The following is a 282,048-nucleotide window of genomic DNA, read 5'->3' as shown; positions in this document are numbered from 1 at the left end:
CATAGTGTTTGAGTTTTGATAGGCCTTCACCGTTTATTCAGTCACAGACTTTTAACCATGAGAAACATGTAGCCAAATCCCTTGTACCTAAGTCTGCAAGAGGTGGAACCAAAATCTCTCAGCCTGGTCTCATTACCTAGACACTCAAATTAGTATATGTTACGTTTGGTATGGTTACATAAGACAATGAAAGTAGGATGGGTGGGCGTGTAATATGAATGCCTAGCAACCCAAAGGTTGCGAGTTTTAATCTCACATCATTTTAGCTAATTAGCAACTTTTCAACTAACTACTTTTTAGCTACTTTGCAACTACTTAACATGTTAGCTAACCCTTCCCCTAAACCTTTAACCTAACTCCGAAACTTAACCCGAACCACAAAACTAGCTAACATTAGCCATCAAGCTAGAGTTCGTAACATATCATACCTTCTGCAAATTCGTTACATATAATACGAATTGTAGTTAGTAATGGATCATATGAAGTGGGTAATGGACATCCACAAATTTATCATACGAAATGTAAAATATACTAAATGTATGTCTTGGGTTTACATAAAGAATAATAGGAAATGCTCTAAGACCAGGTTGTCTCACTTTGCTGTTAACATTTGTGACCTTTGACTTTGATTTGAGAAGCTAGAGAAAATCTTCTGACATTTTTGCCCTTTATTTGACCTGCTAGGACCTTTTTACCACCATTTTTTCAAGAGTTAAGTGGATGCATTTGATGAGGAGGGAGAGCAAAGTGAGCTATTAGAATTCAAATTGTAAATCTGTTTCTTTCCAAATAGTGGTCTTGATGCACACTGAGCATCACATGCTGTGCAGTGTTAACTTAAAGGTTTAATTCTTTCTATTTTGTTGGTCAGTGTCATGATGAGTTATACAATACCAATCGGCGGTTTTAAAGTTTTAGCCACGATGGGAAAGTTTTTTTCATCACTGTCTGTTTTCTTTTTACCTTGGTGACATTTTAAGGATTCTTCTGTCTCTAGTTGAGTCTTCAATCTGGAGTTTAGGGCCAGGATGAGATGGAATGGGAGCTGGACTTAACACCGGTCTTTTCAAATGAAGATTTTAGCTTTAGTGCAGTGGATCAGAGGAGGCTGGTGGGATGAGATATAGGAGGATTGCCTCATTGGAATTTAATAAATTGAACGGAGTCTCAAATGCGTTGTTTCCATGTGTTTGATGTGTTTGGTACAATTCCAGTCATTACAATGAGCATGTCCTCCTATAGCTACTCCCACCAGCCTCCTCTGCACTGGATATCGGGTCAAATCTATTCTTACCAATACTCACATTGTGGTTCATGATGACAAGGGTAAAGTTTTGGAATATAAACAGCATGTGATATCAGCAACATTGCTATCTGGGAGTGTCGGACGGAAAACCTGAGGTGTTCTGATGTTGTTGTGCCTTTATTTTCCTCATTGTTGTTGCTGAAGCAACCACTGTGGTGCCCCTCTTTGTTTATTTGTTATTAGTACCTGACAAAAAAAATCTCATATAAATATATATATAATGTAATGTAAAAACTCTTAAGTGACCAGCTGTAATTCTGGATGCAGTCTTAGATCCAGGTTTTTCAGGAACCAATTACCTCAGACCTCATGTGAAACAGTGTTGCTAGCTGGATAGTCATCGATACTACAGAATAATGGTGTACACTTTCGTCATGCCAACAGGTTACCTCGTTTGTACTGGTGTAACATGTATCATGCACCCCTTGACAATGTGAAAACCCTCTTTGTTTCTGAGCAGCTCACCTCTTATTTTTTTTCAATAGCAAAGAAATTGTATTGTATGGAAAAGCGTTTTAAGTGCTTTGTCTGCTACTTTCCCCAACTGAAATTGTTAGTGTATAGAGGTTTGACAGCTCACTTTGTCATCAGGCAGAACTGAAACAAAATGGTTCTGGTGATTGTTACTGACTGAGGATTTTTTTAGACTGTTAAAAGATTCAGTTGGCTGAGATTTCATTCTAGCCCTGTCTTGCTCTCTCTCAAAAAACAACATAACACTAATTACCATTGTACCCTAAGATTGGTTATCAATCCCACTTTGATTCTTCTTATTTTTACTTTACCCAACTCTGAGCATCTTTAAGTGTTATTACGTTGCTTATTTACTGTGCATGGACAGTGGCTCAAGCTATCTGAACATTACCTCATGTTTTCCCAGAGACCAGTTGGTTCAAGTCCTGCGTCAATCAGCAGCAGCGAGCTGTGAGCCCGGGCAATCGTCTTATCCTCTTAAAATATTAAGACCTTCCCCAGATGGAGAGAACTATTGACTCTGCCAATTGCTAAAAACTTCCACAACTTTTTTTTAGCCTCTGGATGAGAATAGCTTGCTGCTCTACACTTTAAAAAGCCATTATTCCATAAAGTGACAGTTTGTTTTGCTTCTATAAAAAGAGGTGGGATTTGCTGTTGGTAGACATTGTCAATAGTGAATGTTTGTTTTTTCCTCTTAAGAGCCAGTGGCTCCTTGCATTGTTTGGAAATGTTCAACCAAACAAAACCGAAAAACAATTCCACCGCAAGGACTGATTCACAATGTCTTTCTTCCTAGACCCACCAAAACGAGGGGGGGGGGGTTCTTGTTTTGTCAAGGGGTCTTATTTAAAAGTGTTGTTTATATACCAGGATTCGTGAAATGTAAATGTTGTAGGTTATGTTTCACTATTGTAGCTAAATTGTAGAACAGAGATGGCTTGTACTACTGATTTTAACATAAATATCCTAAAATAATCTGTATAAGACTAAATGTATACAGAGAGTTGAGCTTGTTGCTGTAACCCCTCTTTTGGATTGAAGAACATGTTTAAAAGTTTCATATATATATATATATATATATATATGAAAATCCCAGAAAAAATCCAACATCCATTGTATTGCTGTAATGATGAGGAATTATTTTGAACGATCATTGTAACATAGTTCTTTAATTTGCAGTGGATCCTTGTTCCTTTTTTACTGTGGTAATTTTAGATCTCAGTATTCAGAGTTTGAAATAGATTTGCCTAGTTGTTGAGGTGTGGCTGTTTCGACTCTGCACTTGGTGCCAGAATAAACCAGTATGAATGTAGTATTTGCCCAGTGTAAAACAACTACACCCAGACTGTTAGAGAAAAAAAATACTAGAAAGGAATATTTCAATTTTATCTTTTTGTATATGAAAGTAAACAATAAAACAAACTGTTAAAAAGCATTTGATTGCCGCATCATGCGTCTACTTTCTTGTAACAACTGTCGTCATGGACAACGTAGGCACTTTTCATTTAACAGACACACTTATCCAGAGCAACTTACTGTAGATATTGTATACATTTTCATACTTGTTTTTGGTACTGGTCCCCCGTGGGAATTGAACCCTTAACCATGTTGTTGCAAGTGTCATTCTCTACCAACTAAGCTACAACAACCTTTTTTTAAATTAGAATTATAGACAAGTGTATTTACAGTATGTGTGTGTTCATGTGATTTAATAGAGTGCTAGGATGTTAATAACAGCAGCATAATAAAGAACCTAACGTTTTTATGTGATTAATGTGGTGTATTCCTTGTACTGACTGTTGCTTCAACCGTGAAGTGCCTCTACTACTGATACTTAATATCAGCTAACCGCTCCTCCACACGACGCCCTACATATGGCCTGTGGTTGTGAGGCTGGTTGGAGGTGCTGACAAATTCTCTAAAATAAACATTGGAGGCGGCTTATGGTAGAGCGATGAACATTCAATTATCTGGGAACAGCTCTGGTGGACATTCCTGCAGTCAGCAAGCCAATTGCAAGCGGTCTTCTGGTCAGACTCCGGAGACGGGCACATCGTGCACCACTCCCTAGCATTCTTCTCGCCAATGTTCAGTCTCTTGACGACAAGGTTGATGAAATCCGAGCAAGGGTAGCATTCCAGAGGGACATCAGAGACTATAACGTTCTTTGCTTCACGGAAACATGGCTCACTGGAGAGGCGCTATCGGAGTCGGTGCAGCCAGCTGGTTTCTCTACACATCGCGCCGACAGAAACAAACATCTTTCTGGTAAGAAGAAGTGCGGGGGCGTATGCTTCATGGTTAACGAGACGTGGTGTGGCCACAACAACATACAGGAACTCAAATCCTTCTGTTCACCTGATTTTAGAATTTCTCACAATCAAATGTCGACCGCATTATCTACCAAGGGAATTCTCTTCGATTATAATCACAGCCGTATATATTCCCCCCCAAGCAGACACATCGATGGCTCTGAACGAACTTTATTTGACTCTTTGCAAACTGGAATCCATATATCCTGAGGCTGCATTCATTGTAGCTGGGGATTTTAACAAGGCTAATCTGAAAACAAGACTCCCTAAATTGTATCAGCATATCGATTGCGCAACCAGGGCTGGAAAAACCTTGGATCATTGCTATACTAACTTCCGCAATGCATATAAGGCCCTGCCCCGCCCTCCTTTTGGAAAAGCTGACCACGACTCCATTTTACTGATCCCTGCCTACAGACAGAAACTAAAACAAGAAGCTCCCGCACTGAGGTCTGTTCAACGCTTGTCCGACCAATCTGATTCCACACTCCAAGACTGCTTCCATCACGTGGAATGGGATATGTTTCTTATTGCATCAAACAACAACAATGACGAATACGATGATTGGGTGAGCGAGTTAATTAGAAAGTGCGTTGAAGATGCCGTTCCCATAGCAACAATTAAAACATTCCCAAACCAGAAACCGTGGATTGATGGCAGCATTCGCGTGAAACTGAAAGGGCGAACCACTGCTTTTAATCAGGGCAAGGTGACCGGAAACATGACCGAATACAAACAGTGTAGCTATTCCCTCCGCAAGGCAATCAAACAAGCTAAGCGTCAGTATAGAGACCGAGTAGAATCTCAATTCAAAGGCTCAGACACAAGGTATGTGGCAGGGTCTACAGTCAATCACGGATTACAAAAAGAAAACCAGCCCAGTCACGGACCAGGATGTCTTGCTCCCATGCAGACTAAATAACTTTTTTTCCCCGCTTTGAGGACAATACAGTGCCACTGATACGGCCCGCAACCAAAACATGCGGACTTTCCTTCACTGCAGCCGACGTGAGGAAAACATTTAAACGTGTTAACCCTCGCAAGGCTGCAGGCCCAGACGGCATCCCCAGCCGCGCCCTCAGAGCATGCGCAGAACAGTTGGCTGGTGTGTTTACGGACATATTCAATCAATCCCGATCCCAGTCTGTTGTTTCCACATGCTTCAAGAGGGCCACCATTGTTCCTGTTCTCAAGAAAGCTAAGGTAACTGAGCAAAACGACTACCGCCCCGTAGCACTCACTTCCGTCATCATGAAGTGCTTTGAGAGACTAGTCAAGGACCATATCACCTCCACCCTACCTGACACCCTAGACCCACTCCAATTTGCTTACCGCCCAAATAGGTCCACAGACGATGCAATCTCAACCACACTGCACACTGCCCTAACCCATCTGGACAAGAAGAATACCTATGTGAGAATGCTGTTCGACTACAGCTCGGCATTTAACACCATAGTACCCTCCAAGCTCGTCATCAAGCTTGAGACCCTGGGTCTCGACCCCGCCCTGTGCAACTGGGTACTGGACTTCCTGACGGGCCGCCCCCAGGTGGTGAGGGTAGGCAACAACATCTCCACCCCGCTGATCCTCAACACTGGGGCCCCACAAGGGTGCGTTCTGAGCCCTCTCCTGTACTCCCTGTTCACCCACGACTGCGTGGCCACGCACGCCTCCAACGCAATCATAAAGTTTGCCGATGACACAACAGTGGTAGGCTTGATTACCAACAACGACGAGACGGCCTACAGGGATGAGGTGAGGGCCCTCGGAGTGTGGTGTCAGGAAAATAACCTCACACTCAATGTCAACAAAACTAAGGAGATGATTGTGAACTTCAGGAAACAGCAGAGGGAACACCCCCCTATCCACATCGATGGAATAGTAGTGGAGAGGGTAGTAAGTTTTAAGTTCCTTGGCGTACACATCACAGACAAACTGAATTGGTCCACCCACACAGACAGCATCATGAAGAAGGCGCAGTAGCGCCTCTTCAAACTCAGGTGGCTGAAGAAATTCGGCTTGTCACCAAAAGCACTCACAAACTTCTACAGATGCACAATCTAGAGCATCCTGTCGGGTTGTATCACCGCCTGGTACGGCAACTGCTCCGCCCACAACCGTAAGGCTTTCCAGAGGGTAGTGAGGTCTGCACAATGCATCACCGGGGGCAAACTACCTGCCCTCCAGGAAACCTACACCACCCGATGTCACAGGAAGGCCATAAAGATCATCAAGGACAACAATCACCCGAGCCACTGCCTGTTCACCCTGCTATCATCCAGAAGGCGAGTTCAGTACAGGTGCATCAAAGCTGGGACCGAGAGACTGAAAAACAGCTTCTATCTCAAGGCCATCAGACTGTTAAACAGCCACCACTAACATGGAGTGGCTGCTGCCAACACGACTCAACTCCAGCCACTTTTTAATAATGGGAATTGATGGGAAATGATGTAAAATATATCACTAGCCACTTTAAACAATGCTACCTAATATAATGTTTACATACCCTACATTATTCAGCTCATATGTATACGTATATACTGTACTCTATCATCTACTGCATCTTTATGTAATACATGTATCACTAGCCACTTTAACTATGCCACTTTGTTTACATACTCATCTCATATGTATATACTGTACTCAATACCATCTACTGTATCTTGCCTATGCCGCTCTGTACCATCACTCATTCATATATCTTTATGTACATATTCTTTATCCCCTTACACTTGTGTCTATAAGGTAGTAGTTTTGGAATTGTTAGCTAGATTACTTTTTGGTTATTACTGCATTGTCGGAATTAGAAGCACAAGCATTTCGCTACACTCGCATTAACATCTGCTAACCATGTGTATGTGACAAATAAAATCTGATTTGATTTGATGCTCCCTCAATATTTGAGACAACTGTAGTGTTGTTGTTACTAGCTACCCAAATCCTTAATGAATTATATGAAAAAGTAGCCACAAATACAGCCACTAGCTAAATGTGGATGTATTTTCATTTCGCTTTCAAATAGCTAACTAGATTGGTAGAATTTTGCCTTATTATTGTCTGCCTGAATAATACCAATGCTTTGTTATAGTTCGGCAAGTCCAGCAGGACATAGGGCTGTATGGCTTCACATTGTCCTATGACTAAGCCAGGAAAAATACTGAGATGGGTCGCAGAGTACCTGTCACACAAAACTATTTGGAAATAATTTAGTGGTAGGCTAACGTTAGCAATGAGAGCGACAGTGAGCGCAAGATCCTAGATGTGCCTCTTCGTTTTTCTGCCGCAGGGAATGCTGACAGGAAGCACTAAGTTAAAGCCAGACCACAGTATCCCAGAACCCTTCACTGCACACAATGCAGACTACCTGGGCAATGTCTGGTCCAGGGGCCATATGGTCCCTGCAGGAGACAAGTCTTCAGAGGTACCCCAGGTGTTCCCAAACTATTTCACTCGGAACCCCCCTTCCAGCATTGGGGAACATCCCGCACACACCACATCTATATCTATGGGCACAAGCACTGGTCATGACCCTAACTGTTCACACACTTCTTGTCGGTGGAGGGAATTTGGCAAGTTTAAAACATACTTCCTGAAATGATTCACATTTTGTCATGTTGCAGTTTAAAGCACATTTTGTCATGGGGTGCAAAGAAAATGTTGGTTTAAAGCACATTTTCTTGCAATTCTATACATTGTGCCATGTCTACTGTGTATTTAGTTTTGTTCTATTTCACCTTTATTTAACCAGGTAGGCTAGTTGAGAACAAGTTCTCATTTGCAACTGCGACCTGGCCAAGATAAAGCATAGCAGTGTGAACAGACAACACAGAGTTACACATGGACTAAACAATTAACAAGTCAATAAAACAGAATAGTCTCAGTTTCTGTCCCTATCAACAGCAGTCAATAGCCGAGACCTTATAGCTGTCCAACATTGTGCCCCACAACTATAAAAACAACACCGGCTACTGGAACAGGTAGATGGGAACCCCTTTTAAACATTCAGTTACATTCATTGCATTTATTAAGTTAAGTGATACTACTTGGTCCTAATGCTGTATATAAATGGAATGATCTATGCTGAAATTAAACCCTGTCAATCTAATCTACCTGAAATCTTACTTTACTTTGAAGTCTTTTGAACGTGTGGCCCCAGTATAATAGAGACGGTTTTGTACTCCAGACTGCAGATGAACTGCAGGGACCTGACCAAGTGCTTTGACAACGTGTGGCTCATATCAGGAACTCTGGTTCTTCCTGAAGAGTGGGCTGATGGGAAAACGACAGAGCCCTACCAGGTAACTCAAGCTGTTAGGCGGACCACACTGTACGGTCCAGGGTGAAGTTTCCCCTAGGTACAGATCTAAGATCAGCTTCCTCTCCCCGTTAATCATTTGTAGGGGAAATGCAAAACTGAGCCAAGATCGGTGTCAAGGGGCAACTTCTCCCTACATGGCACGGTACAGTGTCCATATAATGTCACTGGTCCTAGTTTTTCTGAGAGCTCCAAAATAATTGTACTGGTATATATATATACAATTGGAATAATCTGGAAGAGGCAGTGTAATTGTTATTTCCTGGAAATGTCAGTGCAGCCTCATGGCCACTAGATGTCACTGTTGAACAAAGAATTCCCTCATGTGGATGTTGCCCATCTTATTTATATTTTATTTAAATTCAGATTTTTCAGGGGGTGCTGCAGCACCCTCAGCAACCCTACTTCCTGCCGCTATGCTTCCATCCCTCAGAAAACACAAGTACTAAGTTGTTGTTTTTCCAGGACAATCTTGACCACCACCCCTATTGTCTCAGAAAATAGGCTTGCTCATTCGTAATATTACACTTGCTAGATTCTGACAGTGGTTGTTCAGTAGCTTTAACATCTGAAAGAAAAACAAAATACAGACTATCAAGATGCTGTGTCATCGTGCCATCAGGTTACAGTTTGTTTTCTTGAGCGTTGGATTGGCATCCTAGCTTTGCCCCCCTGTGGCTGGCCTATCATAGGTGGAGTGCTATCAGTGTTTTTGCGTCCTCCAGTGAGGCCCAGAGTGGAAACAGACAGACGGCTGCCCTTGGGGCTGTTACCTCGACACACAGATCAACCACGACATGGGGCGTGTTCCACCCATTGAAACCCCCAAGCCACCTGGTGCCTGAGCTACAGCAGTGATCACATATACATACATACACACACACACACACAAACACACACAGTTTATGATTTCCTCTTGCTACCTCTCAAGTTGCCGTGGCAATGCCCTCTGGGTAGTGCCAGGCGGTCCTTGTTTCCTGTGAGGGATTGGGATGTTTAGAGGGGTCTCTCGGGGATACCCGCCTTAGGTTGGCACTGCAAGCCTTTAACAGCCGCAGGCGAGCAGGGCAGAGGCCTGGAGTGCAGTCTCTTCATCCCAGATTATACCCTCTGGAGTGGGGTCTCCCTGTTGTTTATCAGGGGCCAACACACTGTCCTCCCATCAACAGGAACAGGACTCCCACCTAGAGAGGAAGAACAGCGAGAAAGAGGGAGAGAGAAAGAACCAAGACAGGGAGGGATGGAGCGGAGAGACCAAAGAGTGCCTGTCTTGTGTCCTTATGGAGAATTACTGTCGGACAGAGTTTGTGGAAGACGGTATTGTTTTAACCAGATTTATATTTCTTCCACCTGTTTTGTCACTCTGGTTGACAGGAAGACATCTCCAACATCCCCCCGCACCTCTCTGATTCAGAGGGGTTGGGTAAAATGCGTAGACACATTTCAGTTGAAGGCATCCCCGTTTCCCTTTCACTATGTTGCTGACATGTCTTACAAACAATACTGTCTAAGCCTATAGCTGTTATATGTTGGGTACTTTCCTTCACAACCCCATTTTCGTTGTATTAAACCTTTATCTAACAGTTAAGAACACATTCTTATTTACAATGACGGCCTACCGCGAAACTGCTTTGTACAGGGGCAGAATGACCAATTTTTACTTCGTCAGCTCGGGGATTCGATCCAGCAGCCTTTCGGTTACTAGTCCAATACTCTAACCACTAGGCTGCCTGATGGTTAGTGGCCCAATACTCTAACCACTAGGCTTCCTGCCACCCCGTATGACCTTAGGAAGGGAAATGTAATCTTAGTGTACAGTCTGCACTCCCCTTATTTAGAGTAATCTAACCCAGTGAGAGGTCTTTGTAGTTATCAAGTCCTTAGTCGGAGCCCCGGGTACTGGGTAGTTGTGGTGACTGAATGGTTATTGCCCCTCTAACAAAGCTCTGTGTTGTTATTGCCCAGTGGGTGATGTCCATCTTCAAAGGAAGGAATCCACATACACCTGTCACTGTCAGAGTGACTGTCCGTCCGGCATCAAGACTGTTGTATACCATCTCACAACAAGTTGTTAATGTGTACATTACTGTGTTTCCTTAATACCAGCCTGTTTATGGACTCAACATTTTTTGTATTATTTTGCATGTAAAATCAGAGAACAAAAAAAGACAAACATGAGCAGTGAAGTGAAACACTTCATGAGGACTTATGATAGTGTCCTAACCCAAACGATCACATAAAGAATTAATAAAAATAAAATAAATAAAAACAGACCTACTACTGTAATTCTATGATATTTTCGAAAATAATTGTACTTCAATGAACGATAACTGGCTGGCTCCTGGTCTTTTGGTTTTGGATTATTTGATGTGGTGATTAGAGGCTACTTTAATCTCGAGAACACAACTTTGACCATACAGTACCATTCAAAATTCAACTTCTACTCATTTAAGGGTTTTTCTTTATTTTTTACTATTTTCTACATTGTAGAATAATAGAAAAGACATCAAAACTATGAAATAACACATTTGGAATCATATAGTAACCAAAAAAGTGTTAAAAGAATCCAAATATATTTTATATTTGAGATTCTTCAAAGTAGCCGCCCTTTGTCTTGATGACAGCTTTGCACATTCTTGGCATTCTCTCAACCAGCTTCCAGGTGGTCTCCTGGAATGCATTTCACTTAACAGGTGCGCCTTGTTAAAAGTTAATTTGTGGAATTTATTTTCCTTCTTAATGTGTTTGAGACAATCCGTTGTGTTGTGACAAGGTAGGAGGATATAGAAGATATTTGGTAAAATACCAAGTCCATATTATGGCAAGAAAAGCTCAAATAAGCAAAGAGAAATGACAGTCCATCATTACTTTAAGACATGAAGGTCAGTCAATGTGAAAAAGTTCAAGAACTTTGAACGTTTATTCAAGTGCAGTCGCAAATACCCATCAAGCGCTATGATGAACCTGACTCTCATGAGGACTGCCACAGGAAAGGAAGACCCAGAGTTACCTCTGCTGCAGAGGATAAGTTCATTAAAGTTACCAGCCTCAGAAAATGACACTGTCTGGTTTCCTTCCACTCTGGTCTGGTCTGATAAGAGGATAATTTACTAGTCAACAAAATCAAAGCATCTTGTGATTTATCATAATGGAAAACCAGTTCCTACTACGGCTGGGTCATATTCATTAGACATGAAATGGAACAAAACCACCTGAAATAGGATGCACTACTTGTGCTTGTCCAATAAGAAACACATTTTTGTCTTCCGTTGCAAAATATTTCCTCTGCATTCCATAATGATGTTGACAGATCAGAGAGATGAGGTTTCAGATCGATGACATCCGAACCGGGGGGTCTTATGTCCTACGAGGGGCCCCTCCCTCTAACTCAATCAGTTTATCAGGCTTTTACGGGTAAGTACGCTAATCGCAAATAGGGACCCAGACAGAATAATGCCTTTCCTGATAGTTATCATTACTAATTGCATTGAACGTTTCAATTGGACCACAGGAAAAGCAAAGCACATGCATCGCTAGTGTAATGTCTCGTTGGGTTACAGAGAAGCACTATTGGTCGCTTTACTGTTTGTGTTAATAATAATAATATCTCTTAGCCGACTTCAGGACACTACCAGTCATCCACTGCCGCTCGCCCGCCAAATGGACCAGGCAGATATCAGATACACAGTAGTACCACACCACTAATGACCAGCCTAGCCTCCATCACTCGCTCATCATTATCCCGTTTACCACACACACACTGTCTGTCTGGCAGACAAACTGCATCTCAATAATATAACGCAGTGTCCTGTCCTCGTGTTCTCTCCTTCATCTGCATTGATTTTGGGAACTTGCTTGAACCTATCCAGTCTTTTCACGTGGGATGGATACAGGGGATAGGTACAGGGGATAGGTAGCCATTTAAACCAGGTTTTCCCGAACTCGGTCTTGGGGGCCACCCTGGGTGTACGTTTTGGTTTGTTCCGTAGCACTACACGGCTGATTCAGAGGTTTATGATAAGTTTGTTATTTGATTCAGCTGTGTAGATCTGGGGGGTGCACACGGGGGGGGGGGGGGGGGTCCCAGGACCAAGTTTGGGAAACCCTAAGATGCTGGAAATGATAGATTTGTCATAGGTCGTCTAGCTGTAATGATTATGCCATCATTACGTAATGGGTGACAGTAATCCAGTCTGAACTCAGCTGGCATTGCTTTACTGGGTCGCGTGCCAGTATGCCAACCTGTTTGTCAGGGATCACCAGCCACAGAAGGTCAGGAGACGGGGTGGGGACGACATGATGATTTGTTGAAATACGTTTCCAATGTTTGAATGTATTAATATTAAACTGTCACAGGATTGTTCATGAGAATCAACTTCTCCCAACAGCTAATAAATATGGGGAGCAGAGAAGTTCTCATTTGGAAGATGGGACCTTGTGTGTCCGCTTTACATAGACCAACATATTTGCGTGGGAAATCTATATGGGGAGAGATGAATCTAGGACGTAGAGTATAGACTGAGATAATCCTTTTATCACCTAAATACTCTTAACCCTATTAAGGCCAACACCATAAAGGGAATTGAATACAGCTGGATCAAATGTAATCACATTTTTTTGTGTAATCCAACTCATTACGTTGTAAATTACACTGAACAAAAATATGACCACAAAATGTAAAGCTGATGAAACTGGGTTTGCACAACCAAAGAATTTATGCAGCAACTGTCTGCAGTTGTCCTCAACAGGCTCGTCGTCCTCACCAGGGTCTTGACCTGACTGCAGTTCGACGTCGTAACCGACTTCAGTGGGCAAATGCTCACCTTCGATTGCCACTGGCACGCTGGAGAAGTGTGCTCTTCACAGATTAATCCTGGATTCAACTGTACAGGGCAGATGGCAGACAGTGTATATGGCATTGTGGGTAAGCAGTTTGCTGATGTCAACGTTGTGAACAGAGTGCCCCATGGTGGCTGTGGGGTTATGGTATGGGCAGGCATAAGCTACGGGAAAAAAACACAATTGCATATTATTGATTGCATTTTGAATGCACAGAGATACCATGACGAGATCCTGAGGCCCATTGTCATGTCATTCATCCACCGCCATCACCTCATGTTTCAGCATGATAATGCACAGCCCCATGTCGCAAGGATCTGGACACAATTCCTGGAAGCTGAATATGTCCCAGTTCTTCCATGGCCTGCATACTCACCAAACATGTCAACCATTAAGCATGTTTGGGGTGCTCTGGATTGACGTGTATGACAGAGTGTTCCAGTTCCCGCCAGTATCTAGCAAACTTGGACAACATTCCACAGGCCAAAATCAACGGCCTGATCAACTCTCTTTGGAAAGATGTGTCGCGCTGCATGAGACAAATGGTGGTCACACCAGAAACGGACCATTTTTCAGATCCACCATTTTCCACCTTTTTTTTAAAAGGTATCTGTGACCAACAGATGCACATCTGTATTCCCAATATTGTGAAATCCATAGATTAGGACCTAATGAATTTATTTAAATGTAATGATTTATTTTTATGAACAGTAACTCAGTCTTTTAAATTGTGGCATGTTGCGTTTATGTTTTTGTTCAATGACATGAGAAAGTTCATATCCTCACATGCCCTTTTGGGAGAATGCCAGAATATTCAAATGTATTGCTACAGATGTTTAGAATTTGAATGGAAGGATTTATCATAATAAATAGGCTATTGAGAGTAATACCTGATTCACACTATAGGGCAGATCCAAAACGTACTGTGCTGTGGCTCGGTTGTTTCCATTTCACATTGTCCTTTCCAGCATGGTGCAAGTCAATATGGTATGAAAAAGGGTTTATTCAATTAGTGTCGACATACCTTACAATTGGAGGCAGTGCAAATAGTATCTTGTTTGGTGGCATTGTTATTCATATTAGAACAGATTTTGTAGCTCACAGCCCACTGGGCAAAAATGGTTGGATTCAATGTTGTTTCCACATCATTTCAACCCCCAAAATCTATGTGGTGATGTTAAATCAAGGTGGAAAATAGATTTGGGTTTGCAAAACCATATCACTTTTTAACCCAGATCCAATTACATGGTGACATTGTTGTTGATTTCACATTGAATTCGCAATTAGTTGACAACTCAACCAAAACTAGACTAATAATGTCTACACCCAGTGCTCTATCAAGCAACTTTGGGACATGTGCATTAAACATAAAATGAACTCTCTACTTTTCACAGTGCAGCGAGTCACCTGAAACTCATCAAAAGGCGCTAACTGTGGGTCTTGAGTGCTACTGACGCAGGAACACTTTATCTGGTGGCTTTCCATGCTGAGAGCAATCAGAAAATTGATGCACAAACCACTAGTTGCTGCCCACGACCTCCACAGGATTTCCAATCTCCCAGAGCAGGAAGTGGTGGGAGCGAGTGGCGGGCGTGGGTGGTTTTGACACAGTGTGACTGAGTGGCGTTTATTTCAATCGAGATGTGCTAGTCTCTGCTGTGAGTGTGTGTGTCTGTCATACCTGAAATTGAATGTATGCGTGCATGTGAAAGTTTGTGTCCTTGTGCTCCTTTTATGCTGTGTGTGTGTGTGTGTGTGTGTGTGTATGCGTGTGCGTATGTTACAGAGCATTGTTTCTCCTGCCCATGCAAACCTGTGCTGATTCTGTGTGGAGCAGGTGTGTTGGCCAACCCTAGGCTGTAATTAGCAGGCCCAGTCTGCCACGGTGTTGGAGTGAATTCCCCCTCAGAACAGCATGCCATGTTAGCAATTAGCCTATCTTTGCTCTGCTATACTAAGGCCTCGCACGGTATGAACTGTCCTCTAGTTTACAGCACAGTTGGAGTTCCGTTCAGGCTTGGGCAATGTATGTAGGCCTACACAATTCTGGGTGAGAAAAAAACTTCTCTCTCACTTCCTCTGTGCCCCTTCATAGACCAAGCAACAACAAAAAATGCTGTAAAATGATTTAACAATTGTCTTTAATGCAGGATTTTCAAAGCTTGGCAACCCTATAGGTAACACCATTTGGGGCTCTCAATATAACTTCCTCATCACAGTCCTTTCTATAGTCTGCTCAGATACTGAGAACTAACTCTCGGTCAAAACAGATATGAGGAAAACTGTTGGCGTTTCCTTCGATGGCATGTCTCCTTCAGCAGAGAGCAGGTACATTAAGCTGTGTTCAGGACACTCTTGGTTCCTAACCATAGAAACCAGCAGGTGGGGATGTTCGACAGTATCAGTGAGCTGATTACCCCACGTCTTTAGAGCTGATGGTAATGACAGTGCAGTTTATTACCAGCAGGTTTAGGATCTCGCTCTGGAGCACACAAGTCAGGCTTGAATTGTGTGTGTGTGTGTGTGTGCGTGCGTGCGTGGACACAGACTGCAGAAGCGGCAGATGTGGGATGGAGGGAGATGAAGAGAAGGAGAGCGAGGGGGTAACGAGCCAGACTCCTGAGGGGATTGAGGTCAAAGGATCTGTGATTAAGACTAGCCTTTTCTCACGATCCTGTAAATTACACTGGCTTTGCTCCCATCCAAACATGATCTCCTTATATCATCCTCCTAAAGGTGCTTAAAGAACCACATGGGGGGAAGAACTGGTTTCTAGTTTACTAATGCCTGAGTCGTATTCATTAGGGCACACCGTAGCAAAACATTTTTTAACGGAAAACAAAAATGAGTGTTTCTTATTGGGCAAAGTCACGTACAGTAGTCCCTCCCTGTTTCAGTCTGTGGCCTAATGAATATGACCTAGGTGTGTCTGTCCACACAGACTAAAGGTGCAACATGTAACTTTTTCGGTGACCTGACGAGTTATAAATCTGTCATTCTCATTGAAAGCAAGTCTAAGAAGTGATAGATCTGTTCTATGTGAGCTATTTCTATGCTTCCCGTTCTTAAGTTTTGTTTTTGCTTCTTTTAATTTCAGTTTTGTACACAAGCTTCAAACAGCTAAAAGGACAATATTTTTGGTTATGGAAAATATATTTCACAGCGGTTTAGATGGTATAGTGATTCACTACACTATACTTGCTTGTTTAGTCACATTAACTGAAATTTTAGCAACCAGGAAATGGCAGATAGATTTTTGCATCTTTAAACAGTGGTGAAATGAGTTCATGAATATTTATAGCTTAGCCCTACAACTGACTTGTTCTGCTTACTGGAATACTTTTTTTAGGCCACTTTTACCTCCTTTGTCTTATTCTTAAAACTAGACCTGTCAAAAATAGAAACAATTAACTTTTTTAAGTGCTGTGAAGTAGGTCGGATAATATTATGCTTTGTGTATCCTGGGCCTCCAATAGAAGTTAAGGCCAGCTGATAAACTATTATCTCTGTCTCTCTCTCACTCACTCACTCACTCACTCACTCACTCACTCACTCTAATCTCTCTCTCATTGTCTTTGTTTTCAAATTATTTGTGTATCTAACATGGTCATATATTTGACAGGAGTTTAGGAAGTGCAGCTCAATTTCCACCTCATTTTGTGAGCAGTGTGCACATAGCCTGTCTTCTCTTGAGAGTCAGGTCTGCCTTCAGAGGCCTTTCTCAATAGCAAGGCTATGCTCGCTGAGTCTGTACATAGTCAAAGATTTCCTTAATTTTGGGTCTGTCACAGTGGTCAGATATTCTGCCACTGTGTACTCTCTGTTTAGGGCCAAATATCCTTCTAGTTTACTCTGTTTTTTTGTAAATTCTTTCCAATGTGTCAAGTAATTATCTTTTGTTTTCTCATGATTTGGTTGGGTCTAAATGTGTTTGGTGATTCAGTGTTGCTGTCCTGGGGCTCTGTGTGGTCAGTTTGTGAACAGAGCCTCAGTCTCTGTCTCTGTCTCAGTCTCTCTCTCTCTCTGTCTTTGTCTCTTTCTGTCTCCCTCTCTTTTGTCTCTTTTGTTTCTCCTGGCCCTCATTAGTCGACAGAATGAACTTCAGAAGGAGTTGCTCTCTCTTCCTCACTCACTCCCTCTTTCTTTCTCTCTTTCCCCTGACCCTGGCGAGCTGTCTCGTTGAATTAGCAAGACAATGCCACCCTTAAAGACGCAGCAAAACACAGAGACGTTCTGAGGTCAGGCATCCTAGAGGACAACAGGATCGGCTCTGAGGACCACTCGCATTAAGTCTGAGTGAGGAGGGCTGGGGCTGACATGCTGTCGGAGGGGGTTCCGGTATTATTGTTTTTGTGGCTTTGGCCTCCCAGAGCACACTCACTGCTGGCTTGACTTTCCTGGAAGCTCGTCAAGGAGAGGCACTTGCCACACAATTCGGCAGTGGCTTGAATTGTTTACTCTAGATCTTCTTAAACTCCAGGGGGTATGTGGGATGGTCTTTGAGAAAGGCGATTATTCAGCACTTGAACAATTTTTTGATGCTTGAACACTATCCAACACTGAGAAGAGTGTATGATCATTCAAAACCCTTCAAAACGTCCCTTGTTTTTGCATCTTTAGGGGGTCCTTGAGAAACAATCACCCAGGGTCCCATTTTGACAATCGAAGTAAGTAGTGTTAGCATCAATATAAATACAGTGCCATAAGACGCTGTGGTAGCATCTAAATAAGAAGTGGTAGCATCTAAATAAGAAGTGGTAGCATCCAGATAAGAAGTATTATCACCCAAATAAGAAGTGGTAGTGTTTAATAAGAAGTGGTAGCGTTTAATAAGAAGTGGTAGCATACAAACAAGAAGTGGTAGCATCCAAACAAGAAGCGGTAGCATCTAAACAAGAAGCGGTGGCACCTCAATAAGAAGTGGTAGTGTTTAATAAGAAGTGGTAGCATTTAATAAGAAGTGGTAGCATCCAAACAAGAAGCGGTAGCATCCAAACAAGAAGCGGTAGCATCTAAACAAGAAGCGGTAGCACCTCAATAAGAAGCGGTAGCATCTAAATAAGAAGTGGTAGGATCTAAATAAGAAGTGGTAGTATCTAAATAAGAAGTGGTAGTATCTAAATAAGAAGTGGTAGTATCTAAATAAGAAGTGGTAGTATCTAAATAAGAAGTGGTAGTATCTAAATAAGAAGTGGTAGTATCTAAATAAGAAGTGGTAGCATCTGAATAAGAAGTGGTAGCATCTGAATAAGAAGTGGTAGTATCTAAATAAGAAGTGGTAGTATCTAAATAAGAAGTGGTAGCATCTAAATAAGAAGTGGTAGTATCTAAATAAGAAGTGGTAGCATCTAAATAAGAAGTGGTAGCATCTAAATAAGAAGTGGTAGCATCTAAATAAGAAGTGGTAGCATCTAAATAAGAAGTGGTAGTATCTAAATAAGAAGTGGTAGTATCTAAATAAGAAGTGGTAGTATCTAAATAAGAAGTGGTAGTATCTAAATAAGAAGTGGTCACATCTAAATAAGAAGTGGTAGTATCTAAATAAGAAGTGGTAGCATCTGAATAAGAAGTGGTAGCATCTAAATAAGAAGTGGTAGGATCTAAATAAGAAGTGGTAGGATCTAAATAAGAAGTGGTAGCATCTAAATAAGAAGTGGTAGCATCTAAATAAGAAGTGGTAGCATCTAAATAAGAAGTGGTAGTATCTAAATAAGAAGTGGTAGGATCTAAATAAGAAGTGGTAGGATCTAAATAAGAAGTGGTAACAACTAAATAAGAAGTGGTAGCTTCTCAATAGAATGTATCAGGGTCGTTCCACCATTTGTTGCCTTCTGGGATGTGTAACTTGGTGAAAAAAACATTTGATTTCACCATATTTTTACATTCTGTCATAAAGAGCACATGTTCAATTTCATAAAAAAACATGCTTCCCATCTGAAGAGGTTAATGTAAACATTACTATAGTAAGTGCCTATTATGTGCTAAATAAAATTACAGTGTTGACCATAACAGGCTTGACAATTTTGTCTTAAATCCTTAATAGTCTATTTATGGCTGATTTAAGTAACATAATAAAAAAGTCCCCATCAAAATCTGTCAGTTTAAGCTATTGATGGCTGTTTTTGCATGGGCTGCGTCTCAATACATCGCATCTGCCTGTGTCGGCCTTCCGCATCTGCCTGTGTCGGCCTTCCACAGTGGAAAGTGGCAGAGCTACTTTGTTAGACCAGGAGACTATGGAAAGATGAGACTCTCACGAACACGATGGTGTTCTCTGTTTGGCTCTAGGATCCCCACAACTGTCACGGGACTGATCTGAAGGTAACCCATGCAAATGAACGGAAGCACGGTATGGAGGTAGTTTTGGGCCAAAAAAAGAGGAATTAGATATGTCAAAAAAAATAAAAATAATTTATGAACATGTTTTTCAATGCGTTTTTACGGGCTATAATAGTAAAGGCCAAATTCAAAATTTTCTCAAATCAATTTTTTATATGTATGTTTGACTCCTATACATAAAGGGGTCCTACAATTCTAAATCAAATAGCTAAAAGATCCAAGATCCAATAGCTAAATTGACCAGTGAGTCAATTTGCAGAAGTTTGAAATACCATTTTTCGTAACCTTGATTCAACAGGGTCTTACTGTAAGTGAGGGATGCTCTTCTCTGTCACTATAGAGTACCTCTCTGTATGGCTGTGGGTATGTGTTGGTATGACCTGCATGTGTGCGTGTGTGTGTGCGCACACATGCATGTATGTGAGTGGTGCGGTTCGTAGTCATCTCCGTGTGAGACGGGAGACAAACAGGAGGATTAACCCCAAGAGAGTGAGGTCAGATCCTCCCACCGGGACATTCTCATCTTCCCGGGCCATCCTGAGTCCTCATCAGGACCAGGACTTCCATGGCAACGCCATACAACAACACACCGCTCCCCCGGGACCCACCGTAGACACAAGCTTATCTCTGAACACATAGAGGCAGGGGAGAAGAGAGGAGAGGAAGTGAGAAGGAGAAATAAATTAAATTACAGAGAAGAATAGAGAGAGAGACCCCAGTGCTGCCTGACTACTGCTCTGTTCTGCCTCATCACCAAAGGGACCTGTGGTGAGTGGCAGTGCTAGTCAGCTTTTTTTCAGTTTACTAAGGCTTTTCCATTGACACAGACTGTTTTAGTTCAAGTTAATGGTCATGTGTATGTTGTAGTTACTTCTTAATCCTTTTGTTGACTTCATATTTTATGTGTTGATATGTTGATATAATAATGGATTTAAACCCTCAACTTAAATATAGTGCTTTTCAATAGGAGTAAATATTATTCAAACCTAATCACTGCGGGAGCAAAACAGTCTGGAATAGAATAGTATACAATAGGATATCATAGAATGAAAATCACTTTATGTACAGTAGGTTCTGTAAGCTTGTGGCCAGCTGTGTGGCTAGCTGTTGTCTTCTGAGCATCCCATGCGGTGTTCTCTCTCAAACCTACCCTCTTAACCAACTCTAACCTCCCTGTTAACCAACTCTTACCTCCCCTGTTAACCAACTCTAACCTCCCCTGTTAACCAACACTAACCTCCCCTCTTAACCAACTCTAACCTCCCCTCTTAACCAACTCTAATCTCCCCTCTTAACCAACTCTAACCTCCCCTCTTAACCAACTCTAACCTCCCCTCTTAACCAACTCTAACCTCCCTCTTAACCAACTCTAACCTCCCCTCTCAACCAACTCTAACCTCTAACCAACCTATGTTGGTTTCATCATTGACTCTGCAAATAAGCTCCAGACTAAGTGCCTACCAGGACTAGCCAACTGCACCCCAACTTCTGGCTAGGGCACAGGACAACATTTGCCCAATGTTCACCCAACCCACAACTACCCCTTCTCCCCAATGGTCCTCCTACCCATAAATCCCTGGGTGGTGGTGGGACACAAACACACACGTATCAGGACGCCGACCTCAAGGCACTGCTGGCTCCAATAAGAAAGGCAGACCGACACTCATGGTGCCAGTGTCAGAAAAATGTGCAGTGCTAATGTCCTCACCCTGTCAAGGTCGGTCTGCTGTTAGATGCTAGTATTTTAGTGCCCTGGTTGAGAGACAAATCAGTCACTGGGATGAATGAGTCACTGGGATCAGGGCTTGCTATTAAAATGACGTTCTTTCTCGATAGAATCCAGAAAATCACATTGTAGGATTTTTTATGACTTGATTTGCAAATTATGGCGGAAAATATGTATTTGGTCACCTACAAACAAGCAAGATTTCTGGCTCACACAGACCTGTAACTTCTTCTTTAGGAGGCTCCTCTGTCCTCCACTCGTTACCTATATTAATGGCACCTGTTTGAACTTGTTATCAGTATAAAAGACACCTGTCCACAACCTCAAACAGTCACACTCCATGGCCAAGACCAATGAGCTGTCAAAGGACACCAGAAACAAATTTGCAAATAAATGTGATTTTCTGTTTTTTTCCCCACTCATTTTGTCTGTCATAGTTGAAGTGTACCAATGATGAAAATTACAGGCCTCTCTCATATCTTTAAGTGGGAGAACTTGCACAATTGGTGGCTGACTAAATACTTTTTTGCCCCACTGTACATTTGACTACTGGATGCTCTAATAGGCACTTCAGTATTGCCAGCCTAATCTCAGGAGTTGATAGGCTTGAAGTCATAAAAATCGCTGTGATTCAATCATTGCTGAAAGAGCTGCTGGCAAACGCAGTAAAGTTTGAATGAATGGTTATGTGCCTGCTGCTGCCTACCACCGCTCAGTCAGACTGCTCTATCAAATATCAAATCATGGACTTAAATACAATATAATAAACACAGTAATACGAGCCTTTAGTCATTAATATGGTCAAATCTGGAAACTATCATTTCGAAAACAAAATGTTTATTCTTTCAGTGAAATACAGAACCGTTCCGTATTTTATTGAACGGGTGGTAACCATAAGTCTAAATATTGCTGTTACATTGGACAACCTTCAATGTTATGACATAATTATGTAAAATTCTGGCAAATTAGTTTGCAACGAGCCAGGCGGCCCAAACCGTTGCATATACCCTGACTCTGCTTGCAATGAACACAAGAGAAGTGACACAATTTCCCTAGTTAAAATTTCCTGCTAACATGAATTTATTTTAACTAATTATGCAGGTTTAAAATATATACTTCTGTGTATTGATTTTGAGAAAGGCATTGATGTTTATGTTTAGGTACATTCGTGCAATGATTGTGCTTTTTTCGCGAATGAGATTTTGTTAAATCAGCACCCATTTGGCGAAGTAGGCTGTGATTCGATGATAAATTAACAGGCACAGCATTGATTATATACAATGCAGGACAAGCTAGTTAAACTAGTAATATCATCAACCATGTGTAGTTAACTAGTGATTATGTGAAGATTGATTGTTTTTTATAAGAAGTTTAATGCTAGCTAGCGACTTGCTTGGCTCCTTGCTGCACTCGCGTAACAGGTGGTCAGCCTGCCACGCAGTTTCCTCATGGATTGCAATCTAATCAGCCATAATCTGCATCCAAAAATGCCGATCACCGATTGTTAATCGGCCATAATCGGTCGACCTCTAGTTCCCACCGTGAAGCATGGAGGAGCAGGTGTGATCCTATGGGTGTGCTTTGCGGGTGAGCTGTCTGTGATTTATTTAGAATTCAAGGCACACTTAACCAGCATGGCTACCACAGCATTCTGCAACGATGGTCCAACCCGTCTGGTTTGCGCTTAGTGGGACTAGCATTTGTTTTTCAACAGGACAATGACCCAACACACCTCCAGGCAGTGTAATGGCAATTTGACCAAGAAGGAAAGTGATAGAGCGCTGCATCAGATGACCTGGCCTCCAAAATCACCCAACCTCAACCCAATTGAGATGTTTGGGATGAGTTGGGCCGCTGAGTGAAGGAAAAGCAGCCAACAAGTGCTCAGTTAGACAGGTTTACCTGACACATACTGACCAGCTCAAATAGACAGATGCGTGCCGTATGGCAGACTAATCCAAACTCATATCTTGGCATGTTTGCCCACTCAAGGTTGCTGCCTTTTTCTGTGGCTTAACCAACTAGGCCCCTAATTTAACAATTTTATTAGTATTTATAGATGGCATAAGAGTTTGTTATTAATGCACATGAAAGTTCACATGTTCGTGAAGGCATTTCTGCCAAAAAACGCATTTTGATAAACATTTTTTTTACTCTCAAACGGCTCTCCTGTGAAGTTGTGAATTGCGACCTACGCCTAATTTCCTGAAATGGGTCACATGTAGGAACTCCTTCAAGACCATTAGGAAAAACATTGCATTGCTGGTTGAGATAATGCCAAGAGTGTGCAAAGCTGTCATCAAGGCAAAGGCTACTTTGATGAATCTCAAATATAAAATATATTTTTATTTGTTTAACACTTTTTTGGTTATTACATGATTCAAAATGTTATTTCATAGTTTTGATGTCTTCACTGTTATTCTACAATGTAGAAAAACCCCTGAATGAGTAGGTGTGTCCAAACTTTTGACTGGAACTGTATTTAAAACTAGCCTACCCTGCATTACACACTGCAATGGATAGTAGTTTCCAATTATGAGCCCTGGACTGCTCTTGCTGATGTAAACACTGTTGTTCTGTCTATCTAATGGCTGTTCTGTGTACAGTGGCACATCAGGAGGTGATTCAAAGGCTTCTTTAATTTGTAAAAACAAATGCATTATCTGTGCATGCGGACTACTCCTACTGGTGTCCTGTTCATTTGGAAAGCGCAAAGATGAAAAGGAGGACTGGAGGTAAGCTTGCTACTGCTATAATTGACTTTAATAAAAACAATATGTGTCATTCCCATAATGAAGCTATTTGTCAGAGTTATTGATGTCACAATGAGCCATATTCGAGAAATATACATAACTACATTACTATGAAGCTGTATCCGCTAAGATGCGAAGCACATGGGTGCTGAAAGTAAGTTAATTCAAGAAGGCCTATAATTAATTTAAACAGTCTTCATTTTAATTTGACTTTAGGCTACCAACAATGAAAGGGCATTGTGTTGGAGCCCATTTCTTCTTATTCAAGAAGTAAGCGGTAGGCCTACCTGTTTACAGTGTTGGAAAAAGTATCCTATTGAGTAAAAGTAAAGATACCATAAAAGAAAAGTGAAAATAACCCAGTAAATTTATAATTGAGTAAAAGTATTTTGTTTGAAATATATTTAAGTTTCAAAAGTAAATGTAATTGCAAAAATATACTTAAGTATCACAATTAAAAGTATAAATACTAATTTCAAATTCCTTATGTTAAGCAAACCAGATGGCACAATTTGTACAAAAAAAATATATAGATAGCCAGTGTCACACTACAACATGCAAAAATAATTTACAATGGGATGAGCATTTGTGTTTAGTCAGATCAGCATTTGTGAGTCCGCCAGATCAGAGGCAGTAGGGATGACCAGGGATGTTCTTTTGATAAGTCACTGAATTGGACCATTTACCTGTCCCGCTAAACATTCAAAATGTAACGAGTACTGTTGGGTTTCAGGGAAAATGTATGGAATAAAAAGTACATTATTTTCTTTAGGAATATAGTGAAGTAAAAGTAAGTATGAGTATAAATAGCAAAGTACAGATACCCCAAAAAACGATCTGTGTCCCTTCCCCGGGATGGTTGAGGTAACGTAGGCTAATGCGATTAGCATGAGGTTGTAAGTAACAAGAACATTTCCCAAGACATAGACATATGATGTTGGCAGAAAGCTTAAATTCTTGTTAATCTAACTGCACTTTCCAAGTTACAGTAGCTATTAAACTGAAAGAATACCATGCTATTGTTGAGGAGAGTGCACCATTTTGAACATGAAGTTATTAATAAAGAAATTAAGCACATTTGGGCAGTCTTGATACAACATTTTTAACAGAAATGTAATGGTTCATTGGATCAGTCTAAAACATTGCACATACACTGATGCCATCTAGTGGCCAAAATCTAAATTGCAATCGGGCTGGAATAATTCATAATGGACTTTCTCTTGCATTTCAAAGATGATGGTACAAAAAAATACAAATACGGTTGTTTTTTTCTTTGTATTATCTTTTACCAGATCTATTGTGTTATATTCTACTACATTCCTTTCACATTTCCGTAAACTTCAAAGTGTTTTATTTCAAATGGTACCAAGAATATGCATATCCTTAATTCAGGGCCTGGGCTACAGGCAATGAGATTTGGGTATGTAATTTTATGCACAAATTCTTTAAAAAGGGGCTAATCCTTAAGAGTTACTAAATAGTACTTTAAAATATTTTCACTTAAGTACTTTACACCACGGCCTGATTGACAAACTAAGTTATAGTCTACTATCCATAGATTTTTGTCAGCCAGGTCCTTCTGTCACCATGCACTCCTTAAATATCTGTCAGCAAAGGGCTTGGTGTGTTAAGTTAAAACCGGGGCTCGAATTGTGGCGGTATGTGAGGGAATTGTGGCTTTTATAAAGAACATTTACTTTGCTTGTGAAGTAATGTGTGATTCTGTCACTATCAATTGATGTTCAACATTTCAACAGGCTATTAAAGAACATACTGTAATTCTCTAAATCAGTCAGAAGCAAGCCAGGTAGCCTAAAAAGTAACGACAATTAATTATTTAGGTCATATTATTATTATTTCAAGGTTTTAGCCTACCATTTAAGAAATACAGTGCATTCGAGAGGTACCCTAGACTTTTTATACCTTTTGTCACGTAACAGCCTTATTCTAAAATGGATTTTAAAACGTTTTTAAAACATCAATCTACAGGAAAAACAGGTTTTTAGACATGAAATATCACATTTACATATTGGGGACTATTCTACATTGCCTTTATATTCACTTCAAGAAATAGGATTTTGGCCCCTCTTTGGTTTGAGGATAATGCGGTGAGTTATGCATGCCTAGTTTGTTCATTTAGCCTTGCAGATGCTATTAAATTCCCATGCCCTAATCGAAGTCAACATAAATCTATTTTGTATCAACAACATCATGGAATAAAATAAAATTGAAAATGATACTTTCCCAAATGAAACAAATTGCTTACACTGTAGGCCTAGCTGATGATATAAAGCTGCTGTGTTAAAAAACATGTTTTTTTTTCTCTAATTCATTGATGATCAGTCACATTTTTACAGTTGGTAAACCACTTCGGCACTGTTCCATACTTAGACTACCCTCCTGGTGCTGCAGCATGCGCTCATTCGTTGGCATGCTCTGTTGTGGTATTAAAACGATTCTGCTTGTCTCCAGTCATGGAAAATGACGTAGAATTGCATGAAATGCATTAATAAAGGCCATTTTTTTCTCAGACCACAAATAAGATGATTGATGCTTTTCATATAATGGAGATCCTCCTAAGAATTCACAACCTTCTGGCTACTTTGCCAACGCTTCTAAAAACGAGGAACAGTTTCTACAACTGCATATCTAAGCTTCTGGTCTGTCCTAGGAGTGAGGGTAAATGGTAGGCATGTTCCACGCTACGTTTTTATTGTTATTTTGGTTATAGGCGAGTGTCACTTGTTTTTTTTCAAGAGTTCAGGGAGGGTCGGGTAAAAACATATTTTACTGAAGGCAGGGCCATTTCTTTCAGAGATGTCTGATTTTCTCCAGGTAACCCTCATTGTAAATAAAGAACAGTCCCTCAAATACTCATTTTCAGGGACTAAAGTGGGCACCATGTTTCACTCCATTGCATTGGCTTGCCAGGAGACTCGTTTGGAGGTAAGAAGACATTTTAACAACATTTGATGAAAAACGTAGGATATATAGCCAGCTGTGTTCTGTTCAGTCTGGGCTTTCTAGCCAGCCAAGGTATTTTTTACATTCTGTTGATTAGTCTGTTTTTCTACCTAGCAGCATGCAGTGTCTGTTTACCTAGCTAATGTTAGGTATATTTCACTTCCCATATTACTTTCCCCTATTGTGTTGCACCATTGGGGTTGGTGTTTCTAAGTTATTCTACTCTTACTGTAGGCTTCCTAGCTGTTACAAAACTATTGTACATTAATAAAGGTAATTGTGCCTTCAGCAGCTGTGCACCCAACCGGCCTTTGCTGGACATCAGAGCAGGCGCTTCTACTTACCACGGCCTGCTAACTTTAAACGCTGTATCTCCCGCTTGTTAGGTAGTAACGACTTCCCAGTGGCTTCCCTGTTTCATCTATTGCTGTTCACTGGACCCTATGATCACTTGGCTACATAGCTGATGCCTGATGGACTGTTCATTAATCACGGTACTCCATTTAGTTTATTTTCTGTTTATCTCTCGGCCTCGAACTCAGGCCCCGTGTGTAGTTAACTGACACTCTGCACAATTCAATTGATTGCCCCTCATCTATTTTCAGAATTTGTTCTGTTAGGTGACCTAAACTGGGATATGCTTCACCCCCTGCAGTCCTACAATCTAAGATCTTCAATCTCACACAAATTATCAAGGAACCCACCAGGTACAACCCTAAATCCGTAAACATGAGCACCCTCATAGATATCATCCTGACCAACTTGCACTCCAAATATACCTCTGCTGTTTTCAATCAGGATCTCAGTGATCACTGCTTCATTGCCTGCATCCGCTATGGGTCTGCAGTCAAACGACCACCCCTCATCACTGTCAAACGCTCCCTAAAACACTTCCGCAAGCAGGCCTTTCTAATCGACCTGGCCCGGGTATCCTGGAAGGATATTGAACTCATCCCGTCAGTCGAGGATGCCTGGTCGTTCTTTAAATGTAATTTCCTCACCATTTTAAATAAACATGCCCCTTTCAGAAAATGCAGAACTAAGAACAGATATAGCCCTTGGTTCACTCCAGACCTGACTGTCCTCGACTAGCACAAAAAAATCCTGTGGCGGACTGCAATAGCATTGAATAGTCCCTGCAATATGCAACTGTTCATAGAAGTCAGGAACCAATACACGCAGTCAGACAGGAAAGCAAAGGCTAGCTTTTTCAAACAGAAATTTGCATCCTGTAGCTCTAAATTCCATAGAGAACAAGAACACCTCCTCCCAGCTGCCCACTGCACTGAGTCAAGGTAACACTGTCACAACCGATAAATCCACGATAATCGGGAATTTCAACAAGCATTTCTCTACGGCTGGCCATGTTTTCCTCCTGGCTACCCCAACCCTAGCCACCAAAGCCAAAACCCCACCACTGCGACCTGTATGCTCTCATCGGCTGGTCCTCGCTACATATTCGCCACCAGACCCACTGGCTTCAGGTCATCTGTAAGTCTTTGCTAGGTAAAGCTGCACCTTATCTCAGCTCACTGGTCATGATAACAACCCACCCGTAGCACGGGCTCCAGCAGGTATATCTCACTGGTCATCCCCAAAGCCAATACCTCTTTTGTCTGCCTTTCCTTACCGATCTCTGCTGCCAATGACTGGAACGAATTGCAAAAATCGCTGAAGCTGGAGACTTATATTTCCCTCACTAACTTTAAACATCAGCTATCTGAGTAGCTAACTGATCGCTGAAGCTGTACATAGCCCATCTGTAAACAGCCCATCCAATCTACCTACCTCATCCCCATATTGTTTTTATTTACTTTTCTGCTCTTTTACACACCAGTGTTTCTACTTGCACATTATCATCTGCACATATATCACTCCAGTGTTAATTTGCTAAATTGTAATTACCTTCTTCTATGGCCTATTTATTGCCTTACCACCTCACGCCATTTGCACACACTGTATATAGACTTTTTTTTCTATTGTGTTATTGACTGTATGCTTGTTTATTCCATGTGTAACTCTGTGTTGTTGCTTGTGTCGCACTGCTTTGCTTTATCTTGGCCAGGTCACAGTTGTAAATGAGAACTTGTTCTCAACTAGCCTACCTGGTTAAATATAGTTGAAATAAATAAATATATATATATATAAAAACAGGACTGACATTTGAGCAGTGAGGTTAATTTCTCCCCCCTTGTCTTTGTGTTCCAGGATGAAGGACACCCTACAGATGTGATGTAAAAACTTGTTGTGAACCTCCCGGCCACCAGGATAATCACCATATCCCAGGATATTATTTAGGAATGTGCAACATCAACATGTTAGATAGAAATAGATTCATTATTGTTTGTCAGGCAGATTTGTCAGAACATTGTAACTTATGAAGGCAGCTTATGGTAATGAGCATTAAATTCTCTGGTAACAGCTCTGGTGAACATTCCTGCAGTCAGCATGTCAATTGCACGCTCACTCAAAACTTGAGACATCTGTTGCATCGGGTTGTGGGACAAAACTACACATTTTAGAGTGGCCTTTTATTGTCCCCAGCACAAGATGCACCTGTGTAATGATCATGCTGTTTAATCAGCTTCTTGATATGTCACACCTGTGTCCCTCTCCTCCTCGCTCTCCCTGTAGTGCTGTACTGAAACAGTTGCAAAAATGGGTCACCTGACTCGTGACGTTGTTGGATGCAGGCCTCGCTCTGCTCCGCCAGTGAATTTGTGAATTTATTGAAAGTGTACGGCAGAATTAGCTATTTTTTGTCAAAAGTAGTATTGGTTTTGAGCAAAAAATGTATACTTTTCCACCTAAAACATTTGTGATTATGTTATGTGGATATGGGTAAGCAAAAAATGTATACTTTTCCACCTAAAACATTTGAATTATGTTATGTGGATATGGGTAACAACTCCCCATGTTGGCCTTGTGGGAGAGACCTTGCTACGTAGAAACGTCACGCTATAGGCTCTTCTTCACAGCAAGTTTTTTCAGCTCTTATGCAACAAACACACAACATTACAGATCTACATATTTTAGTCAGAGGCCTTCATGCTCTCTGTTGTTTAAGCTTCATGTTAAGGATTATAGAGTGATACAGTGATATGAAACATATAGAAGGTCTTTCGATTTAATGACTAATCAGAGCTTAGAACTAAGAGGTTGACTTACAATGGAGCCTCATTGCCTTATTGGGAGCATATTAAAGATCCCAGTCATACAGCAGACTTGTTGGTATGTCACGTGGGGATACATTCCAGTCTTGTGATGTTCCACTATGTCCGCTGAGCCTCTTCCTTCCCCCATTGCCGATTGGTTAAACTCACACCTCAGGTTGAAATACCCCCACCGACCAATGCCATCGAATTACTAGCTTTTCTGTGGCGCAGCTGGTTAAGAGTCACGTGTGTTTGCATGACAGACGTCCCAATATCTAGTCCCAGTGAGAGCTGGTGAGGGAGGAAGCAATACTGTTACACTATAGCTATTCTATACCTGGAAGCCGGTTACATATCCATGTGTGTGTTGAGTGTGAGAAGAGTGGGAGGTGGTGGGGGGATGTTCAAACACCTAACATGACGAGGATACATAGTCCTGACTCGTGCTGTGGCAGCAACGTGTCCAGAGTGTGTGTGACAGCACCATGTGATTGATAGGAATGAGCCGGGTGAAGGTATGGAAATAAGCACCGTGCCTTAACCATAAGACACACAAGGTACACACTGAGCCAAAGTGACAACTGTCACTGTGTTTTAATGACAGACACGACCCGAGGGGACCACTGAACAGTCAGGTGAGACAACTACATGGGCAATGTTTACATAACACAGAGATATACGTCATGCATAATTTATAGTGCCCGTTCCTGGCCCCTAATAAAGCCTAGTCCTGGATTAAAAACAATTCGGAAAATATATTTTAGTCCAGGGCACAGTGTCTCATAACTTGACATGTTTATAAGGACACAGCTGTGTCCTACATGTGCTTAGAACTTGATAATGTTGGAAATGTTGAAAATGTTTATAATGGATGATCTAGGGTCAGTTTTTACTTTCAGATCATAAGATATAAAACAGAGCAAGCAATATTAAAACAGGTGAATTATTTTATTATTTTAATTCACCTAATATGTGACCAACCGGCTCGATTCGGTCTTATGTAGAAACATTTGAAATGGTGTTTTTTTTACATTGGATAAAAGTAGAGACTGTAACTGTGCTGCTGGCAACAATGTAATTTTTTTTGCCAACGTTTACTGACACCGACCATATTCAAAGTTGAGTGTTCGTATATTCGTCAGTTATTCTGCACTCTGGCACACTCAGATGAGAGTGCTCTGAAATCGGAGTAGATAGCTAGAGCGAATTACCAGCTATATCTATCAACACCTGTTGTATCGCAGTGACATCATTAACATTCTATTGAAATGAATACTTGCATTATGGTTAATAGCTAAACAATTAACCATAATCCCAACTAATCCCAACATGAAGCTGCAGGTAGCTAACCAACCAGGTTCAATGTTAGCGAGATAACATTAGGCTATACCTAGCAAAGCAAATGCCTCTGAGATATGAATATTATTACTACACAAATCATACACGTAATGTTAGCTAGCTGACCTAACAACAGCAGTCAAGCACCCAAGCTAATTGGCCAACGTTGACTAGCTTGCTAGCTACTTCCAGACACAAATGAGAGAACAGCTCACTGACCAATTTACTCGCCTTAGCAGAGCTGGTTAGGCTGATTTTATGTTATTCCGAGTGTTGGTGACTGCAACTGTGCTGCTGGCAACAATTTAATCACACATTTTTGCCAACGTTTGTGACATCATCCATATTCAACGGGTGTTGAGCATTCGTAAATTCGTCAGTTATTCTGATGCTAGCATTGGATGTGTCGTCGACCTATCCACATTTTAATTTTAAATTAAAATGACTGTCTGACAAAATTAGAAACGTGTAATATTTCAAAATGTTGTTAACTAGACTATCATTGCTGGATGCTTCTCCCTCTCTGTCATAGATGCCATGTTTGCCCTTAGTTTGAAGATGTAATCCAGAGACAGGTGTTTTCTCCATCTCCTTAGCTACCGTACTCTAATTCCACTGATTTAAAAACTTGGTCCTCCAGAAAGTGGAGAACAACAATTATGCAGTTCTACGACACCAGGTATTTCATAAACTGGGGTACGTGCAATGCGATTCACATTTAAATGTGATTCACATTTAAAAATATATAGATATTTTTTTTGTTCTTCACATTTTCAAACAGTCCATTTATATTTTCCAACGGTGCTATACATTTGGAGGTTTTTTCTCACCTGAGTAGCCCGTTTCACTGCCAAAAATCAAATTAAACCATTGAGTGTTTAACGAAATAACAGCACAATGTCAAATACAGGTAGCCTAGTCAAATAATTAACATCCAATCACATTAACTGTTACTCTCTCGCGGGAATTCCACTAACGGTCCATATGTAGCCAAACGTAGATGCTACTCATTCCGTTTTCTTGAAAATAGATAAATGGTTTAAAAAAGTCCATAGAGACACATACAGTGGCTCCTTCTTTAAACCTTGCATGCTGCCGCAGCATTCTGTGCCACGTTATTTAATTCTCAGCCATTTTTTTCTGTTACTGCAAGTTATTACTAGTTTGACCACCAGAGGCATCTTTGAGAAGCATTCGATAGTATTCCATGTTGGCCTTACAAGAGAATTTAAAACCTTTTTTATAATAAAATAGTATATGGGATTGATTTTAAGAAATTTGGCTTAATTAATGTGATTAATATTATGGAGTTTCTATTAGGAGGAAAAACAAAAAATGAAACCCTAAGGGTTTCTGTTAGGATGGAATGTAAAATATGGCGATGTACAACATGACGTTTGGGAGTAGGCTACAGGATTGGAGGATTCTAAATTGTTTTCCTTCATTAGACAACTTTGTTCTAATATTTTTGTAAATCAGTGATATTTATTCCCATAGTAATTCATTATGGATCCATAACTAAATCAACATCTGCATTTTGAAAGAGTCCCATGTTAACTATAGCATGTATTGTAGACTGCACAGTAGCCTAATAAACAAATAAACACATTTTGTTAATAAAATCATTATTAAACAATATTCTTTCAAAATGCAGATGTTGATTTAGTTATGGATCCAAATGGATAAATGGTTAAACAAAAGTCCATGGAGACACATACAGTACCAGCTCTACTGGTCATATTGCTACTACCAGCTGTACTACACCTGCAACTGTCGACAACACATGTTGTTCTGATTCCATGAGCGCATCCAATGCTAGCATCAGTAATTCTACATTTGTTGTTAGCCAAGCTAGCATGGACACTGAATCTGATGCAGCCGAAGAGCTACTGCCCCCTTACCCAGGAAAGCACCGAACAACAGACAGGATTTGAAAGTTCACTTATATTGGGAGTAGTGCCTTTCCTCAGCCACAGTGTGTTGTATATGCAAAAGTACTTTCTCACAACTATTGCGCAGACATTTAGAAAAGAAATATGCCAATTTGAAAAATAAGCCATAGGAGATTTCTAAGCGAGACTAAAGACGACTTTCGAGTAGTAGGACATGTATAAAAGCAACAGATACCATTAATTAGAAGGGGCTAGAAGCATCTTATATGGTGAGCTACTGAGTGGCTAGGACAGGCAAGCCCTATACTATTGTGGAGGATATAATTCCTCCTGCTGCCATGGATATAGTTGGGACAATGCTGGGGGAATAAGCCCAAAAAACTATATAGACAATGCTTTTATCAAACAACACTGTTTCACAATGCATCAGTGACATGGAAGGAGATGTTTTGAAAGAATTACTGCTTCCATACAAGCCAGTGAATTCTATGCATTACAGCTGGATGAGTCAACAGTCATGGCGGGCCTGGCACAGCTCCTGGTATATGTCCATTACGTTTATGGGGGGTCAATTAAGGAAGACATACTCTTCTGGAAACCAGGACAACAGGAGAGGATATTTTTAAAGTACTGGACAGCTTTGTGACATCAAATGGACTTTGGTGGTCAAGATGTGTTGGTATCTGTACTGATGGCGCAAAAGCCATGACAGGGAGATATAGTGGACTGGTAATGCGCGTGCAAGCAGTTGCTCCAAGTACACTGAAGCACTGAAGACTCTTGCTGCCAAAAGAATGCCTGACAGCTTGAAAGATGTTTTGGACACTACAGTGAAAATGATTCACTTTTTTAAAGCAAGGCCCCTGAACTCTCATGTATTTTCTGTACTATGCAATGATATGGGCAGCGACCATGTAACGCTTTTACAACATATAGAAGTGCGCTGGTTATCAAGGGGCAAAGTATTGACATGTTTATTTATTTTTTTAAAAGATGAGCTTCAAGTTTTTTTTACTGACCATCATTTTCACTTGTCTGACCGCTTGAATGATGACGAGTTTCTCACAAGGCTGTCCTATCTGGGTGATATTTTTTCTTGCCTGAATGATCTGAATCTAGAATTACATGGACTCTCCGCAACTATATCAATGTGCAGGACAAAATTGAGGCCATGATTTGGGTGGCAGGTAGCCGAAAGGTTGCTGGATCGAATCCCAGAGCTGACAAGGTAAAAATCTGTCGTTCTGAACAAGGCAGTTAACGCACGGTTCCCCGGTAGGCTGTCATTGTAAATAAGAATTTGTTCTTAACTGACTTGCCTAGTTAAAAATAAAGGTTACATTTTAAAAAATGATAAAGAAGTTGGAGCTCCTCTCTGTCTGGACAACACATAGGTCTTTCCATCATTGTATGATTGTTGTGTGCAAATGAACTCAAGCTTACGGACAATGTCAAATGTGATATAACGAAGCACCTGAGTTGGTTGGGTGCTCAATTACGCAGGTACTTTCCTGAAACGGATGACACAAACTGGATTCGTTATCCCTTTCATGCCCTGCCTCCAGTCCACTTACCGATAGCTGAACAAGAGAGCCTCATCGAAATTGCAATAAACGGTTCTGTGAAAATGTTATTTAATCAGAAGCCACTGCCAGATTTCTGGATTGGGCAGCTCTCAGAGTATCCTGCCTTGGCAAATTGCACCATTAAGACACCAATGCCCTTTGCAACCACATACTTATATCTAAGATGGTTAAATAAAGTATGTATTGATTATTATTATTTGCGCCCTGGTCCTAAAAGAGCACTTTGTTACTTCCCATGAGCCGGGTTGTGACAAAAACTAATTCTTATGTTTAATAAATGCATTGTGTGTGTGTTGGCAGGCTTACAATGATGGCAAAAACAACATTTGAGAGTGTGCTTACCTTGGTGCTAGAGGGGGTACACTGCTGGAGGTTGAATGTTTGAAGGGGTACAGGACTATAAAAATGTTTGCTAACCACTGTACTACGCGATATATAAAAAAAGCTGTGTTAGGCAGGATTACATACACATACTGACCAGCTCAAATAGACAGAAGTGTTGCAGACCAATCCGAACTCATCTCTCGGCTTGTCCAGCCCACTCATTATCTCAGGCAATCATGGCTAGCGGGAAGGTTGCCTCCTTTTTCTGTGGCTATACCAACTAGGCTCGTAATTTAACAATTTTATTCATATTAACAGATGGCATACAAGTTTGCTATAAGACACATGGAAGTTCACGTTCCAGAAGGTGGTTCTGCCAAAAAAATGCATTTTGATGGGAAAAAAATATGTTCAAATGGCTCTCCTGTGAAGTAATGACATGCGACATGTACCTAGTTTCCTGAAACGAGTCACCTATAGTCAAATAAAATTGAGTAAACTGAAGGACTGTGGCTTTCTATAGGTCGTTGTCCTCTGATGAGACCTGCTCCAGTGGAGGAAGAGCTCATCTCTCTCATGTACAAACACTAATCTAATAGAAGACATCAAGGCAACTTCCTTCCCAATGACATTGATGAGGACATACAGCGAGTTGACTGCCTGGCTAATGTCGTCATTTCCACCACTGTCTGTCACTTGGCATGGCTATTCTACGTTTATCCCATACCACGGGTGTGTGTCCTGCCAGTGGTTGAGTGTGTCATGTACATTCATTCAGTTCCCACAGAGACCTATGTCGATGTTGTCCGGGCATTTAGACATTTCAGACCAGGGTCAGATTAGGACACAGCCCCTCCTTCACATCTTTACTACTAGGGTACGTTTCCATAGTCTACAGTGTCTTTGGGTGACCCCAATCCCCTTGATTTCAGGCCCCCCAGATAGCAAATGAACACCTCATAAGCTCATAGCTACGGGAAGTTGGGGTGCAGCACCCCTTGAAAAATCTGAATTGACCAAATTAACCATGATTTTGTTGGGGGTAATGACAGGAAATTAGCTTTAAAGTTGCAAAAAATATATCTCAGCGTCATAGCAAAATGTGTGGAATAGCAGGAAATTAGCTCAGGGATTCTTGAAAGTTAGGACCAGTGGCAACCCGTCATTCAGGATGCAGAGCCCCACATGTACATTATTATTATTATTATTATTTTTTTAAATATGTCACATATCAGTTTGAAAACAATGTAAAAATGTCAAATTTAAAAAAATAAAAAGTTAACAAACCCCTGGGTGGCAGGTAGCCTAGTGGTTAGGGTATTGGACTAGTAACCGCAAGGTTGCAAGATCAAATCCCTGAGCTGTCAAGGTAAATATCTGTTGTTCTGCTCCTGAACAAGACAGTTAACCTGCTGTTCCTAGGCTGTCATTGAAAATAAGAATTTGTTCTTAACTGACTTGCCTGGTGAAGTACATTTTTTTATATGGTCTCTTTTTGGCTTTGTTGAGTAGTGCAGCTCCAAAATGCAGGTGTTTCAGCCTAGCTCAGTGCTTTCTGTGGTGTTAGGGCAGCCAGCGGAAAATAAAGAGCATTGGGGTTGATGAAGTTCTCTAGTTGCACATCCAATCTGAAGATTACTGACGTCATGATTAGACCTCGTTTTTTTTCAGTTGTCTCCAGTTGTCTTGACAGCACTATAAATCCAGAGAATGTCAGACTTTGATGACAAAGTTTGATGACAAATTTTGCCCACAAGAAGGACTGCCACACCACGCCACCTTCCCTGTTCAAGTGAGCACAGCACAACAAGGTGAGTCCAAAAATGTATTGTATGGCGCTGCATAAATTATGTAATATGCTAGGGAGATATGTATACTGTAGCTTAGAAAGTAATACTGAGTGTATGCTTTTAGTAACCCTAATAATTTGGTCACTTTCCCCCTCATAACTTAGTCTACTGTTCTGACTTGGTGGTGTACATGTAGCCCATAGCCTGTTTTAGAGAAATGTCATCATCGAATATTGTAAGAGCTTTCATTGTCTGCTTATATTTACTTGGTGTACAGGAAGAATTCTGTAAGAAGGGCCCATGTTCTGAATTCTATCGTGTGTACATGTCAAAGTGCTGAACAAATAGTTATATTGACTATGTTCGTGTTAGCTCGCTCATTAATGTCTCAATCGAAATTATGCATTGCCTCTTATCCACTCGTCGTTCCCTTATGCCATAGTTTGTACATCTCAATTGTCAGTAGAAACCACATTTGTTGAAGCAAGTCAGCCATATCAGCTATGTTTTTTAAAAGGCAGTAAATGAGGCAGAATTAACTGTTTTGCTGCGAGACAAGGCTCCGCTGATAGCCAGGTGTAGCAGTGGTAAGGATTCACTACATGATGCTGAGATGAAAGCTCTGCTGTTGGGACAGCTTTATGTAGGCCCCAGGGTTGGAAAGAGTACTGTAAAATCCTACTCAAGTAGAAGTACTGTTACTTTGAAATTGTAATCAAGTGCAAGTAAAAGTACTTGAGTAAAAGTCAAAAGGTAGCACATTGTAAAAGTACTTGAGTAAAAGTCAAAAGGTAGCACATTGTAAAAGTACTCAGAGTAAAAGTTATTAAGTTACATCTAAAATAATTTTCAATTTAAATATTCAATGGTTATTTTTATTTTCCTTTTACAAGAATGGAAGTTCATGTGAAAAATGTGTGACAATTGAATGCAGCTTCACAAACAAATCAATATAAAAAAATACTTTTCTATATACTACTGTATTTGTAATATTGTTTACATGTAATGCTTGACAGGCTAAATGTTCCATAAAACACCAGAAAACAACCAACAAGATAAGATCCAGCACAGCTGACTTTAACCCCTGTGTAGTCTTAACATTCTGTATACTCCCCTTGTCCTAAATAAAGCAGCTTAATTGAATTTTAAACCTTAAACCTCTCTATTTTGCATGAAGAAACAACCTGTTATTCATCACAACCTTTGTGAATCTGTGTTTTCCCTCTTCACAATGTAGAAAGACTGCATTTAATCAATAGTGACACCACTTGTTTTTATTACAACACACCTGTCATAATTGTTTTCTCTACTAAAGTTTATTGAAGAGAAACAATAACAGTCTTGAAAGTTTTTGGCAACATAGTGATATATTCTTACATACTGTACAATGAGGAATGCAACTACAAAATACTAGTCTTCTCCCATTTTTTGAACCATTTCCCCCACCCACAAGGTGTATAAACAACAACAATAAATAAGAATAAAATAAGATAATAGATACAAAACAAAAACGTGAAGAACATAAATCAATCAACTCTAATTAGCACATGTAGGACAGTAGGTAAGTGTGTGTGCATTGACTTTGCAGATGTATTTCTCGCATGTGCAGCACATAGTATTTGTTTTACAGTCCTTCTTTGGGGGACAGAATTGGCATCTCCTCCTCTTGCCTGCCCAAGCTGCAGCCTCAGGTGGATCATGACAAGATTCAGCCCCCTGAACAGCTTTCACAAGCGCTGCAGAGGCTACGTTCCCTTCTTTGAATGTGTGGGGTTACAAGTGCCTTTCCCAGCTGCTCCAGGAACACCCTCCTCTTGTTCTGCTTATCAGGCATCCAGGTAGAGTTGATCTTGTTCCATATCACGAAGGCATTGTATGAGGACACATCAATCATGTTATGGAAGATGACCAGGGGCCAGCGGGCAGTCATCCTCCTGCAGCTGTAAGTTCCAATCACCTTGTCCAGGTTGTCCACACCTACTTTGTTGTGGTTGTAGACCAGGATGATGGCTGGCAAACTGTCCTCATGATCACTGATCTCAGCAGTTTTGTGCAGTGTGCTCAGGAGGACCACATTCTATTTCGCAACAAAGCATCCTTTACTCATGCTGCCAAACATACCCTCGTAAAACTGACCATCCTACCGATCCTCGACTTCGGCGATGTCATTTACAAAATAGCCTCCAATACCCTACTCAATAAAATGGATGCAATCTATCACAGGGCTTTGTCATCAAAGCCCATATAATACCCACCACTGCGACCTGTACACTCTCGTTGGCTGGCCCTCGCTTCATACTCGTCGCCGAACCCACTGGCTCCAGGTCATCTACAAGACCCTGCTAGGTAAAGTCCCCCCTTATCTCAGCTCGCTGGTCACCATAGCAGCACCACCTGTTGCATGCGCTCCAGCATTTATATCTCTCTGGTCACCCCCAAAACCAATTCTTCCTTTGGCCGACTCTCCTTCCAGTTCTCTGCTGCCAATGACTGCAACGAACTACAAAAATCTCTGAAACTGGAAACACTTATCTCCCTCACTAGCTTTAAGCACCAGCTGTTAGAGCAGCTCACAGATTACTGCACCTGTACATAGCCCATCTATAATTTAGCCCAAACAACTACCTCGTCCCCTACTGTATTTGTTTATTTCTTATGCTCAATTGCCCCCCATTATTTCTATCTCTACTTTGCACATTCTTCCACTGCAAATCTACCATTCCAGTGTTTTACTTGCTATATTGTATTTACTTCGCCACCATGGCCTTTTTTGCCTTTACCTCCCTTATCTCACCTCATTTGCTCACATTGTATATAGACTTATTTTTCTACTGTATTATGGACTGTATGTTTGTTTTACCCCATGAGTAACTCTGTGTTGCTGTATGTGTCGAACTGCTTTGCTTTAGCTTGGCCAGGTCGCAATTGTAAATGAGAACTTGTTCTAACTTGCCTACCTGGTTCTTCTCCTTGGTTCTTCTCCGGGCTTCCACTGGTCGGCTTCCCTGTGTAGACTTGCTTCTTCCAAGCGTATCTGGATTGTGCGTCACAGACCACCCGTATCTTGATGCCATACTTTGCTGACTTGCTGGGCATATACTTTAGGAAAGGACAACCTTTTTACGAAAGAGATTACTATCAGTAATTAGTGTCACTGTCACAGACAACAATTACATAAATCAATGATATTACAGCAATACATAATAAAATTAACAATGAAAATCAAATGACAGAATTGAAACTAAAAATGTACCTCTGAATGGAATGTACCTCCACTGTTACTTCAGGCCCAGGGTTGAAGAAGACGCTCCACCACTTCTCCCAGACCTCTCTTACTGCCATTTTGGCCGCCAGGCCGCCAGTTCTCTCACACGTCTTGCAGGTCTTGATTCACGGTTATAAAATCGTAGCATTCTTGAGAAAGTGTGAAAGACTTTCAATGGCATCATGGCACGAAAAATTGCCCCTCCACTCTCTACATCCCAGTGACTACATGGAGCATCACCTTGGGACCTGAAGTTTATATACACCTTAGCCAAATACATTTAAACTCAGTTTTTCACAATTCCTGACATTTAATCCTGGTGAAAATTCCCTGTCTTAGGTTAGTTAGGATCACCATTTTATTTTAAGAAGTGAAATGTCAGAATAATATCAGAGAGAATTATTTATTTCAGCTTTTATTTCTTTCATCACATTCCCAGTGGGTTAGTAGGTTACATACACTCAATTAGTATTTGGTAGCATTGCCTTTAAATTGTTTAACTTGGGTCAAATGTTTTGTGCAGCCTTCCTCAAGCTTCCCACAATAAGTTGGGTGAATTTGCCCCATTCCTCCTGATAGAGCTGGTGGAACTGAGTCAGGTTTGTAGGCCTCCTTGCTCGCACACACTTTTGCAGTTCTGCCCATACATGTTCTATGTGATTGAGGTCAGGGCTGTGTGATGGCCACTCAAATACCTTGACTTTGTTCTTCCTTAAGTCATTTTGCCACAACTATGGAAGTATGCTTGGGGTCATTGTCCATTTGGAAGAAACATTTGCAACCAATCTTTTACTTCCTGACTGATGTCTTGAGATGTTTCTTCAATATATCCACATAATTTTCCTTCCTCATGGTGCCATCTACTTTGTGAAGTGCACCAGTCCGTCCTGTAGCAAAGCACCCCCACAACATGATGCTGCCACCCCCACAACATGATGCTGCCACCCCCATGCTTCACGGTTGGGATAGTGTTCTTCAGATTCACCATCCCCCTTTATCCTCCAAACATAACAATGGTCATTATGGCCAAACAGTTCTATTTTTGATTCATCCAATCAGAGGACATTCTCAAAAAAGTACAATCTTTGTCCCCATGTGCAGTTGCAAACCGTAGTCTGGCTTTTTGATGGCGGTAATGGTGCAGTGGCTTCTTCCTTGCTGATCGGCCTTTCAGGTTATGTCCATATCGGGCTAGTTTTACTGTGGATATAGATACTTTTGTACCTACCTGTTTCCTCCAGCATCTTCACAAGGTCCATTGCTGTTGTTCTGGGATTGATTTGCACTTTTCACACCAAAGTACGTTCATCTCTAGGAGACAGCACGCGTCACCTTCCTAAGATGTATGACAGCTGCATGGTCCCATGGTGATTATACTTGTGTACTATTGTTTGTACAGATGAACATTGTACCTTCAGGCATTTAGAAAATGCTCCCAAGGATGAACCAGACTTGTGGAAGTCTACAATATTGTTTCTGAGGTCTTGGCTGATTTCTTTTGATGTAAATGTCCTAACGGACTTGCCAAAACTATAGTTTGTTAACCTCTTACACTTATGGTGGCGCTATTTCATTTTTGGAAGAAAAACATTCCCGTTTTAAACAAGATATTTTGTCACAAAAAGATGCTCGACTATGCATATAATTGCTACTGTTCGAAAGAAAACACTCTGACGTGTCCAGAAATACAAATATCTTCTCTGTGCGTGCCCTTTAACGTGACCTTCAGGCAAAACCAAGATGTCTTGGCATCCAGGAAATGACAAGGATTTTTGAGGCTCTGTCTTTCATGATCTCCTTATATGGCTGTGAACGCAAGAGGAATGAGTCTGCCCTTTCTGTCGTTTCCCCAAGGTGTCTGCAGCATTGTGACGTATTTGTAGGCAGATCGTTGGAAGATTGACCATAAGAGACCACATTTACCACGTGTCCGCCCGGTGTCCTGCGCCGAAATTGGTGCGCAAAAGTCACCTGCCAGTATTTTTCCATGGGGCACAGAGAGAGAAGCAAGCTTCCAAGAACTGCATGTCAATGAAGAGATATGTGAAAAAACACCTTGAGGATTGATTCCAAACAACGTTTGCCATGTTTCGGGCGATATTATGTAGTTAATCCGGAAAAAGTTTCACGTTGTAGGTGACTGCATTTTCGGTTCGTTTCGGTAGCCAGGCGCAATGTAGAAAACGGAACGATTTCTCCTACACACAGACGCTTTCAGGAAACACTGCGCATTTGGTATGTGGCTGGGAGTCTCCTCGTTGAAAACATCAGAAGCTCTTCAAAGGTAAATGATTTTATTTATTTGGTTATCTGGCTTTTGTGAAAATGTTGCGTGCTACATGCTACACAAAATGCTATGCTAGCTTTGCATACTCTTACACAAATTAGTCAATTTCTATGGTTCAAAAGCATATTTTGAAAATCTGAGATGACAGTGTTGTTAAGAAAAGGCTAAGCTTGAGAGCAAACGCATTATTTTAATTTTATTTGCGATTTTCAGAAATCGTTAACGTTGCGTTATGCTAATGAGCCTGAGGCTTAGTCACAATCCCGGATCCGGGATGGGGAGTTTCAAGAGTTAACAATACATTTGTGGAGTGGTTGAAAAATGAGTTTTAATGACTCCAACCTAAGTGTATGTAAACGTCCGACTTCAACTATATACACACCCGCTAAGATTAACATCCCTATGTAGGCACGCAGGTCAATCTCATCCATTCTTTACCAGTTGTCTCCAAATTTATGGAAACCCTCCAGATTTGTCATCTCCAGGATGATTTTTTTCGGTGGCTGGTGTAATGAACATGTAGAATGTTGAGGTGATGTCCTGGGCATGGACAACTGACTGCATGTCTTATGGGCCCTGGGGTCATCCTTATGACATTTTGTGCCCTTGTTGTCATATGGTGACAAGGACCATGTTCTTTTTCTGCTCTTTGACAAAAATGTCTCTCTTTCAGCTTGGAGGATTTCTTCTTCATCTTACGATGAAGCATCATGCTCTGGGTTGTATTCTTCCCCATCTTCTTCTTCAGATACCTCCTCCTATTCTAAATCATTGTTCTCTTTTTCCTCCTGGACATCTGAAAAAATCTGATCTACGACCTCATGGCTTCAGCAAAGTGAGAATTGGGGGGACTGTTATCTGAAGCCCCTTTATAGCCTCTGACTGCATTCCCCATTAGTAAACATGACTGCATTCCCATCTTGAAAACATTAGTATTGCTTTCAAGACATTTTTATTTTGTCTGAAAATGTGTTATTTTTTTCTGAAATGTTGTTTACTTTGTCTGTACATGTACTTCCGACGCCGACAGAGATGGCCGCCTCGCTTCGCGTTCCTAGGAAACTATGCATTTTTTTTTTACGTGTTATTTCTTACATTAGTACCCCAGGTCATCTTAGGTTTCATTACATACAGTCGAGAAGAACTACTGAATATAAGAGCAGCGTCAACTCACCATCAGTACGACCAAGAATATGACTTTCGCGAAGCCGATCCTGTGTTCTGCCTTTCACCCAGGACAACGGAATGGATCCCAGCCGGCGACCCAAAAAACGACTTCGTAAAAGAGGGAAACGAGGCGGTCTTCTGGTCAGACTCCGGAGACGGGCACATCGTGCACCACTCCCTAGCATTCTTCTCGCCAATGTCCAGTCTCTTGACGACAAGGTTGATGAAATCCGAGCAAGGGCAGCATTCCAGAGGGACATCAGAGACTAACGTTCTTTGCTTCACGGAAACATGGCTCACTGGAGAGACGCTATCGGAGTCGGTGCACCCAGCTGGTTTCTCCACGCATCGCGCAGACAGAAACAAACATCTTTCTGGTAAGAAGAGGGGCGGGGGCGTATGCCTTATGGCTAACGAGACATGGTGTGATCACAAAAACATACAGGAACTCAAATCCTTCTGTTCACCTGATTTAGAATTACTCACAATCAAATGTCGACCGCATTATCTACCAAGCTAATTCTCTTCGATTATAATCACAGCCGTATATATTCCCCCCCAAGCAGACACATCGATGGCTCTGAACAAACTTTATTTGACTCTTTGCAAACTGGAATCCATACATCCTGAGGCTGCATTCATTGTAGCTGGGGATTTTAACAAGGCTAATCTGAAAACAAGACTCCCTAAATTGTATCAGCATATCGATTGTGCAACCAGGGCTGGCAAAACCTTGGATCATTGCTATTCTAACTTCCGCGACGCATATAAGGCCCTGCCTAGCCCTCCTTTCGGAAAAGCTGACCACGACTCCATTTTGTTGATCCCTGCCTACAGACAGAAACTAAAACAAGAAGCTCCCACGCTGAGGTCTGTCCAACGCTGGTCCGACCAATCTGATTCCACACTCCAAGACTGCTTCCATCACGTGGACTGGGATATGTTTCATATTGCGTCAGACAACAACATTGACTGTGACGTAGAAGTCCGTCACTGGCCGCGGGCAGCATTTGGTTCTTTAACGCACACACATATTCATCACTCCTCCCTGTGCCATTATAAGATAAGTTAACAATTTGGGTCGACACACAAATTAACTTCTGTCTTGGTGCATGCATTTCACACTTGTCAATGTTCATATTTGAGAGATACAATAATTATTTTACTTATCAATGTTGTGGATGAGCGCATTGTTTGTTTGTTCTGTTCCTCTCTCTCCATCTCTGTAGCTTCCGGGTATGCTGGAAAAGGACCCGAGCTAAGGGAATTGGGTTGGCTTTATAGTGCCTGTCCCAAATGGCTCATTAATGCATATGGGCATATTGAAAGATATTGTCAGTAGTGATGTAATGTTGTAAATGTTATGTTGTAATTTTGTTTAAAACCGTGTTGCAATGTATATCCTTTAGTATGTTTAGTTCATGGAAAATGTAGGTTTGTATTGTTAATTGATTAATTAATTAGGGTTAATTGTTCTGAGGGGAGGGGCTAGCCCTACAAAAGGAGCCTCTCTTTCAGTCATGGAAAGGCAGTTTGGATTGAGCTGTGGATGGGGCAGCATTGTTTTTAAGCTGTCCCATAAGGTAGACGTTGATGGCAGTACTGTTGTTTTTTTGTTCCGGAATCACTTGTAAATAAACACCTTTGCACAGAAGAACTTTTGCGGTTCCGCCATCTTTTTATTTTGATAGAGGTTAGGTTATCCAGTTTAGCCTTCTGGCCTACTCTACGTGACATATGGTGGCAGTGGTGGGATGGCGTACCGCAAATCAGTGAATTCCAACAAGAGAGGTAAAGGAATGCGTACAGGATTGCGTTCTCAGCAACAGCATCAACTGTCAGAAAAGGTACCTGAAGTTGAACCGGGGTGGAATACCATGGAATCGTCTGGTGAAGAAGAGGTCAAGTATGAGAAACTATTAGCCCGACCGCGGGGCCAAAGACAACCAGAACTGGGTGAACTGCTGACTGAAGGAGCAGTTGGGGGACCAGAACCACACCCAACCATGGTAACCCTTTTTCAGCAACTTTTCACCTGCCTTGAGAGGAGGGACGAAGACCTCAAGCAGGAGTTACGTGGCCTACGCCAATCTATCCTCACAGCTCCCCACCAGGCGGAACTCGTCAGTGAGAGCCCAAGATTGGGTCTTCCAACACCAGGACGACAAAGGCTCGATGCAGTAGGGACTTCAACTCCACAGCAGGCACCCCAAGCAGTAATGAGGCCAGTACCAGGAGAACAGTCCAGCAGTGTTAACGTCCATCTTCCAGCATTCCTGAGGAAGGAGCCAAAGATGCCCTCATACCAGCAGGGGGAGGACATTGAAAACTATCTGCTGAGGTTTGAGCGCATGGCTAAGACGTGGCAGTGGCCTGAGGTAGAGTGGGCCTGCAGGCTTGTCCCATTGCTCACGGGCAAGGCCTTAGAGGCTTACACAGCAATGGATGAGGGGCTGTCCAATGTCTACAAGGGCTTGAAGGAAGCGCTGCTGGTGAAGTTTGACATCTCACCGGAAACCTACCGTCAACGCTTCAGAGCTGTATCAATGCCATCGGGGGAGTCGCCGACAGAGACATATCACCGCCTCAAGGGTCTCTACCGACGATGGGTTCGACCGGGGGAGAAGACACAGGACGAAATCGGGGAGGTCATCATCCTCGAGCAACTTCTACAGGTTCTACCACACGACATTCGAACCTGGGTCCGAGAGCACGAGCCCAAGGACGGGCTTATGGCGGCCAAGCTTGCACTGCAGTATCTTAATGCACGTAAAGGGGGCCCACCACAACCTGCAGCACCCGCTCCAAGGAGTCTCAGAGACACAAGGGACATCAGAAACGCCAGAGATGGTGAAGGTAACTCTGGGGGTTATGTGTCTGGGAGGGAGGTAAGGGATCATGCAGTTTGTTCTGATGGGAGGGGTCTGACCTGTTTTTACTGCCGGCAGCAGGGGCACAAAGCTTCAATGTGTCCGCTACGTAAATCCAAGCTCTCAGGTTACTGTTATGTACCCAGAGAGGGGGATAGTGTTCAGAATAGACAGACTCGAGAAGGGTCATGCTTGGTACCTGTAAAAGTGAATGGTAAAAGTCTTACTGCAATGATTGACACCGGCAGTTCCCTGTCATTGATCAGAAAAGGTAATGTACCTGTTAATGACATTGATTATGGTCATCAGACACTGATCCAATGTGTCCATGGTGACCAGTCACAGCAGCCCACAGCTGAACTCACAGTTGAGATTCAGGGTCAGAAATACCTCCTCAAAGTTGGGGTAATGGAGAAGCTACCTTTTGAGATGATTTTGGGGAGGGATGTGCCTGTACTCTCTGATCTGTTGGGAAGTGTGGGGGGTCAGCTATATGGGCAGTCAGTTTGCCAGTCTGATGTTCAGATGGCATGTTCAGTTGTCACTCGTGCCCAGGCCAAAGCTGGTTTACAACCTCTGCCTGACTTGTGTGATAGTCTGTGCGAGGGGGAACCAAAGGGCCCAGGAAGTCACGCCGCCAGCGGCGTCTTGAGAAGTATGTGGGAACCCCTGTACCTGTTGCTGATGTGTCTGGGTTAGAGGTGCAATGGGATGTTCCACAAAATTTTGCTACACTGCAGAAGTCTGACGCAACCTTGAAATGTTTGTTTGACAAGGCCTTAGCTGGGGACAGTCAATCTTCATGTGGGGGATTTACACAGTAGACAACCACATACTCTACCTTGGGTCAGAGGCAGATAGCAGGAAGTTGGTGGTGCCATCTACCTGTAGACCACTTGTTCTCAACCTTGCACATACAGTTCCATGGGCAGGCCATCTAGGGCAACATAAGACCTATCTTAGGCTAGGCTCCCGTTTCTTTTGGCCCTCCATGTATACTGATGTACAAAAATACTGCAAATCATGCCCCACGTGCCAGAAAACCAGTGCTGTCCGTAGGTCTGAACGGGCTCCTCTATGTTCACTGCCAGTTATCTCTACCCCATTCAAGAGAATTGCAATGGACATTGTTGGACCCTTGGATAAGAGTAGTGCAGGTTACAAGTATATATTGGTGATCTGTGACTATGCCACCCGGTTCCCAGAAGCCTTCCCACTCTGTTCCATAACCACTCCAAAAATAATCAGTGCTCTTGTTCAGCTCTTCTCTCGTGTAGGAATCCCAGATGAAATCCTGACGGACCAAGGGACAAACTTCACCTCGCGACTGATGGTTCAACTCCACCGACAGCTGGGCATTAAAGGCTTGAGGACTACTCCCTACCATCCCCAAACGGATGGGCTCGTAGAGATTCAATCAAACGCTCAAGAACATGCTGAGGAAGTTTGTGGCTGACACTGGTAAAGACTGGGATAAGTGGTTACCCTTTCTGCTTTTTGCTTACAGGGAGGTGCCTCAGGCATCGACAGGTTTCTCGCCATTCGAACTCCTCTATGGATGGCCAGTGCAAGGACCACTGGACCTGCTGAAGAAGTGCTGGGAAGGTTCCCCAGTAGCTACCTCAGGACAGGGGATTGTCCAGTATGTCCTCCAGATGCGAGACAGGTTGGAACGGTACCGAGAGGAAGCTAGAGCAAACCTTCAGCAAGCCCAGAAGGCCCAGAAGAGAGGCTATGACCAGCACGCTCGCCACAGAGAGTTTGAGCCAGGACAGAAAGTCCTGCTCCTCCTTCCTCGTCTACCAGCAAGCTCCTTGCGCAATGGCAAGGACCGTACCTAATCGGGAGGAAGATGGGCCCAGTGACCTACGAGGTGCTGCACCCGGACAAGGGTAAGAAGAAGCAAACCTACCATGTGAACCTTCTCAAGGCCTGGGAGGAGAAAGGGGAACTCTCCAAAGGAAAGTCCTTTCTGGTCCGCAGAGTAGAAGAGGATGAGTCGGATGGGGTCACAGAGGCATGGAAAGAACGAGCAGAAGTCATACTGGCTCACCTGGAAGAAGACAAGCAAGATGAGCTGAAGCAGCTGTTTGGCAAGTATCCGGCCCTCTTCAGTCAGAGACCAGGAAGAACCAAAGTCCTAGAACACGTCATTCGTTTGAAACCTGGCCAGAACCCTGTCCGCCAGCATCCTTACCGTGTGCCTGAGAGGCTGGTGGTAGCCCTCAAGGAAGAGGTCCACACCATGATGGAGATGGATGTTGTCGAGCCATCTTCAAGTGAATGGAGCAGCCCTATTGTCATTGTCCCAAAGAAGGATGGCTCTTTGCGCGTCTGCATGGACTTCCGTAAGGTGAATGCCATCTCCCAGTTTGATGCCTATCCCATGCCCCGCATTGACGACTTACTGGAGAGAATAGGTAGAGCTCATTACATCACCACATTGGATCTCTGCAAAGGGTACTGGCAGGTGCCCCTGGATGAACAATCCAAGGCCTACACTGCATTCCGGACGCCAATGGGCCTGTTCCAGTTCAAGGTCATGCCGTTTGGCCTTCATGGGGCCCCTGCGACTTTCCAGAGGCTGATGGACAAGGTCCTCCCGGACTGTGACGATTACTGTGCTGCTTACTTGGACGACGTGGTGATCTACAGCCACTCCTGGGAGGAGCACATACAGCATCTTAGCAGAGTCCTGGGGAAGATCCATGAAGCAGGCCTCACGCTTAACCTCCTGAAGTGTGAGTGGGCGAAACAGGAGACAAAGTACCTGGGTTACCAGCTGGGTAAGGGTGAAGTTCGGCCTCAGGTGGAGAAAGTGGAGTCCATCTGGAATAGCCCTCAACCCAGAACCAAGACACAGGTGAAGTCCTTCCTAGGTCTGGCAGGGTGGTACCGGAGATTCATTCCACAGTTTTCGACCATCGCTATCCCTCTGACCAACCTCACTTCGAAGGGGCCAGCAACCCTGTGAAGTGGACTGAGGAGTGTGAGGAAGCCTTCATGACACTGAAAAAAAACGACTGTGCTCATTCCCTGTTCTCCAGACCCCTGATTTTCAGAAGAGATTTCTCGTGCAGGTGGACGCTTCGGCTGTAGGAATTGGAGCTGTACTGGCCCAAGGGGAGCCAGGAGAAGAGCTTCCTGTGCTGTACCTGAGTCGGAAGCTGTTGCCCAGGGAAACCAGGTATTCTACAATCGAAAAGGAGTGCCTGGCTATAAAGTGGGCCCTAGATGGCCTCCGTTACTACCTTCTTGGGAGGGAATTTGACCTGCACACGGACCACAGAGCACTGACCTGGATCCAGACCATGAAGGACCGGAATTCTCGTGTGACCAGGTGGTATCTGGAGCTCCAGCCCTTCAGGTTCTGTGTCCGTCACAAGGCAGGAAAAGAGAATGTTACTGCGGACTACCTATCAAGGCTCCCGAACATGGTCGCTTCAGGAGAGGAGGAAGGTAATGTGACGTAGAAGTCCGTCACTGGCCGCGGGCAGCATTTGGTTCTTTAACGCACACACATATTCATCACTCCTCCCTGCGCCATTATAAGATAAGTTAACAATGTGGGTCGACACACAAATTAACTTCTGTCTTGGTGCATGCATTTCACACTTGTCAATGTTCATATTTGAGAGATACAATAATTATTTTACTTATCAATGTTGTGGATGAGCGCATTGTTTGTTTGTTCTGTTCCTCTCTCTCCATCTCTGTAGCTTCCGGGTATGCTGGAAAAGGACCCGAGCTAAGGGAATTGGGTTGGCTTTATAGTGCCTGTCCCAAATGGCTCATTAATGCATATGGGCATATTGAAAGATATTGTCAGTAGTGATGTAATGTTGTAAATGTTATGTTGTAATATTGTTTAAAACCGTGTTGCAATGTATATCCTTTAGTATGTTTAGTTCATGGAAAATGTAGGTTTGTATTGTTAATTGATTAATTAATTAGGGTTAATTGTTCTGAGGGGAGGGGCTAGCCCTACAAAAGGAGCCTCTCTTTCAGTCATGGAAAGGCAGTTTGGATTGAGCTGTGGATGGGGCAGCATTGTTTTTAAGCTGTCCCATAAGGTAGACGTTGATGGCAGTACTGTTGTTTTTTTGTTCCGGAATCACTTGTAAATAAACACCTTTGCACAGAAGAACTTTTGCGGTTCCGCCATCTTTTTATTTTGATAGAGGTTAGGTTATCCAGTTTAGCCTTCTGGCCATTGACGAATACGCTGATTCAGTGTGCGAGTTCATTAGAACGTGCTTTGAAGATGTCGTTCCCATAGCAACGATTAAAACATTCCCAAACCAGAAACCGTGGATTGATGGCAGCATTCGTGTGAAACTGAAAGCGCGAACCACTGCTTTTAATCAGGGCAAGGTGACTGGAAACATGACCAAATACAAACAGTGCAGCTATTCCCTCCGCAAGGCAATCAAACAAGCTAAGCGTCAGTATAGAGACAAAGTAGAATCCCAATTCAACGGCTCAGACACAAGAGGTATGTGGCAGAGTCTACAGTCAATCACGGATTACAAAAAGAAAACCAGCCCAGTCACGGACCAGGATGTCTTGCTCCCAGGCAGACTAAATAACTTTTTTGCCCACTTTGAGGACAATACAGTGATACTGACATGGCCTGCAACAAAAACATGCGGACTCTCCTTCACTTCAGCCGAGGTGAGTAAAACATTTAAATGTGTTAACCCTCGCAAGGCTGCAGGCCCAGACGGCATCCCCAGCCGCGCCCTCAGAGCATGAGCAGACCAGCTGGCTGGTGTGTTTACGGACATATTCAATCAATCCCTATCTCAGTCTGCTGTACCCACATGCTTCAAGAGGGCCACCATTGTTCCCAAGAAAGCTAAGGTAACTGAGCTAAACGACTACCGCCCAGTAGCACTCACTTCCGTCATCATGAAGTGCTTTGAGAGACTAGTCAAGGACCATATCACCTCCACCCTACCTGACACCCTAGACCCACTCCAATTTGCTTACCGCCCAAATAGGTCCACAGATGATGCAATCTCAACCACACTGGACACTGCCCTAACCCATCTGGACAAGAGGAATACCTATGTGAGAATGCTGTTCGACTACAGCTCGGCATTTAACACCATAGTACCCTCCAAGCTCGTCATCAAGCTCGAGACCCTGGGTCTCGACCCCGCCCTGTGCAACTGGGTACTGGACTTCCTGACGGGCCGCCCCCAGGTGGTGAGGGTAGGCAACAACAGCTCCACCAACGCTGATCCTCAACACTGGGGCCCCACAAGGGTGCGTTCTGAGCCCTCTCCTGTACACCCTGTTCACCCACGACTGAGTGGCCACGCACGCCCCCAACTCAATCATCAAGTTTGTGGACGACACAACAGTGGTAGGCTTGATTACCAACAACGACGAGACGGCCTACAGGGAGGAGGTGAGGGCCCTCGGAGTGTGGTGTCAGGAAAATAACCTCACACTCAACGTCAACAAAACTAAGGAGATGATTGTGGACTTCAGGAAACAGCAGAGGGAACACCCCCTATCCACATTGATGGAACAGTAGTGGAGAGGGCAGTAAGTTTTAAGTTCCACCCACATAGACAGCATCATGAAGAAGGTGCAGCAGCGCCTCTTCAACCTCAGGAGGCTGAAGAAATTCGGCTTGTCACCAAAAGCACTGGCAAACTTCTACAGATGCACAATCGAGAGCATCCTGGCGGGCTGTATCACCGCCTGGAATGGCAACTGCTCCGCCCACAACCGTAAGGCTCTCCAGAGGGTAGTGAGGTCTGCACAACGCAACACCGGGTGCAAACTACCTGCCCTCCAGGACACCTACACCACCCGATGTTACAGGAAGGCCATAAAGATCATCAAGGACAACAACCACCCGAGCCAATGCCTGTTCACCCCGATATCATCCAGAAGGCGAGGTCAGTACAGGTGCATCAAAGCTGGGACCGAGAGACTGAAAAACAGCTTCTATCTCAAGGCCATCAGACTGTTAAACAGCAACCACTAACATTGAGTGGCTGCTGCCAACACACTGACTCAACTCCAGCCACTTTAATAATGGGAATTGATGGGAAATTATGTAAAATATATCACTAGCCACTTGCTACCTAATATAATGTTTACATACCCTATTACATACTCATCCCATATGTATATACTGTACTCGATACCATCTACTGTATCTTGCATATGCTGCTCTGTACCATCACTCATTCATATATCTTTATGTACATATTCTTTATCCCCTTACACTTGTGTGTATAAGACAGTAGTTTTGGAATTGTTAGTTAGATTCCTTGTTGGTTATTACTGCATTGTCGGAACTAGAAGCACAAGCATTTCGCTACACTCGCATTAACATCTGCTAACCATGTGTGTGACAAATACAATTTGATTTGATTTTTTTTGAGTCATGTTTGGGGTCGTGGAGGGGTCATGGAGGGGAGATGCTGCACATGTACAATAAAGTTTTAGTTTAGTCTAAGTTCAATCAGTAGCACACACAATCTCAATCTCTCATTGTGTCTCTGTGTGTGTGTCTTTGTGGTTTTTGTCGTGTGTCAATTATTTTATAACTGCCGGGTCAAAAATGACCCTAAGACAATCTTTGTACCCTGGTGGTGTACAGATTTCATTGAAATATGAAGTTGGTGATGTTTTACTTTTTGTAATGTTGGGGTCACTCTAGGAAAAGTAATCCAATTTCAAGTTGAAAAAATATAATTTAGGGGGTTTTCTCTGCTATTAAACATAGTGGCGGGTCATTTTTGACCCTTAAGACAACACAATCTTCAACTTCACATAAATGTTCAAAGGGCATATGTTTTGTGGAACTATTATCGAACACTTAACTCACTTCACTTCTCTCTGAATTTGCCATTCAGTTTCAGTAGGAGCAGATTTTCTATGTTAATTGAGGCTCTCCTGGCTTGATCTGCATGAAGTGTAATCCAGCACAGCTAAAAAGACGCTCACCGGTGGCAGATGCAGCCAGGCCCGTGTTTGATGGTCAATTTCTTTAAGTACGGAAACAAATGAAGTAAATCCATTTTGTCCGATGGACTAGCAAGATACCCATCCAGCTCCCCTGTACCTTCTGACCGTTTAGTTGTCAGTGATGAGAAGAAATCCTCTTCATCAGATGAATGCTGCCTTAGATGCTCAGTCTCGTCCTGTGTGATTGTGTCAAGATGATTCTTCAGGTACAGCAAACTCTGTTGTATGTGGCTGACAACACAATCATAGTATTGGCATTGCAATAGCTCTAACACAGACTTCTACACTTGTTATTCTCAGATACTGAGATTGGTTTGATTTGTTCAAATACATTCAGACCTAACAAATTCTCTAATGTTGAGGTGAGTCCATGTCTGGCTGTACCCAAACATAGTTATATGCAAAGGTTACTGTCCGGCACCTGTAATGCAACTTAAATAATGAAAAAATGAAAAACATAACAGAAAACAATTATAGAAAAGACCAAATTATATCATCTTATGGACAATGAGGTTAAAACCTTTTGGAGTAAAGAAATCATACTGGCTGTGATGACATCAGCTTTGTCCAAGACGTCTTGAACTTCGGCAGAAGGATTACAGCAGCAATAAGTGGTGGCTCCTCCATCATTTCTCCAAAGCGCTTTTGGAGACCGTTCTGAATGGCTCTGATAAGTGGTAGGCACATTTGGCAAGATGCTTCCAGCCTTTGAAGTTTTGTTTTTAGTAAGAGGATCACTGGCAGCAGCCACCCCATATGCGTGTTGGTCTCAGACTGTAGAATATTCAAAACTGAGACCAAAGGATTCATCACTTTGCAAGTACTCTTTCAATAAGGACATTTCTTCCAGGCTCAGCCTGAAAGATAAGGTAAGGTAAATGTAATACCTCTTAGAAATCTAACATTTCATGGACAATAAATATTACTGTAATAGGAAAACATTTTTATTGATTCAAAGAATTGCTACTCACATTTTCACTTTTAATTCGTCATACACATTTCTTATGGCATCCTCCCCCTTCTCTTGTATGATATGTGTGATCCACTCCACAGCCAGGTAAGTGGAGTTCCAACGTGTTTGATTTGGACAGATCAACTGCAGTTTGCACTCATTCTCTACAACTTCAGCAGCTAAGGTTGACCTCCCCGTTGTCCGCTAGCGGGACACCAGCTGACAACATCCGGTGAAATTGGAGGGCACGCAATTCAAATAAATAATCGTAATATTAAACATTCATGAACATCTTATATCATTTGAAAGCTTACATTATTGTTATTCTAACTACGTTGTCAGATTTCAAATAGACTTTACGGCAAAAGCATACCATGCGATTGTCTGAGGACAGCGCCCGACATCAACATATTTTTCAACCAGCACAGGCTTCATAAAATCACAAATAGCGATTAAATAAATCACTTACTTTTGAAGATCTTCTTCTGTTTGCAGTCTCAAGGGTCCCAACTACAACTTGAATGGCCGTTTGGTTAGATAAAATCCTTCTTTATATCCCAAAAAGTCTGGTTAGTTGACGCCATCGATATTAGTAATCCACTCGTTCAACATACAGACAAAGGAGTCCAAAAAGCTACCACTAAACTTTGTCCAAACAAGTAAAACAACTTTTCTGTTTAATCCACAGGTACTCTAAAATGTAAATAAACTATAATATTTCATACAGCGCAAAAAAAATAAAAAATTCCGGTTGATTTTCTTCTGATTTTCTCCTGCCATATCAATTCTGTTATAGTGTCAGACATTATTTTAATAGTTTTAGAAACTTCAAAGTGTTTTTACCAAACATGATTTTTGGTTATTATTCGAAACTCAGTGATCCAACCAGATATAGCTAGATAATAAGCAAGCAAAAAAAAGATAATGCACATAACTAACAATCCCAGGTCTCAAAATTATTTATTTTATCTTCACAAGTTCATTAATTTCACTTTTTTGCTATCTCCAACAACATACATTATGGGGATGGCTAGCCACTAGCCACCATAATGTCAATGTGGTAGTAGCCTGCACTACAGCTTATAGTTCCTTCAGCTGTGTAAAGACATTGGACAGGGTTAGCTTCTAACTAGCTAGCAACAGGATGTGCTAGCTAATGTTAGCATTATGCTACAGATTAAATGCATCTGGCTAGTAGCAACACTTTGTTAGCTCCATTACATAGTCTACACGACAAACGCCATTGATGGTGATAAAATATATGTATAACTTTACTTTTCATACCATTACATGTTTGACACAGAGTTTTTGTAGGCAGCCACCTCCACCATCTTAGGTAAGTAGAGCTTACATTCCATAGTTACACTGTCTCTTCTCTGCTTGAAGCTGAAGTGTTCTTTGAGATGCTGCCAGGGATTGCCTTCCTCGTGGTCTTCAGAAGACCCAGCCTCTGGCTATGTCTCTGTATGTGTCTGAGCAGGTTCAGGAGACAATACCATCTCGTTAGGCTCCATTTATTTTTCAAGTTGATTAGGAAACTTGTTTTTTTAATGGCACGTCGCTACCTTTTTTTACTGTTAAAAAATCATGCTACGATCATCATTTGGTTTGCATACACAGCTGTGATTGGGCCATTTTGGTGTGATGTGTGAAATTAAATTGTATTGGTTATGTTACTTGTCACTGACAAACAAGTGGACAGTTCTAGCTGCTACAAAAGGTGCTAACTTTATGTGCTTGCCATGATGATGTGTATCCTTTTTCTCTGTAACAGATGGTTTTGAAAATATACCTAATTCAGGTGAAAATTCAGGAAACTAGACCCTATCCCTAAGTTATTTAAGTACTTTACTTCATTCAAAATGTACTTAAGTAAAAGTACAGCCTTTGAAAAATACTCAAAAAAGTACAAGTACACAGAAAGGCTACTCAATTAGAGGAACGTGAGTCATTGTAATTTGTTACTTCCACCCCTGGTAGGCCCTAACACTTTGTGGGCACTGTAATTTTGCACGCCCAATTTTTCAGTTTTTGATTTGTTAAAAAAGTTTGAAATATCCAATAAATGTCGTCCGACTTCATGATTGTGTCCCACTTGTTGTTGAGTCTTCACAAAAAAATACAGTTTTATATCTTTATGTTTGAAGCCTGAAATGTGGCAAAAGGTTGCAAAGTTCAAGGGGGCCGAATACTTTCGCAAGGCACTGTATTATCACCTAATGTTGTGTTAAATCTTTTTTATCACCTTAAGTTCTTGTGGACATTACAAGTTTTGAACTTCTATTTGCTATTTATGGCCTGTAGGCCTCATTGACCTGAGCTCATTAAACTCATTTTTGAGTTTAAAAAAAAGCATCATATGTTTTGTTTTTGTTTTGAAACCATTTCACATTTTTAAATAGTGGCAGGATTTTATGTCATCAATCCTGGATATGGCGTATCATTGGCGCTGGGTTCATCCTGATAACATTTTCAGCCGACAGCCGACCTCTCCACTCTGGTGTGGATGAAGACCAGAACAAATTCCCATTCTTTGACCGGAATGTAACAACAACCTCAGCAGGGCCCTCTTCCTCATCACTGGAATGTAACAACAACCTCAGCAGGGCCCTCTTCCTCATCACTGGAATGTAACAACAACCTCAGCAGGGCCCTCTTCCTCATCACTGGAATGTAACAACAACCTCAGCAGGGCACTCTTCCTCATCACTGGAATGTAACAACAATCTCAGCAGGGCACTCTTCCTCATCACTGAAATGTAACACCAACCTCAGCAGGGCCCTCTTCCTCATCACTGGAATGTAACAACAACCTCAGCAGGGCCCTCTTCCTCATCACTGGAATGTAACAACAACCTCAGCAGGGCCCTCTTCTTCATCACTGGAATGTAACAACAACCTCAGCAGGGCCCTCTTCCTCATCACTGGATTGTAACAACAACCTCAGCAGGGCCCTCTTCCTCATCACTGGAATGTAACAACAACCTCAGCAGGGCCCTCTTCTTCATCACTGGAATGTAACAACAACCTCAGCAGGGCCCTCTTCCTCATCACTGGAATGTAACAACAACCTCAGCAGGGCCCGTCTTCCTCATCCACTGGATCATCTTCCTCATCACTGGAATGTAACAACAACCTCAGCAGGGCCCTCTTCTTCATCACTGGAATGTAACAACAACCTCAGCAGGGCCTTCTTCTTCATCACTGGAATGTAACAACAACCTCAGCAGGGCCCTCTTCCTCATCACTGGATTGTAACAACAACCTCAGCAGGGCCCTCTTCCTCATCACTGGATTGTAACAACAACCTCAGCAGGGCCCTCTTCCTCATCACTGGATCATTCCATATCGGTTGTCTCTTGGTCTGTGTTGTCTTCAACTTCTGACACTTCCTCCTCTAATGCATCTTCACCTTCAGTTTCCTGGCCTCTCTCCTTTTTACTGGTGTCATGATCAAAGATATGATCAAGAGCCTCATATACAGTATATCGTTTGGTCATTGTGCTGCCACATAATGAATTGTGAGCCAGGCCTCATAAAAGCTTAATATATCAGAGCTGCTAGAAAAGTTCTATATATTATTGAAACAATGTTACGATTGTTTGTGAGAATGCCAAAAGGTGTGGTTCCCGTGGGGGGAAGATTCTATTGGGGAAAGGTTCATGTGGGGGTTGCCATGGAAGCCAAGAAGGGGAGTGAGGTATGTGTGTTTGTCTGTGTGCTCAAACACATATGTATGTGCACGTCTGGGAGAGGAAGTGTATCCATCTGATGACACCGCAGGTGTACAAAAGATGTACAAAAGTTAAATAAACAGTTGTACAAAAGTTAAACAAAACACTCAAAATGTATTTTGTGTGCTCAGACGCCCTGTGTGGACAAAGTCATGGAACCGTATGACAATCAGATTAAATTAAGTACATTTTTCAGAAAGAAAAACGGAACAATTCGACCGGAACACATCAGGAGGGTTAATTGAGGAGAATAAGAACAATCCTAAATGTATTTTTGATACTGTCGCAACGCTAACTAAAAAGCAACATTCTCCAAGAGAGGAAGGCTTTCACTTCAGCAGTAGTGATAAATTCATGAACTTCTTTAATGAAAAGATCATGATCATTACAAAGAAAATTACGGACTCCTCTTTAAATCTGCGTATTTCTCCAAAGCACAGTTGTCCTGAGTCTACACAACACTGTCAGGACCTAGAATCAAGAGAGACACGTTTTTTAATATTATATCTCCTGACACATTGATGAAAATAGTCATGGCATCTCAACCTTTAAGCTGCATACTGGACCCTATTCCAACTAAACTACTGAAAGAGCTGCTTCCTGTGCTTGGCCCCCTGCTTCCTGTGCTTGGCCCTTCTATGTTGACCATAATAGACAGCTCCCTATCCACCGGATGTGTAGCAAACTCACTAAAAGTGGCAGTAATAAAGCCTCTTTTGAAACAGCTAAACATTGACCCAGGTTTAGATCTTATCTGTCCAGAAAAATATCAGTTTGCCTCTGTGGATGGTTTGTCCTCTGACAAGTCAACTGTAAATTTTGATGTTCCTCAAGGTTCTGTTTTAGGATCCTCTATTGTTTTCACTATATATTTTACCTCTTGCTGATGTCATTCGGGAAACATAATGTTAACTTTCACTGCTATGCAGACAATACACAGCTGTACATTTTGATGAGACACGGTGAAGCCCCAAAATTGCCCTCCTTGGAAGCCTGTATTTCAAACATAAGGTAATGGATGGCGGCAAATGTTTTACTTTTAAACTTGGACAAAACAGAGTTGCTAGTTCTAGGTCCCAAGAAACAAAGAGATCTTCTGTTGGATCTGACAATTAATCTTGATGGTTGTAGGGTCATCTCAAATAAAACTGTGAAGGACCTCGGTGTTACTCTGGACCCTGATCTCCCTTTTGACGAACATATCATGACTGCTTCAAGGACAGCTTTTTTCCATCTACGTCACATTGCAAAAATCATAAACTTTCTGTCCAAAAATGATGCAGAAAAATGTATTCATGCTTTTGTCACTTCTAGATTAGACTACTGCAGTGCTCTACTTTCCGGCTACCTAGATAAAGCACTAAATAAACTTTAGTCAGCGCTAAACACGGCTGCTAGATTCTTGACTAGAACCCCAAAACTTGATCATATTACTTCAGGGTTAGCCTCTTCCTGTTAAGGCTAGGGCTAATTTTAAGGATTTACTGCTAACCTACAATCATTAAATGGGCTTGCCCCTACCTATCTTTCCGATTTGGCCCTGCCATACATACCTACATGTATGCTATGGTCACAAGATGTAGGCCTCTTAATTGTCCCTAGAATTTCTAATCAAACAGCTGGAGGCAGGGCTTTCTCCTGTAGAGCTCCATTGTTATGGAATGGTCTGGTCTGCCTACTCATGTGAGAGACGCAGACGGTCTCGACCTTTACGTCTTTATTGAAGACTCATCTCTTCAGTAGGTCTTATGATTGAGTGTAGTCTGGCCCAGGGGTGTGAAGGTGAACGGAAAGGCACTGGAGCGACGAACCACCCTTGCCGTCTCTGCCTGGCCGGTTCCCCTCTCTCCACTGGGATTCTCTGCCTCTAACCCTATTATGGGGGCTGAGTCACTGGCTTACTAGTGCTCTTCCATGCCGTCCCTTGGAGGGGTATGTCACTTGAGTGGATTGAGTCTCTGACATGATCTTCCTGTCCGGGTTGGTGCCCCCTTCGAGTTCGTACCGTGGGGGAGATCTTTGTAGGCTATTCTCGGCCTTGTCTAAGGGTAGTAAGTTGGTAGTTGAAGATATCCCTCTAGTGGTGTGGGGGCTGTGCTTTGGCAAAGTGGGGGTATAGTCCGGGGGTATAGTCGGACGGGGCCACAGTGTCTCCTGACCCCTCCTGTCTCAGCCTCCAGTAATTATGCTGCAATAGTTTGTGTCGGGGGCTAGGGTCAGTCTGTTATATCTGGAGTATCTCTCCTGTCTTATCCGGTGTCCTGTGTGAATTTAAGTATGCTACCTCTCTCTCTCTCTCTCTCTCTCGCTTTCTCTTCTCTCTATGGACATGAGCCCTAGGACCATGCCTCAGGACTACCTGGCCTGATGACTCCTTGCTGTCACCAGTCCACCTGGTCGTGCTGCTGCTCCAGTTTGAACTGTTCTGCCTGAGACTATGGAACCCTGACCTGTTCACCGGACGTGCTACCTTGTCCTGGACCTACTGTTTTCGACTCTCTCTCTCTACCACACCTGCTGTCTCTAACTCTGAATGGTTGGCTATGAAAAGCCAATTGACATTTACTCCTGAGGTGCTGACCTGTTGCACCCATTACAACCACTGTGATAATTATTATTTCACCCTGTTGGCAATCTATGAACGTTTGAACATCTTGGCCATGTTCTGTTATAATCTCCACCCGGCACAGCCTGAAGAGGACTGGCCACCCCTCAGAGCCTGGTTCCTCTCTTGGTTTCTTCCTAGGTTCCTTCCTTTCTAGGGAGTTTTTCCTAGTCACTGTGCTTCTACATCTGGATTGCTTGCTGTTTTGGGTTTTAGGCTGGTTTTCTGTATAGCACTTTGTGACATTGGCGGATGTAAAAAGGGCTTTATAAATAAATTTGATTGATTGATGTAAGCAAACAATATACACACATACACACTACCCATTACACAATACACAATGTATACAGTAGATATACTCTTGGAACACATGAGAGCATGCACATAAGCTCACACACATATTTGGACACACACAATCACACAATTAAAGCTCAGGATGTGTGCCATAAGACTTAGGGCTGAATTCAGTCAAACCTACCATGGAAATGTTTCTGCCATGTCTTGCAGTATAAAATCACTGTTCTTCCACATGTACTCGGAAAACCATACGCAGTGGCGTGTGAACAAAATCAACTGCTTTTTTCTTCTTTTTACAGTAACGACAGATTGTGCATTCTTATCCTCAGAGAACCTCAGCTTCATCTTCTGGCATGACATTAGATGATAACCGTTTCAGGATTTTTCTGACAGCAGGAAAACATATATACTGTACACTAAACAAATATATAAACACAGTAAAGTAAAGTGGTGGTCCCATGTTTCATGAGCTGATCTTGTCTCGGAAATGTTCCACACGCACAAAAAGCTTATTTCTCTCAAATTTGTTTCCATCGCTGTTAGTGAGCATTTCTCCTTTGCCAAGAGAATCCATCCACCTGACAGGTGTGGCATGTCAAGAAGCTGATTAAACAGCATGATCATTACACAGATGCATCTTGTGCTGGGGACAATAAATGCCACTCTAAAATGTGCAGTTTTGTCACACAACACAATGCCACAGATACACAATGCCACAGATGTCTAAAATTTGTAGGGAGCGTACAATTGCCATGCTGACTGCAGGAATGTCCACCAGAGCTGTTGCCAGAGAATCTCATGTTAATTTCTCTAACATAAGCCGCCTCCAATGTTGTTTTAGAGAATTTGGCAGTACGTCCAACCTGCCTCACAATCGCAGACCATGTGTAACCACGGCAGCCCGGACCTCCAGATCGGGCTCCTTCACCTGTGGGGTTGTCTAAGCCCAGCCACCCGGACAGTTTAGGAAACTGATGAGCATTTTTGTCTGTAATAAAGACCTATTCTGGGGAAAAACTCATTCTAATTGGCTGGGCCTGGCTCCCAGTGGGTGGACCTGGCTCCCCATGTGGGTTGGCCCATGCCCTCCCAGGACCACCCATTGCTGCGCCCCTGCCCACTCATGAAATCCATAGATTAAGGTCTAGTGAATTTATTTCAATTGACTGATTTTGTTACGTGAACTGTAGCTCAGTAAAATAATTTAAATTGTTGCATGTTGCGTTTTATGCTTTTGTTCAGTATATTTATAAGCTACAGCATAAATACTGCTTTCAAATTCGATTGGATTGAGCCCTAAAACAGGTTTAGGGTCCATTTTGAATGTCTCCTTCTTGTTGCACATAGCAATATGCACAGTACAATGCAAATAGGCTTAAAGTAATTTCCTCTACTGTATTTAACATCTATACCTTTAATGTGAGTTTTTTTTCAGCAGTTTCTGTATTGTTGGCCCTACCTCATGATTTGATTATTTTAGCTTGCCTAATTATGTCCCCTTCAATCTGTGTTTGAAAATAAATTAATTACCAATTTACTGTTGCCAGAATGAACCCAACTGAATCCAAATGACATTATCTCTTTTCAGGGTTGTTGGGACCATCTGCATTCTAACCCTGGTGTAGTTTCTGTTTCAGTAGCCAATCTTCCTTGTGTGACCATCCACTGGGCAAAAACTGGTTGAATCAACGTTGTTTCCATGTCATCTGAACCCCGCTGAATCAATGTGGAAAACTAATTTTCAAAAAGTCATCAACGTAAGCACATTTCTTTTTTTCACCCAACTTTGAAATTGTGATTGTGAAATTTACTCCAATGAAATTGTGATTTTTTTGTTGTTGAACAACATCTCACGGCACAATACTTCTCTCCCCTATTTGACCTAGATAGTTTATGTGTATGTATTGATATGTAGACTACGTGTACCTTTAAAAAAAAAGCCTGTTCTTGTGCTGTTCTTGTCTATTAATGTTCTGTATTATGTCATGTTTCATGTTGTGTGTGGACCCCAGGAAGGGTAGCTGCTGCTTTTGCAATATCTATTGGGGACCTAAATAAAATACCAAATACCACTTGAGTTCATGTTCTGAGCTACTGTAGCCTGATGCTGCATTCCTTCTTCATGCCAAGTCCCAACGTCTTCTTCATGCTGCGGCATCACACTACAATCTATTGCATTCTTCTCAATATAATGTCACTCTCATTTGGCAAAATAAAGACCGCTTGCATAATACTGTACCACATGCCAGACCTGCATTCAAATAGTATCTGTTTTCTTTCAAATCCTTTGAGCGTTTGATTGTGCCTGGATTGGGGGTGAGTTTACCCTTTGGGGACTATCTCATTACTTCCATTGCCCCAGAAAAGCTCAATTGCGCACAGTTATTATATTATCACAGTTAAAGTATTTGAAAGAAAATAATATTTGAACCTGGGTCTGCCACATAAATGACTCTGAAATCAAAAGAATAATCAGTGATATTGTAGGCTCTCTTTTATTTCACAGGAGGTCGTTATCTTATATACAGAGGCATGTGTTTGCAAAGTACAAAAAATATTTAAACTTAAAGTACTAAAATGTATTTATAAATAATATTTACTGCAATGTGGGCATTACTGAGGCACTGCATTGTGGTTGAGCAGTGAGACATGTAAAGCCAGTATTTACTGACTGCTGAGAAGATGCCTGTTGTAGGCTACTGCATTTCTGACAGTTTATAAGAATGGAGAGAGAGAGAAAACATTTTCTGTTCATGTCTTGGATGTTATTCTGATGAAGCAGCTCTTTTTATGATGAAAACAGTACATTTATGACAGAGATGTGTCGAGTTGACTTTTCACCATGATGTTTTTGTGTAAAAATCCCTCCTCCCCCCCTAACAACAAATAGGACCGCTCCCAAGTTCTAAATGTTTTCCCCAATGTTCCCGATACAAAGCATGCAATCAGAAATCTCTTTAGAAAAGTCCCCCGTAGACACTGATAAACAGCAGTGTGATCCCAGTCACTCATCCATGGCATCTAATGGGACAACGATGTGGGTAGAGATCCATTTAGAAACAGGACAGGGGTACTGTATATACCAGGCACACACTGGATCTATTGCTACAGAAAACAGCCCTTCAACACACCTGCAACCATAACATGAAAATATACAGTATATCATATTAAAGTTGAGCGGTGTCTTTTTTATTATTATTCTAGTCGAATAGAAACTATATGTGCCGGTATCAGTCCTACAGTGGAGAGCAGTTAATGGGGTAACCAAGATAAGCTGAATGGCCTGTAGAGCAAACAAAAAAAATGCTGTACAAAATGTTACACTTTTGAAAAATAATTCACTTAAAAGTAGCAAATTACTGCTAAACACAGTTTCTGCAAAATACTGTAGAGAAATTATAGCTGTTCAGCCTTGGGCGTGACTTGTCTATATGATGCATTCAAAACATGCAAAACAAATACTTAAAATAATAAATAAATAGGATGTTTATCCACCTGTCTAATAGTGAATAGGATCTCTGATGCTCATAAAATATGCAGCCATTTGGGCAGTTTAAGTCCTAAAAAAGTTATGGAGAAAGAAAAACATCTGTCAATCTTAACCATGAGATGTAGGTTTGATTGTCACATACTGATCTTGGTTACTGAATTGCTTCTTAGCTTTGTGTAACTAAGACCAGATCGTTATGAATGAAAAATGAACTAATATGCAGGGAGCCCGGGATATTTTTACATGTAAACGCAAGAGAAAAAAATGCTAAAACAGTTCAAATACAGCGTTCTTTTAACGTGAAAAGTTATTACCTGCCCGTTCGTCTTGTTACAGTGTGGAAGTATTCCATTTCATGGTAAGCGACTCCCATTCAGAAGAGGCCATGTTTTTTTTCGTACTCTAAAAATATCAAAAATAGTAATAATTGTACTGCTATGAAAGACTGGCAACATCAACAAAGTTATACTTTACTACGAAATGTTTTATCCCTTTGTTTTTTCTCCCACATCTCACAGTTATACAACTGTTGATCATAAGGAATCACACCAATAATAGTAAGACCTTTAATGAACTCATACGGTCAGGCATTCTTTGTAAATACTGATAAACTGTATTTCTTTTAGTCTAATAAATGATTGTTACATCAGTGATATAATTGTTGTGACCCTGCAGAGGTTATTCATGCATATTAACTGTGAAGCAAACTTGACATGAGCAGGGTCAATGGTCATCTAGGATTTACATACGCCCCCTTTGTGTACTCCCACAAAGCATGTTCACCAAAAATAAACAAATCATTTGCCTTTTCTCTATGAAAACCCCTAGCAGATTTTCTGCACAACCACATGTACTAAACCAGGGTAATTTGAGCTATTTTACATTCGGTAAACAACAACAACAACAACAGAAAATGTAAAAGAGAAAAAAAGCATTTCCTAGTCGCTGTTACAGAAATGTCTCACGGTCTCTGTCGGGGGCAAGGCAATGTTCGCTTAGGTCACTGTTCCTGGACTGTTCGAGAATTAAAACTTGGAAAAGTTCACTAGTAGCCCGTGTGACACTGTCGTAAGACGGCGGAGAGGAGGTGGAGGACAGGGTCTCCATCAGCTCCATCTCAGGCCCCCCGTAGTTCTCCTTGATCATGGAGGCTATGAGGCCCTCTTTCTCCGGGGCGGTGACCCTCTTGTCCGTGGAGCTCTGCGTCAGATTGATCTGCATTGATCTGTACATGAAGGAGGCTTGCTTCATCTGCCTCCGCAACAGGTGCCGGCGGTAGCACCTCTGGATGACTGCGGCGGACATATCCTCCTGTTTGCGCCTCAGCGTGGTGGTGATGGGCTCGTAGGAGATCTTGGATGGGTTGGCCATCATGAACTTCTCCTCCATTTGCTGCTTAAGAGCGTCCATCTCGCCCGACTCGCCCAACACACGCTTGGTGAAGGCAAACAGAATGTCCAGGCAGTGGATCTTGTCTCCACTCACCATGGGCAGGTCCATGGAGATCAGCTTAATCTTGTTAGGCTTGCCAATGCGCAGTGGCTCCGACAGTGTGTCGGCAAAGTCTGACAGCTTGGCGTACTCGATGAACTGCGTGGCCTCTGGGTCGAACTTCTCCCACACCTCATAGAACATCTCGAAGTCGTCCTCACTCAGCGGCTCGGTGCTCTCCTCGGTGGCCACGCTGAAGTTTTCCAGGATGATGGCGATGTACATGTTGACCACGATGAGGAAGGAGATGATGATATAGGTGACAAAGAAGGTGATGCCCACTGAGGGGTTGCCACAGTTGCCCCGGGCGTTGGTGCCTGTGTGGACGAGGTTGGGGTTGCACTCTTCCGGAGAGTTGTTGAGGATGGGGCTGAGCAGGCCATCCCAGCCCGCTGACGTGGTGATCTGGAATAGGCAGATCATACTGTTGCCGAACGTCTCGAAGTTGAACATGTCGTCGATGCCCGCCTGCTTCTTGACATAGGCAAAGTTGGCCATGCCAAAGATGGCGTATATGAACATGACCAGAAAGAGCAGGAGGCCGATGTTGAACAGGGCGGGAAGGGACATCATTAAGGCAAAGAGTAAGGTCCTTATTCCTTTGGCTCCACGGATGAGTCGAAGTACTCGTCCGATCCTGGCCAATCGAATGACTCGGAACAGTGTCGGCGACACAAAGTACTTCTCTATGATGTCAGCGAGAACGATACCTGGAAGATAGGGGGAAAAACATGAGATCTCTGTACTTCTAATTAGACCATCATTAACAGTAAGGCTAGCTCTTTCCCACACTACGCACACAATATCTTATAGGATTAGGTTGACTATTGGTAACCAGGAGTAAATTAGGCTGAAGGACAGAGTCTCCCTGCTATCACCAATGAGCTTCCTTCTCCTTCATGTCAATTCTAGCTTCCCCAAACCCATTCACCAATGAGCTCATGATAAAGGCTTCCACTATTACCGGGTCTGCCTGCCTTCAAATTACATTCAGGTGCCTCCAATCCCTCTCACCTCCACGACCACTTTACCATCTGTCCCTGATTTGTGACCCTCCTCTCCCATGGACCAGGAAGGTCACACCTGAGTTATTGATTGTGGAGAGGGGTTGGGAGTCACCCTTTGGAGCCATACATTAAGCACCCAGCCCCCCACCAACCACCAACCACAACCCTCTGATGCAGCACTTCAATCATGCCCAAATCACCTCCGCTGACAACCCTGATTGCTACAATTACCTTCACCTCAACAGAGGCATCCTTGCCCATGCATGTAATTTAGCATGGGGATGGATACTTAGATTCAACCTATATGTTAGCCCTTCGGTTTGCTTTAGTTCCCCATTAGGGCCATGCAGAACATACATGTGCCTCTGATTCATCAGATAATAGCCCCACTTACTATCAATGACTTGATTGACATGATAGATAACCTTGCCAAATGGATACAAAATCTTGGATGCCAGAGGTGATGGCCAAGGTATATTGCAAAACACAATTACGGTTCTGAAATGTGTTCTTCAGGTATGACTTATTGTTTAGAACTAAACAGCAATCTTAACCAGAGCAACTTACAGTAGTTCCCTCTAAGCTGCACGCGTGTGCGGGTAGTAGCCCTGAGACTACCGAGTAGCTCCCCCGGGACTACCTCACAGGAATATCAGCCCACCGAGAGAAGCACGAAATTGAATTTCACTCCACCGAGAGAAGCACGAAATTGAATTTCACTCAACTTTCTAGAGCTGTGTTCACCAACTGGTCGATTGCGATCGACTGGTCGATCTCCAACGCATTCCTAGTCGATCACTAAACATTTCTGTAAAACTGTTGGCAGTAGGTGCACCCGATTCAGCTACCCTGTGAGATTTCAAAACGTGTAAAACCATGACTAGAGAGAGACTGTCAACAAATAAAGCAATGAGATGCTGTTTTTATGAGTGATGTCATGTTTAAGTTCTTACTCAGCATTGTCAACACTTTGTATCCAACACTTTTATAAACCATAAAATGCACGTTCTTTCTATTTCCACTCAGCGCTACAACAAGCACTGCAGCATTAATGAATAAGTCGGAAAGTGTCTCTATAGACTTGCGCTGTTGTTATTATTACCATTTGGGTCTTTTTTAATATCGAGGAACATTTCACTTTCTCTGTTCATCGGAGTAATAACATGAATTTGTGCATGAGGCAGAAATAATGCAGTGCGACTCGAGTTTTGCCATCAGCTGGAAGATGGTGTCCCTTTTTGGTCAGTGTCAGTGGAGGAAAGGGAGAGCGGAGGGGATGTTGAGAGGCGGACCCTCAGTCTGCTGCTCTCTCCCTACGCTGAGACTGACCATCAGATGCAGACACCATCAGCTCAGTAAAAGAAAAAGAAAATGATTTAAAGGTAGGCTCCCTCAGCTGTGATTCACAAGTAATACATCCATGGATCTATTACTGGCGTGATCATATAGCCTACCTCAAATGTTGAAATATAACTTTAAAAATGGCCTGAACAACAATGCATTGGCAGTGCAATTCAAGCAAACCCAATATGCTGTGATAATGTATTGTTAATAAAACATCAGAGCGGTAGATCTTGGCATGCATTTTGACTCAAAGCAATCGAATCAACGCAACAGTAGCCACGTTCAATGCAACAAAACAAAACAAACTATGCAAGAGATTTTGTTGTAGGCAGAAAGCATCGGAGTAGGATTTTATTGCATTGACATGTACTACTCAGCCCGTACTCTTCCAGACCGGTGGGCATAAACAATCAGAGCTACAGTAGGCCTATATGCAAATAGACAATTGCCATACATGGATCTGTGCAATTTACTTTGAATTGGACTGTGTTCACAGCATGAACGGTTGTGAGTAGATACGCTTGTTTTGAGATATAAGTGAGACCTGCATGTAGCCACTTGAGCACATTTTGTTCATATCCTTTGCTACTTAGTGAGTTATTAGCTCAGTTATAGATAATTTATAGTCAGCAATAGGAGAGTGATTGCTTCCTACAATAGCAGAAAATGTGTACATTTCTGTTTGAAAAGAGAGTCAGGTAAAGGGTTATTTTTTGTCTTAAAGGTGCAGTGTTGTATTTTGAATAAGCTAAGTAGCCAATAGCCAGAGGGAAGCATAATTTGTCTGATTCTCTGTAATAATGGTATGGTAAAATGTATGCATTTTATTTTGTAAAGTGATTTATTGCATTAAGCAACACAACAACATTTTCAGTCACCTACTTGTCTGAAGGACGAGTGGATAAACAGGTTAATGTCAAGCCCTGCATGTTTTTTTTTTCAAAGGTCTCATGGAATGTAGGCCTACATTGTACACCACACATTGGCTGCTACTGTAGACAGACTAGCTATTTCCATGTAAAAATGTCCCCATTGTTCTTTTATGGTAAGCCACTCTGGTAGGCCTCCATTATGATCAAATAGCCACAGTAGCCTATACGGCCACAGTAAAACTGTAACTTAAAGCTGGTACAGCCGCAGTGTTCACAGTAAAATACTAACTTAAAGCGGGCACAGCCTCAGTGTTCACAGTAAACGCAAGCTGGAAGTTGCACAGAATTGTCATAACGTTCAAGTTTGCACTCAACAGACCTAAAATGTGCTCAGTGATAAAAATAAATGAGAGGGAACATTGCCCATAACCCTAGTGTTGCATGCACCCAGGCACTAAAACTGAGCTACATGGGAAATCTGTCAATAAAATATTTCTTGGTCAATTTGAAGGTCCTAAGCTAAATGTCATTATCTGTGTATGAGCCAGCTAGTGACTTGGAATGCCTTGCTTATAGGCAAACAACCAAGGTCATGAGTTCAACTGTATCACCCAAGGATGTTGACCTGCCGCAGCGGCATTGGACGAGAACTGCAGTGCCTTCGGAAAGTATTCAGACCCCTTGACTTTTTCCACATTTAGTTATGTAACAGCCTTCTAAAATAAAAAATAAAAAAAACTCCTATTCAATCTACACACAATATCCCATAATGACGAAGCGAAAACAGGTTTTTAGAAATTTTAGCAAACAAAATTCAATATAAAAACAAAAATACCTTATTTACATAAGTATTCAGACCCTTTGCTATGAAACTCTACATTGAGCTCAGGTGCATCCTGTTTCCACTGATCATCCTTGAGATGTTTCTACATCTTCATTGGAGTCCACCTGTGGTAAATTCAATTGACTGGACATGATTTGGAAAGGCACATACCTGTCTATATAAGGTCCCACAGTTGACAGTGCACGTCAGAGCAAAAACCAAGCCATATGTTCAAAGGAATAGTTCGTAGAGCTCAGAGACAAGATTGTGTCGAGGCACAGATCTGGGAAAGGGTACCAAAACATTTCTGCAGCATTGAAGTTCCCCAAGAACACAGTGGCCTGCATCATTCTTAAATGGAAGAAGTTTGGAACCACCAAGACTCTTCCTAGAGTGGCCAAACTGAGCAATCAGGGGAGAAGGGCCTTGGTCAGGCAGGTGACCGAGTACCTGATGGTCACTCTGACAGAGCTCTGTGGAGATGGAAAAACCTTCCAGAAGGACGACCATCTCTGCATCACTCCACCAATCATGCCTTTATGGTAGAGTGGCCAGGCGGAATGTCAGCCCACTTGGAATTTGCAAAAAGGCACCTAAAAGACTCTCAAACCATGAGAAACAAGATTCTCTGGTCAGATGAAACTAAGATTGAACTCTTTAGCCTGAATGCCAAGCATCACGTCTGTAGGAAACCTGGCACCATCCCTACCGTGAGGCATGGTGGTGGCAGCATCATGCTGTGGGAATGTTTTTCAGCGGCAGGGACTGGGAGACTAGTCAGGAGGGAGGCAAATATGTACGGAGCAAAGTACAGAGAGATCCTTGATGAAAACCTGCTCCAGAGCTCTCTGGACCTCAGTCTGGGGCGACGGTTCACCTTCCAACAGGAAAATGACCCTAAGCACACAGCCAAGACAAAGCAGGAGTGGGTTCGGGACAAGTCTCTGAATGTCCTTGAGTGGTCCAGCCAGAGCCCGGAAAATAGCTGTGCTATCCTCTCAACCTGATGGAGCTTGAGTATCTCCAGAGAAGAATGGGAGAAACTCCCCAAATACAGGTGTGCCAAGCTTGTAGCGTCATACCCAAGAAGACACGAGGCTGTAATCTCTGCCATAGGTGCTTCAACAAAGTACTGAGTAAAGGATCTAAATACTTATTTAATGTGATATTTACGTTTTTTTAACATTTCTAAAAATCTGTTTTTGCTTTGTCATTATGGGGTGTTGTGTGTAGATTGATGAGGAAAGAAAACTATTTAATCAACTTTAGAATAAGGCTGTAACATATCAAAATATGGAAAAAATGAAGGGGTCTGAATACTTTCTGAATGCACTGTACATACCGAGAGCCATACATCAGCTACATATAGCAACCATATTTCAGTATAACTGCCAGTTAACAGACCCATGCAATTACATCGCAATGAGCATCATTGAAAACCCCTGATTATTTATGACATTCTTTGGTACTTTTTACCTCTTTCTCCCCAATTGGTAATTACAGTTTTGTCCCATCGCTGCAACTCCCATATGGACTAGGGAAAGGCGGCTGTCGGGAGCCATGCATCCTCCAAAACACGTTACCCTGCCAAGCCGCACTGCTTCTTGACACACTGCTCGCTTAACCAGGAAGCCAGCCGCACCAATGTGTCGGCGGAAACACCGTATAGCTGGTGACCCAATTCAAATTGCATGCACCCGGCTTGCCATAAGGACTCGCTAGAGCGCGATGGGACAAGGACATCCCGGCCGGCCTAACCCGGACGACGCTGGGCCAATTGTGCACCGCCTCATTGATCTCACAGCCAGCTGCGACACAGCCTGGGATCAAACCCGGGTCGGTAGTGACGCCTCTAGCACTGCGATGCAGTGCCTTAGACCGCTACGCCACATGGGAGGCAGACCCCTGATTAATTAAGCCCAAGCAACAAACTCACCAACGATGGAGAGGATGACCACTACAAAGTCGAAGATGTTCCAGCCAATGGTGAAGAAGTAGCAGCGTAGCGCCACGATCTTGATGAGGCACTCGCAGGAGAAGATGATGATGAAGGCCAGGTTGATTTTGTTGAGGATGTACTCCATGCGGACCGGCTGCTCGTCCGTCTCCACCATCATGGTAATCATGTTGAGCAGGATGAGGACCATGATGATGATGTCGAACGCCTGCTTGCCCACCAGGTCGAAGAAGAAGCCCTGCACTTGATTCTGGGAGAAGAGAGGTAATAGTTGTTATTTTGAAACACAAGAGGCTTATGCACTAAGGTGAAGAAAATTGAAAGAATAGGAAACTTTTTTAAGGTTTGAACTTTTGTTATATATTTTTTTTTTTAACTATCCTGCCCAATACTTCACCCAATACTTTTTAAACATATTTTTATTTCACCTTTATTTAACCAGGTAAGCTAGTTGAGAACAAGTTGTTATTTACAACTAATTTACAACTATCCCTATAAGATGCAGAAATACCAGTCATTGGAACACAAGAGGCTTATGCATTATAGGGCAAAGAAAATAAAAGGAATAGTTCCCTTTTTGGGGGGTTTTAACTTATTTTCTACTTATCTGGCATGTTATCAAAAATAAGCTAAAAGTTCCAAAAAAAGTGAACTATCCCTTTAATTAGATCAAGAAAATAGGGTTCAATTAGCTCCAGCTCACCAATGGCCTTGGGATTGGTTTCTGAGGCTTTTTAGACCCTAGCTTCTTCATGGCATTGTAGTACTTTTTCTGTTCCTCTGTCATGAAGATGTCTTGCCCACCTAAGTAAAGAGACATCCCTTTTCTGTTATTTTCACTGTGAAAATAACCCCATTTTTTAAAAGTTCATGGCATTTGTTGGCCATGATGGTTTTGATACTTATCTTTCGTTTCTGCTGGTTGAAGTTGTCGATGATGACACCAATGAAGAGGTTAAGGGTGAAGAAGGAGCCAAAGATGATGAAAATGACGAAGTATAGGTACATGTACATGTTGACCTCTCTGATAGGCTGTTCGTCCACCTAGTGCAGCCAGAGAAAAAAACATGTTAGGACAATACACCGTTCAGCTACATTTTATCAGTTGAAAACTGTGTTATTCTGGTAAATGTTATGGTGGTTTTACATCAAGGCATGATTGACAACAACAAATATTTTCACATTTCAATTTCAAGTAATTTTTAAGACAGTCTTATATAGGCTTTATGATGGAATATTCAAATGTTAAAATCATGTTATACAAAACAAGTACATTGACGTTTAATACTTACAGCACGAGAATCAACTGCTGCGTACATGATCTCCATCCAGCCTTTGAATGTAGCCTTGTAACAAAGGACATGAACGTCAATGAGCATGTGCCACCATCAACTTCAATGAGCATGTGCCACCATCAACTTCAATGAGCATGTGCCACTATCAACTTCAATTAGCATGTGCCACTATCAACTTCAATGAGCATGTGCCACCATCAACTTCAATGAACATGCCACTATCATCACTATATAAAGGCATACATAGGAGCATTATTTTAAAATGCAAACGATATATGCTTGTATTTCTATATGACAGAGTGTGGGTATCTGTCCTTCCTATGAAATGGTTTTGTCATCAACCATTAAACAGAAGAACCCCCTTCAAAAAACAAAAACATACAGTCTCTACAAAATAAATACTGGCCATGTGCCATGTCAGAGCTGAGATGTTATAAATGGCAGTGGAAAGAATTTATATGCGCTTCCTCCTGACCGCATGGAGTGTCTTTCTAGACGGAGGAAGAAGGAGAGTGAGCGGGGTGCCCTACTTCATCACAAGTGAGTTCTTATCAGCGAGAAATCACAGTGCCACTATCAACTTCCAATGCATGGTGGGTCTTTTCGCCTTAGTTACGAGTTATTATTGGCTTTTGTGAATTACTGAGGGCCAGACTGTTTCCAGATGCAAATAGGGGAAGTTAGAATGAAGGGAAATCACAAGAAGGTGATGGAAAGGAGCTAAGTGAATTGTTGCTAGGCACCCACACCAATTAAGTTAAAGCGAAGAATGAAGTGCATGCACTTGCTTAGAACAACATTCTCTGTAATGGCCTCCATCGCTGCTAAAAGCATAACATTCTCTGTAATGCCCTCCATCGCTGCTAAATGCATAACATTCTCTGTAATGGCATCCATCACTGCTAAATGCACAACATTCTCTGTAATGGCCTCCATCGCTGCTAAAAGCATAACATTCTCTTTAATGGCCTCCATCACTGCTAAAAAGCATAACATTCTCTGTAATGGCCTCCGTCGCTGCTAAAAGCACAACATTCCCTGTCTCCATCACTGCTAAAAGCACAACATTCCCTGCCTCCATCACTGCTAAAAGCATAACATTCTCTGTAATGGCCTCCATCACTGCTAAAAGTACAACATTCTCTGTAATGGCCTCCATCGCCGCAAAAAGCACAACATTCTCTGCCTCCATCACTGCTAAAAGCACAACATTCCTGCCTCCATCACTGCAAAAAGCATAACATTCTCGGAAATGGACTCCATCACTGCTAAAAGCACAACATTCCCTACCTCCATCACTGCTAAAAGCATAACATTCTCTGAAATGGCCTCCATCACTGCTAAAAGCACAACATTCTCTGAAATGGCCTCCATCACTGCTAAAAGCACAACATTCTCTGTCATGGCCTCCATCACTGCTAAATGCATAACATTCTCTGGAATGGCCTCCATCGCTGCTAAAAGCATAACATTCTCTGTAATGGCCTCCATCGCTGCTAAAAGCATAACATTCTCTGTAATGGCCTCCATCACTGCTAAAAGCACAATATTCTCTGCCTCCATCACTGCTAAATGCACAACATTCTCTGTAATGGCCTCCATCACTGCTTAAAGCACAACATTCTCTGTAATGGCCTCCATCGCTGCTAAAAGCATAACATTCTCTGACATGGCCTCCATCGCTGCTAAAAGCATAACATTCTCTGAAATGGCCTCCATCGCTGCTGAAAGCATGACATTCTCTGTAATGGCCTCCATCGCTGCTAAATGCATAACATTCTCTGTAATGGCCTCCATCGCTGCTAAAAGCATAACATTCTCTGTTATGGCCTCTATCGCTGCTAAAAGCACAACATTCTCTGCCTCCATCGCTGCTAAAAGCATAACATTCTCTGTAATGGCCTCCATCAATGCTTAAAGCACAACATTCTCTGTAATGGCCTCCATCACTGCTAAAAGCACAACATTCTCTGTCATGGCCTCCATCGCTGCTAAATGCATAACATTCTCTGAAATGGCCTCCATCGCTGCTGAAAGCATAACATTCTCTGTAATGTCCTCCATCACTGCTAAGAGCACAACATTCTCTGTAATGGCCTCCATCGCTGCTAAAAGCATAACATTCTCTGTAATGGCCTCCATCGCTGCTAAAAGCATAACATTCTCTTTAATGGCCTCCATCACTGCTAAAAGCATAACATTCTCTGTAATGGCCTCCGTCGCTGCTAAAAGCACAACATTCCCTGTCTCCATCACTGCTAAAAGCACAACATTCCCTGCCTCCATCACTGCTAAAAGCATAACATTCTCTGTAATGGCCTCCATCACTGCTAAAAGTACAACATTCTCTGTAATGGCCTCCATCGCCGCAAAAGCACAACATTCTCTGCCTCCATCACTGCTAAAAGCACAACATTCCCTGCCTCCATCACTGCAAAAAGCATAACATTCTCGGAAATGGACTCCATCACTGCTAAAAGCACAACATTCCCTGCCTCCATCACTGCTAAAAGCATAACATTCTCTGAAATGGCCTCCATCACTGCTAAAAGCACAACATTCTCTGAAATGGCCTCCATCACTGCTAAAAGCACAACATTCTCTGTCATGGCCTCCATCACTGCTAAATGCATAACATTCTCTGGAATGGCCTCCATCGCTGCTAAAAGCATAACATTCTCTGTAATGGCCTCCATCGCTGCTAAAAGCATAACATTCTCTGTAATGGCCTCCATCACTGCTAAAAGCACAATATTCTCTGCCTCCATCACTGCTAAATGCACAACATTCTCTGTAATGGCCTCCATCACTGCTTAAAGCACAACATTCTCTGTAATGGCCTCCATCGCTGCTAAAAGCATAACATTCTCTGACATGGCCTCCATCGCTGCTAAAAGCATAACATTCTCTGAAATGGCCTCCATCGCTGCTGAAAGCATAACATTCTCTGTAATGGCCTCCATTGCTGCTAAATGCATAACATTCTCTGTAATGGCCTCCATCGCTGCTAAAAGCATAACATTCTCTGAAATGGCCTCCATCGCTGCTAAAAGCATAACATTCTCTGTTATGGCCTCTATCGCTGCTAAAAGCACAACATTCTCTGCCTCCATCGCTGCTAAAAGCATAACATTCTCTGTAATGGCCTCCATCGCTGCTCAAAGCATAACATTTTCTGTAATGGCCTCCATCGCTGCTAAAAGCACAACATTCTCTGTTATGGCCTCCATCGCTGCAAAAAGCACAACATTCTCTGTAATGGCCTCCATCACTGCTAAAAGTATAACATTCTCTGAAATGGCCTCCATCACTGCTAAAAGCACAACATTCTCTGTAATGGTCTCCATCGCTGCTAAAAGCATAACATTCTCTGAAATGGCCTCCATCGCTGCTAAAAGCATAACATTCTCTGTTATGGTCTCTTTCGCTGCTAAAAGCACAACATTCTCTGCCTCCATCGCTGCTAAAAGCATAAAATTCTCTGTAATGGCCTCCATCGCTGCTAAAAGCATAACATTCCCTGTAATGGCCTCCATCGCTGCTAAAAGCACAACATTCTCTGAAATGGCCTCCATCACTGCTAAAAGCACAACATTCTCTGTCATGGCCTCCATCACTGCTAAATGCATAACATTCTCTGGAATGGCCTCCATCGCTGCTAAAAGCATAACATTCACTGTAATGGCCTCCATCGCTGCTAAAAGCATAACATTCTCTGTAATGGCCTCCATCACTGCTAAAAGCACAATATTCTCTGCCTCCATCACTGCTAAATGCACAACATTCTCTGTAATGGCCTCCATCACTGCTTAAAGCACAACATTCTCTGTAATGGCCTCCATCGCTGCTAAAAGCATAACATTCTCTGACATGGCCTCCATCGCTGCTAAAAGCATAACATTCTCTGAAATGGCCTCCATCGCTGCTGAAAGCATAACATTCTCTGTAATGGCCTCCATCGCTGCTAAATGCATAACATTCTCTGTAATGGCCTCCATCGCTGCTAAAAGCATAACATTCTCTGTAATGGCCTCCATCAATGCTTAAAGCACAACATTCTCTGTAATGGCCTCCATCACTGCTAAAAGCACAACATTCTCTGTCATGGCCTCCATCGCTGCTAAATGCATAACATTCTCTGAAATGGCCTCCATCGCTGCTGAAAGCATAACATTCTCTGTAATGTCCTCCATCACTGCTAAGAGCACAACATTCTCTGTAATGGCCTCCATCGCTGCTAAAAGCATAACATTCTCTGTAATGGCCTCCATCGCTGCTAAAAGCATAACATTCTCTTTAATGGCCTCCATCACTGCTAAAAGCATAACATTCTCTGTAATGGCCTCCGTCGCTGCTAAAAGCACAACATTCCCTGTCTCCATCACTGCTAAAAGCACAACATTCCCTGCCTCCATCACTGCTAAAAGCATAACATTCTCTGTAATGGCCTCCATCACTGCTAAAAGTACAACATTCTCTGTAATGGCCTCCATCGCCGCAAAAAGCACAACATTCTCTGCCTCCATCACTGCTAAAAGCACAACATTCCCTGCCTCCATCACTGCAAAAAGCATAACATTCTCGGAAATGGACTCCATCACTGCTAAAAGCACAACATTCCCTGCCTCCATCACTGCTAAAAGCATAACATTCTCTGAAATGGCCTCCATCACTGCTAAAAGCACAACATTCTCTGCCTCCATCGCTGCTAAAAGCATAAAATTCTCTGTAATGGCCTCCATCGCTGCTAAAAGCATAACATTCCCTGTAATGGCCTCCATCGCTGCTAAAAGCACAACATTCTATGCCTCCATCGCTGCTAAAAGCATAACATTCTCTGAAATGGCCTCCATCACTGCTAAAAGCACAACATTCTCTGAAATGGCCTCCATCACTGCTAAAAGCACAACATTCTCTGTCATGGCCTCCATCACTGCTAAATGCATAACATTCTCTGGAATGGCCTCCATCGCTGCTAAAAGCATAACATTCCCTCCATCGCTGCTAAAAGCATAACATTCTCTGAAATGGCCTCCATCACTGCTAAAAGCACAACATTCTCTGAAATGGCCTCCATCACTGCTAAAAGCACAACATTCTCTGTCATGGCCTCCATCACTGCTAAATGCATAACATTCTCTGGAATGGCCTCCATCGCTGCTAAAAGCATAACATTCTCTGTAATGGCCTCCATCGCTGCTAAAAGCATAACATTCTCTGTAATGGCCTCCATCACTGCTAAAAGCACAATATTCTCTGCCTCCATCACTGCTAAATGCACAACATTCTCTGTAATGGCCTCCATCACTGCTTAAAGCACAACATTCTCTGTAATGGCCTCCATCGCTGCTAAAAGCATAACATTCTCTGACATGGCCTCCATCGCTGCTAAAAGCATAACATTCTCTGAAATGGCCTCCATCGCTGCTGAAAGCATAACATTCTCTGTAATGGCCTCCATCGCTGCTAAATGCATAACATTCTCTGTAATGGCCTCCATCGCTGCTAAAAGCATAACATTCTCTGAAATGGCCTCCATCGCTGCTAAAAGCATAACATTCTCTGTTATGGCCTCTATCGCTGCTAAAAGCACAACATTCTCTGCCTCCATCGCTGCTAAAAGCATAACATTCTCTGTAATGGCCTCCATCAATGCTTAAAGCACAACATTATCTGTAATGGCCTCCATCACTGCTAAAAGCACAACATTCTCTGTCATGGCCTCCATCGCTGCTAAATGCATAACATTCTCTGAAATGGCCTCCATCGCTGCTGAAAGCATAACATTCTCTGTAATGTCCTCCATCACTGCTAAGAGCACAACATTCTCTGTAATGGCCTCCATCGCTGCTAAAAGCATAACATTCTCTGTAATGGCCTCCATCGCTGCTAAAAGCATAACATTCTCTTTAATGGCCTCCATCACTGCTAAAAGCATAACATTCTCTGTAATGGCCTCCGTCGCTGCTAAAAGCACAACATTCCCTGTCTCCATCACTGCTAAAAGCACAACATTCCCTGCCTCCATCACTGCTAAAAGCATAACATTCTCTGTAATGGCCTCCATCACTGCTAAAAGTACAACATTCTCTGTAATGGCCTCCATCGCCGCAAAAAGCACAACATTCTCTGCCTCCATCACTGCTAAAAGCACAACATTCCCTGCCTCCATCACTGCAAAAAGCATAACATTCTCGGAAATGGACTCCATCACTGCTAAAAGCACAACATTCCCTGCCTCCATCACTGCTAAAAGCATAACATTCTCTGAAATGGCCTCCATCACTGCTAAAAGCACAACATTCTCTGAAATGGCCTCCATCACTGCTAAAAGCACAACATTCTCTGTCATGGCCTCCATCACTGCTAAATGCATAACATTCTCTGGAATGGCCTCCATCGCTGCTAAAAGCATAACATTCTCTGTAATGGCCTACATCGCTGCTAAAAGCATAACATTCTCTGTAATGGCCTCCATCACTGCTAAAAGCACAATATTCTCTGCCTCCATCACTGCTAAATGCACAACATTCTCTGTAATGGCCTCCATCACTGCTTAAAGCACAACATTCTCTGTAATGGCCTCCATCGCTGCTAAAAGCATAACATTCTCTGACATGGCCTCCATCGCTGCTAAAAGCATAACATTCTCTGAAATGGCCTCCATCGCTGCTGAAAGCATAACATTCTCTGTAATGGCCTCCATCGCTGCTAAATGCATAACATTCTCTGTAATGGCCTCCATCGCTGCTAAAAGCATAACATTCTCTGAAATGGCCTCCATCGCTGCTAAAAGCATAACATTCTCTGTTATGGCCTCTATCGCTGCTAAAAGCACAACATTCTCTGCCTCCATCGCTGCTAAAAGCATAACATTCTCTGTAATGGCCTCCATCGCTGCTCAAAGCATAACATTTTCTGTAATGGCCTCCATCGCTGCTAAAAGCACAACATTCTCTGTTATGGCCTCCATCGCTGCAAAAAGCACAACATTCTCTGTAATGGCCTCCATCACTGCTAAAAGTATAACATTCTCTGTAATGGCCTCCATCAATGCTTAAAGCACAACATTATCTGTAATGGCCTCCATCACTGCTAAAAGCACAACATTCTCTGTCATGGCCTCCATCGCTGCTAAATGCATAACATTCTCTGAAATGGCCTCCATCGCTGCTGAAAGCATAACATTCTCTGTAATGGCCTCCATCAATGCTTAAAGCACAACATTATCTGTATTGGCCTCCATCACTGCTAAAAGCACAACATTCTCTGTCATGGCCTCCATCGCTGCTAAATGCATAACATTCTCTGAAATGGCCTCCATCGCTGCTGAAAGCATAACATTCTCTGTAATGTCCTCCATCACTGCTAAGAGCACAACATTCTCTGTAATGGCCTCCATCGCTGCTAAAAGCATAACATTCTCTGTAATGGCCTCCATCGCTGCTAAAAGCATAACATTCTCTTTAATGGCCTCCATCACTGCTAAAAGCATAACATTCTCTGTAATGGCCTCCGTCGCTGCTAAAAGCACAACATTCCCTGTCTCCATCACTGCTAAAAGCACAACATTCCCTGCCTCCATCACTGCTAAAAGCATAACATTCTCTGTAATGGCCTCCATCACTGCTAAAAGTACAACATTCTCTGTAATGGCCTCCATCGCCGCAAAAAGCACAACATTCTCTGCCTCCATCACTGCTAAAAGCACAACATTCCCTGCCTCCATCACTGCAAAAAGCATAACATTCTCGGAAATGGACTCCATCACTGCTAAAAGCACAACATTCCCTGCCTCCATCACTGCTAAAAGCATAACATTCTCTGAAATGGCCTCCATCACTGCTAAAAGCACAACATTCTCTGAAATGGCCTCCATCACTGCTAAAAGCACAACATTCTCTGTCATGGCCTCCATCACTGCTAAATGCATAACATTCTCTGGAATGGCCTCCATCGCTGCTAAAAGCATAACATTCTCTGTAATGGCCTACATCGCTGCTAAAAGCATAACATTCTCTGTAATGGCCTCCATCACTGCTAAAAGCACAATATTCTCTGCCTCCATCACTGCTAAATGCACAACATTCTCTGTAATGGCCTCCATCACTGCTTAAAGCACAACATTCTCTGTAATGGCCTCCATCGCTGCTAAAAGCATAACATTCTCTGACATGGCCTCCATCGCTGCTAAAAGCATAACATTCTCTGAAATGGCCTCCATCGCTGCTGAAAGCATAACATTCTCTGTAATGGCCTCCATCGCTGCTAAATGCATAACATTCTCTGTAATGGCCTCCATCGCTGCTAAAAGCATAACATTCTCTGAAATGGCCTCCATCGCTGCTAAAAGCATAACATTCTCTGTTATGGCCTCTATCGCTGCTAAAAGCACAACATTCTCTGCCTCCATCGCTGCTAAAAGCATAACATTCTCTGTAATGGCCTCCATCGCTGCTCAAAGCATAACATTTTCTGTAATGGCCTCCATCGCTGCTAAAAGCACAACATTCTCTGTTATGGCCTCCATCGCTGCAAAAAGCACAACATTCTCTGTAATGGCCTCCATCACTGCTAAAAGTATAACATTCTCTTAAATGGCCTCCATCACTGCTAAAAGCACAACATTCTCTGTAATGGTCTCCATCGCTGCTAAAAGCATAACATTCTCTGAAATGGCCTCCATCGCTGCTAAAAGCACAACATTCTCTGCCTCCATCGCTGCTAAAAGCATAAAATCCTCTGTAATGGCCTCCATCGCTGCTAAAAGCATAACATTCCCTGTAATGGCCTCCATCGCTGCTAAAAGCACAACATTCTATGCCTCCATCGCTGCTAAAAGCATAACATTCTCTGAAATGGCCTCCATCACTGCTAAAAGCACAACATTCTCTGAAATGGCCTCCATCACTGCTAAAAGCACAACATTCTCTGTCATGGCCTCCATCACTGCTAAATGCATAACATTCTCTGGAATGGCCTCCATCGCTGCTAAAAGCATAACATTCTCTGTAATGGCCTCCATCGCTGCTAAAAGCATAACATTCTCTGTAATGGCCTCCATCACTGCTAAAAGCACAATATTCTCTGCCTCCATCACTGCTAAATGCACAACATTCTCTGTAATGGCCTCCATCACTGCTTAAAGCACAACATTCTCTGTAATGGCCTCCATCGCTGCTAAAAGCATAACATTCTCTGACATGGCCTCCATCGCTGCTAAAAGCATAAAATTCTCTGAAATGGCCTCCATCGCTGCTGAAAGCATAACATTCTCTGTAATGGCCTCCATCGCTGCTAAATGCATAACATTCTCTGTAATGGCCTCCATCGCTGCTAAAAGCATAACATTCTCTGAAATGGCCTCCATCGCTGCTAAAAGCATAACATTCTCTGTTATGGCCTCTATCGCTGCTAAAAGCACAACATTCTCTGCCTCCATCGCTGCTAAAAGCATAACATTCTCTGTAATGGCCTCCATCAATGCTTAAAGCACAACATTCTCTGTAATGGCCTCCATCACTGCTAAAAGCACAACATTCTCTGTCATGGCCTCCATCGCTGCTAAATGCATAACATTCTCTGAAATGGCCTCCATCGCTGCTGAAAGCATAACATTCTCTGTAATGTCCTCCATCACTGCTAAGAGCACAACATTCTCTGTAATGGCCTCCATCGCTGCTAAAAGCATAACATTCTCTGAAATGGCCTCCATCGCTGCTAAAAGCACAACATTCTTAGCCTCCATCTCTGCTAAAAGCATAACATTCTCTGTAATGGCCTCCATCGCTGCTCAAAGCATAACATTTTCTGTAATGGCCTCCATCGCTGCTAAAAGCACAACATTCTCTGTTATGGCCTCCATCGCTGCAAAAAGCACAACATTCTCTGTAATGGCCTCCATCACTGCTAAAAGTATAACATTCTCTGAAATGGCCTCCATCACTGCTAAAAGCACAACATTCTCTGTAATGGTCTCCATCGCTGCTAAAAGCATAACATTCTCTGAAATGGCCTCCATCGCTGCTAAAAGCATAACATTCTCTGTTATGGTCTCTTTCGCTGCTAAAAGCACAACATTCTCTGCCTCCATCGCTGCAAAAAGCATAAAATTCTCTGTAATGGCCTCCATCGCTGCTAAAAGCATAACATTCCCTGTAATGGCCTCCATCGCTGCTAAAAGCACAACATTCTATGCCTCCATCGCTGCTAAAAGCATAACATTCTCTGAAATGGCCTCCATCACTGCTAAAAGCACAACATTCTCTGAAATGGCCTCCATCACTGCTAAAAGCACAACATTCTCTGTCATGGCCTCCATCACTGCTAAATGCATAACATTCTCTGGAATGGCCTCCATCGCTGCTAAAAGCATAACATTCTCTGTAATGGCCTCCATCGCTGCTAAAAGCATAACATTCTCTGTAATGGCCTCCATCACTGCTAAAAGCACAATATTCTCTGCCTCCATCACTGCTAAATGCACAACATTCTCTGTAATGGCCTCCATCACTGCTTAAAGCACAACATTCTCTGTAATGGCCTCCATCGCTGCTAAAAGCATAACATTCTCTGACATGGCCTCCATCGCTGCTAAAAGCATAACATTCTCTGAAATGGCCTCCATCGCTGCTAAAAGCACAATATTCTCTGCCTCCATCGCTGCTAAAAGCATAACATTCTCTGTAATGGCCTCCATCAATGCTTAAAGCACAACATTCTCTGTAATGGCCTCCATCGCTGCTAAAAGCATAACATTCTCTGAAATGGCCTCCATCGCTGCTAAAAGCATAACATTCTCTGTTATGGCCTCTATCGCTGCTAAAAGCACAACATTCTCTGCCTCCATCGCTGCTAAAAGCATAACATTCTCTGTAATGGCCTCCATCAATGCTTAAAGCACAACATTCTCTGTAATGGCCTCCATCACTGCTAAAAGCACAACATTCTCTGTCATGGCCTCCATCGCTGCTAAATGCATAACATTCTCTGAAATGGCCTCCATCGCTGCTGAAAGAATAACATTCTCTGTAATGTCCTCCATCACTGCTAAGAGCACAACATTCTCTGTAATGGCCTCAATCGCTGCTAAAAGCATAACATTCTCTGAAATGGCCTCCATCGCTGCTAAAAGCACAACATTCTTAGCCTCCATCTCTGCTAAAAGCATAACATTCTCTGTAATGGCCTCCATCGCTGCTCAAAGCATAACATTTTCTGTAATGGCCTCCATCGCTGCTAAAAGCACAACATTCTCTGTTATGGCCTCCATCGCTGCAAAAAGCACAACATTCTCTGTAATGGCCTCCATCACTGCTAAAAGTATAACATTCTCTGAAATGGCCTCCATCACTGCTAAAAGCACAACATTCTCTGTAATGGTCTCCATCGCTGCTAAAAGCATAACATTCTCTGAAATGGCCTCCATCGTTGCTAAAAGCATAACATTCTCTGTTATGGTCTCTTTCGCTGCTAAAAGCACAACATTCTCTGCCTCCATCGCTGCTAAAAGCATAAAATTCTCTGTAATGGCCTCCATCGCTGCTAAAAGCATAACATTCCCTGTAATGGCCTCCATCGCTGCTAAAAGCACAACATTCTATGCCTCCATCGCTGCTAAAAGCATAACATTCTCTGAAATGGCCTCCATCACTGCTAAAAGCACAACATTCTCTGAAATGGCCTCCATCACTGCTAAAAGCACAACATTCTCTGTCATGGCCTCCATCACTGCTAAATGCATAACATTCTCTGGAATGGCCTCCATCGCTGCTAAAAGCATAACATTCTCTGTAATGGCCTCCATCGCTGCTAAAAGCATAACATTCTCTGTAATGGCCTCCATCACTGCTAAAAGCACAATATTCTCTGCCTCCATCACTGCTAAATGCACAACATTCTCTGTAATGGCCTCCATCACTGCTTAAAGCACAACATTCTCTGTAATGGCCTCCATCGCTGCTAAAAGCATAACATTCTCTGACATGGCCTCCATCGCTGCTAAAAGCATAACATTCTCTGAAATGGCCTCCATCGCTGCTAAATGCATAACATTCTCTGTAATGGCCTCCATCGCTGCTAAAAGCATAACATTCTCTGAAATGGCCTCCATCGCTGCTAAAAGCATAACATTCTCTGTTATGGCCTCTATCGCTGCTAAAAGCACAACATTCTCTGCCTCCATCGCTGCTAAAAGCATAACATTCTCTGTAATGGCCTCCATCAATGCTTAAAGCACAACATTCTCTGTAATGGCCTCCATCACTGCTAAAAGCACAACATTCTCTGTCATGGCCTCCATCGCTGCTAAATGCATAACATTCTCTGAAATGGCCTCCATCGCTGCTGAAAGCATAACATTCTCTGTAATGTCCTCCATCACTGCTAAGAGCACAACATTCTCTGTAATGGCCTCAATCGCTGCTAAAAGCATAACATTCTCTGAAATGGCCTCCATCGCTGCTAAAAGCACAACATTCTTAGCCTCCATCTCTGCTAAAAGCATAACATTCTCTGTAATGGCCTCCATCGCTGCTAAAAGCATAACATTCCCTGTAATGGCCTCCATCGCTGCTAAAAGCACAACATTCTATGCCTCCATCGCTGCTAAAAGCATAACATTCTCTGTAATGGCCTCCATCAATGCTTAAAGCACAACATTCTCTGTAATGGCCTCCATCACTGCTAAAAGCACAACATTCTCTGTCATGGCCTCCATCGCTGCTAAATGCATAACATTCTCTGAAATGGCCTCCATCGCTGCTGAAAGCATAACATTCTCTGTAATGGCCTCCATCACTGCTAAGAGCACAACATTCTCTGTAATGGCCTCCATCGCTGCTAAAAGCATAACATTCTCTGAAATGGCCTCCATCACTGCTAAATGCACAACATTCTCTGTAATGGCCTCCATCACTGCTAAATGCACAACATTCTCTGTAATGGCCTCCATCAATGCTTAAAGCACAACATTCTCTGTAATGGCCTCCATCGCTGCTAAAAGCATAACATTCCCTGTAATGGCCTCCATCGCTGCTAAAGCACAACATTCTATGCCTCCATCGCTGCTAAAAGCATAACATTCTCTGTAATGGCCTCCATCAATGCTTAAAGCACAACATTCTCTGTAATGGCCTCCATCACTGCTAAAAGCACAACATTCTCTGTCATGGCCTCCATCGCTGCTAAATGCATAACATTCTCTGAAATGGCCTCCATCGCTGCTGAAAGCATAACATTCTCTGTAATGGCCTCCATCACTGCTAAGAGCACAACATTCTCTGTAATGGCCTCCATCGCTGCTAAAAGCATAACATTCTCTGAAATGGCCTCCATCACTGCTAAATGCACAACATTCTCTGTAATGGCCTCCATCACTGCTAAATGCACAACATTCTCTGTAATGGCCTCCATCAATGCTTAAAGCACAACATTCTCTGTAATGGCCTCCATCGCTGCTAAAAGCATAACATTCTTTGTAATGGCCTCCATCGCTGCTAAATGCACAACATTCTCTTAATGGCCTCGATCGCTGCTAAAAGCACAACATTCTCTGCCTCCATCGCTGCTAAAAGCATAACATTCTCTGTAATGGCCTCCATCACTGCTAAATGCATAACATTCTCTGTAATGGCATCCATCGCTGCTAAAAGCACAACATTCTCTGAAATGGCCTCTATCGCTGCTAAAAGCATAACATTCTCTGAAATGGCCTCCATCACTGCTAAATGCACAACATTCTCTGAAATGGCCTCCATCACTGCTAAATGCACAACATTCTCTGTAATGGCCTCCATCAATGCTTACAGCACAACATTCTATGCCTCCATCGCTGCTAAAAGCATAACATTCCCTGTAATGGCCTCCATCGCTGCTAAAAGCACAACATTCTATGCCTCCATCGCTGCTAAAAGCATAACATTCTCTGAAATGGCCTCCATCACTGCTAAAAGCACAACATTCTCTGAAATGGCCTCCATCACTGCTAAAAGCACAACATTCTCTGTCATGGCCTCCATCACTGCTAAATGCATAACATTCTCTGGAATGGCCTCCATCGCTGCTAAAAGCATAACATTCTCTGTAATGGCCTCCATCGCTGCTAAAAGCATAACATTCTCTGTAATGGCCTCCATCACTGCTAAAAGCACAATATTCTCTGCCTCCATCACTGCTAAATGCACAACATTCTCTGTAATGGCCTCCATCACTGCTTAAAGCACAACATTCTCTGTAATGGCCTCCATCGCTGCTAAAAGCATAACATTCTCTGACATGGCCTCCATCGCTGCTAAAAGCATAACATTCTCTGAAATGGCCTCCATCGCTGCTAAAAGCACAATATTCTCTGCCTCCATCGCTGCTAAAGCATAACATTCTCTGTAATGGCCTCCATCAATGCTTAAAGCACAACATTCTCTGTAATGGCCTCCATCGCTGCTAAAAGCATAACATTCTCTGAAATGGCCTCCATCGCTGCTAAAAGCATAACATTCTCTGTTATGGCCTCTATCGCTGCTAAAAGCACAACATTCTCTGCCTCCATCGCTGCTAAAAGCATAACATTCTCTGTAATGGCCTCCATCAATGCTTAAAGCACAACATTCTCTGTAATGGCCTCCATCACTGCTAAAAGCACAACATTCTCTGTCATGGCCTCCATCGCTGCTAAATGCATAACATTCTCTGAAATGGCCTCCATCGCTGCTGAAAGAATAACATTCTCTGTAATGTCCTCCATCACTGCTAAGAGCACAACATTCTCTGTAATGGCCTCAATCGCTGCTAAAAGCATAACATTCTCTGAAATGGCCTCCATCGCTGCTAAAAGCACAACATTCTTAGCCTCCATCTCTGCTAAAAGCATAACATTCTCTGTAATGGCCTCCATCGCTGCTCAAAGCATAACATTTTCTGTAATGGCCTCCATCGCTGCTAAAAGCACAACATTCTCTGTTATGGCCTCCATCGCTGCAAAAAGCACAACATTCTCTGTAATGGCCTCCATCACTGCTAAAAGTATAACATTCTCTGAAATGGCCTCCATCACTGCTAAAAGCACAACATTCTCTGTAATGGTCTCCATCGCTGCTAAAAGCATAACATTCTCTGAAATGGCCTCCATCGTTGCTAAAAGCATAACATTCTCTGTTATGGTCTCTTTCGCTGCTAAAAGCACAACATTCTCTGCCTCCATCGCTGCTAAAAGCATAAAATTCTCTGTAATGGCCTCCATCGCTGCTAAAAGCATAACATTCTCTGTAATGGCCTCCATCACTGCTAAAAGCACAATATTCTCTGCCTCCATCACTGCTAAATGCACAACATTCTCTGTAATGGCCTCCATCACTGCTTAAAGCACAACATTCTCTGTAATGGCCTCCATCGCTGCTAAAAGCATAACATTCTCTGACATGGCCTCCATCGCTGCTAAAAGCATAACATTCTCTGAAATGGCCTCCATCGCTGCTAAAAGCACAATATTCTCTGCCTCCATCGCTGCTAAAAGCATAACATTCTCTGTAATGGCCTCCATCAATGCTTAAAGCACAACATTCTCTGTAATGGCCTCCATCGCTGCTAAAAGCATAACATTCTCTGAAATGGCCTCCATCGCTGCTAAAAGCATAACATTCTCTGTTATGGCCTCTATCGCTGCTAAAAGCACAACATTCTCTGCCTCCATCGCTGCTAAAAGCATAACATTCTCTGTAATGGCCTCCATCAATGCTTAAAGCACAACATTCTCTGTAATGGCCTCCATCACTGCTAAAAGCACAACATTCTCTGTCATGGCCTCCATCGCTGCTAAATGCATAACATTCTCTGAAATGGCCTCCATCGCTGCTGAAAGAATAACATTCTCTGTAATGTCCTCCATCACTGCTAAGAGCACAACATTCTCTGTAATGGCCTCAATCGCTGCTAAAAGCATAACATTCTCTGAAATGGCCTCCATCGCTGCTAAAAGCACAACATTCTTAGCCTCCATCTCTGCTAAAAGCATAACATTCTCTGTAATGGCCTCCATCGCTGCTCAAAGCATAACATTTTCTGTAATGGCCTCCATCGCTGCTAAAAGCACAACATTCTCTGTTATGGCCTCCATCGCTGCAAAAGCACAACATTCTCTGTAATGGCCTCCATCACTGCTAAAAGTATAACATTCTCTGAAATGGCCTCCATCACTGCTAAAAGCACAACATTCTCTGTAATGGTCTCCATCGCTGCTAAAAGCATAACATTCTCTGAAATGGCCTCCATCGTTGCTAAAAGCATAACATTCTCTGTTATGGTCTCTTTCGCTGCTAAAAGCACAACATTCTCTGCCTCCATCGCTGCTAAAAGCATAAAATTCTCTGTAATGGCCTCCATCGCTGCTAAAAGCATAACATTCCCTGTAATGGCCTCCATCGCTGCTAAAAGCACAACATTCTATGCCTCCATCGCTGCTAAAAGCATAACATTCTCTGAAATGGCCTCCATCACTGCTAAAAGCACAACATTCTCTGAAATGGCCTCCATCACTGCTAAAAGCACAACATTCTCTGTCATGGCCTCCATCACTGCTAAATGCATAACATTCTCTGGAATGGCCTCCATCGCTGCTAAAAGCATAACATTCTCTGTAATGGCCTCCATCGCTGCTAAAAGCATAACATTCTCTGTTATGGCCTCCATCACTGCTAAAAGCACAATATTCTCTGCCTCCATCACTGCTAAATGCACAACATTCTCTGTAATGGCCTCCATCACTGCTTAAAGCACAACATTCTCTGTAATGGCCTCCATCGCTGCTAAAAGCATAACATTCTCTGACATGGCCTCCAAAAAGCATAACATTCTCTGTCAATGGCCTCCATCGCTGCTAAATGCATAACATTCTCTGAAATGGCCTCCATCGCTGCTGAAAGCATAACATTCTCTGAAATGGCCTCCATCACTGCTAAAAGCATAACATTCTCTGTTATGGCCTCCATCGCTGCTAAAAGCACAACATTCTCTGCCTCCATCGCTGCTTAAAGCATAACATTCTCTGTAATGGCCTCCATCAATGCTCAAAGCACAACATTCTCTGTAATGGCCTCCATCACTGCTAAAAGCACAACATTCTCTGTTATGGCCTCCATCGCTGCTAAATGCATAACATTCTCTGTAATGGCCTCCATCACTGCTAAAAGCATAACATTCTCTGAAATGGCCTCCATCACTGCTAAAAGCACAACATTCTCTGTAATGGCCTCCATCGCTGCTAAAAGCATAACATTCTCTGAAATGGCCTCCATCGCTGCTAAAAGCACAACATTCTTATGGCCTCCATCTCTGCTAAAAGCATAAATTCTCTGTAATGGCCTCCATCGCTGCTAAGAGCATAACATTCCCTGTAATGGCATCCATCGCTGCTAAAAGCACAACATTCTATGCCTCCATCGCTGCTAAAAGCATAACATTCTCTGTAATGGCCTCCATCAATGCTTAAAGCACAACATTCTCTGTAATGGCCTCCATCACTGCTAAAAGCACAACATTCTCTGTCATGGCCTCCATCGCTGCTAAATGCATAACATTCTCTGAAATGGCCTCCATCGCTGCTGAAAGCATAACATTCTCTGTAATGGCCTCCATCACTGCTAAATGCACAACATTCTCTGTAATGGCCTCCATCAATGCTTAAAGCACAACATTCTCTTTAATGGCTTCCATCACTGCTAAATCCACAACATTCTCTGTAATGGCCTCCATCGCTGCTAAAAGCATAACATTCTTTGTAATGGCCTCCATCACTGCTAAATGCACAACATTCTCTTAATGGCCTCCATCGCTGCTAAAAGCATAACATTCTCTGTAATGGCCTCCATCGCTGCTAAAAGCACAACATTCTCTGCCTCCATCGCTGCTAAAAGCATAACATTCTCTGTAATGGCCTCCATCGCTGCTCAAAGCATAACATTCTCTGTAATGGACTCCATCGCTGCTAAAAGCACAACATTCTCTGTAATGGCCTCCATCACTGCTAAATGCACAACATTCTCTGAAATGGCATCCATCGCTGCTAAAAGCATAACATTCTCTGTAATGGCCTCCATCGCTGCTAAAAGCACAACATTCTCTGAAATGGCCTCCATCGATGCTAAAAGCATAACATTCTCTGAAATGGCCTCCATCACTGCTAAATGCACAACATTCTCTGTAATGGCCTCCATCACTGCTAAATGCACAACATTCTCTGTAATGGCCTCCATCAATGCTTAAAGCACAACATTCTCTTTAATGGCTTCCATCACTGCTAAATCCACAACATTCTCTGTAATGGCCTCCATCGCTGCTCAAAGCATAACATTCTCTGTAATGGACTCCATCGCTGCTAAAAGCACAACATTCTCTGTAATGGCCTCCATCACTGCTAAATGCACAACATTCTCTGTAATGGCATCCATCGCTGCTAAAAGCATAACATTCTCTGTAATGGCCTCCATCGCTGCTAAAAGCACAACATTCTCTGAAATGGCCTCCATCGATGCTAAAAGCATAACATTCTCTGAAATGGCCTCCATCACTGCTAAATGCACAACATTCTCTGTAATGGCCTCCATCACTGCTAAATGCACAACATTCTCTGTAATGGCCTCCATCAATGCTTAAAGCACAACATTCTCTTTAATGGCTTCCATCACTGCTAAATCCACAACATTCTCTGTAATGGCCTCCATCGCTGCTAAATGCATAACATTCTCTGTAATGGCCTCCATCGCTGCTAAAAGCACAACATTCTCTGTAATGGCCTCCATCACTGCTAAATGCACAACATTCTCTGTAATGGCCTCCATCGCTGCTAAAAGCATAACATTCTCTGTAATGGCCTCCATCGCTGCTAAATTCTCTGTAATGGCACAAAAAGCACAACATTCTCTGAAATGGCCTCCATCGATGCTAAAAGCATAACATTCTCTGAAATGGCCTCCATCACTGCTAAATGCACAACATTCTCTGTAATGGCCTCCATCACTGCTAAATGCACAACATTCTCTGTAATGGCCTCCATCAATGCTTAAAGCACAACATTCTCTTTAATGGCTTCCATCACTGCAAAATCCACAACATTCTCTGTAATGGCATCCATCGCTGCTAAAAACATAACATTATTTGTAATGGCCCCCATCGCTGCTAAATGCACAACATTCTCTGTAATGGCCTCCATCGCTGCTAAAAGCATAACATTCTCTGTAATGGCCTCCATCGCTGCTAAAAGCACAACATTCTCTGTAAATCGCTGCTAAATGCACAACATTCTCTGTAATGGCCTCCATCGCTGCTAAATTCTCTGTAATGGCCTCCATAAATGCATTCTTTGTAATGGCCTCCATTGCTAAAAGCATAACATTCTCTGTAATGGCCTCCATCGCTGCTAAAAGCATAACATTCTCTGTAATGGCCTCCATCGCTGCTAAATGCACAACATTCTCTGTAATGGCCTTCATCGCTGCTAAAAGCATAACATTCTCTGTAATGGCCTCCATCGCTGCTAAAAGCATAACATAACATTAAAAAAGCACAACATTCTGTAATGGCCTCCATCGCTGCTAAACAACATTCTCTGCATAACATTCTCTGTAATGGCCTCCATCGCTGCTAAAAGCATAACATTCTCTGTCATGGCCTCCATCGCTGCTAAATGCACAACATTCTCTGTAATGGCCTTCATCGCTGCTAAAAGCATAACATTCTCTGTAATGTCCTCCATCGCTGCTAAAAGCATAACATTCTCTGTAATGGCCTCCATCGCTGCTAAAAGCACAACATTCTCTGTCAAGGCCTCCATCGCTGCTAAATGCATAACATTCTCTATAATGGCCTCCATCGCTGCTAAAAATAAAAGCTTGCGACTTCTGGACTGGCATGGTGGGCAGCGTAAAAAAGTATGAGCGAGGAAAAACGTCTCAAACTGTGACTAAAAGGAAAGAGAAAAAAGTCCAACTCACAACTTGTAAGAGGGCAAGGTAACCAGCGCCCACGTTGTCGAAGTTGACCTTGACTCTGGTCCAGTAGAACTGCGTGTCGTTCATGGCCCGGCAGTCGGTCTTGTTGTTGACCATGGACACATTGTGGATGTAGCCCGTCTGGTTGACGCAGCGTCCGTACTTGCCGGCGAACAGATTGACCCCCATGATGCTGAAGATGAGCCAGAAGATCAGGCACACCAGCAGTACGTTCATGATGGACGGGATGGCGCCGATCAGGGCGTTTACCACAACCTGTCGCCATGGAAACACACACGTCAAGCGTCCATCTGCCCCATTCTCCTTTCACATGACACACTCCATACATGATGCCAGTAACTTAATCAGAGAAACTCATACCAGTGTGCACATGCTTGTGCTTGCCCAAAACACGAAGTATATATACATATCAAACTATTCAAACACACTTTGTAGAATAATCCCACCACCTTAAAAATATCACATTTCCAAAATTCATGCAAACTAGTGAAACTGGTAAATGAGATTAAAATGAGAATGTTTGTTTGTCTCATATTCAATCACAAGCAGCAGCAACTTTTTAAAACTACCCTGGTAAGATTTTTCCTGGTTGAGACGAACCTTAAAGTGCTAGACTAGAGGAACAGGGGGGTAGTGTGCAGAGCTAGGAGTTCCTGAGTGTGACTGCTCTAATAGAACGAGTGGATATTGGGATTTAGCCCTGCACATCCTTTAAGTTGTCACAAAGAAATCTGCTGCTCACTCACTCCTCTGTATACTGTAGCCGGGCTGCACTTCCACTTCGCGTTTCCCACTGAGACCCAGACGTTTTCAAGCAGCGTGACGCCTTATCCCATTTGCCAAATTTACAGTGGAGGAGAGCAGCGAGCTCGGCGGACATCAGCCCTCCCATTTCCGACAGCATGCAAATTTCATGGGCAGGAATTCAAATTCATTCCAGTGGATGTCAGGGGAAATTATATACATATTAAAGGGCTACAAGCTAGGCTGACAGCTGTTGACTTAAACTAACACTGTGCAACAGGAGGGAACAATAGCCCAAAATCTTAACTTCAGTGTGCATGAACTGTTCGAGGGGGTTTAAGGATGTGTTTGAGAGAATGAATAATGATTATGGAAATGTTACAGGCTAAACATTCATCTGAATAACTGTACACAGAAATGCATGTAAGAGAAAGTGATAAGAAAATCAACCACTTAAACAAACAGTGGAATAGCAATGAGATTTATATTAATACTGCCAGAAGTGAGAAACAACTTATAAAGTAATATCACAGGCAGGTAAAGATGTGAGAAAGGATAGAAAGATTGCAATGAGATAATGGAAATGCTACATACTAAGTATACATATTATGTACAGTTGAAGTCTGAAGTTTACATACACCTTAGCCAGATACATTTAAACTCAGTTTTTCACAATTCCTGACATTTAATCCTAGTAAAAATGCCCTGTTTTTAGGTCAGATAGGATCATCACTTTATTTTAGGAATGTGAAATGTCAGAATAATAGTAGAGAAAATTAATTATTTCAGCATTAATTTTTATTTATCACATTCCCAGTGGGTCAGACGTTTACATAAACTCAATTAGTATTTGGTAACTACCTGACTGATGTCTTGAGATGTTGCTTCAATATATCCACATCATTTTCCTTTCTCAATATGCTATCTATTTTGTGAAGTGCACCAGTCCCTCCTGCAGCAAAGCCCCCCCACAACATGATGCTGCCATCCCTGTGCTTCACAGTTGGAATGGTGTTCTTGCAAGCCTCCCTCTTTTTTCTCCAAACATAACGATAGTCATTATGGCCAAACATTTTTGATTCATCAGACCAGAGAATATTTCTCCAAAAAGTACGATCTTTGTCCCCATGTGCAGTTGCAAACCGTAGTCTGGCTTTTTTTATGGTGGTTTTGGAGCAATGGCTTCTTCCTTGCTGAGCGGCCTTTCAGGTTATGTAAATATAGGACTCATTTTACTGTGGATATAGATACATTTCTACCAGTTTCCTCCAGCATCTTAACAAGGTCATTTGTTGTTGTGGGATTGATTTGCACTTTTCACACCAAAGTAAGTTCATCTCAAGGAGACAGAACGTGTCTCCTTCCTGAGCGGTATGACGGCTGCGTGGTCCCATGGTGTTTATACTTGCGTACTATTGTTTGTACAGATGAATGTGGTACCTTCAGGTGTTTGGAAATTGCTCCCAAGGATGAACCAGACTCGGGGAGGTCTACAATTGGTTTTCTGAAGTCTTGGCTGATTTCTTTTGATTTTCCCATGATGTCAAGCAAAGAGGCACTGAGTTTGAAGTTAGGCCTTGAAATACATGACTCAAATGATGTCAATTAGCCTATCAGAAGCTTCTAAAGCCATGACATCATTTTCTGGAATTTTCCAAGCTGTTTAAAGGCACAGTCAACATAGTGTATATAAACTTCTGACCCAATGGAATTGTGATACAGTGAATTATAAGTGAAATAATCTGTCTGTAAACAGTTGTTGGAAAAATGACTTGTGTCATGCACAAAGTAGATGTCCTAACCGACTTGTCAAAACTACAGTTTGTTAAAAATACATTTGTGGAGTGGTTGAAAAACTGATTTGAATGACTCCAACCTAAGTGTATGTAAACTTCCAACTTCAACTGTACATGAAGTATATGCATGCACGACACTGCTATATTTATTAGCTTTTCTGGAAACACTTTACAATTATGTGTCCATATTCCTGTGTAATAATGCTGTAACAACATTGATTTAGTAAGAACTGGGCTTTTTAACGGAAACCCCTTGATAAAAACAGGCAATAATGACTATATAAAATAAATCATTCAAACACTGAGATATATTGTATGCTCCAAAAAATTGCTAATTAGTAATACTTTTTTTTCTCTCAGAAAAAGAAGGGGTCAAAATGATTGACACCTCTAAAGATTCTTATTAAAAACGTGATCAAAAGTTTAGTATTTGCTCCCATAATCCTAGCACTTAATGACTACATAAATCTTGTGACATGTTGGATGCATTTGCAGTTCATTTTGGTTGTGTTTCAGATTGTTTTGTGCCGAAGACAGCTAGCCTCCTCTGTTATTGGTAATGGTGAAAGGTTAGCACATCTTTGACCCTCTGTAACTTTCTCACTCATCATTATTCATGATTATCCTTAATCATGGTAGCATTGTCATTAATGTAGAAGTATATAGAAACATATTTTATTCTTATCTATAATAAAAGTGACTCCAAAATGACACAAAACAACAGCCCTTGTTCAACCTCAGGAGGCTAAAGAAATGGGTCTTGTCACCTAAAACCCTCACAAACTTTTACAGATACATAATTGAGAGCACCCTGTTGGGCTGCATTACCACCTGGTAAGGAAACTTCCCCGCACACAACCGCAAGGCTCTCCAGAGGGTGGTGAGGTCTGCACAACGCATACCCGGGGGCAAACTACCTGCACTCCAGGAGACCTACAGCACCCAATGTGACAGGAAGGCCAAAAAGATCAACAACCACCCGAGCCACTGCCTGTTCACCCAGCTACCATCCAGTAGGCGAGGTCAGTACAGGTGCATCAAAGCTAGGACAGAGAGACTGAAAAACAGCTTCTATCTAAACGGACCCCTCCGACGCTGTACGTTAAATTGTGACGTGTCATGATGTAACGTACAGCACGCATAGAGCAACTAATTATCTGTCTTACAGCCTCTCTCCACCAGGTGTAGCACATCTCTCACCGTTTAAAAACAAGAAAGTGACAGGGACAGTGTAATGGGGATACCTAGTCATTTCTTGGTTCATCACTGCAAGCCATCGTGACTCTCAAAAGCCGCAGTTCACTTCTGAAGATAACTTTAGCGCCGCTTTAAAAACTTGTTTCAAATTTGACACAACTCTTCAAATAGGTATGTAATGACACATTTACATTTTAGAGGTTTTAAGGTGATAAGTTGGACAGATCGAATGAAAAACGCAGCTTCCCCACACAACATATCTCTCCTTTTTACTATCACACAATAGGTTTCACTTCCCCACCCACCATTTTTAAAAAGACCTGACGGAGCTCATTGCCTTCTTGAATCATGCAGAGATGGGCATCATGAAGGTCTCGTCATTGATTTTTTCGGAAAGGTGAGAAATTGTGCTTTACAATGGTATTGATATTATGGTATTATATGGTATTACGTTTTTGGGCGCTAAAATAAGGCCAATTGTACGGACCAGCACGATGTACACAAGTGAGTTTGTTAACGTTATGCATTGTAACATTACTGCATGATTGTAGCAGGTTTACTAATGCATTAGTTCTATTAGCTATGTTGACGAGGACGATACTTTAGCTAATATGGGGACAAAGATGTAGGCTGTGTGTACAGGTTATGACATGGTATGGCAAGCTTTTTGGGGGGCTGGTCAAACACAGCTTATGTGTTGTGCGTTGAAGTCCACAAGCGAAGAAAAGAGAAGGAATACAAAGTGGCTGTTATGAGAGTGAACTCTGCTTACCCGTGATCAGGGGTGTATTCATTCTGCCAATTCTGTTGAAAAAATAGTTTCTTAAACAGAAGCAAATGGAACAAAACAGGGATAAACATACCTGAATTTGTCCACTAGAAACTCTTGTTTGCAACTGTTGGACTAATGATTACCTCCTAGATCAGATAGATGCAGTCAAGAGTGTGCAAGGAGTATTGAATGTCACTGTGTGTCACCTCAAATTTGTTTCTCGATCTGTGTGTGCCTATGTTGTAAACTTTCATTCATAGACTAGGTTGTAGCAACCTCATGATGGGTATAGGGACAATTTGAGTATCATGTAGTAGCTTAAACCCATTGCTGTTACATTGAACTAGGTGAATGGAATATGAATGAGAGTCATCCAATGTGCTGTAACAGAAACATGAAAGAAAATTGTCCTCCCTCATCTTAAACGGCACTGACCCCCACTGGTATATACTGTACTTCATACCATCTATTGCATCTTGCCTATGCCACTCTGTCAGTGCCCATCCATATATTTATATGTATATATTCTTATTATAAACGCGAATCCGACCGTCACCCCTGGTGAGACAAAACCACGACTTGTCAGTGAGAGCACCTTTTGCCAGTTGTGTCTGGTCCAGCGACGGTGGGTTTGTGCCCATAGGCAACGCTGTTGCCAGTGATGTCTGGTGAGGACCTGCCTTACAACAGGCCTACAAGTCCTCAGTCCAGCCTCTCTCAGCCTATTGCGGACAGTTTGAGCACTGATGGAGAGATTGTGCGCGTTCCAAGGTGTAACTCGGGGAGTTGTTGCCATCCTGTACCTGTCCTGCAGATGTGGTGTTCGGATGTACTGATCCTGTTACACATGGTCTGCCACCGCGAGGACGATCAGCTGTCCATCCTGTCTCCCTGCAGTGCTGTCTTAGGTGTCTCACAGTACAGACATTGCAATTTATTTCCCTGGCCACATCTGCAGTCCTCATTCCTCCTTGCAGCTTGCCTAACGCACGTTCACGCAGATGAGCAGGGACCCTGGGCATCTTTCTTTTGTTTTTTTCCCAGAGTCAGTAGAAAGGCCTCTTTAGTGTCCTACGTTTTCATAACTGTGACCTTAATTGCCTACCGTCTGTGAACTAATAGCCTGTTAAGGCTCGGAACAATACTACCCCCTTTGGATGAATTGTGTGCCCAGAGTAAACTAAAAACAAAACTGTCAAAAATTGCTAATATATGCATATAATAATTATTATTGAATAGAAAACACTCTAAAGCTTCTAAAACCGTTCGAATTATGTCTGTATGTAAAGCAGAACTCACAGGGCAGCCATTCTCCCAAACTCTCTCTCTCTACTAAGAAAGTTGCCCCAACTTATTAAGTCATCGCCCCCACCCTTCCCAACCAGCTACGGATCTCGGAACAGTTTCTATTTCTTCAGCGGGCTCTCGTCTTTCAATGAGATGTGGAACGGAGAAAATAGCACAAGCTTTGACTGCTTGGCGGGCAAAATACTGAGGTGTCACGAGTTTTCAGGAGCGCTCTCTGGGAAAAGGGTCTTTTTGTTCCAGCTTCCTTGAGGAGAGTTCGTTATGTTTGATTTAATCGCCAATTGTTTTGTACGTTAATAACATCCTAAAGCTTGATTCTGCACTTAACTTGACCAGTTTAGTCGACATATAATATGTAATTTTGAAGTTTTGATGCGCAATTTTCGTGATCAGAAGTCCTTTTTGGGGTAATTCACCTGAAGATGTTAGCATTTGCTAATACATAGACACACCAACAGCAACCAAACGTTATATTAGGTAAGTATAACTCCTTCCATGACATTCTTGTCGAAGACCTTCAAAGGTAAGGGAATATTTATGTTATAAAATTGTATTTTTGTCGACTCCAACATAGCAGAGAAATAATGCTAATGAATAGTGTACGAATTCTGTAACGTTAAAAATAAATGTAACACAGCGTTTGCATTAAGAAGAAGTGTATCTTTCTAAATATATGTAGAACATGTATATTTAGTCAAAGTTTATGATGTTTATTGCTGTTATCTGGCGTTAGCTGCCGGAGACATTTCTGCTACATTTTTTTGAACATGGCTCAATGTAAACGGAGATTTATGGATATAAATTGCATATTAATGAAAAAAAACATAAATGTACTGTGTAACATGTGCTATTACTGTCATCTGATGAAGATTTTCAAAAGGTTAGTGAATTATTTTTCTTTTAATCCTGCGTTTGTGATTGTGCTATTTTGCATAGCAATGTGGCTACATATTGTATGCTTTCCTAGTGGTGGTTTAACATAAATATGTGCTATGTTTTCGCTGTAAAACATTTTAAAACTCTGACATGCTGGGTAGATGAACAAGGTGTTTATCTTTCATTTAAGGTATTGGACTTGTTAATGTGTGGAGGTTAAATATTTTTAAGAATATTTTTGCTTTCCCTGCGCCACCGTTTGAGCTGAACGGGGGGGGGGGTGTTCCCAGTTGGGAACCTGTAGGCTCATCAGGGTACGACCATTCCACAGGTGCATTCTATTGGGTACCAAATCTGACACACAAACAAAACAAACAAATAAATCCCACACGTTTGTAGAGTCACAAACTTCATGTAGCCATTGCGTGGTAAGAATACGGGACCAAATACTCAACTTTTGACGATTTTATTCATAAGAATCGTTACGGGTGTCAATTTTGACCCCTACCTTTTGAGATTTTTTAAAATATATTTTTATTAAACAAAATCACATTCTCTGAGCAATTGAATTAGTATAAAATAATATAATTTCCCTATTTTTTTGGAGAATACTCAGTATTTGAAGTATTTATTTTTTACAATCATTATTGCTCAAGGGTGTCAATAATTTCAGACCCTACCGTATCTGTCAAGGATTTACTTGGAAATTATGTGATGACAATAGGCAATTTTCTGTCCTAACTTAAATATGGTGTAAACATTTGGTATAAGTTACCTGTTTTGATGATTCCTAAATGGTGATGTGGGGCCTAATAATGATTTCACTATGAAAGGTTGAGGTAAAAAATTTAAAAAAAAAAGACAAAAATAAAGCTTAATATGAAATAAAGCTTATCCAAATTGATCAAATTGATAATCTGGATAACGATGTAGTCATGTCATGCTAAGGGGAGAGTTGAGGGTAATTATGAAAACATAATTAGCTCTTCATGCTAATATTGCCACTTTTGGCTCCAAGGGAAAGATTGGCTAGGGATTAGTGGCATTAGCTGGAGAATTAAGAGATGAGCAAATCATGGATTTGATGGCATTATAACACCATAAGAAGAGATATGAGTATTCTAAATAGAAACGGTAAAAATTCTGGTAAGGAAAAGAAAGGGTGGCAACAGAGGTAGAGTGTGACAGATGAGAAGGTTCGAAGACATCAGGAGTGAGGGAGTTGATGAGTTAGAAAAGAGAGCGGAGAGATGACTCTTACCCGCATGCCTTCAAATCGGGACAGTGCTCTTAGCGGCCTCAGAGCTCTGAGGGTTCTAAGTGATTTGATGGCAGCGAAGTCCGAGTAGCCAAGCGTGTTAGCCACTAGGCTCACCAAAGACACCTAGGAGGATGAAGAAAGGGCAAGTACCCACATGGTTAGGGGGGCTGCCACAACCTGTTCAAAGAAATGTCAACACAGTACCTGAAAAGGAACACTGGATCACTCTGGCAAGTCCCTCCGGCTAGCAACTATGTTAAGGGTTTATAAGTCAACCCAGAGTGGGAGCATCGAGGTCGTCCTTTTAATATTCAAGGGGATATAATGTTCAAATTCGGTTATTTCATGGCAGAACATAGAATGGTCACAAAACTTCTGCTTTGATCTGTGTAAGAGAGAAAGGAAGAGAGGTCAATCAAAAGCCGACCTCAAAGCCAACCAGAAACTACAGTTCTAGGTGTCTACTGTGTACAGTCAGTGGGGGTGTTTAGCGGTCAGATTGGGCCTCGCCCTTATGCCGGCAAACCGGGGCGACCACAATGCTCGCAGGGTCCTGAGGACTCGTGGGTGCCAATTTGCTCTACATTGACGCCACTGGTCAACAGGCCAATCACTGATATCTTGCCAACAGTGAATCAAATTACTTACTTACTTACTTTTAAATATGTAGTACAGACTGATCCAATACATACAGGTTTTTACACAAGCAAACTTGCATGTAGTAAAGTGGGTGGTTTTGAATTCCCTTTGCCCCTCACAAATTAATATTAAACTGCCCTCCATGCACTGTCTGAGACTCATACCACAATCAGATAAATGACTGAAATGATTCTCCAAGGTTCACAGACATCTGTGCTTCGTCATGTTGTTTAAATGAATCACTGATTCAAGAGCAGGGGCTTTTTGTGCTCTTATGCCTTGGGGTATAAGAAAATTAATACATCACAACACTTTTGTTGAACACGATCAGCACAGCGCACAGTGATGGACAGAGGGAGTAAACCCACTGGTGATCTTCTTGCCAAAAGGGTTTGGTACTTCAGCACTTGGAGACCTTTTGGCATTACGCATACTGTTTCGATATGAATTCTAACACTTCGGGTGAGGGGGTTGAAAAAGGATTCAGCAAGCACACGTGCACATTGTGATTTCCCCTCCAAATCTATATCAGGAATTTAGAATATTGAATCACTCAGGAGGAAACTGCACATCACCACCAGTGGTATGAAATCCATCGCCACATTTACATTACTTCAGTGTACAATAGGAAGGCATGATCATTTTAAATTCCATGTTTGGTTATCTTTTCAATTCACTTCGTCTCACAATTTACAGGAACAAAAGGCAATGATAAGCGCTGAAGAAACACAGGCAATATGGCAGACTACATAGAACAACATCTGCTGCACATCCTAAAAAAAAGATGCATTAAAGGTATCATCTATCATTAGAAATAGTCCCAACAAGCTGTGTAAGGGGAATATGTATTGACTTGGCAGTTTTCATGGCAATGGTAAAATATGAAGCCATGCCGGAGAAATTTCCCTGGGGGGAAAAATGCTGTTTACATCTATCTAGTCAGCTCTGGCCTCTTTTTCTTTCTTTCTTTCTCTCTCTTCTCTCCTCCTCCTTCTCCCACTCCACCACTCTTCCTCTTCCTTCCCCCCTGCCATCTCTCTCCCTCCCTTTGTGCGGTGTGTCTGTGTGCAGAGAGCAAACACTAATTGCTCAAGGCTCTCTCTCTGCCTAAAGACTCTCTGCCACAGACCAATATGTCCAAACTACTGACGTGAACTCAGCTCTCATGTTTCTCCCCGAGGATAAAGTGGTAACAAATAAGTGACGTATGAACCCAGGGGATTGTGGGGTTGCTAGACTCGCTACAGGGCTGCACTGATTGGACAAAGCGTTTTTGAGAACAGCAGTAGGTCGGTGAGCATTCCAGAAATGTGCCTAATCCTGCACATACTGTACATTATGAGCAGTTTCCCCACGTACAGAATAAGATTCCCTGATAACATTCTCCATTCAGAATCCTTATTAATTTGGGATGAGGTTTTTCTGAATCCGGTCCTATGACTGTCTGGCATAACAGCCAAGCCATCCAGAAAGTGAAGTGCCTCAATAATGTTCAATGTGTTGGAAAACTATTATTGACAGAGTAAGACAAGACAAATCAGGATTCCACATTGTCCAAGTCACAGAGCTTTCAGAATGCATGCGACAAACAGATCGATTGATCGCGTCTGACCAGATTATAAAACACAATCAAGTGAAGTGGGCCGCCGTTTTAGCAAATGACCTCATCGTCTCAACATCATGTCTGAGGGTTTGGAAATAAACATGGCACTTACATCCACAATCAGGAAATCCAGCCAGCACCAGTAGTTAGTGAAGTACTTCTTGAATCCGTATGCAATCCACTTGAGGAGCATCTCCAGAATGAAAATGTAGGTGAAGATCTTGTCGGCGTACTCCAGCACCACTTTGACCACTTTTCTCTGTTCGATGTAGATGTCCTCAAAGGCCTTCGAAAAGACACATGGGGAGACGAGCCATGATTAGGGCTTTTAAAATACTCAATAGGCAATTAGTCTCATGCTGTAATTCTATGGAACGTCCCTAGTCTCGTAATCACTCGGCAATCAATCTTACCATAGCAATATTAATGCAGTGACTTAATGACATACATACTGCCTGTGTGTATCAGTGTCTTATTCTAATCACTAGAAACTGGCAGTATGTATTGTTATGATGTGGGGGAAGGTTAGTGTTAGGACAAACACACTACCAGGATACACTTCCACACTCCATCCCCAGGTGGCAGCAGCAACTGGTATAAATGCTGAGCCAAGCCTATATTTGCACAGATGTGCTGCCAATTAAGGTGATTGTCAGTCAGTGTTCCAGCTGGCATGGCTGTGAGGCTGCTGGCTTTTTTATGTGGCAATTGAGTCTTTAGTTTAGGCATGCCTCCTTGTAGTTTTCTTTTTGTATGTTTACTTACGACACCATCTGAACAAATAATAATCTGCTGGACTGGCCGACAATGGGAGTCAAGACTGAGCTGGCCCTGGACCTGAGGTATAAGGTCTTCTGGGCACAAGCACTGAACACCTGGTCGCATATGCTTATGTCTCACATTTATACACACATCAAATCAGGTTACAGACCATGTAGCTGGGCCTAAGACCCCTAGACATAATGAGTCAGGTTACAGACCATGTAGCTAGGCCTAAGACCCCTAGACATAATGAGTCAGGTTACAGACCATGTAGCTGGGCCTAAGACCCCTAGACATAATGAGTCAGGTTACAGACCATGTAGCTGGGCCTAAGACCCCTAGACATAATGAGTCAGGTTACAGACCATGTAAGACCCCTAGACATAATGAGTCAGGTTACAGACCATGTAGCTGGGCCTAAGACCCCTAGACATAATGAGTCAGGTTACAGACCATGTAGCTGGGCCTAAGACCCCTAGACATAATGAGTCAGGTTACAGACCATGTAGCTGGGCCTTAGACCCCTAGACATAATGAGTCAGGTTACAGACCATGTAGCTGGGCCTAAGACCCCTAGACATAATGAGTCAGGTTACAGACCATGTAGCTGGGCCTAAGACCCCTAGACATAATGAGTCAGGTTACAGACCATGTAGCTGGGCCTAAGACCCCTAGACATAATGAGACAGGTTACAGACCATGTAGCTGGGCCTAAGACCCCTAGACATAATGAGTCAGGTTACAGACCATGTAGCTAGGCCTAAGACCCCTAGACATATTGAGTCAGGTTACAGACCATGTAGCTGGGCCTAAGACCCCTAGACATAATGAGTCAGGTTACAGACCATGTAGCTGGGCCTAAGACCCCTAGACATAATGAGTCAGGTTACAGACCATGTAGCTGGGCCTAAGACCCCTAGACATAATGAGACAGGTTACAGAACATGACTAGGCCTAAGACCCCTAGACATAATCAGGTTACAGACCATGTAGCTGGGCCTAAGACCCCTAGACATAATGAGTCAGGTTACAGACCATGTAGCTAGGCCTAAGACCCCTAGACATAATGAGACAGGTTACAGACCATGTAGCTGGGCCTAAGACCCCTAGACATAATGAGTCAGGTTACAGACCATGTAGCTGGGCCTAAGACCCCTAGACATAATGAGACAGGTTACAGACCATGTAGCTGGGCCTAAGACCTCTAGACATAATGAGACAGGTTACAGACCATGTAGCTGGGCCTAAGACCCCTAGACATAATGAGTCAGGTTACAGACCATGTAGCTAGGCCTAAGACCCCTAGACATAATGAGTCAGGTTACAGACCATGGAGCTAGGCCTAAGACCCCTAGACATAATGAGACAGGTTACAGACCATGGAGCTGGGCATAAGACCCCTAGACATAATGAGTCAGGTTACAGACCATGGAGCTGGGCCTAAGACCTCTAGACATAATGAGTCAGGTTACAGACCATGTAGCTGGGCCTAAGACCCCTAGACATAATGAGTCCGGTTACAGACCATGTAGCTATAAGACCCCTAGACATAATGAGTCCAGACCATGTAAGGCCTACCCCTAGACATAATGAGTCAGGTTACAGACCATGTAGCTGGGCCTAAGACCCCTAGACATAATGAGTCAGGTTACAGACCATGTAGCTAGGCCTAAGACCCCTAGACATAATGAGACAGGTTACAGACCATGGAGCTGGGCCTAAGACCCCTAGACATAATGAGTCAGGTTACAGACCATGTAGCTAGGCCTAAGACCCCTAGACATAATGAGACAGGTTACAGACCATGGAGCTGGGCCTAAGACCCCTAGACATAATGAGTCAGGTTACAGACCATGTAGCTGGGCCTAAGACCCCTAGACATAATGAGACAGGTTACAGACCATGTTACAGACCCCTATGGTCAGGTTACAGACCATGGCTGGGCCTAAGACCCCTAGACATAATGAGTCAGGTTACAGACCATGTAGCTGGGCCTAAGACCCCTAGACATAATGAGTCAGGTTACAGACCATGTTAAGACCCCTAGACATAATGAGTCAGGTTACAGACCATGGAGCTAGGCCTAAGACCTAAGACCCCATAGACATAATGAGTCAGGTTACAGACCATGTAGCTGGGCCTAAGACCCCTAGACATAATGAGACAGGTTACAGACCATGTAGCTGGGCCTAAGACCCCTAGACATAATGAGTCAGGTTACAGACCATGGAGCTAGGCCTAAGACCCCTAGACATAATGAGTCAGGTTACAGACCATGTAGCTGGGCCTAAGACCCCTAGACATAATGAGTCAGGTTACAGACCATGTAGCTGGGCCTAAGACCCCTAGACATAATGAGACAGGTTACAGACCATGTAGCTAGGCCTAAGACCCCTAGACATAGCGAGTCAGGTTACAGACCATGTAGCTGGGCCTAAGACCCCTAGACATAATGAGACAGGTTACAGACCATGTAGCTGGGCCTAAGACCCCTAGACATAGCCTTACAGACCATGTAGCTGGGCCTAAGACCCCTAGACATAATGAGACAGGTTACAGACCATGTAGCTAGGCCTAAGACCCCTAGACATAATGAGACAGGTTACAGACCATGTAGCTAGGCCTAAGACCCCTAGACATAATGAGTCAGGTTACAGACCATGTAGCTAGGCCTAAGACCCCTAGACATAGCGAGTACAGCAAACCCAGTAGGCTAGTTTTCTGGTGTCGTAACAGTATGTACCCATGAGGGAAGTCCACATGCTATTTTTACATGAAAACTTTCAGTGATTTTATTTCACAACCGGAAAAATTATATATTTATACAGTATACAACAGTGTATAATAATTGATTGAGGTATTTTGCATCACAGTTATTACTCAGATAATAAAGTTGAATGAGAACAACAAATGGTCTTTACAGATGATAACATTTCTAGAATGAGGAACATTGAGTTGTAAAATGTCCAGTATTGTATAATGTACCGTACGCACATCCAATGACTTGTAGCTGCTGGGTACAAAAATAAACTCAGGAAATAATAGATACTCACACACTGATGAATGCTCCCGTTGTTTAACGTTTCAACCCAAATGTCCTCGTCAGGCTTAACCCACATAAAAAAATGTGATGATATTTATAGATTCAACATAATAAGCAGGCGATACAGGCTGTGTCATTAACTCTACCTTCGTCATATACACACACATTGCACAGTAAAGCAACAGGAATATTCATCACTGTGTCAGTATCTATTCTTTATCATAATGACTAACATGTCGCACACGTGTAATATGCCTCTGCATGCTTTTCTGTAAAAGAAGGAAAGTGCTATCAGAGGAAAATAAACAAAATGGAGTGCTTTTGCTGAGCAACAAAAGAGCACTCTCGAGCTCACGCGTCGTCGCCATCGGAAAACCTTTGCTCTACTCTCATGAGGTATGCCGCCATGCACCCTAAATTAACGCCACGCAGGCTTAGCCTGCATACCCATCACCGGGCAATACCCAGGAGAAGGCCCACACTGACAGGGAAAGGCTCAGGAGAAACAACAATCTGCTTGGACAGAGATTGAGGAGTAGGAGGGTGGATGGATGGAAAACGGGTTAGGGGTCGGGGCGGGGTGGAGGGAGAGGGGAGGGGGGCAGGCACTGGTAGCACAGCTGAGGTTTGGGCACGCTCCGACCAATCCACTGCTAATTAGGAGGAGAGCGGAGAAGGCTTGACTAATCATTGATCTGACTCCTCTCAGCTGCATATCTGTTCATGCACTACATGACTGTGGAGGAGGAAATTGAGGACGATGAGGAGTGAGAGGGTCCAGGCAGATGCAATGAAAAGCTGCACCTCAACCAATCATTCCTTGATTCTGTGTGCCCAATTTATTGCAATAGACACTTTGTTTTCAATGTTTTTATACTATATATATATATATATATGTATCACAATTTGTCTTATCTCAATTTCGCCTGCTTGACATTCTCAGCTAGCTCTACTATGTTGGGCACTTCATGCCTGCCAACCTTGGTGTTAGATTGTAATAGCAGGTGAAAGAGTGATTGACCTTGTTTGTGAGCTGCATCCTGGAACAAATGGTCTTAGAGTTAGTCCTTGGGGGCTTGTAGGGTGCTGTCTAGGAAATACTGTACAAGGGCTCATGGAAATAATGCCCATCATAGTGGTAGTGTTATTACAACCTAAGGCCAAGGTTAGCACATCACAAAAGCTGATCAAGAGTCGGCCATCCATGTTAGCATCCTCCCGACATCAAATATGGGATTTTGAGCAGTCTATTGGGTAACCTATTTGATGAGATTATCTTATTATTATCTTATTAAATAGCCTGGATCTTAGAGTAAATCATTAACTGTGGAGACAAAGAGCAATAAAAAAAGAGATGAGGTAACAAACAACTTGTATGATCAGAGAGATTATTCCTAAGCATCACACACAGCCTGAAGCCTCTACTTACAGCATATTACACTCTTAGAAGAAGAAAAAGGTGCCATCTAGAACCAAAAAGGGTTCTTTGGCAGTCCCCATTGGCGAACCCTTTGAAGGACCCTTTTGGTTCCAGGTTCCTTTCTACAGAGGGTTCTATATGGAACTAAAAATGGTTCTACCTGGAACCAAAAGGGTTCTCCTATGTTGACAGCGGAAGAACCCCTTTGGAACTGTCCTTGTTGGATATCTCTGTCATCCCCTGTTTCCCCCAGTCTCACCCCACACTGGGTGGCCTGGCCTGGCATATTGACCATTCAGCAGGTAGGGCCGACTGCTCGACCCGACCCCCGCCACCCCTACCCAGCATGCACGCTGCTTACCAGAGCGCCGCTGCTCAGCAGGATCATAAAAATGATGAAGGACTCGAACCAGCTGTGCTCCACGATCTGAAAGCAGGTCTTCCTCAACCGCCACCATGCCTGGCCCAGGCCCGCCGTGGTTTGGATGTCACAGCACTGGAAGTGGCGCACGCATACTGAGGGAGAGAGAGGGAAAAAGAAAGAGAGAAGATAGAGGGATAAAGAGAGACAGAAATAGAGAATGACTACTACATTGTAGGTGTGCAAATGGCTACTCTATTGACTCATCAATGTTTTAAAGAGAGAGAGAGAGAGAGAGAGAGAGAGAGAGAGAGAGAATGGAAGTATTTGACAAGTGTACTGTAATGTCATTGTCTCTTTTTTCCAATATGTATCCAAGGCCAACATTTTACCCATTAATATAATGATTCAGTTAGTATTTCTGCAAACTCATCTTAATACACATGAAACAGGAAGTAATGACAGGACGTAGTGAACTTACAGCACACCTTAGCCTAGTGGTTAGAGCGTTGGACTAGTAACCGAAAGGTTGCAAGATTGAATCCCTGAACTGACAAGGTAAAGATCTATCGTTCTGCCCCTGAACAAGACAGTTAACCTGCTGTTCCTAGGCTGTCATTGAAAATAAGAATTTGTTCCTAACTGACTTGCCTAATTCAATTTAAAAAGGACTTTATACTAGCTCTCCATCATAGCCAGGAGGATAAGGGCCGAGTGTCTTTGCTAATCTCGACTATGGTTCTGGAGCAACATATTCCCTGGTATCAATTACTCTTTAAAAGCTTTCCAGCCAGAACAATGGCTGAGGCTGGCTGCTATGAAATCGCATTTGAGCCGTCAACCCGTAATGGCCGCAGAGTCGACCCAGCCCCTCCATAACCGTCATCTGAGCCCCCCGTCCAAATGAATTTATTGCCTGTAAACTTAATAATGATGGGATTATGGTAACGGACCACTTGCAACTAAATTTCTAACGATGATCCCAGGCTCTTTCTTGGAAACCGCGGACGTTTTAGCGCCCTGGCACTGACATCTGCCAAGCAATTAATGGCCATCAACAAGAAATCAAGAGGTTTTATTGACTTTGACAAGGCATTTACAGTTATCATCCGGTCGATATACGGTCAGACCTCAGAGTATAGGCATTTCCTAAGGGATGTTTTTTGTTTGTTTTGTTCATTGAGAGTACAAATAATGCAAATATCCTGTGTTGAAATGCTGCTACCTCTTCTCTGAGTGTAAAACGCCATGAATTGCCCGCATAACCTTGCGCATGTTTGAATCCACGTCAGCTTGAGGGAGCTGGATAGAAACTTAACGCAGGGTGAAGACAGGCCTTCTTCTTACAGTTTGTCCATTTAGCTCAGTTACTGTAAAGTCTATTGATGGTCTGGAAATCGATACAGTTACTTATTTTGGAAGATATTATATAGGTTTGTTTTATTTTGCTAGGCAGCATTAGCTAGCACAAGTCAGGTTTACCTGCACCAAAATGCTGGTATTTTTAATCCTATAGCTTGTTCTCCTTCTTCTTTTTAAATAGTGAGCCAACATGTTTTCAGCACTTTCATTTCCATGATTGATCAAATAAATTTTCTCATGCTCTCTCTTGTCTCTCTGCAGCAGACATATAGTGAGCAATATCGCAGTATCGGATTGCAATACATAAAGAATCATTTTAATTGTAAGAATTTTGAGAATCGCAATACATATTGTATCGGCACCTAAGTATTGTGATATTGCATTGTGAGCCCCCTGGAAATTCCCAGCCCTAGTAACGTCCCTCTAGTGATTTAGTCCCTTGAGCTACCGTTAGAAAAGTCCAGAGAGTTGTGGTTTGTTAGGTTGTCGGCCATTTTGTATGAAAAATCATTAGTCATGGCACAGAGACATGGAGACAAAACCAATGTGACATGAGCTTGCCCCAAGCGCATGCCTCAAATGTAAGCAATGGTCCTCATGTATATAAAGTGCCTGCCCCCAGCCAAACTACAACGCTAGCGCTACCTCCTCTAGCTGTGAAACGACCCTGCTGAACCTGAACCTAAACTACTCCATGTTTCTTTCAACAGGGAGGCAACAGCCATGTAGCCTAGGTGTCCGTCTCTTTTTGCTTTAACCAACTTTTGTTGAATGGTTAAATCCAGTAACATTTACATTTAAGTCATTTAGCAGACGCTCTTATCCAGAGCGACTTACAAATTGGTGAATTCACCTTCTGACATCCAGTGGAACAGCCACTTTACAATAGTGCATCTAAACAACAGCAACAACAATTATCACCATTTGACATTATTCTGCTGCTCTATTCCTGTCCGGTGAAAAGCCCCATGCTAGGCTAGAGAGGAATTGATAGGCAGCTGTAACATCCCAGTGCATAGCTCCGGGATTGATCTGTTTTCATTTATTTTATGGCGGAACACCACCATTTTGTCTTTCTTACGTAACCCAGAAATGTGTGAAATATGGCCATGTAACACCTCTTCATCTACTCTCCAATGATAGTACTTCTGCTTCATCCCATTCCCATTTTGGGGAAGCACAGGTACATGTAGTGTTCTTAGTGTTGAAGGTGTAGATACACAATCACAACTTACTACATGCTTGTGTTGGGCTTAACTATACTATATTTAAGTGAAAAGGCCTGAGGAGGTGTGGAATATGGCCAATATACCACAAATCCCAGAGGTTCCTTATTGCTATTATAAACTGGTTACCAATGTAAATAGAGCAGTACAAATAAATGTTGGGTCATACCTGTGGTATACGGGTGGTCTGATATACCACGGCTTTCAGCCAATCAGCATTCAGGGCTGGAACCACCCGGTTTATAAATGCCCTTTTGGGCTTTCCAGGGTGCACATGCTTTTGTGTTGGCACCACACCTAACAAACAGGCCGTGGCTAAGTCTACCGTGAGTATCATATGATTGATAATAAATCAGTGTCACTAAGAGCCTGCGGTACTGGTGGGATCAGAGTCCCGGTCACGTCCAAGGAACACAAATGGGTTTCCATGATGAGGTAATCAAACCATTAGGTTTGCATTTAGGATATTATGACGTAACCTTAATAGAGTCCTCTGATTAGAACTATCCACCGCCCACACCTTTGAGTTTACTAGCATTCTGAGGTAGTACTCTGAAAGGAATAGAGGGTTTCAGTCTCTACTGTAGTCCACGTTATTAAAGTAGTGATGGTGCTCTGGTTGTTTTTCTACGGATACTTAGACTTCCTGTGTAATCGAAAGAACACGTACACATAGTAATATGATACCTCATACACAATTCACTCTATTCAATGAATACCTATCAGTGTCAGCATCCAGGAAACACCTCTTGTTCATTGAACCCAGAAACACTTGGAATTAAAGTACTTCACAACCACAGTATAGGTGTAATCAATGAGCTTGATCCCCTAATCAAATCTAGATTAAAAATACTGCACTTTTCAACAATTACCAGACCTTTAGTAATGATGTTATCGCTATAAAATAAACATGTCGAAAGCTTTTTAGAACAACCTCCAACGATGCTGACCATTTCAATGTGCACTCAGCCAATGCTGACTGTTTCAGTGTACAGAGAATTACCACGATTGTCTCGGAGGCATCACGTGATTGGTCCAGCCTACTAGGTTACCTCAGACGGTCTGAGGGGGTTGATTAGTTGGGACCATATTGAATTCAGGGAGTCAGTCATCATCAAATTAACTAGAGTCCATTTTGTGCCTGACACGCCTTTTCAAATCTCTGCTGACACAGGACATTCAATTTAATGCGCCATTACCCTTTGAAATGTCACTTGATTGTTTAATGTTTTATATCAAATGGCCTCCACCACTTGAAGCAAAAGCCAACCATTTTGGATAGTCCCAAATAAATGTTTAGATTCGGGCTCACAGAGAGAGTGAGTCAAACCCTATACTAACATAAACTGTTAAACATATACAAATGTTTCGTTTGGACTGCAAAGTAATCAAGACATACTAATATACACATTTGAAGTATGATGGAAACACATTCGTTGACGTGTTTGACATGTTTCTGTTCTGTTTCCATATCCACATACAGTATACGGATGAACCTCAGGTCTAAATCTTATTTTTTCTCAAACAGTAGAAAATAATGCTGCTGATAATATTACATTAAATAATATTCTTTAAATGTGCTTACCTGTCTTTTACCTGTCTTTTACCTGTCTTTTACATGTCTTTTCCATGTCTTTTACCTGTCTCTTACCTGTCTTTTATACATGTCTCTTACCTGTCTTTTACCTGTCTTTTACATGTCTCTTACCTGTCTTTTACCTGTCTTTTACCTGTCTCTTACCTGTCTTTTACATGTCTCTTACCTGTCTTTTACCTGTCTTTTACCTGTCCTTACCCGTCTTTTACCCGTCTTTTACCCGTCTTTTACCCGCAACTGCCTGTCTTTTGCCTGTCTTTTGCCTGTCTTTTGCCTGTCTTTTGCCTGTCTTTTGCCTGTCTTTTGCCTGTCTTTTCCTGTCTTTGCCTGTCTTTTACATGTCTTTTACATGTCTCTTACCTGTCTCTTACCTGTCTCTTACCTGTCTTTTACATGTCTCTTACCTGTCTTTTACTTGTCTTTTACATGTCTCTTACCTGTCTCTTACCTGTCTCTTACCTGTCTTTTACCTGTCTCTTACCTGTCTTTTACCTGTTTTTTTACCCATCTTTACCTGTCTTTTACCTGTCTTTTACCTGCCGTTTGCCTGCCGTTTGCCTGCCGTTTGTCTGTCGTTTGTCTGTCGTTTGTCTGTCGTTTGTCTGTCGTTTGCCTGTTGTTTACCTGTCTTTACCTGTCTCTTACCTGTCTTTGCCTGTCTTTGCCTGTCTTTGCCTGTCTTTGCCTGTCTTTTGCCTGTCTCTTACCTGTCTCTTACCTGTCTCTTACCTGTCTCTTACCTGTCTTTACCTGCCGTTTACCTGCCGCTTGCCTGCCGCTTGCCTGTCTTTACCTGTCTATTACCTGTCTATTACCTGTCTTTTACCTGTCTTTACCTGTCTCTTACCCGTCTCTTACCCGTCTCTTACCCGTCTCTTACCCGTCTCTTACCCGTCTCTTACCCGTCTCTTACCCGTCATTGCCTGTCATTTGCCTGTCTTTTGCCTGTCTTTTGCCTGTCTTTTGCCTGTCTTTTACCTGTCTCTAACCTGTCTTTTACCTGTCTTTTACCTGTCTTTACCTGTCTCTTACCTGTCTCTTACCTGTCTCTTACCTGTCTCTTACCTGTCTCTTACCTGTCTTTGCCCGTCTTTGCCCGTCTTTGCCCGCCGTTTGCCTGCCGTTTGCCTGCCGTTTGCCTGTCTTTTGCCTGTCTTTTACCTGTCTTTACCTGTCTTTACCTGTCTTTACCTGTCTTTTGCCTGCCGTTTGCCTGCCGTTTGCCTGCCGTTTGCCTGTCGTTTGCCTGTCGTTTGCCTGTCGTTTGCCTGTCTTTTGCCTGTCTTTACCTGTCTTTGCCTGTCTTTGCCTGTCTTTTACCTGTCTTTACCTGTCTTTTACCTGTCTTTACCTGTCTTTTACCTGTCTCTTATCTGTCTCTTACCTGTCTTTACCTGTCTTTACCTGTCCTTACCCGTCTTTTACCCGTCTTTTACCCGCCATTGCCTGTTTTTTGCCTGTCTTTTGCCTGTCTCTTACCTGTCTCTTACCTGTCTCTTACCTGCCTTTACCTGTCTTTACCTGTCTTTACCTGTCTTTACCTGTCTTTACCTGCCGTTTGCCTGCCGTTTGCCTGCCTTTACCTGTCTTTACCTGTCTTTACCTGTCTTTACCTGTCTTTACCTGCCGTTTGCCTGTCTTTTGCCTGTCTTTTGCCTGTCTTTTGCCTGTCTTTGCCTGTCTTTGCCTGTCTTTGCCTGTCTTTTGCCTGTCTTTACCTGTCTATTACCTGTCTTTTACCTGTCTTTGCCTGTCTTTGCCTGTCTTTTACCTGTCTTTTACCTGTCTTTACCTGTCTCTTATCTGTCTCTTACCTGTCTTTACCTGTCTTTACCTGTCCTTTCCCGTCTTTTACCCGTCTTTTACCCGCCATTGCCTGTCTTTTGCCTGTCTTTTGCCTGTCTTTTACCTGTCTTTTACCTGTCTTTTACCTGTCTCTTACCTGTCTTTACCTGTCTTTTGCCTGCCTGCCGTTTGCCTGTCTTTTGCCTGTCTTTGCCTGTCTTTGCCTGTCTTTGCCTGTCTTTACCTGTCTTTACCTGTCTTTACCTGTCTTTTGCCTGCCGTTTGCCTGCCTTTTGCCTGTCTTTTGCCTGTCTTTTGCCTGTCTTTGCCTGTCTTTTGCCTGTCTTTGCCTGTCTTTTACCTGTCTTTTACCTGTCTTTTACTTATGTACCATTGCAGTATACTGTATTATTAGTGCATGTATACAGTATATTAAGCTGCATGACTGTTTATGCTTATACCTCTTGCGCCAGAGCTCCCTTGAAAAAGAGATTAGTATCTCTGCTACTGTACATAATGGCATGATGTACTTTAGCATGAATTACTACAGTACCCATAATGCTCTCTACCAGTTTCATTTCAGCAAAGATGTTCTAACGAAAACATAATGGTGTCCTCTCTCCTTATTGACACATGATGTCATAAGTGGATTACGAAACCACGCCCCCTTACCAATAGAATCTCAAGGGGGACTCACCTGACTAAATAAAGGATGGATAAGCTTACCATCAGGGAAGCAGTTGTCAGGATCCATGGTCTCTTCGGCCATCTCCGAATACTCATCCTCTTCCTCCCCTGGCTTCCTCAGATCCACTGTGCTGCCCTCTGAAAGGCTGATGTCATCCTTTACCTGAGGAAAACAACCAATCGGAGCCATGTTAGATGAAAATATATATTATATATTACCATTGATATATTGGTAATATATAGTAGAAGGTGATCTGGTAGGTATGGAGAGAGAATTGTTCCGTCTTTTTCTCCATCTATGAAAACCATTCAGAAGGAAATAATGAATAACTACTACTGTCATGATGACGATTGTCTCTGGACATATTTGATTTTCACATTCTGGTGCCTATAAAGTCTGGGTATGTCTAATATGACATCTAACCTGGCATTTCCTTTGTGGCTTTTATCATATTGTATTTTACAGCACGTCTTAATCTGCAGCATTTGTTTCAATCTGATCTGGTAAATTTCAAGTTAAGCAATCAGAGATCTGGAGTGAGATTTATAGCATCAGCCTTTAATAGACAGAAGGTGTAGTATGATGGATATTTTGAAAAAACCCAGAGACTGCATTGTTGAAAATGGACCGGTAAGGAAGCATTTCACTGTTGTTTATGAAGCATGTGACAAATAACATTTGATTTGACTCTAGATTGGGATTAATTTGGATATATGTTTCCTCACACATAAACTATAAAAAGATAGAGGTTGCCATGTTCACCTGTTAGAAAACACTGAGGCAATACAAGACCAATCTACTTGAAGACACTCTTCCAGTAACCCTGTGTGTGTGTGTGTGTGTGTGTGTGTGTGTGTGTGTGTGTGTGTGTGTGTGTGTGTGTGTGTGTGTGTGTGTTGATGCATATGTTCAATAAATCCAATGTACGCACAACACAGAATGCACTAAGGAGCAACAGAAAGAGCAAGAAAGTGGGGGAAGAGAGAGAGACAGAGAAGAGGGGGGGCGATGGATTGAGAGAGAGAGGAACTTTAAGACAAAGCAGATCTCTCTTGACAAGTGGCCGCTGTGCCTTACTCTCTTAGAGACTAACTGTTGAAATGCGTCCTGTCTGACGACACCTCTCTACTGAGGAGAAGGAATCATCCGTAATCAACCTTCACAAACCACATCTGACTGGATACAAAGGCACAGGATGCGAGGAGCAGGAAAAAGCCCTTCTTTACTTCAAAGGCTCGTGTTTTACCAAGCTGGAACATCTCAATTTACTGTACGAGGCCAACAACAAAGACGTGAGCCCCTGACACAGATCTTCCCTGAATGTAGAGACCATTTTACCTCCATAAGGATAATGATGATGGGTTGTATTTACATATATATAATGCCGGATTGCACTTCTTTTCAATATGTCTCAGTGCAATACATTGTTGTAAGGGTAACTCACATGATAAAACAGTCCCAAATGTAGGGAAATTATGAATAGTTGGACAATAAAAACATGTAAAACCTGTATTTTACTATTGAATACTATTGAACACACATGTAAACTTTTCCAACAGGTTTTCAGTCTTCAACAGTGTGTGATTTATATACAGGATCTATTTGTTTTCTATATGGGTCTAATCCTGAATACTGATTGGTTAAAACCGCATTCCAGCTAGTGTCCATTCCATCTTATACAATGGGTGGGTCTAATCCTGAATGCTGATTGGTTAAAACCACATTCCAGCCAGTGGTTTTCCATTCCATTCTATGGACCTGGAAAAATAATGGATCTACTTTTGAACTAACTATTTGCACCGAGACTCTGTGGACTGCTCGTGGTGTATCGTAGTGTCTGAGGTAAGGTGACAACACCAGAGTCAATAAGACAGTCATGCATAAACACAGAGTAAAGTCTGGGTAGAGGAAGTTCCAGGGTGACGAATGTCAGCCTTCGGCATAATAGAACCCTCAACGCTCTCCATCTTTAATCATTCTTTAATTCATATCCTTCATGGCCATGTGTCATTTAAAAGGATGTGCACCCCAAAACTGAAGTATGACCGATGTTTTTATATTTGTAAAGTGGGCTAAAGTGGAGCACAATCCTTAATTCATCTGTTTGGTGGAATACTTTTTCATTTTGGAATTCCCTATGCATTTCGTCCACCCTCAAGGATGCTAGCCTTGGAGAGCACCGCTGAGAGAGAGAGAGGGATGACTTAACAGTTCAGTAGATGTTCTCAACTGTCCAATACAGCCATACAGCCATTCTGTACAGACAATAAAATGAGGCGGCCCTTCAACAAACAATCTTTACTCCAATTTCGCTCTCACATTCTCTGGGCATTAGAGGATCAGGATTATATTAGCGCTGCCAATAACCCACGAATGCCTGACAATAACTACAACATCAATCTAAAACCAATACTGTACAGTCATTGTCCTGCTCAACTTTATGAAGCTTCCTTTTCTTTTTCCTCCTAAATAAACAGATAAACCTTTTATGTCATCTCATCTCTTGGGTTTTACTGGTCATGCCATACCTATGCCAGACTTGTAACAACATATCATCAGATGGACAGTACCTGTCATGCAGGCATCCCATGAGCCTTTGGGTTTTACAGAATCGTCAGGCTCAGCTAAGGGGGGCCCTACTGTGACAAGGTCAGCTATGTCTGGTAAAAGCACCGATGATGGACTCACAATCCCCCACGGTCCTGATTCACATACCAGGGGCATTGCCCCCCCCATATGACAGACCTATAAATAGCCCCTTTGGAGAGAGAATGGATAACTAACAAGAGTTAGACACGAGCGTGTGCAACACACACACACACACACACACACACACACACACACACACACACACACACACACACACACACACATCCCAACTCTATGAAACACATGTTTAGCCATGTGTTGTTGTCAGAAGCCACCTGCGGATAGTCTCTTTTCCTCTACAGGGTTAAAGGGGGTTAAGAGTCAGGGGTCATGTACACATGGTGTAGTGTCAGGCATTAAGGGTGGCCATGAGGTATTTAAGGGGTCCCAAAGAGCGACACAATAAGATAGAAGAGAACCTGCCAAAGTAAATGCCCTGCTTGAGTGACACTCTTCTTGGACTGGCTAGTCACAATTGGAGAGGTATGTTTTATGGAACGCACCAGGGAGAAGTCTGTAAAGTGGCTGTAGTTGGCAGTGTAATATATGTATGAATAAGGAGGTATCCGTAAATGTCAATATGAACGACAACTGTTTCTATCATCACTACCCATAACACTCTGGGGTGCAGCAAAAACCCTCCTGCAGGTTAGGAGAACTCATACAGCAGGTTAGGAGAAGTAACGTAGCAGGTTAGGAGAATTAGGTTACGATTGGGTGTTGGTGAAAATGCCCCTCCCCCCAAACCCTAATCTACCCCACCTGATGCTAATGCTTACAAGGACCTTGACTGGCTGATAAGCTGATTCAGGTGTGTTACAACAGGGTTGGAGCAAAAACCTGCATACCCATTTCTCCCAGAGGAGGCTTGGCCCCAACCCTTATTTAGACATTAAGAGCCACTGACATGCTAGGAGAAATTCCCTGCCAAAACAATTTCATGCATGTTTTCAGTCAATGAATTATACCAGAAAAAAGGTCTCATCTCATCATGTATCCCATTTCCTCATCAGTCTCCTCTGGGATCTGGGGCGGCCCCGTTGTTGCCGAGGTTGCGTTCGGACACAGCTGTGCGGCGTTACACAACCGTTGGTCCCTGGAGGACCCGAGCCATCAGAGCCGACGCTCATACCTCACACTTCCTGCTCTTCTCCAAGACTGACAATGACACGTTGCTGCCAGAGACGTTCGTATCCCTTATAGGTACCACTACGCCACTTAGAATAGATGGCCAACACATACAGTAGCTTCATTCCATGCTATTACTTTGGTAATCAGAACGTTTTAAATGACTCAACCGTGAATTGCTAATAATGTGCAAATTGCATAATTTACTAGCACTGAAAGGAACATGATTGAAAGTTTCAACTAGTTTACTAGTTCAACCCATGTTGGAGCACGTTGAGGTATTTACCCTTGGGGTTAGCAGAAGTAAAAGTTAAGCACACTGGCAGGAAGTGTAGCACTGTAACGTGAGCATGGTCTTTCTATGTTTTTACAGGATTAGCCTTGCACATTAACCTTGTTAGTGGGATAATCAACATAGGCTTCCCGCTAAAACATTATCAAGCCACTAGTGACAGAGTTGAATTTACAAGCTATGGTTATGATATACAATGGCTCAATGGTGTGAGGAAATTGTCAGTAACAGCTCCAGCCTCTACAAACACTCACACACACACACACACGCACTCACACACCCACACTCACGCACGCACGCACTCACGCATGCACGCACTCGCACGCACGCACGCACGCACGCACGCACGCACGCACGCACGCACGCACGCACACACACACACACACACACACACACACACACACACACACACACACACACACACACACACACACACACACACACACACACACACACACACACACACACACACACACACACACCCTCCGAGGTGTAAAAAGTGGTCCTGGCCTTGGCCCCCTGTAGTGATGAATCAGACAGACAGGCTGTTGACTGAGGAAGAGGTAAGGTGGGGGTCAGAGGTTAAAAAATGCCATCTACATTTTCCCAGTCTTTCAGCCGGCAGTGACATAACAGCTCATATGGGAGGTTTGTCTGCATGTGTGCTAGCACTGCTTTTCTCTCACACCCTCCCCCCCCAGCCACGCTTTGACGTTAAGGAGTTGTGAAAGGGACGAGCCGCGTCTGCCTCCACTGCACACTCTCCACAGCAAAAACCTAAAGCAGAGACACTTTGTTTCCTGCTGCTAACCTATATGAAACTCTTCATTTCCAATGTTTTGGATCTTTCTATTTTAATTTTTTTTTACAATATAAAACACACACATACAAACGACAACATACAGAAATATCCACAACATCACCCCTGCCCTGTTTTGAATGTTTCCAATTCACTTGTAGGTGCTAACTAATGTTTCAGGGCAATATTCTCTCTCGCTGCCCTTTTCCCTGACAAGGGATAGCGACAGGCACGCATCCGAGGCCACGGTTACATGAATAGATGCAGACAGTTGATTTTTATGCCATGTTTTCCCTTGTGGGCCACATCCCTGTCTGCATGGGAAACTGGCTAGGGAAACAGAGGGAACGGCACACCACCATGACCATCTACACGCCACAGCAAACGTTTAGGGAACATTTCAGAAACGTGGGAAACCTGATAATGCCTCCATGGGAGACATGTACAGAACAGGTTGTTGAGAGAGGACAGGTGTAGGGAAAGATAAAACAGAGTGAGTGGGTGGACGGGCAGGTGTCCCGAGATGGAGCGAGTGTAGAGATAAAAGAGGGAAAAAGAGAACAAGGGAAGGTGAGAAGACAGGTGCGTCGTGTGATTAAAGCAGGTGGGCAAGACGTAACCGCTCTCTTAGAACTGATTGGAGCACAGGTGTGCAAAGAAACAAACCAGTCATCTCGGTTTAGAGTGAGAGAGAGAAAGAAAGACAACACAGATGATTTTTGTCTCTCACTCTCTCTCCCTCAACAACCTGTTCTACATGTTGGTAATTCTGCATCATGTTCCCATAAACAGTCATTGCTCTATATACTTCAACCTTGTAGTACACACCGGTGGTATGCCGAGCCCTCTCTCCCTCTCTCCTTGCCTCAACTATTTTAACAAGTTAAATTACAGTTTTACATTTATTCATGGAGCCTTGCTCATTTCACATGCCTCCTTATCAACATAAATTCATCTTTGAAATTGACCATAACCCCCAGACAACAAAGTAACGGCACACGATCTGGCTTCCTATAGTGGATGCAGACGCAGAGACAGTAACGTTAAAGACAAATGCAGGCAAACAAATGCACTTTGCCCTTAAGGATCTAATTCCATATTCCTGATTGGGCGGAAATATAGAGGGCCATTGTTACCAAATGGAAGAAGGACCCAATTGCCAAAATAGTAGTATAAATCTTTAGAAAGGGGTAAAATTGGACAGGGCATCCATTTTGGGAAGAGTCTTGCTTGGGGCCAAATTGCTCTGGAGGAAACGAGAAAACAAAACAAGGCATGAAAATAGCCTTTGTGCGTGGGCTTGGAGTGGCTCACTTGGAGAGAGGGAGAGAGAGGGATAGGGATGGAGCGAGAGAAAGGGAGGAGGGAGAGCATGAGAGATAGAGCGAGCAAGAAAAAGAGAAGGCTTTCTCTCTCCCTCTAAGGCCCTCTCTCCAGTTATTAGCCTTGCTAAGCAACCTCTCGGGCCAGAGAGAGAGAGAGAGAGAGAGAGAGAGAGATAATTAATACAATTAATACAATAATTAATTAATCTATCTGATCCTCAATTAGTAGACACAAACAAACAGCACAGCTCTACCATTTCATGAGCGAGCCGATGTCAGAGAAGCACACATGATAATACCTGTACAACAGGGAGGGGCAAATGGTGGCCAGCGGGCAACAGGCACTCAGATTTTTACTTTTTTTTTTAAAAATGCTATATTTTTTACATCTTAGTTGGGGAAAAACTTACTGTTGCAAGTTAGAACAGTAGAATATGCAAGATGCAATTTCAAAATATGGCTTTGCATCAGAAGTTTTTATCTTGTTATGATAGTCATTCAATTAGCCATGTTACTGTCAGGGGGGGAATAGATTTTGTCAGTCAGTCTCAATCAGATACCATATTAAAAACTACAAACATTTGTAGAAATGTGTTGAATTGCATGAAATGAATTATACAATTGCAAAATATTGTCTCCGCCCCATAGCAAAATGTGTAGAATTGCATGAAATGAATTATACAATTGCAAAATATTGTCTCCGCCCCATAGCAAAATGTGTAGAATTGCATGAAATTAATTATACAATTGCAAAATATTGTCTCCGCCCCATAGGAAAATGTGTAGAATTGCATGAAATGAATTATACAATTGCAAAATATTGTCTCCGCCCCATAGCAAAATGTGTAGAATTGCATGAAATTAATTATACAATTGCAAAATATTGTCTCCGCCCCATAGCAAAATGTGTAGAATTGCATGAAATTAATTATACAATTGCAAAATATTGTCTCCGCCCCATAGCAAAATGTGTAGAATTGCAGAAAACTAGCTTTAATACTGCAATATATTCACTACGCTCAAGGGTAAAATGAGTAAAAATAACTCAAAATGTCTCGATGCTGTCAAGAAGGGGGCTGCTAAAATGTTTTACTCGCAATGTGGTAGTGGCTATGCACATTTGGATACACAGACCTGTGAGCAACTGCGGATTTTGTGTGGCCCCCACCCCATCAAAGTTGCCCATCCATGCTGTAGAGTGGAACAAGACCAACTCTGTCACGATTCCATTCCTACCAGTAGTCTGCACTCTTGAGTCAATTACTAATTAAATATGCAGTCCAGGATCTTAAGTACTTACAAATTCAGAACATATTGTACCAATTAGAATTTGTAACATATCATATGAATTTCACTTTTTCTTTGCAGGACGTAACATATCATACGAATTTCACTTTTTCTTTGCAGGACGTAACATATCATACGAATTGCACTTTTTCTTTGCAGGACGTAACATATCATACGAAATGGATGACGTAGAACACAATTTTCGGGGACCCATTTTGGCTCGTGAGCAATACATTCAAAACTATTGGCTGAAATTATACAAAAGCTCTGGAGCATCTCTTAAAAGTAGAAAATATTAGCTTAACTAACCAGGTATCCATCCAACCTTTTTATGCGCGGAATGTACATGTTGGATACATTTCTTTACGACGGACCTGATTGAAACACCACATTTGGTTAGTAAACTTTGCAAATGTCAACAAAACAAAATCCGCTAGACAAGGTGGGATCTTTTTGTGTCTGTAAAATTAATTACGCAAGAAATGGCGATGGAAGCATTTTATTCACAAATAGTGATATGATAACCATCATATCAAAGTAAACTTGGAGCCATGTTGTGTGCTCCTCCTACAACAACTGGGGAGGACATGCAGTTTATTAGGCTACTGATCAAATCAGTTATGATGAACTTCACAGGGTGGTGAAAGTGCAAGGTGATGAGCTTGATGCTCCGGTCCAATAAATTGCACTACACAGCTGATTCAAATAATCAAAGCTTGATGATGAGTTGGTTATTTGAGTCAGCCGTGTAGGGCTCGGGGGGTACATTTGCTATAAAACACAACTTTTTGGGGTGACAAAACCATCAGTAGAGTTGAAAACACATGGAAACATATTTAACTTGTATTTTGTATTCAGTACACGGGAATTTAACCACAAAAGTTACCACGTCATCACGCACAGCCTCTTATCCGCAGCAAGTCAATTGTTTTAATGCAGATTTTAAAATATTTGCATAAAAATCTTTCTCCAATTGGATGGAAACCTAGTTTATGAGGAGATAACAATATCTGAATAGCTCGTATTGCAAAGATGCAGCTGATATTGTTATAGACTTTCCAATATCAGTACCCAACACTACCACCAACCCATCCTACCTGCTTGCTCTCCTCCACTTCCTCCTCCCCCTCCTCCGAGCTCTCGCTCTCATCCTCATCATCATCATCCTCCTCAGGGAACTCCACGTCTGATTCGCCAGGAGCGATGGGCACGCTGATGGTCAGATTGGGGTTTGTCATGTAGCTGTCATCGACCTCCGGGACCATTATCTTCTCTCCGTGGCGCCCGATCACCCCAATCCCTCCCCCCACCGTCACCACTGTCCCGTTGCCCACCTCGCCAAGCGGAGCACCGTGGCTCAGCCTCTTGAGCTTCACCATGGCCTTTGTTTCTTTTCTCTTCTGCCGTCGCCTCTTGAAGTTGCCGTTGAAGAAGTCGCAGATCTACAATGAAGTAATGAACTATGTTTACACAATGTGATGAACTTGTATTTTTGTATGCACTTGATTCATTTGTTTGTTTGGTTGTTATTGGTTGTTTTATTTTGCCCCGTCGTACATTTTGTGTCATATCTTACCTAGAATCTATATAATTGTCCACACTATATAGTAACAAAAAGTATATCATATCACTTCATTATTAAATAAAAACATATGAAAAAAGTGTCCGACCTGGCTTCGGAGCCAGCCCATGCCACTTTTGATGCGACCAAGAGCGATTTGCAGGTTGTTCATCTCGCCGTCGTCATCAGGTGCCGAGAGGTTGTCTGAGCTGAATGAGCTGAGCAGCAACGCTAGGAAGAGGTTGAGTACCTGGGAGGAGTAGAGAGGAAGATGAGTTTGAATAAAGCCTTGTCCTTCTGTTTAGTATAACTAGGTAAAGTCAATGATGAATATATGCCCAACTGGATGTTATTACTTTCACGTTGATTGAAAAGTTAGTCACAAACAACATCTTACAGTTAACCATACAGCTGGATAAAAAGACTAGATAAAGCTAGCCTGCGGGTTTGGTTCCTGAGTCGGTGTGGATGGAGAGGGCCCAGATGTGTAACACTAGAAATGTAAACAGCAGGAGTGATTTGAGCCCGGTATAAATGTCAGCCTCCAACTGGAACCGGAGATCTCCTTGTCCATGTTAAACAAGAGAACCTACTCCTCTGGGTTGTAGGGCTGTGTGGTTTTAGTGTGTGTCATCCGTGTTTGTGTGTGTGCCTGCCTGCATTTGCGGATGCGCGTGTGTGTGTGCATGTGTGTGCGCTTGTTTGATTAAAGTGCACGCGGCAACCATGGTCCCTTAGACACAGGGCCACTTTTCCTCGGTTTAGTAAATGTCAACTGTGCATGCAGTTTCATGATGGAGTTTCATTACCACCGTGTAATGATTACAAACACCATTTTGTAGTCAAATTTAGATTTTTCTCCATGTCCTAACATGAGCTTCACTAATGAAATCCTGTCTGTGATTTGATAGAGCCTATCAAAGTAACATTACAATTTTTTCCCGGGGGCCGCATTTGGGGACCGCACTGAAAGTTAGTTCTAGTTCCTCTACGTCTTCTGTTTGACACCCCTGTCCTAAGACCTAAAATGCATTGTTTACGTTTACCTGAGACGGTTCTCCCTCTGTTTCTCCAAAGACTCATAGCTGTTGTAGCAGCACATCGATCAAATCAATCCCAATTAATTGTCATGTCATTCATCTGTTTCTTGATAAACATGCATTTATTATATCTCTGCAGCCAGCGTCAATCAAAGTTGACAATGTTCATTGGTTCTGAAATTTGGTAAAAACCAGAATTGCCCGTGAGTGGCTAGCGTGTCCCCAAATTACCAAAGGGAGCGAACGATCACAGTGCGTGCGTTGTGTATACATTCATCCATATGTGTATGTATGTATGTATGTGTGTGTTTGAGGATGGGAGTTGGACGCGACATAGCCCTGGACCTCCTGTGCCGGCCCCTCCCACTCCCTGTGCCCCATACCCATCTCGCCACGCCTGGTGCCCACTGTGACAGGTGTAATTGGGTGTCTGGTTTTTCCATTTTCTGCCCTGCTACACTTGTCCTTTAAAACACACCGCCCATGACATCCTGCCATCTCAGAGAGTGATACAGCAAAACACCATGTTGTCCACTGAATCACCACCTCATCTTGCTTCCAACCATTCCATTTTTTTCAGATCAAGAAAAGGATGTAGGCTGATTTTTGGACGGGGCTTTTCAGGTTTACAGGATGTGGTCGACGAAATGACGGACATTCAGATCTACCACCAACACTCCCCCATTGAGAATCTACAGGAGACACATCATAGCAGCTCCTCCATAAACACCTCATATCTCATCCCAACTGAAAGCGCGAACCACTGCTTTTAATCAGGGCAAGGTGACTGGAAACATGACCGAATACAAACAGTGCAGCTATTCCCTCCGCAAGGCTATCAAGCAAGCTAAGCGTCAGTATAGAGACAAAGTAGAATTTCAAATTCAACGGCTCAGACACAAGAGGTATGTGGCAAGGTCTACAGTCAATCACGGACTACAAAAAGAAAACCAGCCCAGTCACGGACCAGGATGTCTTGCTCCCAGGCAGACTAAATAACTTTTTTGCCCACTTTGATGACAATACAGTGCCACTGACACGGCCTGCAACGAAAACATGCGGACTCTCCTTCACTGCAGCCGAAGTGAGTAAAACATTTAAACGTGTTAACCCTCGCAAGGCTGCAGGCCCAGACGGCATCCCCAGCCGCGCCCTCAGAGCATGCGCAGACCAGCTGGCTGGTGTGTTTACGGACATATTCAATCATTCCCTATATCAGTCTGCTGTTCCCACATGCTTCAAGAGGGCCACAATTGTTCCTGTTCCCAAGAAAGCTAAGGTAACTGAGCTAAACGACTACCTCCACGTAGCACTCACTTCCGTCATCATGAAGTGCTTTGAGAGACTAGTCAAGGACCATATCACCTCCAACCTACCTGACACCCTAGACCCACTCCAAATTTCCTTACCACCCAAATAGGTCCACAGACGATGCAATCTCAACCACACTGCACACTGCCCTAACCCATCTGGACAAGAGGAATACCTATGTGAGAATGCTGTTCATCGACTACAGCTCGGCATTTAACACCATAGTACCCTCCAAGCTCGTCATCAAGCTCGAGACCCTGGGTCTCGACCCCACCCTGTGCAACTGGGTACTGGACTTCCTGACGGGCCGACCCCAGGTGGTGAGGGTAGGCAACAACATCTCCACCCCGCTGATCCTCAACACTGGGGCCCCACAAGGGTGCGTTCTGAGCCCTCTCCTGTACTCCCTGTACACCCACGACTGCATGGCCACGCACGCCTCCAACTCAATCATCAAGTTTGCGGATGACACAACAGTGGTAGGCTTGATTACCAACAACAACGAGACGGCCTACAGGGAGGAGGTGAGGGCCCTCGGAGTGTGGTGTCAGGAAAATAACCTCACACTCAACGTCAACAAAACTAAGGAGATGATTGTGGACTTCAGGAAACAGCAGAGGGAACACCCCCCTATCCACATCAATGGAACAGTAGTGGAGAGGGTAGTAAGTTTTAAGTTCCTCGGCATACACATCACAGACCAACTGAATTGGTCCACCCACACAGACAGCATTGTGAAGAAGGCGCAGCAGCGCTTCTTCAACCTCAGGAGGCTGAAGAAATTTGGCTTGTCACCAAAAGCACTCAAACTTCTACAGATGCACAATCGAGAGCATCCTGGCGGGCTGTATCACCGCCTGGTACAGCAACTGCTCCGCCCACAACCGTAAGGCTCTCCAGAGGGTAGGGAGGTCTGCACAACGCATCACCGGGGGCAAACTACCTGCCCTCCTGGACACCTACACCACCCGATGTTACAGGAAGGCCATAAAGATCATCAAGGACAACAACCACCCGAGCCACTGCCTGTTCACCCCGCTATCATCCAGAAGGCGAGGTCAGTACAGGTGCATCAAAGCTGGGACCGAGAGACTGAAAAACAGCTTCTATCTCAAGGCCATCAGACTGTTAAACAGCAACCACTAACATTGAGTGGCTGCTGCCAACATACTGACTCAACTCCAGCCACTTTAATAATGGGAATTGATGGGAAATTTGTAAAATATATCACTAGCCACTTTAAACAATGCTACCTAATATAATGTTTACATACCCTACATTATTCATCTCATATGTATACGTATATACTATACTCTATATCATCCACTGCATCTTTATGTAATACATGTATCACTAGCCACTTTAACTATGCCACTTTGTTTACATACTCGATACTCGATACCATCTACTGTATCTTGCCTATGCTGCTCTGTACCATCACTCATTCATATAACTTTATGTACATATTCTTTTTTCCCTTACACTTGTGTATAATACAGTAGTTTTGGAATTGTTAGTTAGATTACTTGTTGGTTATTACTGCATTGTCGGAACTAGAAGCACAAGCATTTCGCTACACTCGCATTAACATCTGCTAACCATGTGTATGTGACAAATAAAATTTGATTTGATTTGATATATCCCAAGGAACCCACTGTGCTGCGCTGGGCAGATGAGTGCGTGTCAAATCGCCACACTCGTCTCGCGTGCTGATATGTTATGTTTGTCGCCAGGGGATCCCTGACACATCTAGCCAGGATAGAATCAGCAATAAGCTGCTGATATGTTATGTTTGTCGCCAGGGTTGCTCCATGATTATACATGACACATCTAGCCAGGATAGAATCACCATGATTATAAATATATACGGCAGTGGACTGCTTTAAGCTGCTTTATCATGACTGATGTATATATGACGTGATTATACATATATATGGCGTAGTCGGTTGCTTACCATGATTATACATATATATATGGCGTAGTCGGCTGCTTTACCATGATTATAAATATATATGGCGTAGTCGGTTGCTTTACCATGATTATAAATATATATGGCGTAGTGGACTGCTTTACCATGATTATAAATATATACGGCGTAGTGGACTGCTTTACCATGATTATAAATATATACGGCGTAGTCGGCTGCTTTACCATGATTATAAATATATATGGCGTAGTGGGCTGCTTTACCAACGACTGTACATCCAACTTGATTAGCAGATATAATGTAAAGGGGAATTGTCAATTCCCAATGGGATTAATAGACACTCACAGACACCTTGGGATGCTCTTCATTTGGTGATGTCAGTCATTCAGCCAGTAGTCAAACACACAGATTTGCGCATTGGCACACACAAAGACACAGGGCGGGTTTAGGGTCATGAAATATTGTGTGGGTTGCATAAAGAGAAAACAATACCTTAAAAATGTCAATTTATAGGTTACATTCGGGTTTTCTTTGATTATTTAATCTGGCATTAGTGCGTAAGCCTAATGCGTTAGGGCCGAACTCTACAGGCGCCAAATAGCCTACATACCAATAGCCAAATGCTATTGGGAACAGGCATAAAATGTGAATGTCAGTCCATCGAGGCAAAAAGGACAAAGTCTGAGTTTAATTCAATAAGAGAAAAGCTGTGGAGAGTTGAAAATCAATTGAAGGCAGGGCCAGAAAAGTAATGTTTTGAAGAGATTAGTGGTAAAAGATAACAATAGCAATGCTATGTGATTATGGTGAGGCGCTACAGTTGAAGTCGGAAGTTTATATACACCTTAGCCAAATACATTTCAACTCAGTTTTTCACAATTCCTGACGTTTAATCCTAGTAAAAATCCCTGTCTTAGGTCAGTTAGGATCACCACTTCATTTTAAGAATGTGAAATGTCAGAATAATAGTAGGGAGAATGTTTATTTCAGCTTTAATTTCTTTCATCACATTCCCAGTGGGTCAGATGTTTACATACACTCAATTAGTATTTGGTAGCATTGCCTATAAATTGTTTAACTTGGTTCAAACGTTTTGGGTAGCCTTCCAATAGCTTCAATTAGCCTATAAGTTGGGTGAATTTTGGCCCATTCCTCTTAACAGAGCTGGTGTAACTGGGTCCGGTTTGTAGGCCTACTTGCTCGCACACGCTTTTTCAGTTCTGTCCACAAATTTTCTATGGGATTGAGATCAGGGCTTTGTGATGGCCACTCCAATACCTTGACTTTGTTGTCCTTAAGCCATTTTGCCACAACTTTGGAAGTATGCTTGGGGTCATTGTCCATTTGGAAGACCTTAACTTTGCGACCAAGCTTTAACTTTCTGACTGATGTCTTGAGATGTTGCTTCAATATATCCACATAATTTTCCTTCCACATGATTCCATCTATTTTGTGAAGTACACAAGTCCCTCCTGCAGCAAAGCACCCCCACAACATGATGCTGCCACCCCCGTGCTTCACTGTTGGGATGGTGTTCTTCGGCTTGCAAGCCTCCCCCTTTATCCTCAAAACTTGTGGAGGTCTACAATTGGTTTTCTGAGGTCTTGGCTGATTCCTTTTGATTTTCCCATGATGTCAAGCAAAGAGGCACTGAGTTTGAAGGTTGGCCTTGAAATACATCCACAGGTACACCTCCAACTGACTCATATGATGTCAATTAGCCTATCAGAAGCTTCTAAAGCCATGACATAATTTTCTGGGATTTTCTAAACTGTTTAAAGACACAGTCAACATAGCGTATGTAAACTTCTGACCAACTGATATGATACAGTGAATTATAAGTGAAATAATCTGTCTGTAAACAATTGTTGGGAAAATTACTTGTGTCATGCACAAAGTAGGTGTCCTAACCGACTTGCCAAAACTATAGTTTGTTAACAAGGAATTTGTGGAATGGTTGAAAAACAAGTTTTAATGACTAAAACCTAAGTGTATGTAAACTTCCAATTTCAACTGTATACAAATTTGACAGTCAAAGGCCTATGGCACATCAAGGGACTAGAATACTGTTTATCTGGGTTAAATGGAAATTCAAATCTGGATACTGACTGTAGGTCTATAATCTCTGACAGAGCCTTAATATGAACTCCTACAGAATGAAGCATTTCTCGCAGTAAAGTTTTTTCTTCGCTCCATGAAAGAGGGCAAGATGACAGATTACTTGTCCAGTTGTAAGCAAAATAGAAAGTTGCAAAAACGACCCAACATGTTTATCGCAAGATTTAAATTTGGCTTGGATGCATATTTTATGTGGTTGAAATGCTAAAAGCTTTTATGATGCTGATAAAGATATCATCTCTACAGATTGTATCTAAATGTGCATTCACATTTTCTAAAGATGCTGAAAGAAATTGGATTTCTCCTGTTCCTGATCATTTTTATGTCTACATTTGATGTAGACATTTTACTGCAAGAAATCCTTAATTCTGCAGGAGTTAATATTAAGCACATGTGGGAGGTTATAGACCTACAGTCAGTGTCCAGATTTCAGTTTCCATTCAACCCATCTGAACAGTATTCTAGAGTCCTTTGACATGTGAACTCACAGCCTGGTCTCATGGACTAGAGGTAACATAGTAAAAGTCAATTCGGCACTCAAATTAGTATGATATGTTAAGTTTGGCATGGTTACATAAGACAGAAGGTTACTTAAGGCAAATAGGAAAGGAGGTTGGTTGGTCGCGGTGGATGTGTAGGCTTATAACGCAAATGTCTAGCAACTCAAATGTTGCATGTTCGAATCTCATCACATAAAATTTTAGCTAATTCGCTACTTTGCAACTACTTAGCATGTTAGCTAACCTGTCCCCTAACTTTAACCCTATCCTTAATCCTTTTAGATAACCCTTCCCCTAACCCTAACCCTTAGCCTAGCTAACGTTAGCGTTAACCACCTGGCTAACACCTGGCAACAACAAATTAGAATTCATAACATATCGTACACTTTTCAAAATCGTAACATTGTTCCTTTCGCAAATTCAAAAAAAAATGTCTGAATTGCAATTTGTAACATATCCTACAAAATGGATGCTGGACATCTACAAATGAATACATACCATACGAAACCTAACAACTAAGTGCAGTGTCTCGGATTTACGTACAGAATAATATAAAATGCTGTGAGACCAGGTTGCTTTTCTTAACTCAGGACAATGCCAGGACAATGCCAACACATCACATGCATTTGTGTGCCATTAAATGCACCCACTGAGTGTGTATGTACATCACCTCATTGCGTAATAATAATAGAGGGAACAAAATAAATTGCGCTCCTGGTTCAATAAACAAGTCCCTTCCTTAACATAATCTGACCTTCACAGTTGGGCCTGCACAGATTGAGATGTGTTTGGATTCACCTGCAGTGTGTGTATGTATGAGTGTGTGTGTTTTTGTTTGACTATCCTTACGGGTACCAGAAGTCCTCACAAGGACAGTAAAACAAGGAACATTGGACAAGTGGGAACATTTTTGCAGGTCCCCATGAGGAAAAATGCTGTTAGGCTTAGGGGTTGGGTTTAGGGTTAGGGTTACAATTAGGATTAGAATTAAGGTTGGAGTTAGGATTAGGGGCTACGGTTAGGTTATGAGTTAGGAGTTAGGTAACGTTATAGTTTTATGGTTTGGGGGGTTAGGGCTAAGGCTTAGGGTTAGGGTTAAGTTGAGGGTTATGGTTAGGTTAAGGGTTAAGGTTAGGGTTAGGGGTTAGGGAAAATAGGATTTTGGATGGGAATCAATTATTTGTTCCTCACAAGGATAGCAATACAAGTGTGTGTGTGTGTGTGTGTGTGTGTGTGTGTGTGTGTGTGTGTGTGTGTGTGCGTGTGCGTGTGCGCGTGAGTGCGTGCGTGCGTGCGTGCGTGTGCATCTATAAATTGATTATAGTGTGTGATCAGCGGTAAAGATCTGGGATGGGTGTCAGTCACCATCCACATGACGCCTTCCTGTCGCACATGTTCAACCAGTAACGGATCAACTAGTCATGGCATGAGCTGACAGTGCTGGGTGGACGACTTCATTCATAGATTTATATAAATTATATAAATCTATAAATATAAATTATATATATATATTTTTTTTTACAGTCAACCATGCTCTATACCTACTGTACAGGAATATCATAATATATCAAATATAATAATTTATATATAATAATTCATATATAATATATCCTCCATCTTTGTCAGATATATAGTATATACAAATACTAGGCACTTAATTTATCTTGGAATTTGAACCCCTGGTTCAAGCTGGGATTGATCTTAACACAAAGGAACAGCTGTCCAATAGGGGGACACGGACCCTCCCACCCACATCCTGCGATAGGATGAAAAAATGAATAAAACATTTGCTAAATGTCAACGTTTCAAGTCAATTGGGTGGCTCTATCCGAGGCAGAGAAGATGTTTTGACGTGAGGGGTATGTGTCTGCCAGGGAAGAGCAGCAGGATTTTGATGATAAACGCTGAAGTGGAGGCGGAGGGTGCAGTAATGTCAGCTGTTGTAATTCAGGGCCACAGTGAATGACAGAGAAATAGGTGTGTGTGTGTGTGTCTGTTGTGGTACTTGTTTTCCTACCTTATCAGGACCCCAATGTCCTCATAATTCTATCCAATTCACCTCAATGTCATTACAGGTTAGCAAAACAAGAATTTTGTATTGACTACTTTCTTATTTCATTCTCGCTGGCACCAAAAGTTGAAAAAGAGTTGATAGGGGACAGAATGCGGCCAGACCATCCTATAATTACGTTCCTCTTACAGAATTTCAACGTGGGGAGGATATTGGAAATGTATTCAAAGCTGACAACTTGTTTTTACAGAGGACAGAATAATTAATAACAGACTTTTTCCAACGTAATATAGGTACAGCATATCGCCTTATTGTATAGGATACTTTTATGCAATTCAATACTGATCTTTAAAACAAAAGCCATTTAGGTCAAAATAATTCATATTAACAAAATAAATGGAGGGACTAACAGTACAGTTAGATAGCAATACAAACTGTACCATAGAGGTACAGAATACGTTAGAGGAAAAACAAAAAGAAATGAAGTAACTTATTCAAGAAAGATCAAGTGTAATACTGTATATTATAAAATTAAAGCAAACTGGATGGAATATGGGGGAAAACGCACCAAATTATAGAAATGCTACCAAAAATAATTTACTGAAACCTTTTTTTAAATGACGGAGTCACCCATGATTCACAAAACAATATTTAGAAAGAGGAAGCAAAGTACTTTCAGCATATGTTTTCAGTTCAGTCTCCTCGATCTTCACTAAACAAAGTTAATTGTAAGTATTTTTCTATTAATAATGTAAAACGAACAGCTGTACAGAAAGACTCAAGTGAAGGCTAAATTACAGAGGAGGAACTTAAAGATGCAATTAAAGCCTTTATGTCCCGAAAACCTCCAGGGCTGGATGGCATATCAGTTGAGGAATACCAAACATTTTTTTTATGTACTCAGAGGACCGTTATTAGCATATTTTAACCACTCCTATAAAAATGGTATATTATTAGATACTCAACAAGGTCTGATTTCAATATTACTGAAACAGGACCCAAATATAAAGATCCAGTCCAGTACACTTGCACACTTACACAACCAGTGATGTGATGCAAAAATTCAAGCAAAATGTATAGCACATATAATTAAAAAGGTATTGTCGGATATTATTCATCCTAATCTGATTTTTTACATTGTTGATACATTGGGGATAATATAAGACCAGTAGTGGAAACAATAGAAAACTATGAACAATCTGGGAAATCAGGCCTGGTATTCATAGCTGACTTTGAGAAGGCTTTTGATAAACTACGACTGGAATTTATATATAAATACCAGGAATATTTAAACATTTTGGAGAATCTCTTATACAATGGGTTAAAGTTATGTATAGTAACCCTAGATGTAAAATAATAAATAATGGTTACTTCTCAACAAGTATTAAATCAAAGGGAACACATTAGTCAGAGTGGGCAGAACAAGCAAGGAGGAGTCAAGCATGAGCTAGCGAGATTCTATTTGTGCGCTCTAGCATGCATTTGCATATTTCTGTTAGGAAATGCCTCCTCTGAAGCGTGCGTGTGCAATTTCTCAATTCGTCATTGCATTTATCTAAACAACCCAGTTTTTTTTGTTATTTGGCAAAGGGTAAAGTCTACAAAACTTAGTCCACTCTGTTCGTAACAGATTTTAGTTTTGGGAACAGAAAACTGTATTGAGATCAAATATTTAATTGACGAGAACATTGCAGAATGTCAGCCAAAATCCATCTCGTTCCATCTTCTCCCACTGCCAGCCACTGGGCTTCCTCTCACTACCAAGTGAGGGTAGAAACTATTGGCCAGTCTTTCAGTTTTTGCCATGTACTGTCCATGTGTGAGTGATTGAATCGGGGAGAACATGACATGGCTTGGGTGGCTGGGGTCCCTGATGATCTTCTTGGCCTTCCTGCGACACCTGGTATTGTAGGTGTTCTGTAAGGCAAGCAGTGTGCACCCAATGGTGCGTTCGGGTGCATGTATCACCCTCCGAAGAGCCGTGCGGTCCAAGGAGGTGGAGTTGCCATACCAGGCTGTGATGCATCCCAACAGTACGCTCTCGATGGTGCTGCTGTTGAACACTGTGAGGGCCCTCGTGGACAGCCCAAATTTCTTCAGCATCCTGAGGTTGAAGAGTCGCTGTCGTGCCTTCTTCACTACGGTGTCCATGTGGTTAAACCATTTCAGCTTCTCTGAGATGTATATGCCGAGGAATTTGAAGTTATTGACCGTTACACGGCGGCCATGTTGATGAGAATGGGGGCGTGTCCAGCCTGGTTCCTCCTTAAGTCCACAATAATCTCTTTTGTCTTCGTAAAGTTGAGGGAGAGGTTGTTTACCTGGCACTGCGCCATCAGAGTGCCTACCGACTCCCTATAGGCTGTCTTGTCGTTTTTGGTGTTCATGCCTACTACTTTTGTGTCGTCAGCGAACTTGATGATGGAAGGCCACGCAGTCATGGATATACAGAGAATAAAGGAGGGGACTGAGGATGCACCCTTGTGGGGCTCCGTGTTGAGAATCAGTGTAAAGGAGGTAATGTTGCCTACCTTCAACACCTGTGAATGGCCCATCAGGAAGTCCAGGACCAAGTTTAATATGTCGTTCAGACCCAGGGCTGTGAGCTTTGTTAGGAGCTTATAGGGCACTATGATATTGAAGGTCGAACTGTAGTCGATGAATGTATGTATTCCTTTTGTCCAGGTGGGTAAGTGCAGTGTGCAGTACAATGGCGATTGCGTTGTCCGTGGATCTATCAGGGCGGTAGGCGATTTGGAGAGGGTCAAGAGTGTCGGGGAGGGAGGAGGTGATATGGTCTTTGACTAGCCCTCTCGAAGCAGTTCATGATGACGGAAGTGAGTGCTACTGCTCGGTAGTCATTCAGTTCAGTTACTTTCTCTTTCTTGGCCACAGGGATTATAGTGGGGATAGAGGCCTGAGATAGGGAGAGATTGAAAATGTCAGAGAACACAATAGCCAGCTGGTCTGCCCTTGCTCTGAGGCCACGACTAGCGACATCATCCGGCAGCCTTGTGGGGGTTAACACGTTTGAATTACATTACATATGTCCTCAGTGGAGACTGAGTGTGTAGCCCATGTTGTCATCGGGGGCTCTCCTCGGCAGCTCAGGGTCAAGGTACTCGAATCTTGAAAAAAAGGTGTTTATCACATCTGGTAGGATGGCGTTGGTGACCATGATGTGCCTGGCTTTCTTTTTGTAATCGTTGATCATTAGGAGCCCCTGCCACATATGCCTTGTGTCCGACCCACTGAATTGCTCCTCCACTTTATATTTGTCTCTATGCTTGTGTTTCACCATCTTCCTAAATCTGCATAAATCCTTGTACTGTTTAACCAAACTATTGTCCCCGGTCACCTTGACTTGATTATAAGCAGCATATAACCACCATAATTTGCAAATAAATTCATTAAAAATCCTACAATGTGATTTTCTGGATTTATTTTTCTAATTTTGTCTGTCATAGTTGAAGTATACCTATGATGAAAATTACAGGCCTCTCTCATCTTTTTAAGTGGGAGAACTTGCACAATTGGTGGCTGACTAAATACTTTTTTGCCCCACTGTATATATATGGGGGATACAACCTTCCCAGCTCTACAGATTTTGCTGCAAAGAGACAGAATCATTACATCATATGTTTTGGTAATGTCCATATGTAGCTTGTTTTTGGTCCAATCTATCAATAATATAATAATACTCATCTAAAATGTTTATCTTTAATTTACAATCTGTACAAACTATGAGAATAGAAAGGTTCAGAACTTTTGTGAAACAGCACAGTTGAAAAATATATGGCAAATAGAAATCTTAACTGGATGGTGTTCAGAGATAGATGGGAGGGGTTTAGCGTAACTGAAGGATGGGACTAAAAACAAACAATAGATAACTAATGTAAAATATACAGTGTCTGTAAAATGTATATAGTATGAATAAGATGGAAGTAGAAGCCTTAGTGTTGTTGTCCATTAGTTTACTCCAATTAGGGGAGAGGGGTTAGGGTTAGGGGAAAATAATAAAGGAAAATATATTTAAAAATATATATATATTAGATATTTTCAAATAAATGTATGGGAGATTGGTAATTATGCAGACAATTACATTGATGGAAGCCATTAAAGCTGATCTACCCCATAAACAAAAAACATTGTTGAACATTTTCCAGGTCCTGATTTGTTCAAATGCTATTTTAAGCTTCAGGGTCAGGTTTAGGGTTTTGGGGGTAGGGTTAGGGTTATGTTTAGGTTTAGGGTTTTGGGGGTTAGGATTCAGGTTAAGGTTGGTGTTAGGTTTAGGGTTATGGGGTAGATCAGATCACCACACCCCAGCAGCCTCCACTGGTGCATGTATATACTGTATGTGCACACACACACACACACACACACACACACACACACACACACACACACACACACACACACACACACACACACACACACACACACACTGAACCAACATCCCACCTCACCTCAGCAGCCTCCACTGGTGCATGTATATACTGTATGTGCACACACACACACACACACACACACACTGAACCAACATCCCCTGAAACGGCACCCATCATGTCACAGTACTTTACTCTTCATAACAATAACAACATCAACAACAACAAACCAGTTGCTCTGTGTGAAGTATTAAACCCTGCGTTTGAAACAAATCACCTTCAACAGCCACAGCCTGCTTCCCCCTCCACAGCCTGCTTCCCCCTCCACAGTCTGCTTCCCCTCCACAGTCTGCTTCCCCCTCCACAGCCTGCTTCCCCCTCCACAGTCTGCTTCCCCTCCACAGCCTGCTTCCCCCTCCACAGTCTGCTTCCCCCTCCACAGCCTGCTTCCCCCTCCACAGCCTGCTTCCCCCTCCACAGCCTGCTTCCCCCTCCACAGCCTGCTTCCCTCCACAGCCTGCTTCCCATCCACAGCCTGCCTCCCCCTCCACAGCCTGCTTCCCCCTCCACAGCCTGCTTCCCCCTCCACAGCCTGCCTCCCCCTCCAGAGCCTGCTTTCCCCTCCACAGCCTGCTTCCCCCTCCACAGCCTGCCTCCCCCTCCACAGCCTGCTTCCCATCCACAGCCTGCCTCCCCCTCCACAGCCTGCTTCCCCCTCCACAGCCTGCTTCCCCCCACAGCCTGCCTCCCCTCCACAGCCTGCTTCCCATCCACAGCCTGCTCCCCCCTCCACAGCCTGCTTCCCCCTCCACAGCCTGCTTCCCCCTCCACAGCCTGCTTCCCCCTCCAGAGCCTGCTTCCCCTCCACAGCCTGCTTTCCCCTCCACAGCCTGCTCCCCCTCCACAGCCTGCTTCCCCCTCCACAGCCTGCTTCCCCTCCACAGCCTGCTTCCCCTCCACAGCCTGCTTCCCCCTCCACAGCCTGCTTCCCCCTCCACAGCCTGCTTCCCCCTCCACAGCCTGCTTCCCCTCCACAGCCTGCTTCCCCCTCCAGAGCCTGCTTCCCCCTCCACAGTCTGCTTCCCCCTCCACAGCCTGCTTCCCATCCACAGCCTGCTTCCCCCTCCACAGCCTGCTTCCCATCCACAGCCTGCTTTCCCTCCACAGCCTGCTTCCCCTCCACAGCCTGCTTCCCCCTCCACAGTCTGCTTCCCCCTCCAGAGTCTGCTTCCCCCTCCAGAGCCTGCTTCCCCCTCCACAGCCTGCTTCCCCCTCCAGAGCCTGCTTTCCCCTCCACAGCCTGCTTCCCCCTCCACAGCCTGCTTCCCCCTCCACAGCCTGCTTCCCCCTCCACAGTCTGCTTCCCCCTCCACAGTCTGCTTCCCCCTCCACAGCCTGCTTCCCCCTCCACAGCCTGCTTCCCCTCCACAGCCTGCTTTCCCCTCCAGAGCCTGCTTTCCCCTCCACAGCCTGCTTCCCCCTCCACAGCCTGCTTCCCCTCCACAGCCTGCAGCTCTGGACCTCTGACTCTGTCCGAGACCAGAGGCAATATCGCCAAGTGAAGAACTCAACCCACAAAGGCGCTATAATCGCAACATACACACAAACGTGCACATGCACACACCGGCTGTGGCAACCTCACATCTCACTGGGGGAAGGGGCGGCAAACCGTGATGCATTCATCAATTTCCCCCGTGAAGGATTACAGAACGTTAGGAGTCCCATCCCACCTGAGCCCGACTCATTTAGCTTAGATTGGGTCAGGCCTTTACTCCAGATAACTGGTATACTCTCATATAAATCTGTGAAAAAACAATATAACAACCTGCCTAAAAGGAAACTGGAGCTCAAACCAAACCACGTACTTAGTGTATTGGGGCACAGCAACAGAACGAACCAAGTAAGGCTTCTGCATCGCAAGAGGTTAGCTCAAGACTAGGGGAGAATACAGAGATATGTTGTGATAGCCTCAAGGGCCTTGAAGGTGCTGAGCCCTGAACGACCAGGCAGCAGTCGAGCCCCGTAGCTCTCTAATACTCCCTGTCTGCGTCCCTCTCTGAGACCCAGGGCAGCGCAAATGTCACCTGAACCAAATCGCTCATCACAGCATGCAGTCATGCTTCCCACAACAAAACACCAGACACGGACTTGTGTTAGAGAGATAAACCCTGAGATACGAAGGCAGAATATTTAAGGTTGTCGGAATAGAAAGAGTTATGACTCTTTCAGTTGTATCGATGTTGCCCAGAATTAGCCATCAGTTGAGTAACAAGCTACCAAGCTAAAGCTCACTAGCTCTCTCTGTCTCTCTCTCTCTCTCTTGCTCTCTCTCAATTCAATTCAATGAGCTTTTTGGCATGGGAAACACATGTTTACAACAGTAGATGTTACACTTCCAAAATAATAGAGACATTCAAAATGTCATATTGTGTCTATATACTGTGTTGTAACGATGTGCACATCGTTAAAGTACAAAAGGGAAAATAAATAAACATAAATATAGGTTTTTTTACAATGATATTTGTTCTTTGGCTCCCAAGTGGCACAGCGGTCTAAGGCACTGCATCTCAGTGACTACAGACACCTTGGTTCAAATCCAGGCTGTATAACATCTGGCTGTGATTGGGAGTCCCTTGTGTAGGCCGTCATTGTAAATAAAAATTTGTTCTTAACTGACTTGCCAGGTTAAATAAAATACTTTTATTTTAATTCACAGGTCCCTTGCTGCTGTTATGGCAATTTTACCCAGGTCACTGTCTGTCTGTCTGTCATCTTGTCTGTCTGTTATGTCTGTCTGTCACTGTCTGTCTGTTTTACCCTGTCTGTCTGTCTGTCTATCTGATCTGTCTGTCTGTCTGTCTGTCTGTCTGTCTGTCTGTCTGTCTGTCTGTCTGTCTGTCTGTCTGTCTGTCTGTCTGTCTGTCTGTCTGTCTGTCTGTCTGTCTGTCTGTCTGTCTGTCTGTCTGTCTAACCTGGGTCGTAGGCATACCACAAGACAGTTAGCACGCTGAGCTAAAGACCTGGGATTGGCATGGGGAGCTAATGCAAGTCTTCAGGCCTGAGGAAAATATCCTTCTTCCTTCATCGTTGTCTAATACCCTTTCACACTAATGTACCATCCCGAACCAAACAATACTACCTCTGATGTTGTCTGCTGGAGCTGTTCAGGATATGTAACCAGGCCAGCTCAGCTAGGCTCAGTAGTGTGAAAATGGTTATATTTGTGTCTGTGTCTTAGTTTATTGAGGAGAGCAAATTATGTTTATTAGGTCACAATCTCCCAGTGGAGGAGAGTCTAGTGCCTTAGCCTGCCACCCCAACACACAGCGGGCAATGAACGTGCCCAATGAAGCATAAAGACCACTCTTCCAGTCCACTTGAGGCCCTTTATAATGAAATAATGCACTTCAGAAAACATTAAGTGCCCATGATAGTTAACGATGCCATCTAACTTGATTCACACGCCTCTGATTGATAGAGATGTGTACGGCTAATAACATAGCCCTAATGACAGAGAGGAGAGGCGCAGTATTAGATATTGTAATTACAACCAAGGCATTTTTGCCTTAAAGCGTTGTTTAAAGCGTTCATTAAAGCGTTCTTCAAAGCTTTTTTAAACTAATGCTTTTGTGATTCTCAACATTTTCTTTCAGTTCTTTGTAATGACTTACACCAAATAAAATTCTGATGATTTGACATTAATATGACTAAAATGCAAAATTTCTCTTGAAAATAGGTATTCAATCTCAAGAGATTATAATGGTTACACACACACACACAATCCCCCACCACTGCCACCACCTACCAATATACAGACACACGTGTCTTGACCCATGCTCATTAGTGTCCAGTCTGCAGAACCCAATGGGCATTATTATTAGTATTAGTATTAAGAGCCATCTGGGTGACCAAACTAAACCAGTCCTCTCTCCCAGCCCACCAGCCAGCCCACCAACCAGTCGTCTCTCCCAGCCCACCAGCCAGTATTAGCCACCACCATGTCTTAGCTACCACCATGTCTTAGCCACCACCATGTCCTAGCCACCACCATGTCTTAGCCACCACCATGTCCTAGCCACCACCATGTCTTAGCCACCACCATGTCTTAGCCACCACCATGTCCTAGCCACCACCATGTCCTAGCCACCACCATGTCCTAGCCACCACCATGGCTTAGCCACCACCATGTCTTAGCCACCACCATGTCTTAGCCACCACCATGTCTTAGCCACCACCATGTCCTAGCCACCACCATGTCTTAGCCACCACCATGTCTTAGCCACCACCATGTCCTAGCCACCACCATGTCCTAGCCACCACCATGTCCTAGCCACCACCATGTCCTAGCCACCACCATGGCTTAGCCACCACCATGTCCTAGCCACCACCATGTCCTAGCCACCACCATGTCCTAGCCACCACCATGTCTTAGCCACCACCATGTCTTAGCCACCACCATGTCCTAGCCACCACCATGTCCTAGCCACCACCATGTCCTAGCCACCACCATGTCTTAGCCACCACCATGTCCTAGCCACCACCATGTCCTAGCCACCACCATGTCCTAGCCATCCACCATGTCTTAGCCACCACCATGTCTTAGCCACCACCATGTCTTAGCCACCACCATGTCTTAGCTACCACCATGTCTTAGCCACCACCATGTCCTAGCCACCACCATGTCTTAGCCACCACCATGTCCTAGCCACCACCATGTCTTAGCCACCACCATGTCTTAGCCACCACCATGTCTTAGCCACCACCATGTCCTAGCCACCACCATGTCCTAGCCACCACCATGTCCTAGCCACCACCATGTCTTAGCCACCACCATGTCCTAGCCACCACCATGTCTTAGCCACCACCATGTCTTAGCCACCACCATGTCTTAGCCACCACCATGTCCTAGCCACCACCATGTCCTAGCCACCACCATGTCCTAGCCACCACCATGTCTTAGCCACCACCATGTCCTAGCCACCACCATGTCCTAGCCACCACCATGTCTTAGCCACCACCATGTCCTAGCCACCACCATGTCTTAGCCACCACCATGTCTTAGCCACCACCATGTCCTAGCCACCACCATGTCTTAGCCACCACCATGTCCTAGCCACCACCATGTCTTAGCCACCACCATGTCTTAGCCACCACCATGTCCTAGCCACCACCATGTCCTAGCCACCACCATGTCTTAGCCACCACCATGTCTTAGCCACCACCATGTCCTAGCCACCACCATGTCCTAGCCACCACCATGTCCTAGCCACCACCATGTCTTAGCCGCCACCATGTCCTAGCCGCCACCATGTCTTAGCCACCACCATGTCCTAGCCACCACCATGTCTTAGCCACCACCATGTCCTAGCCACCACCATGTCTTAGCCACCACCATGTCCTAGCCACCACCATGTCCTAGCCACCACCATGTCCTAGCCACCACCATGTCCTAGCCACCACCATGTCTTAGCCACCACCATGTCCTAGCCACCACCATGTTTTAGCCACCACCATGTCTTAACCACCACCATGTCCTAGCCACGACCATGTCCTAGCCACCACCATGTCCTAGCCACCACCATGTCCTAGCCACCACCATGTCTTAGCCACCACCATGTCCTAGCCACCACCATGTCTTAGCCACCACCATCTCCTAGCCACCACCATCTCCTAGCCACCACCATGTCCTAGCCACCACCATGTCTTAGCCACCACCATGTCCTAGCCACCACCATGTCCTAGCCACCACCATGTCCTAGCCACCACCATGTCCTAGCCACCACCATGTCTTAGCCACCACCATGTCCCACCACCATGTCTTAGCCACCACCATGTCTTAGCCACCACCATGTCCTAGCCACCACCATGTCCTAGCCACCACCATGTCTTAGCCACCACCATGTCTTAGCCACCACCATGTCTTAGCCACCACCATGTCTTAGCCACCACCATGGCCTAGCCACCACCATGTCTTAGCCACCACCATGTCTTAGCCACCACCATGGCCTAGCCACCACCATGTCCTAGCCACCACCATGTCTTAGCCACCACCATGTCCTAGCCACCACCATGTCCTAGCCACCACCATGTCTTAGCCACCACCATGTCTTAGCCACCACCATGTCTTAGCCACCACCATGTCCTAGCCACCACCAAGTCTTAGCCACCACCATGTCTTAGCCACCACCATGTCTTAGCCACCACCATGTCTTAGCCACAAACATGGCCTAGCCACCACCATGTCCTAGCCACCACCATGTCCTAGCCACCACCATGTCCTAGCCACCACCATGTCCTAGCCACCACCATGTCTTAGCCACCACCATGTCTTAGCCACCACCATGTCCTAGCCACCACCATGTCCTAGCCACCACCAAGTCTTAGCCACCACCATGTCCTAGCCACCACCATGTCTTAGCCACCACCATGGCCTAGCCACCACCATGTCCTAGCCACCACCATGTCTTAGCCACCACCATGTCCTAGCCACCACCATGTCCTAGCCACCATCATGTCCTAGCCACCACAGCCACCAGGAGATATTCACCTTATCCCTTCTTAGAGGCAGACAGGGACAATTAATTTGAACTTGAATAATATCCCATATGCTTGCCCAGGCCCCACCCCTGTCTCGCCATCCTACTCACAGTCCCATTTCCAACACTGTCTTTTTACCCCGTCCTACAAATCACTGAATAGTTAAGAAAGTGCTCAAGGTAGAATTATGTTGTCCCTAGTCTATGATCAGATCTCCCTAACCTCAAGCTAAATCTTTACCATTCTGGGACAACACATATCTGAAAGAGTATCAGTGACAACTATGGACTGGCACAGCGGTCTAAGGTGCTGCATCTCAGTGTTAGAGGTGTCACTAAAGACACCCTGGTTTGAATCCAGACTGTATCACAACTGGCTGTGATTGGTAGTCCCATAGGGCAGTGCAGAATTGGCCTAGTGTTGTCTGGATTTGGCTGGTGTAAGCTGTCATTGTAAATAAGAATTTGTTCTTAACTGACTTGCCTAGTTAAATAAAATAAAAATAAAAGGGCAACTAGTACCTACTCTCACCTTAACCACACTGCTAATCTTAAATTACATTTTTGTTTTCATGACTTTTCTAAAACGATATAGCCAATTTGACTTTGTGGCTGTGTTATCTATTGGAAACCAAAAAGTGGGCTTAGTCGGCCATCTTGGATGAGGTCAGATTAGTACGAGGTCACTGAGCAGGTAGCTCTGGTGTCACCTGTTCTGTATAGCCTAATAGCTGCATACCTCCCCTGGCTTTAGCTGGGGAGCGACATGAGCCATAAACAGACCATTGTCTCTACAGGCCTAGCACGCACGCACGCACGCACGCACACACACACACACACACACACACACACACACACACACACACACACACACACACACACACACACACAGCCCAGTTATGACATTCATCAAATGGTCTTACCCATTATCAACTTAGAAAAAAGCAGTATAATACCTCATCAGATCAGTCAGGCATTGGTTTTACTGTAAATATACAACGAGGATACAACTGGAGAACAGATTTTAGAATTTCATCACTAGCATCAACAGAATTCCATCAGTAGCATCAACAGATTTTCTTCAGTAGAACCAACAGAATTCCATCAGTCGCACCAACAGATTTTCTTCAGTAGAACCAACAGAATTTCATCAGTAGCATCAACATAATTTATTCAGTAGCATCAACATATTTTCTTCAGTAGCATCAACATAATTTATTCAGTAGCATCAACATATTTTCTTCAGTAGCACCAACATAATTTATTCAGTAGCATCAACATATTTTCTTCAGTAGCATCAACATATTTTCTTCAGTAGCACCAACATAATTTATTCAGTAGCATCAACATATTTTCTTCAGTAGCACCAACATATTTTCTTCAGTAGCACCAATCGAATTCCATCAGTAGCATCAACATATTTTCTTCAGTAGCACCAACATATTTTCTTCAGTAGCACCAACAGAATTCCATCAGTAGCATCAACAGAATTCCATCAGTAGCATCAACAGAATTCCATCAGTAGCATCAACAGAATTCCATCAGTAGCACCAACAGAATTTCATCAGTTGCACCAGCAGAATTCCATCAGTAGCACCAACAGAATTTCATCAGTTGCACCAGCAGAATTGCATCAGTAGCACCAACAGAATTGTAGCAAATATTGTTTGCATGCATCCTACTCCCTTGAGGATACAGGCCTAGCACGCACGCACGCACACACACACACACACACACACACACACACACACACACACACACACACACACACACACACACACACACACACACACACACACACACACACACACACACAGCCCAGTTATGACATTCATCAAATGGTCATATTTTCTTCAGTAGCACCAACATAATTTATTCAGTAGCATCAACATATTTTCTTCAGTAGCACCAACATATTTTCTTCAGTAGCACCAATAGAATTCCATCAGTAGCATCAACAGAATTCCATCAGTAGCATCAACAGAATTCCATCAGTAGCATCAACAGAATTCCATCAGTAGCATCAACAGAATTCCATCAGTAGCATCAACAGAATTTCATCAGAAGCATCAACAGAATTGTAGCAAATATTGTTTGCATGCCTTCTACTCCCTTGAGGATCAGTGACATCTTGACAGAGAGGAGAAACAGCAAGATGTCCAGGGCAAAATACCAAAGACGTTAATGCACTGTTGATTGGTATTTTACCAACTCACACAGTCCAATAACCATGAGTCATACAAGACCAAGTACAGCCAACCAATAACTTCAACCGCAGACATTTTAGGATATCTTGACAAACTGAATCTCAATATTGTGTTTGATAACGATTGACATTTGACATTTGACTTGGCATTTGAAGCTGTTCTCGAGTAAAAAATTGACCGAAACCCTGTCGTCTGTATCCAAGCAACGAATGTTGTGACAACTGAATATTAAACTGCAACCAAACACGCACGCACATGCATGAACACACACACACACACACACACACACATATACACACACACACACACACATTGCGTGGTTACTTTACCCGTCCATGCAAAATGATAGCATTTCTGTGCTGATAAGTCACATGAATGCTGGAAGGCATTAGCCTTAGAGCAGGGTGGCCCATATTCTCACTGCTAAACCCTTTGAGGGTCTGCATCATTGTCTCCCAAAAACCTCATCAAAAGAGGGCTCTTTGTACTATGAATCCTACTGTTACAGTGAGGATCAGGCTCCGCCTATGGCTAGCCAATGGTATGATTTGAGACACATGATTCAGGATAAAAGTAATTAAAATGCCTTGCGTCAATGAATTTCAATGCTTTAATATTAGTAAGTACTAAACCACTGTGTTATTTGATTAGACTATAGTGAGACTACTCTGGCAGTAAATTCTCACATGAATTAAATTCTAATTAAAAATGTAGTGATTATTTGGTAATATTAGAATTACTTGGTGATGGCTTTTTCTAATCTGTAGTAATATGCTTTGAGGAAAACACAACAACAAATCCCTAGAAACTGTTGCCATCAGAGACTGTGTGTAAACATAAGAGGAATTTGGAAAGAGCAAGGTGTAGCAGGCTCCTGGTTGCCATACAGTTAGTGAGGTGCTAACTGCTGCCGTTGTGTCTGGGTATTAACACCTAGCATAGTTAGGAGTCCCACAGGGCCAGGGTCCAATGGAAGGACACCACCTAACATGGAACCGTCCAAAGAGACACCTTAGGAGTCCCATACACACTTAAAGTAGAGGTGGACACACACACATAAACACACATTTAGTAGGACTGTCACTGGGCTTTGGGTGTGTGGCATTTAACACTCACTGATGAGAGACCATGAGACCCAATCTCTGCCTTAGTTTAGCTGATCTGATGATGAATGTTTTTATTTTAACTTTATTTAACTAGGCAAGTCAGTTATGAACAAATTATTCTTTTCAGTAACGGCCTAGGAACAGTGGGTTAACTGTCTTGTTCAGGGGCAGAACAACAGATTTTCACCTTGTCAGCTCAAGGATTCAATCTTGCAACCTTTTGGTTTCAACGCTCTAACCACTAGGCTATGAATGACAGTGATACTGTCACGCCCTGACCTGAGAAAGCCTTTTATGTCTCTATTTTGGTTTGGTCAGGGTGTGATTTGGGTGGGCATTCTATGTTTTGTTTTCCCGGTCCGGGGCCCTCAGCGAGGGTGCCCGGGCCGGGGCCCGCAGCGAAAGTCCCCAGTCCGGGGCCCGCAGTGAGGGTCCCCACACCCGAGGCCCTACCAAAGTGGGGTGAGTCAGAGGTGGAGCGGGGACTACGTCCCGCACCAGAGCCGCCACCGCGGATAGATGCCCTCCCCTACAGGTGGCTAAGAGTCCGCACCTTTGGGGGAGGGGTACTGTCCCGCCCTGACCTGAGAGAGCCTTTTTTCGTCTCTATTTTGGTTTGGTCAGGGTGTGATTTGGGTGGGCATTCTGTTTTGTTTTCTATGTTTCTTTATTTATATGTTTTGGCCGGGTATGGTTCTCAATCAGGGACAGCTGTCTATCGCATTGCGTAAGTGGCCAGCTGATGGCTCTCAGAGTGATTCTTGCGTAAAAGAGAGATGTAGCCATTTTTCCTCCCAGTCCTACTGAAAAGCCAACTGTCCCGGTTGATATATTATCGAATAGATATTTGAAAAACACCTTGAGGATTGATTATAAACAACTTTTGCCATGTTTCTGTCGATATTATGGAGCTAATTTGGAATATTTTCCGGCGTTTTCGTGACTGCAATTTCGGTGCGATTTCTCAGCCAAACGTGAAGAACAAACGGACGCTATTTCGCCTACAAAAATAATCATTTTGGAAAAAAGTGCAAGTCTCGTGAGTGAAAACATCCGAAGCTCATCAAAGGTAAACAATTTAAGTTGATTGCTTTTCTGATTTCCGTGACCAAGTTACCTGCTGCTAGCTGGACAAAATGCTATGCTTGGATATCGATAAACTTACACAAATGCTTGTCTAGCTTTGGCTGTAAAGCATATTTTGAAAATCTGAATTGACAGGGTGATTAACAAAAGGCTAAGCTGTGTGTCAATATATTTCACTTGTGATTTTCATGAATAGGAATATTTTCTAGGAATATTTATGTCCGTTGCTTTATGCTAATTAGTGTCAGTCGATGATTACGCTCCCTCATGCGGGATGGGGAGTCGCTACAAAACAATGTGCTTTTCTTTCAAAAACAAGGACAAGTGACGCCAAACTTTTGAAAGGTAGTGTATACATTTGAGATGTAAAATGTGTAAACATTATGAAAGTGTTCCCTTATTAAAGTTGCCAGTGATTTCAAGTCTGTGTATATAGTGCAGCAGCCTCTAAGGTGCTACTGATGGCTGTTTAAAAGTCTGATGGCCTTGAGATAGAAGTTGTTTTTCAGTCTCTCTGTCCCCGCTTTGATGCACCTGTACTGACCTCGCATTCTGGATGATAGCGGTGTGAACAGGCAAGTGGCTCAGGTGGTTGTTGTCCTTGATGATCTTTTTGGTCTTCCTGTGACATCAGATGCTGTAGGTGTCCTGGAGGGCAGGTAGTTTGCCCCCGGTGATGCGTTGTGCAGACCACACCACCCTCTGGAGAGCCTTACGATTGCAGGCGGTGCAGGATGTTCCCAATTGTGCATCTGTAAAAGTTTGTGAGGGTTTTTGGGTGTCAAGCTAAATTTCTTCAGCCTCCTGACGTCGAAGAGGTGCTGAAGTGCCTTCTTCACCACACTGTCTGTGTTGGTGGACCATTTCAGTTTGTCAGTGATGTGTGCGCCGAGGAACTTAAAACTTTCCACCTTCTCCACTGCGGTCCCTTCGATGTGGATAGGGTGGTGCTGAGAACTCAACTGGCTGTATGGACTCAGACAGTATATCCCCATGTTTCCATATAACAGGGTATGTTACAATCCCTGATGTCTCTCTGGAAGGAAATCCTTGGCCTGAGCTTGTCAACTTTATTATCAAGAGACTGAAAATGTGAATATACTCTGAAGCGGTGGGTGGGGTGTGCGCCTCCTGAGTCGGACTAGAAGTCCAGTCCGAATAGCACTTCTCTGCCGGTGGTGTTTTGGATCAGCCTCTGGAATCCAATTCCCTTGGGGGGTACGAACAAAGTAACCGATTCGGGAAAGTCGTATTCCTGTTCGTAATGCTGGTAATGCTGGGGAGTTCCGGCGCTCTGATATCCAGAAGTTCTTCCCGGATGGATGTAATAACACCAAAAAAAATTAGGTTAATAATGTAAGAAATAACACATAAAAACAAAACTACTGCAAAGTTGCCTAGGAGTTAGAAGCACGGCTGCCCTATCTCTCGCCACCATCTGCATCCTGCATGGTACTCTGTGAACACTCCCCTCTCCGCATGGTACTCTGTGAACACTCCCCTCTCCGCATGGTACTCTGTGAACACTCCCCTCTCCGCATGGGACTCTGTGAACACACCCCTCTTCTATATGGTACTCTGTGAACACACCCCTCTCCTGCATGGTACTCTGTGAACACACCCCTCTTCTACATGGTACTCTGTGAACACTCCCCTCTTCTACATGGTACTCTGTGAACACACCCCTCTCCTGCATGGTACTCTGTGAACACACCCCTCTTCTACATGGGACTCTGTGAACACACCCCTCTTCTATATGGTACTCTGTGAACACACTCCTCTCCTGCATGGTACTCTGTGAACACACCCCTCTTCTACATGGTACTCTGTGAACACTCCCCTCTCCTGCATGGTACTCTGTGAACACACCCCTCTTCTACATGGTACTCTGTGAACACTCCCCTCTCCTGCATGCTACTCTGTGAACACTCCCCTCTTCTACATGGTACTCTGTGAACACCCTCCTCTTCTATATGGTACTCTGTGAACACTCCCCTCTTCTACATGGTACTCTGTGAACACTCCCCTCTCCTGCATGGTACTCTGTGAACACTCCCCTCTTCTACATGGTACTCTGTGAACACTCCCCTCTCCTGCATGGTACTCTGTGAACACTCCCCTCTTCTACATGGTACTCTGTGAACACTCCCCTCTTCTACATGGTACTCTGTGAACACTCCCTGCTTCTACATGGTACTCTGTGAACACTCCCCTCTTCTGCATGGTACTCTGTTAACACTCCCCTCTCCTGCATGGTACTCTGTGAACACTCCCCTCTTCTATATGGTACTCTGTGAACACTCCCCTCTTCTACATGGTACTCTGTGAACACTCCCCTCTCCGCATGGTACTCTGTGAACACTCCCCTCTCCGCATGGTACTCTGTGAACACTCCCCTCTCCGCATGGTACTCTGTGAACACACCCCTCTTCTACATGGTACTCTGTGAACACTCCCCTCTCCTGCATGGTACTCTGTGAACACACCCCTCTTCTACATGGTACTCTGTGAACACTCCCCTCTTCTACATGGTACTCTGTGAACACACCCCTCTTCTACATGGTACTCTGTGAACACTCCCCTCTTCTACATGGTACTCTGTGAACACTCCCCTCTTCTACATGGTACTCTGTGAACACTCCCCTCTTCTACATGGTACTCTGTGAACACTCCACCCTTCTACATGGTACTCTGTGAACACTCCCCGCTCCTGCATGGTACTCTGTGAACACACCCCTCTTCTACATGGTACTCTGTGAACACTCCCCTATCCTGCATGGTACTCTGTGAACACTCCCCTCTCCTGCATGGTACTCTATGAACACTCCCCTCTCCTGCATGGTACTCTGTGAACACACCCCTCTTCTACATGGTACTCTGTGAACACTCCCCTCTTCTACATGGTACTCTGTGAACACTCCCCTCTTCTACATGGTACTCTGTGAACACTCCCCTCTTCTACATGGTACTCTGTGACACTCCCCTCTTATACATGGTACTCTGTGAACACTCCCCTCTTCTACATGGTACTCTGTGAACACACCCCTCTCCTGCATGGTACTCTGTGAACACTCCCCTCTTCTACATGGTACTCTGTGAACATTCCCCTCTTCTACATGGTACTCTGTGAACACTCCCCTCTTCTACATGGTACTCTGTGAACACTCCCCTCTTCTACATGGTACTCTGTGAACACTCCTCTATCCTGCATGGTACTCTGTGAACACTCCCCTCTTCTACATGGTACTCTGTGAACACTCCCCTCTTCTGCATGGTGCTCTGTGAACACTCCCCTATCCTGCATGGTACTCTGTGAACACTCCCCTCTTCTACATGGTACTCTGTGAACACTCCCCTTTCCTGCATGGTACTCTGTGAACACTCCACTCTCCTGCATGGTACTCTGTGAACACTCCCCTCTCCTGCATGGTACTCTGTGAACACTCCCCTCTTCTACATGGTATTCTGTGAACACTCCCCTTTCCTGCATGGTACTCTGTGAACACTCCACTCTCCTGCAAGGTACACTGTGAACACTCCCCTCTTCTACATGGTACTCTGTGAACACTCCCCTCTCCTGCATGGTACTCTGTGAACACTCCCCTCTTCTACATGGTACTCTGTGAACACTCCCCTCTCCTGCATGGTACTCTGTGAACACTCCCCTCTCCTGCATGGTACTCTGTGAACACTCACCTCTTCTACATGGTACTCTGTGAACACTCTCCTCTCCTGCATGGTACTCTGTGAACACTCTTCTCTTCTGCATGGTACTCTGTGAACACTCCCCTCTTCTACATGGTACTCTGTGAACACTCCCCTCTCCTGCATGGTACTCTGTGAACACTCCCCTCTTCTACATGGTACTCTGTGAACACTCCCCTCTCCTGCATGGTACTATGTGAACACTCTCCTCTTCTACATGATACTCTGTGAACACTCTCCTCTCCTGCATGGTACTCTGTGAACACTCTTCTCTTCTGCATGGTACTCTGTGAACACTCCCCTCTTCTACATGGTACTCTGTGAACACTCCCCTCTTCTACATGGTACTCTGTGAACACCCCCCTCTTCTATATGGTACTCTGTGAACACCCTCCTCTTCTATATGGTACTCTGTGAACACTCCCCTCTTCTATGGTACATGGTACTCTGTGAACACTCCCCTCTCCTGCATGGTACTCTGTGAACACTCCCCTCTTCTACATGGTACTCTGTGAACACTCCCCTCTTCTACATGGTACTCTGTGAACACTCCCCTCTTCTACATGGTACTCTGTGAACACTCCCCTCTTCTACATGGTACTCTGTGAACACTCCCCTCTTCTAGATGGTACTCTGTGAACACTCCCCTCTCCTGCATGGTACTCTGAACACTCCGCTTTCCTGCATGGTACTCTGTGAACAATCCCCTCTCCTACATGGTACTCTGAACACACCCCTCTTCTACATGGTACTCTGTGAACACTCCCCTCTTCTACATGGTACTCTGTGAACACCCCCCTCTTCTATATGGTACTCTGTGAACACCCTCCTCTTCTATATGGTACTCTGTGAACACTCCCCTCTTCTACATGGTACTCTGTGAACACTCCCCTCTCCTGCATGGTACTCTGTGAACACTCCCCTCTTCTACATGGTACTCTGTGAACACTCCCCCCTCTTCTACATGGTACTCTGTGAACACTCCCCTCTCCTGCATGGTACTCTGTGAACACTCCCCTTCTTCTATATGGTACTCTGTGAACACCCCCTCTTCTATATGGTACTCTGTGAACACTCCCTCTTCTACATGGTACTCTGTGAACACTCCCCTCTCCTGCATGCTACTCTGTGAACACTCCCCTCTTCTACATGGTACTCTGTGAACACCCTCCTCTTCTATATGGTACTCTGTGAACACTCCCCTCTTCTACATGGTACTCTGTGAACACTCCCCTCTTCTACATGGTACTCTGTGAACACCCTCCTCTTCTATATGGTACTCTGTGAACACTCCCCTCTTCTACATGGTACTCTGTGAACAGTACCCTCTTCTACATGGTACTCTGTGAACACCCTCCTCTTCTATATGGTACTCTGTGAACACTCCCCTCTTCTACATGGTACTCTGTGAACACTCCCCTCTTCTACATGGTACTCTGTGAACACCCTCCTCTTCTATATGGTACTCTGTGAACAGTACCCTCTTCTACATGGTACTCTGTGAACACTCTCCTCTCCTGCATGGTACTCTGTGAACACTCCCCTCTTCTACATGGTACTCTGTGAACACTCTCCTCTCCTGCATGGTACTCTGTGAACACTCCCCTCTTCTACATGGTACTCTGTGAACACTCCCCTCTCCTGCATGGTACTCTGTGAACACTCCCTCTTCTGCATGGTACTCTGTGAACACTCCCTCTCTCCTGCATGGTACTCTGTGAACACTCCCATGGTACTCTTCTACATGGTACTCTGTGAACACTCCCCTCTCCTGCATGGTACTCTGTGAACACCCCCCTCTTCTACATGGTACTCTGTGAACACTCCCCTCTCCTGCATGGTACTCTGTGAACACCCCCCTCTTCTACATGGTACTCTGTGAACTCTCCCCTCTCCTGCATGGTACACTGTGAACAGTCCCCTCTCTGTGGACACGAGTGGACCAATGTGAACAATCCAATAGCTGCCCTGAATGTGCTTGTAAATGCCTGCACAATATCCCAATGGCATGAATGTCTTGTTTTCACTCAGGGAAAGGGAGAGTGAGAGAGAGAGAAAGGGGGAGAGAGAGGAATAGAGAGAGAGACAGGGGAGAGAGAGGAATAGAGAGAGAGACAGAGGGAGAGAGAGGAATACAGAGAGAGACAGAGGGAGAGAGAGGAATAGAGAGAGAGGGGGAGAGAGAATAGAGAATAGAGGGAGAGACAGAGGGAGAGAGAGGAATAGAGAGAGAGACAGAGGGAGAGAGAGGAATAGAGAGAGAGAGACAGAGGGAGAGAGAGGAATAGAGAGAGAGGGACAGAGGGAGAGAGAGGAAAAGAGAGAGAGGGACAGAGGGAGAGAGAGGAATAGAGAGAGAGAGGCAGAGGGAGAGAGAGGAATAGAGAGACAGAGACAGAGAGAGAGAGGAATAGAGAGAGAGAGACAGAGGGAGAGAGTGGAATAGAGAGAGAGGGACAGAGGGAGAGAGAGGAATAGAGAGAGAGGAATAGAGAGAGAGAGGCAGAGGGAGAGAGGAATAGAGAGACAGAGACAGAGAGAGAGGAATAGAGAGAGAGAGAGAGACAGAGGGAGAGAGAGGAATAGTGAGACAGAGACAGAGTGAGAGAGAGGAAGAGAGAGAGAGACAGAGGGAGAGAGAGGAAAAGAGACAGAGACAGAGGGAGAGAGAGGAAGAGAGAGAGACAGAGGGAGAGAGAGGAATAAAGAGAGAGACAGAGGGAGAGAGAGAGGAATAGAGAGACAGAGACAGAGGGAGAGAGAGGAATAGAGAGAGAGACAGAGGGAGAGAGAGGAAGAGAGAGAGAGACAGAGGGAGAGAGAGGAATAGAGAGAGAGGGAGAGAGGGGGAGAGGAGAGAGACAGAGAGACAGAGGAGAGAGAGGAATAGAGAGAGAGAGACAGAGGGAGAGAGAGGAATAGAGAGACAGAGGGAGAGAGAGGGATAGAGAGGAATAGAGAGACAGAGACAGAGGGAGAGAGACAGAGGGAGAGAGAGGAATAGAGAGAGAGAGACAGAGGGAGAGAGAGGAATAGAGAGAGAGACAGAGGGAGAGAGAGGAATAGAGAGAGAGACAGAGGGAGAGAGAGGAATAGAGAGAGAGACAGAGGGAGAGAGAGGAATAGAGAGGGAGAGAGAGAGAGGAATAGAGAGACAGAGGGAGAGAGAGGAATAGAGACAGAGACAGAGGGAGAGAGAGGAATAGAGAGCTAGAGACAGAGGAAGAGAGAGGAATAGAGAGAGAGAGGAATAGAGAGACAGAGGGAGAGAGAGACCGAGGGAGAGAGAGGAATAGAGAGAGAGAGACAGAGGGAGAGAGAGGAATAGAGAGACAGAGATAGAGGGAGAGAGAGGGATAGAGACAGAGGGAGAGAGAGGAATAGAGAGACAGAGATAGAGGGAGAGAGAGGGATAGAGACAGATAGAGAGAGGGGAATAGAGAGAGAGAGACAGAGGGAGAGAGAGGAATAGAGACGCAAATTCGGTCTCAACCTTTAAGTCTTTACTGAAGACTCATCTCTTCAGTGGGTCATATGATTGAGGGTAGTCTGGCCTAGGAGTGGGAAGGTGAACGGAAAGGCTCTGGAGCAACGAACCACCCTTGCTGTCTCTGCCTGGCCGGTTCCCCTCTTTCCACTGGGATTATCTGCCTCTAACCCTATTACAGGGGCTGAGTCACTGGCTGACTGGGGCTCTCTCATGCCGTCCCTGGAAGGGGTGCGTCTCCTGAGTGGGTTGAGTCACTGATGTGGTCATCCTGTCTGGGTTGGCACCCCCCTTTGGGTTGTGCCATGGCGGAGATCTTTGCGGGCTATACTCAACTGTGTCTCAGGATGGTAAGTTGGTGGTTGAAGATATCCCTCTAGTGGTGTGGGGGCTGTGCTTTGGCAAAGTGGGTGGGGTTATATCCTTCCTGTTTGGCCCTGTCCGGGGGTGTCCTTGGGTGGGGCCACAGTGTCTCCTGACCCCTCCTGTTTCAGTCTCCAGTATTTATGCTGCAGTTGTTTATGTGTCGGGTGGCTGGGGTCAGTTTGTTATATCTGGAGTACTTCTCCTGTCCAATTCGGTGTCCTGTGTGAATCTAAGTGTGCATTCTCTAATTCTCTCCTTCTCTCTCTCAGAGGACCTGAGCCCTAGGACCATGCCCCAGGACTACCTGACATGATGACTCCTTGCTGTCCCCAGTCCACCTGGCCATGCTGCTGCTCCAGTTTCAACTGTTCTGCCTTATTATTATTCGACCATGCTGGTCATTTATGAACATTTGAACATCTTGGCCATGTTCTGTTATAATCTCTACCTGGCACAGCCAGAAGAGGACTGGCCACCCCACATAGCCTGGTTCCTCTCTAGGTTTCTTCCTAGGTTTTGGCCTTTCTAGGGAGTTTTTCCTAGCCACCGTGCTTCTACACCTGCATTGCTTGCTGTTTGGGGTTTTAGGCTGGGTTTCTGTACAGCACTTTGAGATATCAGCTGATGTACGAAGGGCTATATAAATAAATTTGATTTGATTTGATTTGAATAGAGAGAGAGACAGAGGGAGAGAGAGGAAGAGACAGAGACAGAGGGAGAGAGAGGAAGAGAGAGACAGAGGGAGAGAGAGGAATAGAGAGAGAGATAGAGGGAGAGAGAGGAAGACAGAGACAGAGGGAGAGAGAGGAATAGAGAGAGAGAGAGGAATAGAGAGAGAGAGACAGATGGAGAGAGAGGAATAGAGAGAGAGACAGAGGGAGAGAGAGGAATAGAGACAGAGACAGAGGGAGAGAGAGGAATAGAGACAGAGACAGAGGGAGAGAGAGGAATAGAGACAGAGACAGAGGGAGAGAGAGGAATAGAGACAGGGACAGAGAGAGAGAGAGGAATAGAGACAGGGACAGAGGGAGAGAGAGGAATAGAGAGAGACAGAGAGAGAGAGAGGAATAGAGAGACATAGGAAGAGAGAGGAATAGAGAGCTAGAAACAGAGGGAGAGAGAGGAATAGAGAGACAGAGACAGAGGGAGAGAGAGGAATAGAGACAGAGACAGAGGGAGAGAGAGGAATAGAGAGACAGAAGGAGAGTAAAAGGGAGAAGGGGTGAGTATCGTGGAGATCCATGGCAATAGCATTCTCTCATCCCTTGTTCTGGGAATCCTGTGAACGTGGTGAGTGCAGCACAAACACAGGTCATTACGCCTCCGCCTGCCACTCTCATCCCCAGCAACAACGTTCAGAAGCAATCTGTCTGGAGAGTCTAGACTAGAGAGTCAGTCCTCTATCCAGGCAGCTTGCCAGCCTAACCCTACACCCCTGCTCTCAAACATACTGTATGTGGGCCATGGCCAGTAAGGTTCAGTTGCAGTATACGGTGTGGTCTTGGCGTGGGGGGGTGAATATACAGATGTAGGATCTTAATTTGAGCCAGTTTGCTACAACAGGAATAGAATCCTGCAGCAACAGGAAATTAGAAGTACTATGTGGATTATATTTCATGTATATTTTTTGTAGGGGTAGATACAAATCACGTCTGACATTTTAAAGTGGAAATTTCAAACTTTAGAAGCCTTTTTAAACATGGAATACACTACAGTACAAGTTAGCATTTCTCAGCAGCAAAAGAGTGATCAAATTAACATCCTACATTTTTTTAAAGGGATAGTGGATGGTTATCTCCTTTAATTATCCCTTTTCATCTCGGTGTCATGTTACCTTACCAGCCTTGTACCTCTCCTCCCCTCCGCCTCTAACTTTGAAAGGTTGTTTGGACCACACACACGGTGGAAACAAATGTGTTGTCTGTCAAGAAAGAAAAGAAAGAAAGAAAGAAAGAAAGAAAGAAAGAGAGAAAGAGAGAAAACAGAGAGAGAGTGTGTGGGAGCGAGTCACTAAACAGAGGGGGTGTTGTGTGGGACGTGTCACTAAACAGAGTGTGTGTGTGGGAAGCGGGGTTGTTAACAGAGAGATGTGTGTGTGGGAAGCGGGGTCACTAAACAGAGAGAGATGTGTGTGTGGGAAGCGGAGTCACTAAACAGAGAGATGTGTGTGTGTGTGTGGGAAGCGGGGTCACTAAACAGAGAGAGAAGTGTGTGTGGGAAGCGGGGTCACTAAACAGAGAGGTGTGTGTGTGGGAAGCGGGGTCACTAAACAGAGAGAGATGTGTGTGTGTGTGGGAAGCGGGGTCACTAAACAGAGAGAGATGTGTGTGTGTGTGGGAAGCGGGGTCACTAAACAGAGAGGTGTGTGTGTGGGAAGCGGGGTCACTAAACAGAGAGATGTGTGTGGGAAGCGGGGTCACTAAACAGAGAGATGTGTGTGTGGGAAGCGGGGTCACTAAACAGAGAGAGATGTGTGTGTGGGAAGCGGGGTCACTAAACAGAGAGATATGTGTGTGTGTGTGTGTGGGAAGCGGGGTCACTAAACAGAGAGAGATGTGTGTGTGTGGGAAGCGGGGTCGCTAAACAGAGAGAGATGTGTGTGTGGGAAGCGGGGTCACTAAACAGAGAGAGATGTGTGTGGAAGCGGGGTCACTAAACAGTGTGAGAGAGTGTGTGTGGGAAGCGGGTCACTAAACAGAGAGAGATGTGTGTGTGTGGAGAGAGATGTGTGTGTGGGAAGCGGGGTCACTAAACAGAGAGAGATGTGTGTGTGTGGGAAGCGGGGTCACTAAACAGAGAGAGATGTGTGTGTGGGAAGGGGTCACTAAACAGAGAGATATGCGTGTGTGTGTGTGTGGGAAGCGGGGTCACTAAACAGAGAGAGATGTGTGTGTGTGGAAGCACTAAACAGAGAGATGTGTGTGTGGGAAGCGGGGTCACTAAACAGAAACAGAGAGATGATGTGTGGGAAGATCACTAAACAGAGAGAGATGTGTGTGGAAGTAGGGGATCACTAAACAGAGAGAAGATGTGTGTGTAAGGGAAATGACTTAAATGGGGTCACTAAACAGAGAGAGATGTGTGTGTGGGGAATCGGAGTCACTAAACAGAGAGAGATGTGTGGGAAGCAGGGTCACTAAACAGAGAGACCTGGGTCACTAAACAGAGAGGTGTGTGTGTGGGAAGCGGGGTCACTAAACAGAGAGAGATGTGTGTGTGGGGCGGGGTCACTAAACAGAGATGTGTGTGTGAGAAGCGGGGTCACTAAACAGAGAGAGATGTGTGTGTGGGAAGCGGGGTCACTAAACAGAGAGAGATGTGTGTGTGTGAGAAGCGGGGTCACTAAACAGAGAGAGATGTGTGTGTGGGACCTGGGTCACTAAACAGAGAGGTGTGTTTGTGGGAAGCGGGGTCACTAAACAGAGAGAGATGTGTGTGTGGGACCTGGACTAAACGGGGTCACTAAACAGAGAGAGATGTGTGTGTGGGGAAGCCCTAAACAGGGGTCACTAAACAGAGGGAGATGTGTGCGTGGGAAGCGGGGTCACTAAACAGAGAGAGATGTGTGTGTGGGAAGCGGGGTCACTAAACAGAGAGATGTGTGTGTGGGAAGCGGGGTCACTAAACAGAGAGAGATGTGTGGGAGGCGGGGTCACTAAACAGAGAGAGATGCGTGTGTGAGAAGCAGGGTCACTAAACAGAGAGAGATGTGTGTGTGTGGGAGGCAGGGTCACTAAACAGAGAGGTGTGTGTGTGGGAAGCGGGGTCACTAAACAGAGAGATGTGTGTGTGGGAAGCGGGGTCACTAAACAGAGAGAGATGTGTGTGTGTGGGAAGCGGGGTCACTAAACAGAGAGAGATGTGTGTGTGGGAAGCGGGGTCACTAAACAGAGAGAGATGTGTGTGTGGGACCTGGGTCACTAAACAGAGAGGTGTGTGTGTGGGAAGCGGGGTCACTAAACAGAGAGAGATGTGTGTGTGTGTGTGTGTGTGTGTGGGAAGCGAATACCTAGGATAGGATAAGTAATCCTTCTCACCACCCCCCCCCCTCTTAATGATTTAGATGCACTATTGTAAAGTGGCTGTTCCACTGGATGTCAGAAGGTGAATTCACGGGGTCACTAAACAGAGAGATGTGTGTGTGTGGGAATGTGTAAACAGAGAGAGATGTGTGTGGGAAGCGGGGTCACTAAACAGAGAGAGATGTGTGTGTGGGGAATCGGGGTCGGGTCACTAAACAGAGAGATGTGGGTCACTAAACAGAGAGGTGTGGTGGGAAGCGGGGTCACTAAACAGAGAGATGTGTGTGTGTGGGAAGCGGGGTCCCTAAACAGAGAGATGTGTGGGGAGCGGGGTGACTAAACAGAGGGAGATGTGTGTGTGGGAACTAAACAGAGAGATGTGTGTGTGGGAAGCGGGGTCACTAAACAGAGAGAGATGTGTGTGTGGGAAGCGGGGTCACTAAACAGAGAGAGATGTGTGTGTGGGAAGCGGAGTCACTAAACAGAGAGAGATGTGTGGGAAGCAGGGTCACTAAACAGAGAGAGATGTGTGTGTGAGAAGCGGGGTCACTAAACAGAGAGAGATGTGTGTGTGGGGTCACTAAACAGAGATGTGTGTGGGAGAAGCGGGGTCACTAAACAGAGAGAGATGTGTGTGTGGGAAGCGGGGTCACTAAACAGAGAGAGATGTGTGTGTGTGGGAAGCGGGGTCACTAAACAGAGGGAGATGTGTGTGTGGGAAGCGGGGTCACTAAACAGAGAGAGATGTGTGTGTGGGAAGCGGGGTCACTAAACAGAGAGATGTGTGTGTGGGAAGCGGGGTCACTAAACAGAGAGAGATGTGTGTGTGGGAGGCGGGGTCACTAAACAGAGAGAGATGCGTGTGTGAGAAGCAGAGTCACTAAACAGAGAGAGATGTGTGTGTGTGGGAGGCAGGGTCACTAAACAGAGAGAGATGTGTGTGGGAAGCGGGGTCACTAAACAGAGAGAGATGTGTGTGGGGTCACTGAACAGAGAGAGATGTGTGTCACTAAACAGAGAGATGTGTGTGTGTGTGGGGAAGCGGGGTCACTAAACAGAGAGATGTGTGTGTGGGAAGCGGGGTCACTAAACAGAGAGATGTGTGTGTGGGAAGCGGAGTCACTAAACAGAGAGAGATGTGTGGGAAGCAGGGTCACTAAACAGAGAGAGATGTGTGTGTGTGAAGCGGGGTCACTAAACAGAGAGAGGTGTGTGTGTGGGGTCACTAAACAGAGAGATGTGTGTGTGGGAAGCGGGGTCACTAAACAGAGAGAGATGTGTGTGTGGGAAGCGGGGTCACTAAACAGAGAGAGATGTGTGTGTGTGGGAAGCGGGGTCACTAAACAGAGGGAGATGTGTGTGGGAAGCGGGGTCACTAAACAGAGAGAGATGTGTGTGTGGGAAGCGGGGTCACTAAACAGAGAGATGTGTGTGTGGGAAGCGGGGTCACTAAACAGAGAGAGATGTGTGTGTGTGGGAGGCGGGGTCACTAAACAGAGAGAGATGCGTGTGTGAGAAGCAGGGTCACTAAACAGAGAGAGATGTGTGTGTGTGGGAGGCAGGGTCACTAAACAGAGAGAGATGTGTGTGGGAAGCGGGGTCACTAAACAGAGAGAGATGTGTGTGTGGGGTCACTGAACAGAGAGAGATGTGTGTGTGGGGTCACTAAACACAGAGAGATGTGTGTGTGTGTGGGAAGCGGGGTCACTAAACAGAGAGAGATGTGTGTGTGGGAAGCGGGGTCACTAAACAGAGAGAGATGTGTGTGTGGGGTCACTAAACAGAGAGAGATGTATGTGTGGGAAGCGGGGTCACTAAACAGAGAGAGATGTGTGTGTGGGAAGCGGGGTCACTAAACAGAGAGAGATGTGTGTGTGGGGTCACTAAACAGAGAGAGATGTGTGTGTGGGGTCACTAAACAGAGAGAGATGTGTGTGTGGGGTCGCTAAACATAGAGAGATGTGTGTGGGGTCACTAAACAGAGAGAGATGTGTGTGTGGGGTCACTGAACAGAGAGAGATGTGTGTGTGGGGTCACTAAACAGAGAGAGATGTGTGTGTGACCCTTTTTGCACCAACTCCATTGACTCATCACATACACTGCTGCTACTATTTATAATCTATCCCATCGACTAGGTACTGGTACCCCGTGTATATAGCCATTATCATTACTCATTGTGTATTTATTCCTTACATAAAAACTATTTTCTCAATATTTTTCACTCATTTAAGCATGTCACTGTTAGTCTACACCTGTTGTTTACGAAGCATGTGACAAATAAAATGTGATCTGTCTGTGTGTCTGTGTGTGAGTGTCTGTGTGTCTGTGCGTGAGTGTCTGTGTGTCCCTATCTGCTGGGCTTGGAGCTTCAGTCAGCGGAGCAGATGATGCGAACGGATATGCTCTGGGTCCCTGCACCTGCGGGGGTCTGGTGCTAATCAGCATTATTCAAAGCAGAACGGACAGCCTGGTAACTGGAGAGGTGAAAGTAGGCCCGTTATCTGATGGGCAAGCCTAGATTATATCCTGGGCTGTGTATGTATATGTGCCGGACCAGGGACAAGACTGGGTCAGGTTGCGCTCAATCTTTCAGCCTGGCTGAGTCACACCATGCCAGTTGTACATGCAGGTTGGTTTTCTCTTAGCACCAGAGAGGCGAGACATTCATCATTACCAAAACTGTTGAATTCTATATGAATTCCGTCCATTCCGTCCTTTATCAGCAACCATCACGCCTGTGTTCCAATGGCACGTGTCCAGCTGTGTTAACATAATTGCAAAAGGATTTTCTAATAATCAATTAGCCTTTTAAAATGATAAACTTGGATTAGCTAACACAACGTGCCATTGGAACACAGAAGTAAATGGTTTCTGATAATGGGCCTCTGAACGCCTATGTATATATTCCATAAAAAATCTGCCGATTCCAGCAACAATAGTCATTTACAACATTAACAATGTAGACTCTCTTTTTCTGATCAATTGGATGTTATTTTAATGGACAAAAAAATTGTTTTTCTTTCAAAAAGAAGGATATTTCTGAGTGACCCCAAACTTTTGAATGGTAGTATGTACTATATTCTATTCTACTGTATCTGAGTCTATGTATTACTCATCTCATATGTATATACTATATTCTATTCTACTGTATCTGAGTCTATGTATTACTCATCTCATATGTATATACTATATTCTATTCTACTGAATCTGAGTCTATGTATTACTCATCTCATATGTATATACTATATTCTATTCTACTGTATCTGAGTCTATGTATTACTCATCTCATATGTATATACTATATTCTATTCTACTGTATCTGAGTCTATGTATTACTCATCTCATATGTATATACTATATTCTATTCTACTGTATCTGAGTCTATGTATTACTCATCTCATATGTATATACTATATTCTATTCTACTGTATCTGAGTCTATGTATTACTCATCTCATATGTATATACTATATTCTATTCTACTGTATCTGAGTCTATGTATTACTCATCTCATATGTATATACTATATTCTATTCTACTGTATCTGAGTCTATGTATTACTCATCTCATATGTATATACTATATTCTATTCTACTGTATCTGAGTCTATGTATTACTCATCTCATATGTATATACTATATTATATTCTACTGTATCTGAGTCTATGTATTACTCATCTCATGTGTATATACTATATTATATTCTACTGTATCTTAGTCTATGTATTACTCATCTCATATGTATATACTATATTCTATTCTACTGTATCTGAGTCTATGTATTACTCATCTCATATGTATATACTATATTCTATTCTACTGTATCTGAGTCTATGTATTACTCATCTCATATGTATATACTATATTCTATTCTACTGTATCTGAGTCTATGTATTACTCATCTCATATGTATATACTATATTCTATTCTACTGTATCTGAGTCTATGTATTACTCATCTCATATGTATATACTATATTCTATTCTACTGTATCTGAGTCTATGTATTACTCATCTCATATGTATATACTATATTCTATTCTACTGTATCTGAGTCTATGTATTACTCATCTCATATGTATATACTATATTCTATTCTACTGTATCTGAGTCTATGTATTACTCATCTCATATGTATATACTATATTCTATTCTACTGTATCTGAGTCTATGTATTACTCATCTCATATGTATATACTATATTCTATTCTACTGTATCTGAGTCTATGTATTACTCATCTCATATGTATATACTATATTCTATTCTACTGTATCTGAGTCTATGTATTACTCATCTCATATGTATATACTATATTCTATTCTACTGTATCTGAGTCTATGTATTACTCATCTCATATGTATATACTATATTCTATTCTACTGTATCTGAGTCTATGTATTACTCATCTCATATGTATATACTATATTCTATTCTACTGTATCTGAGTCTATGTATTACTCATCTCATATGTATATACTATATTCTATTCTACTGTATCTGAGTCTATGTATTACTCATCTCATATGTATATACTATATTCTATTCTACTGTATCTTAGTCTATGTATTACTCATCTCATATGTATATACTATATTCTATTCTACTGTATCTGAGTCTATGTATTACTCATCTCATATGTAGTCTATGTATTACTCATCTCATATGTATATACTATATTCTATTCTACTGTATCTGAGTCTATGTATTACTCATCTCATATGTATATACTATATTCTATTCTACTGTATCTGAGTCTATGTATTACTCATCTCATATGTATATACTATATTATATTCTACTGTATCTGAGTCTATGTATTACTCATCTCATATGTATATACTATATTCTATTCTACTGTATCTGAGTCTATGTATTACTCATCTCATATGTATATACTATATTCTATTCTACTGTATCTGAGTCTATGTATTACTCATCTCATATGTATATACTATATTCTATTCTACTGTATCTTAGTCTATGTATTACTCATCTCATATGTATATACTATATTCTATTCTACTGTATCTTAGTCTATGTATTACTCATCTCATATGTATATACTATATTCTATTCTACTGTATCTTAGTCTATGTATTACTCATCTCATATGTATATACTATATTCTATTCTACTGTATCTGAGTCTATGTATTACTCATCTCATATGTATATACTATATTCTATTCTACTGTATCTGAGTCTATGTATTACTCATCTCATATGTATATACTGTATTCTATTCTACTATATCTTAGTCTATATATTAATCATCTCATATGTATCTACTATATTTTATTCTACTGTATCTGAGTCTATGTATTACTCATCTCATATGTATATACTATATTCTATTCTACTGTATCTGAGTCTATGTATTACTCATCTCATATGTATATACTATATTTTATTCTACTGTATCTGAGTCTATGTATTACTCATCTCATATGTATATACTATATTCTATTCTACTGTATCTGAGTCTATGTATTACTCATCTCATATGTATATACTATATTTTATTCTACTGTATCTGAGTCTATGTATTACTCATCTCATATGTATATACTATATTCTATTCTACTGCATCTGAGTCTATGACGCTCCGACATTGCTCGTTCAAATATTTATAGATTCTTAATTCCATTCCTTTATATTGGATTTGTGTGTATTGTTATGGAATTGTTAGATATTACTTGTTAGATATCACTGCACTGTTGGAACTAGAAACACAAGCATTTCACTACACCCGCAATAACATCTGCTAAACACGTCTATGTGACAAATAACATTTGATTTGATTTGACAACACTTGAGACAATAGGGACCTGAGGTAGAAGATCACTTGAGGTCAGGTCTGGTTACCTAGACGAGTGCTCATTTTCTAATGAACCTCAGTATGACTCGAGTCTTTTGACGTTGACGTTGGTTGATCTGGATCTGTTAACACGCCGTCCCACATCAGACATTTTGTCAGCCTCCCGACAAGACACTGGCAGCCATGTTATGTTACACAACACAAAGACTCGCAGTACTAAGTCTCACCGACCTCCTTTGACTGCTCAGCTAAAATAAATATGACAGGGGGAGGGAGGAGGAGGGAGAGAGAGAAAAGGAGGTAGAGAAGGAGGGAGGAGGAGGGAGAGAGAGAAAAGGTGGTAGGGGAGGAGGAGGGAGAGAGAGAAAGGAGGTAGAGAAGGAGGGAGGAGGAAGGAGAGAGAGAAAAGGAGGTAGAGAAGGAGGGAGGAGGAAGGAGAGAGAGAAGAGGAGGTGGGGGAGGAGGAGGGAGGAGGGAGAGAGAGATGAGGAGGTGGATAAGGAAGGAGGAGGGAAAGAAAGAAGAGGGAGAAGGAAAGAGAGAAAAGAGGAGGTAGAGAAGGAGGAGGGAGAGAGAGAAAGGAGGTAGAGAAGGAGGGAGGAGGAAGGAGAGAGAGAAAAGGAGGTAGAGAAGGAGGGAGGAGGAAGGAGAGAGAGAAGAGGAGGTGGGGGAGGAGGAGGGAGGAGGGAGAGAGAGATGAGGAGGTGGATAAGGAAGGAGGAGGGTAAGAAAGAAGAGGGAGAAGGAAAGAGAGAAAAGAGGAGGTAGAGAAGGAGGAGGGAGAAAGAGAAGAGGAGGTGAGGAAGGAGGAGGGAAGGGGGAGGAGAGATGGAAGAGGCCGAGAAGAGGATGAGGGTGGCGGAGGAGGGGGGCAGAAGGGGAGAGAGAAGAGGATGAGGGTGGTGGAGGAGGGGGCAGAAGGGGAGAGAGAAGAGGATGAGCGTGGCGGAGGAGGGGGAGCAGAAGGGGAGAGAGAAGAGGATGAGGGTGGCAGAGGGGGGGGCAGAAGGGGAGAGAGAAGAGGATGAGGGTGGAGGAGGAGGGGGCAGAAGGGGAGAGAGAAGAGGATGAGGGTGGCAGATACATTTGATTGGGTAGGGGGCATGAAGGGGAGAGAGAAGAGGATGAGGGTGAGGACACTGGAGAGTGGTAGGGGGCAGAGAGAGCCTTGAGGAATGGAGGGCAGGAGGATGTCCCCAGGAGGGTAATCATTGAGACATGAGGGGTCCTCTAACACAAGTGCGTAAGCAAATGTGCAGATATCCCCTCAGGCGCTGACTTGAGGATCTAAGGGACTGGGGATTGAAGTCAGCCTTGCGACCCTAAACTGATTGAAGTCAGCCTTGTAAGTGTGCAGATATCCCCAGAAAGATAATATTAGCAGATACATTTGGCTGGGTAATTCCCCAGTCTAACTAAACTGGCTTTGTTGCAGATATCCCCAGGATCTAACTAAACTGGAAGTCAGCCTTGTAAGTGTGCAGATATCCCCAGGATCTAACTAAACTGCAGCCTTGTAAGTGTGCAGATATCCCCAGGATGGAAAGTCAGCCTTGTAGTGGAGTATCCCCAGGATCTAACTAAACTGTAGGATGAAGTCAGCCTTGTAAGGTGCAGATATCCCCAGGATCTAACACTGATTGAAGTCAGCCTTGTAGGACAGAGTGGACCCCAGGATCTAACTAAAATTGAAGTCAGCCTTGTAAGAGATATCCCCAGGTCTAACTGGGAAGACTGAAGTGTGCAGATATCCTAACTAAACTGACTATCCCCAGGATCCATTGACAGTAGAGAGCTAACTTGATTGAAGTCATTTAGTCCCTAATTAACTAAACTGTTGGCTCAATGGGTTCCCCAGGGTTGGGTCAGCCTTGTAGGGCAGATATCCCCAGGCAAGGATGTCAGGTTCACTTCCTGATTGAAGTCAGCCTTGTATGGTAATCATGAGACATGTTGTATTTAAACAACCCCAACACATATCCCCAGGATCTAACTAAACTGGAGACTTATATCCCCAGGATCTAACCTGATTGAAGTCAGCCTTGTAAGTGTGCAGATATCCCCAGGCAACTAAACTTGGGCTGCCCAACGATGCCAGTGTAATATCCCCAGGATTAACAAACTGATTGAAGTCACCTTGTAAGTGTGCAGATATCATGTCAACTAAACTGATTGAAGTCAGCCTTGTAAAGATATCCCTCTAACCTGATGACAGCCTTAAGGACATGGAATTAGGTCTGCCAGGACAAAGTGTGTGTGTGTTTGTGAGTATCCCCAGATCAGAGAAGTCAGCCTTGTAAGTGTGCAGATATCAGATCTAACTAAACTGATTGAAGTCAGAAGTGTGCAGATATCCCCAGGATCTAACTAAACTGATTGAAGTCAGCAGACAGATATCCCCAGGATCTAATACAGTCAAGATATCCCCAGGATCTAACTAAACTGATTGAAGTCCTTGTAAGTGTGCAGATATCCCCAGGATCTAACTAAAGTCAGCCTGATTGCAGATATCCCCAGGATCTAACTAAACTGATTGAAGTCAGCCTTGTAAGTGTGCAGATATCCCCAGGATCTAACTAAACTGATTGAAGTCAGCCTTGTAAGTGTGCAGATATCCCAGGATCTAACTAAACTGATTGAAGTCAGCCTTGTAAGTGTGCAGATATCCCCAGGATCTAACTAAACTGATTGAAGTCAGCCTTGTAAGTGTGCAGATATCCCCAGGATCTAACTACAGTCAGTAACACTGCATAGGCTTCTGTGACAAATGGTATCTAGACCTACTGAGGCCCAGGACCCTGTTACTTCCTTTGTCACTGTTAGTTTCCCCAGCTGAACCCCCTGACCTTTAAAGGGGTGTCTTTTAATTACTATACATGTGGAGCAGGACTGTAAAACAAAGCAGTCACAAAACAGAACCCTGTGACATCTCAACATTTCATCTCTTTGTGTTCCTTTGCCAAGGCTAACAAGGCTAACAAGGCTAGCATTGCCAGGCATGCGTCTTTGTGAAACTGAATCAGGCCCCGTATCGGGAACATGTGAGCTTTGTGGGGAAAGGGGAGGGAAGGGGATCATTTTATTGCAACACTCCCTTCCACCGACCCCTGCAGCTCTGGACACAGTAGTGGGCGGTGGGGCGTTCGACGAGGGCCACCATCAGGGTCGTGTTGTCATACCACTACCAAAACAGTTCATGGAGATTAGCTCACCCCCACCCTCTCTCCTTTCCCACAACCCCCTGTACACCCCTCCCACCCTGCCAAAAGCTCCAAACATGGCAGGTAGAGAGACATTGGTAGGAGGGGGATGAAGTGGATGGGCAGAAAGCTAGTTGAGGCACTCACCCCCTCACTCACACAAGCACACAAACAAACACCCCATGTTTTTTGAGGACACTGAGTAATGTCAAACTTGGGTATAAACCCTGAAATTACACATAATCTAGAAGTTTCATAAACAACACAGCAAAACTAAATCAGTAAAAACAATGTGTCCAATGTTTTCCTTTAAACTCGAACATGCTACTAAATTACATACTATTTATAATCCACCCTAGCCAAAGAGACTGAGGGACTTAGTTTGACTTAGACTTTATAACCTACTCTAGCCAAAGAGACTGAGTGACTTAGTTTGACTTAGACAGACTTTATAATCTACTCTAGCCAAAGAGACTGAGTGACTTAGTTTGACTTAGACTTTATAACCTACTCTAGCCAAAGAGACTGAGTGACTTAGTTTGACTTAGACAGACTTTATAATCTACTCTAGAAAGAGACTTTATAACCTACTCTAGCCAAAGAGACTGAGTGACTTAGTTTGACTTAGACAGACTTTATAATCTACTCTAGCCAAAGAGACTGAGTGACTTAGTGACTTAGACTTAGTTTGACTTAGACAGACTTTATAACCTACTCTAGCCAAAGAGACTGAGTGACTTAGTTTGACTTAGACAGACTTTATAACCTACTCTAGCCAAAGAGACTGAGTGACTTAGTTTGACTTAGACAGACTTTATAACCTACTCTAGCCAAAGAGACTGAGTGACTTAGTTTGACTTAGACAGACTGTATAACCTACTCTAGCCAAAGAGACTGAGTGAACTTAGTTTGACTTAGACAGACTTAATAAACCACCCTAGCCAAAGAGACTGAGTGACTTAGTTTGACTCACCACTAGGTTCCCGATCACCATGACGAGCATGAAGACCAGGATGCAGAGAGGTTGCCCGGCCACCTCCATACAATCCCACATGGTCTCGATCCACTCGCCACACAGCACCCGGAACACGATGAGGAACGAGTGGAAGAAGTCCTTCATGTGCCAGCGCGGCAGCGTACAGTCCTTAGAGATCTTACACACGCAGTCCTGGTAGTTCTTGCCAAACAGCTGCATGCCCACTACAGCAAAGATGAAGACTATGATGGCTAGGACCAGGGTCAGGTTTCCGAGAGCGCCCACCGAGTTGCCGATGATCTTGATGAGTGTGTTGAGGGTGGGCCACGACTTGGCCAACTTGAACACCCTCAGCTGTGGGAGGGGAGATAGTGAGACCAGCTGTTTGTTAGTTGTCTGAGAAATGAATTTAGAAATTAATGTTAACTACAAGTTGAATCAAGAGATTTAGAGACAAATTATATTTTCTTTATCCTATTCTCATGTTCGAGTTTATACTTTCAATAAAATGTTTATTAGTCACATTTCACTTTTTTGTGTAATTTTAACCCCCCCCCCCCCTTCGTGATTACAATCGTCTCATCGCTCGCTGCAACTCCCCAACGGGCTCTGGAGAGGCAAAGGTCAAGTGCTGCAAATCATGACCAGCTAAACCGCACTTTTTAACAAATGCTTGTATAACCCGGACGACAGCTGCACCAATGTGTCGGATGAAACACAATTCAACTGATGACCGAAGTCAGCCTGCAGGCACCCGGCCCGCCACAAGGAGTCACTAGAGCACAATGAGCTAAGTAAAGCCCCCCTGGCCAAACCCTCCCATAACCCGGACAATGCTGGGCCAATTTTGCGCTGCCCTATGGGACTCCCGGTCACTGCCAGTAATGACCAAACCCCAGGCTGTAGTGACACCACAACACTGTGATGCAGTGCCTTAGACCGCTGTACCATTCGGGAGGCTTACATTTCACATTTCTAAATAAAGAAGTGGCTACTGACTACAATTCAAATCATTCTGTCAATGGGATATGGTAGTAAAATGGGGTTACATAACTCAGGCTGGTTTAGTAACTGTTGAGAAGGACTTGCCAATTGTCTCACAGTTAGGGGGACTTACAGTTCGCATACATGTACAGTACCATTGGGTGAGAGACCTAACCAGTCACACTGTCAAAAGTGCAGGCTTTAACACACCCATTCCAGACAACCATCATCTACAAACACACAGAGAGACAGACAGCACACAGAGACACAGATAGGCCAGAGGGGTGACATGTTAAATGGTTAAATACCAGTCTGAAGGACCGGAGAACGGACAGTCCCTCCACGTCGGACAGGCCCAGCTCCATGAGGCTGAGGCACACGATGATGCTGTCAAAGATGTTCCAACCTTGTTGGAAATAGTAGTATGGATCCAGAGCGATGATCTTTAAAACCATCTCAGCGGTGAAGATCCCAGAGAATACCTAGGAAACACAGACACACACAGACACAAACAGAGAGGGAGAGCTTAGCCTGGGGGTAGGAAACTTCAGAGCAGGTTAGAGTCAGAATCAGGCCTCCCTTGAACATGAAGCACTGCAGTAGAACACTGGTGGCTGTCGCTTTGCCTGATTGTCTCCCAATCTACTGATCTTGTCCATCTGGAACCATCTGGAACCATCTGGAAGTCAGGGCTGTACGTGGAAGACTAATGGGAGCTGATGAGAAATGTTTTTAAATGAGATCTAAAGTATTGCCCAAAATAATCCTCCTAGATTTTTTGTATTTTTTTTTTGCCAATGCCTACCCATACAAGCACAGCAGCTCTACCTGCATCGTTGACAAGTGCACTGCACTCGACAAAAGGTCATTTACGCTTTGATCCGACATCCGCAGCGTTTAGTGTGAATGTGATCTCAGCGAACGTCAGGGAAATGACCAGTACAATGCACCTTTGATTAAATCCCTGTCTTGCTGTTTTCTTCATGGGAGCGTCTGGAGCTGCGACATCAAACTGCACAGCAACGTCAATAATACAACTGAGACCTCAGACTGGGAGCTTTCCTGTATATTGAATTAAGACTCACAGCCTTTACTGCACACAGTGAGCTGGCTCCTGTGTCCACCTAATCTCCTTAAGGGGAAATCTGCTTATGATATCAGTTTTCAGATGCTGTTTTAGGAGCATCCTCGTCTCTCTCATGTTAGCCACCATCGCTGTTTTTTCTTCCTTTGGCTGGACCACTATAAAGGTAGGTATTGCCTCTTGCTCTGTGTTTGTGTTGTGAAAGCTAACACAGCTGACAGGTCTGCAGTATAGGTGTGTGTGTAAGTGTGTGTGGTGTGTGTGTGTGTGTGTGTGTGTGTGTGTGTGTGTGTGTGTGTGTGTGTGTGTGTGTGTGTGTGTGTGTGTGTGTGTGTGTGTGTGTGTGTGTGTGTGTGTGTGTGTGTGTGCGTGCGTGCGTGCGTGCGTGCGTGCGTGCGTGTGCATGCGTGTGTGTGTGTCTATTTGTGCTTTGCTTCTGTGATCTCTGTGTGTTTTCGTCTTGCAGCTCTCTGCTAGTTGTTCCTTGAGGACGTGCTCCTCGATGTGACACTGAGTACGTGACACACGGGCGGAAGGCGAGGGTGGAGGGGGTAGCGGGTGGACAAGGTGAAATCGTCATAGGGCACGTCTGGGTAGCCTTGAAAGGATCTGATCTGGAGTCTGTTTAGACTAGCTGGTTATGTCACACACACAAACACAAACTCACACACACACACAGTGAGTGGCTTAGTGAGCAGTTTGGTGTGATTACAGCTGGGATATTGACTGGCACTGAAGCCCCCACTTTCAGTCGCCTGGAGGGGCCCAATGTCTGTGTGTGTGTGAGTGTGTGTGTGTGTGTGTGTGTGTGTGTGTGTGTGTGTGTGTGTGTGTGTGTGTGTGTGTGTGTGTGTGTGTGTGTGTGTGTTTTGTGTGTGCACGCGCCTGCCTACCTGCTTTGGTGTGTGTGTGTGTGTTGTATCCATTCTCATTTACATGGGGCTCATTAAGCTCGGTACACAGCTCGTTATCAATGACAAGGTACTTCACAATCATACTGTTATTACGCTGTCAGGACCCGAGGATGAGACAGGGCGTTTATTATGATTGGGCGGAGGAGTATCCTGCGAGCGATGATGCTGCCGCTGCATCTCACAGAGATCAGTGCCAACATGAAGCCAGGAAGATGTCCAACACGACATGGCATCGCCCCAGAAAAGGACAACACATGGACATGTAGCCTACTATATGAATTGATTGAGTTTGTGGCTCACACTTTATTCTGATAGTCCCATATTGATGATCTACAGATATATAATATAATCCATATAATCAACAAATGACTGAATATGTTGATAAACAACTGCTTGCTAAGGTTACGATTAGGGTTAGAATAAATGTTAGGTTTAGGTTTGGATTATGGTTAGGGTTAAGTTTAGTTGATAGTTCATTGAAATTTTGTTGACACTTATTGAACATCTACTGAACATGTACAAACCATCTACAAACCATGTACTTGGGACTATCTATATCAAGTGTTATCAGTTTGTGTGCTGTACTGTATTGGTTTGGGGCAGATATGGTGCAGGAGACAATAACGTAATGTCTTTAGGATGAAGTTGATGTCGCCTAGTGTGATGCTCAAATTATTGTGAGTTAATAATAACGGTTTGCTTGGGTGAATGACTTTCCACTACTGGAAATGCGCACACCAGAAATGTGTTGAAAAATTAATTTACTTTGTTGCAATGTTATTAAAACGCATTTTCATCAAGTCTGTACCTCAAATTAGCATCTCTGTAATTCGAAAACAGATAATGAGTATTTACATTTTTTTTATTTAACCTTTATTTAACTAGGCAAGTGAGTTATTTGCAATAACAGTCTACCAAAAGGCAAAAGGCCTCCTGCGGGAACGGGGGCTGGGATTTAAAATACAAATAAATGAAATAAAGATATAGGACAAAACACACATTATGACAGGAGAGACAACAAAACACTATATAAAGAGACATCACAACACCACATAAAGAGAGACCTAAGACAACAACATAGCATGGCAGCAACACATAACAACACAGCATGGTAGCAACACAACATGACAACAACATGGTAGCAGCACGATATGGCAGCAGCACAACATGGTAGCAGCACAAAACATGGTACAAACATTATTGGGCACAAAGGGCAAGAAGGTAGAGACAACGATACATCACGCAAAGCAGCCACAGCTGTCAGTAAGTGTGTCCATGATTGAGTCTTTGAATGAAGAGATTGAGATAAAACTGGCCAGATTGAGTGTTTGTTGCAGCTCGTTCCAGTTGCAAGCTGCAGTGAACTGAAAAGAGGAGCGACCCAGGGATGTGTATGCTTTGGGGACGTTTAACAGAATGTGACTGGCAGAACGGGTGTTGTACATGGAGGATGAGGGCTGCAGTAGATATCTCAGATAGGGGGGAGTGAGGCCTAAGAGGGTTTTATAAATAAGCATCAATCAGTGGGTCTTGCGACGGATTTACAGAGTAGGCCACGGCACTAACACTATTTGTTCAACTAATCTCATATGTTAATTCAAATATTATTTGGGCATATTAACAAAAATATTCTGCACAACAATGTTTTAACTCGGGTATTTGATACATATGACTACATTATACATATTAATTTATACAGTAATTATTATTCAACATGTCCTCGTCTGGGATTTGAACCCACAACCTTTTGGTTGATGGCATTCTGATCTTCCTGCTACTGTATGCCACCATGTCTGTGTCAATTATCAGTTCATCTCAATATTCTCTCATTATATATTTCATTTATTTATTTCAGAAATGTTGGGGTTTTATGTATAGTTGTCTAAATGTTTTTTAGGGCATATTAACCTGTTTAACCTGTTTAAATGTTAACCTGTTTAAATTACTCCTTAATCACAATAATTGCAACTATTGCATGTCACTAGTTCCACAGCCTTATTTAGTCAAAATGACCAAATAATACTTTCTAGTTGAATGAACATATGAGACAAGTGGAACAAAAACATAATTTTAAGTTGAATGAATTTTGCAAGTTTGGGAAAAGCTTTAATTGAAAAGTAGTGGAACCAGTTACTTAATAATAATCAGTTTAAACAACTACAATGTTTTTATAGTGAATCGTGTGTCACAAATGGTACTCTATTCCCTCCATAGTGCACTACTTTTGACCAGGGACAATAGGACTCTGGTCAAAAGTAGTGCACTATATTGGGAGTAGAGTGCCATTTGGGACACAACCCAAAGGCATGAAGGTTAATTATTTCTGTCAGGCCAAAGCAGCAGTAATGAGTAAGTGTTTAGGATGCCCAGGCAGACATGGTAATTGAATAATACTGACGTGTTGGTCTGAGCATGTCACGGCATCGTGACCACACAATTCATATCTCCTGTGATAAGAGTACAGCTGGAATCGTTAATTGGTGGAACTGCCACGTCCGTTTGGGACATTGCAATAACAAAGAAATTACTGCAAATAAACGAACACAGTTTTTTTGGGACATCATTGCCAGTGGTGATCCGTCATTCAGGGCAGAGGGGTTGGTAATGTTCTCTAGTTGTGTCGTGATTGGCTCAGTGTTTTGTCACTCTAGGGGACACTACATCACTGCCAAATCTAAGGGTAGAGCTCAAAATGTAAGCTCATTAGGTGCTGCCATAGAGTTACATTAGAAGTGCCCATCCAAAAAGGCTCAAGGTCATTGGCCACAAATAAAATGATGTCAAATGATGAAATATCTACAGTAGCCTTGATTGGACTGATACTTTCAAAATCTTAGCTAGCAAGCTAGCAGTCATCATCATGGCCCATGTCGACAATCAACTGGCAAATCCTTTTTAATCCTTGTCATATGAATAGAAATAATGAATAAAAATTATAGACAAAATGTATCGGTGCTCATCGGCCATTGGACATAAACATTACACAACAAGTTGGAAATTGCAAATTCAACAATCAGTGGTTTTGAAGGAATCAGTGGCTAACTGCAAGCATCGCAAAGCCATCACTAGCTTGCTATTCAGTGGAGTGGCTGTGTGGTCCCAAGTCTGGATTTGAGGGTCTCTTTTCCAAGCTTAAAAAGATAAACAATCAACATTGGCCCTGCTGTCATTCTAGTATGACTTCTGCCATTCTCAAAACAACTGGAAACTCAGGACTGGGAAATCTGGCTTCAGTGAGTTCAAGACAACTGGGAACTCAGAAACAAATAACTCTGACTGGGAAAATACATTTTGAATGGTCTTCCAACTCAGAATTGCAAGTCTGGAACTCGGGCCCCAGTTGCCTTGAAAGCACCATAAATCCAGATAATGCCAGACTTTGATGACAGAGTTTAATGACACAATTTGCCCACGAAGGACCGTCCAAAAATGTCTTGTAGGCTGCTGCATAAATTAGATAATATTTATACTATTAGCTAAGACTAATACTAAGTGTATGTTGTGTAGTAAGCTGTTAGTAGCCCATATGCCTCACCCTAATAATTTGGTCCCCTCTTAATTTCACCTACTGTTCTGACTTGGTGGTGCACATGTAGCCTATGGCCTGTTTTAGAGAAATATCATCATCAAATACAGTAAGAGCATTCATTGTCTGCTTATATGCCCCCTTTATTTATCCTACGGTTCTGACTTGGTGTACATGGAGAATACTGTAAGAACGGCCCATGTTTTGAATTCTGTCGCTGTGCATTTCAAATGTGCTGAACAAATAGTTATATTGACTACGCCCGTCCTAGCTCATTGTCTTAATCAAAATGATGGATTGCCTCTTATCCAGTTGTCTTCCCATTATGCCATAGTTTGTACATCTCAATTTTCTGTAGAAACCACATTTGTTTAAGCAAGTCAGACATATCAGCTATGTTTTTATCAAAGGCAGAAAATAAAGCTAAATGAACTGTTTCGCTGCAAGACAAGGCTCCGCTGATAGCCAGGTGTAGCAGTGGTAAGGTGTTGGGACTGTGTTTGTGGGCACCGTTAAAGTGCAATTAATGTATTGTTTAGTGTTTTGTTGTGTTGTGTAGTGGCTTTGCTGGCATGCATCTAAAAAATAATATTGCAGTACCTTAATGTACATTTACTGTACTTTGTTTTGCACGCATTACTGTCCTCTGTTTCTACCTCCATAACATCAACAAAACAATAACAAAAACAGCAAGGCACTGTTTTCTCCAATGTGGATTGGATCTTTAGGAAAGTGTGCAGGTTGTGTGTGAAGTCTACCCTCTTAAGGACACTGAGACAAGCAACGTTATCCTGAATAGGTCAAGTGAAGCACTGAAATGGCACCCTATTCCCTAGAGCAGAAGTGCTCTACTGTAGACCAAGTTCTGGCAAAAAAAAAACATACACAATATAGGGAATAGGGTGCTTTGAGACGGCAGGTAGCTTAGTGGCTAAGAGTTGGGCCAGTAACCGAAAGGTTGCTGGTTCAAATCCCCAAGCTGACGAGGTGAAAATCTGTTGATTTGCCCTTGAGCAAGGCACTTAATCCCAAATGCACCTGCAAGTCACTCTGGATACAAGCTGAACGAATAGAATGCCATTTCAGATGAAACCATTCTGTTTTGTGCGGAAAACCTACTACAAAAATATGTTTAGTGTTTTTGTGTTGTGGGCGTGGGCGTGGGCGTGTTGAATATCCCACAACGTTGAACCAAATTAGCTTGGTTTCCAGGCTAAATGGGAATATTAAAATGATATATTCAATCAGATGAACCTACTAAAAGACTGAAAGGACACACCTGTGTGTTGCCTATCTGAAAACGCCTATCTTCTGAATCCTTACTGAAAAAAAACACATTCATGTCACATGATCACACGTGAAGTGTTCCAAAAAAATGTTTTTGCTCATGTGATTTTCCATGTGAAATTATGTGTTTTATCTGTAAGAGATTACTCATCTAACCGCTGCCTCAGACAACCTGTCTGTCACTCTCCCACCCCAAACAACTCACTGTCCTCTCACAGAGATACAGATGTACGGTTCTGAAAAGAACATCATGCCAGCGACCAACACACTCATGTGTCTATCTAACAGCCCGGAGGTGTTGTCCATACGTCTGTCCAGCTGTGTCTGTGTGACTGAGGGGTAGCTGAAGGGCACAGGAGGACAGCTGGATGGGTATTGCTGTGTAAACTAGGGCCTGTGCTGTGCTGGCCGTGGCTGTGGTAGTAACAGCAAAGAGTCCTGGTTCAGCATATATGAAGATATACACGCATGCATACAGACACACACACACACACACACACACACACACACACACACACACACACACACACACACACACACACACACACACACACACACACACACACACACACACACACACACGTGTATACAGAAACACACACACACACACACACACACACACACACAAACACACGTGTGTATACAGACACTCACACACACATACGTGTGTATACAGAGACACACACACACACGTGTATACAGACACACACACACACACGTGTGTACGTGTATACAGACATACACACACACACACACGTGTATACAGACACACACACACACATATGTGTGTATACAGAGACACACACACACACACACACGTGTATACACACTCGTATACACACACACACGTGTATACAGAGACACACACACACGTGTGTATACACACTCGTATACACACACACACACACACCCACACACAGCAGAGTGAGGCTCATGCGAGCGGAAGGGCGGTGGGCGTGGGCTCAACGGGGAAGGGGGCAGAGAGGAGATGTCATGTGACAAGCACTCTCTGTGAAGCACGTCAACAAGGTTTCGCTCCCACGGTCAACACAATCCACGTGACTACGCACGCCCAACTGGCCTCGGGTGAACAGTCCACACATAACGTATACAAACACACACACATACGTGTGCAGATGGAAACATTTCCATGCGCACATTCACACGCATGCACAACCATGCATGAACACACACACACACACGTATACACACACAAACACACACACATACACATTTGGGTTTGGCAGAATTACCACCATAACGGTAACATCAAAAGGTTAAATAATGAAGCAATATTTCTGTAGTCCAAGTGGTTGGAGTGGTCCTTGGGCACTTATAGAACAATTATGTCAGATCAGTTGTGTTTTGTGATCCCATGAAGGACAGTATAATAACATAACTGTATATCTGAATGTGTATTTTTCCCAGTGATCATATTCACGTCCAAATTTTGGTGATTAAATATGAAACTATTTGTGAGAAGACATAAAGTGATGTTAGCCTTCTAAATGAGAGAATTGTTTTTCATGTGAAGTCTTAACCAAGTCAGTGGCTACATCCACGTGAGTACAGACATTATGTTGGCGTCATGGAACATCCCTTTTCCCAGTGTGCATAAAACTCACTTCTGACAAAAATGTACATTAGATCAAGCAGGCAGACGGTGTTGAACCATACATCACGAATGGTTAGACTCCACCAGACCAGCTAAGTGCAGCGCCAGCTGTACACGTTGAAATGGTTAAGAAAACTACACTTTCACAGTCTGCAGCTGTATAGGCAAAATAGTCTAGGAAACTTGACCGAAAGAAAAGAAAGAAGAACAATTTCCTTTACCACTATAGATACCTCTAAATTATCTATTTTAACAAACCGAACACGAGAACAACCGGCTGGTACTTTGAAAATATCCATTCTAAAATAACATTTCCATATCCAACCACCATTGGTACGTCTGGAAGAACAGGTTATAACAGACACAACCAGAGACTTTCTGTCATGTCTTGTTATGTCTGTTCCTGTCCTTTCTCTTCACTCTGTCTCTCTCTGCTGGTCTTTTTAGGTTACCTTCTCTGTCTCTCATTCTTCAGCTGTTCTACATCTCCCCTAACTAGCTCATTCACTCCTTCCCACCTGTTCTCTCTTCCCCCTCTGATTAGGTCTCTATTTCTCTCTCTGTTCCTGCTACTTTCAGTGTCTGATTCTTGTTTGTGTTTTTGATGCCAGAAGCAAGCTGTCGTCCCGTTTGCTTCCACCTTGTCCTATCCTGTCGGAGTCTGCCTGGCAGGTGCATCCTGCATTATTCTAACGTTCTTTTTGTTCCATTGACTACGTTGGAAGAGGATTTATGCCATTCCTGTTTTTCATTAAAGAACTCTGTTTTCTGTTAAAACCGCTTTTGGGTCTTCACTCAAGTACATAACACTTTCTGTCGAATTTACACCCCAGATGGACCGAGACAACAAAGGCATGCAATCATAAAAATATAGAGTGGCTTGTGAAAGTATTCAGCCCCCTTGGTATTGTTCCTATTTTGTTGCCTTACAACCTGGAATTAAAATATATTTTTTGAGGGTTTGTTTGATGTGATTTACACAACAAGCCTACCACTTTGAAGATGCAAAATATTTTCTCTTGTGAAACAAACAAGAAATAAGACAAAAAAAAACAGAAAACATGAGATTGCATAACTGTTAACCCACCCAAAATCAATCATTTGTATAGCCACCTTACTCAGCAATTACAGCCGCAAGACTCTTGGGGTATGTCTCTATAAGCTTGGCATATCTAGCCACTGGGATTTTTGCCCATTCTTCAAGGAAAAACTGCTCCAGCTCCTTCAAGTTGGATGGTGTACAGCAATCTTTAAGTCATACCACATATTCTTAATTGGATTGAGGTCTGGGCTTTGACTAGGCCATTCCAAGACGTTTAAAAGTTGTGCCTTAAACCACTGGAAAGTTGCTTTAGCAGTGTGCTTAGGGTCATTGTCCTGCTGGAAGGTGAACCTCTGTCCCAGTCTCAAATCTCTGGAAGACTGAAACAGGTTTCCCTCAAGGATTTCCCTGTATTTAGCGCCATCCATAATTTCTTCAATTCTGACCAGTTTCCCAGTCCCTGCCGATTAAAAACATCCCCACAGCATGATAACGCCTCCATGCTTCATATGTGGGGATGGTATATTCTCGGGGTGATGAGAGGTTTTGGGTTTGCGCCAGACATAGTGTTTTCCTTGATGGCCAAAAAGCTACATTTTTGTTTAATCTGACCAGAGTACTTTCTTCCATATGAACACCAAACGTGTTTGCTTATTTTTTCTTTAAGCAATAGCATTTTCTGCCCACTCTTCAATAAAGCCCAGCTCTGTGGAGTGTATGGCTTAAAGTGGTCCTATGGACAGATATTCCAATCTCCGCTGTGGAGCTTTGCATCTCCTTCCGGGTTATCTTTGGCTTCTTTGTTGCCTCTCTGATTTATGCCCTCCTTGCCTGGTCCGTGAGTTTTGGTGAGCGGCCCTGTCTTGGCAGGTTTGTTGTGGTGCCATATTATTTCCATTTTTTATCCTGGATTTAATGGTGCTCCGTGGGATGTTCAAAGTTTTGGATATTTTTTTTATAACCCAACAATGATCTGTACTTCTCCACAACTTTGTCCCTGACCTGTTTGGAGAGCTCCTTGGTCTTCATGGTGCCACTGGCTTGGTGGTGCCTCTTGTTTAATGGTGTTGCAGACTCTGGGGCCTTTTAGAACAGGTATATATATACTGAGATCATGTGACACTTAGATTGCACACAGGTGGACTTTATTTAACTACATGAAATTACATGAAATCCAAATAACAGGTTGTAATGCAACAAAATAGGAAAAACGCCAAGGGGGCTGAATAGTTTTGCAAAGCACTGTGCATTGCAAATTATATTTTTGAATGAACGGCCGTTCATGTGCAAAGTATTAGCATTTCCATGAGCATAGTTATGGGCTGTGTGTACGATAGTGGAGTCCTTTGTCTTTTCTCCTGCTCTTTCTTCCATGCCCCTCCCTTTTCATTTGGTGTAACAAGTCGTCATATCGGGTTTAGTACACTTTTAATTTCATTATGTAGTACTCAATGTGTAAGCTATTCTGTTTGTGTGTTTATGTCATGCTCTGTGATTATTTAGTTAGTAAATAAATAATAAGGCCAATTTGTGTATTGCATATTCAAAATTTATGCTAGAGTTCGTGCAGATATCCAAGGATATTGCGACATTCAGAATGAGACTGATAGAAGATAAAATTAATTAATTACTGATTGATGACTGAAATGTCAGAGATATTTATATCTTTAGAGTTAATTCGGAAACGGTAACTCATTAAACAAACTTTTTCCATGGTGTCCCAAGATTGCTGATGAGTTAATTGTTTACATGAGTAATTTAATCATCGTAATAATTAAACATACTGTAGTTAATCGATTTGATAAAGCAATTGTCATCACATTAATGATAGCCAAAGACACGACACAAGCATGCACATAACACTTAGAGAGAGAGACAATATCTCTCCACTATAATAGGGATGAGAGAAAAATTCCTCTTCAAACAAATCTCTACGTACAGAGACAAAAAAGTTTTTAATGTGTGATGCTGCATCTAGCAAACTGGCAGTTATCCAATACAGTCACCACCCCACCACAGTTCAGACTCTCTATGTATCCAACACAGTCACCACCCCACCACAGTTCAGACTCTCTATGTATCCAACACAGTCACCACCCCACCACAGTTCAGACTCTCTATGTATCCAACACAGTCACCACCCCACCACAGTTCCTCTCTATGTATCCACAGTCACCACCCCACCACAGTTCAGACTCTCTATGTATCCAACACAGTCACCAACCACAGTTCAGACTCTCTATGTATCCAACACAGTCACCACCCCACCACAGTTCAGACTCTCTATGTATCCAACACAGTCACCACCCCACCAGACACCACAGTCACCACCCCACCACAGTTCAGACTCTCTATGTATCCAACACAGTCACCACCCCACCACAGTTCAGACTCTCTATGTATCCAACACAGTCACCACCCCACCACAGTTCAGACTCTCTATGTATCCAACACAGTCACCACCCCACCACAGTTCAGACTCTCTATGTATCCAACACAGTATCCAACACAGTCACCACCCCACCACAGTTCAGACTCTCTATGTATCCAACACAGTCACCACCCCACCACAGTTCAGACTCTCTATGTATCCAACACAGTCACCACCCCACCACAGTTCAGACTCTCTATGTATCCAACACAGTCACCACCCCACCACAGTTCAGACTCTCTATGTATCCAACACAGTCACCACCCCACCACAGTTCCTCTCTATGTATCCAACACAGTCACCACCCCACCACAGTTCAGACTCTCTATGTATCCAACACAGTCACCACCCCACCACAGTTCAGACTCTCTATGTATCCAACACAGTCACCACCCCACCACAGTTCAGACTCTCTATGTATCCAACACACCACCCCACCACAGTCAGACTCATGTATCCCCACCCCACAGTTCAGACTCTCTATGTATCCAACACAGTCACCACCCCACCACAGTTCAGACTCTCTATGTATCCAACACAGTCACCACCCCACCACAGTTCAGACTCTCTATGTATCCAACAGTCACCACCCCACCACAGTTCAGACTCTCTATGTATCCAACACAGTCACCACCCCACCACAGTTCAGACTCTCTATGTATCCAACACAGTCACCACCCCACCACAGTTCAGACTCTCTATGTATCCAACAGTCACCACCCCACCACAGTTCACTCTCTATGTATCCAACACAGTCACCACCCCACCACAGTTCAGACTCTCTATGTATCCAACACAGTCACCACCCCACCACAGTTCAGACTCTCTATGTATCCAACACAGTCACCACCCCACCACAGTTCAGACTCTCTATGTATCCAACACAGTCACCACCCCACCACAGTTCAGACTCTCTATGTATCCAACACAGTCACCACCCCACCACAGTTCAGACTCTCTATGTATCCAACACAGTCACCACCCCACCACAGTTCAGACTCTCTATGTATCCAACACAGTCACCACCCCACCACAGTTCAGACTCTCTATGTATCCAACACAGTCACCACCCCACCACAGTTCAGACTCTCTATGTATCCAACACAGTCACCACCCCACCACAGTTCAGACTCTCTATGTATCCAACACAGTCACCACCCCACCACAGTTCAGACTTCAGATCCAACACAGTCACCACCCCACCACAGTTCAGACTCTCTATGTATCCAACACAGTCACCACCCCACCACAGTTCAGACTCTCTATGTATCCAACACAGTCACCACCCCACCACAGTTCAGACTCTCTATGTATCCAACACAGTCACCACCCCACCACAGTTCAGACTCTCTATGTATCCAACAGTCACCACCCCACCACAGTTCAGACTCTCTATGTATCCAACACAGTCACACCCCACCACAGTTCACCACCCACCACCACAGTTCAGACTCTCTATGTATCCATGTCATTCAGACTCTCTATGTATCCAACACAGTCACCACCCCACCACAGTTCAGACTCTCTATGTATCCAACACAGTCACCACCCCACCACAGTTCAGACTCTCTATGTATCCAACACAGTCACCACCCCACCACAGTTCAGACTCTCTATGTATCCAACAGTCACCACCCCACCACAGTTCAGACTCTCTATGTATCCAATACAGTCACCACCCCACCACAGTTCAGACTCTCTATGTATCCAACAGTCACCACCCCACCACAGTTCAGACTCTCTATGTATCCAACACAGTCACCACCCCACCACAGTTCAGACGTTTGTCACCAAGGCGATGATGACTTGCTGAAAGATGGGAAAGACCAGAGAGGGATGTCATAACAAACACAGTTGAAGTCGGAATTTTACATACACTTAGGTTGGAGTCAATAAAACTTGTTAAACCACTCCACAAATTTCTTGTTAACAAACTATAGTTTTGGGAAGTCGGTTAGGACATCTACTTTGTGCATGACACAAGTAAATTTTCCAACAGTTGTTTACAGACAGATTATTTCACTTATTTCCACTGTATCACAATTCCAGTGGGTCAGAAGTTTACATACACTAAGTTGACTGTGCCTTTCAACAGCTTGGAAAATTCCAGAAAATGATGTCATGGCTTTAGAAGATTCTGATAGACTCATTTACATAATTTGAGTCAATTGAAGGTGTACTTGTGGATGTATTTCAAGGCCTACCTTCAAACTCAGTGCCTCTTTGCTTGACATCATGGGAAAATCAAAGGAAATCAGCCAAGACTGATTTGTAGACCTCCAAAATTGTAGACGTCCACAAGTCTGGTTCATCCTTGGGAGCAATTTCCAAACACCTGAAGGTACCATGTTTATCTGTACAAACAATAGTACGCAAGAATAAACCCCATGGGATCACGCAGCCATAATGCAGCTCAGGAAGGAGACACATTCCATTTCCTAGAGATGAACGTACTTGTACTTCTGAAGATGCTGGAGGAAACAGGTACAAAAGTATCTATATTCACAGTAAAATGAGTCCTATATCGACATAACCTGTTAGGCTGCTCAGCAAGGAAGAAGTCACTGCTCCAAAACCTCCATAAAAAGGCAGACTACGGTTTGCAACTGCACATGGGGACAAAGATCGTACTTTTTGGAAAAATGTCCTCTGGTCTGATGAAACAAAAATATAACTGTTTGGCCATAATGACCATCGTTATGTTTGGAGGAAATAGGGGGAGGCTTGCAAGCCGAAGAACACCATCCTAACTGTGAAGCACAGGGGGTGGCGGCATCATGTTGTGGGGTTGCTTTGCTGCAGGAGGGACTGGTGCACTTCACAACATAGAGGGCATCATGAGGGGGGAAATGTACGTGGATATATTGAAGCAACATCTCAAGACATCAGTCGGGAAGTTAAAGCTTGGTCACAAATGGGTCTTCCAAATGGACAATGACCCCAAGCAGACTTCCAAAGTTGTGGCAAAATGTCTTAAAGACAACAAAGTCAAGGTATTGGAGTGGCCATCACAAAGCCCTGACCTCAATCCCATATTAAATTTGTGGGCAGAACAAGAGCAAGGAGGCCAAAGAGGCCTACAAACCTGACTCAGTTACACCAGCTCTATAAGGAGGAATGGGTCAAAATTCACCAAACTTATTGTAGGAGGCTACCCGAAACATTTGACCCAAGTTAAACAATTTAAGGCAATGCAACCAAATACTAATTGATTGTATGTAAACTTCTGACCCACTGGGAATGTGATGAAAGAAATAAAAGCTGAAATAAATCATTCTCTCTACTAATTTTCTGACATTTCCCATACTTAAAATAAAGTGGTGATCCTAACTGACCTAAAACAGGGAATTTTTACTAGGATTAAATGTCAGGAATTGTGAAAAACTGAGTTGAAATGTATTTGGCCAAGGTATATGTAAACTTCCAACTTCAACTGTATCTGCTGTGGACACACATGCACATATATACACACACACACACCAGCCAGATTGTCCACTGTAGCACACAGTGGCCAGCCAAGTGGAAGAAAACTCTATTGATTTTGACACCGTTGGCCTGAAATGACTTCCTTGTGGGACTACTCCTGGTACCACACAACCAATTACATAACACCAACAATACCATGGCTGTGTCCCAAATGGCACCCTATTCCCTATATAGTGCTGGACTTCAGACCAGGGCCCATACCCAGCACTATAGAGAACCAGCATATATCATACAAACACACATAACTGGTTCCAGTGAATTGTAATGAATCGAAACACCATATTGACTTCATAATGTGATTGTAAACTCATTGTTGTGAATGATGTCTGTTGATGTGTGATTAACAGGTCATTTCACGGTTATTATCCCCTACGCTCTATGGAGGTTTGATACTGTGAAAATTCAGTGAGCCAATCAGTCAGCCAATCAGATGCTACTAACATACTACTTGTACCTAACTATTCCTCCCAGGTCTCCACAAGTGCATAAGGGGTAGATGCTTGGGGTTCATTTAGGTTTGGGTGTGAATCTCAATGACAATATCAAATCAAGTCAAATCACATTTTATTTGTCACATGCGCTGAAGATGTAGACCTTACAGTGAAATGCTTACTTCCAAGCCCTTATCCAACAATGCAGTTTAAGAAATAGAGTTAAGAAAATATTTCCAAATATATATATATATTTTAATCTAAAAGTAACACAAGAAAATTACATAACAATAACGAGGCTATGTAGAGGGGGTACCGGTACTGAGTCAGTGTGCGGGGGTACAGGTTAGTCGAGGTAATATTTGTAAAGTGACTATGCATAGATAATAAACAGCGAGTAGCAGCAATGCAAATAGTCCGGACGGCCATTTGATGAATTGTTCAGTAGTCTCTGTTAAGGAGCCTTTTGGTTCTAGACTTGGCGCTCCACTACCACTTGCCGTGCGGAAGAACAGAGAGAACAGTCTATGACTTGGGTGACTGGAGTCGTTGGGCCTTCCTCTGACACCGACTGATATAGGTCCTGGATGTCAGGAAGCTTGGCCCCAGTGATATACTGGGCCGTACACACTACCCTCTGAAGCGCCTTACAGTCAGATGCCGAGCAGTTGCCATACCAGGCGGTGATGCAACCGGTCAGCAAACTCTCGATGGTGCAGCTGTAGAACTTTTTGAAGATCTGGGGACCCATGCCAAATCTTTTCAGTCTCCTGAGGGGGAAAAAGTGTTGTCGTACCCTCTTCACAGCTATCTTGGTGTGTTTGGACCATGATAGTTCTGACCTCCTCCCTATAAGCTGTCTCATCGTTGTCGGTGTTCAGGCCTAACACTCGTCAGCAAACTTAACAATGGTGTTGGAGTTGTGCTTGGCCCGCAGTTGTGGGTGAATAGGGAGTACTGGAGGGGAATAAGCACTTATCCCAGATGTGTTGTTGACAGATGTGTTGTTGCCTACACTTACCACCTGGGGGCGGTCTGTCAGGAAATCCAGGATCCAGGATCCAGTTGCAGAGGGAGTGTTTAGTCCCAGGGTCCTTATCTTTGTGATGAGCTTTGTGTACTATGCTTTGTGTACTATGGTGTTGAATGCTGAGCTGTAATCATGAACAGCATTCTCTCATAGGTGTTCCTTTTGTCCAGGTGGGGAAGGGCAGCATGGAGTGCGATTGAGATTGCGTCATCTGTGGATCTGTTGGAGCAGTATGCGAATTATATATATTTTTATTTTTATTTTACCTTTATTTAACTAGGCAAGTCAGTTAAGAACAAATTCTTATTTTCAATGACGGCCTAGGAACAGTGGGTTAACTGCCTGTTCAGGGGCAGAACGACAGATTTGTACCTTGTCAGCTCGGGGGTTTGAACTTTCAACCTTCCGGTTGCTAGTCCACCGCTCTAACCACTAGGCAAAGAATCTTTGTCCAGTTTGAGGTGAGTAATCGCTGTTCTAATGTCCAGTCTAGTGTTTCCGGCATGACGGTGTTGATGTGAGTCATGACTAGCCTTTCGAAGCACTTCACGGCTACAGATGTGAGTGCTACGGGTGGTAGTCATTTAGGCAGGTTACCAAGGCATTCTTGGGAACTATGGTGGTCTGCTTGAAACATGTAGGTATTACAGACTCGGTCAGGGAGAGGTTGAAAATGTCAGTGAAGACACTTGTCAGTTGATCCGCGCATGCTTTGAGTGCACGTCCTGGTAATCTGTCTGACCCCACGGCTTTGTGAATGTTGACCTGTTTAAAGGTCTTGCACACATCAGGTATGGAGAGTGTGATCACACAGTTGTCCTGAACAGCTTGTGCTCTCATGCATGCTTCAGTGTTGCTTTCCTAGAAGCAAGCATAAAAGGCATTTTGTTCATCTAGTAGGCTTGTGTCACTGGGCAGCTCGCGGCTGGGTCTCCATTTGTAGTTCTTAATATTTTCAAGCCCTGCCACATGTGATAGAGCCGATGTAGTAGGATTCAATCTTAGTTCTGTATTGATGCTTTGCCTGTTTGATGGTTCGTCTGAGGGTATAGAGGGATTTCTTATTAGCGTAGGGATTAGTGTTCTGCTCCTTGAAAGCTGCAGCTTTGGGCTTTCTCTCAGTGCGGATGTTGTCTGTAATCCATGGTTTCTGGTTGGGATATGTACGTATGGTCACTGTGGGGACGACGTTGTCGAATCAATTATTGATGAAGCCAGTCACTGAGGTGGTATACTCCTCAATGGCATTAGATGAATCCCAGAACATATTCCATTCTGTGCTAGCAAAACAGCCCTGTAGCTTAGCATCCGGACCACTTCTGGGGCGGCAGGGTAGCCTAGTGGTTAGAGCATTGGACTAGTAACCGAAAGGTTGCAAGTTCAAATCCCAGAGCTGACAAGGTATAAATCTGTCGTTCTGTTCCTAGGCTGTCATTGAAAATAGGAATTTGTTCTTAACTTACTTGCCTAGTAAAATAAATTTGCTTGTAAGCAGGAATCAGGAGGATATAATTACGGATATATTTGCCAATTGGAGGACGAGGGAGAGCCTTATATGCATCTCTGTGTGTGGAGTAAAGGTGGTCTAGAGTTTTCTTCCTCTGGTTGCACATGTGACATGCTGGTAGAAATTAGGTCAAATTTAAGTTTGCCTGCATTAAAGTCCCCACTAGGAGCGTTGATTTTGGATGAGCATTTTCTTGGTTGCTCATGGCCTTACACAGCTGGTTGAGTGCGATCTTGGTGCCAGTATCTGTTTGTCGTGGTAAAGAGACGGCTACAAATAATAAAGATAAGAACTCTCTTGGTAAATAATGTGGTCTACAGCTTATCATGAGGTATTCTACCTCAGGCGAGCAATACCTCAAGACTTCTTTAATATTAGACATCGCGCACCAGCAGTTCTTGACAATAGACAGACACCCCCGCCCTTGTCTCACCAGACGTAGCTGCTCTGTCCTGCCGATGCATTGAGAAGCCAGCCAGCTCTATATTATCAGTGTTGTCGTTTAGCCACGTCTAGGTGAAGCATATGATATTACGGTTTTTAATGTATCGTTGGTAGGATAGTCTTAATCATAGATCGTCCAGTTTGTTCCCCAATGATTGGCCAGTAATACAGAGGGTAGTGGTGGTTTACCTACTCATCGGCAAATTCTTACAAGGAACCCTGCCCTCCTTCCCCTTTTTCTCCATCTTTTCTTCATGTGGATGATGGGGATTTGGGCCTTGTCTTGACAAAGCAGTATATCCATTGCGTCGGACTCATTAAAGAAATAATCTTTGTCCAGTTCGAGGTGAGTAATCGCTGTTCTAATGTCCAGAAGTTCTTTTTGGTCATAAGAGACGGTAGCAAAAACATGATGTACAAAATGAGTTTTCAAATAATGAGAAAAAACTAACAAAATAGCACAGTTGGTTAGGACAATAGTGGAGCAAAGAGTTTTTTTTCCTCTGAGTAACTGACCTGACTAGGGTAAACCTCTAGGCCCTAAACGTTTGTGGTCCTCCAACAAAAATGGTGGGTAAAAATGTACACAAAAATGTTTCTCCAAGAGATTCCTTTGTGCCCTCTTCTCTCCACTTACCAGGTTGCCTATGGACAGCATGCCGTTGAATTCGTCGGTCATGGGGTAGTGCTCCATGGCCATGAACAGGGTGTTGAGCACGATGCAGATGGTAATGGCTAGGTCCAGGAAGGGATCCATCACCATCACCTTGACCAGTGCCTTCAACCGAAGCCAACGTGGACTGCTTTCCCAGATCAGGTACTTGTGGGCAAACTCATACCAGCAGGGGTGGCACTTCTGATGAGACTCCTCCAGTTCTAGGAGGGGGGGGGGTGGAAGAGTACAGTTTCTTCAGGGAGGTTATCACAGTATGCCTTTGCCAGATGTGGGTGGGGCCTAGCTTGGGTGCATGCATGTGTAATGAGGGAGTTTGATGAAGATTGATAGCAAGTCACTGAGGATGAGGTGGTAGGGCCTAATGTGTGATCATGACTCTCCTAATGTTTTTATCTGTCGGTGTAACTTTGCAATGTGGCTTCTGCCGCACAGTCACCCTCTATCTAGTCCACAGGCACGGCCCGTGCACATTTGAGGACACCGTCAGCCTCAATCCTCATAGAGGGGTAAACAGCAGATAAAAGGAGCTCCTGGGCTCACACAATTTGCCCCTCAATGAGGCAGTGGGGCGAACAGCAGAGGACAGAGGACCTTACCCTCCAAGGCGTCGGTGAGGTAACTGGCGGCGCTCAGAGCTCGGTCCCTGCGTGCGTGTTCTTGTCTGGATACCTGGCGAGGGAGCAGCATGTTGCTCAGCTCTGTGCTGGAGTTAGGCCTCTGGAGGAGAAAGAACAGTTGATATATATATTGGTGAGGAAAGGCAGCCATATTGGTGAGGAGAGGAATCCATATTGGACAATATAGGCAGCCATATTGGTCAGGAAAGTTGGCCATTTTGGCGAGGAGAGGCATATAAGTCAGCTTCAATATGTACTTTATCTCACATTGAATCCACAGACAGGTCTTTCAATTTATGTCGGGTCAATGGCAGAGGCATGATTCAGGACAGAGGCAGGTTGATGACATTTATCTAAGACACACACACACACAGAGAAACATACATACACATCGTCGTGGAAATTTCCTGTATTACCAAATGAGAAGAGTTACAAACCACACACCAGTCAGAGTTATACTTAAACTTCATCTTTAATAATATGAGCTTTACCATAGCCCTTTGACTTTCAACAACTCACTATCTATAATGAATTTTTGAGAGTCCCAACATAATGGCAACTGAGATCTTTTATAGCAAAGATACACCCCTCTCAACTTACATGACGAACCACAGATCTTAGGAACTCTTCACAAAGGGCCTTTTTCTTGAGAAAAGAGTATCCCTTAACCAGATTGTATTCGCTATAAATTATCACTGAGTTTGGTCTCTAAAACGAGGTTCTAATCTCATTCCTGGTACTTCATAGTACCAAAAACATTACCTCATCCAAGGCATAACTCAATTGTCAACTATATCTACTCTCGTCTCAAGTAAAACTCCTCTTCTCCCCACTCCTGGGCAAGCTCACTGAGGGGAGTGACTTGTGCACAGACATTGTGGAGTCAATTAATTGGTTCCTCCTTAATCACGGCATCCCTTCACATGGTTTAACAGATACATTCACACATGAAGACAATGTTCCATCCTGTCCTCTTCCCTTTCTGATATTCTGCATAGCACCAGAGACATGTAAAAGACAAGTCTGACCTCTCCCCTCTCTGGGCCCCAAATGACTGAGCCCTAGCTGAGAAGGGAAAAGTGCAACTGCCAACACTATAGTGCAAAGGGATACATTCTAATGACAAGTACCTCACATAAGCATATTATGTAAATAAAATATCTTATTTATCTATGTTACCCAACTAATTCAGATTCATCCACCACAACATACAAACACACAACACACACACATATCATCCCTAGTGCCATGTGATATCCCTATACCTAGTATTAGTAGTGTTCTCTACACTTCAGATTGATACAGTATTACACCGGGATTTCAAATATGAATGTCAAACATTGTAAATTAGATTCAAATGTAGTTATTTATTTTGCTAAGGGAGGATTAAGGGAGGATCTATTGTAATTTTCCTCCAAACATCCTACATCTTTCTTATTCTGCAGAATAACAGCAGTCCACCTCTTACCGCAAATATAACAAGATACACATTTCCTTCCAGCTGAATGTGTGAATGACAGGGGTTATATTGAGTCCAATCAAAGCCTTCCCGACACAAATCCGACTCCCTCTATGATTACATAGCATCTCATTGCTGTCCCAGGTAGTCAGGCTGGCAGGCATGCGTGACGCACATCCCCAGTCTCAGGGCTCACATAAAACCACCCACTCACTGTTTGGCAAGTAGGGAATCCACCACCGGACCATTCACCATCTCTCCCTGGTGAAAGGAGAGCAGCAGGCCCCTCCACCAAAACTGCCACAAATGCTCGTTTAGCATTTGTCTCCACTGTGGGTTGCCATGGTTGCATTTTCAAGACTACTGGGCGTCTGTGCAGCACACAAGCACGCACAAGACAGTATATCATATGTATATACTGTATTCTATTCAAGGCTCGTGCTATATAACTACTGCCGTACACACCTGTCTATTCATAAGCTCTTCATAATGTCTATACACACCATTATATGCAGTATATTTATATTCCGGAGTCTGACATTCCTCGTTCTGATATTTCTTAATTTCTTTATTTGTATTTTTGGGGATTTGTGTGTATTGTTTTTTATTGTCTTACTATTACTACTATATTACTATTACTGCACTGCTTGAGCTAGAAACATAAGCATTTCACTTCACCTGCGATAACATTCTTTAAAATATATGTGTACGCAATCAATACAATTTTATTTTATTTTACACACACACACACACACACACACACACACACACACACACACACACACACACACACACACACACACACACACACACACACACACACACACACACACACACACACACACACACACACACACACACAGACAGACAGAGAAAAATCTGTATTAGCCGACTTAAGAGCATCCTGGTGTAAAAGCAACACAGAGGTTTATTATTACTGTATTGTCCTCCAGAGGACAATAACTCTGGTTATTAGTTCCTCCAGGATTTTGGTGTCATTTTTTGTGGTATTTGCAACAACAAAAAAATGGTTTTGCTGTGGTAAATCTGACATTTTGCATGGCAATATGCAATGATTTTGTTCAATTTCTCCCAAAAAATTGCTGACGGGGGAAAGAGTTTGTTAACATGTGGCTTGATTGAACTCTATTATGTGGTAAAGGTGATGTGATTGGTTGAAATTGCAAGCCCTCTTTTCTAGTGCGGTGATTGGTCAGTTTTATGAGATAACATTGTGATGATTTGACTGTTTTATGTGGTAATAGTGAGTTGATTGGTTAAGTTTGCAAACATGATATGCGGGAAATGTTGATTATGCTAAAAAAAAGAGTGGTCAATCTCAAAAGGATCAATGAACTGTGCTTGTTCTTTAGTTTGGGGTAAATAGAAATTATTGGTAGTCCTTGAAATAGAATCTTTTGATTTGATTTGTATCTTTCCTTTCATCATTTGTTTATAGTGCATTCGGAAAGTATTCAGACCCCTTGACATTTTCCACATTTTGTTACGTTTTTAAATGTCCTCAGCAATCTACATACAATACCCCACCATGACAAAGCAAAAACAGGTTTTTAGAAATGTTTGCAGATTTATTACAAATAGAAAACATCCTTATGTACACACGTATTCGAAAATTAGCTCAGGTGGATCCTGTTTCCATTGATCATACTTGAGATGTTTCTACAATGGGATTGGAGTCCACCAGTGGTAAATTCAATTGATTGGACATGATTTGGAAAGAAACACACCTGTCTATTTAATGTCCCACAGTCTACAGTGAATGTCAGAGAAAAAAACAAGCCATGAGGTCGAACGAATTGTCCATAAAGCTCCGAAACAGAATTTTGTCGAAGTTTGGAATCACTGAGACTCTTCCAAGAGCTGGCTGCCCGGCCAAACTGAGCAAGCGGGGGAGAAAGGCCTTGGTCTGGGAGGTGACCAAGAACCCGATGGTCACTCTGACAGAGCTCTAGAGTTCCACTGTGGAGATGGTAGAACATTCCAGAAGGACAACCATCTCTGCAGCACTCTACCAATTAGGCCTTTATGGTAGAGTGGCCTGACAGAAGCAACTACACAGAAATGGGCACATGACAGCCCGCTTGGATTTTGCCAAAGGGCACCTTAAGTCTGTCAGACCATGAGAAACAAGATTCTCTGGTCTGATGAAACCAAGATTGAACTCTTTGACCTGAATACCAAGCGTCACGTCTGGAGGAATCCTGGCACCATCCCTACAGTGAATCACGTGGTGGCAGCATCATACTGTGGGGATGTTTTTCAGCAGCAGGGACTGGGAGTCGAGTCTGGATTGAGGGAAAGATAAACGGAGCAAAGTACAGAGCGATCCTTGATGAAAATCTGCTCCAGAGCACTTAGGACCTCAGACTTGGGCGACAGTTTACCTTCCAACAGGACAACGACCCTGAGTACACAGCCTAGACAACGCAAGAGTGGTTTGGGTGACAAGTCTCTGAATGTTCTTGAGTGGCCCAGCCAGAGCCCGGACTTGAACACGGTTCAACATCTCTGGAGAGACCTGCAAAAAGCTGTGCAGCAACGCTCCCCATCCACCTTGACAGAGCTTGAGCATCTGCAGAGAAGAATGGGAGAAACTCCACAAATACAGGTGTGCCAAGCTTGTGTTTCATACCCAAGAAGACTCTATGCTATAATCATCTGCCAAAGGTGTTTCAAAAAAGTACTGAGTAAACAGATAGTTTATATTTTTAATACATTTGCAAACATTTTCTAAAAACTTGTTTTTGCTTTGTCGCTATGGGGTATTGTGTGCAGATTGATGAGGGAAAAAACAATTTAAACAAATCAAATCAAATTTTATTTGTCACATACACATGGTTAGCAGATGTTAATGCGAGTGTAGCGAAATGCTTGTGCTTCTAGTTCCGACAATGCAGTAATAACCAACAAGTAATCTAACTAACAATTCCTAAACTACTGTCTTATACACAGTGTAAGGGGATAAAGAATATGTACATAAGGATATATGAATGAGTGATGGTACAGAGCAGCATAGGCAAGATACAGTAGATGGTATCGAGTACAGTATATACATATGAGATGAGTATGTAAACAAAGTGGCATAGTTAAAGTGGCTAGTGATACATGTATTACATAAGGATGCAGTCGATGATATAGAGTACAGTATATACATATGCATATGAGATGAATAATGTAGGGTAAGTAACATTATATAAGGTAGCATTGTTTAAAGTGGCTAGTGATATGTTTACATCATTTCCCATCAATTCCCATTATTAAAGTGGCTGGAGTTGTGTCAGTGTGTTGGCAGCAGCCACTCAATGTTAGTGGTGGCTGTTTAACAGTCTGATAGCCTTGAGATAGAAGCTGTTTTTCAGTCTCTCGGTCCCAGCTTTGATGCACCTGTACTGACCTCGCCTTCTGGATGATAGCGGGGTGAACAGGCAGTGGCTCGGGTGGTTGATGTCCTTGATGATCTTTATGGCCTTCCTGTAACATCGGGTGGTGTAGGTGTCCTGGAGGGCAGGTAGTTTGCCCCCGGTGATGCGTTGTGCAGACCTCACTATCCTCTGGAGAGCCTTACGGTTGAGGGTGGAGCAGTTGCCGTACCAGGCGGTGATACAGCCCGCCAGGATGCTCTCGATTGTGCATCTGTAGAAGTTTGTGAGTGCTTTGGTGACAAGCCGAATTTCTTCAGCCTCCTGAGGTTGAAGAGGCGCTGCTGCGCCTTCTTCACGATGCTGTCTGTGTGAGTGGACCAATTCAGTTTGTCTGTGATGTGTATGCCGAGGAACTTAAAACTTGCTACTCTCTCCACTACTGTTCCATCGATGTGGATAGGGGGTGTTCCCTCTGCTGTTTCCTGAAGTCCACAATCATCTCCTTAGTTTTGTTGACGTTGAGTGTGAGGTTATTTTCCTGACACCACACTCCGAGGGCCCTCACCTCCTCCCTGTAGGCAGTCTCGTCGTTGTTGGTAATCAAGCCTACCACTGTTGTGTCGTCCGCAAACTTGATGATTGAGTTGGAGGCGTGCGTGGCCACGCAGTCGTGGGTGAACAGGGAGTACAGGAGAGGGCTCAGAACGCACCCTTGTGGGGCCCCAGTGTTGAGGATCAGCGGGGAGGAGATGTTGTTACCTACCCTCACCACCTGGGGGCGGCCCGTCAGGAAGTCCAGTACCCAGTTGCACAGGGCGGGGTCGAGACCCAGGGTCTCGAGCTTAATGATGAGCTTGGAGGGTATTATGGTGTTGAATGCCGAGCTGTAGTCGATGAACAGCATTCTCACATAGGTATTCCTCTTGTCCAGATGGGTTAGGGCAGTGTGCAGTGTGGTTGAGATTGCATCGTCTGTGGACCTATTTGAGCGGTAAGCAAATTGGAGTGGGTCTAGGGTGTCAGGTAGGGTGGAGGTGATATGGCCCTTATCTAGTCTCTCAAAGCACTTCATGATGATGGAAGTGAGTGCTACGGGGCGGTAGTCGTTTAGCTCAGTTACCTTAGCTTTCTTGGGAACAGGAACAATGGTGGCCCTCTTGAAGCATGTGGGAACAGCAGACTGGTATAGGGATTGATTGAATATGTCCGTAAACACAACAGGCAGCTGGTCTGCACATGCTCTGAGGGCGCGGCTGGGGATGCCGTCTGGGCTTGCAGCCTTGCGAGGGTTAACACGTTTAAATGTTTTACTCACCTCGGCTGCAGTGAAGGAGAGACCGCATTTTTCTGTTGTAGGCAGTGTCAGTGGCACTGTATTGTCCTCAAAGTGGGCAAAAAAGTTATTTAGTCTGCCTGGGAGCAAGACATCCTGGTCCGTGACTGGGCTGGATTTCTTCCTGTAGTCCGTGATTGACTGTAGACCCTGCCACATGCCTCTTGTGTCTGAGCCGTTGAATTGGGATTCTACTTTGTCTCTGTACTGACGCTTAGCTTGTTTGATAGCCTTACGGAGGAATAGCTGCATTGTTTGTATTCAGTCATGTTACCAGACACCTTGCCCTGATTGAAAGCAGTGGTTCGCGCTTTCAGTTTCAGGCGAATGCTGCCATCAATCCAAGGTTTCTGGTTAGGGAATGTTTTAATCGTTGCTATGGGAACGACATCTTCAACGCAAGTTCTAATGAACTCGGACACCGAATCAGCGTATTCGTCAATGTTGTTATTTGACGCAATACGAAACATGTCCCAGTCCACGTGGTGGAAGCAGTCTTGGAGTGTGGAGTCAGCTTGGTCGGACCAGCGTTGGACAGAACTCAGCGTGGGAGCTTCTTTTTTAAACTTTTGTCTGTAGGCAGGTATCAGCAAAATGGAGTCGTGGTCAGCTTTTCCGAAAGGGGGGCGGGGCAGGGCCTTATATGCGTCGCGGAAGTTAGAGTAACAGTGATCCAAGGTTTTTCCGCCCCTGGTTGCGCAATCGATATGCTGATAAAATTTAGGGAGTCTTGTTTTCAGATTAGCCTTGTTAAATTCCCAACAACAATGACTGCAGCCTCCGGATAAATGGTTTCCAGTTTGCAAAGAGTTAAATAAAGTTCGTTCAGAGCCATCGATGTGTCTGCTTGGGGGGGGATATATACGGCTGTGATTATAATCGAAGAGAATTCTCTTGGTAGATAATGCGGTCTATATTTGATTGTGAGGAATTCTAAATCAGGTGAACAGAAGGATTTGAGTTCCTGTATGTTTCTTTCATCGCACCATGCCTCGTTAGCCATAAGGCATACACCCCCACCCCTCTTCTTACCAGAAAGGTGTTTGTTTCTGTCGGCGCGATGCGTGGAGAAACCCGTTGGCTGCACCGCTTCGGATAGCGTCTCTCCAGTGAGCCATGTTTCCGTGAAGCACAGAACGTTACAGTCTCTGATGTCCCTCTGGAATGCTACCCTTGCTCGGATTTCATCAACCTTGTTGTCAAGAGACTGGACATTGGCAAGAAGAATGCTAGGAAGTGGGGCACGATGTGCCCGTCTCCGTAGTCTGACCAGAATACCGCCACGTTTCCCTCTTTTTCGGAGTCGTTTTTGGGTCGCTGCATGCGATCCATTCCGTTGTCCTGTTTGTAAGGCAGAACACAGGATCCGCGTCGCGAAAAACATATTCTTGGTCGTACTGATGGTGAGTTGACGCTGATCTTATATACAGTAGTTCTTCTCGACTGTATGTAATGAAACCTAAGATGACCTGGGGTACTAATGTAAGAAATAACACGTAAAAAAACAAAAAACTGCATAGTTTCCTAGGAACGCGAAGCGAGGCGGCCATCTCTGTCGGCGCGGAAGTCACATTATTGAATAAGGCTGTAAAGTAACAAAATGTGGAAAAAGTCAAGGGGTCTGAATACTTTCCAAAGGCACTGTACATGATACCTGGTCTGGCAATAGACAGGCAGATAGGTAGGTCACCTAAGGAGGACCTAGGCAGGGAAGAAACACAGCCAGCCACAGCCAGGGGATTTGGCCAGTAAATCTCATTGACCCAGGAGACCCTGTTTTATCTGGCTCTGTGTGTGTGTGTGTGTGTGTGTGTGTGTGTGTGTGTGTGTGTGTGTGTGTGTGTGTGTGTGTGTGTGTGTGTGTGTGTGTGTGTGTGTGTGTGTGTGTGTGTGTGTGTGTGTGTGTGTGTGTGTGAGAGAGAGAGAGAGAGAATGAAAAATAGATATCAAAAAGGATCAGTAATGGAGATAGGGTTAGAATGCAAAATGAGTTCTGACAAAAAGTCTGTTCAGTAGTCTGTTCTGATATCAGTCTGTTCTGATATCAGTCTGTTCTGATACCAGTCTGTTCTGATATCAGTCTGTTCTGAGTCTCTGTTCTGATATCAGTCTGTTCTGATATCAGTCTGTTCTGAGAGCAGTCTGTTCTGAGAGCAGTCTGTTCTGATATCAGTCTGTTCTGAGAGCAGTCTGTTCTGATATCAGTCTGTTCTGATATCAGTCTGTTCTGAGTCTGTTCTGAGAGCTGTTCTGAGTCTGTTCTGAGTCTGTTCTGATATCAGTCAGTCTGTTCTGAGAGAAGTCTGTTCTGAGAGCAGTCTGTTCTGATATCTGAGAGCAGTCTGTTCTGATATCAGTCTGTTCTGAGAGCAGTCTGTTCCCTCTGAGAGAGGAGCATAATGTTCTTTATTTGTGCCCACACACACACTCGCACTCTCTGAAGAGCCAGATAAAACAAGAGGGTCCCCTGCGTCAATGAGATTTACTGGCCAAATCCCCTGGCTGTGGCTGGCTGTCCTGTGTGTGGTCTTGCTGTTCCCAGCCTGGGTCCCCCTGCTAGGTAACCTACCTATCTGACAGTCTACTGCCAGACCACACAAATGACTACAGATGAGGGGAAAAATAGATTTGAACCTGTAATTTCTTCTATCACTTACTGTTATTTCCTTTAAAAAAAACATCCCTCATTGTAAGAAATTGCAGGAAGTCAATCAATAAAATGTTGAATTGTGACAAATTGTTGTGCACTGGAGTTAGAAGGTGCGATGTTATGGATTACTCTGAATAATAACTGTGGATGAATAACTCAGAACCATTTAAGTCTAAGCTATGTTTAAGCCGGGGGTCATTTTGCTATTTGATTTTGAATTTTAAGACCCTTGAAATATATACAAAAATAATTTGATCAAAAAATATATTTCAGCCTTACTGCTATTAGCCCATAAAAACTAATTGAATAACATATTCACTACATGGAACAGATAGTCCCCCCCAAAAAAAATCTAAAGGAAGTTTGTTCTGAAGTGTCTATCTGAGAGATATAAGAAGGATAAGGATAGTTTTATTTTTGTATTTTTTGTATTTTTTACATGTATTGAACCTGTTATTTTTGTCAATATACAGTCTTGATATGCAGTACCAGTCAAAAGATTGGACACATATACTCATATACTCATTCAAGGGTTTTTCTTCATTTTTGCTATTTTCTACACTGAAGAATCTCGCTGCAGCTGTACATAGTCTATCGGTAAATAGCCCACCCATTTTTACCTACCTCATCCCCATACTGTTTTTATTTATTTACTTTTCTGCTCTTTAGCACACCAATATCTCTACCTGTACATGACCATCTGATCATTTATCACTCCAGTGTTAATCTGCAAAACTGTAATTATTCGCCTACCTCCTCATGCCTTTTGCACACAATGTATATAGACTCCCTTTTTTTCTACTGTGTTATTGACTTGTTAATTGTTTACTCCATGTATAACTCTGTGTTGTCTGTTTACACTGCTATGCTTTATCTTGGCCAGGTCGCAGTTGCAAATGAGAACTTGTTCTCAACTAGCCTACCTGGTTAAATAAAGGTGAAATAAATAAAAATTAAATAAAAAAAGAATAATAGTGAAGACATCAAGACTATGAAATAACACATAGTTTTGTTTAACAAAAAAGTGTTAAACATATCAAAATATATGTGAGAATTTAGATAGAATTCAGATTCTTCAAAGTAGACACCTTTTGCCTTGATGACAGCTTTGTACACTCTTGGCATTCTCTCAACCAGCTTCACAAGGTAGTCACCTGGAATGCATTTAAACTAACAGGTGTGCATTGTTAAAAGTTCATTTGTGGAATTTCTTTCCTTCTTAATGCATTTGAGCCAATCAGTTGTGTTGTCACAAGGTAGGGGTGGTATACAGAAGATAGCCCTATTTAGTAAAAGACCAAGTCCATATTATGGCAAAACAGCTAAAGACAGCCCGTCAGTACTTTAACTTCTTATGGCTGGGGGCGCTATATTCATGTTCGGATGAAAAGTGTGTCCAGAGTAAACTGCCTGCCACTCAGGCTGAGAAGAGAAGATATGCATATTATTAGTAGATTTGGATAGAAAACACTCTGAAGTTTCTAAAACTGTTTGAATTATGTCTGTGAGTATAACAGAACTCATATGGCAGGCAAAAACCTGAGAAGAATATCCAACCAGGAAGTGGGAAATCTGAGTTTTGTAGGTTTTCAAGTCTTTGGCTATCCAAGAAACAGTGTAAATTTGGTCCGATTGTACTTCCTACGGCTTCCACTAGATGTCAACAGTCTTTAAAACCTTGTTTCAGGCTTCTACTGTGGAGGGAGAGTGAATAAGAGCTGTTTGACTAAGAGGTCTAGCAGAACGCCAAGTTATGCGCGCGGCCGTGAGAGTGAGCTACGTTCCTTTTCATTTCCAAAGATAAAGGAATTGTCCAGTTGGAATATTATTGAAGAGTTATGATAAAAACATCCTAAAGATGGATTCTATACATCGTTTGACATGTTTTTACGAACTTTAATGGAACTTTTTGACTTTTTGTCTGGACTAAGTGCCTGCGCCTTGTGAATTTGGATTTGTGAACTAAACACGTGAACAAAAAGGAGGTATTTGGACATAAATGATGGACTGCTGCAGAGGATAAGTTCATTAGAGTTACCAGACTCAGAAATTGAAGCCCAAATAAATGCTTCAGAGTTCAAGTAACAGACACACGTCAACATCAACTGTTCAGAGAAGACTGCGGGAATCAGGCCTTCTTGGTCGAATTACTGCAAAGAAACCACTATAAAACACACCAATAAGAAGAGACTTGCTTGGGCTAAGAAACACGAGCAATGAACATTAGACCGGTGGAAATCTTGGTCTGATGAGTCCAAATCTGAGATTTTTGGTTCCAACCGCCGTGTCTTTGTGAGACGCAGAGGGAAAGTCATCTAGGGAAAGGGTGTCTACTATGAAGAACCTGAAATATAAAACATATTTTGATTTGTTTAACACTTTTTTGGTTACTACATGATTCCATATGTTATTTCATAGTTTTGATGTCTTTACAATGTAGAAAATATTCAAATAAAGAAATCAGTAGGTGTGTCCAAACTTTTGACTGGTACTGTATCCTTCCATACATTTTTTAAACTGGTGCTGGGGGCGGGTCTTGTGAGGCCTGTGGGCTTCCTTCCTGAGAGTCTCACCTTTACACAGAGGGGTCATATTAGTGTGTAGCCAAAACTGTACGGATGCTACACAGAAGTTGGCAGATCTGCTGTATCGACATCAGACAAGTCCCTTGATCCTTGTGGGGGTCGTAGAGTAAAACCTGAGAGTATCATATTTGTTCCTGTGATCATCTTTCCATAGAGGGGTCATACATGTTTTTAGGCCAAACCGTTCAGACGCTACAGAAGATTTTGTGAGAAGACAATTTTCTGGGTGTCTCATGGTCTGACAAACATCGCTCTCTTACCTTTCACCTCAGTTTTACATAGACAGATGAGGTGTATTGAGATGCATCCAATGCAAAACAACGGATATCTCTTAAACTGACGGATTATTATGTTGATTTTTTCTTTATGCTAAATACATTTCCGTGGGGGTTGGACATCAGTTGGTGTTGAAGACTTTCATTAACGATCAAGTTGTAATGCTTTCTTAATGCATATTTCCCTCCACCTTTATTCAGGTCAAATTCAAATTCAAATCAAATGATTTGATTTAGGTTTGTGGTAAAAGGAAGGATGCCGTTGAAAGTATCCAAATAGGGCCCTAGTTTAGATATTTTTTTATTTCTTTAGTTTAGTTTTTTTCTCCCCAGTTGGTAGTAGTAACAGTCTTGTCTCATCGCTGCAACTCCCATAGGGACTCTGGAGAGGCGAAGGTCGAGAGCCATGCGTCCTCCGAAACACAACCCAACCAAGCCGCATCGCTTGTTGACACAATGCGTATCCAACCCGGAAGACAGCCGCACCAATGTGTCGGAGGAAACACCGTACACCTGGCGACCTGGTCAGCATGCACTGCACCCAGCCTAGCACAGGATTCACTAGTGCACGATGAGACAAGGATATCCCTGCCAGCCAAACCCTCCCCAACCCAGACAACACTGGGCCAATTGTGCGCCGGTCGCGGCCCGCTGCGACAGAGCCTGAGCTCAAACCCAGAATCTCTGGTGGCACAGCTGGCACTGCGGTGCAGTGCCTTAGACCACTGCGCTACCTGGGAGGCCTAGATATTTTTCTTGAGGTCATGCAGAGCAGCATAATATCATGGGATATGTAAGATATGTACAGTAGCTATCCAGACCAAAAATAAGCACATGCTCTGTTTCACTCTACAATAAACCCTGTCAACACAAACACACACAGACACTCACACACAAACAGCCACACAGACACACACACACAAACACAAGGCAGCGACAGCATGGAAAGTGATTCATTGAGTATTAGAGAAAATGCAATTGCATTAAGGCTCTTTCCTCTTCCGTTCCTACACAGTTGCTAACACCTCCGCGGGGTAGTGTGAATCATCTGTATTGAAACAGCAAATCAAACCGTGTGTTGTGTTAATGTTGAGGAGCCCAGTGGGGAAGAGGGAGCTGTTAGCTGTACCAGTGTCACAGAGGTCTTGGCCAATGACTCCAGACAGCCAGAGGCTACTAAGCCCTGAGTCTACTCTGCAGGATACGAGCCTGGCCATTCCTTTGATACAGGCGTATATAATAGTTATCCAGTTATCCACAGGGTGAATTCCCATGATGCACGCAGATACACAACAACACACACAGACACACGAAGCAACTCAGTAACTCCACTCAGAACATGACGCCCTGCTGGATAGTCGCCGTATTGAGAGCTCTGCATGTACTTTGCTATGTTGTGATTCTTTTCATGTTTATCTTTACTTTATTTTCATGAAATGTCTGCTATCATTTTTTATAACCGACAATAACTTTGAACATCAGATTGGCAGTTACTTCCCCAATTCCTGCTGCAACTTTGACTTATCTGCGCTGGGCTCTTTCTTATAATTCCGACCCAATTTTCAGGGTATGCAAGAGGAGCGTCAGCATTACAGAGGCAGGAGAGGTTGAGTCCTGGCGAGATGAAGGTGAAGGGAAAACCAGCCACCTCTTCCCGACAATCTATTGGCCAATGTACAGTGGCTTACAAAAGTATTCATCCCCCTTGGCGTTTTTCCTATTTTGTTGCATTACAACCTGTAATTTAAATGGATTTTATTTGGATTTCATGTCATGGACATACACAAAATAGTCCAAATTGGTGAAGTGAAATTAAAATAATGACTTGTTTCAAAAAATTCTAAAAAATAAAAAACTGAAAAGTGGTGCGTGCATATGTATTCACCCCCTTTGCTATGAAGCCCCTAAATAAGATCTGGTGCAACCAATTACCTTCAGAAGTCACATAATAAGTTAGATTGCACACAGGTGGACTTTATTTAAGTGTCACATGATCTCAGTATATATATATATACCTGTTCTTAAAGGCCACAGAGTCTGCAACACCACTAAACAAGAGGCACCATCAAGCAAGCGGCACCATGAAGACCAAGGAGCTCTCCAAACAGGTCAGGGACAAAGTTGTGGAGAAGTACAGATCATTGTTGGGTTATAAAAAAAATATCCAAAACTTTGAACATCCCACGGAGCACCATTAAATTCATTATTAAAAAATGGAAAGAATATGGCACCACAACAAACCTGCCAAGAGAAGGCCGCCCAACAAAACTCACGGACCAGGCAAGGAGGGCATAAATCAGAGAGGCAACAAAGAAGCCAAAGATAACCCGGAAGGAGATGCAAAGCTCCACAGCGGAGATTGGAATATCTGTCTATAGCACCACTTTAAGCCGTACACTCCAAGGAGCTGGGCTTTATGGAAGAGTGGCTAGAAAAAAAAGGCATTGCTTAAAGAAAAAAATAAGCAAACACGTTTGGTGTTCACCAAAAGGCATTTGGGAGATTCCCCAAACATATGGAAGAAGGTACTCTGATCAGATGAAACAAAAAATGAGCTTTTTGGCCATCAAGGAAAACACTATGTCTGGCGCAAACCCAAAACGTCTCCCTGAGAATACCATCTCCACAGTGAAGCATGGTGGTTGCAGCATCATGCTGTGGGATGTTTTTCATCGACAGGGACTGTGAAACTGGTCAGAATTGAAGAAATTATGGATGCTGCTAAATACAGAGACATCCTTGAGGGTCACCTGTTTCAGTCTTCCAGAGATTTAAGACTGGGAAAGAGGTTCACCTTCCAGCAGGACAATGACCCTAAGCATACTGCTAAAGCAACACTCGAGTGGTTTAAGGGGAAACATTTAAAGGTCTTTGAATGGCCTAGTCAAAGCCCTGCCACGCGGTGGGCATCGGAAACTGTGTAATATGATTCCACCTTATTCCTATATTGTCCTTTTGCTCGTTTGATGACTCTGTGCAGGTCGTAGCGGGACGGATTACAAAGGAAGATCCAGCCGTGATCTGCCCAACGATGCTTATTTTCCAGATGAACTCAATGCATTTTATGCACACTTCGACAATAACAACACTGTGCGTGAGGTCCCCCCTAACCTAGAGGACTGGGTGATCTCGCTCTCTGGGGCCATTGTGTGTAAGGTCTTTAATCAGGTCAACACTCGCAAGGCCGCAGGTCCGGACGGTTGCACATTGACAGGGCTGCAGTGGAGCAGGTCAAGAGCTTCAAATTCCTCGGTGTCCAAATCTCTAAGGACTAAAATGGTCAACGCGCACAGTCATGAAGAAGGAGCAACAGAGCCTCTTCCCCTCAGGAAGTTGGAAAGGTTTGGCATCAAATCCTCAAGTTTGTACAACTGCACCATTGATAGCATCTTGACTGGCTGCATCACTGCTTGGTATGGCAGCAGCCATACCAGACGGTGATGCGGACAGCCCAATATATCAATGGGGCCGAACTCCGTGCCATCCAGGACCTCTATATCAGGCGGTCTGAAAGGAAGGCCCGGAAAATCATTAAAGACTCCAGCCACCCAAGCCATAGACTGTTCTCACTGCTTCCGCATGGTAAGCGGTATTCATGCATCGTCTGCCACCAAAAGGCTCCTGAACAGATTCTATCCTGAAGCCATAAGACTACTAAATAGCTAACAGAATGGCTACACAGACTATCTGAGTTGACCCTTGGATTTAATTTGTATGTTCAAATCAAATCAAATTTTATTTGTCACATACACATGGTTAGCAGATGTTAATGCGAGTGTAGCGAAATGCTTGTGCTTCCAGTTCCGACAATGCAGTAATAACCAACAAGTAATCTAACTAACAATTCCAAAACTAATTTCTTATACACAGTGTAAGGGGATAAAGAATATGTACATAAAGATATGAATGAGTGATGGTGCAGAGCAGCATAGGCAAGATACAGTAGATGATATCGAGTATAGTATATACATATGAGATGAGTATGTAAACAAAGTGGCATAGTTAAAGTGGCTAGTGATACATGTATGTTTGCACTGTTTCTATGCACACTCTAAGGACTCTACACACTCACACACACACTGACACTCCAACACACATATACTGTAACATAAACACATATGTATACTGACTCTACACATGCACACACACTCACATACAATCATAATTTACACTGCTGCTAATCTGTTTATCATACACTGAGTGTACAAAACATGCTCTTTCCATGACATAGACGGACCAGGTGAATCCAGGAGAAAGTTATGTTCCCTTATTGATGGCACTTGTTAAATTCACTTAAATCAGTGTTGATTAAGGGGAGGAGACAGGTTAAATAATTATTTTTAAGCCTTGAGACAATTGATACATGGATTGTATATGTGTGCTATTCAGAGGGTGAATTGGCAAGACAACACTTTTAAGTGCCTTTGAACGGGTTATGCTAGTAGCTGCCAGGCGCGTGTGTCAAGAACTTCAACGCTGCTGGGTTTTTCATGCTCAACAGTTTCCCGTGTGTTTCAAGAACGGTCTACCACCCAAAGGACATCCAGGGAACTTGACACAACTGTGGGAAGCACTGAAGTCAACATGGGCCAGCATCCCTGTGGAACACTTTCGCCACCTTGTAGAGTCTATGCTCTGACGAATTGAGGCTGTTCTGAGGGCAAAAGGGGGTGCAACTTAATATTGGGAAGGTGTTCATAATGTTTTGTACAATCAGTGTATATCCTGGTGCCTAGTCACCTTATCCCTATACATATCTACCTCTATCACTCCAGTATCCCTGCACATTGTACTTATGGTAATATTGGAGCTGACCCTGTATATAGCTTCTTACTTTCTCGTGCTCTTTTTTTTCTCTTTTTCTTGTATTCCTTGCGTGTGTTTGTTCTACCTTGTGTTATTTTTAATGCTACATTGATATTGAATACTGCATTGTTGGGTTTGGAGCTTGTAAGAAAGGCATTTCACACGTGACATTAAAACTTGAAACATCAAACTCAGTACTCACACTCTCCTCCTTGACCCTCTCAATGGTGCATGCTGGGAGGCCCTGCGGGGTGACCCCGTTCTGGTCCATGGCCACAAACAGCTTCCCATTGATGTTGAGGAAGACCTGGGAACCCCGGCTGCCCGTGCTGTAGGTACTGGGCCTGCGTCTGGTGCTCCATGGGACCACCAGGGACCCAGCACGACTGTGTGTCCCCTCATTGTCCCCATGGACACTGAGCTCATCGTCGGCAAAGTCACCCTCTGAGTCTTTGTTCCGGCGATTGAAGTTAAATATACTGACGTTGCTTCCTCGTCTAGTGCGCGTGGAGATGGTGCGGATGAGGAGGGGGTGTGTCGGCTGGTGGGGGAGTGGAAAAATAGTTTTGAGTGGGCTACATGGTAGGGACGTCTTCTGTTAGAAAAGAGTAAGATACTTGACTCAAACACTGGAAATCAGATCATTCTTTCACAAATTAGGATTGCCTTTAATCACTATAGATTCAGAAAGGTGAAAGATCTATATACCAAAATACATACTTCTCTACAAAACCTGAAATTCTACTTCAGATTCAGCATGTTTGTATTTATCCATAATGTTTAATCCATGATGAAACATCATGATTAAATAACAATCCATTACGAATACATAATTATGATATTTACCCTGCCCCCATCCACTGTATCCACCTTTAATGTTTTCACGTCTCCCTTCTCCACGTCTCCCTCGTTCTCCGTCTCCTCCACCAGCCCCTCTAGACTTCTCCTCCTGCTCTGCAACTCCTTGTTGTCAGGCAGAGTCAGGCCAGGGGACAGGTCCAGGAAAATCAATGAATCTGTGTCTTGAGCTTTCTGAGTAGCGTTGGAAGGCAAAGCGTCAGTTCATTTATTTTTACCTAGATTTGCTATGAAAAACATTTCCATGTATGACTGACTGGGTTTCGAACCTGAGTCTTTTAGGTCTATCAAGGCTATGTTAGCCTGTTGAACAGAATCCTCGGGCCAACAGCTATAGATAGTCCTTTTTTCAGGATATTGTCTCATTCCAAATTAAGAGAAGTCCCATACCAGTACCTGATAACCAATTTAAAGAAATCTGCAATTGTATGTCTACAGTCCAAGTTTACAAAGCATTAGCCATAAAATGACGACATGAAACTCTGTCTTACCTGCGCTTCCTTCTTGAGGCACTCCATGGCCAGCTGGAACTCCCTTTCTTTCTGCCAGGCCTCCTGGATAGTGGCCTGGTTCTGTTCCTCGTAGGCCATAGCCACCACAGCCAGGATCAGGTTAACCAGGTAGAATGACCCCAGGAAGATGACCACCACGAAGAACACCATGTAGGTCTTTCCTGCTGACCGCAGAGTCTGAGGAGGGATGGAGGGACACATGATCTTTCAGACTATGACCTGAATTAGGATATCGTTTGAAATAAAGCTGACCATTTCCAGGTGTCCTTACTGACCTGGTGATAGAGGTTCTCCCAGTAATCTTGTGTCATCAGCCGGAAGAGGGAGAGAAACGCCCAACCAAAGCTGTCAAAGCTGGTGTAACCATAGTTAGGGTTCCTTCCTGCCTTCCTACATTCAAACCCATCTGGGCAATGCCTGGGGAGAAAACAGAAACAAAACATCAAAATAACGCCGTAAGGCTCTCGTCCAGAAACAAAACATCAAGATAACGCCGTAAGGCTCTCGTCCAGAAACAAAACATCAAGATAACGCCATAAGGCTCTCGTCCAGAAACAAAACATCAAGATAACGCCGTAAGGCTCTCGTCCAGAAACAAAACATTGAGATAATGCCATAAGGCTCTCTTCCAGAGACAAAACATCAAGATAACGCCGTAAGGCTCTCGTCCAGAAACAAAAGATCAAGATAACGCCGCAAGGCTCTCGTCCAGAGACAAAACATCAAGATAACGCCGTAAGGCTCTCGTCCAGAGACAAAACATCAAGATAACGCCGTAAGGCTCTCGTCCAGAAACAAAAGATCAAGATAACGCCGCAAGGCTCTCGTCCAGAAACAAAACATTGAGATAATGCCATAAGGCTCTCGTCCAGAGACAAAACATCAAGATAACGCCGTAAGGCTCTCGTCCAGAGACAAAACATTGAGATAACGCCGTAAGGCTCTCGTCCAGAGACAAAACATCAAGATAACGCCGTAAGGCTCTCGTCCAGAAACAAAAGATCAAGATAATGCCGCAAGGCTCTCGTCCAGAGACAAAACATCAAGATAACGCCGTAAGGCTCTCGTCCAGAAACAACACCTAGCTCCTTAACACCTAGGCACTTGTGTAAAGCTGAAGAAATTGGATATAGGCAATATGGCAAAAAATTCCACTTAGCCTATGAAGATGGAACCATAATGCTCATACCTAGATTATTCTTTCAAATCTACCTGTGCTTAGGGGTTAGGAGCTAGGGTTTCTGGATGGGGCCTAAGATCCTAAAAAAAAAACACATACTAAAAGAAATGTAGAAAAAGATTGGATCTCGTACCAATATGCTGCCTCTTTAAGGTGACCCCATACGAGGGTTCGGTTTGCTCCTAGCAGAACTAGGCTAGGTGGCCTGTGCTTTGCACTTAATGTGTTGTGAAATCTGTTGTGAAATGTACTGTAATGTCAACTGCCTGAACTGCTTTAATGTTGTTGGACCCCATGAAGAGTAGTTGCTGCCTTGGCAACATCTAATGGGGATCCATAATAAATGCAAGTATAAATACTCCCTTAAAAGACCTTGGCTTGAAAAATCTGTGGGGAAAAAGTAATTTGACTGTTTGTCCCTTTTGAGACACCATAGCCAGTATACGCTTCCTCAAAATAGTCTGAATACTCTAAGATAAATCTGTAATAAATTCTGACATTTATGCCGAGAATGTTTTATTCTCTCAATTTTAGATTTAACTAAGATGTTTGGTGTAGTATTTCTCAGGTAAAAAAAAAAACTCAACTAAACGCCATCATAAAAACCTACCGAACACCAAAACAATCAAAAACTTTTCAAAACAACATTTCTGCGTAACATATACGCAAACTGTTTCAACTGGGAAGCATGCGACAGGCTTTCAGTGTGTACAGTTCATGCGCATTCATTGGCTTGTCATTGCCGCACAGTGAGCTCATCCTATGCCTGTTATCTTAGAGAAGGGGAGCCATTAAGATAAATAACTGTGTCCACAGGCTTTATCCAAGCGACAAGGTCCCATACAGGTCATAGCAGTCACTTATTACAGATAATATTAATTCAGCAAGGGGAAATTTCACACATATAGTACATCAGCTTATCGGAGTAGTATGGGATTGTTGTTCAAAATATGTAGATGACATAATGGGACAGGTTTAGATGCTTTTCCATGACTAAACCCTCGCGTAGACAACACTTATCGGGCCTAAGAGGGTGATGTCAGCCCAGAGCAATGCCACTGCATGCCACCCCACGTTAGATATGCCCCCCACCCCCCCGAACCCCCATGACAGAAAGGTGAGTGACTCCGACACCCGGCTTCCTCTGAGACACGGACCATGCTCGAGTGGCTAGAGGAGCTAGGGGGGCATGTGAAATGGGTGGGTGTCTTGAAGAGTGAGGCGGGGGAGTTGAAAGGACGCGGCGCCACCAACCTGCCATCACGCCAGTCACTCGTCCCCTCACACCACCTCAGCCCTTCACCCAACCCTGAAAAGCCTACCAGGCAACACGTGTCAACCAGGGATAGGATTGATTTCAATTTAATTTGAAATTCTAATTCAATTCTTGAGTTCACTCATGAAGTGGAGAATTTATGTTGAATTCAATTTCAATTTCAACAGTTCAAGTTATGGAATTGGAATTGAATTCGATTTGTAAAAACAAAATCTTTGGAATCTTTTAATTATATTGGGATTAAATATTTTACATTTGCCAGTTGGACTTAATTCACATACTGTAGTATAAAAAATGTACTTCAGGATGTTTTAAATAATTTATACTTGTACATCTACAATTCCAGTATAGCTAGGCTTTCTGAACAGTTATATGATCAGCCTCAAAGCATGAGGGAATTTTAATTTGTGGACGTGTTGGGGTTAATATTGAATCGGGAATTTAATTATTATAATTGGGCCTAACACTAGAATTGAGAGAAATTGAACCATCTCAGAATTCAAATACTGACCTGGAATTTGAATTGAATTAAATGGAATTTACAGGGAGAGAGAATTGAATTAGAATTGAATTTATGGAATTAACCCAAACCCTGCAGGCAACATCCATCTCTCAGCGGCTTTGGCCGCGGCTGTGGCATGTGGAGGGAGAGTGTGAGGGTGTGGGGCAATGGGCTCTATCACCCACCAGACACGTCTTTGTGTCTCTGAGGACGTGTTAATGGACAGGTCCCACTTCAGCCTCTGGGACGCCCTTAATGGGAGGCCCTAAACCCTGCTCTGCCTGGCCTTTGCCTCATATCACACACACACACAAACACACACACACACACATATCCCAACACAATTCCCATACAGTGGCTCGACATAAACACGTCTGAAGTGGAGATAAAACAGAATTTAATCTATCATCGTTTTTTAAGATGTATTTACTACTTTTTCAATTTCAGAATCTACATGTAAGTACACCCTTTTCGTGTTTTCTGTAATTGTTATCATGGCTGTATGTACACAAGTCCATAGTTAGCCACGAAAACACGCGAGCTGAACAATGTTTTGTTATTTTCTAGTGGCATAAATCATTATGGCCTTTCAGGAAAACCAGGAAAGAGTGGCAGGGATTACACCGAGGAAGATGAGCACTCGTGCTATATTTACAGGGGTGAATATACTCCTCCCTGCCATTGATAATGCCACGCATCGATGTAGATGGAACGTTCTAAACGTTCTGAACTCTGTCATTTTGTGATGGTTCCTGTCCCAGATCTGATCCCAGATCTGTCAATCTGAGACCCAGATTATAATGTCACCTGTGTTTGCGATCTCTAACAGTGGGGCACCCAGAGGCATCAATACAATGGATCTAATTTGAGCCAGAAATGCTGGACTACAACATGAAGAGGAACAGGAAAAACATTTTCAAACATAACAATGCCTCACACTGTAATTAAAAGGACCACGGTTTGGTTAAATAAATGTTTTCACCCTTCATCTCTAATTTGACGGCACAGAAAGTGTCACTACAAACTTGGCAGTTGATGAGCAACAAACATGCAACAGCTACAGAATCAGATCACTTTTATAGGATACAGGTCCTACCCTGCAATCAAAACCCTGCCCGCCGTTCTTGTTGTTATGTGTAACGTGTTGTGTTCTTGTTAGCGAGAGATAGGGAGGAGTCACTGAGCAGGGAGGGGTCACTCAGCAGGGAGGAGTCACTGAGCAGGGAGGAGTCACTGAGCAGGGTGAAGTCACTCAGCAGGGAGGAGTCACTGAGCAGGGAGGAGTCACTGAGCAGGGATGAAGTCAATGAGCAGGGAGGGGTCACTCAGAAGGGAGGAGTCACTCATCAGGGAGAAGTCACTGAGCAGGGAGGAGTCACTGAGCAGGGAGGAGACCCTGAGCAGGGAGGAGTCACTGAGCAGGGAGGAGTCACTGAGCAGGGAGGAGACACTGAGCAGGGAGGAGTCTCTCAGCAACCTGTTGTTATGTGTAACGTGTTGTGTTCTTGTCAGCAAGAGATAGGGAGGAGTCACTGAGCAGGGAGGAGTCACTGGGCAGGGAGGAGTCACTGAGCAGGGAGCAGTCACTCAGCAGGGAGGAGTCACTGAGCAAGGAGGAGTCACTGGGCAGGGGGGAGTCACTGAGCAGGGAGGAGTCACTGGGCAGGGAGGAGTCACTGGGCAGGGAGGAGTCACTGAGCAGGGAGGAGTCACTCAGCAGGGAGGAGATACTGAGCAGGGAGGAGTCGCTCAGCAGGGAGGAGACACTGAGCAGGGAGGAGTCACTGAGCAGGGAGGAGTCTCTCAGCACTCTGGCAGCTGGGGGTGTGATTGGCTGCTATCCTATCTCTGGCCAGGGAACTGGGCATTCTGACATGGGGTATTTTGGGCACCAGCAGTGAGCCCTGGCCACTGTCCCGTTAGGAGGATCGGGGGGGGGGGGGGGTTGACTATATCCCAGGGAAGATAGTAACTACCTAACGGTTCATCACAATACGCTGTTGAAAAGGGAGCAGTAATGTACACTATATATAGTATATGCCAGTGGTTCCTAAACTTTTCATAGTCCCGTACACCTTCAGACATTCAACCTCCAGCCCCTCTAGCACCAGAGGCCAGTGTTTTTTGCCATCATTGTATGCCTGCCACACACACACACTATATCTTAAACATAAGAATGAGTGTGAGTTTTTGGCAGAACCCAGCTCGTGGGGAGTGACAAAGATGCTCTGTCAAAATGGCACCGGAAGAAATGGCAGCAGTTTTATAGGCGCCCAACCAATTGTGCTATGATGTGTTTTTTCGCATTATTTGAAACTCATTTTGTACAAGACGCCCAGTGACACGAGCCTACCAGACGAGCTAAATCACTTCTATGCTCGCTTCGAGGCAAGCAACACTGAGGCATGCATGGGAGCATCAGCTGTTCCGGACGACTGTGTGATCACGCTCTCCGTAGCCGACGTGAGTAAGACCTTTAAACAGGTCAACATACACAAGGCTGCAGGGCCAGACGTATTGCCAGGACGTGTGCTCCGGGCATGTGCTGACCAACTGGCAGGTGTCTTCACTGACATTTTCAACATGTCCCTGATTGAATCTGTAATCCCAACATGTTTCAAGCAGACCACCATAGCCCCTGTGCCCAAGAACACAAAGGCAACCTGCCTAAATTACTACAGACACTGTAGCCATGAAGTTCTTTGAAAGGTTGGTAATGGCTCACATCAACACCATTATCCCAGAAACCCTAGACCCACTCCAATTTACATACCGCCCAAAAAGATCCACGGATTATGTAATCTCTATTGCACTCCACACTGCCCTTTCCCACCTGGACAAAAGGAACACTTATGTGAGAATGACATTCATTGACTACAGCTCAGCATTCCACACCATAGTACCCTCAAAGCTCATCACTAAGCTAAGGATCCTGGGACTTATCACCTCCCTCTGCAACTGGATCCTGGACTTCCTGACGGCTGCCCCAGGTGGTGAGGGTAAGGAGCAACACATCTGCCACGCTGATCCTCAACACTGGAGTCCCTCAGGGGTGCGTGCTCATTCCCTTCCTGTACTGCCTGTTGTATTTAGCGCACATGACAAATCAACTTGGACTTTTATTTGAGCTCTTATAGGATCAGGGCACAAATAATAACATAATAATAATCAATAATTTTGCTCTTTATTTAGCCATCATGTTTATAAAACCTTATTTGTTCATTGAAAATTGTGAATAACTCACCACAGGTTAATGAGAAAGGTGTGCTTGAAAGGATGCACATAACTCTGCAATGTTGGGTTGTATTGGGGAGAGTCTCAGTCTTAAATCATTTTCCATACGCAGTCTGTGCCTGTATTTCGTTTTCATGCCAGCGAGGGCCAAGAATCCACTCTCACATAGGTACGTGGTTACAAAGGGCATTAGTGTCTTAACAGCGTGAATTGCCAAGGGCAAGAAACTTTGACTGCAGCCATTTCCAGAAATTTGGCAGTGGCTTCTGATTAAGTAAAATTTTCACAGAACTGCTTGTTGCAATTTCGATGAGGCTTTCTTGATCAGATATCGGTAAGTGAACTGGAGGCAGGGCATGAAAAGGATAACGAATCCAGTTGTTTCAGGAAAGTACCTGCATAAGGTGTATCCAAGAGGTGTATCCAAGATGGAGTAGCAGTTAGAAGTCTTTGTCTCGTCCCATGTGTATATAACCTTTTCTTCACGTTCTTTTTAATATTTATCCTAAACCTCAACTTCAAAATACTCTCCTGCAACACGCCTCACCCAATGTGGTGTGGATCTGGTTTTTTCCCTAAAGTATTTCTATTTTCATCTGAACTAGAATACCAAAGCTAGCTAACTAACTAGCTACCAGCTATCAATCAGCTAACCACTGTGAGCGGTCATCAGCTAAACTTTAGCTCGGAAAGCTCTCGCCAGTTCGTACAAAGTGCTTCAAACCAAAGCATACCGGACCTATTTTTCTCTCCATATCCCCAAATTCCTACCGCAAACTCTGAACCTTTTCATCTGGATCATCACAGCTAGCTAACCGCAACCCGGGTTGACTACTCCTGGCTAACGTTTCCGTCCCTGGGCTAGCACCAACTAGCCCGGGGCTAGCCCATGCTAGACAAGTCTCCCGGCTCACTCCTGGGCTTCAATATCCGGACCTCTTCTACTGCCGGTGCGGAGCACGAACCCCACCGATCCTCTACGACTGAAATACCGACATCATCTGCCCAAGGATTCCAACAGGCCCCTCAGACACGACATCCGCTAAAGGCCCATTCTGCTAACCTGCTAGCTCCCTAGAGCTACTTGGAACCCTACTTATTGATGACTGGTCTATCAACCTCACCGCACGAAGAGGCAAAAACAGTCTTACCCCCATAGCGATGTCCCCCAAGGCTAACTTGCTAGCCCCGGTCTACTAAGTGCTAGCTTGCCTGCCCCAGTCTGCTAACTGCTAGCCCCTGCTAACTGCTTGCTTGCTAACCCAGTCTGCTAACTGCTAGCCCCTGCTAACTGCTTGCTTGCTAACCCAGTCTGCTAACTGCTAGCTTGTTTAGCCCCGGCCTACTAACCGTTAGCTTGTTAGCATCGGCCTGCTAACTGTCTGAATCGCCGTGTCCCCAGTCAGCCCAACCACTCACTGGACCCATATGTTCACTTGGCTACGCATGCCTCTCTCAAATACCAGGAGCTGTGCCAGGCCCATCGGGTCTGTTGACTCATCCAGCTGTAACATATTTAATTCACTGGCTTGTATGCAAAGCAGTAATTGTTTCAAAAACATCTCCTGCCATGTCACTGATGCATCGTAAAATAGTGTTGTTTGATGAAGACATTGTCTGTATAATTTTCTGGGGCCTTTTCCCCCAGCATTGTCCCAACCATATCCGCAGCAGCAGGAAGAATTAAGTCCTTCACAATATTACGGGGCTTGCCTGTCCTCGCCACTCGGTAGCTCACCATATAAAACACTTCTAGCCCCTTCTTATTAATGGTATCTCTTGCTTTTATACATGTCTTACTACTCGAAAGTTGTCTTTATTCTCACTCAAAAGACTCTGGTGGCTTATTTTTCAAATTGTCATGTTTCGTTTCCAAATGTCTGTGCAAGAGTGAAGGTTTCCCGTGAGAGAGTAACGGTGAATGTGATTGGATGTTCATTATTTGACTAGGCTACCTGTATTTGACATTGTGTTTTTATTTTTGCTGAACAGTAGATGGTTTAATTTAATTTTTGGTAGTGAAACGAGGCTACTCAGGCGAGAAAAAAAACCTCACCCATATGTATAGCCCAGTTGGAAAATATAAATGTACTGGTTGAAAATGTGAAGTATTTGGCATACCCCCGACGGCATTGCGTGTACCCCTGGGTGTAAGCGCAATGCCGTACCCCAGTTTTGGAATATCTGGTCTATACTATAGACCCTCACTCTTAGAAAAAAGGGTTGCAAAAGGGTTCTTCGGTAGTCCCCATAGGAGAACCCCTTTTGGTTCCAGATAGAACCCCTTTGTGGTTGTCACGTAGAGTAGGCCAGAAGGCTAAACTGGATAACCTAACCTCTATCAAAATAAAAAGATGGCGGAACCGCAAAAGTTCTTCTGTGCAAAGATGTTTATTTACAAGTGATTCCGGAACAAAAAAACAACAGTACTGCCATCAACGTCTACCTTATAGGACAGCTTAAAAACAATGCTGCCCCATCCACAGAGCAATCCAAACTGCCTCTCTAGAGACTGGAGGAGAGGCTCCTTTTGTAGGGCTAGCCCCTCCCCTCAGAACAATTAACCCTAATTAATTAATCAATTAACAATACAAACCTACATTTTCCATGAACTAAACATACTAAAGGACATACATTGCAACACGGTTTTAAACAACATCACAACATAACATTTACAACATTACATCACTACTGACAATATCTTTCAATATACCCATATGCATTAATGAGCCCTTTGGGACAGGCACTATAAAGCCAACCCAATTCCCTTAGCTCGGGTCCTTTTCCAGCATACCCGGAAGCTACAGAGATGGAGAGAGAGGAACAGAACAAACAAACAATGCGCTCATCCACAACATTGATAAGTATAATAATTATTGTATCTCTCAAATATGAACATTGACAAGTGTGAAATGCATGCACCAAGACAGAAGTTAATTTGTGTGTCGACCCACATTGTTAACTTATCTTATAATGGCGCAGGGAGGAGTGATGAATATGTGTGTGCGTTAAAGAACCAAATGCTGCGTGCGTTAAAGAACCAAATGCTGCCCGCGGCCAGTGATGGACTTCTACGTCACAGTGGTTCCAAGTAGAACTTTTTGGGTTTCATGTAGAACCCTCTGTGGAAAGGGTTGTACCTGTAACCAAAAAAGGTTCTTCAAAGGGTTCTCCTATGGTGATAGCCAAAGCATCCTTTTAGGTTCTTGATAGCATCTTCTTTTTTGAAGAGTGTAATACCAGGGAAACTATTTGTCAAGGAAGGAACAGTACACCACTGACAACAGTACACAGTGTTGTAAAGTACTTCAGTAAAAATACTTTAAAAGACTACTTAAGTAATTTTGGGCGTATCTGTACTTTACTATTTATATTTTTTACTTTTACTTCACTACATTCGTAAACAAAATGATGTACCTTTTACTCCAGACATTTTCCCTGACACCCAAAAGTACTCATTACATTTTGAATGCTTAGCAGGACAGAAAATCATCCAATTCACACACTTATCAAGAGAACATCCCTGGTCATCCCTACTGCCTCTGATCTGGTGGACTCACTAAACACAAATGCTTTGTTTGTAAATTATTTGCTTATATGCTTTCTGGTTTGCTTAATATAAGGAATTTGAAATGATTTCTACTTTTACTTTTACTTTTGAAGTATATATACTACACTTACTTACGATGCTTAAGTATATTTAAAACCAAATACTTTTAGGCTTTCACTAAAGTTTTATTTTACTGGCTGACTTTCACTTTTACTTGAGTAATTTTTCATTAAGGTATCTTTACTTTTACTCAAGCATAACAATTAGGACATTTTTCCACCACTGACAACAGTACACCACTGACAACAGTACACCACTGACAACAGTACACCACTGACAACAGTACACCACTGACAACAGTACACCACTGACAACAGTACACCACTGACCACAGTACACCACTGACAGCAGTACACCACTGACAGCAGTACACCACTGACCACAGTACACCACTGACAGCAGTACACCACTGACAACAGTACACCACTGACAACAGTACACCACTGACCACAGTACACCACTGACCACAGTACACCACTGACACCACTGACAACAGTACAGTACACCACTGACAGCAGTACAGTACACCACTGACAGCAGTACACCACTGACAGCAGTACACCACTGACCACAGTACACCACTGACCACAGTACACCACTGACCACAGTACACCACTGACCACAGTACACCACTGACCACAGTACACCACTGACCACAGTACACCACTGACAACCATACAGACCACAACACGGATGGAGACCAAACAGATTGGCAGCAGCAGCAAAACAGTATTAGTGGTCTACATGCATTACAAACTAGTAGGCTTTTAAAAGTATCAATGCAGCTGTGGAGGATTTATTGTAACATCAGAGCACATGGCCCATGTAGCAGACAGGTGTGTGTTCATCAGATTGGGCCATTACATCACACACAGGGGGAGTGAGAGAGCATCTGATGGTTCCCTAGGGTCGCGGGGTGGAGGGAACATTGGCTTGGCTGAGAGTTGAGTCACCCCTTTCAGATCCAACCCTTCCACCCTGTGAAACAACAAAGCCCAGTGGGGAAGCCTTCAAAGACTGGTGGGTGGAGGAGGCTGCCTCATGTTCTCAAAGCTCAGATTTAGGCATTAGGCACCAAATGGAGGAAAACATCTGAATATCCAGAGGGACTACCAAGACAGTAAATGCCCCTCACCCATTGTGTGCCCTAATGAACATGAGCCAGGATTCTGACCAACCACAGGCTGGGAATAGCCAGGGCTGAGTCTTTCATTAGAGCTTCCAATGGAAAACTCTTCAAAAAATGTTGCAATGGAAAATGAAAATGAGTGTTCTTAAGTCCAGTTTATCCCTCCCTGATTCAGGCTGCTTTTTCCATTTGGTATCTAATGAACATGATCCCAATGAATAACTCTGCAATAGGCCTCAGTTCTCACAAAACCACACTTCCTCCCGAGGTACTGATACAAACAGAGAGAACAAATCAGAAAAATAATACAGAAATGAACTAAGATTCCTACACGGGTAATAATGATGTTCAAAATGTTACGTCAAAGAGGAAAATGAATAGTTTGGGTGTATTTATGTCACTACATATTACGTGTTTTAGCAGAATTACAACGTTCACTGGAAATGAAACTGTAGATACAGTATGTCCAGCTACTGTAGGCACCCATAATGTTAGGTCCTCTCATCTCACATAGAAACAATCTCATCAGTACAATCTACTACTAGAGAGGTCTAGGACTGAGGTCTATGATAATGAAAGTACTTAACATTTCTATAGCAACGGTATCCAGGAGGTTGTTGCCCATAGAGATTGTTTTGTGACACCTCTCCGGAGGATGTGGATCGGCCTCTCAGGGATTGGAGGAACTCAGTGGAGGCAGGTAATATGATTGTTTTGTCATGATTTATGTTTGATTTTATGACTTTTCTTATTTCCAGTGCAGCTCGTGAAGATTAGATAGATTGACTGATTAGGTAAGAATGCCATAAGATTTACTTTCACAAAATTGGCATTTATTAGATATTTCATATGTTATTCATGCATTTACAAAATAGTTTAGTTTCCTTTCAAATTAATTAATATATTGTTTATAAGTTGATAGAATGAGTTTATGCCAATTTAATTTATATAAGTATATTCAGTCTGCTCATAACCAGAATCCATAATAACATAATAACTCAACGTTTATCTTAGGTAAATAAGCTATAAAGTAAAACATCTGGAGAAACACACAAACAATAATACAACTATGACTATGCTGTTTCCAATCAAATACTTTGAGGTGAACCTGTCTGGCTTTTGACCAAAACCTAGAACCGTCCGTTTGGTCAAATTATAGGAGGCTGACATACTCATGTAATCTTACGAGCATCTAAAATACATCCTAATTACAGTTTATTAGTATAAAAAAGTACCTTAATGAAATACATTTACACTCTGTAATTATCAGTGTAATACAAGCTTGCTGATGGGTCTTTATGAACATTTACAGTTCTAAGAGAATTACCAGATCATTAGAGTCCTTCAGCTGGTATCATAACTGGGAAAATGTGGCGTAGTTGTTAGCATACCCTTGGCCTATCTTAAAGTATTCTGTGAAGTAGCCCCCTGAATGGCCACCCCTAATGACAAAGGCCTATAGCCTAAACCAGTGATAATGCCATCCCCCCAAAAATTCTAATAGCAAAGCTAGCCAGCATAAATAACCAGAAAAATAAAGGCCCTTCAACATGCACTCGATATAAATGCAATTAACGAGCTGTTACATTCAATTTGATGACTCATTCGAGTAGAACTGGATAGAACTGGAGTAGGAGAAATACCAGGAGTTAAGAACACTTCAACGGTTCTATAGAACATGACACATACAGAGAGCTTGGGGGGGGGGGATCGTAAGTGAGAGGCAATAATCTTCACTTTGCAGTCAGGGTAGCCATTAACAACCCCATTAGAGTGAAGCCAGAAAGCTTCAAATGGATGAAATGTGACTTAAATGGAGGGAAAAAACATCCCCCCTCCATCCACGGGCCCCTACACCCCCATTTGGAATGCTCCATAGAACTGCCCACGTCGATTGTATTTAGACTGAGTTAGACTAGCCAAAATGCATGTGCCAATCTAATGTAACTGTCTGTAACACACAGGGAACAAGACAGTGAACAACGCATTCTCATTTACTCTCCAGTATAGCACAGTTCTGACATAGTTTTTGCACTTTTTCTTGGATGGGACAGGAACTAGAATGATTTTTGATAAGGGAAAATAATCCTCTCTGATGCATTTTGTCTCTTAATATCTGAACTATTAGTCCTAGGGTATGCCTGGGCCGTTGTCATCAAGAGTCTCCTAAATTAGCATTTCACAGGATTCTTATGATATTTTTTCTCAAAAGTTTGATAAATATGGGCCCAGATCCATGTGCATTTTGATTGACAGCCAAAAGTTCCGGTGAGTGACAGCCAGTGAGCAGTTGAATGTGGGACTAGCCTATGGTAGAATTGATTTCTTCAGACCTTTATTTACACTATGAGAGAGTGGCAGCCAGACCAGTAAACAAACAAATATCATTGTCTGTCATGTATTTAATATAAAGGGTGCTGTGTCAATACAAACTCCCAAAAGGCATTTGACAGTTCAACTTCAGTTCATCTCCACAAAAAATACAATATATATTATACAGTGCACTCAAAAGTATTCAGACCCTTTACTTTTTCCAGTGGTGTAAAGTACTACTTTAGTAGTTTTTTATTTATTTTTTGGTATCTGTACTTTACTTTATTATTTATATTTTTGACCACTTTTACTTTCACTTCACTACATTCCTTGAGAAAATATATGTAAGGGAGTATACTTTTAATTTTGACAGTTAAGTATATTATTAAACCAAATACATTTAGACTTTTACTGAAGTAGAATTTTACTGGGGGACTTTCACTTTTACCTGAGTCATTTTTATTAAGGTATCTTTACATTTGCTGAAGTATGACAGTTGGGTATTTTTCCCACATTTTGTTATGTTACAGCCTTATAATACAATTGATTAAATAGTTTTTTTCCTTCATCAATCTAAACACAATACCCCATAAAGACAAAGCAAAAACTGGTTGTTATACATTTTTGCAAATTGATTAAAAATGAAAAAATGAAATATGACATTTACATAAGTATTCAGACCCTTTTCTCAGTACTTTGTTGCAGCACCTTTGGCAGCGATTACAGCCTCGAGTCATCTTGGGTATGACACTATAAGCTTGGCACACCTGTATTTGGGGAGTTTCTCCCATTCTTCTCTGCAGATCCTCTGAAGTTCTGTCAGGTTGGATGGGGAGCGTTGCTGCACCGCTATTTCCAGGTCTCTCCAGAGATGTTCGATCGGGTTCAAGTCCGGGCTCTGGCTCGGCCACTCAAGGACATTCAGAGACTTGGCACGAAGCCACTCTTGCACTGTCTTGAGTGTGTGCTTAGAGTCATTGTCAGGTTGGAAGGGGAACCTTGGCCCCAGTCTGACGTCCTGAGTGCTCTGGAGCAGGTTTTCATCAAGGATCTCTCTGTGTTTTGCTCTGTTCATCTTCCCCTCGATCCTGACTAGTCTCCCAGTCCCTGCCGCTGAAAAACATCCCCACAGTATGATGCTGCCACCACCATGCTTCAGAGTAGGGATGGTGCCAGGTTTCCTCCTGAAGTAATGCTTGGCATTCAAGCCATAGAGTTAAATATTGGTTTCATCAGACCAGAGAATCTTGTTTCTCATGGTCTGAGAGTCTTTAGGTGCCTTTTGGCAAACTCCAAACGGCTGTCATGTGCCTTTTACTCAGGAGTGGCTTCCATCTGCCTTCTCTACCATAAAGGCTTGAGAGATGGTTGTCATTCTGGGAGGTTCTCCCATCTCAACAGAGGAACTCTGGAGCTCTGACAGAGTGACCTTCGAATTCTCGGTCACCTCCTTGACCAAGCCCCTTCTCCCCCGATGCTCAGTTTGGCCGGGCAGCCAGCTCTAGAAAGAGTCTTGGTGGTTCCAAACTTCTTCCATTTAAGAATGATGAAGGCCACTGTGTTCTTGGGGACACAGTGCTGCAGACATCTTCCCCAGATCTGTGCCTCAACACAATCCTGTCTCGGAGCTCTACAGACAATTCCTTCGACCTCATGTCTTAGTTTTTGCTCTGACATGCACTGTCAACTGTGGGACCTTATATAGACAGGTGTGTACCTTTCCAAATCATGTCCAATCAATTGAATTTACCACAGGTGGACTCCAATCAAGTTGTAGAACATCTGAAGGATGAATAATGGAAACAGGATGCACCTGAGTTCAATTTCAATTCTTAAAGCAAAAGTTCTGAATACTTACGTAAATAAGTTTTTTCTTTTAAATAATTTGCAAAAATATCTAAAAAACTGTTTTCACTTGATCAGTATAGGGTATTGTACGTAGATTGACAAAGATTTTTATTTATTTTATCCATTTTGGAATAAGGCTGTAATGTAACCAAATGTGGAAAAAGTCAAGAGATCTAAATAAGTTCCAAAATGCACTGTATTTTCTAGTCAATATTTGGGGGGGGAGTTCAAGCCTCTGACCACTTAGATGGATGTTTGGATTTCGGAGAAAAAAAAACACATTGAAAAAATAAAGGTGAGACATAATGTAAGGCCATGCAAGGCCACCGGATTTAAATCCCTTATTGTACCATTTATATTTTAATTAATGGCTGAAATAAGGTGACTAAATCAGAGCTTTGGTGACCAATCACCATGCACCAGACAGACAAAGCTTAGAATCTGTCTGTTTTATCATTCGTGGACACAAGCTGTATCGAGCGTTTGGATTGGCCGTTATCTCTCAGAGAGACAGACAGATCTGTCGTTTGTCTTTTTGTAGCTGGAGGCAGATGTTACATTCACCGAGTCCCCAGCCCATCATAACTCACCCCAATGGACTGTTACACTGCTCTACCGTTAGGCAGCCTCCCAATAACTCACAACCCCAATGTCCTTTATATGTTCAATATATTCCCAGTCTTACAGGAATAATCAAAAATAGATTTGAATGTTGATGATATCACGTTGTCAATTACAGCTGTTTTAAAGATAATGTTTCAAACATTTGTGGAAGGGGAAAGTTGAAAGCATGAGCTAGCATCACAGGCATTGAGGGCATTGGAGGTGGTTTGCATCATGTGTCAGCACATCCTTTGCTCATAAAAGATGGAGATTGCTTGTGTGAGTTCCTGGAAAAGACATGGGCGCAATGTTGTTGGTATTCATTTTCCATATTTCTCTTGTAACTATAAAAGTAGGAGATGAAATTGAAAGTGGGGACTATTTTGTCTGTGAGCATGACCCGACCTGACTATTACCCTGATATGATGCAACAATGTCAGATCACTGGTTCAAAGAGCTCATAAAACCACTTAAATGATACTCTTCAAATCTGGCAAAACAGTGACTTTAGGCACGCACGAAATAATAAGACAATGACATCTAATATTTATTGAGTAATTGAATCTATACAGAACAAATATATAAATGCAGTGTTGGTCCAGTGTTTCATGAGCTGAAATAAAATATCCTTAAAATGTTCCAATATGCACTAAAAGCTTATTTCTTTCAAATTGTGTGCAGAAATTTGTTTACATCCCTGTTAGTGAGCATTTCTCCTTTGCCAACATAATCCATCCACCTGACAGGTGTGGCATGTCAAGAAGCTGATTAAACAGCATGATCATTACACAGGTGCACCTTGTGCTGGGGACAACAAAAGGCCATTCTAAAATGTGCAGTTTTGTCACGCAACATAATGCCACAGATGTCAAGTTTTGAGGGAGCATGCAATTGGCTGGCTGATTGCATGGATGTCCACCAGAGCTGTTGCCAGAGAATGTTAATGTTAATTTCTCTATGATAAGCCGCCTCCAACATCATTTGAGAGAATTTGGCAGCATGTCCAACCGGCCTCACAACCACATGTAACCACGCCAGCCCAGGATGTCCACTTCCGGCTACCAGCCACCTGGACAGCTGATGAAACTGATGAGCATTTCTGTCTGTAATAAAGCCCTTTTGTGGGGAAAAACTTGTTCTGATTTGCTGGGCCTGGCTCCACAGTGGGTGGGCCTGACTCCCATGTTGCCTATGCCCTCCCAGGCCCACAAATGGATAGGCCCACTCATGCCTGCGCCCATGCCGAGTCATGTGAAATCCATAGACTGGAGCCTAACAAATTTATTTAAATTGACGGATTTCCTTATATGAACTATAACTCAGTAAAATTGTTGAAATTGTTGCATGTTGCGTTTAAATTTATATTCAGTATAGTTACTTACTTATTGATTGATCTGTTTCTAATACATTTATCCATGTATTCATACGGATAACAAGTGCATTCCAATAATGGATACCTTCCAGTGGTGTAAAGTTCTTAAGTAAAAAATACTTTAAAATACTACTTAGTTTTTTTCGGTATCTGTACTTAACTATTTATATTTTTGACAACTTTTACTTTTACTTCACTACATTCCTAAAGAAAATAATGTACTTTTTACTGCAAACATTTTCCCCGACAACCAAAAGTACTCATTCCATTTTGAATGCTTAGCAGTATAGTAAAATGGCCCAATTTACACACTCAAGAGAATATCCCTGGTCATCCCTACTGCCTCTGATCTGGCAGACTACCTGAACACAATTTTTTTTGTGTTTATAAATTATATCTGAGTGTTGGAGTGTGCCCCTGGCTATCCGTAAATTAAACAAAACAAGAGAATTGTTCCGTCTGGTAAGGAATGTGAAATGAGTTATACTTTTGATACTTAAGTATATTTAAAACTAAATACTTTTAGACTTTTCCTCAAGTAGTATTTTACTGGGTTACTTGCACTTTTACTTGTCATTTTCTATTAAGATATCTTTACTTTTACTCAAGTATGACAATTGAGTACTTTTTCCACCACTGATAAGTTCCAATAATGTCCTGCACCAACACAAACCATGTATTTGAACCCATTACAGTTGTTCAAATATCAATACCAGACCAGAAACAGAGACTTATTTCTAATCAACATGGAAACAGTGGGGAACACTCGTGCTTGGCACCCAACAGAACACAGATGGGTATTATTTACATTTGTAAATTCCTAGATCTTTGCCCTGGCAGCGTTGGCATCAAGAACTCCTCTCCTGCAACTCCTGCTCGCCGCTCCAAAAGCACTTGGCATTACAGGATTAGAGTGTCGGTGGAACGGGCCGCGCTAAAGTTAAGGGTATTCATTACTTCTATGTCTATGGACAATATAGTCATTTGATGAGTAGCCGGGTTGAGATTGAGACTGAGAGTGTCTCAGACCTACATCAGAGGGTTTGGGACAACACAGATATCATGTGCAATGAACAGCCCCTTCGTCCCCAAGGCTGTCTGTATGTGAAAGTGACTTAGATGTTATTTATTGATTAAGAAAGATGCCACATTTTCAAGAACAAATGTTTCACCGTTGCGTACTCAGTGCATTTATGTCCAGGCTCATTTCCTTCTTTACTGTTGACAAAAAAAACTGCCGCTTTGTCTCCTAAAATGTACACTGTAAACTCTGTGGGATTATAGAGGTCACAGTCAAGCAGCAACAGGTATGTTCTCCAAATCACCACTCCCATCTCAGTCCAAAATAGAGTACATCCCCTCGCCATTCCAAATCTCGGTCCAAAATATATCAGAGTTGGGTTTAGGTCAATTTCTTTACACTATAGTCAATGTGGGAGATAAATATTAATTGTAGAAAAAATTATTACAATTGTGCAATTTTTTTAAAGTATTATCAACTGTAAAATGGAGTTGTCCCCCATCTTTAAAACACAAAGATCATCCAATGCCAAAGTGACACTACAAAGTTACACACACCAAAGTTATGAGTTACACAAAATGACACTGAATTTATAAGCTGGGTTTACTTCTATCCACATTCCTCCAACTGTTCTACAATAACTAAAGGTTACGCATTTTGACAGCAAAAATATTTTTAGGGAACTATGGGATTCAGACCTTCTTGGATCTGTAAGACCACTGCCTAGAACACCAGTGCCATCCACACGACTCAAAAAGACATTATCCCTCTGAGATAAAGCCTAAACAAGGCATTAGCTCTGGGAGCTAACACAAGTGTTCCCGTCCAAGACAAGGTTACTTATTAAGCATAGTTTGGGGAAACCACCTCAGGCACATAATAAACACAACCATAATTAACATCACTGTCAAGGCCCACTCTCTTGTTAAAGCCTATTGGCTCTCACAGACTGGGTGGTGGATGATAAACCCATGGTCTCGTCTCTCTACAGCTTGAGGGCAGCTGAGTCACCATCGGTCGCCATCAGTCCGTTTTGCTGACTCACACCCTCAGAGCCAGGCTATCACTGTTGACTTAGCCACACAGCGACAGGCATCACCTCAGCCACCTAAACCTTAACCTCAGGGCCCCTTCGTGACGTCCTTTGGTAATGCTCAACGGCATGTACTAGATTAGAGTATACAGCATGAGTCTATGGTTCATGAGTCTATGGTTCACGAGGCTATGGTTCACAAGGCTATGGTTGTACCATCTACAAGCCACCGTTATACTAGCCTGGTGGTCCAGTCTGTTTGGGCTTCAGCCATGCAAAAAAAGATTAATAAGAGGAGAGCTGGCCACAGCACGTACAGAATGGGACCAGGCTATCATCACTCTAACCCACATTCATAATCACTGGCTTTTCTTCACTGAATGAGTAGTCACTTACCCAGCATCACTCCCGTCCCCACATATTAAGGCATCCTTCGCTCCCTCCACTTTGTAGTAGTTATCTGAAATCAAAGAAAATAACAGAAAAGGCCTGGATTTGATTAATTTGATTACAAGGATTCATTTGAATACACTTTGTAGTAGTTTTCAAAAATAAAAATAGAATATAATGGATGAGACCTGGATTTGATTAATGTGATTACAGTGATTCATTTGATTAAAGGGATTAACTTGATTACATGGCACTAGTATTGCTGATCCTACAAACATTTTCATCTCAAGGTCAAATGTCTGTCAGTGGCACTCAGACCTTATGACCAGAACTCCTGCCCTGGTTGGGGAAAGAAGTTTATCGGCTATATTAATCATAAGGCATCAACATTGATCTTACATCAGTCCACCCTTAAATAACCCACTGGACGTACGATTTTAGCCATTTATCAAATTAAGAAAATGGTTTTGTTTCGTGTTTCACCCAAGCTTTTAGGGATCAATACCGAGGCCTGCCTTGGACATTTTACATTTGTGTAAGGTGATGGATAGCAGAGACTGCTTGAAGTTGAAGGGGATGGAAATGAAAGAATAAATAGCAATAGCATAACCCGTTGTGACTGTGTTGCTGCCGACTGCAACTAGAGCACACTAAGAGATTACAGGTCCAGAAGGCTCCACATCCACTCCAACGCTCCTTCATGCTAAGCGTTCCTCCATTTTATCTTGCCTCCTTTTCACAGCGTTTCAGCTTCACTGTCCCACTCTAGAGGGTTTGAGTGCCGTTAGACCACTATGAGGCTGGGAGAGGAGTGCAGGAGGAGAGGGGCTGGAGAAGGGCTCGTCTGACCGGCACTTTGGCAGGCGGCCCGAAACCTCCGTTAGTTGTCGGCATTCCTGGTTTCAGCATGGCCTTAAATGTTCCACCTTTATGTACCATGGACCTCTCCCACACGCACACACACACACACACACACACACACACACACACACACACACACACACACACACACACACACACAAAAGCGGGACCCCAGAGCCACTTTTCAGTGACAGCCCAGAGCCACTCTTCAGCGACAGCTTTCACATTTCACCACCGTACTGTGCAGATTGACTCAATGTGTTTTTGAAAGATGAGTCTTACATTTTGATAAGGGTGTTTTGTGTATTTGTTTATTAATTTTACATTATTGCTGTTTTAAAGAAAAAAACAGTAGACGCAATCTCAGGAAATGCCTTGTTGGTTTGGTTATCACAGGTACTGTCATCTTTAAGCGTCGTACAATGTGTACCTCTTTGGGTCCCCGGGACCAGGATTGAGAAGCACAGCCTTTGAACAATGTAAAAAAAAATCTGTGACCCTCTATCTCATCTACACATATGTAACTGCATGAAGTAATCTGAAAATGTCAACCGTGAAATATGCAATAACTTGAAATATGTAATAACTTGAAATATGTAATAACTTGAAATATGTAACACGAAGACCGGCCACGTGACCATTCATGATTAGAGGAACGACTGTTCATTTAAACATCTGCCCCACATCAGTGTTGTGCAGCAAAAGTAAGCATGCCATAATCTGTGTCAGTGAGGGAGGACCCACTCTAGTTGTGCAATCGCTGCAGGGCTGTCTCTGTTACTGCCTGTTTGGATAGTGAAGTAAAGAGGACACTGGAATGGAACTTTGCCATGTCATGCGTGCCCATGACAAGCTTCTGAACTGCTGTGTGGGACTTTTTTCTAGGCTACAAATTATCCTCTACAAAACATGTCATGTTATAGCTGCAAGTAGCGTTTTGTTGACACCACTGTCACACAACAACTGCAAGACTCATCCAAAGCTAAGAGACCCACGACCAACATCGTGACCATATTAGTGCAGTTAAGAAACATCAATCGCTACGACAGTATGAGAGCCAGACCTGAGTTTAACTAGATGAAATCAGTAAAATACTTTCACTGTGCTGGATTGAGCTTGACTGGCACAATGTAGCCAATTTTATAGTCCCAAACATACAAACTCTGCCCATCTGGCCCTACAGGCAGGCTAAAGCAAGCATTGAGAGTATTTGAAAGATTTCAAATACTGTTTGAAACCAGGTCTATATTACAGCACATTCATCTTATACACTAACAGAGACAAAGAAACCATGGCTTGTGCCTTGGCCCATAGCTCATAGGAGAGGGAGAGAAAGAGAGAGAAACAATATCTTGTGCCTTGGCCCATAGCTCATAGGAGAGGGAGAGAAAGAGGGAGTGGAGGCCAGCGCAGGTCAGGAACAAAGAAGAGAGACAACAATATCTTGTGCCTTGGCCCATAGCTCATAGGAGAGGGAGAGAAAGAGAGAGTGTAGGCCAGCACAGGTCAGGAACAAAGAAGAGAGACAACAATGAATCTAAGACCCTTTTCTCAGCATCTGTTGTTAGGATTCAAAATCTGACTCGTTGACCAATAGCGTTACTGTTGAGTTAACTTCCAATCAGACATCAGCGCCACATGATGTAAAGACAACAGACCCTCTGCTTCAAAGAGGTGACACTAAATGTGGGTGGGAGAGACACTGAGGTGTTCTGAAGACAACACACACGCATCGTTGCATACAGCTGATAAGAAGAGTCACTTTGAGGGCAGTAATACCATTACTGCTGCAGTGTTGTTCACTGTCTCATATTCCGAGGATATCGTATCACAAGTCAACAACATACATAGCCTTGAGTGAAAACTCAACTTCACAGAAACTTAAGGCACGCCCACGCCATTTCATGAGTCTAATTAGATTGTGCCAGTCTTTACATCATGTAGGTCTGATATCTGATTGGAAGTTAACTCAACAGTAAAGCTATTGGTCAACGAGTCAGATTTTGAATCCTAACAACAGATGCTTAAAAAGGGGTTTTAGATTCATTGTTATCTCTCTTTGTTCCTGACCTGTGCTGGCCTACACTCTCTCTTTCTCCTCCCTCTCCTATTTTATTTTACTTTTATTTTACTAGGCAAGTCAGTTAAGAACAAATTCTTATTTTCAATGACGGCCTAGGAACAGTGGGTTAACTGCCTGTTCAGGGGCAGAACGACAGATTTGTACCTTGTCAGCTCGGGGATTTGAACTTACAACCTTTCGATTACTAGTCCAACGCTCTAACCACTAGGCACAAGATATTGTTATTCTCTCTCTCTCTCTCTCTCTCTCTCTCTCTCTCTCTCTCTCTCTCTCTCTCTCTCTCTCTCTCTCTCTCTCTCTCTCTCTCTCTCTCTCTCTCTCTCTCTCTCTCTCTCTCTCTCTCTCTCTCTCTCTCTTGCCTTGTAATGTTGTTAATGCCTTGTAACGTAAGCTTTATGTCTTCTATGTGAATCCACTCATTTTTACACAGCAATTAACTCAACTATAGTGTTCTATTACTGTAACTCAACTACTATTACTGTAACCATAGTGTTCTATTACTGTAACTATAGTGTTCTATTACTGTTACTCAACTATAGTGTTCTATTACTGTAACGCAACTACTATTACTGTAACCATAGTGTTCTATTACTGTAACTATAGTGTTCTATTACTGTTACTCAACTATAGTGTTCTATTACTGTAACTCAGATACAGTGTTCTATTACTGTAACTCAACTATAGTGTTCTATTACGGTAACTATAGTGTTCTATTACGTAACTATAGTGTTATATTACTGGAACTATAGTGTTATATTACTGTAACTACAGTGTTCTATTACTGTAACTCAACCATAGTGTCTGACATGTTGCTTATTATCTTTATGTAGTCAGATAAACATTTGAATAGGCTAATTGCTTAGTCTTATTACGAGTGGCATGTGATGTACAGTTGAAGTCGGAAGTTAACATCACTTAGGATGGAGTCATTAAAACTCGTTTTTCAACCACTCCACAAATTTCTCATAAACAAACTACAGTTTTGGCAAGTCGGTTAGGACATCTACTTTGTGCATAACACAATTGTTTACAGATATATTATATAAGCTTCTTCATCATTTGAGTCAATTGGAGGTGTACCTGTGGATGTATTTCAAGGCCTACCTTCAAACTCAATGCCTCTTTGCTTGGTAAATCTAAAGAAATCAACCAAGACCTTGGAAAAACAATTGTAGACCTCCAAAAGTCTGGTTTATCCTTGGGAGCAATTTCCAAACACCTGAAGATACCACATTCATCTGTACAAACAATAGTACACAAGTATAAACACCATGGGACCACGCAGCCGTCATACAACTCAGGAAGGAGACACGTTCTGTCTCCTAGAGATGAACGTACTTTGGTGTGAAAAGTGAAAATCAATCCCACAACAACAGAAAAAGACCTTGTGAAGACGCTGGAGGAAACAGGTAGAAAAGTATCTATATCCACAGTGAAACGAGTCCTATGTCGACATAACCTGAAAGGCCGCTCAGCAAGGAAGAGTGGGTCTTCCAAATGGACAATGACCCCAAGCATACTTCCAAAGTTGTGGCAAAATGACTTAAGGACAACAAAGTCAAGGTATTGGAGTGGCCATCACGAATTACTGACCTCAATCCTATAGATAATTTGTGGGCAGAACAGAAAAAGTGTGTGCAAGCAAGGAGGTCGACAACCTGACTCGGTTACACCAGCTCTGTCAAGAGGAATTGGTCAAAATTCACCCAACTTATTGTGGGAAGCTTGTGGAAGGCTACACAAAACGTTTGACCTAAATTAAACAATTTAAAGGCAATGCTACCAAATACTAAATGAGTGTATGTAACCTTCTAACCCACTGGGAATGTGAGGAAAGAATAAAAGCTGAAAGAAATAATTATCTTGTCACGCCTTGACCATAGAAAGCTGTTTATTCTCTATGTTGGTTGGGGCGTGATAGTGACTAGGGTGGGTCATTTAGGATATTTTGTATTCCTATGGTGGTCTGCTATGGTTCCCAATCAGAGGCAGCTGTTTATCGTTGTCTCTGATTGGGGATCATGTTTAGGTAGCCATTTCCCCATTGGTATTCGTGGGATCTTGTCTACGGAGAGTTGCCAGTGTGCACCAGTAGCGGCATGGTTCGATTGTGTCACACCCTGACCATAGTTTATTTGTATGTTTCTATGTTTTGGTTGGTCAGGGTGTGATCTGAGTGGGCATTCTATGTTGGATGTCTTGTTTGTCTATTTCTATGCCTGGCCTGATATGGTTCTCAATCAGAGGCAGGTGTTAGTCATTGTCTCTGATTGGGAACCATATTTAGGCAGCCTGGGTTTCACTGTGTGTTTGTGGGTGATTGTTCCTGTCTCTGTGTTTGTTGCACCAGATAGGGCTGTTTCGGTTTTCCACGTTTGTTGTTTTGTATTGTTCGTGTTTCATCTTCATTGAAGATGTATCTAACTAACCACGCTGCATTTTGGTCCGATCCTTGTTCCACCTCTTCGTCAGAGGAGGAGTTAGAAGAAACTCGTTACAGATTGTGCTTGTTTGTCTTATTTTGCTGAGTTTCGGTTTATTAAAAATATGTGGAACTCTACTCATGCTGTGCCTTGGTATACTACTTTCGACGAGCGTGACATCTCTCCACTATTATTCTGACATTTCACATTCTTAAAATAAAGTGGTGATCCTAACTGACCTAAAACAAGGAATTTCTACTAGGATTAAATGTCAGGAATTGTGAAAAACTGAGTTTAAATGTAGTTGGCTAAAGTGTATGTAAACTTCTGACTTCAACTGTATATATAATATACTGTATATTCAAATATCAAGTATGACTTTCCACTGCAGAGTATTCGTTGGGGTTCTCATTTTAGCACAAAGCTCAACTATGCAGTACAGGAAAACTCCAATAGAAGAGAGGTCTTCTAATAGTTACAAATGAACTGACTGGCTGACAAACAGACTGACTGGCTGAATGGCTTGCTGACAAACTAACTGACTGGCTGGCTGACTGGCTTGCTGACAAACTAACTGACTGGCTGGCTGACTGGCTTGCTGACAAACTAACTGACTGGCTGGCTGACTGGCTTGCTGACAAACTAACTGACTGGCTGGCTGACTGGCTTGCTGACAAACTAACTGACTGGCTGGCTGACTGGCTTACTGACAAACTAACTGACTGGCTGGCTGACTGGCTGGCTGACAAACAGACTGACTGGCTGGCTGACTGGCTGGCTGACAAACAGACTGACTGGCTTGCTGACAAACTAACTGACTGGCTGGCTGACAAACTAACTGACTGGCTGGCTGACTGGCTTGCTGACAAACTAACTGACTGGCTGGCTGACTGGCTTGCTGACAAACTAACTGACTGGCTGGCTGACTGGCTTGCTGACAAACTGACTGGCTGGCTGACTGGCTTGCTGACAAACTAACTGACTGGCTGGCTGACTGGCTTGCTGACAAACTAACTGACTGGCTGGCTGACTGGCTTGCTGACAAACTAACTGACTGGCTGGCTGACTGGCTGACAAACTAACTGACTGGCTGGCTGACTAGCTTGCTGACAAACTAACTGACTGGCTGGCTGACTGGCTTGCTGACAAACTAACTGACTGGCTTGCTGACAAACTAACTGACTGGCTGGCTGACAAACTAACTGACTGGCTGGCTGACTGGCTTGCTGACAAACTAACTGACTGGCTGGCTGACTGGCTTGCTGACAAACTAACTGACTGGCTGGCTGACAAACTAACTGACTGGCTGACTGGCTTGCTGACAAACTAGCTGACTGGCTGACTGGCTGGCTGACTGGCTGGCTGACTGGCTGACAAACAGACTGACTGACTGGCTGACTGGCTTGCTGACAAACTAACTGACTGGCTGACTGGCTGGCTGACTGGCTGACTGGCTGACAAACTAACTGACTGGCTGACTGGCTTGCTGACAAACTAGCTGACTGGCTGAATGGCTGGCTGACTGGCTGACAAACAGACTGACTGGCTGACTGGCTGGACAAACTGACTGGCTTGCTGACAAACAGACTGACTGGCTGGCTGACTGGCTTGCTGACAAACTAACTGACTGGCTGGCTGACTGGCTTGCTGACAAACAGACTGGCTTGGCTTGACAAACTAACTGACTGGCTGACTGACTGGCTGGCTGACTGACAAACTAACTGACTGGCTGACTGGCTTGACAAACTAACTGACTGGCTGACTGGCTTGCTGACAAACAGACTGACTGGCTGACTGGCTGAATGGGCTGGCAAACTGACTGGCTGACAAAACAGACTGACTGGCTGACAAACAGACTGACTGGCTGGCTTGCTGACAAACTAACTGACTGGCTGACTGACTGGCTGGCTGACAAACTAACTGACTGGCTGACTGGCTTGCTGACAAACTAGCTGACTGGCTGAATGGCTGGCTGACTGGCTGACAAACAGACTGACTGGCTGACTGACTGGCTTGCTGACAAACTAACTGACTGGCTGGCTGACTGGCTTGCTGACAAACTAACTGACTGGCTGACTGGCTTGCTGACAAACTAACTGACTGGCTGGCTGACTGGCTTGCTGACAAACTAACTGACTGGCTGGCTGACTGGCTTGCTGACAAACTAACTGACTGGCTGACAAACTAACTGACTGGCTGGCTGACTGGCTTGCTGACAAACTAACTGACTGGCTGACTGACTGGCTTGCTGACAAACAGACTGACTGGCTGACTGGCTTGCTGACAAACTAACTGACTGGCTTGCTGACAAACTAACTGACTGGCTGACAAACTAACTGACTGGCTGGCTGACTGGCTTGCTGACAAACAGACTGACTGGCTGACTGGCTTGCTGACAAACTAACTGACTGGCTGGCTGACTGGCTTGCTGACAAACTAACTGACTGGCTGACTGGCTTGCTGACAAACTAACTGACTGGCTGACAAACTAACTGACTGGCTGGCTGACTGGCTTGCTGACAAACAGACTGACTGGCTGACTGGCTTGCTGACAAACTAACTGACTGGCTGGCTGACTGGCTTGCTGACAAACTAACTGACTGGCTGGCTGACTGGCTTGCTGACAAACTAACTGACTGGCTGACAAACTAACTGACTGGCTGACAAACTAACTGACTGGCTGGCTGACTGGCTTGCTGACAAACAGACTGACTGGCTGACTGGCTTGCTGACAAACTAACTGACTGGCTGGCTGACTGGCTTGCTGACAAACTAACTGACTGGCTGGCTGACTGGCTTGCTGACAAACAGACTGACTGGCTGACTGGCTTGCTGACAAACTAACTGACTGGCTTGCTGACAAACTAACTGACTGGCTGACAAACTAACTGACTGGCTGGCTGACTGGCTTGCTGACAAACTGAACTGACTGGCTGACAAACTAACTGACTGGCTGGCTGACTGGCTTGCTGACAAACAGACTGACTGGCTGACTGGCTTGCTGACAAACTAACTGACTGGCTGGCTGACTGGCTTGCAAACTAACTGACTGGCTGGCTGACTGGCTTGCTGACAAACTAACTGAATGGCTGGCTGGCTGACAAACTAACTGACTGGCTGGCCGACTGGCTGGCTGACAAACTAACTGACTGGCTGGCTGACTGGCTTGCTGACAAACTAACTGAATGGCTGGCTGGCTGACAAACTAACGGACTGGCTGGCTGACTGGCTTGCTGACAAACTAACTGAATGGCTGGCTGGCTGACAAACTAACTGACTGGCTGGCTGACTGGCTTGCTGACAAACTAACTGAATGGCTGACTGGCTGACAAACTAACTGACTGGCTGGCTGGCAAATTAACAATGGCTGGCTGGCTGACAAACTAACTGACTGGCTGGCTGGCAAATTAACAATGGCTGGCTGGCTGACAAACTAACTGACTGGCTGGCTGGCTGACTGGCTGATAAACTAACTGACTGGCTGGCTGGCAAATTAACAATGGCTGACTGGCTGACAAACTAACTGACTGGCTGACTATTTTCAGTCTCCTCAAACATAACAAATCTTTGCTCTCAATAGGGTCAACATTTTAAATAAGTGATACATTCATGAATCAATTAAAAAGGCATTTAACTGACACACAGTGCTCACCTTCGTCTGCAATAAAGTCTTTGAGTGAGGACCACGTCCGGTTGTTGCAGAAAAAGGTTGTGTTGGTGTTGAGGGTGTTGTTGACGCAGTGCGCCGTGCTGCGTACACACTTCTGTCGTAGGTTACCCATGAAGAGCTGAAGGCCGATGAGGGCGAACACACTGAGGCAGAAAACGGTTAGGATCATCACGTCCGCCAGCTTCTTCACTGACTGGATCAGCGCACCCACGATGGTCTTCAGGCCTTCCCAGGAAAACAGGGGCAGAGGTCAATAGGTCAGCATGCACACACATGGACATGGAAATGGACACGGTAATTATCTTTGGCTAGCTAGCTCCGTGTAATCATAAGGAGTTGGTTTAGATCTAGAATCTGAAGTTATGGTTATTGTGAATATGTAATTTATTAACAAAACATTTTGAAAAAATTATTTTAAAATTCTGGAAGGTACTTTTCTGGTTACTTTATACAATAACATACAGAATAGTAGTAACAGTAACTTAAGTACAGTGTATTACTATGTATAATACATTATACAAATTACAACTATTGTATTAGAAACAATACAACGACTCACTATCCATAAACATGTCATGGATTAAATATACTGTACAGTAACAAATTCAGAACATCAAAGCAACAAAGCCAAACACAACTTTAAGACACCAACACCACAGGGAAGACAAAAAGAAATCTAACGCAAACAAACTTAACCACAGCAGGAAGAAAAATTGTCTTGCGTTTCTTTTCGAGATTTCAAAAATGCACCGCAAATTCACAATGTATGCTCATTGACAACAGACACTTCCCAAAATAATGAGTGAAACCATCTAATTGAACTAGTTTTGGCTGGCTGGCTGGCTGACTGGCTAACAAACTAAATAACTGACTGACTGACTGACAAACCAACTGACTGACTGAAAAACTAACTGGCTGGCTGACAAACTATCTGACTGGATGACTAGCTGACAAACTAACTGACTGGATGACTAGCTGACAAACTAACTGACTGGCTGACTGGCTGACAAACTAACTGACTGGATGACTAGCTGACAAACTAACTGACTGGATGACTAGCTGACAAACTAACTGACTGGATGACTAGCTGACAAACTATCTGACTGGATGACTAGCTGACAAACTAACTGACTGGCTGACTATGGTGGCTGACTGGCTGACAAACTAACTGGCTAGCTGGCTGGCTGGCTGGCTGGTTGGCTGACAAACCAACTTACTAGCTGGCTGGCTGGCTGGTTGATCGGCTGACTAATTTACTGACTGGCTGGCTGGCTGATTGACGTATTTAGACTTTAACCCTGTCTCAGTGTGCCCAAAGCATTTTCAAGCTTTCCTAGCATTTTGTTTGCTAGCTAACTATATATCATCTGAGCCTATGCTATTATCTCACGATCCTGATTCCTACTGGATTAAAGGTAGTGTAGCGGGGGCAGGGTCAGAATGCTACACAGTACAGTATGAACACAAAGAAGAATTGACAGACTCTAAGCCATCACTTCCACTCTGGCATTTACAGCAGACGGCGTGGGCCAAAGGAGGTCAGCCGTGAAGAGCCTGACGCACCATGCCTCTGAAGAGCACCAGACAACAGGAAGTAGTGGTGGAATACCTGGGTCATGACTGATGTAAATTAGCCCTTTCAGAGTAGATACTGGGTACCTATGGTACTGGCAATCCCTATGTGACCTAACCAGGAAAAACTCCAGGCCCTAGTTAGGCTAAAGTAAAAAGTAGGGTTGAGGGGTTTTCCCTGGTCAGGTCAAGTGGACATGTTATGTACTTTAGGATTACAGATGTAGGATCTTAATTTGGCCAGTTTATCACAGCAGCAAATTAATCCTGCAGCAACAGAAAATGTGAATTATTGTTTGGATTATAATGAATTCAATTTTTTGTAGGGATAGATATATTTTATATTAGATCAAATCAATTCGGACATTTTAAAGTGGAAATGACAAACTTTAGAAGTATTTATAGACCATGAATACACTACAAGTTTGCGTTTTGTGCTGTGCATGACATTTCCTTCAACAACAAGGTGATCAAATTAAGATCCTAAATCATATAGGATCCTGCTCAGAAATATACTGCACTATATGTTCCTAAGGGTACTGTACAGCTATTTCATCCAAACAAGATTTAGTCCTACTTGATTAGAGATCCGTTCTGAATGGGGAGCGTCTGTTGTGAATTGAGATATTATTACCAAATGAAGTGGTATTTGACTATACCCATGCATGTTTGATGTTAAACACTAAGGGTGAATGAGACCTGTTGAGTTTAACCTTTATTTAACTAGGCAAGTCAGTTAATTAAGAACAAAATAGTATTTACAATGACAGCCTACCAGGGAAGAGTGAGTGTGTGGACCTGCCTTGTTCAGGGGCAGAACGACAGATTTTTACCTTGTCAGCTCGGGGATTTTATCCAGCAACCTTTTGGTTACTAGCCCAACGCTCTAACCACTAGGTTACCTGCCACCCCAAAGGTAACATGATCTTTGGGCTTCAGGCCAGATGTCATGCTGAAACTTTATCCATTGACTACATTCACTTTGTTGATGTCTATAGCATAGTGTTTGCATATAGCAGGTGGACGCAAGCGTGGGTGCATGGCCACTAGATTTTTTACATTTATTTTATTTTAAATTTTTAATAAATTACTGACATACAAACTTAACATCTTAATAGAAAACAAACTATAGGCAAACATATTCTATAGAGTACCTAAAAATGTGAGAATCCTCCATTTTGAATCAGAGGTTGCCCAACCCAAAGGTCTCATTTCCTACACCTCTGGCTTTTCCACTCACTGGTTTTTTAATCAACAGAAACAAAAATGAAATGACAAGGGACTCTGTTCCAATACCCACACTAGCAGGCCACTTTGAATGCATTGCTTCATCCTAAGTAGTGTGCTAATAAGGACGTATTGGAACGTAGCCGGGGGGTTTAGTTCTTCCAGCGGTGGGTGGTGTCTTAGTGTTTGAAACTCCCTTCTCACCTGGGATGACTGAGATAGTTTTCAGTGCTCGTAGGACTCTGAATGTCCGTAATGCTGAGACATTGCCCAGGTCCACAAATTCAGTAACATATCTGCAATAAGCGAAAGTCAAGCAGACACAATGACAAAGCACCAACGACAGGCAAAACACAACAGGTGAAGGGCCAGGATTGGAGGAGAGAAAAGAGGGGGGAATGTGGCTAGAGGTCAAGGGTCATAGAGAGTGGCTTTGGATTGGAGAGAGGAGGAAGAGGCTTATACAGAATAGTAACAGTACGTGGACTGGACAATAGAAGATGCAACCCATTTTTTCGGTAACACTGCAGCAGCAGGGGAGACTCCCTCTTACCTGGGATTACCGAAATAGTTTTCAATGCTCTGAGGACCCTGAATGTTCGAAGTGCTTGGAGATTGCCTACTTTAACAGACTCGGTTAGCAACCTGCAGGATCAAATTACAGTTATTTGGTCAAACACAAAAAAGGAAAGATGACTGTAGGCTCAGCACTGCTCACTGTGTCTTAGTGTGTTGCTTCCCTGAAGAACAGGACAGAAACAGATATTTAGAGGGACCCTTTTGACCTTTAAGACTGCTGTTAGTGTATCTCCAAACCAAGAGACAGCTGAGAGCCCAGAAAATGTTAGGAAAAACCGGTATGGTGCCAGTCCATGTGCTGCTTATGTGAGTTACAGTATATCAAGCCTTCTGTGCCGAAGTGGGTCCTTTCCCTATTGCATTTCTTATGTGAGTTTCCCAAAAGCTTCATAGCTAACATGGCACGTTATTTCTCTCGGGGACCCAGGCCCAGCCAAGAACAGCAAAATGTATCTTCCCCATTTAACACAACCGCTCTGAATTAGAGAGGTTGCCTTAATCTACGTCCATGGCGCCCTGGGAGCAGTCGTTATTGGGGGTTAACTGCCTTGCTTAACGGCAGAACCAAACTTCTTTCCACCTTACCGGCTCTGGGATTCAAACCAGCGCCCTTACAGTTACTGGCCCAACGCTCTTAACCGTAAGGCTACCTGCCAACCCACAGGGGAATGACATCCCTCCGTTTCCATGGGAACCCACGGGGTTGGGGGTGTGGACATTTATCAGCGTGGTGGGGGGGTTAACCACTTCTCCGGTCATCAGTCTGAATTTAATAAAGCCAGCAGCGGGAAGGAAGGTAGCCTGTCGTAGAAACTAGCAGGAGGGCTGCAAGGGTCGGTGACTTATGTGTTTCTGTCCTGCTTAAGATCCATCTGACCCCACAGAGGCTTCCAGTTCAAGGACGACTGGCCCTCTGGAAGGAGAGGTAAATAAAACTGTAGAAGCCAAAAGAGAAATCAGCACTTCATCACCGTACGGGGGGATGCATGAGGGGGGGTTCAAAATTGTTGCCTTAGAAAAAGGTGCTGTGTTTAGACCATCCACAGTAGAAGGTCAGGAGCAAAATACATTATTCAAAAGCAACTTAAGGTGCTTTCTACACCCACACAACTAAATCAAAATATAACATTTTGGTCATTTAATTTAGGTTGCATTGTACCATTTTGGAAGTAAAAGTTTGTACTGCCACGGTTGGCAAAAAAAGGATTGAAGAGGATTGAAGTATAATATACCTCTATTACAGTAATGCAAATGTCACAGTCAAATTTTGAGGAAAATATAATTGTTTTATAACCATAAAGAGAAGCCCTCAATATTGAGGTCAAATATTAATTGAAGCTTCAGAGTTGAGGATCATTCCTCTTATCTGAGTCGTACAGCACTTTGTCAACTCAAATTCATCTCCAATTGGATCAGTAACTAATCCCGATGTTAGTGATTTTCAGTTAATCATTAAGTAACATGGATGCATCAAAAATATGTATCAACTTAAAACAACCAAGTTGTTTTCCTAGAACTGTAGTTTCCTCCAATATTGAAGAACAAGAGGAAGTAAGAACAGCATCCACACACTTTTACTTCCAGTGACATTTTCCGGTCGAATGTAAAGGGACTTGACAAAGGAGTATAGAGGAGAGATAGACAGAGGTCAGAATATAACATGTCAGACAATAAATATCATACAATACTCTAATACACTCTTCACACTGTTGTGCAAACCCAAACCGTACTCTGCTGGCTCAGATGTTTTCCTTTCACGTTTTTCATTCCAGCATGGTTACGTCAACTGTTACAACATTGTGGATGCATAACCAGGCCAGCACAGTACAGCTTGGCTCGGCTCAGTTCGACTCAGCTTAATAGTGTGAAAAGGGTATTAGAGAAGGAATAAAAGGGCTTCTATTGCTTTGAGAGTTCAGGTTAGAAGGAATGAGAGGACAGGTTAGAGGGAAGGAGAGGACAGGTTAGAAGGAAGGAGAGGACAGGTTAGAGGGCAGGAGAGGACAGGTTAGAAGGAAGGAGGGGACAGGTTAGAGGGAAGGAGAGGACAGGTTAGAAGGAAGGAGAGGACAAGTTAGAGGGAAGGAGAGGACAGGTTAGAAGGAATGAGAGTTCAGGTTAGAAGGAATGAGAGTTCAGGTTAGAAGGAATGAGAGGACAGTTTAGAGGGAAGGAGAGGACAGGTTAGAAGGAAGGAGGGGACAGGTTAGAGGGCAGGAGAGGACAGGTTAGAAGGAAGGAGAGGACAGGTTAGAGGAAGGAGAGGACAGGTTAGAGGGAAGGAGAGGACAGGTTAGAAGGAATGAGAGTTCAGGTTAGAAGGAATGAGAGGACAGTTTAGAAGGAATGAGAGGACAGGTTAGAGGGAAGGAGAGGACAGGTTAGAAGGAAGGAGGGGACAGGTTAGAGGGAAGGAGAGGACAGGTTAGAAGGAAGGAGAGGACAGGTGAAAGGGAAGGAGAGGACAGGTTAGAAGGAATGAGAGTTCAGGTTAGAAGGAATGAGAGGACAGGTTAGAAGGAAGGAGAGGACAGGTTTGAGGGAAGGAGAGGACAGGTTTGAGGGAAGGAGAGGACAGGTTAGAAGGAAGGAGGGGACAGATTAGAAGGAAGGAGAGGACAGGTTAGAGGGAAGGAGAGGACAGGTTAGAAGGAAGGAGGGGACAGGTTAGAGGGAAGTAGAGGACAGGTGAAAGGGAAGGAGAGGACAGGTTAAAAGGAAAGACAGGGCAGGTTAGAAGGAAGGTTTAGGGTCACACAGTAACAGGAGAAATACAGGGAGGTCTACTGTAACAAGAAAGATACTTACGCCATGACAATCACACTGAAATCCAGCCAGTTCCAAGGGTCCCGCAGGAAGGTAAATGGCCCCACACAGAATCCCCTTGCCAGGATCTTTATCAACGATTCAAACGTGTAAATGCCAGTGAAAGTGTACCTGGGTGGGTGTATGGGGTAAGGGAAGGGGAGAACAAAAGGTCAAAACATTAGCAAGCAATGGCATAAGCTAGGGTGAGGGACAACCCTCCCCCCTTCTTCCTTCACATGGTTGCCCCAACTCCAAGTGCAGTTCTAATAAAATAAAATGTAAAAAGAAGAAAGAAACCAAGAAGGAAAGGGACAGAGAGGTAAACATGTAGCAGATTTAGGAAGACAGAGACACAGGACAGAAAGAATGAGAAGCGCATGGACAGTACAGCACTTGTCAGCCCAGAGGGAATGAGACAGACAGCAAGCTCTTTGACAGCAGTGCTCCTTGATGAGTTAAGCAGGTCATCAAGACAAGAATATGCATTAAAATCCAGGATGTCACTGTAATGTATTGGTTTGGCTCAGACTGACGGGAATCATTGAACTGTACTTTACATTGACAGTATATATCAGTCCAAGTCAATACATTAGTCACTTAATTGTAACATCGAATAAATTAGAGTGAGAGAGAGACTCTTCAGAGTCAAAGGACACTGGGATGAAGGAGGCAGCATTCGGCGGAAGTGCACAGCCATATTCCTTTTAGTCATAGCTACTGACTCAGTTCTTCCTCTAAGGTTAATGGTTAACAAGGGAGACTGTGACTGGCTCGGAGTCATTTCATGCTACAGATTTTTCCAATGAGCCCCTTTTTGAGTGAGAATATAAACAGCCTGATTTGTAGTGTGTTGTTGACAATGTAGATTCCATTTGCTGAAAGGCTGCCTTCATTAAAGCTAAACTTGGCAGGCTGACTCTGACTTAAAACAGGGTGGTTGCTTTTCATAACATAGAGGACTACACTACACGGGTTACATGTCTGTGGGTCAAATACACTCTGTCCATATGACAGATGCCTCTGCCTAACAGCAAATCCATCGTGTGGGATGGACTTATACTCTGACTGATTGAGAAGAGAAGAGAGAGACATTACAAATAGATAGACACACAGCCTGCCAGCCAGCCAGACAGACATATTGCTAGATAGATAGATAGATAGATAGATAGATAGATAGATAGATAGATAGATAGATAGATAGATTTTACCCAAGTCCAACTCTGATCCCATTTCTATAAAACTTCATCTGAATGATAATTCCCATTTTATCATTGATTTTGCTTTCAGTTGTTTGTTTATCGTAGTGGTTGGAATATGAATCCCTTTAATGAACATTTAAGAAGGCATAAACGGTATGTGTCACCCATGGTTGTTCATTCCAATGCAGCATAGCAAGAGTGCAATTAGCAAATTAGCTGGGTACACTAAAATCATGAACTTACTTGCTAATTGTGGTTGGCAAGGCAACAAACACCTGGCAAAGCGTTACATCAGGACACATAGGGCACAGAGGGTCAATACAGTCAAAGAGGTTTGAGGGAACAGAAAAGAAAGGACACAAGAGAGAATTCACAGAAGAAGCTAGCGTCAATGCTGAGAGACAGAGAAGATGGGAGGACAAGGCATACTTACTCTACATACTTGGCCCAATACTCTGGTTCCGACATGGCCATGAAGCAACAGTTGGTCAAAATAGTGCACATTATGAACAGACTGAATAACGTGCACGTGGTTAAGGAAAATAGTGATTCAATAACAACATATACATACATCACAACACTACTATTCTGAATATAAAGACATAATGATTATTCCTTGTTCCCCATTTAGGTTTGGTTTGACTGCTGTCATTATCACCGTCATTGAGCAGAGTAAAGAGAACAAAATAAAATTGCTAACACGTTATGGGAAAGGGAAAGGGGGGTAACTAGTCAGTTGTACAACTAAATGCATTCAACTGAAATGTCTTCTGCATTTAACCCAACCACTCTGAATCAGAGAGGGGCGGAGGGCTGCCTTAATCAACATCCACGTCTTCGGGGCCTGGGGAACTGACTTGCTCAGGGGAAGAACAACATATTTTTACCTTGTCAGTTTGGGGATTCAATAAAGCAACCTTTCGGTTACTGGCCCAACGCTCCTACCCGCCTACCCTGCCACCCGACATGTGTTTTAAAGCTGTAATAACCCCAGTAACAACATTGTTGTTAAATACAATTTCAGTGTTGTAGTTGAATTTTTTATTTAAAAATAAATAAATAAATATCACATTTACAGAAGTATTCAGACCATGTACTCAGTACTTTGTTGAAGCACCTATGGCAGAGATTACAGCCTCGAGTCTCCTTGGGAATGATGCCACAAGCTTGGCACACCTGTATTTGGGGAGTTTCTCCCATTCTTCCCTTTCTTCTCTGCAGATCCTCTCAAGAACTGTCAGGTCGGACAGGGAGCGTTGCTGCACAGTTATTTTCAGGTCTCTCCAGAGATGTGTGCCTTTCCAAATCATGTCCTATTGAATGTTTTTTTGTTTGAATACATTTGCAAAAATGTCTAAAAATGTGTTTTCACTTTGTCGTTATGGGGGATTGTGTGTAGAGTGATGAGGAAAATAGATAATTTTATCAATTTTAGAATAAGGCTGTAATGTAACAAAATGTGGAAAAAGTCAAGGGGTCTGAATACTTTCCGAATGCACTGTATGTGTTCTCCTAGATGTATGTTAAGTCATATCCAATTTGTATACTATTGTAAGACTGGATAAGATGAATGATACTATACGTCCTCTAATTAGTATGATATTGTTTGCCGCTATTCCATTTATAATGTAACCTAACGTAACGTAATACTGTACATCAATGGATGTACATTAATGGAGGGAACAGATTTAAGTACAGAATCCTACGATTTGCCCTGAGACCAGGTTGGGCAAAGAGCAAGCTCAGAACAAATATTCTAACTGTTTGCTGGGGGGCCAGCCAACGCCTACCGAATTGAACTTCAACAACCCGGGTCAACATTCCGTCGCTTCCAAAGCTAATTGACGCCAACAATTATACCTCAGCTGTTGGTTGGCCCTGGCTACCTTGGTGCTAATAGAATTATCATCCCGCTCCCACCTCCCTTCTCATTTCATAGGCAAGATTAGATCATCTGCTGTGCTGTGTGGAGAGTGGTAAGAGGAACCTAAACCACTTATTTAAAAACATATTAAATATGCAACTTAAACTCACCCAGTGAGGTGGAATTGAGAAGGTGTTTATGGAAACTATGTGGCTTGAAAGATGATTTCCTGTCCCAAATGTTCTATTTAGCCTATATTTTTGGATGCTGATTGGTTGATATGTCTATCAAACTTTTCTTGATAGAATAAATTGGCCCTCATTTGCATTAATAGTTGGAATTGGCTTGCTCTAGGCCACGCCAAAAGCAATGGGCTATTCGTATGGGAGAACTTTCTGCAAACTTGTTGTTTCTTGTATTCATACACTCTTAGAAAACAGGGTTCCAAAAGGGTTCTTGGGCTGTCCCCATAGGAGAACCCTTTTGGGTTCCATGTAGAGCCCTCTGTGGAAAGGGTCCTACTTGGTATGTGAAAGGGTTCTACCTGGAACCAAAAAGGGTTCTTCAAAGGGTTATCCTATGGGGACAGCCGAAGAACCACTTTAGGTTCTAGATAGAACCTTTTTTCTATGAGTGCAGGTGGTTCAGAAACACCCTCAGGTGATGAATAACTTTGACTGAGACCTGACAATTCCTCATGCTAAGGCTTCAGCTTAGAGGGCTAGCCACAGGCGACCCAGGTTTAGAACCCCTGGTTAGTTACACAATCAAATGACCTACTGACAAAACAGAAATGTCAAAATAATGGCTGCCGTGTCATAAGTCCTTTTGCCTGAGGAAGCACTGCATTACTATGAAGTACCTCTCTCATCCCGACGGCTCGTTTCAATTCCCACACTCACAGACAGCACTTTACTCAAATGAGTCACCATAACGATAAGCACCCTGGCTCTACAGAGGATTCCAGAGCTCCCACACTATTAACGAGAAAGTCAATTTCAGCATTATGTACAAATCAGACTGCTGCCAAAAAGCTGCTAAGGCCTGGAATCCCAGGGTTTGTTTATAAACCGCTAGAGTAATGTACACAGGCGTTTTCGTACGCGCTAACAGGCCTGTCAAACTGCCAGTCGTCAAAGTATATCTTGGCGGCAGCTTTTGCCTCAATTATCATCCCTTTATGGAATGTTTACTTAGGTGTTTCCCCGCTTTAAGGTCTCATATGGCTTAATCTACAGACTATATTCTATCTTCTCTCTTTGATGACTTCTCTCACAGCTTTGTAGTGCTGTACCCCCTTTAAAGTAAGAGTGTTCTGGCTACAACTTCATTGATCTCTTGTTAATAATCAAACATGTACCCTGATACCTTATGACCTTTGTCACTGCACAGTGCTTGACTTCAACTGAACTAGGTGCCGGTACTCATTTTGGGTGCCGTGACTGCTTATATTTTGGTGCAGGAGCGCCACCATACTTTTAATACTCTATAAGAGGAACAAGCAGTTTAACATTTGAGGTGCTGGTACTCAGTTCCAGTGTGAGCTCCTGCCCAAGTCAAGCATTGTCACTACAGTAAAATTACATATGGGCTTTCCCAATCCTCTGAGCAAAGAAGCTGGTGTTGTTAGCTTGTCATATACAGCATCACTTGACTTAGTTTACAGTAACCTACTAGTAACCATCCAGTCTATTACATAACCTACCAGTAACCATCCAGTCTATTACATAACCTACCAGTAACCATCCAGTCTATTACATAACCTACCAGTAACCATTCAGGCTATTACATAACCTACCAGTAACCAACCAGCCTATTACATAACCTACCATTAACCATGCAGTCTATTACATAACCTACCAGTAACCATCCAGTCTATTACATAACCAACCATTAACCATCCAGTCTATTACATAACCTACCAGTAACCATTCAGTCTATTACATAACCTACCAGTAACCATCCAGCCTATTACATAACCTACCAGTAACCATGCAGTCTATTACATAACCTACCAGTAACCATGCAGTCTATTTAATAACCTACCATTAACCATGCAGTCTATTACATAACCTACCAGTAACCATTCAGTCTATTACATAACCTACCAGTAACCATCCAGCCTATTACATAACCTACCAGTAACCATTCAGTCTATTACATAACCTACCAGTAACCATCCAGTCTATTACATAACCTACCAGTAACCATGCAGTCTATTACATAACCTACCAGTAACCATGCAGTCTATTACATAACCTACCATTAACCATGCAGTCTATTACATAACCTACCGGTAACCATCCAGTCTATTACATAACCTACCGGTAACCATCCAGTCTATTACATAACCTACCAGTAACCATGCAGTCTATTACATAACCTACCATTAACCATGCAGTCTATTACATAACCTACCAGTAACCATCCAGTCTATTACATAACCTACCAGTAACCATGCAGTCTATTACATAACCTACCAGTAACCATGCAGTCTATTACATAACCTACCAGTAACCATTCAGTCTATTACATAACCTACCAGTAACCATTCAGTCTATTACATAACCTACCATTAACCATCCAGTCTATTAATAACCTACCAGTAACCATTCAGTCTATTACATAACCTACCATTAACCATGCAGTCTATTACATAACCTACCAGTAGCCATTCAGTCTATTACATAACCTACCAGTAACCATGCAGTCTATTACATAACCTACCAGTAACCATTCAGTCTATTAATAACCTACCAGTAACCATTCAGTCTATTACATAACCTACCATTAACCATCCAGTCTATTACATAACCTACCATTAACCATGCAGTCTATTACATAACCTACCAGTAGCCATTCAGTCTGATCACTCTTTTGTTCCTGAGAATTTTCCTGCACTGCATGAAATGCTAACTTGTAGTATATTTGAAGTTTAAAAAGGCTTCTAAAGTTTGTAATTTCAATTTTAATATGTCAGACTTACGTGCAATGAGTTCATTGCACATAAGGCAAGGGACAATTCTGCATTTTCAAATATTCTGATTTCAGAGTATAAGTCTTGTCCTGTTTTGAATCCTCTCAATCATTGATTGCGTAATAAAACAGTACACTACAAACTAATAGTGGGACTGATGCTCCCTCTGTTTACTGACGGTGAGACAGCAGGCAACACCAACGGCTCAAATCTGAGCAGCTCAACACCCTTCCCAGTCCCTATTTCCCCGATTAGTACACAAGGTCAACATAATTACAACGAGAATGACATGACAATCTATCTAGATAAACTGAACTAGAGTAGCTCTTACAGGCTATCCCAAGGCTTTTTCTTCCCTCCCAAATGTTAAATCTCTGCTCATTGATTTTCATTTTCAAACCCACCTCCTAAAACAGACAAGAGTTGGTGGAATTTTGAGTGTTCCACCAGAAAGGATATGAGTGTACTAAAACCTTTATTGATGCTCTTCTAACAGGATGAAAGGGGCTAAAAATATAGAGTGCAGATGTGGCACTAAATCGGAAGATGGCCTTCCCTTTGTTCAGTACTATAAAAGTCTGTGGAGAAACAGAAAGTGAGATAGGCAGAGAGGAGGGGGGGTGATAGAAAGGGACAAGGGACAGAGAGATGTGTCATGGTTAAGGACAACATGGCATGGCAATAAACATGTACAATAAACTTGCAGTGACACCAACCACACACTCACATCTACACACACATACACATCTACACACACACACACACATCTACACACACTCACATCTACACACACACACATCTACACACACTCACATCTACACACACTCACATCTACACACACTCACATCTACACACACTCACATCTACACACACTCACATCTACACACACTCACATCTACACACACTCACATCTACACACACTCACATCTACACACACACACACTCACACACACACACACACACACACACACACAAACAGAAACACTGATTACGTGGCATAACGAGCAAGATGCTGCTAAAAAAAAGCAGGCCTATAGAACTCTTAAGGGAGTCTCCTCGTAGGAGATACAACACAACACAGAGATGAGGGGGGATGATAACAGCCAACCTAGAATGTGCTGGAACTCCCATGTCCTCTATCAAACGCTGCTCTCTGTTTAAAGGGAGATTACACTCAAAGTGTGTCAGATGTTTTCAGACCTCAAATGTAGTCTAATGTGAAGAGTCCACATCCCAAGCCATACGTTGTGTCGACCCAGCAATACGCCTCAACCACAAATGGATGTAAAACGTAAATACCAAACTTTTGAAATTATATGGTGCTTATCTTTTCATTACATTTTGCTAGTTGAATCTACGAAACAGATGGCCTGGAACGTGGACTAATCTCAACAGAAGACCACTTCGGTATGAACATATTTGACAGATGCTGATTATAATGTCCATTTCAAATTCAAGCAGGTCTGTTCACATGTCTGTTCAGGGTAGTTGAGAAAGTGTAGTCTGTAGTCACATCACTGGAGTGGAACATACTGTGAAGTAGTGTTAACGTTCCTCTATTATCCAGAGATACCGACCAATAACGCTAACCCACTCTATACCACACGGTTGCACAACAAAGAAGTCTGAATGTCTATCTACTTTCTCACTTTGAACTCGTGTAAACCTATTGGATTATCCGATAGCGAGCCCTACACCGTTTAAGATAAATGATGACAGCTTGGTTTTGTTTCCACTGGAGATGTGCACCTGGGCAGATTTGGGGACTTGAGGAGGGAGGGGAGAGAGAGTGAGAGAGTGAAAGAGAGAAAAGGAGAGGGAACAAGAGATGGGGGAGAGAGAGAGAGAGAGAGAGAGAGAGAAAGAGCAAGAGAGAGAGGCATAGACAATGAGGAAGTGAGAGCGTTATAGAGAAATGGAGATATTGAGGACCCACAACTGTATCCAGCTGACCAGTCCACTGTCCCCAGGAGAACTACCTATCCTCAGGAGAAATAGCTTTTCACACACCCCTCAGCCTCTTTCTGGGTCCTGGGCAAACCAGCCAAAGCGACTGACTGATGAAATTTGAAAGAGTACATTTGAAACTGAGCATCATGAAAACCGTAGCTCACTCTAGTCCCTGTCCTTTTCACATACTGTAACGGTATAATTTCCACTCCCTGGGCAGCTGATTCAATCAAATCATAAAGTATTTTCTCAATTGCTACACACTGAAATCACAACTCATGCCACAGCAACTACAGCCATAGCTGTCAGTTCAATTAGATTTATCCACCATCTTAAAAGCCTAAAATTCACATCCTGGAATGCATGTCTAGTCTTACAGTAACCCCAGAGTGGCACATTTGTGTTCCAGCCCAACACTATCACACCTGATGCAACTGATCAAGGTGCTTGACGATAAGTCGAGTAAAGTTCACTCAGGGCGTGCTAGTGCTGGGCTGGAACACAAATGTGCCACTCTGGGGGGTTTACTTTAATACGTACTAAATAGCACGTGTCAAACTCATTCCACGGAGGAGTTTCTAAGGGTTTTTGCTCCTCCCTTGTACTTCATTGATGAAGTAAGGTCACTAATAAGTAAGGAACTGCTTCGCCTGGTTGTCTAGGGTTTAATTGAAATTAAAGAACAAAAACCAGCCAACACTAGGCCCTCCATGGAACAGGTTTCACACCACTTCCTTTAAAGAATCACCCTCTACACCAGGTCTGCTCAACGCAGGACTTGGAGTGCCGAAACACTTCAGATTATTGTTTCTACCTGTTAGTAAAATGCACTCACCTGGTGTCTCAGGTCTGAATTAGTCCCTGATTAGAAGGAGAGGATGAAAAACAGAAGTGTTTCGGCCCACCAGTACCGACATTCAACAGCCCTACTCAACACGGTGAGAGGGGCATGATCCCATTTCAAAGCAGAACTTTAAACACTTATTAGCGAAGAAGGAGTGTGAGGGAAACAGACAGAGCTAGTGGTAAAAGAAGAAGAAGGAGTGTGAGGGAAACAGATAGAGCTAGCGGTAAAAGAAGAAGAAGGAGTGTGAGGGAAACAGACAGAGCTAGCGGTAGAAGAAGAAGAAGAAGGAGGAGTGTGAGGGAAACAGACATAGCTAGCAGTAGAAGAAGAAGAAGGAGGAGTGTGAGGGAAACAGATAGAGCTAGCAGTAGAAGAAGAAGAAGGAGTGTGAGGGAAACAGACAGAGCTAGCGGTAAAAGAAGGAATGTGAGGGAAACAGACAGAGCTAGCGGTAAAAGAAGAAGAAGAAGGAGGAGTGTGAGGGAAACAGACAGAGCTAGCAGTAGAAGAAGAAGGAGTGTGAGGGAAACAGACAGAGCTAGCGGTAGAAGAAGAAGAAGAAGGAGGAGTGTGAGGGAAACAGACAGAGCTAGCGGTAAAAGAAGAAGAAGGAGTGTGAGGGAAACAGACAGAGCTAGCGGTAAAAGAAGGAGTGTGAGGGAAACAGATAGAGCTAGCGGTAAAAGGAGGAGGAGGAGTGTGAGGGAAACAGATAGAGCTAGTGTTAAAAGGAGGAGGATGAGTGTGAGGGAAACAGATAGAGCTAGCGGTAAAAGAAGAAGGAGGAGGAGTGTGGGGGAAACAGATAGAGCTAGCAGTAAAAGAAGAAGAAGAAGGAGGAGTGTGAGGGAAACAGACAGAGCTAGCGGTAGAAGAAGAAGGAGTTTGAGTGTGAGGGAAACAGACAGAGCTAGTGGTAGAAGGAGTATGAGGGAAACAGACAGAGCTAGTGGTAGAAGAAGGAGTATGAGGGAAACAGACAGAGCTAGTGGTAGAAGAAGAAGGAGTGTGAGGGAAACAGACAGAGATAGCAGTAGAAGAGGAAGGAGTTTGAGTGTGAGGGAAACAGACAGAGCTAGTGGTAGAAGAAGGAGTATGAGGGAAACAGACAGAGCTAGCGGTAGAAGAAGGAGTATGAGGGAAACAGACAGAGCTAGTGGTAGAAGAAAAAGGAGTGTGAGGGAAACAGACAGAGCTAGCAGTAGAAGAGGAAGAAGGAGTGTGAGGGAAACAGACAGAGCTAGCAGTAGAAGAAGGAGTGTGAGGGAAACAGACAGAGCTAGCAGTAGAAGAAGGAGTATTAGGGAAACAGACAGAGCTAGTGGTAGAAGAAGGAGTATTAGGGAAACAGACAGAGCTAGTGGTAGAAGAAGATGAGAGTGTGAGGGAAACAGACAGAGCTAGCGGTAGAAGAAGAAGAATGAGTATGAGGGAAACAGACAGAGCTAGTGGTAGAAGAAGACAAAAGAGTGTGAGGGAAACAGACAGAGCTAGCGGTAAAAGAAGAAGGAGTGTGAGGGAAACAGACAGAGCTAGCGGTAGAAGAAGAAGAATGAGTATGAGGGAAACAGACAGAGCTAGTGGTAGAAGAAGACAAAAGAGTGTGAGGGAAACAGACAGAGCTAGCGGTAAAAGAAGAAGGAGTGTGAGGGAAACAGACAGAGCTAGCGGTAAAAGAAGAAGAAGAAGAAGGAGTGTGAGTGAAACAGATAGAGATAGCGGTAAAAGAAGGAGGAGTGTGAGGGAAACAGATAGAGCTAGCGGTAAAAGAAGGAGGAGGAGGAGTGTGAGGGAAACAGATAGAGATAGCGGTAAAAGAAGAAGGAGGAGGAGTGTGAGGGAAACAGATAGAGATAGCGGTAAAAGAAGGAGGAGTGTGAGGGAAACAGATAGAGATAGCGGTAAAAGAAGAAGGAGGAGGAGTGTGAGGGAAACAGATAGAGATAGCGGTAAAAGAAGAAGGAGGAGGAGTGTGAGGGAAACAGATAGAGATAGCGGTAAAAGAAGAAGGAGGAGGAGTGTGAGGGAAACAGATAGAGATAGCGGTAAAAGAAGAAGAAGGAGGAGTGTGAGGGAAACAGATAGAGATAGCGGTAAAAGAAGAAGGAGGAGTGTGAGGGAAACAGATAGAGATAGCGGTAAAAGAAGGAGGAGGAGTGTGAGGGAAACAGACATAGCTAGCGGTAAAAGAAGAAGAAGGAGTGTGAGGGAAACAGACAGAGTTATCGGTAAAAGAAGAAGAAGGAGTGTGAGGGTAACAAAGGGGATAGTGGTAGAATAAGAAGAAGGAGTGTGAGGGAAACAGACAGAGCTAGCGGTAGAAGAAGAAGAAGGAGTGTGAGGGAAACAGACAGAGCTAGCGGTAGAAGAGGAAGAAGGAGTGTGAGGGAAACAGACAGAACTAGCAGTAGAAGAGGAAGAAGGAGTGTGAGGGAAACAGACAGAGCTAGTGGTAGATGAAGAAGGAGTGTGAGGGAAACAGACAGAGCTAGTGGTAGAAGAAGGAGTATGAGGGAAACAGACAGAGCTAGTGGTAGAAGAAGGAGTATGAGGGAAACAGACAGAGCTAGCGGTAGAAGAGGAAGAAGGAGTGTGAGGGAAACAGACAGAGCTAGTGGTAGAAGAAGGAGTATGAGGGAAACAGACAGAGCTAGCGGTAGAAGAGGAAGAAGGAGTATGAGGGAAACAGACAGAGCTAGTGGTAGAAGAGGAAGAAGGAGTGTTAGGGAAACAGACAGAGCTAGCAGTAGAAGAAGAAGGAGTGTGAGGGAAACAGACAGAGCTAGTGGTAGAAGAAGGAGTATTAGGGAAACAGACAGAGCTAGTGGTAGAAGAAGGAGTATGAGGGAAACAGACAGAGCTAGTGGTAGAAGAAGGAGTATTAGGGAAACAGACAGAGCTAGTGGTAGAAGAAGGAGTATTAGGGAAACAGACAGCTAGTGGTAGAAGAAGACAAAAGAGTGTGAGGGTAACAGACAGAGCTAGCGGTAGAAGAAGGAAGGGAGGGAAACAGACAGAGCTAGTGGTAGAAGAAGACGAAAGAGTGTGATGGAAACAGACAGAGCTAGTGGTAGAAGAAGAAGGAGTGTCAGGGAAACAGACAGAGCTAGTGGTAGAAGAAGAAGAAGGAGTGTGAGGGAAACAGACAGAGCTAGTGGTAGAAGAAGAAGAAGGAGTGTGAGGGAAACAGACAGAGCTAGTGGTAGAAGAAGAAGAAGAGTGTGAGGGAAACAGACAGTGCTAGTGGTAGAAGAAGACGAAAGAGTGTGAGGGAAACAGACAGTGCTAGTGGTAGAAGAAGACGAAAGAGTGTGAGGGAAACAGACAGTGCTAGTGGTAGAAGAAGAAGAAGGGGTGTGAGGGAAACAGACAGAGCTCGTGGTAGAGGATGAAGGAGTGTGAGGGTAACAGACAGAGCAAGTGGTAGAGGATGAAGGAGTGTGAGGGAAACAGACAGAGCAAGTGGTAGAGGATGAAGGAGTGTGAGGGAAACAAAGGGGCTAGTGGTAGAAGAAGAAGGACTGTGAGGGAAACAGACAGAGCTAGCGGTAGAAGAAGGAAGGGAGGGAAACAGACAGAGCTAGTGGTAGAAGAAAACGAAATAGTGTGAGGGAAACAGACAGAGATGGTGGTAAAAGAATACGAAAGATTGTGAGGGAAACAGACTGAGCTAACGGTAGAAGAAGGAGTGTGAGGGAAACAGACAGAGCTAGCAGTAGAGGAGTATGAGGGAAACAGACAGAGCTAACGGTAGAAGAAGGAGTGTGAGGGAAACAGACAGAGCTAGCAGTAGAAGGAGTGTGAGGGAAACAGACACAGATGTTGGTAGAAGACAAAGGAGTGTGAGGGAAACAGACAGAGCTAGCGGTAGAAGAAGGAGTGTGAGAGAAACAGACAGAGTTGTCTGTCTGGCTGTCTGGCTGTCTGTCTGTCTGTGTCTGTTAGTCTGTGTCTGTCTGTCTGTCTGTGTCTGTCTGTCTGTGTCTGTCTGTCTGTCCTGCTATCCATCAGCCTGTCCTTTCATTTACATCCTGCAAACGCACACACAAACGCGCGCACACACACGCACACTTCCTGAATCAAAGGATCAGTCACAGGGCCCAAACATGGGCATGGGGAATCCTTTCAACCCCTCCTCAAAGGCTCTGGCCACAGCCAGTTTCCATTAGGACTGATACTGACACATACACACAAGGACACACACACACACACACACATGCCATTTCAGAGCATTCATAAGGATGGTCATTGTGAATACATCAGAGGAGGAAATTGGTTCAGATGTATTAAAGAACACGGGAAGATTCCAGTAATTGGAGTCGCAGTAAAAAGGACATCCTTCAAGGAGGTCGAAAACACAAAGGAAATAGATGGATGTGGTGATGTAAGAAGTGACACACACTTGGATACAAGTTTGATATTCTCAGGCATCCAAGCACATAAGTTTAAGGACACTCAAGACACACACACACCCACACACCCACCCACAGCCCCCCTCGAGAATCCCTCCCACCCCCTTCTCACTCTCTGGTTCATGAAATAGAATGGGTCGAAGTCCTCCAGTGGGACGCCCACCAGGCCGTTGGGGATGTCGCCGAAGATGCGCGGCAGCTGTTTGCCGGCCTCCAGGTCGGCCCGGGGCCTGGGCAGCTCCACATCTCCCAGGTCCTCCTGGTAGTGCTTGGTGCGCCGGGCCTCTTCCTCGGCGATCCGCTGCTCCACGGCAGCCAGGGACTCCCAGGTAAACCGGTGCAAGCTGTCAGGACCCGGTGGTAGCAGCACGGTGGCCATCTTCTCATCCTGAGTCTCCTGTCCTAGGGATGACTTCACCAGCTACCAGGAGGGGAGGGAAAGAGAGAGAGTATGGAGGGGGAGATAGACAGAGATCGGGAGACGTAAAAGGTTCATCAACATGGCAGTCACACATGGGAGGGTTATCAACCCTGAAAGCAGACCTGAGTTAGCTTAAGGTCCTATTTGGTTGCTATAGTACTGTATAAGCAAAGCTTGGGGGGGGGGGGGGGTGATATAGCCTCCCATTCACCCCCATTATCTCTTCAGCACGGGCAATGCCTCTCTGTCCTCAAAAAAGATGGTGGCCAGCTCTGTCAGGAGGAATGGGTCAAAATTCACCCAATTTATTGTGGGAAGCTTGTGAAAGGCTACCCGAAACGTTTGACCCAAGTTAAACAATTTATAGGCAATGCTACCAAATACTGTATGTACACTTCTGACCCACTGGGAATGTGATGAAAGAAGTAAAAGCTGAAATAAATCATTCTCTCTACTATTATTCTGACATTTCATATTCATAAAATAAAGTGGTGATCCTAACTGACCTAAAACAGGGAATTTTTACTCAGATTAAATGTCAGGAATTGTGAAAAACTGAGTGTAAATGTATTTGGCTAAGGTGTATGTAAACTTCCGGCTTCAACTGTATCCTCCAAAACACCACCTTCTCTGGCATTATCACTTAAATAAATGCTCATAAAGTGTTACTTAATATTTGTCTTCAGAATCACTTTCTGGGTCAATACACCCATTAAAATAGTCCTCAAATGCAGTATTCCAATGGGAGTCCACCACACAATAAGATATTAAAGATGTTAAACAACATCTCAGGCCTGACCTGCATTAAAGCTTATGGTAAAAGAATCCCGTCCTGTTTTGCAGGGTTCAATTCATCAGTGTTTTGACTCCTTGGCCTTTGTGTTGCCCCCTGCGCCAGTATACCATGCATCTGAAATCTTGTCTTTTATTTCCACACAGTTTTAGTTGTTCACCACAACCGGGCAGCCTGCACTGTACAGACCCCTGACGCAACGGACATTGTGCAGGGCTGAACTGAACGGCAGTACGCTTGGGTTGCTTTTCACCCCCTTACAGCAGAATCTTAACCAACGCAGAATCCTGCCTCTCTAATCTGTCCATGTCTTCACATCAAGCTCACATGACCCCTTATGTATAGTCTGTATAATTAACGTAGTAGCCACCAGTCCAGGATTCATGTGTAACATGAATATAATCAACATGTTCCGTGCTTGTATTATAGATATTTGGGGAAACATAAAGATAATTCAATGAGCGCTTGAGTTAATAACGTGTTGTTGTGTTTTGCATTTGCTGTTTACATCCATGGGAAAGCATGGTGGTTAATTCAATGGACACCTCTGCTTGTAATGCGTTGTTGTTATGGAGCCCAGAGATGCTGTCTGAAAAGACACCTAATGGGACTAAGAGAATAAGCCTCGCAGACTTCGATATCCTGATAACACATCACCACTGAAACAGAATGACTACTGTACTGTACTGCACTGTACTGTACTGCATTGTACTGTACTGCACTGTACTGTACTGCATTGTACTGTACTGCATTGTACTGCACTGTACTGTACTGCATTGTACTGTACTGCACTGTACTGTACTGCATTGTACTGCATTGTACTGTACTGCATTGTACTGTACTGCATTGTACTGTACTGCATTGTGCTGCACTGCACTGTACTGTACTGCATTGTACTGTACTGCATTGTACTGTACTGCACTGTGCTGCACTGCATTGTACTGTACTGCATTGTACTGTACTGCATTGTACTGTACTGCATTGTACTGTACTGCATTGTACTGTACTGCACTGTGCTGCACTGCACTGTACTGTACTGCATTGTACTGTACTGCATTGTACTGTACTGCATTGTACTGTACTGCATTGTACTGTACTGCACTGTACTGTACTGCATTGTACTGTACTGCATTGTACTGTACTGCATTGTACTGTACTGCACTGTACTGTACTGCATTGTACTGTACTGCATTGTACTGTACTGCATTGTACTGTACTGCATTGTACTGTACTGCACTGTGCTGCACTGTACATGCATCACAAGCAGCAAATGCAGAGTTTATTTATTTTCTCATGTCTTTTGTCTATAGGTCTGTGTGTAATAGACCTGCTACGGTATAGGCGATATGGGATTGTGTGCATGCGGTCATCACTGACTCTCACATCACAACGTGTGGCCAAGCAGACAGGAGAACAGGGCACCAAAAAGGAAGAAAACAGACAACTTGGACTCGTCCAAATTGCGAACGCTGATTTTTCTTTTATCCGTTGACAAAACAATTTTTTAAACGTGCCCTAATGAACACAACCCAGATAGTATGGAGCTGTGTGTCCAAATAACATAATGTATTAATTACATTGACTGTCACTAGGGCCTGGTGGTCAGAGCTGTCCCCTGTTCTCAACACATCAGTGACCTGTTAACCCCCCACCGCTACACGGTCAGAGAACAGTAATAGGTAAGATGGCGCCGACAGACATGGCAGCTCTGCTTCTAGCTCCTATTTTTGTAATATTTTCGCTTTACCCGCAATAACATCTGCTAAATATGTGTATGAGACCAATAACATCTGCTAAATATGTGTATGTGACCAATAACATCTGCTAACACCCTGTAGTCTAGCACCCTGTAGTCTAACACCATGTAGTCTAACACCCTATAGTTTAACACCCTGTAGTCGACCACACTGTAGTCTAACACTCTGTTGTATAGTGACCTGTAGTCTATCGGCCTGTAGTCTAGCACCCTGTAGTCTAACACCCTGTAGTCTAACACCCTGTAGTTTAGCACAATGTGTTCTAAAACCCTGTAGTCTACACCCTGTAGTCTACCACCCTGTAGTCTAGCACAATGTAGTCTAACACCTAGTAGTGCAGCAACCTAGAGTCTAGCACCCTGTAGTCTAGCACCCTGTAGTCTAGCACCCTGTAGTCTAGCACCCTGTAGTCTAACACCCTGTAGTCTAGCACAATGTAGTCTAACACCTAGTAGTGCAGCAACCTAGAGTCTAGCAACCTAGAGTCTAACACCCTGTAGTCTAGCATCCTGTAGTATAGCACCCTGTAGTCTAGCACAATGTAGTCTAACACCTAGTAGTGCAGCAACCTAGAGTCTAGCAACCTAGATTCTAACACCCTGAAGTCTAGCACCCTGTAGTCTAACACCCTGAAGTCTAGCACCCTGTAGTCTAACACCCTGTAGTCTAGCACCCTGTTGTCTAGCACAATGTAGTCTAGCACAATGTAGTCTAACACTTAGTAGTCTAGCACCCTGTAGTCTAACACCTTGTAGTCTACCACCTTGTAGTCCAGCACCCTGTAGTCTAACAAACTGCAGTTTAGCACACTGTCATTTAGCACACTGTAGTCTAGTGACCTGTAGTCTAACACCCTGTAGTCTAACACCCTACAGTCTAACACCCTGTAGTCTAACACCCTACAGTCTAACACCCTGTAGTCTATCACCCTGTAGTCTATCACCCTGTAGTCTACCACAATGTAGTCTAACACCCTGTAGTCTACCACCTTGTAGTCTAACACCATGTAGTCTAACAAACTGTAGTTTAGCACACTGTAATTTAGCACACTGTAGTCTAGTGACCTGTAGTCGTACACCCTGTAGTCTAACAACCTGTAGTTTAACACCCTGTCGTCTAATGACCTGTACTCCAACACCCTATAGTCTAACACCTTGTAGTCTACCACCCTGTTGCCTACCACTATGTAGTCTAACACCCTGTCGTCTAACACCCTGTAGTCTAACACCCTGTAGTTTAACACCCTATCGTCTAATGACCTGTACTCCAACACCCTATAGTCTACCACCCTGTAGTCTAGCATCCTGTAGTTTAGCACAATGTAGTCTAGCACAATGTAGTCTAACACCTTGTAGTAAAGCACCCTAGACTCTAACACCCTGTAGTCTACCACCCTGTAGTCTACCACATAGTAGATTAAAACACGGTAGTTTAGCACACTGTGATTTAGCACACTGTAGTCTAATACCCTGTAGTTTAACACCCTGTAGTCTAACACCCTATAGTCTAGCACAATGTAGTCTAACACCATGTAGTCCAACAGAATGTAGTCCAACACCCTGTAGTCTAGCACCCTGTAGTCTAGCACCCTGTAGTCTAGCACCCTGTAGTCTAGCACCCTGTTGTCTAACACCCTGTAGCCTAACACCCTGTAGTCTAACACCCTGTAGTCTAACTCCCTGTAGTCTAGCACCCTGTAGTCTAGCACCCTGTAGTCTAACACCCTGCAGTCTAACACCCTGTAGTCTAACACCCTGTAGTCTAACTCCCTGTAGTCTAGCACCCTGTAGTCTAACACCCTGTAGTCTAGCACCATGTAGTCTAACACCATGTAGTCTAACACCCTGTAGTCTAACACCCTGTAGTCTAGCGCCATGTAGTCTAGCACCCTGTAGTCTAGTGACCTGTAGTCACACACTGTAGAATAGTGACCTGTTGTCTAGCGCACTGTAGTCCAACACACTAGTCTAGTGACCTATAGTCCATCAACCTGTAGTCCAGCACCCTGTAGTCTAGCACCCTGTAGTCCAGCACCCTGTAGTCTAGCACCCTGTAGTCTAGCACCCTGTAGTCTAGCGACCTGTAGTTTAATGAACTGTACTCTAGCACCCTGTAGTCTAGCACCCTGTAGTCTAGCGACCTGTAGTTTAATGAACTGTACTCTAGCACCCTGTAGTCTAGCACCCTGTCGCCTAACAAACTGCATTTTAGCACACTGTCATTTAGCACACTGTAGTCTAGTGACCTGTAGTCTAACACCCTGTAGTCTAACACCCTACAGTCTAACACCCTGTAGTCTACCACAATGTAATCTAACACCCTGTAGTCTAACACTCTGTAGTCTACCACCTTGTAGTCTAGCACCATGTAGTCTAACAAACTGTAGTTTAGCACACTGTAATTTAGCACACTGTAGTCTAGTGACCTGTAGTCGTCCACCCTGTAGTCTAACAACCTGTAGTTTAACACCCTGTCGTCTAATGACCTGTACTCCAACACCCTATAGTCTAACACCTTGTAGTCTACCACCCTGTTGCCTACCACTATGTAGTCTAACACCCTGTCGTCTAACACCCTGTAGTCTAACAACCTGTAGTTTAACACCCTATCGTCTAATGACCTGTAATCCAACACCCTATAGTCTACCACCTTGTAGTCTACCACCCTGTAGTCTAGCATCCTGTAGTTTAGCACAATGTAGTCTAGCACAATGTAGTCTAACACCTTGTAGTGAAGCACCCTAGACTCTAACACCCTGTAGTCTACCACCCTGTAGTCTACCACATAGTAGATTAAAACACGGTAGTTTAGCACACTGTGATGTAGCACACTGTAGTCTAATACCCTGTAGTTTAACACCCTGTAGTCTAGCGCCATGTAGTCTAGCACCCTGTAGTCTAGCACCCTGTAGTCTAGCACCCTGTAGTCTAGTGACCTGTAGTCACACACTGTAGAATAGTGACCTGTTGTCTAGCGCACTGTAGTCCAACACACTAGTCTAGTGACCTATAGTCCATCAACCTGTAGTCCAGCACCCTGTAGTCTAGCACCCTGTAGTCCAGCACCCTGTAGTCTAGCACCCTGTAGTCTAGCACCCTGTAGTCTAGCACCCTGTAGTCTAGCGACCTGTAGTGTAATGAACTGTACTCTAGCACCCTGTAGTCTAGCACCCTGTCGTCTAGCGACCTGTAGTTTAATGAACTGTACTCTAACACCCTGTAGTCTAGCACCCTGTAGTCTAGCGACCTGTAGTTTAATGAACTGTACTCTAACACCCTGTAGTCTAGCACCCTGTAGTTTAATGAACTGTACTCTAACACCCTGTAGTCTAGCACCCTGTAGTCTAGCGACCTGTAGTTTAATGAACTGTACTCTAACACCCTGTAGTCTAGCACCCTGTAGTCAGTATAGCTGGAGTTCATTGAATGTAAAGGCCAGCTCGGCCAGCTTGACTGAGAGTCCATTTAGGCAAGTACAATTCCTTCCCAAAATAGGGTTGATCCACTGGAGTGCACTATATAAGTCACCAGGGGCATTGAACAAGTTAAATGGGCCTTGGATTCATTTCAAAGGCTCGCTGCCTGCACCGCTCGGGTCCTTCAGCTGCAGCACATGAGCGCAGGCGTCTAAAGTGAAGTCCGAACAAAAGGGATATGGGGGAAATACAGGGTTTACCTGAGGATAGGAGCGCAAAACTTCTGGGCCAGATGTCGATGATTTAGAACAGCTTGCTCACTACACACACACACACACACACATACACAAACACACACACAAACGCACAAGCTCACGCACACGCACACGCACACACACACACACACACACACACACAAACAAAAACAACTGGGCACGAGCAGAGAATATCACTAGGATGCTTCTTTGCATTGTAAAACATATTGCAAAATAGGACTTTGCCACTTTCAGCACTATGATTTCGTTATGGGGCAGATAAAGAGACATGAGGCATTATGATTTATATATGATGGGCAGATAAAGAGACAGGAGGGAAATAAAGAGGGAAAGCAGAGAGCCTATCAAGAAATAATTTCAAGTAGAGATCCCCAGTGCCTATTTCTTTGCTCTGAAATTACAACCCTCTCATTTTTTATATTTCTATACTTCTGATCATAATCAAAATGACGTCACTGTCACTGATGTTTTCTTTTTCTGGTAGGATTGACAAAAGTGAGCTAAAGACCTAAGTCCTGGTCAGGTTCCCTGGCATTGAAACTAATGGGATGAAAACAGTAGGTTACTCAGTAATGCACAACATGCAGATAGAAATATATTGTAAAGAACAAATGTAATTGTCTGCTGAGTAGAATTAGGAATCATGTCAGCGATATTTCTGTCTGAAATGTTATGAACATTTCACCTCATTGAACACACCACAGCTATTGTGCCATAAACCAGGAAAACCCCAACAAATCATAGCTTAACCTGATCTTTATTTTACCTATCTCATTGAGGTCAAAATATTGCTTTTTCAAGGGAGACCTGGCACCTTACTTCAGCACTGGGGTCAAGCCCACCACTCTCTGCCCCCCAATTCCACCCTAAACCCGTCTATCCTGGGACTGGGGATTGACCTTGTATTGCTTTGGGAAATCAGAAATAAAGAGCAGCACATGGAGGAGCAGTGTACCAGCGGTGCTAGAGGCTAAGGGCTCAGTCAGAGCCTCTGTCCAGCCTGTTCAACCGAAGCAGGGAGAACAATCTCTCACTTTACAGGCTGTCAACAGGATTTGTTTATGTTTCCTATTAAAAAAATCCTGACATGTACTAGGATGTAAGAAAAGCCATAACCCTGAAGGGACTGACTGGATGCTGTGGGATGACTCGTCTTCATACCCACACGTTCGTGTCTCACCATCGTATGGTAGCCTGGGGGGGGGGGGGGCATTTTAACGTCGTAGATTTAGCCGGTGGTAACTTGTGAAATAGACACTGGCTGGAATGCGGTGTTAACCAATCAGCATTCAGGATTAGACCCACTTGTTGTATAAATACATATCAACAGTTCATCGGTAGATGTGAGGAAAGAATGTTGGTAGATAAGAAACATGATTTGTTTTTCTGACGTGTTACTGTGCAATTGACGATTCATTCTAGGATTTAAACAGAGTCACATAAATGGACAGAGACTTCGGGTGCATGTGCGTGTCAAAAGCATGACATTCTCACACTCACGTCAACAGAGGCTGACAGCGGAGTTATTCTTCATCGTGATTGTGTGTCGTGCACCTCTAACCTTGATGCTCAGTTCGCAAAGGAGCCAGTCACTGGAAGAAACACTGAGCCTTTCATGGCTGTAAGTCATCCTACAAAATACAGGCTTTGTTCAATTGATTCCATAGTCACCGTGATAAGGGGGAAAGGGGATCATACTTAATCAATTGTGCCGGCGTAATAGCTGACGGCTTCTTTATCATCAGTTAGTTATTATTGAGACTTTAAAGGTCAATGCTACCGCAATGCTACCGTACCTGTAGACTTCCAGTCATTGTGCTAATGCTAGATAGTATTGGCTCGCGAAACTACAGCTAAGTTCCTTCATACTGCACGCAGTCACACATCAACACAGTCGTGAAGAAGGCACGACAACGCCTCTTCCCCCTCGGGAGACTGAAAGGATTCAGCATGGCCCCCAGATCCACAAATTGTTATACAGCTGCACCATCTTGACTGGCTGCATGACCACTTGGCATATGGCAACTGCTTGACATCTGACCGCAAGGAACTACAGAGGGTAGTGCGTATGGTCCGGTACATCACTGGGCTCCCTGCCATCCAGGACCTCTACACCAGGCGGTGTCAGAGGAAGGCCTTGAAAATGGTCAAAGACTACAGCCAACCAAGTAATACACTGTTATCTTTGCTACGGTATGGCAAACAGTCCCGATGCACCAAGACTTGAACCAATAGGACCCTGAACAGCTTCTACCCCCAATCCATAAGAATACTAAATAGTTAGTTAAATATACTGAACAAAAAAATAAATCCAACATGCAACAATTTAAATGGTTTTACTGAGTTACAGTTCATATAAAGAAATCAGTCAATTGAAATAAATTCATTAGGTCCTAATCTATGGATTTCAAGAGTGGGCAGGGGCGCAGACATGGGTGGGACTAGAAAGGCATAGAATGAGTTTTTCCCCACAAAAGGGCTTTATTGCCAACATAAATATTCCTAATTTTCATCAGTTGTCCGGGTGGCTGATCACAGATGATCCCACACGTGAAGAAGCCGGATGTGGAGGTTCTGGGTTGGCGTGGTTACACGTGGTCTGTGGTTGTGAGGTCGGTTGGACATGCTGCCAACTTCTCTGGAGGCTGCTTATGGTAGAGAAATGAACACTAAATTCTCTGGGAACATTTATGGTGGACATTCCTGCAGTCAGCATGCCAATTGCAAAATCCCTTAAAACATCTGTGGCATTGTAAACCAAATGCATGCTTTTCAACCGTTCGCTGCCTGCACCCGCACGCCCGACTAGCATCACCACCCTGGATGGTTCCGACCTAGAATATGTGGACATCTATAAGTACCTAGGTGTCTGGCCAGACTGTAAACTCTCCTTCCAGACTCATATCAAACATCTCCAAACTAAAATCTAGAGTCGGCTTTCTATTCCGGAACAAAGCCTCCTTCACTCACGCCGCCAAACTTACCCTAGTAAAACTGACTATCCTACCGATCCTCGATTTCGGCAATGTCATCTACAAAATAGCTTCCAATACTCTACTCAGCAAACTGGATGCAGTTTATCACAGTGCCATGCGTTTTGTTACTAAAGCACCTTATACCACCCAACACTGCAACCTGTATGCTCTAGTCGGCTGGCCCTCGCTACATATTCGTCGCCAGACCCACTGGCTCCAGGTCATCTACAAGTCCATGCTAGGTAAAGCTCCGCCTTATCTCAGTTCACTGGTCACGATGGCAATACCCACCCGTAGCACGCGCTCCAGTAGGTGTATCTCACTGATCATCCCTAAAGAGAACACCTCATTTGGCTGCCGTTCGTTCCAGTTCTCTGCTGCCTGTGACTGGAACGAATTGCAAAAATCACTGAAGCTGGAGACTTTTTTCTCCCTCACCAACTTCAAACATCTGCTATCTGAGCAGCTAACCGATCGCTGCAGCTGTACATAGTCTATCGGTAAATAGCCCACCCAATTTACCTACCTCATCCCCATACTGTTTATATTTATTTACTTTTCTGCTCTTTTGCACACCAGTATCTCTACCTGTACATGACCATCTTATCATTTATCACCAGTGTTAATCTGCAAAATTGTAATTATTCGCCTACCTCCTCATGCCTTTTGCACACAATGTATATAGACTCTCTTTTTTTCTACTGTGTTATTGACTTGTTAATTGTTTACTCCATGTGTAACTCTGTGTTGTTGTCTGTTCACACTGCTATGCTTTATCTTGGCCAGGTCACAGTTGTAAATGAGAACTTGTTCTCAACTAGCCAACCTGGTTAAATAAAGGTGGGAAAAAATAAAAAATAAAAAATAGTGTTTTATGACAGAACTGCACATTTTAGAGTGGCCTTTTATTGTCCCCAGTACAAGGTGCACCTGTGTAATGATATTGGCTCACTAACAGCGACGTAAACCTATATGTGGACAGAATTTCAGACTAATAATATTTTTGTGAGTATGGAACATTTTTGGGATATTTAATTTCAGCTCATGAAACATGGGACCAACACTTCACATGTTGGTTTATATTTTTGTTCAGTTAACCAAGGCTACCAGGACTATCAGCATTGACCCTTTTTGCACAAATTATTTTGAATCATCACATACACAGCAGTTACTGTTTATTATCTATCCTGTTGCCAAGTCACTTTACCCCTACCTATACGTACAGTTGAAGTCGGAAGTTTACATACACCATAGCCAAATACATTTAAACTCAGTTTTTCACATTTCCTGACATTTAATCAGAGTAAAAATTCCCTGCCTTAGGTGTTAGGATCACCACTTTATTTTAAGAATGTGAAATGTCAGAATAATAGTAGAGTAGAGAGAATGATTTATTATTGTCACGTTCTGACCTTTATTTCCTTTGTTTTGTCTTTATTTAGTATGGTCAGGGCGTGAGTTGGGTGGGCAGTCTATGTTTGTTTGTTCTATATTTTGGGTATTTCTATGTTTCGGCCTAGTATGGTTCTCAATCAGAGGCAGGTGTCATTAGTTGTCTCTGATTGAGAATCATACTTAGGTAGCCTGGGTTTCACTGTGTGTTTGTGGGTGATTGTTCCTGTCTCTGTCTCTGCACCAGATAGGACGGTTTGGGGTTTTCACATTTCTTGTTTTTTTTGTAAGTTTGTTCATGTTAAGTGATTTATTAAAACATGAATCAAAGTAACCACGCTGCGCTTTGGTCCGCCTCTCCGTCAATGGAAGAAATCCCTTACAATTATAGCTTTTATTTATTTCATCACATTCCCAGTGGGTCAGAAGTTTACATACTCAATTAGTATTTGGTATCATTGCCTATAAATAGTTTAACATGGGTCAAACGTTTCGGGTAGCCTTTCACAAGCTTCCCACAATAAGTTGGGTGAATTTTGACCCATTCCTCCTGACAGAGCTGGTGTAACTGAGTCAGATTTGTAGGACTCCTTTCTCAGACACACTTTTTTCTACAGGGTTGAGGTCAGGGCTTTGTGATGGCCACTCAAATACCTTGACTTTGTTGTCCTTAAGCCATTTTGCCACAACTTTGGAAGTCTGCCTGGGGTCATTGTCCAGCTTTAACATCCTGACTGATGTCTTGAAATGTTGCTTCAATATATCCACATAATTTGCCTGCTTCATGATGCCATCTATTTTGTGAAGTGCACCAGTTCCTCCTGCAGGAAAGCACCACCACAACATGATGCTGCCACCCCCGTGCTTCACGGTTGGGATGGTGTTCTTCGGCTTGCAAGCCTCCCCCTTATTCCTCCAAACATAACAATGGTCATTATGGCCAAACAGTTCTATTTTTGTTTCATCAGACCAAAGGACATTTCTCCAAAAAAGTACAACCTTTGTCCCCATGTGCAGTTGCAAACTGTAGTCTGGCTATTTTTTTATGGCGGTTTTGGAGCAGTGGCTTCTTCCTTGCAGAGCGGCCTTCCAGGTTATGTCGACATAGGACTCGTTTTACTGTGGATATAGATACTTTTGTACCTGTTTCCTCCAGCATCTTCACAAGGTCCTTTGCTGTTGTTCTAGGATTGATTTGCACTTCTCACACCAAAGTACGTTCATCTCTAGGAGACAGAACGTGTCCTTCCTGAGTGGTATGAGTGGTCCCATGGTGTTTATACTTGTGTACTATTGTTTGTACAGATAAACGTGGTACCTTCAGGCATTTGGAAATTGCTCCCAAGGATGAACCAGACTTGTGGAGGTGAACAATTTGTTTTCTGAGGTCTTGTCTGATTTCGTTTGCTTTTCCCATGATGTCAAGCAAAGAGGCACTGGATTTGAAGGTAGGCCTTGAAATGCATCCACAGGTACACCTCCCACTGACTCAAATGATGTCAATAAGCCTATCAGAAGCTTCAAAGCCATGACATCATTTTCTGGAATTTTCCAAGCTGTTTAAAGGCACAGTCAACTTAGTGTATGTAAACTTCTGACCCACTGGAATTGTGATCCAGTGAATTATAAGTGAAATAATCTGTCTGTAAACAATTGTTGGAAAAGTTACTTTGTCATGCACAAAGTGGATGTCCTAACCAGCTTGCCAAAACTATAGTTTGTTAACAAGAAATGTGTGGAGTTTTTAAAAAAAAGTTTTAATGACTCCAACCTAAGTGATGTAAACTTCCGAACTATACATATCTACCTCAATTGCCTCATACCTCTGCAATTATTCCATGTGTATATAGCCAAGTTATCTTTACTCATTGTGTATTTATTCCTTGTGTTATTATTTTTCTATTATTAATGGGGTTTTCTCTCTCTCTGCGTTGTTGGGAAGGACCCGTAAGCATTTCACTGTTAGTCTACACCTGTTGTTTATGAAGCATGTGCCAGATCAAATTTTATTTTATTTTATAGGGCATGTCTTTTATTATACAGCATGTCTTTAATCTAGCTCCCTTCACTTAAAATGTGCACATACACACACACGTTCACAAACACCCTGAGCCTCGCCGAAACCGTTACATGCTTAATAACAAGGGGGTGAGGACAAAAAGCTATCATTGATGACTGGTGACCCCCCTATTTCCACCTCGTGACAGATTATTCATCTGGGCAAGACAACTGTACCCGAACTGAACCCTCTGTGTAATCAACTCCCTCGCTCCGACCACAGGGTAAGAGGAGACAAGAGGGGAAGAGAGAAAAAGATGAGAAATGAGAGTAAATTAAGAAGTAAAGAGGCTTGAAAGGAGGGGGGTGCGGGGGTCACGTAGGGGTCATTGATTTGAGAAGTCATAGTCTCTCAGAATTGGCCTCAGACGCAGCTTGTGTGTGCGTTTATAATCAGTGGCACTGTTTGATTATTCAAATGTGTCCTTGGAGTTCTTGCCAACATGTTGCTTCATTGTTGATTGTTGATTTTAAAAAAATAATTAAATTACAAAATGAGCTCGCACTGTAATACTTAAAGGGATAGTTCAAAATGTCAAAACATTCCGTTACAGTCCATAGAAACATGTCAAACGATGTATAGAATCAATCTTTAGGATGTTTTTAACATAAAACTTTAATAATATTACAACCGGACAATTCCTTTGTCTTCAGAAAAGCAAAGGAACGGGAGCTATCTCTCATGTGAATGCGGGTGACTGAGCTCGTGACTGCTGGCAGACCTCTGACTCATTCCTCTCTCATTCAGCCCCACTTTACAGTAGAAGCCTCAGACAGGTTTCTAAAGACGGTTGACATCTAGTGGAAGCCTTAGGAAGTGCAAGATGACCAATATCCCACTGTATCTTCAATAGGGGCTGAGTTGAAAATCGACCAACCTCAGATTTCCCACTTCCTGGTTGGATTTTGTCTCAGGTTTTTTCCTGCCATATGAGTTCTGTTATACTCACAGACATCATTCAAACAGTTTTAGAAACTGTGTTTTCTATCCAAATATACCAATAATATGCATATATTAGCAACTGGGGCTGAGGAGCAGGCAGTTTACTCTGGGCACCTCTGGGCACCTTATTCATCCAAGCTACTCAATACTGCCCCCAGCCATAAGAAGTTAATTTTATCTCTATTTCTTAATTTTGTGACTCCTCTCTTTGGCTGGAAAAATGGCTGTGTGTGTTTTGTGACTTGGCTCTGACCTAACATAATCATATGTTGTGCTTTCGGACACGATGGGTAGATTAACAATAAGTTTATCTTTCATTTGCTGTATTGCACTTGTTATTGTGTGAAAGTTACATACTTCCCAAAAATATTTTTGAATTTCGCACGCTGCCTTTTCAGCGGAATGTTGTCGAGGGGTGCCGCTAGCGGATCCCCTAGCCATATTAAGGATGGAGGAGAAAGTGGAATAGAGTTTGGAGGGAGAAGATTGAAATTTAGAGTGATAGCAAGAGGCTGTAGCAGCAGATACAGAGGAAGAGAAGGCAGAGAGGAGGGAGTAGAAGGATGATAGGTCCTCCGGAAGTTTAGTTTTCCTCCGTTTCCGTTCAGCTGCCCACAGCCCCATTCTGTTAGCACACAGTCAGACACGGAGTGGGAGGGGAAGGTTGAGCCAGCTAGAAGGAAAGGGGACAGTGAGAGTCAATTGATGCATAAAGGGAGGAGAGTAGGGTCGAAAAGGTAGAGTCAAAAGACAAAAAAAGGAGAAAAAAGGATTTAGCAGAAAGGAAAGGGGATAGGATAGAAGAGGATAGAGTCGTGGGAGAGGGAGAGTGAATATTGCTGTGGCGCATGACCATCTGGGTAGGAGCTGAATGGGTAGCGTTGGAGGAGAGATGGAGAGAAAAGTAAACAACGTACTGATTAGAGACATGGAGATAGGTTGCAGTGAGATTAGTAAGTGAACAGCTAGTGAAGATGAAGTCAAGCGTATTGCCTGCCTTGTGAAGTGACAGAAAGGGTGCGGTCAAAAGAGGAAAAGGAGTAGAAAAAGGTGGAAAGAAATTAATTGAAGTCAGGTGTCGGGAGGTCAAAGTCGCCCAGTATGATGAGTGGTCAGCCAGTGTCGGGAAATGAGCTTATCGAGATGTCAAGCTCATTGGGGAATTGTTCAAGGGTACCTAGTGGATGATAAATGACAACAATGTTAAGCTTGAGTGGACATGTGACAGTGGCTGCATGGAAAATCTCCAGAAATGAGTAGACCTGTGTCACCACTGCAACGACCAGATGCTCTCGGACTATGAGAGAACACACAGTCAAATGATGAGAGAGCAGCTGGAGTAGCAGTGTTCTCTGGGGAAATCCATGTCTCTGTCAGGGACAAAAAAAGTGTAGAGACTGGAGGACAATATACTGTAGGCTGAGATTAACTCAGCTTTAATGACCGCAATTCGTCAGTTCCAAATGTTGCCGCAGATGAGGAATTCCACATGGGTAGTGCACGCAGGGTACACTAAATTAGAAGGGTTGCAGCCACGAGGTGGAGAGCGTCTGCAAAACCTTCAGGCAGAGGAGCAAACTAGGATTAAAAAAAACACACATACTTGCCAAAGCTACAGACGAGCAAAATGAGATAATCTGAAAGTAACTAGGTAAGATACACAAGTGAGAGAGTGGAGCCTTCTTACTTTCCTTCCTCCAATAACTCTGCAGAGCAACTCGGCAGTGCCACTTGACAACTCTGCCACTTACAGATGCTTATGAAAAAAACAGGAGCTACTGAAGTACTAGCACTAATTGCCTAGCAGAGGTGAAAGACACACCTCCCAGGTAGGTTCAGATATTTTTCCCTCCTAATCAGAAGTAAAGCCTCTGTTTCACCATTTCACACACAGGAGTAGGACAACTCATTGTCTGACAGCACACTGGGGAGGGTGTCATTTGATACACAAACAAGGACTGTATACTGTAGGTACTGCCACCTACTTACAGTCTTGCCTTTGTCTTGTCATGTATGTTTGTATTTTGTTGTATTTTGTTGCACATTAATCAAATTGGAAATCTATTTTTCCCTATTTAATATTAATATTATTTTCTGCACAACTATCAGATGACGACACCCTCTAAAATATTTCATTGTAAAAAAAAAACACACCAAAAATTCCCTGACTTGAGTGCCGTCATGAAAAAAAAAACACAGGTTGTAATATGGTTGTTATCCAACATCTATACAACCATACAAGCAAACCGTTTAAACAACCCAAAAATGACCAAATGCCAAACGTTGGGATGAGCGAGCAGTGGAATAGTCCAGCAATCCTGTTATTAATATCTCATCCAGAGGCAGTGGTCTGGGAGTTGGCCGGTGATCATGGAATGGGAGGATTAATAGGTGTATTAGCTGTGTGTGTGTGTGTGTGTGTGTGTGTGTGTGTGTGTGTGTGTGTGTGTGTTAACTGAGTCATTAAGGTCGCCTGCCTTCTGACTGACAGGGACATTCACAGCTCAGGGGGGCGGCTTGGGCTTCACTGCAGCTTAGTTTGGTTAAACATGTGAGACATCCATCTCGCTCTAAAGTAATGACCGCTGTCAGAGTGGGAAACAAGTACAGTAAATAATGAAGAACACCTGGTTGGGTTGCGGTTGATTTCCATCTGAAATCTATACTCTGTATGGCCAGATCTACTCGGGTGGCAACATGGAGGCAACATTTAAAAGAACATCAAAGCAATACTCATCAAGGATGACTCCACATGTCAGGACTGGAAACAATAGAATGGGAGGACTTGATAACCAAGAGAGAATAATTAAAATGACACTAAGGGTTGACTAGATTAAGCCTCGTCCTTGACAAAAAACATCCAATGGAAAATCCATTGAAATAACTTTTAGTGCGAGACTAAGTTTATTCTATGTCTGGGAAACCAGTCCCATGTGTGGTGTTGTTCAGATTAAATTCCACTCTGGGGGTCCTATAAAATGCTATTTCACACCGTTTTATGGTGATATGAATGCTGCCACATAATTGTGCTCTGGTTAATTGCACGGTTATTGACAAATTTCGATAGGGTGACTGTGCTAAGAGATGAAAACACTAGAATGAAAAATGAGGTGAATCGCAACATTAGAAAACACATCGTCTCAGTCAATTTCCAGTAGTGTGTGGAGGTGGAGAGACAGAGACAAAGAGAGAGAGGGAAAGAGAGAGAGAGAGAGAGAGAGAGAGAGAGAGGAGGGGGGGAAGAGGGAGAGGGGAAGAGAGAGAGGGGGAAATAGAGAGAGAGAGAGAGAGAGAGAGAGAGAGAGAGAGATTATCTCTCGTGTCAGCAGGTTGTGAGGTGTCAGCAGATGGGCCTGTCCATATGGATGTTCTGTCTGTAGTGGTGCCTGATTTGAAAGTTCTGCCTGCCTATCTAGATGCCTGCCTGCCTGCCTGCCTGCCTGCCTGCCTGCCTGCCTGCCTGCCTGCCTGCCTATCTAGATGCATGCCTAAATGCCTGCCTGCTTGGCTGCCTGCTTGGCTGCCTGGCTGCCTTGATTTTGATGTGATTACTTAAGATCCCCATTAGCCAACACCAATGGCAACAGCTAGTCTTACTGGGGTCCGACACAACGAAAAAGACAGTCAAAATACTTTAAAATCTAAATACATAAAAGAAAAAACATTAACATGTCGTATGTGTGTGTACCTTGTTGCCTGCCTGCCTGCCTGCCTGCCTGCCTGTCTGCCTGCCTGCCTGTTTTTTGAAAGTCATTGTGTCAGTCTTTCCTGGGTTTGGCTCCAGCCTTATATCCTCAGCCTTATAACCTGGACTTCCACCTCGCCTGTGGAAGTGCTTCACTGCTTCACTGCTTCGCTGCTTCGCTGCTCAGCAATCACTTCTCTTTGATTCCCCCGCCTAAAGATTATCAACCAGCAGCTCGTCACCACCTGTGTCCTATGCCTTTCAGGACGGTGTTGTTTCAGCCACTCTCGCACCATGCCGGGCCAAAGCCAACCATGAGTTATCCCAGGGCCCCCGTGGTGGACGAGTAAACTCTGATATTATTAGACTCCCTGTTAGACGCCCCTGCTAGCTAAATAACACACACACACACACACACAGTTGCTGGTGTCAGTTGGAGTACGGTGACAGGTGTCATTCAGGTTGGAGGAGTCATGCATTGTGCATACTCTCATTGTCCAGTGTCATAGGCTCTGTTCTAATACAACAGCGGACCTTTCGCAATGGAACACAACGTGGTCTGTTCCAATAGCAGCATTAGCATATTATTTAGAAATGCATACTCAATACATTGCTTATTCCAAGTGTACATGGTATGTTAGTATGGACAATGGCCATTGTCTCATTGGTTCTTATCCACATGCCTTAGGAGTCTCTTTTAAATTCTACACTATTTGGCAGTGAGGTAAAAGCCTACCCATTGGTTAAATATAAGAATAAAATGATGGGCTCCAACAAAACTGTCCAGTTAAGACTGTAAAAGTGAAGAATTTAACTGTCTTGGTCCAATTTTATATACACTATATACAGTGCCTTGCGAAAGTATTCGGCACCCTTGAACTTTGCGACCTTTTGCCTCATTTCAGGCTTCAAACATAAAGATATAAAACTGTATTTTTTTGTGCAAGGAGGAATGGGAACAAATTTCAGTCTCTCGATGTGCAAAACTGATAGAGACATACCCCAAGCGACTTACAGCTGTAATCGCAGCAAAAGGTGGCGCTACAAAGTATTAACTTAAGGGGGCTGAATAATTTTGCACGCCCAATTTTTCAGTTTTTGATTTGTTAAAAAAGTTTGAAATATCCAATAAATGTCGTTCCACTTCATGATTGTGTCCCACTTGTTGTTGATTCTTCACAAAAAAATACAGTTTTATATCTTTGTTTGAAGCCTGAAATGTGGCAAAAGGTCGCAAAGTTCAAGGGGGCCGAATACTTTCTCAAGGCACTGTACACTATATACACAAAAGCCAAATGAGTGGATTCAACTATTTCAGCTACACCCGTTGCTGACAGGTGTATAAAATCGAGCACACAGCCATGCAATCTCCATACACAAACATTGTCAGTAGAATGTCCCGTACTGAAGAGCTCAGTGACTTTCAACGTGGCACCGGCATAGGAATGCCACCTTTCCAACAATTCAGTTCCTCAAATGTCTGCCCTGCTAGAGCTGCGCCAGTCAACTGTAAGTTATGTTATTATGAAGTGGAAACGTCTAGAAGTAACAACGGCTCAGCCGCAAAATGCTAGGCCACACAAGCTCAAAGAATGGGACCGCCGAGTGCTGAAGCACTTGGCGCGTAAAAATCACCTGCCTCTGTTGCAACACTCACTACCGATTTCCAAACTGCCTCTGGAAGCAACATCAGCACAAGAACTGTTCGTCGGAAGCTTCATGAAATGGGTTTCCATGGACGAGCAGCCGCACACAAGCCTAAGATCACCATGCACAATTACAAGTGTTGGCTGAAGTGGTGTAAAGCTCTCAGCCATTGGACTCTGGAGCAGTGGAAACACGTTGGAGTGATGAATCACGCTTCACCATCTGGCAGTCCAACGGACGAATCTGGGTTTGGAGAACACTACCTGTTCAAATGCATAGTGCCAACTGTAAAGTTTGGTGGAGAAGCAGTAATGGTCTGGGGCTGTTTTTCATGGTTCGGCCTAGGCCCGTTAGTTCCAGTGAAGGGAAATATTAACGCTACAGCATACAATGACATTCTAGATGATTCTGTGCTTCCAACTTTATGGCAACAGTTTGGGGAAGGTCCTTTCCTGTTTCAGCATGACAATGCTCCCGTGCACAAAGCGAGGTCCGTACAGAAATGGTTTGTTGAGATCGGTGTGGAAAAACTTGACTGGACTGCACAGGGCCCTGACCTCAACCCCATCGAACACCTTTGAGATGAAAATGGAACGCTGACTACGAGCCAGGCCTAATCACCCAACCTCCGTGTCCTACCTCACAAATGCCCTTGTGGCTGAATGGAAGCAAGTCCCCACAGCAATGTTCCAAAATCTAGTTGAAAGCCTTCCTAGAAGAGTGGAGGCTATTATAGTATCAAAGGGGGGACCAACTCCGTATTAATGCCCATGACTTTTGAATGAGATGTTCGACGAGCACATGTCCACATACTTTTGGTCGTTTAGTGCATATATTCCCTCCATTTTCTTCACTCTTCTTGGCATCTCTCTCTCTCTCTCTCTCTCTCTCTCTCGCTCTCTCTCTCTCTCTCTCATCGTCCAGGCAGCTACAGTGATACATCTAATCAGACTGTCAGTTAGGAAACGCTGATAGAATTATTTCAAATCCATAATCTCCTTCTTGTCCACAGATGGTAGTTTACAGCAGTTTATATTTTTTCCCTTTGCATGCCACATTTGGTTAGAACAAATCTATGTCTATGGTGCTGCTTCAGACTTAGGCCTAGGTTGCAATTTGCAATACCTGGACCAAAACATCCCAAAAACAGCTTTACGTTTGTGACAATATAGTGTATAATACACAATTCTGAAGCTCTTAATGAACTGCAAAAAAGCAACAGAAAATCAACAAATCAGATATTGAGTCCTTTTTAAGACAATTGGTCACATATTGTGTTTTTATGAGGCCTTCCCTGCATCCCTGAATGCTGTACTAATTAATGAGGAGAAATGGCTCTCAGAATCCCACACATAGACTACCTGTAGCTCAGTCATTTAGCAGAGTGCTCCGATTAATCCTTCACTGCACAGTATGTGTTCTTCATAATAAACTGGCTGATTTGAGCCTTGAATGCTGATTGGCTGACAGCCATGGTATATCAGACCGTATACCACAGGTATGACAAAACATTTAATTATACTGCTCTAATTATGTTGTTAACCATTTTATAATAGCAATAAGGTACCTCGGGGTTTGTGATATATGGCCAATATACCACGACTAAAGACTGTGTCCAGCCACTCCGTGTTGTGTCGTGCATAAGAACAGCCTTTAGCCGTGGTATATTGGCAGTATACCACACTCCCTCGGGCCTTATTGCTGAATTAGACATCAATGTTCAGGTTGATTTTAATTTAGCTTGAAAAGAGGTCAGAAAGGATTGGTGGTTTTTGATAGTTTGTCTTAATTGTCAGTGTGTGGCGTCCACACTCCACAGTCAATCAGCTCTAAATCCACAGATATGGATACCATTAGAGCTATATGAATCATTGTTCAGCGCTCCCTGTCTTTGCCAATTACTTGTGCAGCCTTGAACGTCAAATAGGCAGCAGAGTGATAGTGTAATGGGCAGAAACCCTGTCACCCCTCTGCTCTAGTTCAGGGTGAGTCTCTACTCGCCATCACAGTGTTTACTGAGCTACGGGGGGGGGACATTGAGATCAAATTCTCTGCCAATGTGAGCAAAGTTTAGACTCTACAGTAGACAGATGGGTAGGGGGAAAAATGGCTTATGGCTTGGGGGTAGAAGCTGTTAAGGAGCCTTTTGGTGATCCGGTACCACTTGCCGTGCAGTAGTGTAGCAGAGAGAACAGTCTATGACTTGGGTGAATGGAGTCTTTGACAATTCTTTGGGCCTTCCTCTGTCACCGCCTAGTATATTGGTCCTGGATGTCAGGAAGCTTGGCCCCAGTGATGTACTGGGCTGTACCCACTACTCTCTGTAGTGCCTTACGGTCAGATACTGAGCAGTTACCATACCAGGTGGTGATGCAACCGGTCAGGAGGCTCTCGATGGTGCAGCTGTAGAACTTTTTGAGAATCCAGGAACCCATGCCAAATCTTTTCAGTCTCCTGAGGGGGAAAAGGGGTTGTCGTTCCCTCTTCACAACTGTCTTGGTGTGTTTGGACCATGATAGTTTGTTGGTGATGTGGACACCAAGGACCTTGAAACTCTCGACCCCATACACTTTGACAGAGCACTATGTATTGTAAGTGAAGCAGCACAGCATTCCCCCCTTTGATTTAGTCCCCTTTGATATCCTTAAGGCATTCTCTTGATATAATGTGTATGTCATAACAAACCACCCACTTCCACTTTTAAGGAAATTCATAATCCCCTTCATTAGAAATTATTAAATTGTCCATCTTAGTAATAATGTTTTAGTAATAATTCCCCCGAGGCTAAAATGAGGCCTACTGAGTCAATGTCGAATCAAAACAAAGCTCACTGCGAGTTGGTTCTGTTCATTTCCTACGCATAACATCGTTACACATAGCCACTACATCCAGATAAAATACAAAAACTACTACTACGGACATATTTAGAGTTGGTAATAGCTGAAAAATACAGGAATTTCAAACCCAAACCCTAAATTTGAACTAATATGTGCATATTTGAGACAAAGCAACAGCACAGGAAGCTTTGCCTTTGCCTAAATTCAACAAACTCTGTTTTGGCCCTGTTCTGGTCCTAAAATGACATGATCTTGATCATCCTAATAGCCTTTACATTGATTCGCTCCCTTTCCGTCTGTTTTATGGATGCAGAATTGCCTCACGCTCTCGCGACCCACTTAGATTCATCTTGTTTGAATCCTCTCCTCCCCACCTTGTCACAGTAGTTTCCTGCTAAAAGAGCAGTGTAGCCTCTTTAATAGAACTCAGGGCTTGATAAAGCTCATGCACTGTCATGAGGCTCGGTCTCATGCTTTTCTTTCTGTTTTTCTCCGCATTACTGTCTTTTTTGGGTTGTTCAATCTACTCTGGTTTTATGTATGTCTTGACTTATCGTTTTCATCTGTACTTTCAATACATTTGAACCGGATCAGCCTTGTGTTAAAAATACTTTATGGTCAAACATACACTTTGTTGTTACACACACACACACACACTGTGCACACACACACACACACACACACACACACACACACGCACGCGCCTGTGCACACATACACACACACACACACGCGCGTGCCTGTGCACACATACACACACACACACACGCGCATGCCTGTGCACACACACACACATACACACGTGCCTGTGCACACATACACACACACACACACGTGCCTGTGCACACATACACGTGCCTGTGCACACATATACACACACACACACACACACACACACACACACACACACACACACACACGCGCCTGTGCACACACACACACACACACACACACACACGTGCCTGTGCACACATACACACACACACACACGTGCCTGTGCACACATACACACACACACACACGTGCCTGTGCACACATACACACACACACACACGCGCCTGTGCACACATACACACACACACACGCGCCTGTGCACTCATACACACACACACACACGCGTGCCTGTGCACACATACACACACACACACGCGTGCCTGTGCACACATACACACACACACACGCGTGCCTGTGCACACATACGCACACACACACACACGCGCCTGTGCACACATACACACACACACGTGCCTGTGCACACACATACACACACACACGTGCCTGTGCACACACATACACACACACACGTGCCTGTGCACACACATACACACACACACATGCCTGTGCACACATACACACGTGCCTGTGCACACATACACATACACACACACACACGCGCCTGTGCACACATACACACACACACACCTGTGCACACATACACACACACACACACACACCTGTGCACACATACACACACACACACACACGCGCCTGTGCACACATACACACACACACGCACACACAAATGAACAGACAAACACACATACCCACTAAATCTCACATACACACAGGACATCATACCCAACTGGGCAAAAACTGTCAATAAGAATTTGTTCTTACCTGACTTGCCTAGATAAATAGAGTTTAAAAAATAAAATAAAAATAACTGTTGTGCTTTTCTACAGGATCTGTTTATTCGAGCATTGAAGTCTGCCAACCTCAGCACGGCCTGTGCTTGTCAGACATGGGAAAGAGCTTGACAAAACACTGTTGGAGCGCAGTGCATCTTGCTACTACAAGTGTGATGGCCATATTTCCCCGGAGGCTACTGCCGACATAGACCAGGGTGGATGCCAGAATCAGTGTGTGTATAATTCATAATGTATCCATACTGGCTTCCAAAAATAGCTGTGTCTCCTCTCCTGTACAATGGAGGCAATGTCACAATCTATGGAGAGATATGTACAGTGTTTCCCCCTTCCGTGTCTGACACATTTGACTTTGTTCAAAGTATGTACTGAATGATCAAATCAATTTGTATTTGTCACATGCGCCGAATACAACAGGTGCGCCGAATACAACCTTACAGTG

The 282,048-nt window shown here is 43.3% G+C and overlaps 1 protein-coding gene across 1 annotated transcript; it reads right to left on the bottom strand.

The window, feature by feature from the left end:
- Nucleotides 1-63,771: 63,771 nt before the first annotated feature.
- On the bottom strand, nucleotides 63,772-258,141 carry LOC135522885 (sodium channel protein type 4 subunit alpha-like). The gene is made up of 27 exons (XM_064949549.1): nucleotides 257,875-258,141; nucleotides 251,013-251,131; nucleotides 246,146-246,235; nucleotides 244,514-244,642; nucleotides 241,331-241,422; nucleotides 238,310-238,552; nucleotides 229,297-229,360; nucleotides 210,055-210,196; nucleotides 209,759-209,956; nucleotides 209,280-209,441; nucleotides 208,612-208,950; nucleotides 191,898-192,018; nucleotides 191,263-191,501; nucleotides 172,137-172,310; nucleotides 170,842-171,198; nucleotides 125,153-125,293; nucleotides 124,580-124,924; nucleotides 116,041-116,164; nucleotides 109,345-109,499; nucleotides 103,871-104,044; nucleotides 101,517-101,639; nucleotides 93,545-93,817; nucleotides 73,563-73,616; nucleotides 73,173-73,314; nucleotides 72,974-73,074; nucleotides 72,250-72,520; nucleotides 63,772-66,977 (listed from the first exon to the last, which is right to left on the bottom strand). Exons 1-27 carry the CDS (start codon nucleotides 258,139-258,141, stop codon nucleotides 65,725-65,727), a joined length of 5,892 nt encoding a protein of 1,963 aa, XP_064805621.1. The 3' UTR covers nucleotides 63,772-65,724.
- Nucleotides 258,142-282,048: the final 23,907 nt, after the last annotated feature.

The sequence above is a fragment of the Oncorhynchus masou genome, chromosome 30, assembly GCF_036934945.1.
Source record: "Oncorhynchus masou masou isolate Uvic2021 chromosome 30, UVic_Omas_1.1, whole genome shotgun sequence".
Taxonomy (NCBI): Eukaryota; Metazoa; Chordata; class Actinopteri; order Salmoniformes; family Salmonidae; genus Oncorhynchus; species Oncorhynchus masou.
Note: the sequence above shows the minus strand (reverse complement) of the source record. Positions and strands in the feature narration are given on the sequence as shown.

What these genes read in the sequence shown, in the direction of transcription:
- LOC135522885 (XM_064949549.1), bottom strand. Translation starts at nt 258,141, where the DNA reads ATGGCCACCGTGCTGCTACCACCGGGTCCTGACAGCTTGCACCGGTTT. An exon ending in TGCTGTCCATAGGCAACCTG is followed by an intron (nt 172,311 to 191,262) that starts GTAAGTGGAGAG and finishes TGTGTTTCCTAG; the next exon opens with GTATTCTCTGGGATCTTCAC. An exon ending in TTCTCCGGTCCTTCAGACTG is followed by an intron (nt 171,199 to 172,136) that starts GTATTTAACCAT and finishes CCCCTCCCACAG; the next exon opens with CTGAGGGTGTTCAAGTTGGC.